At 37.0% G+C, this 288,358-nt stretch overlaps 3 protein-coding genes and 2 long non-coding RNA genes across 7 annotated transcripts; 3 read left to right on the top strand and 2 right to left on the bottom strand.

The window, feature by feature from the left end:
* The first annotated feature begins 4,678 nt into the window (after positions 1 to 4,678).
* LOC135080884 (uncharacterized) lies at positions 4,679 to 14,723 on the top strand. The gene is made up of 8 exons (XM_063975613.1): positions 4,679 to 4,954; positions 5,292 to 5,361; positions 5,613 to 5,912; positions 10,517 to 10,651; positions 11,596 to 11,768; positions 11,859 to 11,928; positions 12,090 to 13,196; positions 13,455 to 14,723. The coding sequence occupies exons 1-7, from the start codon at positions 4,709 to 4,711 to the stop codon at positions 12,392 to 12,394; spliced, it is 1,299 nt and encodes a 432-aa protein (XP_063831683.1). The 5' UTR covers positions 4,679 to 4,708; the 3' UTR covers positions 12,395 to 13,196; positions 13,455 to 14,723.
* Positions 14,724 to 27,286: 12,563 nt separating this feature from the next.
* LOC135080406 (uncharacterized) lies at positions 27,287 to 29,412 on the top strand. Its single transcript, XR_010259002.1, has 4 exons — positions 27,287 to 27,567; positions 27,651 to 27,835; positions 27,919 to 28,017; positions 28,855 to 29,412. It is a non-coding gene; the product is annotated as an uncharacterized LOC135080406 (long non-coding RNA).
* Positions 29,413 to 81,223: 51,811 nt separating this feature from the next.
* Positions 81,224 to 82,446, bottom strand: LOC135080883 (uncharacterized). Its single transcript, XM_063975612.1, has 2 exons — positions 82,428 to 82,446; positions 81,224 to 82,251 (listed from the first exon to the last, which is right to left on the bottom strand). The coding sequence occupies exons 1-2, from the start codon at positions 82,444 to 82,446 to the stop codon at positions 81,224 to 81,226; spliced, it is 1,047 nt and encodes a 348-aa protein (XP_063831682.1).
* A 10,919-nt stretch (positions 82,447 to 93,365) lies between these two features.
* LOC135080405 (uncharacterized) lies at positions 93,366 to 96,045 on the bottom strand. 2 transcript variants are annotated; one of them, XR_010259000.1, is made up of 4 exons: positions 95,790 to 96,045; positions 95,026 to 95,240; positions 94,621 to 94,848; positions 93,366 to 93,861 (listed from the first exon to the last, which is right to left on the bottom strand). It is a non-coding gene; the product is annotated as an uncharacterized LOC135080405 (long non-coding RNA). The 2 variants fall into 2 exon arrangements; XR_010259001.1 differs by lacking the exon at positions 95,790 to 96,045 and adding an exon at positions 95,549 to 95,741.
* Positions 96,046 to 105,009: 8,964 nt separating this feature from the next.
* Positions 105,010 to 258,892, top strand: LOC135080694 (hemicentin-2-like). Of its 2 annotated transcripts, XM_063975407.1 has the most exons (18): positions 105,010 to 105,236; positions 121,852 to 122,383; positions 223,505 to 223,637; positions 226,719 to 226,927; positions 232,505 to 232,615; positions 237,717 to 237,923; positions 240,639 to 240,784; positions 241,488 to 241,638; positions 243,382 to 243,512; positions 244,994 to 245,153; positions 250,473 to 250,634; positions 250,848 to 250,982; positions 252,333 to 252,533; positions 253,242 to 253,391; positions 255,210 to 255,327; positions 255,697 to 255,824; positions 256,821 to 256,930; positions 258,638 to 258,892. In XM_063975407.1, the coding sequence occupies exons 2-18, from the start codon at positions 122,233 to 122,235 to the stop codon at positions 258,758 to 258,760; spliced, it is 2,526 nt and encodes an 841-aa protein (XP_063831477.1). In that variant the 5' UTR covers positions 105,010 to 105,236; positions 121,852 to 122,232; the 3' UTR covers positions 258,761 to 258,892. The 2 variants fall into 2 exon arrangements, with proteins under 2 accessions (XP_063831477.1, XP_063831478.1); XM_063975408.1 differs by lacking the exons at positions 253,242 to 253,391; positions 255,210 to 255,327; positions 255,697 to 255,824; positions 256,821 to 256,930; positions 258,638 to 258,892 and adding an exon at positions 252,993 to 253,219.
* Positions 258,893 to 288,358: the final 29,466 nt, after the last annotated feature.

Raw genomic sequence — 288,358 nt, 5'->3', positions numbered from 1 at the left:
CTGTGTGCGTGAGTCTGATTTCGAGCGTTTGTATGAAGCTTCCGTACTGTTTGATTTATCTACTGTGGTTTTACCGATTTCCGATGAATATAATCCGATTTTATTTTCCGAGTCGAAATGAGCCGCGTAGATAAGCAGATCTAGAGTTTAGCGACAGAATATGGCGACGATCTTATTCTAAACCAATGAACAAAATGGATCTACTTCTTAGGCTTTATTTTTGTTTGTATGAAGTGCGACTTGGGAGAAATTGCTCCCCTATTAGACTAAAGTAGGTACCATCTAAGCATCTAATTTGCTTGAAGCAAAGTTTCATAGAGTCTAAGTATACAATTTGTAACTTCATAGATGTATCTGGGAAGTACCTACCTACTTGGATACGGGCAGCGCAGGATCAGTCGTTGTGGAAATCACTGTGGGAGGCCTTTTTCCAGCAGAGGACGTTATATGGCTGAAACGAACGGGCGAACTTCATAATTATACCTATTTTTTTGTTTTAAGCCTAATATTTAAAAGGTTTCTGCGATAATACCTCAACATTTGTATTTTGTTTGAATTGGATTGGAAATTAACGGTTCCTTCCACAGTGGTTTCTAAAATCAGATACAAAGAACATGTCGCAAAATTAGGGCCAAAAATTAAAATATGTAGGTATACCTATCAACATGGTTGCTGCAACCATCACCTCCACGATTCTTTATTTACATCTACGATATACATTTTTATTTACACCTGTAGTGGAAAGAATCGGCTCCCTCCACAATGGTCTCTAAAATCAGATATAAAGGACATGTCGCAAAGTTGGGGCCGATTCGAAACTTCGCTCCCGCGGGCACTTGTTTGACAGTTTGTTTTAACTTAAAACCTTATAAATAGTGTTCCCAGACGGGGGAATTTTAGGATTCCATTATTTCACTGTTTCGTATGAGAGTTAACGGTCCCCTCGGACTGGGGACGGGGACCTAATCTTTAGAAATAATATAGCTTAGCAGTTGATTTTATTTATTGGTGTTTTTAAATCTTGATGCTACCTGTGATGCTACAGATTTCAGGTCAGTGATTCCTGAAGTTACAAAATTTTTAGTAGTTAGGTTATTTTACAAACTATTTGATTTTCTTAATAGTATCCATTTTCAGAGACATGCAGATTTAAAACCTCGTGAGTTTTGTTATTAAACAAATATCTGTAATGTAAATAATGAGAGATTATGGTGAATAAAGGAAACTTATAGCCTAGCATTCTCATTTTACCAGAAATTAAAAGCTCCAAATTGAAAATATTTGAAACATGAAAAACAATGGTGTTTCACAACCACTATGTAGTTGCAGTGCTCGCCGCGACCGCGGGGAAATCATCGCGCCATTAATTATTATGTTTTCTGCGCTTCTTGGCATGGAAACCACTGTGCAATATTGTTTATTACGACTAAAAATGTGAATAAAATTATTAAATAACTTGTTAGTTGTAGCATACTATATTAATGAGTACCTATTTGTTGAGTCTTTCAAAAGTTCCTTGATAACGGCGAACTTAAAGTTTACTTAATTATTAGGTAGGTACTTTTAAACTAATATTCATTTTCCCTTGCATGTACCTAGACACCATTGAAGAAACTTTTTAGAAAGATAAACTCAACTTACACTGCTCTGTGCAAATATAAAAAATAGATAATAATGTGTAGGTAATCAGTATTCAAATAATAGAAAATTGATAAAATTGTGTGAAGTCTAAAAAGCTTTCAGGCATTTGAAATTAGGTAGTTAGGTACTTATTTCCTGAAGTAACCTAACTTAATAACTTATAGTTAAGAACAAATTGGATACTTTTATTATGAGAATTAAATAAAAGAATTACTAATGTTTGCTTAATTAAGGTTTTGGAACCTTGTTACTTAAAATGAACTGAACACTTTTTGTAGATTTAATTTAATTATTAATGTACAAAGTTACAACAAAGTTAAGTTTAAAATACACAATATGCACACTCAATTAAACTGGATACATTTCACTATTAATTACATTAACCGCTAATTAAAATTTATAACTTATTTTAATTAAAATCACAAAATTCACTTCAGTTTTTGTTTTAACCACTTTATAGAATTAATACGCATTTATTTCGGTAATCCCTTGCAATTCAACGTAGACCGGCGTTGTGGGGAGAACCTATTCGGCGAGGGTTGATTTTCATTCTGTGAAACTTGCCCCGGCTCACTCCTATCACTGTACTTCAGCTGAACCATTCCCATCTTCTGCGAAGCTGACGATATAATCGAGGCCATGGTCACTGAAGGGTGGGGCAAATCCGGCATCTGTGAGATCCAAAATTCCCGGAGCTTCTGCCGGGCGTCACTTGCATCATCAGTTTTGTCACTCACATTGGAAACTTCAGCTTCATCTTGCGACATCTCCACAATTTCCCATGACGACATTTCCACAATTTCCCATGACTCATCCATGTCCCTATGGTATGACAGACGCAGGTGTGAGTAATCATCAATAAACCCAGAAGTACTTGATTCGTCTGCTGATAAGATGGAGTCTTCTGTATTTTTTTCGGCGTCACCCATTTTGTGTGTAACGATATTATCAGGCACTTTAAATCTGTGATGTTTTAGTTGCTGGAATAAGTCACGTTCTGCAGTTGATTTAGCGATTGACAGCTTGAAGTGCATGAACAGGAACTACCTACCCACTTTTATTTTATAATGAGTGGAAGCTGTTTTGATCTTTATTTTAATGATTTTAAAGTTGAAGGTTAAATAAATTACTTACACTGCAGTTAAATACTGTCTTCTTTTTAATTATTAATGTGCGGATCAGACCTTTAGTATTCTGGTAAATAAATGTTATAAAATCGAATTAACACAACTTTTTGATGATTAAATAATGAAGATGATCAGATTATTTTCCAATAAATTTTTAGTTATTAATTTTTGTTTTGTTTCAACCACAGATTTTCCCTACAGCAAAAAATGTTTTATTTGGTCACTAGTTAGCTGTGACTGAATCCACATGAAATTTTGTAATCTTATACTTAGGTAAGTAGCTGTGGAAATTAACTTCCAGTCATCCAGGCAACTAGGACCTAATTTATTTATGGGACGGCGAGCTTCAGAGGGGTCAAGTTATTTTGGGATTTGTAACTTTAAACATCAGTATTATGACAATATTTTTTAAAATATTTTTATATCTGAATAGTCCATATGTAAAAACTACCAACTGAAACTATTTTCAACCGACTTCAAAAAAGGAGGATGTTCTCAATTCGACCCGTATGTTTTTTTTTTTTTTTTTTTTTTTTTTCTATGTTTGTTACGCGATAACTCCGCCAATTATGAACCGATTTGAACAAATCTTTTTTCGGCGTATAGGTAATACCTCAAGGGTGGTCCCATTTAAATTTAATAATAAAAAAAACAACCCCCAAGGGTGGAAAATTGGGGATGAACTTTTTTATACGCAATATCTCCGCCGATTATAAACCAATTTGAACGATTATTTTTTTGTTGAATAGGTATTATCAAAAGGGTGGTTTCATGCGAATTTGAAGAAAATATTTCACCCCCAAGGGTGGAAAATTGGGGATGAACTTTTTTATACGCAATATCTCCGCCGATTATGAACCAATTTTTTTTGGTCTCTGTGTACTGCCTACCTTCAGTGGTAACATCAAGGTAATAATTAGTTAACTAAAAAGCAAGAAATAAGTAAAATTTTATAAAAAAAAATAAAACCGACTCCAAAAAACCTACACTAAAACGTAGAAAAATAATTACTAATTACCTACTTATTTATTAGGACGAATTATTAATATTTATGTAGGTATACCATGATTGATACTTTTGGAGTCGGTGCAGGCAAACTTTACAAATCCCAACTTCCCAACTAATATAATATTATAAATGCGAAAGTAACTCTGTCTGTCTGTCTCTCTGTCTGTTACGCTTTCCCGCTTAAACCTCGCAACCGATTTTGATGAAATTTGGCATAGAGATAGTTTGAGTCCCGGGAAAGAACATAGGATAGTTTTTATCCCGGTTTTTGAAACAGGGACGCGCGCGATAAAGTTTTTCTGTGACAGACAAAATTCCACGCGGGCGAAGCCGCGGGCGGAAAGCTAGTGTTTCATAATCTTGGCACCGACTCCAGAAGTATCAATCATGGTATACCTACATAAATATTAATAATTCGTCCTAATAAATAAGTAGGTAATTAGTAATTATTTTTCTACGTTTTAGTGTAGGTTTTTTGGAGTCGGTTTTATTTTTTTTTATAAAATTTTATTAAAGATATTTCTCACCTCTTAACTATTTATTAAGAGATCTTTACAGTTCCATAAGTTGAAGTAAATTAAAGCAAATAAAAAAAATAAAAAAAATGTTACAATCAATTTTAATTACCAAGTTTCGAAGAAATGCGATATTTGCTGAAATATCATCCCACTTCACATCAGGTGCGATTGTGGTCAAATACCTGCCTTGTTATGCATAAAAAAAAATCTTTTATATTTTACAGGCTGGCAGGTTAAAAGGCATACTCATGCTCGTACATTCAATTACTTGATTTTTCGATCACAATTTTCCAGCATGCCTATCAGACACTCACATGATCTTAACTGTACACGTAATCTTATCTTCCTCTCGATTCGTTACTATAAAATATGTCAGCTTACCCAATCCAGTATCATTTCAATCCAAGCTCCAACATGAAGTTCTTGGTTCTGTTCGCCCTGGTGGCTGTAGCCTTCGCTGCTCCTCAGCCGAGGAAGGTCTTTCATGAGAACTTTGAAGACTTCATCGACCTGATCTTTGATGAGGCTGGCCATGACTTGGACCACCTCATGGAGCACTACCTGGAGTTCGAAGAGTTCACGCAGACCTTGGAATACCTCGCGACAAACAACTTCAAGAACCTCATCTATGAGATGGAGGAGCTGCCCGAATTCAAGGCTGTGAGTGTTTAATACTTTTATTATGAGTTCATACTTTATTATGGAACATTGGCAGAAAGGGATCTTGGGTTAGAGTTATTGCAGCGAATTATTTTGAATTCGTCTTTTGTAATCTCCCCGCATACTTAAGCGACTTCAACTTCTTCTTGCATTATACGTCACTGTTACTCAAATCAGCATCTCACTACGAGTAAAAAGATTAGATCGTTGTAGGGAACAGCCTTAAGTGGTACTTAGAAAATTAAAAAATCACGATTCGTGCTTCATAATACGTTTGTCCATTTTATGTTGCATAATTTTAACACATATTTACGATATTGCATTTGTAAATTTTCAGGTGCTAGACTTCTTGGAGGGCCACAGCATTGACATCCACTACTTCATCGATTTGATCAACGAGATGTTGGGTAAGTGTAATTTAATGAATATGCTTTATTATCAGAAAGGAAGAAATCATATAATTTTTTTACCTATATTATTTATTTCTTTGAACGAGAGAGTATACCTATCATGATAAATAATACTTGTTACATAATATCAAATTTTCTACTTATGTGTTCAAATACGTAGTAGGCTTGCGTTAATGATTTTGATCTGTAAATATCCCGATCTCGATAATTTCCTCAAATTCACATTAAAATAAACTTTATTATTTCAGAAACTGGACCACCCCAGCGCAAAGCCCGTCACACCCTCAGCGGCCGTGACTTCTCCGCCTTCATCCAGGACTGCATCTCCGAATTCCCCAAGAGCAAGTTGGTAGCTCTCTTCGACCAAAAGTTGGCTGAGGACGACGACTTCAAGGCCGCCATCGAGGGTCTCCAAAGCGACGAGTGGGCGCAGGTGTGGTCTGCTCTATGGGAGAACGAGCAGTTCCTGTCTGAGGTCAACACCCTCAATGCAAATGGCGTAGACGTCAAAGTCCTTCTTGACGAACTCGTCGCTGTCTTCGGCCAGAACTAAATCTGGTTGTAGAGGGATTGTTAAATGATCCACTAATAAAAGTTTTCTACACAGATTCAATGTTTTATTCACCTACGTTAGGTACACAACGTGCTACACTATAACTTGTTTTCTTCTTCATACAAAAGTGCATGTTTGAATTCCTGACATTAATTCCTGAAAGATCTCAATATTTTTTTGCATGACATAAAATGATTTCCTACACAAACTAGTATGTTTACTTAGCTTACATTAATGGACCTTAAGGGCAGATTAATAAGTAGAACCACTGTAAATCATCGAAAAGTGCTGAAATAAAGTATTTTAGTTTTGGACAAATGGTTAAAATTTTATGTCCGTGTTTTAGACCACGGGATGAAGACTTACTGCGACAACTGGATTTGTATTGGCGATGCTGCGACCAACAACTTGTATAAAAATTAACGCCAGCCTATAATTTTTTGCCAATCTTGCAAAGCAAAATGCCCGAATAACATTTAACCTAGTTAATTACTGTAACCCTCTTACGTTAAGATTGGTAAGTTACATAATTTTGGAATACTGAGACAGTTCTACGAGTACTATCGGCCACAGATCCATTTCCGTTTTTGCTCTCGCTCTCATCAAATGGTGATTCTTTGGCGATTGACCGGCTATGGGCAGTTAAGACTGTTGCCGATAGTAATTACCTACCCATCTAAATATTATATGTATAACTCAAAGGTGACTGACTGACTAACTGACATAGTGATCTATCAACGCACAGCCCAAACCAGTCGCGGGCGGCCGCTAGTTAAAAATATAATTGTCTACGTGCGGACTATACGGACCGTTTTAACATCACTACAACTGAACATGAGGATTATCTTCACCTTAAATACAGTGTGAGTCACGTTAAAGTGGACATATGAAAATAGATGAAACTAGACCTATTTTTATCGACAAAAAAGTGGTCAAAATTTTTTTGATTTTTTTTTTATAGAATTTTTTTTCTTCCAATTACTTATTGTAAAGAAAACGTAATAACTTTTAAACTAAGCGGTATATCCTGATAAAATAAAAACAGTAATAATGCTAAATAACAGGCGATACTAAAAAATACATACAATACACAAAAAATGCCAACAAATAATAAAAAATGATACTTTTTGAAAAAAATCTGCTTAAAAATTCGTGTTTTTTTGGTTGTTTGATAAATTTATCCAAAAATGCCCGTATAACAAGTGGTTTTTATTGTTTTGTATTATTCTCTATCGTATTACCTTTGTAAAACCAAAAATTGCATGTCTCTATCCCTATCACAACATTTGCTATGATCGTTTGAACTAAGCCTCTCCGGGCGCGCCATTCAACGCTTCGTTAACAACGAAACTGAAAATGGCTCTAGATTTGTAGTTAAAATTAAAATTGTCCCTACCTGTATAGGAGAATAATGTTGTGGTAGGCCTTTGTTCAAACTATCATAGCACATGTTGTGATAGGGATCATAAAGTTAATATTCCTTCGGAATAGAGCAACAATCACGAGCTGTCAAACGAAACCAAAAATGAGATGTCATTTGTGTGTGTAAATATAAATATGTGTGCATGCTAGTGATGTATGTCGTTACTTTTCACATGAATATCGATATCGATTTATATTAATTAACACCTAACAGTAGTAATATTAATGGAACTAAAATAGGATAGAATGTCCATATACAATCCGTATACTCATTAATAAACGTCGCGTTAAGACCCGTGTTTGACTATTTCATAGAAATCATAGTTTAATTATAACTTATAGTTAAACATTTTTTATCAAAACAATGAAAACAACCAGATCAAGGTAATAAATTGACATTACTAACCAACGAAACATCATCAGAAGAAAATGAAAATGAAAATATTTATTGCCAGAAATAGTATTATTTTAATTAAACTTACCGGAACAAACTCTGTAGGGATTGCACATTTTTTCAACGTGATTCTGGCTCCAATTTTTCGAAAACATTTACTATCAAAATGTTTGCTACATAAAGTGGCATATTTAGTTGGAATCCAATTTGGACGATTAATTAATTTGAGCCATGTTTTTCTTACATCTTCGTTAGTCGGAAATCTGAAAGATACTTTACTAATTAGTACCTATTATAATAGTCAGAAACTCATATTATTACATTCCCAGGTGACTGTGATAGACAGTGCACAAAATATATTTATCGATTGTGGTACAGCCCTAGTGTAAAACGAAAATTATTTCTTTACACAAAATATTCATAAATTCTGGATTATGTGCATGAAATCTTTGCTTACAACTTAAATTAATGTTTAAAGAACATAATTATCACACTTAGTGCTTAAAATTCTAAGCGCATTCACAAAAATAAAGCTAAAGTTTGGAGGTGTCGATTTCAATAAATTTACCTGTGAAATGAATATTTTGCGGGATTATTTCTCTGGTTTACATCACAATCAAGGACGGAACAGGTCACCATTGTATTACAATAAAAAAATTCCAAAACTATACAGGATTTTACGAAATTTTTAGAAAAAACTGTGATTTGAAATTCTGCTTTGTGCCTCTATGTGTCACTGCCTGTCAAATCTTTTGCAAAAATGGTTCTATTGACGTGACGATGATAGCATCACACATCTCTTTTTATCACACAGGGTTGCAGATAGTGACATCTCGCTCGCTCATTCTTTGTTGCTCTATTCCGAAGGAATATTAACTTTATGGATAGGGATAGAGACATGCAATTTTTGGTTTTACAAAGGTAATACGATAGAGAATAATACACAACAATAAAAACCACCTGTTATAGGGGCATTTTTTGGAGAAATTTATCAAATAACCAAAAAAACACGAATTTTTAAGCAGATTTTTTTCAAAAAGTATAATTTTTTATTACTTGTTGGCATATTTTGTGTATTATATGTATTTTTTTAGTATCGCCTGTTATTTAGAATTATTACTGTATTTATTTTATCAGGATATGCCGCTTAGTTTAAAAGTTATTACGTTTTCGTTACAATAAGTGATTGGAAGAAAAAAAATTCTATAAAAAAAAAAATGTTTGACCACTTTTTTGTCGATAAAAATAGGTCTAGTTTCATCTATTTTCATATGTACACTTTAACGTGACTCACACTGTATATAGGACTCTAAAAATATGTCACTATCTCTAGAGATTCATGAGAATCTATCTGTTTCTAATCTTAATTCTCGGTAGTGGTCTTTGAAACAGGAAAAATCGTATCCATATGTCATGATTAAGTTACGAGATATTATCTGGTGAATTTTTCAGTATAAAAACTGGTATTCTGTCAAAATGAGTATCAGTTCAAGAAACCACAACCATGAAGTTCTTAGTCCTTGTTACTTTGATCACGGTTGCTTTGGGGGCTCCAGGTCCTCAACCAAGAAAGCAATTTCACGAACATTACGAAGACTTCATTGAGCTGATTGAGGAAGAATCTATTTCTGATCTGATGCATGGGTATTTCTCCGGATCTGGATTATTTAGTTGATTACCCCGACCTTTTTTATTTTTGAATTTAGAGTAAGTTTAGGTAAAACATTTCAAAATAGACATAGTTACGTGCATATTTTTTATATTGGCCCATGTGTAGCAAGCAGGAATAAAAAGTTATGTGACATCAAAATTTTCATGGTCGGGGTAATCAAAGTTGGGAGTCAGAGTAATCAAAAATAAAACAAAATATTTTATTTTCTAAGGTTTTTTTAAGTTATGGTGAAATAAATCTTATTAAAACTAGCCATTTGTTATTCTGATATATAAACGACAATATCGTAAAGTTTCAACAATATCTATTGAGTAGTTGTTGCGTAAAAGAGTAAAAAACTTTCGCTTATACATATAATATTAGTGACTCAATGTCCTATGTCTCCTATATGGGACAGAAGGCGTCCACAACTCAACAGTCCTCCATCGCATTCGGTCTTGAGCTTCGCGTTTGATCTCGCTCCAAGTCTTGCCGATCTTCTTTGCCTCGTCTGCTACAGTGCGCCGCTATGTTTTTTTGGCGCGACCACGTTTGCATTTTCCCTGGGGGTTCCAATCTAGAGCCTGCTTGGGGATATTATCGGGGTCCCTTCGGAGAGTGTGGCCGATCCAGTTCCACTTGCAGCGTTTGATCTGCTGGCCGATCGGTATTTCGTAGCAGCGTTCCAAGAGTTTGCCGTTTGGAGATTTTGGAGAATTCGGCGAATACAGCGGTTGAAGAAGATCTGCAGCTGGTGCGAGATAACCTTAGTGGCCTTCCACGTTTCACACCCATAGAGCAGAACTGATTTGACGTTGGACCCGAATATTTTGATCTTGCGTGGGTCAATTTCCGTAATTGCCATACGGCTCGAAGTTGTGCGAAGGTAGCTCTGGCCTTGGCAATGCGCGTTATGATGTCCTTTTCGGTACCTCCAGGCTCTGACACGATGCTCCCGAGGTAAGTAAAATTGTGGACTCGTTCCACAGCCTCTGCACCAACGGTGTGCAATTCCTCACACCAGATCGCATCTCTTGGGTCTTCCGATACTGATACCCTTGCTTTACCCTTTTTCGGCACAATAAGTAGAAGCCCCTTATGCCAGTCATCTGGGAGTTCCTCTTCCATCCAGATGTTTTCGGGGACAGGTGTCAGGACGTCGACGGCGGAGTTTACATCGGCTTCCAGCATTTCTGCGGTGATAAAGTCAAGTCCAGGGGTCTTGCCAATTTTGAGAGACAGGATAGCCTTGGTCACTTCGTCGCGGGTTGGTGGGTTAACGTTGACGTCGAGTAGCCTAGGTGGAGTAGAGTGTCTCAGGTCCCACAGAGGCTCAGGCGTGGTGGTGGCGACTGTTACACCGGTAGGGCGGAAGATAGGATAAGATATTATTATCATTAATAATATGTATTAACAGGATTTTATATTAGTAAATGTTTATTTTTGCTTAATAAACGTTATTTAGTTAATCATTCATTAGTAAAATTACAGTTCTATTGATTACCCGGTGACAAAATTCGGGGTAATCAAGGTCGGGGTAGTCAAAAAATTAAGGTTTATCCTGAGCCCTGCCCAATCTGTAAGTTGAATCCCAAATGTTTTAATACACAAAAATGCGGTTACATGGACCATTATTCCTGTACATTCTCAAAAACTTTCCATGTAAAGAAACCTAAAAAAACAGGATAGAGTAATCAACCGTGCACTGAACCAAGGTCTGGGTAATCATATTCTTATCTCGATAACTCCGAAATCTTGCGACGAGTCGCATTACCGGACACCTCGGCATGGAGGCCACCACTAAAGGTTCACGGGGGAGGATAGAGCTCGTTTCTAAATTGCGTAGCTAGCGACGTAGGCGCACATTAGCGACGTGTCGGGGTAATCACGGTTAACGCCCGGACATAACTTCAAATAGTTATTTTACAAAACCTTTTAGTGATATAGTTATATCGTATTTAATTTACCAATGTTTATTTAATCAGTAATCGATTACATAAGCATTGAAAGCGGTAATAATAACGGATTAATTTATACGAGCAAATTTGTTCTGAAATCGGGAGCGCGGACACGCCGTGGTAATCAATTTTTGACGACTTACGATTTTTTTTTAATTACTTAATTAACTATTATTAACTCTCTCTGTGGTTTAACAACAAGAACCAAAGTTATACTATTAGATAAAAATATTTGTTACTAAAATATTATGATATTCGGGTACTTTTTGGCCCCGGACACGTGATTTTCTTGGCCGGTGGAATGACCCGCATATTGTTGGACACTACCTCGAGTTTGAGGAGTTCGTGAGCACACTTAACTATATGCAGACTGGCAGTTTTAAGGAGCTTGTGTATGAAATGGAATCGCTTCCTGAATTTAAGGCTGTGAGTATTTTTACCACCATAGATTTTCCCATTACTTCTAAAATTTCAGTAGTTTATTCTATAGTTCTTATAAAATTCGTTTTTTTTCAGGTTCTCGAATATTTAAATAGCCATGGCATTGATGTTTATTACTTCATCGACGATTTGAATGATATGTTGGGTAAGATATTATTAATTTATGTATTTTAAGTGACAATGTAACATTAACATGTTGTTATTTAATAATTTGGTGTCCCACCGTTAATTTGAAAAGACTAAAATTTTGAAAGTTGAAAATTAACCATTAGACCACCTATAATTAATCACAATATTTTTTTACAGACATAACGGTTAACGTCAAGAAAACGCGCCACAGCGTCAGCGGTCGCGACTTCACATCCTTCATAAGAGATTGCTACGCTGTGTACCCTAAGGAGAAGTTGACTGCCCTCTTCAACCAGAAAATGGCTGAGGATGAGGACTTCAGAACTGCCGTCGAGGGTCTGCAGAGCGAGGAGTGGAACCAGGTGTACTCCGCTCTATGGGCCAATGAGCAGTTCCTTGCTGAGGTCCAGACTTTGGCTGACAATGGAATTGACATAACAGTGTTCTTGGAGCAACTGTCCGCTATCTTCGGACAGAACTGAAGTTTATTTAATATGTTAATAGGTAAAATATTTAATTTACCTATTTAAAACATTGAAATACCGAGTGAGAGCTTTCTGCAATTTATTAAAATTATAAACATAATATTGGATTTCATTTAATTTTGCCTTACACTGACATAATTTAATAAAACATATTATTTTAAATACATTACGTAATTTTCAGAATTTAATATCGAGTTCATTATTTAGCCAATACGGATCTTTTTCCACGATTCTGAAGAAATTCTAATTGATTGAATATTACGAGAACTTTTAAATCTTTTTAAATACATTTACTTGTTTGTAGGTAATTTTTTAAGTCTGATAAGATTAAAATAAGTTACAATGGTTAGTATAGCAATTGATGACACCTACAATCTAAGAAACATCTCAAATGGTTACGTAATCAATGCGTTGATAAGCCCTATCCAAAATCAGTATATTGAAAATTATTTCATCAGATATCGGCTGTTACATTTCATCCACAAAGCAAATAATGCCAACCGAACGTTGCATTTATTTAGCTGATGGATACCACAAACACATTGTTTGTTTAAAAAGATCACCATTTGTTTATTTGTTTAGAATGCCACACAGCTATTGTCAATAATAATTTCTTATTCCAACTCTGTATCCCGTTGTAATCGTACGTTTTGTTTTATAAATATTTATCAGTGCAGTCCGACACATTTTTATTATTTGCGCCGTTATTTCGTGGAAAATGAGAAATGCGTTTGTTGTTTTAGTTTCCTTGTGTATTGGACTTGCTTCCGGATTTATTGTTCCCTCGGGAGTTCTGGAGGTGAGTAGCAGCGACGTCATTACTATATAAAAGTATTAAATGCACTTTATTTCCAATTCTGTTTGCTTGGAATTGAAAAGAATATTGAGAAAAGGTAACACAAAGGAATCAGTGCTATTTTTGTCATCAAAATAGTTATTAGAATCTGATTTAGAATGGTTTAAAAATCAAATAATACAAAATCCCTCATTAATTGATTATAAAAAAATATTATTATCATAACAACGGTCAGTCAGTAAGTTTTATTTTATTTCACAGCTCATAGATGATAACCACGCGATTTTAGCTGATAACAATGGAAAAGAATCTGAAGAAGCAAAAAGAGCCACACTTCAAGAAGATACAGGCTTTATTGTCTTACCTTTTCGGACGCATAATGAAAAGAAAATCGACCTTGAAACAAATCGCAATCGTATAAAAGACAACGAGTTGTACGATCAAGATACCACGAAACATAATAACGTAAATGAGCGATCGTTTATTTACATCAACCAGAAATTCAAAACTCCAGTTGTGAACCAACTTTATACTTCGCAAGATCTGATAAGGGAAACTTACAAGTCTTTGATACCTAACGGTGATGATTATGTTCAGTATCCAGTTAAACACACTTCTGCGTTCAATATTCCGAAGCCAAAAAATGAATACTTTGAAGCAAATATTGATCGAGTAGAAACCAATAATTTGTATTTCCCGCCAGCAAGTGATTATCAGGAAACAAACAAGGAGCTGACCAATGAAAATAAACATGATTTTGGGATGCCAAAAAGTAGGCCACTTAACAAAGTTACAGATGAGCAACGGGAATACGTAGAACTTCTGAAACCGCCTCTTTTGAGGCCCGTCCATACATCTGAAAAAGAAAACCAACAATGGCCGATATCTGTTCCATCTCCACAAAATTACCCATCTCTGAACAGAAACTTGCAGGATCCCAATCAGCCTTTAGACATATCTCGCCAGTTTGCTATGGCATATTACGACAACTACGGTTTTCCAACACCTTATGGTTATCAAAGAAGTATACCTCAATTCAGTAAACCTGATGAGCTAGGAAAGGGCACTGATAGTATTCTTAAAAAGCTTATTAACGAAAATAATAATATTGAAATAAACAAACTCCTGGATAGGTATTTGAAAGAGTCGCTGGAAGTTCAAGTTACGAATGACCGGATGAATGTAAAGAACAACAATTGTAATTATAGCAACTGTGTATTGAAATCTACGAAGCAGTATTTGAATGGCCGAATCAACAAGGGTGATGCTGAGTGTAAATGTGGGAGGCGATTAAACGTGTTAAAGCAACGCGAGTCTAATGGATTTGCTGATAAAGAAACTAATACTGATAAGGAATCTACCGTTAAACCTGAAGTTAACGTAATGATGAACACTCTTAGGCCCTCGGATATCGGCGATTACGGTGATATGCTAGCTGAGGAGATGAATCTAAAGAAACTTATAGAAGATTAGCTCAGAGAATGTACACTTAACTGTTTGTTTAATAAACTTCTTGGTTTACATATTGTTTTCATCGATTATTTGCTGACTATTCCTTTGCATATGGTAAACAGATAACAAACAGCCTATCTAAACATTGAATCAATGAATCTTCAACTGTAGAGCAAAATAAAAAGGTAAAACTCCTTCATCAAAGTACTCGTATAAATTCCAAAATCGCTTATTATGACCTCGCACTAGCTCCTGCATCCTAAATTCCCAAAAGTAGGTCAATACCTATAAAGTACCTACACAGCGCCCTGCATCCGTAAGACATCATCACGAGCAAAGAGAATTGTTACTGGTCATTCACTGAAACGCAAAGCAGATGTGGAATGTTAATGCAAGGTTTTCATGGCGTAAAATCGTGATAGCGCTCAAAGTTATCGCAATGAGATCGCTGCGCGCGCAACGCTAGTCGCGCGCGTCGCTCGCAGAGATGAAACGCAAACACCGCGCGCCCAGATAGCCAATAGCAGTTCAAGGAATTAGAGCTTGCTAGAACAGACAAAAAGTTTTCGAAAATACATCTCTACTCAATATTGAATCGAGTTTTGAGCGTGTCGCTTTATAATACGGGCAATTTTTCAGTCTATTAAATTATAGTCTTCATTTGCATGTGGTTTTGGCAAAAAAATTTAGAGGTCCATTTTATACCAATTTTGAATGTTGGGTTTTTGGACCTGCAAACGGCCATTATAGAATTTCTATTTTTAACAATATTTTTGTGCCCTCCATTATTTTATGTCATAGGAAACATTATAAGCGACGTTGAAGTGACAATACCTCCCAACTGCATTTTTTTAGTTTGCAGGAGGTAGAAACTTACGTAAATATTACTTGCACATATAGCAGCTATTTCCACAAAGAAAATATCAGTTAAGAGAAAAATTTAGAATGGAAAAAGCGCACGCGAATTTAAATTTTAAGCCAATTGTATTAAGAAAATCGATTTCTTAAAAAATGTTAGGAGGTATTGTCACTTCAACGTCGATAGGTAGACTTGGTAACTTAGTGCCTTTGATCTTTTCACCAAGTGGGTTATGTGTAAATCAATATAAAAATAGTGGTAACATATCTGATAAAAATGATAAGATTTTGTTAAGATTATCAGCAAGATAGTATCCCATTCAAAGAATTGTTAACCTTCACTTCCAGAGCGCCTACATCTTGTAGTTTCTTTGCCGTATTTGTTGAGGGAGATGACTTCGCTCGGACTTGTGACATTGTTCAAAAATATTTGTGACTACGAGTATGTAGACGATTTGACAAGCGTGAGGCAAGTTGTTTATAGAAGCCCGTGGGTATTGACCTAACATCAGCGCGATCAACTCGAGTTTGCTGGAATACTTTTATATCAAATAAACATACTTGAGTAGATTTTTTTGGAGATAGCAATTTTAGAAACCGATAAGACCTCTGTAAGATGTACTAACTCAAGATCAACCAATATAAAGAATATCAATGTTTGGGCTTCTTTCTGAAAATTTTATTTATTTTTTATCAAACCAAACCAAAATATAGTAGATAAATACTAACTTAGATTTACGACAAAACAATTGTTTGTTGAAGCTCGTGCTCACCACAATATTCTCCCCCCAAATGCATTTGAATCTGCAACTGCACTCGTTTGAACTTCAGTAAACAAATAACCTGGTAAAGCTGCAGTAAATTATATGATCTGACACATATTAAGTATTCTATTGAACCTCTAAATCAAAGCTCAAAAATCAATCACATTAAACGAAGCACTACTAGAACATAGGTATGTTTGAAACTTTGTAGTAATAGGGAGGTCCCTATTACTACAAAGTTTCAAATGTGTTTTCTTTAATGTATTTTATCCTGTATTTTGTGTCAGAAAATAAATCATTTATTATAATTAAATAAACAATGACTTAAATTGACTTGACAACAAAGAAACGCTTAAAACTGAACATAATGAAATGCTCATAAGTATTTTGTATGTGGCTGATGTCTAACAAAGTTCAAGAAGAACCGCATTATTTGCAGCCACTCGTAATACGAATTCAGAATTCATATGCATAATTCGCTCGAGCTGTCTGATTAAACCAAATAAGAAAGATGAAGTTATCTGCGATACACTAATTTCGAGTTAAATTTTCATGTAGTTTAAGTCGAAAGTAGGCCCAAGTTTCAAACTTCGGATTCTCGACGATTTCTCGCGTTATACATATTTTATTTCACATTTTGCGCTTCAACTCTGAAAGGAGATTTCTTCATACACGCAGGGCTGCTACTAAATATGAATTTGATGCTCATTCGGGAACGTGTCAAAAGCAAAATTATGTGTAATTAAAAGCTCTTGTTGGCCGAGAGAGTCAGTAGAAGCTGGCAATTTTTATTACAAATGAAGCCGCGAAACATTATTGTCGAGTTGTCTACGTCCAGTGATATGAGTAGGTCCCTAAAAGTTTGTAAAATTGCAAAGTTAAGACTAAGTAATGTTATTAATACTGAGACAGCTTAATCTTTCTTAGAGTCGATTTTTATCATGATGTTGTCGATTTTTATCTGTGTTATATTACTGCTGATTTGACAAATGTTAGCTGAGTTTGAATGAAGATGAAAGCTTAATGATTAATGTGTAGGTCCTACTAGCTACTATGGCTGCTATGGCGATGCAATCTGCGTTTATACCTACAGTTGAAATTGCAGCGGCCATTTTTGAATTTAAATGGATGAAATTTATACCTACTAATAGCGATAATTTATAGGTAAAATGAATTAATAGGCGTTGATCCCCGCACAATCAGTGCTGTAGCCGTATTTTTTTGAATTGGCTAATTTTATGGGTAATTTTACGCACATTATACCTACCTACACAGAAAAGGGGTTTCGTACATTTATAATTCCACGAATCCCTAACAAAGATTAATAATGTGATTATCCAAGTATCTCAGATAAAAATAATTTCTTATAAAATACACAATAACAATAACAGTGGCAGGATATAAAGAGATCTTGTTTTGTGGCGCATCTTGATAAGCTTGACAAGTTGCATACAATCTACAAGGAGGACATCGTGTGAGCAGGCCGCCCACTAGGTGGACCGAAGATCTGGAAAGTCACGGGAGGAGCCTGGATGCGGGCGGCGCAGGACCGTTCATTGTGGAGGCCTTTGTCCAGCAGTGGACATCATTCGGCTGAAACGAACGAACGAAACAATATTGTAGTGTCAACCCTAACCACTATCTCGGGCATCTTATTTAATTATGGAGAGGCAGATGATCGCCGCCATTTTCTTGCTTTATGAGAACAGAAATGACCCACTTGACTTTATTAATCAATGTCTTGAGAATAGACGATTCTTGTGGCTCATCCTTTTTGTAGTACAGAGCACATCTAGCTAAATACCTTATGTAGTTGAAATAAGGGCTCTTTTGGAACGAAACTGTATAATCTGATGTGCTGTCTGTCGAGTACAAAAGGTGGTGCTTGGCAAAATTAATTTTGGCGGATTGGTTTATTTTGTTATTCATAGACTAGTATTTCTATTATACTTTCTTTGTACCTACGTGTATGCTGGTTCCCAGTAGGTCGGGCTTTGCAAAAATTATGTTTGAAACATGATTACAACGTTTCACACAAATGTTAATATTTTTTTAAGCTTTATTTTTTTTCAGTCTCAAGACAATATCTTAAAAGTTATCTTTTGAGATAGATAAGTCTTAAGCATAAAATTAACATTAAAGGCTTTTTAAGCTTGATAGGGAACTATTAACCCTTAAGCAAACCCAATAAAAGTAAAACAATATCAATAATCGAGGCCAAAATCTGACCAAGTAAAGACCTAGAAATATAAAATTACAATATTACCATACCATTAAGAACAACGAGCTCTCCAAACTGCCGAAGCGAAGTTCGTGCTGATACGAAAAGAATGCGATTGCCTAGAACTCGTGAGTAATATTACGAGTAAAAAAGATTTGTCGCACCTGTGTCCCGGCACAGTACACTAAAATTGGACAGTAACTAATCTTTGTAACCAAAAGGAAAGAAAACTTTAGTGTCGTGTACGTAAGACGGATTTTGCGGAGCAATAAAAAGAACAATCGCGGTAAAGCATACATAAACTCTGTTTGCTACGTTTTTGTTGTTGCTTTGGGTTTTAATTGTAGGAACTTAAACTTGAAGTTTCTTTAAATGTCACTTGTATTTTGAACCAACGCTGAAGCATATAATTTCATGATTCACAATCAAACATACTCTACCTGCCTGTGGTTGATCTAAATATTGGAATTCAACGCGACAAAGTAAGGCTCTAATCTATTCCTGTATTTGAAGGTGACTGATTATTAATTTTGGAAGTACCTAACTTCCTACACTTACTTACTTAATTATGATAGACAACACAATAATATATGAAGTCGATGGTATCCGGACTCATAAATTTTGCATCTTTTTCAGCCGTGATCACTTTTCATATTCTTGATGACTTTTAATTACAAAATTTTATAGTTATAAGTACATATAATTCAAACCCCAAAGTGTTTGTTTTGCAAGATGAATTACTGTGCCCCAATATGTCCTAGGCAGAAAGTGTCGCATGCGTAATATTGCCCCGCGATGACCCCGCAAGCTATCAGGGGTCAGATCTCGATCTAGGTGCTTTGCGGCAGAATAAGGGTTAAAAGGTTCTACAGTGCTGCGGCAAAAACTTCGTGCGTGGGTTTAAAAAAGGATATTTTGTAGACGTATTTTTATTAGCTCCAAACTGAAGTCGTTTATTGCATAATAGATGGAATCAATAATAATGGTTCCTGTCTAGACAGGGTAGCTGTCTGTTTCTTTATTATTTTTGAGCATGTTTAAATTTTAATGAAACTCTTGAAAAGTAGGTTACGTTATGCGCGATTTATTTCAGAGCAAAATGTATCTTAAATTAATTAATATTTTTGCTTATATCGTAAGCGCTTTAATTTGTGTAATCACTTAAACGAGTTTAGTTTTGCTGAGGTATTCTGTGCTTTACGTCGTTAGTTTTAGGGTGGTGTGGTTTAGTTGGGCACGAGGGCAGTAAATCAAGAGGAGCGTCCGCAAGCGTGACGTATCAACGTGACACCGCCGTCACCTGCTCGCCGCGCCTCATTTGCCTCGGAGAAAACAGGGCAGCGAGTGGTTAAATGTTTTTCCTTGTAGCCGCTTGGCACAAAGTTTTTTGGCCACCTTAAGTTTTTTCAGGAACTTTTGGATGTGAAAAATTTGTTGCAGACGGTTCTCTAACTGAACCACGGAAGTAGATTTCAAATAAGCCATATTAGGCACTTGGCTACAGAGCAGTTCGGTTGGTAAATCGGATTGCTACGAGAATGTGTTGATGTGTCTGCAGAATATGAATACCTATTATACGGCTTTCTGCTCATTTTGAGTTTCTTTTTTACATAACCAAACAAAGTCTTATAAAAATATTTTTCAACGTTTCTTTAACATTCTCCAATTTTGAAGGGTTCTCGAAGCTAATGTTTATTAATACACTTAAAAATAACTGTTGTCTGTAACTTAGTGACTAGACGACAAACTAAATCATGAGCAGAGCACAAGCCGAAAGTTACTTCGGAGTTGTTACGGTCTTCACTTAACATTACAAGTTCTAACAGCTAAACTCAATCCTGAGTAAATTTGGTTAGTGTTTGTACAGAATTAAAAACTTTGTAGGTATCCAAAATTGGTATTTGCGTTATAAAATTGGCAATTTCTGAACGAATAATGCAAAGTTTGTGGGCTAAAGGATGCCAGTATCCAAATTTACGAGAAATACATGTGACGGCTCACTATTTTTACAGTATAGTACAAAATAAATAGAGATGTTATCAAAAAATCACGAAATAAATAAAACATATATAACTTACACCTTGTCTCCAGAGTATATTCTATAACACACACGGTAAGTATGACACCTTTTATTAACACTGTGACTGTACAAAACTATTACTTATTCTGTGCTACAGCGAAGCGCCCCGCCGGCGGGTATTATATCAGTCGAGTGTCACGCGCGCGCCCGTCAGGACGCTTGCGTGCGTTGTAGTACCTAATTCTATGATCGAAGTATTATTTAAAAATGGACATAAAGAGAAAGAAATATTGTGCGGCGTTCGGGTGTTTAAATTCGAAAAGAAATCTACCGGATTTATCTTTTTTTTCGCTTCCCAAAGATGCTGAAAGGTATGTTGGCCATGTAGGTAATCAATAATTCTTAGGATAGTATAGGAACCTAACCTACCATGACTACTGCTCAGAATGCGTTCGTTCGTTTCAGCCAAATGACGTCCACTGCTGGACAAAGGCCTCTCCCAAGGTTTTCCATAATGAATGCGTACTTACATACATACGTGTCATGAGGTACGTACCTCATGACATATAAGTAGATTAATTATTTTTTTCACTAGACAGCAACCCTAACAGCGTAAGAAGAGTTCAGAGGCACGCGATAGAAAGAGACAAAACTTGTAGGTGAATAAAATTGTAGGTACGTAGTGCTGTGCGAGCTGAATTCCACTGTATCGCGTCGCAGCAAGACTCGCATTTATTTAAATCGTCTTGCGAAGTAATCCTTCTGTACCTGTACTATTACTTATTCTGTGCCACTGCTAAGCACAACCGTCCTTTTCAACGACCGAGAGAAAACTGAGCAAAATATGACAACTACCATCCCCACCAAAAGAGTGGTGGCGCCATCTAAAACGTCAGTTCGCTTTAGTCAATTGACATACTTTTAATTGTAAAATTAAACGGAAATCAACTATAATAATAAATTATTGTAATATTAAATTGATGATAATATTAAATAACTGCAATAAAATGATGACATATAATTAAATAGAGTAGGGGTTCTTTATCTTGCCTTAAAGTTCACATACACAACGGGAAAGCTCTTGGCTTCCATCTCACCTGATGGAAAGTGATGATCAGTTAGAACGTTAAAGAGCTGAACCCGGAATTGTTAATCACAGATCTTACCTCCAACAGCCGATACACAATAATGCTCTTAACATTGTTGTAATGGTATCATTCTTAGGCAAGATGGTGGTACTGGTAGCTCACCAGGAATAAGCTCTACCATAAAATTTTGCCCCCAAGGGGAATCGAGCCTGGGATATCTGGGTTTGATACAGATGGTCTTACCACTAGTCCACATAGGCTGTTAAAGACTTACCCTGGATAGCACCATCTTACTTTAACAAACGTCAAGTCTGTCAAACTCCATACAAAAACACCGTTACCCTGGATAGCACCATCATACTTTAAAAAACGTCAAGTCTGTCAAACTCCATACAAAAGCACCGGTTATTTATAGTTACAGTTAAAGTCAAGTTAAAGTGAGTACATAATGTAACTCATTAATAAACGTCGCGTTAAGACCCGTGTCTTACTATTAAAGTTAAAGTATTTAAAATCCAGCCATAGTTCACAGGTGACTAATTTATAGGTATTGTTGGTTCAGTATGCCGGCCTAGTGTTGCAGAATGCCTGGCATCCACGAGCTGATTAATGAGAAGGGCATGCCTTAATGCATTGCATCGTCTGTGTGTCGCTTGAAGCACTTGGAGGTAATTACGAATATCTAGTTGGGAAGTCCATTAAAAAGCTGCATATGGTAAAAGTACATATAAGTGACATATTTGTAACGATGTTTGATCAATAAATTACCTAGTATGAGACTCCATATTGAATCAATAAGCCCGACGCGGCCATTTTTTCAAACGTATGTTTTTTTTTGAATAAGCGACATTTAAATTCTTCCCTGAACTGAACTCTTTCTTAACTGAAATTCCCACATGAATTTGGCCAACATAGCGCAATCATTTAATTTCATCCTATTTAAAAAATCCTTTTTTTGACTCTACCACTGCTACAGGTCAATGACGTTCTACGAGTATAGGTATTCTTTAGAACTATATTGTGGGTACTTTTCCAAACCTACCTCTGAGGTCGAGACGAGGCGTTTATTATGTTAATAAAAATTATAACTTATTAAAAGCATCTGGTGTCGATGCTCAATATAGCGGCCGTCACCAGTGATTGATGCGTTGAGCCTTTGTTCATTTGTTTTTATTCACGCGGCTAAGTAAGTCTTTGGAGAAGTTGATTTTGGTATGAATATAGGAAAAAATATTTAAAGAAAACTGCTCTAACGTCTCACAATAAATCAATTAAATTATTCTGAAGTTAGAAATTCAAAACAGTTTACTCTATCACCAAAAATAGGCGTTGGTAAGCTAACACAATAAAAGCAATTGCGATAAATCTCCCGCGATTGTTTTCACGACTTCCATTTTAAAAACAATATTTGTGTTTTTATAACCACAATCCTTTTAAAAGGCGCAAAAAGAAACCAGACACTCGCATGTTGAATAAATAAACACAATGTCTAGATATTAACGTTTCGACGCCGTAAGTTCGCGCACGTCGCAAATATAAAAACTCATAAAAAAGCCCGTTCACACTTGCGAATTACTAAAAATCTGAGTACATTGTTGTGTAAGTCCCCGACGGGTGTGTCGTGCCTTTGTCGCGCGTAATAAAATATTTCATTTTAGTGTGAAACATCCCGCGAGGGGCGCAAGGATGCCACATTCAGCTCGTGACATCGATTGTTTTGCTTTTCATTCGATTATAATTGTCGATTTGACTGCATTTTTCCTTTTTTCTTCTTTAATATTTGCGTTTTAGTTTCCATTATTACAACAACTTATTTAAAAACATCTGATATAGCACTATTCGACTGTAGAGCATGCTTTGTGGTACACAAAATAAATTAACCTAATGGATATTCAGGTATTTTAATCTGCAAAATCTTAACCATTTCGTGCTCTACATAAGATTCGAAATTTTCGACAGGAATTTCTCGATACTCAAACTCCCCTCTGGCCCTCGCAGAATAGTGGAAAAGAATTTCATTTTAAGGACCCTTATTAGGACAGCTAGTTAGTTTTAGTTTTAAAAAGATGAATCTTTTCTTTACCTACTTTTAACTTTGTATAAATCTGTGTATTAAGTAAATAAATACACCTACTATTATACTTCTCTTCACATCCCTAAAGGGGTGTATTCTTTTTTCTCGCGGGTGACATACTTGCATTCCGATGTGAGTTGAATGTTGGATTCCTGAATGAACTGCCGGGGCTCGTTCGTTAATTACTTTTGGGTATTTTGTCGCGACGGCTTTTGGTTTCACGGGTTTTTAATAAATCATATTTTGAGGTAGCAATACGAGTGCTGGGACAAAGTTTACTCTAATCTGTAGACAATGATGCTGGTAGAATCACCGTGTGCTAGCTAGTTCGATTTTGGTTCAATAAAGGTAAGATCCTAACCAAGATTTAATGTACAATTTGTTGTCATGTACCAACTATGACCAATTTCTTGACCATAACTGTAACAAAAAATATGTAAGTAACTACAGACAACATCATTACATTTTTGTTGAAAAACGTCTCTGTTATTAGGTCTCTTGATTTAAAAGTATTTTTAGTGTTATCAGGTGGTAAACGATGAAGAGCCGTGTGGTTACTACAATATGACGATTCTTCCCGTTGATGTCGTAAGAAGCGACTATAAGAGAAATGCCTCCACAATCCATTTAGCCAGCTTGGGGAGTGTACTGCCTCTGGTAAATTGGAGAGAGTGGTTTTCCTGTAGTGAATACTTAAGGATTGATATTGAAACGATGAAGTAGCCATTGATTGTGTCAGTAAGAGTCTTTGGAAGCCGATTTACACTGTCAATGTTAAACTGCTATATCCATTCAGTAATTCCCTGAGATCCTCAGCCACTGCCTACACTGCCTACCCATCACTGCCTCCAAACGATGAATTGCGGTCTAGTGTCAGTAAAAAAGACTATTCTTTTATGTCCTATGACGACCCCCTCTTTGAGCCGATTAAGAGAGAAATATGGAAAAATCAGGCTTCTACAACTCGTCTGGCCAGCCAAGGGGAGTGAGGCAAAATTCTCCATTTGAGAGCGTACTCGTAGTTTTCCTGCAGTAGAGTCTCTACTAAAAGACTTCCTGATGATGAAACGATGAAGTAGCTATTGATTGGGTCAGTAGCCTTCTAAGCTAAATCAACTGAGTGACTGAGTTTCTTGCGCTGCTTCTTCTCAGCACTGGCCCATTTATTGTCCTGAAGCAGTGGTAGGGTTAATACTGGGACGTGTAAAAGTGCTTTTTTTAAGCCTATTTACAGAAATAAATGAGTTTTAATGAGTTTTAATGAGTTTTCAAGAAAACCCAGTTACATCATCAATGTGTAAACCAAAAAGCCTGCATATCCATTTCAGTAATTCGCTAAGGTCCTGAGCCACAGCAGCTGTCTGCCGCCTGTCAGCCGCTCCCCGGCGACCTTACTTCTAATTGGAGCTCGGCGTGTCTATTAATTCACTGCCCGTCACTGCGCTCGTCGATATTAAGCAGATGCGATTGGATTATTACTGGAATACATCTCAAATCGATTTAGGCTGTTCAGGTAACTTGTGTCTTGGTTGCGAGAAGATGGGATATGGACAAATTGGGATTATTTTAGTTAATCGTTCGTTTCAGCCAAATGACGTCCACTGCTGGACAAAGACCTCCTCCTAGGATTTCCACAACGACCGGTCCTAAACCGCCCTCATCCAGGCACCTCCCGCGACTCACACCAAATCGTCAGTCCACCTAGTACGGGGCCTGTCCTCAGCTCTTGACTTCATCAGTAGATTTTGGCAATTGTACTAAAAATATACTCAAATGGTGACTGATTTGTGATATGAACACTATTTCATTTCCTAAAAAATAGATCTGAATTACATTGTCAATAATGCAATTTTTCGATATCTTATGAATCATTCGACCTTTGATTATAAGAAATAATCTCACTTCAATCTCTGCTTCTGTAGACACATTACCACAATCTATTGAATTACTTGCTAAACCTATCTATCGAAGAGTCAATCATTGGGGAGTGTAATAATCCATAATAGGCTGGATATTGACCTGCAGACCTTCATTTGATATAGGAGTATCGGACAGCCCCGCCAGGGACCGGCCTCGCTCGAATCTGAATCGAGTTTTAAATAAGTTTCTATTTATACACTGAAAACTGCATAAATCTGGTTTGTTCACAAATATTCATTCAGATTTTTAAAGTGGAGGTGTCATACCAAAAAGCATAAAATGTGCATGCTATCGTGATAAAACGAGTGTGGTACAAGAGTTGATTTTTCGGATAACTGAGAAATAAGTTTGATACTACTTTTAGTATAATGAATAAATTTATTTTTTAGTTGAAAGATATCCGACGATTGAAAAATCTGCCTTAACTCTATGATGGCCACTCTCTTGTGGAAACGTTTTTTGCACTCTTTATAAAGCCATTTTTGTCTTATGTATTAGGTAGGTACATTTCAATTCAAAAGACAGTATTTAGTAAATTATTGAATGTAGTGTAGGTAGGCCGTATACCAATATCAAAAATAAAAAGATGGAGAGACATAAAAAATGCAACATCCCTAATTTTAACGCGGTGCATCTAACCGTAATAAGTTTGTAATGCGATTGGCTGACCTAACCCTCCGCCGCTCGGGCCGCAAAAAGCAGTGTTCTAGTATGAAATCTGTCGAAATTGAATTATTGCATATTATCGGCCGCCCACAGACCGCAGGCTATGTGCGGGTCGCTCCCACTGCGTCACTCGAATCTCATCGCTCATGCGTATTTATCAATTGCACGGGGCAAGGGCATCCATACTTAATATTGTGAAAGTTACTCCGACTGTCTGTTACATTTTCACGCTTAAACTGCCGATTCAGCTGTATGAAGATAGTTTTAGATCTTGGGACATAGGATGATATTATTTTAGAATAAGAATAAGAATAAGAAAAACTTTATTTGACACAAAAGAAAACAAAAACAGAACAAAGGGACTTAAAACTATACACGCATAATATTTTGTGCCAAAAAGGCGCCCGCTCAGCATTAATCGAGCCACGCGTGCATGCACGCGTGCCCCGACGCTGGTTTTCAGCGGGTGCCTCTCCAACCAACATTTTAAATACAAAAAACAAAACATTAAACAAGACATTGACATTGACAAGAGGGCGCCACTATCTCACCGCACCAATTTTGCTATGTTGAGAAAATACACACAAAAAATAAAAAAAATAAAAAAATTAGGAATACAACACTGGAGTCGACTCATGACGCCAGCCCCCCTAGACAAAATGCACTTTTATAAATGAATCAAAAATCGAATTTGTCAAAAAATCCATAGAAAAAAAGGCTTAGCGATCGCTTTTGGACTGACTTGCAAATATAATGTGCACTTTGTCCAGACCCACAGGATAAATGTCATGGCCATGGTTATGGCCAACCCAGTGTGCACCAATGCAAGGACAAAAACAAAAAATCACACAATCACAATTCACAGATCGACCAGACAAACATAAAATAAAATAAATTATTTCAACTTTAAAACATTTATAAAAATGTTTAATAAATTATACCATTTAAATACCCTTAAGCTATTTCACTTCCCCTGCGAATGCCACAAAACTCAAAGGCGTGAAACGGGAAAAAAAAAAAAAAAACAGAGAAAAGAAAAAAATAAATAAAAGAAAATGGTTGAAGATTTATTGACGACCACATGCTGCCACGCAACAAAAACGTGATTTCACCCTTGGAACTGGACTTCACCACTTTGATTCCTGATTTTGATTTTGAAGAAAGTGATTTATAGCTACACACTACAAAGGTCAAGCCAGAGAACAGAATAAATAAAATAAAGCAGGCCCAAGACGACGCTAAACGGAGTGCCCGGCGTTTTGATTTCCACCCATTGCCTTGGTTTTTTGGCATGAAGTGCGAAGTAACTTGGTGAGAAAGCTAACCATTTACATAAAGTTTAGTTCGTTACATCGAATTTAATAAAAATAATACTAATTAACTTTCCCCCATAGGATGCACTCATGCGCAGGGAGGGCCCCGAGAATGAAAATGGGGAATAGGAATGGGAATGGTGCAACCTTGGAAGAACCCAGCGCTCTATGATCATGATCACGGCCTCTGTCCATCATTTTACTGCGGCTTACCGGCGCCAAGACGCCCTGATAGGTCTCCTACGCTTGCCGCGCATGACCCGTTGGTAAGTAACCCATCATTGTCAATCTTTTGCAATTCCATTAAATATTTTCTCAGATGATGTTTAAAAGTGAATTTTGTTTTCAGGGCGCGCAGAGGAGGAGGCAGGTCGTTCCAGCACCGGGACGCCGCAAATCTGAATGATCCGCGAAAAGCTGCTGTGCGATGTTTGGGTGTAGCAAATATGTGAGTGCATAGCCTCTTTGGATATCTACTCTGAGCTTGGGCCCATTCCAGTTTGCTGAACAGATACTTAGGCCTTGCACTATCCAGTATGCCAAACAACATGGTGGCCAGGTGCAATCTTCGCCGAGCAGCCATCTTTAACATGCTTGATGAGTTCAGGAATGGCGTGATGTGTGATCTCGGAGGCACAGTGAAACAAAAACGGGCGCATGCGTTTTGTACCCTTTGAATGAGACGTGACGATTTACCCAGTAAGCACGGGCCATACACTGTATCACAGTAGTTAAGTTTGCTTAATACAAGTGATTCACATAAAGATATTCTAAGGCTTTCGCTTAAATAGGGCCTCAAGTTGTATAGAATCTTTAAGCGGTAAAAGCAGTTCTTAGTGCACTCAAGTATATGGCTTTCGAACCTGAGGTTTCCATCAATGACCATTCCTAGGTTTCTCGCCTCAGCCACTCTTTCTAAAGGTTCTCCATTTATTTCAACGTTGAGTTGTATGCTTTTAAGAGTTTCCAAGCCTCTACGTGTTCCGGTTAGCATGAACTTTGATTTTCTTGGGTTGAGAACAAGGCAATTGGCAGTACACCAGTCAAAAATTCTGCCTAGTTGGTTGTTGATCTTCATTATTGCATTTTCATGATCAGATGGAGGGAATGATGTATATAATTGTAGATCATCGGCATATAGGTGGTATTGACAGTCCTTGATACAGTTGATTATGTCAGCACTGTACAAAATGTACAGTATTGGACCCAATATGGATCCCTGAGGAACTCCGCGAGATACTGGTTTTTGTTCTGACAATAATGCCGACCCATCCACCCCTTTCAGCTCCACGTACTGCTGTCTCAGAGAGAGATAGCTATGAAACCATCGTATGGAGGAATCATCAAGACCATAATAACGCAACTTGGAGAGAAGCAGAGGAATATTAATGGAGTCGAAGGCGCGCGAGAAGTCCAGCAGCACCAGCGTCGAAACCAACCCCCCATCCTGAGCAGCCAGAAGGTCATCAATCACATCCGAAAGAGCAGTAGCCGTCCCAAAACCCTTGCGGAATCCCGATTGACGGCGCGGGAGCAGTTCCTGTTCCTCAAGGTATTTAGTTAATTGATCACAGACTATACGCTCGAGGATTTTGGACAAACATGGTAGGATGCTGATAGGCCTCAAGTCCTGAACTGAAGCAGGATGACCAGTTTTTGGTAGTGGCCTTACGACTGCCACCTTCCAACAGTCTGGAAAGATCCCTTGCAGTATAGAACCATTCACTATGTCGGTGAGTGCTTTGAGTGAGTAAGGCAATGTGAGCATCAGCATATCCAGTGTGATGCCGTCACTTCCCTGAGCATTCGATTTGAGCGCTGTGATGGTTCTTAAGACAACGTCTGAGCTAATTAATTAAATAATTTTATGTAAGTTTATTATGGACCTAATGAATGTGCTCATCAGTTGGAACTTGGAAGTAAGAGGTTAAGGAGGAGCGAGTTAAGTCGCTTCCACCATTGGCCTGATCATCACTTTCCATCAAATGAGATGCAGGCCGAGAAAGATACTCTTACCTACCTATGCATTACTTAAATGAATACCTACAATACTAGTATTTATTGCTCTTACAAGTATTGAACCCCCAACCGACATCGTAATAGAGCTGAACACCACTCCAGACGGCCATCAAACCAGTATTCCCTACCTTCCCATTCACCCGCTGATAGTGTTAAACAAAATATTCTATCCAAATAATCGGCTACCTCTGCGGATATAAAATAATATTACCCTCGTTTTTTCACCGAATAAAGCGGGGAATACAGGAAAACTCTTAGATGTTTTCCAAGTCACTACCTACGGGAAAGTCACGGGGGCATTGGCAAATTTTATTTGCATTCGGGGCGTTCGCTATCACCGAGGTTGAGAAGGGTGGTTGTCAGAGTAACAAGGGTTAATGGTAGCGAACAATGCTTCCGGTCGCGAGGAAGTCACGTGACTTCAAAAGATGATGCACGATTGACTGCCCAATCGTGAGCAGTTCAGAGAAGTTACTTCAAACGTCGTATTGGAAGGGTTAAGAGTGTGCTTATCACATTGATATTCTGCTGACTGAATACAAGGAGCTCTGAGTGTTTCTAGATATGATTATTCAGCAATATATTTTAGGGAAAAGACAGCTCTTTCAAATTACACGTTTTGAGCCGAACGTTTGTCGTGCGATTGCAGGACCGCACACGGTAAATTGTATGACAACTGCGTCAAAATATGAAAGAACCATTGTTGCAAAAAAACCTTGTAGAGGCAGTTGAAGGTTTTCAACACTCAACAAATAACTCCGTCATAATCAAGCCAGATTAAAAAAAACAGGTACCTGTTTCAGATGTCGTTTGCATTTTTCGTTGTAATCTGCTGAGATAAACAGATTACCTCTAATTATTTCACAACGAAAACAATCTCACGACTCAATGTTATCATTACTCGAGGAAGCCCCTTTGCACTCACATCGACAATAACATCTGAGACCCTATTCACGTCTGGATACTAAAACGCTTACCTACTGAGAATCCGTACAACGAACCCTTAGTGCCTTCGACATGTCATTCGCAATCTAACCGGCATTGTGCTGGCCCGAAATTCCCGCCCCTTATTACAACAGACTCAAGGTTCAAAATCAGGTTAAACTTAGTGCTGTTATCTTAGGTCCCGTAGTACCTAATTCTCGATTGTTCACGTGGAAGTTGGCACAAGCCCCTCCCCTAACTGCTAACGTATAAATAATAATTGTGCGGCCCGAAACTTTGTTGCTAACTGTACAATAGCTGGTAATCCCGGATTATTTTGGTCCAGGTTCTGTTGGTCGAACGTCTGTTTGACGTTTTTAACCGAGGATTTACTCTAGACTTGGATTGGTCAATGTTTGCACGAACTTTTCAATACGAAGCCATTTGCGCGTTCAACTTTTTTGACGCGAGGCTTTCGAATAGTGGATTAAGAATGGAAAATATTTTTCTGTGGCCGTTTTTCTGTTCTTTTTGTGTGGGACGTATAGTGCATTTAAAGCCTCCTGACTCGGCCGACTTCCGGCCTCGCGCACTCATATGCCAAAGGCTTAAAAGGACAAAAATAAATGAATTAACAATGTAATATCTGACTTTTAGCTTAAGCTTATTAAAAAAATAAAGTTCTTAATTTATTCTTACCAAAGGCAATTCTGATTTCTCTGTTATCTCACTAAGGTATTACCTATATGATTGCGTAACTAATAATAAGAATATTCTCATTTACTATACTCACAAGAAAAAAGGAACTTCAACATTTAATAAGGTTTGTCTCGGTCTCTCTCTCTCTCTCTCTCTCTGTTACATCATTCCGTAACAAGGACTTTATTTATTAACAACTTTTCATGACGTCACAACGTCCACAAACAAATTACCTGTTTGTCTCTGACCGTGGTCACTCGCGCGCAGGCTGTATATTACAATGAGGCCACGACTTTATCTAATTTGACATTACATGACATTTAGCCTTATTCTCTGTTATCAACAGTTAACAAAAGCAGTTCACTCACCGACAGTTTCCTTCAAGTTTCAATGGAACATGACGTCACAAGTCCAAAAACAAACGAGCAACAATTACACGTCGCTGTTTGTCTCGGACCGTAGTCACTCGCGCGCAGGCTGTATATTACAGTGAGGCCGCGACTTTATCTAAGTTTCCGCCCGAGCTGCGTTCGCCAGCGATAGAGTGAAAATAGTGGCACAATAAAACAGGCCCTGCTAGGGTTGCCACGGCTGCCAAAAAGCACCGGAATGAAAAGCCGGTCACATGTGACGTGATAGCAGCAGTCTAGTCTAGGCACACCTTTGACGTTTTTCTGCTTCAGCTGATATAGTTTACAAAAGCAGTCTAAAGTTCAAATTGATATCTTTATAACATGTGAGCGAGTTCTCATAACTGCAAGGGTTAGAGTAACGTTTTTTCAGTGCGATATGCTTGTTATTGCAAAATGAGCCATAAATGCGCGAAAGAAAAAACATAACCCTTATTCTGGCTATTTGTAATGGCGAAACATGTGCACTACTGAAATCTGTAACAGCTTTATATGCCATGTTTTAACGCAAATAAATATTCTGATTCTGGCGCAGTCGGGTAAAAGTACAGAATATAGCACGAGCGTAGGACAGAATGAAACCATTAGGTAATTTGGGTTTCAGGGCTGAAATAATTAGTTGAGTAAATTGTGCTGTAGAATTATTGTTTCCACCCAAGTAAGCTAGACTGCTAGACTATAACCAAAACTGATACTTATCTGACTCCAGAGAGGAGCATGCTTCTCACGAACCACCCATCCAAACTGCCTTCAATACGCCTACATCGAGGTCGACTGACGTAGTCCATCTAACTCACATCGAAATCCTAACAAATGGTCACCCTACCTGTATCGGCCCAGGGGCCAAGACCCGCTCCTTATCGGAAAACAGTTAGGGGTGATTCATTGCGGCTCTATTTACCTACTGATGCAGCGTGCACCTGGATTCGGGAGATTGCATCTTAATCGGACCGAAATAACGAACGGACTCATGCTTAAAGATGACTGTTACAAAGCCTTTGAGGGTAATAAGAGCAGGGTTACATTGGAGTGCGATAGCGGGAACTTCGATACAATACTTTGTAGAATTTATCTCGTTTATCGTAGACAATTATTCCTTTTTCATAGAGTTTATACAGGGTTTGTCATCAAACAAAAAGGGTTGATCCTGCTGGCCACATGCAACAAGAGAAGCAAGTTCATCTTCCAAAATAATTAACAATTAAGCTGAAGTAATAAAGATAATGAATGTCAACAATTTTATTTAAGTACTTGAATGAGCATAGCAACTTATTAGCTAGTAATCTGTAGGTGATACAACATTTCCGAAAACGTTACATAATGTCTTTTCGAATTACGGTTACGGTCGCCAACTCTTCAGGCTATGTAATATACAATTACACCTTAATTTGCCACAGTGATTAGCATAATGCACAATGTTCAGCGCCTACTCATCAGCACAGCACATCATCACACCTGGTGATGATGCAGTCTACTGCATCTCACTTAATAGTCATCAGCATGTGGACTACAAATCATTTAGCAGCCTCTAGATGACATAAAATGATTCGCTTCTTACTGTACTTGCTACAACCCCTTGCATTTCTTTGAAGGTTATTCACTTCGTGACATTACCCTTTCAATAATAAATGCAGGTCTGCTTCATATCGTTTAGGAAAAGACATTTTCTTGAAATTGTTCTGACTCATAGCGAGATTTTAGAAATCTAGATCTTTTCTTTGACTGAATCTTTATAACAAAAAGCATTATCTTGTAACTGAGTACTAAAACACGCTGTAAACAACTAGGAACCAGGTAAAGGTTTTGTTAATCCAATACCTATGCTAGCTTTAATATCAGATTTTACTTTAGATTTTAGCTACAGAACTAACTAACTAACTAACTACCACTTAACTAAAACGGACACTTGGAAGGTTTTAATTTCAACGTTGGTGAAGTAATTGGTCAATTAAAAACGCTACAAACGCCACTCTAGCACTTGAGTGAACATGGCTATGGTTTTATATCGGGAATGGATATGCTAAGTTTGGGATATATTGCGCTCTTACTAAATTTCGCTAGTGCTAAAGGTCGGATTCGATTAAGTCTTAAATATTCGTAAGTTCGAAATAGCTATTCATTTCTCTGTTACATGTAAGGGTTAAGTGAAAATCATGGGATTTCGCACAAAAAATTGACATTCCAGCTATTTTAGTTTTGTTGATTAACAAGAAATTCGTTGTTAGCTTCTTGTTGATTTTGTTGTTGAACACCCAGTTCACAAACAACATTTTTGTTTAGAAATTAATTAGGAAACTAAAAGTTGAGCAACCAAAATTTTTTAACAGTATTTGTATTCGAGAAATAACTATGAATGAATTAGGTAATTAACTTTAAAGGTTTTGTGACAAAATCAACATAATTCAATAACTCAATCTGTCTGCATTTAGTATTTACTAGCCCATTTAATGTGTAAGTTTAATAAAAGTTTTAGAAAATATCAAAGAATTTGTAAGATTCTTGTCCCAGCTTTTAAACGTGAATATTTTATGAATTTATTGGGGCATGTTAAAGCCAGTTTTTTCGTTAAAAGCATTTCAATTACTGCCAATAATCCGAAGTTATGGACTTACATGAAAAACTTAAAGATTTATCTTTTTGATTCGTAGTTTAATCAAAACAAGTCACTGACCCTGGCGTTGCTCGCTATTTTACTTAATTCTCACCAAAAGTAGGTATAAAATATTTTTGTAATGGTTCTAACATAAGATGGTTTTTTCTTAAACACCATAGAAAAACTTAAAAACAGTCAAAAGCTGTTTTCTAAAATCCTAATTTGTAATGAAAAAAGTCATTGTGCTCAAGGTAATTCAAAATATTTGTGACTCATATTTATCCAACACCTGATTGTTTCTCATTAAAATTCTACACGTGTAAATCACAAATTCAGAAAACCGTGTGGGTGTACGGAAATATGGATATTAAAATAACTTAAAAAACAAACTTTGTAACATCCTGACTCGGATGAAAGGCTTCAAGCACCTTTCAGAAGGGAGTAAGCGCCGCTACAAAGTATATCTGGACTTAAAAGTGGAAAACTTTATGTCACGTGTTTCACTCCGAGGTTTATACAGGGTGTAAAAAAACCTATCACGAAGACTGAAACTACGCCTTCTGTACACCCAACCAAGTAATATTACAAAATATTATTGGTGGGAAATATTTTTTATTTTTATGATTAAAAAAAATACAATATTCCGCAGCCCGCAATGTACAGCGCGCCACGCAAAGCAATGACCGTGCCTATGTGTGTGTGTGTATTGGAGCGTACGCGCTTTCCCGCCACTACCTACCGCGACCGCAGAAGTATTTTGTACACAAAATTACCAGATTATTCACTTCCTACATTTAAAAAACACATTCCTTTAGCATTTGTTTAGGTTTAGAACTAAGTACTTACCGACTAATCCCCTTCGACGTCGTCTGGAATCGGCCGCTCCAACCGGACAAGTTGTGGCTCGAACTGACGGCCTTCCACGTGCAAGCAAACGCGTGCCAGGTAAATCGTGTTTTGATGCGCGCTCCAGTATTCCTTCACGTACAGACCGGTATTTAAGTTCCTCAAATACGACACAATACACGCCTAGACGAGGCGGACGGAGGCACAATCGGCTGATTGTCCAACAGACGTTGTACAGCCAGAACAATAATACGTGCATCAGTACGGTGGTGCGCTGTATGATGTTCAACCTGATACCTACAGCCTGCAGGGCTTCAGATGCGTTTCCACGTGCCCTCCCATAACAGTAAACCATGTTTACGTACTCACGAGCACTGTACGTATGGTTAGGCATCTTTCTAACACACATTCACTATTACCACACTCACTATCACACGTTCACACACTAACTATCCGCACGAGAAAACAATCAAAAGTCGCAAGCGCATTCGACGGCCGAAGAAACCGAACTGGCCGTGCGAGGCGCGAGCGGCCCCTCGCAACAAAGGCACTGCCCCGCGCGGCGAGACTGACTGACCAATAACAGTCAAGCAATACGTCTATCGAATGTGTCGTCGTGGCGTCTTTCCATTCTATACATAGCCAGAACGCAAGGGTGTGAAACTAATCGAGTATAGTTTGGATGTGACTTTTTTTACTAAGCTCCTCCAAACTATACACGACCAGTACGCATACGCTGCGTACTGCTCGCGTATACTTTGTAGTGACTTAGGTCAATTATCTTACTCCAAAATATACATCGTCAGTACGCATACGGACTAATCATGTATGTATTGTAATAAGTTCGCGATTACAATGTATACGCGAGTACTTAGTTGCATGCTCGTCATTTTGACTTATTTACCTCTCTTTCTATTACATAATTATTAATTCATAACTGCGTGTCTACTTTAAACATTGAAACAATTTCGACACGTGCCATTGTTTTGATAAAGAGCTTTTTGGTGTTTCATATTCTGCCATAGAAAAGATATTTGTTTTGGGGCTGAATAACTCTTAAATTAAGAATTATGTATGTCAAAATGATTTTTGTTCTTGAGATAAAATTACAATTAAATAAATAAAAATAAATATCCCTGGACATTTTACACTGCGCTTCTAGTCCCAAACTAAGCAAAGCTTGTACTATGGGTACTAGATAACGGATATAAACATACTTAAATACTTTTTTTGTAAATACATACTTATTATACATAGAAGACACCCAGTCCAATACAAACAAATATCAAAATATGTTCATGCACACAAATTAATGTTTGTACTGTGCGGGAATCGAACCCGCTACCTCCGGAACAGTTATCAGTTTCGAACCACTACACCGAAGGGTCGACAATTTTAGTTAATAATGCACGTTTAACTTTCTTCATTCACTCTCACTAATAAATAATTGGTATTTAATTTGAAATCTACCTAATCAATTTAATTTCAGAAACCACTTACATTAGTGTTATAAATCTAGATTTATTATAATAATATGTAGATTCAGTAAAATAATAATATTTTATGTAATAATTAATGAATTTAAAAATGGCATCACCGTACGTGATCTACACAGGTAGTTCTTATTTCTAATCTCGAGGACAAAGCACGAGCATAATATCTAATAAATGTAATAATTTTAAATATAATTCCATATTTTATTAAATCAAATAAACTAAACACACTCTAGTCAACTGTAAGTGGTGTAGTATAGTTTGGAGCGAAGACGGAATCCATCCACGATACAAACTATACACGATCAGTACGCAAAATTCGTGTAAAGTTTGTAGTGACCGACTTACAAAGAGACACTCCAAAATATACACGAGCAGTTTCCTATGGGTGCGTTCTGGCCATGTATAGAACGGAAAGACGCGTCGTCGTGAATCGGTAGCGCTTTGTTATTACTCTTCATTTTCAACTACAAATTTACGTAATTTTTAACTTAACAAAAATGTAATTTCATCACTTTAGTACAGGCAAGTCTATCAACGAATGAGATTGTAAAAGCGGCGGCAAAAATACTTTGATTAATCTTTGTTAACTAAAGATCCGTCCTAGCATACTTAATAATAATTAATGCTTTAAGCAAGCTTCCAAAATACTCAAATTTGAATGAATTGTAGATGCGCAACCGTTATTAATAAAACAATAAGAATATCAATACATTTTGATAGTTATTCCGTGTAATAAAGTTACGTTCATTTAAAATAATCACGAACAAGACGATGAATCTTTTTATGTTGAAGAATGGAAGTAATTAGTATGAAAGAAGTGCTAAAAGATACGAAAATTTTGTTTAGTTTCTAAAATCAATCGAGTTTAAAAATAAAATCTTATCTTTTAATCTCCCATCGAAAGTGAAGGAGCAAGAGTTTGCCAGTGTGTTATTTCTAGGCGTTCAGATTGCAGTAATAAGTAAGTTAAGTTTTATTTTATTAATTACTATCGTAAAGACGTAAAATTTATTAAGTTAGAGAGCTAGAAATAATGAACCTGTGTGTAAGAGCATTTGTCATTTGTTTACAGTACTTTTTAATGATACAAGTTTATCACATCTGCTTACTGCCTGTGATTAACGATTAAAATTACGTTTATTTAGAATCGCGTGCATAACCATTATTTATTTCAAGTAAATTATGAAGAAAGGAAGTAATGAGTATGGAAGGAAGACTGAAAAAGAGACCTTTTTATTTAGTTGCTGAAATCAATTAAGTTTAAAGAACACACAATCATCACTCCTATCGAAAGTGAATGCCTTAATCAACGATAGGAGTAACATTGCCAGGTGTTTACACTAGGCGTTTAGAGCGGTGTGGTGTAAGCAATAATTTGAGTTTTACTTTATGAATTTTATTACTATCGTAAAGACTTAAGTTATTGAAGTAGAGAGTTATTAATGTAAAGAATGACAGGCCTCATTCAAAAGATCATTATTCATCTGTTTACGGTACTTTTTAATGATACCTACTTACGCTTATCACACTTGCGTAGCTAATAAGACCTGTGATACTACATTGTGATAGAATAACGGTTATGCGTAAAAGCACGGTTTAGTTAACAACCTAGGTTCTGTAAGATTATTTAATTTTCGGAAAGAAACAAATTCGTGTAAAGGGTTTTTATTAATTAAAATGTAATTTATTATTTTTTAGAATAAAAACTAAACTGGTAAGGTGATATTAAGGTGTAAGTAACTAATTTAAGTACTCATTTCATTTTTACAAACTAGGTAGATTTGGATTAAGCTCAGTTCAGTTGGTCCAGTCGTAGTCGTTGAACTCACAGTAGAGTTGAATGACTCATGGGCGAGCGCGGGTTGCGGTTCGGGGCGTGGGGGCAGCGCTTGAGCGTGTGTGCGCGCGCTGATGTCCATTTCTTATTGTAAAGACAAAAGCCTTATTGTGACGAAAATACTCAAAATTTTAATAAGGTTTCTTAGAAAAAAAAATTTTAAGCAACGAATTGAAATTGATAATGTAAAAATCATGAAAAAAATATTCTGACTTTGACCTTCAATATCTCCTAAACCACAAGTTTCCCAGGTATGGTCCCAAAGAAAAAAATGATCCCCATGATGTTTAGAATAAGTAGTCTTCGGCTTCGGGATAGGTTTTTTTACACCCGTTATTTGCCGGGTAACGCGAAACAATAAACTGCATTGTGAGACGGATGCGAGAAACTCTTATATTATAAACTTTTCTAATAAAACTGCCAATAAAGAGAAATTCAACCGTACGTCTGACGGGAGTCGTCTGAAGGTACGACAGTGCATGAGCGGAGCTGGAGCGGAGCTCAAAGCTTGTAATCTAAGCATCTCAAACTTAATTGGTGTGATTGACATGGGTTAATAATGGGTCTATCATGGGAGAGACGTAGACCAATTCGTAGTTTGAAATCAGGGCTGTGACCATGATTGTTTACAGGTTATGATTGATAATGAATTATTCATGGGCTAGAGGACAAACAAAAACCTATTGCTTTTAACCGAGAAATATCAAGCTATGTCAAGTAGTGCCTGGAAATATCGCTCTTTGTCATGTCACTAAAATGCGTACCATACATGAAACAGCGTGTCTTTTAACACCTTTGTAGGAAAAGTAATTTTCAGTCCAAAATCGCACTATGCTATAACCATCTACCTACATAAGATGCAACATGCTAGTAGAGACCATTTCAAGTATGAACTCTGGCTGTTAATATTTTTATTAATACAGCCGAGTTTGATATAGTAAAAAGCTATGCAAAAAGTTTTATAGTGGACTTTATGCTTGAGAAAGGCAGCAACTACACATACAGTAAATGTGTTGTTTTATTTGATTCTATACTTTTTTATCTGACTTTAAAAAATAAGAGGTTCTTTTAAAGGAATTATAGTTTTATGGATGTTTCCCAATTCGTTCGTTCGTTTCAACCAAATGACGTCCACTGTTGGATGTGCTTTCCGTCTTTAACCTTCATCAGATCGTCGGTCGATCTAATGAGAGGCCTGCACAGTCACACACTATGTCTTCCAGCCCGTGGTTCCACTCGAGGACTTTTCTGCCTCAACCGATATCCGATTCTTGCAGTCTGTTCCCCGATTATTGACCACAAGTTGTCTCATCAATTGAATGCAACTCAAACAACATGATATGACATAATTAATTTTGTTGTTCTGTAGTTTTTTTCCGTCATAATACAGCAAGAATTTTGAACTCTTCGGTAGTCCGTTGCTCCACCTGTATTAAACTCTTTTATTGACGTTTCTAGTTATAAATCTAGCAAAATCGTGCATGAGGCGGAGTGTAAAAGATTTGATGACCGTTTTCAGTGCACACGTTGAATATAAATGTTTATTGCGCATTTGTATTCTACACGTAGATGTACACTGAAAACAACAAATAAATTATCTAAGCCTCATAAGTAAGATTTTTTCGTAATCCTTTTCAGAAAAGATTGGAATTTTTTTTTTGTATCGCGATAGAAACTATGACGTCCATTACCAACTCAGGGTCTCTTCTAAATTATCTTTATGGTGTAGGGCGAACTTAGTCTTTGGTTCAGTTAAAATTTAAACAAAACTGAGGTTTCATTGCTAAAATTACCTATTCAGAAGTGAAGTCAAGTGAAGAGAAGCTAAGTCACCAAACTATTCATGGTTATAATCAAGTCAAAAACGAACTTCTAGAAATAAAAAAGCGCCACCAAACGGTGACGTACGACGTTAATGCCGCTCTCGTGTCGCACAGAAACGTCAAGCTAACAAAACGTCCAGAGGAAGCGCAGTCGCACACCGACCTTTACAAATTCGTTGCAAAACAGTACCTAATCCAACCATATAAGATGCCATAGTGTCAAGCTTGATGTGCTGGTGTGGTATCAAGGACTTGCCGCTTTATTTTACGGCAATTTATTTGGAGAGCGGTGCAGGGGATTGCATTAGGCAAATTCGACCGCCTAATTCCGCAATACACAGATTCAATCTTCTTTAGGTTGCGGTGGAATGTTCTCTGGTCTAGATTTTTTACGAGCTTAGGAATTGAGGAATTGGTTTGGCAGTCTTTGGTGAATAAAGCTGACGTGGTTCAGTTGCTATAGGTACTCTCTGTCTATTCTGAAAGGTTCCAGCTTCGATTCCCAAATGGAATAACTGTGTAATAATTTGTGTATTCAATAGGTTGGTCCAGATTTCAAAGTTATGATAAAGTCAGGCAGTTGTTATAGAAGTTTAAAATACAACAACAATATTTATCTGTAGCCTTGCCGCAAAAGCTTCTTGTTTTAAAATAGTATTTGCGAAAATAAATATATTTTAGAATCTTTGATAAAAAATTTGTTGTAATTATTGTAAGTTTTCAATCTGTGTTTCAGTAATTGTCTGTCATTTGAGTATCATAAAATATTTATTTCAATTCATCACCTCGTGCCATAACAACTATCAAATACATTAATAAAATTGCGGACACGTCCCAACTACGTTTCATGCTACCACTCACCGGCTTTGCATATTGCACTCCGAAAGCCCTTCATTCGTGACGTCACTCATCCACTAATCGCCTTCCAAATGGCAAGCATTTGATTAACATTAGGGCATACACTAGTGATGTAACAGTACCAATAATAATATGTAGTAAATACTCATCGAATACTGTTGAAGGTTAGCTTTAAAAAGTGTTGTGTTTTTTCAACAAATCCCTCTCTTTAGCTATTTTTTTAAGCAGTATTTCTACCATGTAGGACGGAAAACCATGCTCGCAGTGCAGGACCGGTCTTTGTTCAACAGTTTGCGGCATTTTGTTGAAATGTATAAAGAAGGAAATTTCTCTAAAAACTTGTTGAAAATCTAGATAGAAAATCTTTGAATGAATCCTGAAATATCATTTTCAGTATGGAAATCATCATCATCATCATCATTTCAGCCATAGGACGTCCACTGCTGAACATAGGCCTCCACCAATGATTTCGGTCGGTTGGTGGCGGCCTGCATCCAGCGCCTTCCCGCTGCCTTTATAGAATGGATGAATAAATGGAAATCCGAATCCAAAAATCGAATTCGAATATTACGATTACTATTGATACTTGCACATCACTAAGACCATCGGAACAGTGGCTCGAATAATCGGTGTTTCTCAAGGGTCGCGTCCACTTAATTATTCAATACCAGGTGAATTTGTTATTTACATTGCATAAGCAAAAGTAGGTATAAACAGATTTACATCCAAATGTCTTCAGAACAATTTGCATAGACCTGAACCATTTGCGTTTCGGATCCGAGTTCCAAAGTGTATTCAGTGTTGTGTTTAAATGGCTACTGTTGGTAAAATGCCGTTTAATGGAAGTGTCTTCATTGAGGTCACAGATTGACCTTGAACAGAGAAGATATTTTGTTGAATTTGTTTGACAGATGGATGACTTTATTACGTTTATTTTCCTAAGGGCAGATTTTTCAATCACCGAATAACTTAAAAGATATCCCACAATTGAAATATCAGCTCTAAAAGGTATTTTGGGGCCAGTCGAAGGAGTTACTAATCTAGGTATTATTATACCTACTAGTATCTAGACCAGCGTTAAGCATTTAGGCCAAAATTTTATATTGTTAATAATTGTACCATGTAAATTACTCCAGAATGTAAATTACCGTTGCCAATTTCCTAAGAAAATGCAAAAAGGAAATGCCTTAACAAAATCCAAGTAATCTTTCTCCAAAACTTTCCGTAGGACTTACTTAATAGGATCTGATAACAAAAAAAACCTGCACACGATCGTCCCTTCTAAACATTCGTACGTGCACACCCTTTCCTAAAAATAGCCCGCTTACCACAATGCTGTTTTTTGCGCGGCGCAAAAGATAAACGTGTATGTTAAAAGTTACCTTCAGAGATGCCACGGATATTTGAGAATATCCGAAATAGTAATCCGATTATTTGTTATACCTGTCTTGGCTACTCCTACATTAAAGAGGAAAATCTATTGATAAAATCAACTGCGAAGGTAAATCTTACTTTGTTTTGTCATAATGCAGAGTTAATTGGATTCGTATTCAGAGATCTAAATCAGTTAAAAATATATTATTTAATTGTACACTCGAAGTCACAAGACTCTAGCATAAATGAAAATGCTTATCAATTTATTTTGACCCTTGTTTATTAAAGACAGACCAAAACCCACTGGCAAGATTTGTCATTCTGTGAAGCTTCAGCTAAACCAATGCGTGCAGATCGCGTCGGTGATGGCGATCACTGCGCGTGCATAGGCCAATGACAGGGCGCGCGTCCTGAAGCTTACTGGTTCACACGTTCTCCCTTACTAAAGTATCCGAACCCCTCATCATGCCATCACTATTACCCACGGCTCAGCGCGATTCGTTTAGTCGGGCAAAACAAACCAGTAGTCGCGTTGACTTATCCCCGTTCTCCCCATTTGCGGGGATGGCATGCTGTTTGTGAACCTATTTAGGTACCCGCTCACACGAATGCTCGCTGCTAAACGGCGAGCATAAATTCTTGTTTAAAGTTCTTCTTAAGAACAGCATTCAGTTTTGCTTATTCGCACTATTTTGTTTTGGCAAAATCTCATCTTTCTGTGAGATTATACAACGACTCGCCTGTTCAAGAATTTTTAGTGCAATTTTAAACACGTTAAACCCATTAGTATAGGCCTGAGGAACAAAATGCACTATGGGTTGATTCTGGGCAGCACTTGGTCCAACTTCCATACATGGATTGGCACTATCCTTTTAAAAATTTGATCAAGCAACGTTTCACTTCGATTCGAACAGTCCACACACGAGAATTGTTCTTTAAATAGTATACACATTACACACCATACTGAGGAGACTAATTGTACGAGTTGCTTAGCTGTGTACTTGGCCAGACAACCAGTCACCTCAGTCCCATCATCACTAGCGACTGAGTTGCGCTGCTTCTTCTCTGCACCGACCAGCGACCACCGACAGTGGTAGGAATAATACCGGGACGTGTAAAAGTGCTTTTTAAAAGTTTATTTGCAAAAATAAATGAGTTTTTTATGAGATTCATACGATAACGTCTGAACGAAACGTCCCGAGAAACTGCCGTTCTCCTGAAAGCTCAGAAAGTGTGCCAGTAAACTGTAAAATACCCTTTTAGGTGCGGCACTATCGTGTTCTTATTTAATGATGGAAGCGTTCTGTTCAGTAATGGATCCTCTTGCTAATTTTCACGAAGCAATTTGTACTTGACAACAAAAATGTAGGTAGGTATACATTAAATAGGAAAAAGAAAGTGACGTTGCTAACGGCGCAAGCCTTCATGCTTTCTACTTTACTGCTATGGGGTGTATTTTGTGGGAACCTTTAATTTTATTCGAATAGTTTATTGTCTTATTTTTCGTATTTACATACATATTACGCAAACAAAACAAAAATATATTTATTCTTTCATTACATTAACTTCAAAACATCACTAACTCGTAATTAGGGTATTCTTTTTTAATTATGCATTAAAATAAGGGAAAAACGTGACCAATCGCGCCGTGCAATATAATGCATCATAAAGGTACATCTTCGCAGCATTTGCAATTACTGACTTGAATAATGATCTACAATATAATCCACCGATAGATTATATCCAGGATTAGGATTCGCCTAATTCGATACTATGCTAGTGTAATCTAGTAATATTACCTTGGATTTTGGAATCAATCGAACCGGGACTGCCCGCTCATTATACAAAGTATTGGGTTACGATGATCGGGTTGAGAATCTTGGACATGGGTTAACGTTATTTAAGTAATTGTATATTATGTGGTTTCGAGTAAGTTTATCTAGCCCCAAAATAGTGTTATGGTTGCTAGCTTAACACCCAGACCCGTCACAGAAATTAAAATCATCATTTCAATTTCTGCCCGGCCGGGAATCAAACCCGGGACCTCTCGGCATAGTAGGTAGTCCGTTTTAGAACCATTACACTAAACGGCCGACAATGTTTTCAGTTGTGTTGATGACATGTTACCAGCTTCTAGAAAGCAGCGAAAGGCCATAGGTAGGCAGTATGCATCTAGCGGTGTCCCAAAAACTTATCAAAGTCATCATTTCGTTGAGTGCACTCCCAGCTCCAGGATACTGTTTAATAGGCTAATAAAGTCAGCAAAACTATGAGTACTCGTATATCTATGACAATTACACTGGCATGTTATTTGACACAATATGATCTAGTTCAAAAATGCACCCTAAGGACATGTTTGCAAAAGGTCACCGAATAAAAATTGAGTGCGGGATTGCATTAGGAATTCGCCCACCGAGTAATATGGCCGCTCGCCGCGTAATTCCTCGCTGGTTACAGTTTAATTTCGTTCTCCGAGCTTGGCCTGTGGAGTTATTTAGCAGTCGGTTTCGCCATGAAAAATGCAATTTTGAAGTGGAATTTGATTTAGGTAACCTGAGTGGATCTAGTTTAGATGTTATGATTTGTCGTATTTTGAAAATGGAGTATGCGCGAGCGCCGGTTTTGGGTTGTGAACCGTTTTTAAGAATTTGATAGTTTCTCGCAGGGGCCATAGCACACAATGCGTTGCGGCGGCAGTGCGACGGCGCCGGAGCGGTGTCGTTGCGTCATCTAATCGTCTTTCACAGATGTGATGTTACTGGCACACGATCTGCGTGGCGCGGCGTGTCGCCCGAAATGACGAAATCTCTGCGGTGCGGCGCCGCAACGTATCGTGTGCTTTGGCATTTACAGTTTAAAAATATTGTTACAGAACATTGTGTTATTTTAAATAAAATGTAGCAAGGTGATTAATTTTCAGAAATAGACAAGAATAACAACAAGACATGAATTGAATAAGACGCTGAAATGATTTGGTTTAACGCTTTGATATGAAATATTCCTTGAGTTGTTCTCGTGGGTAAAGGGATCAAGCGAAGTATTAACTTCGCTTGATCCCTTTACCCACTATTTTACTGCTGACTTTAACCTCAGAAAATAGGACGTCACAACGTCATACCAATTACAACCCTTCAGTTCTGATTCTCTATGAAAATCAAAGCTCAACAATTCAAAGGAGTACCGTCAGCGCTGGAACTAAATAATTCGTCACTTTATTTCCTAGGGGCTTAAACGGACATTTCGCTGTCATAGTGCTGACCGTACTTTGTCTTTGTGTTTCTCTTTTAACGTTTAGTGGCGATGCTTTGACAACTTAAATTACTTGCCAGCCGCACTCCAATTTCAATCTTAAGGCGTTATAAAACGTAGATTGGCTCCCCATCTCTATTCGAGTCAAGTTTACAACGTAAGGCACTCAGCGCATCTGTTGGATAATAGCTGCATCTGTCGTTACGGATTGAAGTCTTTATTGCATACTTATTCGTAGCAGCCGTATAAAGTCTCTTGAGCCACTCTTTGTGGGTTAACTTCACCCTTATGCGGTGCCGTTTAAAGATGTTGGTTCGACGTTATAAGGGAATTTATCTAAGCAGATGCATGTAGTCTGAAGCCGTGGTGCTGTTAAAAATCAGCCAGGCCAACTGTTTACAACTGGAGGTAACGGAGCCGTCGTAGATACTCGTAGTAATTATCGTAGCATTCGTAGTCCCTAACGCTTTGATTTCGTAGCATAGTGGAGAATGTAGTGCGCGCATATTCGTTAATTGAATGGAGTAGTTTTATTTTCACTCTTGCAAGTATAATGAAAAAGCATGATGATTTGCAATGATTGACTACTATTTCCCAATTTTTCTTTTTTCGTTTTGTTACTCCACAGCCAATTGTGAACTGCTAGTACTTACGACGAAAAATCTAGACATAGGTAACTCAACAATGCGTCAATTCAGTAGTAACTCATGTGAAACGCCGGCTCATTAAGTTAATTTGAAATTGACTTCGCCCGAGTGAATTTCGCTTTGGCGTAAAGGCTTGTGTCCTCTTTCAAAACCGGGACAAAAATTACTTAGAGAAGATTATACATATAGTACGTTTTATTTATCAAGTCTAGTTAAACCAACACTGGCTTTTCTCCCTACCCTACGCTGGCCTGTACTGAATCTCGCCGATACCGGTTGAAATATGAATATTGTCGCACAGTTTGAGCAGTCGGGTCACGATTATCGTGCTCATAAATACGCGGTCTGTAGTGCAACAGCTCGACTGGAAACACAATGAGACGAAACGCAATGTGCAGGCAATAAATCCTCACTGTCTGAAGACTAGTTTAAAATTTAAACATTTATTTTAAAACATACGCTTGGGAAAAGAGAGAAATATTTGTAGTTAGTATGTTATAAGGTACACACGTTCATTCAATTTGTTATTAGAGTCGATGCCAAGTTGAGAAAACAGAAACGCAAAATGTAACGTCCAGTCGTCCACCCACAAGGTGGAGCGACGACATCATCGTAATGCGACGCAGGCCGCTAGCCCGCTACCAACCGGGCAACATGGAAAGCATTGAGGGAAACAGTTTAGCAGTGGACATCCTATGGCTGAGATGATGATGATGATGAAAGTTGAGAAAAAAATGTCTCAATTCAGTTATTGAGAAAAAATGTGTCCGGAAAATTATTATTTCCTTTTAAGAACACTTTTTGGGACGTCGTTTTTTAGTTCATGAGAACTTCCCTAAACTTACTAAACCTAAATTAAAAAAAATCCATAATTATTTTTTGTTCTTAGTCTTACCTATTATTATATTTAAGTAATATCATACAAACTATTTACATGTCAGCCATGTATAAATAAAAGTAACACAAAGGGAAATACATAACTTAAAGTTGCATTTAAATATCAAAGAAGGGCAAGATAAATAACTTGTGTAATTAAATATTTTTTCTTTCCGCGGCAATAAGTATTGTCACCGTGATTAATAGCGCGTGTTACACCGCTGCTGGGTTTTGCAGGTGTTTTTAGGGTTCCTTCGTAAATAAAGAAACCTAAAAAATAAAAGAGAACGCCTAATGTATATATTTTTGGCATTGAAGTATAAATAAATAAATAAATAAAATATGGCATTAAGTTAAAATTATGTGTCAAATTGAATGACATCTATAATATAATATAATATAAAAATGAATCGCAAAATGCAAAATGTGTTGGTAAGTGCATAACTCAATAACCCCTGGACCAATTTTACCAATTTTTTTTAATGTTCGTTGAATTCCAAGGATGGTGTTTACGGAGATAAAAGTTCGAATATTTTCCAAGAAAACCCCAGGCGAAGCTGCGGGGGCAAAGCTATTTAAATATTAAAAAACGTTACTGAACAATACTATGATAATGTTATCTAGCAATCTAGTCTAGAACTAATAAAGCCATGATATATTTTGTTGTAAATACCTAGAAAATTCGATTGTGCAACACCGTGTAGAAGCCATGTCATTAACCACTTCTATAGACACATCATAAGTTTAGATTTAGAATAAAGTTAAAGTAACTAAGAACCTTAGACCCTTAGACAGTTATTCTCAGTACAAAGATAATAGCTACAATAGTACGGAACCTATACCTATACACCGGCCCGTTCCTATCTAAGCTTTTATTAAAGTTTTTCAACAACTCGACCGCTCTACCCAAAATAAATAAAAGTCCGCCATGACTTGGCGAGTTATTTAAATCTCTGAGAAAACAGGAATTATTTATTTAACCAAGTTTATTTTAATGCGACGTTTATTCCGTACGTGAATTATAGTCGGAACAAATAATACTGTGGCTATGAAAGATTGTTTTAAATTTTAAAAATTTTAGTGTTTTAATTTTGCATCTAGATATTTTGGTGCTTTCATCCACGAAGACGCGCCCCACCACCAATTTTGGTCGAGGAAAGCGCGGGGTGCGGGGAGTTTGATCCGAGCAATCCGAGCGTCATTATTGTAGTGTGCGGGCGAAGACGCGCCCTCTATTCTTCCGCTAATGCTTGAGTGCTATCGGTAATCATCCATGAGTGCACACGTACACGACAACTAAATAAAATAAAAAAATATACAAAAAAAAACTACCCGCATCCCGCGCTTCCCTTGACCAATAATTTGGTGGGGCGCGTCTTCGTGGATAAAACGATCTATGTATACCTAGTACTCTTTTCATGCATGTGTTTTCTTTGCTACATCTAATCGGTATTAAAATAAAACCTCAGTCTAACTCTACCTTACTTCACGTCTACCTTCAATGTATCTGGAGAGACGCTCTAAAGCCGCGTCGCTAAGACTCTTACGGTACCTTTGGCCATCTTTAAATTTCCATTCACTACCATAATCAGATTTGCGCAGGCTATTTTAAAAGCTTCCGCAAATCCTGGACTTCTCTGGTCTGGGCATATAAGTTAGGTTTCAAATAAAGCACCGCGAACTTTTAGTTACGGAGAGTTGAGAGAAGTTTCTGTCTATAGATATGTTGAATCTCTTAACGTTATTTATGACTTCAAACTTTGTATCATGGGTACATATTCCTATACAAATTGACGGGTCAGCGGTGATAACTTGTATGCATTACCTAGTGTTTTAAATTGATATTTCAAGAGAGACCTAACGGAAGCTACCCAATAAGTAGTCTAAAAGGTCACCTCCTGAAAACCTCCAGTATCGGGCTTGAGGTCGTGCTATACAGGGTGGAAACGATAAGTGATCTCACTCGATTATTCCTAACTATACAACATACTCATAAAAAAATTGGTTACTGATCCTGAAAGTGCTTCATGCGCTCTTTCAAACGATATCAATAATGGGTTACAGAATAAACTGGGTCTATCCAAAAAATTCAATGTTTCTATGTGACATGTTCTCTTACGACTAATATTTAGTTTTGGTAATTTATGTGTTCCAAATAGACAATTTTTAACTCTACATATATCCATGAAAGTCATATCGATATACTAACGTCTGTGAACTGTTCAATATCATCCTGTACTTTTAAAAGTACAGTGTTAACACCAATGCAAAATGTCTCAAAGAAAAATGCATTTAAAAAATTAAAAGCATCGCGCTCTCCTAATCGCATTTCCTTTTGCATGTCACTTGTTTGCACATGTTATCTGCACCATAAATATTGTGACCATATTTTGTTACAGAACAGGAATGTCCAAAACAAAGGCAGAGAGTTCTAGAAGCTTTTTATTGCAAGCTTTACAGCGAGGTAAAAATAAAAGTTATTCTTTTGTTTTAATATCTCTACATTCATTGTAATACTTTGACTTTTATTAACTGGAATAATTTATGGATTGGTGCAGGACTATTCCCACCTCTTGTTCCCATTGCTGTAACTCCAATCACGAATTACGGGTACATATATGCATTGAAAATGGGTAATCAATTATGTTTTAAAAACATAAAAGGCAATAGCGTCACGATATGGTTAGGTCCAATTGCCCAAGTATTTAAATTTTTCAGCCTAACAATATCCCACGTCAAAGTCTTAAAAGACTCAGCTTTAATCTGACGGGTATAATTCTATTTTTTAGATTTTATTTAACAAAAATAATGTCAGTTATCAATACAAAGAGTCACAGTCAGTTTTCCACACAAAAACAGTTAGATTTTCAGATAATTATCAGAAGGGATGATGAGATAGATGGTTGGGGAAGTGTTTTTCACAATAGGTTATTATCTTCATAATTTGAGAATGATAAACTTATGCCCCAGTCACGCTGAATGTAGGTCCATCCATTAACATGCATATTAGGATTATCCTGCAGAATTAAAAAGTGTGTTGCCACAAATATAAACCTCTTTGCATCGCCTGGGCGTGCACTTGAACAAATTTGCTCCCTCAAGTGATATCCCTACAATCTCGGTTGATACGAGCAAGAGGTTTACATCTTCTCGTCTACCCGCCTTTTCTGTTTTGGGTTTAGGAAGAATTTTGAAGAAAATGCGGGTGCAAAAGCGGAAAACAAACAAGTTTTCAGAGTAGATAATGTCCACAACAACAATAGGTACATTCGAAATACGTACTTACTTAATATGCGTTGAGACAGGTTCTCGAGTACCACTCGAGTCCCACTCAGTGGACGGACGATCTGGTGAGAGTCGCGGGAAGCGCCAGAATGGAGGCAGCGTATAACCAGTAAAGCTGTAAAATTATTTTATGTTGTCAAATATAATAATTTTATTTTATAATACGTAAAACTAAAGTTTTCAACGAATTATTGCGATTTTTAATGGAGCGTTTTAAAAGCCATCGACAATAATAATAAACGTCATATTCATACAATACAGGCTCTTTCAGAAGGTTTATTTCAAAGTAATGTTGTTTTTTTAAACAATCTGTGGTTTCAGACATTCGTTTTTGCCCAAATTATTTACAAATTCACGTGATCCTGATCAATCATTGACGAGGCTCTTAGTCCATAACGTGTTACATACAAACCAGCTAGTTAAAAGTTGACTTTCGGAAGCTTTTAAGGTACTATATCAAGTACCTTGTAAAACAGAAATGCAAAGCAAAACGATCGCTAATTAGCCAACAGCCAACATTTGAAGGGCTCGGGTAATTCAATCAACGCGAGTCAGCTGAAGTTGGTCTGCAATATCATAAGCAAACGGCGCTTCACAAAGCGCCGCCTTTAGACTGGCCTGCCAAAAGGATTGTTGCCCCTAGTGATGGGCAGATCAGAAAACGTGTCCCGTTTTCATGGAAATTCCTATTAGGACTATCCTAGTTAGGAAAACTTAGTTAAGTAACTTTGACCCTAGATTTAGGGCTAACTTTAATTTAAGGGATTTAAAGCTTGTTCCACAAGAAGGCGGGACGCAGCCCATATTCATTTGTACCAGTGGTTCAGAATAAAGATATTTTGTTATTTTTTGTACATAGTTTCCAGAACGCGAGGCATCTGCCGGAATCCTCTCTAAAACTGTTTATGGAGTTATTGATCTGTCTATTAACTGTAGCGCATGTTGGCATCTCACATAATCACATTGCATGAGAGAGGTGACCATAACATTTAATGATAGTAAATACCTACTTACTGCTGTAAACGCCACAATTAATGTCTCTGAGTAGTTTGCATTACGATTACTTTTCGTAACCCTAACTTCAACAATTTTTTTTTGCCAGATAATATAACCCTAGGTTAAAAACGTTAGTTTATTAAATGGGACGTAACATAACAATGTCTCGGTAGTATACAATATGTCCCATCACTATTCCCCGAGTGGCTGCTGTTTTCGAGTCAGTGAAGTTCGAATGCGCGCTTTTAAGCGACATGTCAAAAGACCAGTATTTTTATGAGCTCGATGTACTCGAATGTTGAAAGGACATGTTGGACGCTTTGCAAAGATGACCTATGACGTCACTGAAAATTGTAACTGGTATTCTATAGGTTGATCAGTAAGGGCCCTTGAGCGCTGAAGGACACAATATGCGCGGAATGTTTCATGCTCTTTCCATTAAAAAAGATACTCTTTTGGGCTGGTGCAACTATAATAACAATTATTTATAATACAAAACATGTACGCAGCGCAAAGCAATACAATACCCACTCTTAGGCGTTTAAGATCCATGAAGCGATCTGTAAAAGACGCACTTTGACTTATTAAGTATAACATTATGATTCTGATGGACATATGAGGAAATTACTTCATATTTTATTAAGTGCTACACTCAGGGAGCTTATTGTCTTACTTTGACTTATGTACTTTATACGAAGTCTAAGTATATTTTTCTCATATCTTAATTTAATAATTCATTTAATTAACTTATGATGTGAGAAAAATAGTCTCTCTCATTGCAGATAATTTTTTCGAATGTGAAACATTGCTGAGAACAATCAAATATACACGAAAATTAATTGTCGCTCTTCGTTTAATGACTTCAATATAATAAAAACATCCACGACCAGGCGATATGAAATTAATACACCAAATTAAGTTCTCTATAAATTCCCGAAACGGTTTCACAATTTTACGAGTGTCCCATAAAAACGGTGGAGCGAAACAGGTTTTTTGCGAGAGCAAAGCGGGACAATTTGTTTAACTTTTCAGCTTACATTAACCAAGATGAGTTTTCTCGGTTGGCTTGTGAAAGTCGCCAGCCACTTAGCACTTCCATAAAAGTTAAATGCCCTATAAATCATAGCACTCGGCGACAGCGCGAAATTAACTGCGCGATTATTAATAATACGTTGTTGACACCCAAATCCCTCGATGCCAGGATTATGGCCCATCTCAACTTTCCAGAACGTTCTGGCCACCTTGATTGATCGAATCAATACCACGGTCCGTTGGTTTTAAAATAAAAATCGTATTTTGTGAATCGGAACACCGGCGTATTAAGTACTCCCAAACTCCCCGTACTTTCAGTATTGTTTATGAGAGAATAAAGTTTTTATGGAACCGTAAAGCAGGTGAACGCGTGTGTACAAGTTTATGTATTTCGGCCCATTATGCCAAGTATATTAACGTGAAAATTTAATTTGTTTATTGAGTAGTGGAGCAATATGTGAAGTTTTAAAGCGTTAAGTTTTGGTCAATCTTACAAAGATGTAAATTAAATTTTAAGTTTGCCGATAGCTACAGACTTTGGAGAAACAAAATGGTTTAAAATATTATTAATCGGAATTCCTATCACAGTTAACAGCAAGCATTCGATTTTTTTTTGTTTTATAAAAGTCAGTCTTAAAACGAAGCTTACAACCAATATCGCTTGTTCGCAAACTCCGTACCAGAAGTGATATTAGCAGCCACAATCCACAAATAAAGCCATTCCAATCAGCAAGTTACTTGCCAGCCAACTCTGTCGGTCAGTTAAGACGCCGCATCGGTTAAGTGCAGGTCTCTGAGGCAATTAGGTAGTCAATTGAAATTACTGTAAAAGACAACCAGCTTGAAAATGAAGCATCCCACTAATATCGCTTGTTTGCAAACTCCGTACCAGAAGCGATATTAGCAGCCACAAGTAATCCACAAATATAGTCATTCCAATCAGCGAGTTATTTGCGAGCCAACTCGGTCGGTCAGTTAAGACGCCGCATTGGTTAAGTATAGGTCTCTTAGTACATTCTAATTCATTCTTCAAAAAGACAAGTCGGCCTTAAAATGAGGCTCAGTTTCAATATCGCTTGTTCGCAAACTCCGTATGAGAAGCGATTTAGCAGCCACAAGTAATCCACAAATAAAGCCATTCCAATCAGCAAGTTACTTGCCGCCAACTCCATCGGTCAGTTAAGACGCCGCATCGGTTAAGTGCAGGTCTCTGAGGCAATTAGGTAGTCAATTAAAATAATCCAATTCATTCTTGTGAAATACAACCAGCTTGAAAATGAAGCATTCCACTAATATCGCTTGTTCGAAATCTCCGTTTCAGAAGCGATATTAGCATCCACAAGTAATCCACAAATATAGCCGTTCCAATCAGCGAGTTATTTGCCAGCCAACTCCGTCGGTCAGTTAAGACGCCACATTGGTTAAGTGCAAGTCTCTAAGGCACTTAGGTAAACAGACCACGGACCAAGTTTCTGTAGGTACACTATAATCTACTTAAAGTGTTTGGATCGCAATAACTGGCCGATTTTGTGACCAATATATTGAGATTTGAGACGTTTGATGTTAAATCAGTTAAACTATGATAATTGTTCGTAATTATTAATTTGGGAGTAAATATGGGTGAACTTAAAGTTAGTATAAATTTCAATTGAGGAACGTTCACATTTATTGATTAATTTTCGAGCTATTCTCTAATTAGCAAAAGCTCACAGAGTTCATAAAGACACGCAGACCAAATTATGATAAAAAGCAACATTAAAAAAAATTAAAACTTCCAACTAACAACAATCCAACTAACAATATTTTTATAAATTCACTCAGGGAACAGTTGGTAGGTTATTTACTAAAATGTTACTGATGTTTGTTTGAATCGACTTATTTGTCTTATTGCATCTTATATTTGGATTATTTTGGATACAATCAAGTCATTACACAGTTATAATTATGACAGACGGAGTGTAGAACAAGTAATAGTTAAACCTTAAAAATATTCAAAGTCCCGCAACGCAACAATCTCAATATACCTCTAATCAATATAGTCTGCCAAATTGGATGGGTCCGATACTCATTCGTTAATTATTAAAAAAGGTCGCCTTGGTCGATTCCACTTTCGATTCGGCAATTATAATATTGTAATTAATTTTATGAAGGTGGAGCGGAATGAAAGACAGATCATGGCGGTTGGAGCGTGGGGGAACATAATAAATTACAGTATCATGTTTGTGGACGGGCTAGTATTTCGGTGTGTTTCGAATGAGATTTATTTTCGAAATGAGTTGGTTTTTTTAATTTTTTGTATTGATTGCGTCTGGTCGTGTGATTTTTGACAGGATAGATATACTAGTCCTTTAATTAATTGCAATGCCTGTGTTATCAGATGAGGTATACAGGAATGATACTGAACTAAATAAGTTAGAAGTCAAATAATGATATGATGAATAATATTAGTCCTATTTTTCTTCGAGACGTTCAATAGGTATGTAGAGATTATCGCTCGATACCTACATAAGAGTCTATCACATACATATAGATTTTTAATCCATTTTGATACTATTGGCATGACCAATCCTTATCTATTCTCTATGCAATGTGCATCTTTCAATTTATAAATAGGTATTAATAAGATTTAATTTAAATTTTTATGTAGTACCTACCTAACAACAAATATTTTATTTTAATAGTACTAAAGAATTTAAAACTCAACCACTGCACCAAGACGTCACGGACTGAACTTCTAATCTTAAAAAGTACACTCAAAGATAATAATTCACACCCTTGAAACCTTTTAAAGTTTCCTGCGTCCAATGTAACTTTGTTTTATACAGCCATTAGTCATCCTTTTGTCGGCGATTGTGACGGAAAATTCGCAACGAGACAAATTTGAGAATAAATTAAGCAGTGTTGTAATCTCGAGCAATAAAAAAAGTAAAGGGTTCCCCTTTTTTGTTTACGAAGTGTACCTGCCTTTTTAAATTAATTTTTCAAGTCCGTCTCTTTGTTGAAGCTCGATCTTGCACTTGCGACAAGACAAAGGCTACAGTGATGGTTAATTAAAATTAATAATTGAATTTAATTGGAAAAGTTGATTGTGGTAGCTTGTATTTTAGCGTCAGTGATTTCTTGTAATCCTTCTTCGTTCTTGTAAAGCCGTTTTGTGAAATTTTCAGTTTTGTGTTGTGTGGAATAATGAATAGGTATTTTGAAAATTATAAATAACTTGAAAAATTCGAACTGCCTAAGGCGGAAATTGAACCCACGACCTTCCGCTTGCCGGGTGACTGCTCTTCCATTAATTCAAACTAATTTTCAAATTAGTTTGAGATGCGGCTCTTAACGCTAAAAATTAAATAACTAAGAATAGGTACGTATCTATTTCCACCTTTCTATCGTCATGAAGCTACTCCTAGATATTGGCTTTCTAAATATTGCATTCTTGTCCAGTGTGAGGTTGATTACCATTTTTCAAGAAGCCTTATTTATACGAGAGTAAATACAAATGAGTAGGTCATCTTCATAGAAACGCCCGAGCGCGGTTTGTATGTGAGCGCGCCAATACGTATATACGTATGCGGCGCGCGCGCACACACTGACAAAATTCAGCGCACCTCACCTAGGGTTGCCAAGTCCAAAATCACAAAAGCCGGACTTTGTGCTTCATTTGGCCGGACATTTTACCCTAAAAGCCGGACATGTGACGGGTGGGGGGGGGGGGGGGTGGGGGGGGGTGTAATAATTATTGTCAGCTCATGAGTGAGTACTATCTTCATCGGTTGCTAACCAACATCCTGATGCGTGCGCTTCATATGATTCTGTGGCTCATCTTTCGCCTGGCGCGGCAACCATATAAAAAGCCTAACAAAAGCCGGACAGGCCGGACAAGTCCCTAAAAAGCCAAACATGTCCGGCTAAAGCCGGACGCCTGGCAACCCTAACCTCACCGCTAATCCACGCCAGGCCTGGCTCACTCCGCGCGGTACATCCGATAATTACTTACAGCGAAGCGCCCCGCCGGCGGGTATTATATCAGTCGAGTGTCACGCGCGCGCCCGTCAGGACGCTGGCGTGTGTTGTAGTACCTAATTCTATGATCGAAGTATTATTTAAAAATGGACATAAAGAGAAAGAAATATTATTGTGCGGCGTTCGGGTGTTATAATTGTAAATTCGAAAAGAAATCTACCGGATTTATCTTTTTTTTCGCTTCCCAAAGATGCTGAAAGGTATGTTGGCCATGTAGGTAATCAATAATTCTTAGGATAGTATAGGAACCTAACCTACCATGACTACTGCTCAGAATGCGTTCGTTCGTTTCAGCCAAAAATGACGTCCACTGCTGGACTAAGGCCACTCCCAAGGTTTTCCATAATGAATGCGTACTTACCTACATACGTACCTCATTACAAATAAGTAGATTAAATATTTTTTTACTAGACACTACTAGACAGCAACCCTAACAGCGTAAGAAGAGTTCAGAGGCACGCGATAGAAAGAGACAAAACTTGTAGGTGAATAAAATTGTAGGTACGTAGTGCTGTGCGAGCTGAATTCCACTGTATCGCGTCGTAGCAAGACTCGCATTTATTTAAATCGTCTTGCGGAGTAATCCTTCTGTACCTGTACTATTACTTATTCTGTGTCCACGCTAAATTTTGTCAGGGTGTGCGTGCGCGCCGCATACGTATTGGCGTATATGACCTACTCATTTGTATTTATTTTGTTTATACTGCTGTGGCTCCCATTATAGCAGACCTATGTGTAACATAATCTATCTGATGAAAAAAGAGTGACTGAGGGCGTTCCTTAGACAACACTTGACAGAGTGATAAATAGTCCCACTGGGCTACAAGAACTGACTAAGTAGATTAAGTTGTTCTATGAAAATAGGTCTACATTAGCATCTGTACTTCGCTGGAGGAATGTAATAGATGAGCTGTCGACTGGGATCCCTCTGTTGTTTCCCGAAAAGTATGATAAAGCTCCCAAGAAAGAGCCTCTGCTAATCTAGCTTCATTAGTCATGCTTTTTATTTCATTTGAAGGTCATTTTGGGGCGAAAAAATACTCGTGACAAGAACCATAATTGAGTATAACCGTATACCCTTGATTAAGTAAAACCATGGTAATTTAATTTAAGAGCGGGCGGAGTAGCCGAAGACCTTTTCTTTGGATTAGGTATTTTTTTGCTAAATTATAGGTGCGATTAGTCATTGTAATGAAAATTAGTCGATTTATGATTTTGAAATACTTGATATAGGTACATATTCCTGTCATATATGTAGTAGGTGTCAGTTACCCTTTTTTGTGACTGTGGTAATTAATCATCATCATCATCATCATTTTAGCTACAGGACGTCCACTGCTGACATTATCCGCCAATGATCTCCAGATTGGTTGGTTTGTAGTGGCCCGCATCCAGCGCCTTCCTGCTATGACGACCTTTATGAGGTCGTCTGTCCACCTTGGACGTCCTACGCTACGCTTGCCGTATTTAGCTTTAATTAAAAGTTACGTTCTCTTACTTACGTTTTAATCAAACAAGTGGTAATTACGAAAGCGTATTCCAGTTTATTTCATTGTCAACTGCATCTGCAAAATGTCTCGCCACAAACTAGTTTCATATGCGAGCTCTATCGCTAATCGAATATCTAGCAAGTTCCAGTAATTTCGCGAGTTTCTGCTCATACCTGTGAGGTATAAAGTAACGGAGCAACGGAAGCGAAATCACAAATCACGAGATAACGGCGCCCTTGTAGTGAGCGAGGAAGTTTCTCGAAATTTTCAACTTTGTTCAGGACAGTCATTACTCATTCTTTTGTTGGTGACTCGCTTCCACTGCAAAATTTTATGACACGAAAAGAAATTATTGTAACAAATTAAAACGCTTTGTAAACTGAGGACGCTAAAGATTTTGGATTTTGCGAACAACAATGGGTTTAACCGGTGCTGTATCTGTAATATACTGTGCTTGAAATTTCGGATAAGTTTGTTGTTTTACACCAAAGTGTACCAGATACGTGAAATTACGACAGTCGGATATTTAAAAAGTAAATGAGGTTGTAGGTAAGCCTTTTAAATAGTAAGTGTGCTTCGTTCTTTAAGTGTCCCATTGCTGAGTAGAAAAACGTAAGAAGCACCGTCAAAATTCACAGATTTTTTCATACAATAATAACAGTGCTCCCAGTTAGGCAGCTTTACTTGATAAACAGCAGTAGAAAGATGACAAAGCTACATTTAACTGATGTCAGATTGGCTTATACAATACGTTTGCCTCTGGGCCGTCCCACCGTGCTCCCATCTATAAAATGTTGGAAAATATTTTCGACATGCGTCCATACACCGTGACACTATAATTTCGCTTGGTGTTGCATAGCAGCAAACTGAAACGTTTTCAACATTACTGTTTTAGGTTGAAAAAAAAAAGGAAATTGTTGGAGTTACTCGGCCTGATAATGGGAGAAGTACAATTTTCAGGGGCCTATTCTTAAAATTACTACCCTTTGTTATTTATTACCAGTAAAATTGTATGGATATTTTTCCAGCTTTACTATCAGTATAGAAGTAAGTAACTGAAAATGAAAATCCCATATTTGTATGGTTGTCTATACAGCTGGTGAAAAAATAGTCCCAATAACCAACCAAAAGATATTCTTACTACAAAATTCAGTAATTCTGAGAATAGGCGGTTGTAATTCTGAAAATAGGCGGTTGTAATTCTGAGAATAGGCGGTTGTAATTCTGAAAAAATCGTTTATCTTCGTTTTTTGTAGACAGGTAGTCTACAAAAAACGAAGATAAACAAACTGCATTCGTGTATCTAGTACATTTAATTTACGAAATACATCACCAATGCACCATACGGTAATAAATTCGCGGGGTATAAGTTATTTATGTCACTGAACTAAAAGTCCATTTGAAAATTAACCCCTCTCATTTAATTACTGCCGTTAAACATAACATTTTAACGTGGGACGTAAATGCAGGTGAATAATTCAGACAGCACATTCATTTCTATAACAGCTTTGTGTGAACGGAATACAGGGTGGTCTGGATATCATTCTAAACATTTATGTTAATAAAGAGTGCTACAATACAAGACTAATTAAGTACATATTAAGTGTTCACCTACGTCTAGGTCCCCACGCTACGTCTTCCGGCCCGTAGTCGCCACTCGAGAACTTTTCTGCTTCAACAGCCATCAGCTCTACGAGCTATGTGCCCACTTTATTTAGCAATTCTACGGGCTATATCGATCACTTTGGTTTTCCTGCGGATCTCCTCATTCTGATTCGATCACGCAAGGAAACTCCGAATATTAAGTGATTTCACTGAGCGCTCTCACTTATTCCTAGTAGTGCATCTCTCACTCAGTACTCCCCACTGCAATAAGCGAGAGAGGCACGACATCAAAGTCATGATTACTACTAACAAGAATACGAGGAAGTCTTCTTCTCCACATCGAAATAAGATGTTAGGTTCTTTTTCCAGTTAAATATAAATATGATTTTCACAGAAGCAAAAGGCTTTTTTGTTTCAGCGGTATTCTGTAGTATTTCAAAATTGACAGTACCTAGAAAGTTGATTTGTATGAACATGAATATTAAATCACTATCTAGCAATAAGACTGCATATAAGGTCGTCTTGAACTTGTATTTATTTTATTTGTCAGTTTTGTGAGGTGTCCAATAAAGAGAATATCGGGTTACTGTCGATTTGCCACAAAGTCGATTCGTCACACTTTACAAAATTCCTTGTACTGAAAGTAATAAAGACGAATTTACAAATGCTTTTTTTCGTAACGTATCGATTCTGTAGAAAATCGACAATACCCTGTATTTTCATCTATATCTTAGTGCTAAAACGTTACAAGTCCTTAAGATAAATTATGTCTATAGAACACCTCAACCACCCTGTATATCACAGTAAGTGAGGGTGTGAGTGGACAATACATTCGTATTCAAAGCCAAGCCGGGTCATTTCCGAGGCGTCTGTAGGCAGGGCTCACATGACAATATTTCGGCTTGTTGACAACATTATCTTATTATGGAGTCGTGACGTGAACGTGACGTGACATGCGTGGTATTGGTTTACTTACAAGGTTACCGGTTGTAAAAATGGTAATCTTATATGTAGATTACAGCTTCTTAAGAAAATGTCACAGTGCAGATTCAATCGTTCAAGAGTTTTATTAAGTTAGGAAATTAGCTTCTATCCACGACTTTGTTCACGTGGATTTTGATAAGTTTAAAGATCAATAAGGACTGATGTGCTATTCTGATAGACAACTTATAAGCCATTCTAAGTAAAATCTCTTCAAAATCTGATACAGAAGTTTTTGCGTAGTAAAGTACCATCCATCCATGGTCACAATATTTTACTTTAAACTTTCTAATATTAAGAAAATCTTAGTTTACTGCTAGAAATGTGCCTGTACCAAAATATACCACTCACTGATTAATCACAAAATCTCAGAAACTAGTTACACCTTAAAACTTGAAATTTGGCAGGTAGCAAGGTACGTTCCTTAGTGTGTAGACATCCGTGCATCCACTAACAACAGATTTTACGAAACTCCACCCTAAGAGGGTAAAACGGGATCCACGCGAACGAAGGCCGCTAGTTCTTAGCAAGTTTGGTAATACGTGGATATTATCAAACTTTATCCGATATCTGATAATTATAATTAGAACCGCGGCTCTCGCCATGTAAGCTCGGTGTGAACCGGAGCTCGCACCGAAATTAAAAGTGAACTTTACAGAGAACAACAGAATAGGTTTGACTTAAAACAATGTCCCTTCACCGGGCCCGTTGCATCTCATTTATGTTGCTGGCAGGGCTGTCCCGATGAGGGAGGATCAGGAAGGATTATTGGGACACATCACAAAATATAAGATATTTTTTTGGCGTTAAGTCAGTACGTTTGTTGTTAAGTCGTACCTTTCATAAACTCAAGATGTCACAGTACCATTGATGTGCTGTTATCTGTAAGGACTCTACAAACCAAGTCCACTGACATGCTACAGGACTCATGTCGCTGGGTTGCCGAGTTTGGTCTAGATTGCAGTAGGTACTTAACATTTTAGAATCGTCATGTTTTTACTGATTTGTTTATATACCTACTTTTCCTATGATATTATGTAGTTATTATTTGCTGACTTTTAGTTATTAGAAATAGCGATCAAGGTCTAGTGCTCTCCTTAGATCGGTCTGTAGCAGCCCTAACTCGGGCCTCGTCGGGTTGAACACTAGTTTCACAAACTACACACTAGCGGCAGTGTTTGTTTTAGCTCCAGTTTTGTTACACAAATATGAAGCTCTGAGTTTCTGATGATGAGCGTAATATCTAAAAGTTAGCTTAAATTTGGACCATTGCCATATTGTCAGTTGTGAAGCTGCATGTACCTTTAGAACACGTGCAAATCTAGTAGATGTTGTCGCTGAAAAATTGCGTTAAAAATGACATCAACTAAAAATGGAATATTCGTCCATTTCAAGCTAGAATATGTAGGTACCTACTATCGGCAACAGTGTTAACTACCCATTGCCGGTCATGTCGTCTCGTACTATCACAAAGAATCACCATTTGATGACAGCAAGAGCAAAAACGGAAATGGATAGTTTTAACACTGTGGCAACACATAGTACTAAAATAGCATTTATCTTGAAATCACTGCATTAATTATGATGATTATGATATCTAAATACTCATTAATAGTAAAATTAATTTCAAAGCAATTACTGCTCGAATGCGTAGATATTCGGTGAATTCTCGCTCAGTCTCGCCAATTTGTCTCTATAAATGGAACGCTGTATTCACGTTTCATATCACCCATAGAACAATATCAGTGCCAGGAATAGCTGCACGTTCAAAACACTAGTTCTAATTGAAGCGCCAACAATCGGCATCAGAGGTACGCAGCGAGCCGTAAGAGTGTGGGGCGGGTGCGCACTTAGCAGAGTCAAAGGGCAGCAGCGGCAGCGGAGTGGAAGCACGCGGACAATGTTACACGACAAGCTGTGTACTATTGTGACGAACTGAGAAAGGCAGAGGGCGTCTTTTAGGTACTGCTAATGCGTGATTAGAGCGCTTTAAATCTAGGTAGCCGCCTTAAATACATCTTGTGACTGTTATACCTACGGAATGTTACAGATTGTCAAGTGTTTTCTTGCACTCTAAAATAACCCGAATATTGGCACTTTACTGAAAGAAAAATGTAGCTTCGGTTACTTTGATTGAAGTATCTACAATGAATGACGCATCAGAGGTATGCAGCGAGCCGTAAGAGTGTAAGGCGGGTGCGCACTTAGCAGAGTCAAAGGGCAGGACCGACAGCGGAGTGGAAGCGCGCGGACAATGTGTACTATAGTGACGAACTGCGAAAAGGCAGAGCGCGTCTTTTACTGCTAATGAGTGATTATCTAAGCAGCTGAATTAAAAACATTTTGTGACTATTAGAGCGCTTTCACATATAGCGCAGCTGCAGCGCTACATAAATATGAATGGATACGAGTCGCGCTACTGCACCGCGATTTAGAAGCGCTACAGTCGCGCGACAAATACGCCTATATGTGAAAGCGCTCTTATACCTAACAACATCTTGTGACGATTGTAGCTACAGAATGTTATCGATTCCTCTTTTGTTTTCTTACACTCAAAAGTTGGCCGAATATTGGCACTTTACTGACAAAAAAATGTACTTAGATTCGGCGATTTAGACTGAAGTATCTACAATGAATGACGCATCAGAGGTACGCAGCGAGTCGTAAGAGTGTGGGGCGGGTGCGCACTTAGCAGAGTCAAAGGGCAACAGCGGCAGCGGAGTGGAAGCGCGCGGACAATGTTACACGACAAGCTGTGTACTATAGTGACGAACTGAGAAAGGCAGAGGGCGTCTTTTAGGTACTGCTAATGCGTGATTAGAGCGCTTTAAATCTAGGTAGCCGCCTTAAATACATCTTGTGACTGTTATACCTACGGAATGTTACAGATTGTCAAGTGTTTTCTTGCACTCTAAAATAACCCGAATATTGGCACTTTACTGAAAGAAAAATGTAGCTTCGGTTATTTTGATTGAAGTATCTACAATGAATGACGCATCAGAGGTACGCAGCGAGCCGTAAGAGTGTGGGGCGGGTGTGTACCTAACAGAGTCAAAGGGCAGCAGCGGCAGCGGAGTGGAAGCGCGCGGACAATGTTACACGACAAGCTGTGTGCTATTGTGACGAATTGAGAAAGGCAGAGGGCGTCTTTTTCTGCTAATGTGTGATTAAGAATGCTAAAAAGGTAAGCAACCTTTTTCTTAGCTTTTTAGCGATTGTTAAAGGTATGATATCAGTACGGTACAGCAATTGAAGCCATCTGCTGCCGCAGCTTTGCTTGCCATGCGGTCAATTCGCCTTGTGTAAAAGCACTCTTAAAATAACTGAGTCAAAGGGTAGGGTGTGTCTAAAGCGTCAATTTGCGGCAAGAGAGTTGGATGAGAGGGTTAATTCAGGAAACCATTCAGAATGCAGATTTACTGATAAATTCAGAATTGATATCAAATGCAAACAAAAATTGCAATAACATGCATGTTTACATAGGTACTAGTTTTAGAGAAAGCATCTTAGAATATTTATGGTAGTTAAATAATCAAAAGCAAGAAATTACTGCTGCTTTAGAAGCAATTAGAAGACTTGTTCGTTTTGTGAATGTGTAATTGAACCAGGGGTCTAGGGACCGAAACTCATAAAATCAGTTATAACCTGACGAGCCCCATTTATTGGGTCGTATATTTCAATAAGTAGGTAGTGGAAGAAAATACTGAACGTATTTTTTATATCCCAATATCTATTGGGAATTGCCGATTACCTACCACTAATTCGTTTTGCTCCGGATATAACATTATCCCGAACACACGGCCAAACATATTTCTGAATTTGCGACACAATTCAATTATGGCCGCTTTGTGTGGCCCGATGGCCATCAAACGTTGCCAGAGAATAGCCAGTCACTATTTAGAGAAATACTGGAAATACGAACAAATTGTGGACTGAAGTTTGGGGATAAGCCTGTGTCAATTACGCACTGAAGAGGGTCCGAGTAAGAACTCACGGCGAGATTTTTGTCCATACGCCCGGTGTTACGGAAAACAATTTTATTTTCCGATGTTTGGGTAAAATAAGCACTTGTTTTTAAAGTATGCATTGCAGTTGAAATGGCCATTTTTTGTTGTTTTTAATTCTACATTCTTACAAAAGTCAATTGTCGAGGTCACAAATTAAAGCTCTTGATGTTAAGTTCACGTTACCTATAGAAATACATAGTTTCTGAACTATAGAAAATACATATCTATGCCTTGCTTTGAAGTAAAATGTTCACAGAAATCTGTCAGTATCTACATTCTGAGAAAATTTCTATTGACTAACAGATCTGGTGAAGATCGCGGGAAGAACCTGGATGCGGGCAGCGCAGGACCGGTCGTTATGGAAAGCTTTGGGGGAGGTCTTTGTCCAGCAGTGGACGTCATTTGGCTGAAACGAACGAACTAACAGACGTCTGAATGATTTTATTAAGGTCCCGAATTCCGATTTATCAAAACATGTCAAGAACTCTATACATATAATATTATTAATTAATATAAGCTTATGAGGGACTTTCCCGGAAAAAAAGGCTTTTTGTTGACGTAGGGATTCTTGTTCTTGTCATGTTAGGACGCAATTCTTTACTTCTCGAGAACTAAGCCCAAATATTTGTTCAATTTATTATCCTAAAATATCAGATACCAACAAATAGAGTATTGTGGTAGGTGAAGTATTAGTGAATATTTTTGTAACACATCATCTCTTTTTCAACCGACTTCAAAAAAGGAGGAGGTTCTCAATTCGACCCGTATGTTTTTTTTTTTTTTTTTCTATGTTTGTTACGCGATAACTCCGCCAATTATGAACCGATTTGAACAAATCTTTTTTCGGCGTATAGGTAATACCTCAAGGGTGGTCCCATTTAAATTTAATAATAGAAAAAACAACCCCCAAGGGTGGAAAATTGTGGATGAACTTTTTTATACGCAATATCTCCGCCGATTATAAATCAATTTGACTGATTATTTTTTTGTTGAATAGGTATTATCAAAAGGGTGGTTTCATGCGAATTTGAAGAAAATATTTCACCCCCAAGGGTGGAAAATTGGGGATGAACTTTTTTATACGCAATATTTTTAATTTTTAGTTTTTTTTTGTGTTCACGCATTTGAAGTCGGTTTTATTTTTTTTTAAAGTTAATTATTAACTTTACTTAGTTAATGTATCTTTGAAAAAATACTGCAGTGGGGTAGCGTAAGGTATACGTGAGTTAGATGCTCTGCCCGAAAATTGTCGAACAAGCGCCGAACGTTCCCGAAAGAAAACGAGCATTTTCAGATTCGTGAGCAAATAATATAAGTCCATCATCTTTAAACACTGTACTATTTCACTGTTTAGATATGATCATAATAATAATTTGTTTTTCAAAAACCGACCTCCAGAGCAACAGACGTCAGAGTCGACATAATTTTATCCTATTAAGGCCGACAAAGATTACCGTTACTCACTAAGGCCGTAATAGGCGCATTTTCAATTTTCTTTAGTCATTGTAACTATTTCGAGACAAAAAGTGTGCGTGAAAACCCCTTCGTATGTCCCAGACCGCCTGTCGGCCGCGGGACAAATTGAACGTCCTAAGGCGGTATGCCCGATCAGTGACTCGCAATTTGTACTGCTAAAGACTGGATTACTATAACCCTAACGCATATTTCCTAATCTCGAACGACAATGAGAACGCTAAGAGTGTTTTTTCAGGCTTTAAAGAGGTTTCTTTGTCTGAAGTTGAGAATGGGATTCTGAAGTTAGAGCTCATTATTAAAGGCACTAAAAAGTATTTTTATAAGACTAAAAGCGCCTTGATTAAAAGACAGAATTTGGATTGTAGGCAAATGTAAGTACTTAGTCGTGAGTTTTTTGGCTAGCACTTTTATTAGGTAGAATTCTAAACAAATTTTTACCTGTATTTTATCTAATCTCTACAAGTTTAGCCAAAAAGCTCTTGTATTAATGTTATTCAGGATAATCGTTAAAGATGTTATTCCTGTTATTCCACAAAATTATACCTATAATATACAAGATAAGACAAAGGTCTTTTTTATTCAGAACAAAGCAAGTATTTGACTGCGATCACACCTGAGGTGGAATTGTGTAAAGCAATCGTAATCATTTGACAGTTCATAACGTACGATAAAGTCAGATAAACAAAGCGTTTGACAGAATAATTGTAACGTAATGAACTGTCACATGATAACGATTGCTTTACACAATTCCACCTCTGTTGTATTAAGATGCAGTCTAGGATATTACATACCTGCCTTGTATGTGCCTATTCACTGGCCCTGAAGAGGCCCGGATTAAAGTGTCCTTAGCTGGTTGCATTATAAACTTATCTGTGGTAGCGTACAAAAGCCAAAGATTAAGCTCCGATCCGGAAAACTTACATCATACCCCGCAGTGTTAGCTGCTAGCCATCCGCATCCGGATAGCGCTAGAAGTTAGTCCATGCATCTGATTAATTTTCTATCCGGTACAGTCAATCAACGTTATCCACATTAACCGGCCGCAACTTGGCACAGATTAAATCCAGTTTTCAATCCGAACGACGCGTTCAAATCCATCGCAGTGACGTTGGGAGTCGTCGGTCGGGGGTGCCATAGAGTACCGACAATTTTATAGAGAAGTAAAATGGTAGATGAAGGTTGAGATTTTAAAATAAGGAAGATCTCGGAAGGGTAAACGGTATGTTACAATTTAATATGTATTACTTATGTTACACTATGTAATAGCTTCTTTTTTTTATGTGACAGGAGGAGGAGGAGAGCAAACGAGCAAACGGATCACCTGATGGTAAGTGATTACCGTCGCCCATAGACACCCGCAGTCTCAGGGGATTTACAGGTGCGTTGCCGGCCTAAACATAAACGCTTCATCTTTAGTACTTGTATTAGGAAACTTATTTGTTAATCCTTAGAGTAAAAAATATTTTAGTGTAATTATCTGCTCTCTACGAATTTTAGATGTTTTTATTTTATTTATCATCATTATAATCGTCATTTCAGCCATGCTGAACATGGGCGTCCACCAATGATTTTCTGATTGGCCGGTTGGTAGCGACCTGCATCCAGCGTAATTTTTTTATACATATTATTATAAATAGGTAAAATAATCCGTCGCAACTCTATGGCGCCCTCGCTAGTCCAGGCAACCGGTAGTAAATTATCACTACGTCGCCGGCTGCTACTTTATCTCATTTCCAACCGAGTTGGGCCTCCTCGACCCCATAGCTCGATTAGTGCGCTGTATTTCACCGCGCACACTTAACGGTAGGTGATGGTACACAACTTGACTGTGAGCGCGTGTCAGTGTTGTTTGATATTAAAACAAATTGAGAAAGGAAAGCGTATCTTTTACTTTATTGAGCGTGTGAATTCCCCGTATTGTTCATTTGTAATGCCATTTCGTTAAACGAGTAAATATAAATATGTCTATAAAGTACCTCTCTACTGTTAATTGAAATTATGTGTCTTTGACGCATTTGGGTAATAACACTAATGCTAATTGCATCTTATGCAAAAGGAATAGACAATAGTAATCAATTTTATGCTTGGTTTCATGCGTCTTAGTTAGTGTCTATAGTTAATAACGATTTAGGTAGGTTCTGTTCTGGAAAACTATGAGTTTCAAAAGTAAAGTGTAGCTACTTCTAAAAGAAAAACGCATATCTATGGCGTGCATTCACCCAGTCCGGTAGTAAATTAACTCCGTCTTTTGCTACTTTATCACATTTCCAACCGGTGGGTCTCCTCGACCCCATAGCTTCGATTAGTTCGTTGCGAATCACCTCGCGCACTTAACGTTGGGTGCGGGTAAACACGACCCTTTCTTTGGGCGGATAATTGAAACTTCCCGATTTTAACGCCTTTCGGGAGATAATGTGGTATGGGTGCAGTTTATGGTGTTAGAACTAATCGGTTTGGAAACGAACCGTCTCGCACCTATTAACCGTAACTTTTACAAGTCATATTTTTTCACAATTGGGTGATGACTCCGTAATGAAATAGAAATTCTATTTAGTCCGTCAGACAGATAATATAAAATACTAGAGACGTATTTTTATTTTTTTTTTCTTCTTCTTGTCGTGTCAACAACTAACCTATACAGTGTCAGCCCAATCCGCTACATGAGTGGTGTTGTCAGCATTTTTTTCTTAATCGACAAATTTTAATTACAATAAAATATTGAGTTGAAATGTCGCGTGACGTCACCACGTTAAATACAATCTAGATGTAGTATCGATACTTAAATGGACTATTTTAGTAAGGGATCATAAATCATTATTTACAAAGACTGAAAAAAGAATTTCAAGGGGATACCTATAATTCGTAATATCTGTATTCGGTAATAAAAAAGCGCTGAAGAAAGTAACAGCGTTTTATTGTTTTGGAAGCGTACTTACAAGATTACTTTTACAATATCAAACACTAAATTTTGATAAAGTCCAGGGAGAACCTATTTGCTTGCAAAGAGGGTAAAATAATTTTGCGCTGCGTAAATTTTCAACTTTAGCCGGTTTCGCGAGAGTAATCCTGTTAACCTGTTTCATTAGGAGCTTGTAAAAGAAGCGCTTTAAGTTGCACTAAATGGGTTACACACGAGAAAAAAGGGTTAACAAAAGTTTTTAAATTATTTATTTGTAAGAACATTAAGAAGCCCTGGTTACTGCTGAGCTTGAGGATTAACGTACAGAACACTGAAATTCAATTATTAATGATACTGGTATAAAAATCTAAGGATTTAACTGATGTTCCATACAAAAAACCTATTTAATAAACCAACATAATTTATTTCACTGTTGGTCGCCTATGAATGCGAATGTCTATTTGTTTCATTTTCAAGCCCATACTACAGATAACATCTCTCATACTACTGAACATAGATTAATTTTGGTATAAAGATAAAATTATTCTTTCTTTCTTTCTTACGAAAAGATACGACAATTAGTATGGGGATTTGGGGAACCTATTCTTATGTTAGGGCTTAGTTATTAATTATTAATGAGAGAAACACTGCTGAAGTAATCCCCTCTTTCAATCGTTAACTCAAGCAAGAATCACTTAATAACTGGCAAAGTCCACATAGATTTTATAGGACAATCTCATCAAAGAAATAAGTCAGATCCAGTCTTGATTAAGAACTTGACGAGTTAAGCCTGCCTGTTCGCACCCAACAAAGCGGATAAAAAGACTTCTTTACAAACTTTGATCGAACATCTGGTATTTCCTTCGAGGTTATTTAAAACGTTTGCTTTTTAAAAGTTGGCGACCCTAGCTTAACTCTTGGTGTTAGATTACAAAGACCATTATCGCTTGTATCGGATGGGCAAGCGTTTTAGAATCCTGCTACATTAAGTGCTTTTAAGGACGACGATCGGATAGTCGGGGTGGCTGAAGATGCATGTATAAGATTAAGTCTAAACTTTGTTCCAAATCCTGTGCATGTATTTGCACTTTTTCGGTTTCTAGTAAAATAGTATTAATCTTACCCTACCCACCCTGTATACTTCTTGCCCGGGCTTCCCGATATTGTTATCCTTGACACTTTGAACTTCCGCACGTGCTTCCCATTCATACTCGTCTTCTTTGATAATAAACAAAAATGATGTCAATCAAATCAATCATTCGTTTCTCGTTTTTCAGCTTAAGTTCATCGCTTTTTTTTACTAAATAGAGAAGCTCTCATTCATAAGTACACACACAGTTAAGACTATAAGTACCTGCATATAAATGCTCATACAAGAGCCAAAACACACGATGCGTTGGTGCGGTGCCGCGGTGGTGCGACGCCGGAGCGGTGTCGCTGATATAAGAGTGCGTAATCTTTTCGGTGCTTTAGGTCTTTCATTGTCATTGGTGGTATTATAATTTGATAGGTAAATGAACTTAGTATGCAAACTAGCGGCCGCCCGCGACTTCGTACGCGTGGATCCCGTTTTACCCCCTTCATCTATCTTACGCGGTTTAGATTTTTTCATACAAATGTTTTTTCCCGCTAACTCCCGTTCCCGTGGGAATTTTGCAATATCCTGTTGTAACTAAGCTTTACGTTTACTAAGGTACCTGCATGCCAAATTTCAAGCGTCTAACTTAAGCGGTTTAGATTTTTCATACAAAAGGATTTTCCCGCTAATTCCCGTTCCCGTGGGAATTCCTAAGTATACTATAACCTGCCCAGGAGTATGAAGAATAATTGTACCAAGTTTCGTTAAAATCCGGCAAGTAGTTTTTGTTTCTATAAGGAACATACAGACAGACAGACAGACAGACAGACGGACAGACAGACAGACATACAAAAATTTTACTGATTGCATTTTTGGCATCAGTATCGATCACTAATCACCCCCTGATAGTTATTTTGAAAATATATTTCATGTACAGAATTGACCTCTCTACAGATTTATTATAAGTATAGATAAACGATTTGAATTTGAACCACCAAGTCAAGCGGAGCACAAATCTCATTTTACCCATAAGTGTAATACGAGTAGTATTACTTAATAGTATTAATCACGTATCGGATTTAGCTTTGCCTGTAATAATAACATTGATACAACAGATAATGCCGTTTATGATGCATACGCAGAATCCAGCTTAGTTTCCAATACGATTTTCTGGAAACTCATCTGAAGTTCGGCGCTTGGGTTGCACCCTTTACATGCATGTTCGAGCGGTCAAAGTTTGAAGCGGTGACTCGAGCTAATTCACATTCAAAGCTGTATCGGACTTTAAGTACTTGAACATCGCCGTTCATATTGAGAGCTCATTGATTTCAATATCAGAGGCTGAAGACTTCTACCATTTCATATTGATCACTAAGTTGTTGGTATGTATTAATGGCTCATTTAGTTATGTTTAGATTGCGAGCGAGAGGAGCAAATGTTTCACAAGATCACGAAGTTTGTGTCGACAAACTACTCTATACTAATATTATAAATGCGAAAGAAAGTAACTCTGTCTGTCTATCTATCTGTCTCGCTTTCACGCCTAAACCACTAAACCGATTTTGATGAAATTGGGCATAGAGATAGTTTGAGTCCCGGGAAAGGACATAGGATAGTTTTTATCCCGGTTTTTGAAACAGGGACGTGGGCGATATAACGTTTTTCTGTGACAGACAAAATTCCATGCAGGCGAAGCCGCGGTCGGAAAGCTAGAGGTCATATTATGTAGTTCATACGTTTATTTTCATACGTTCATAATTTTTGGTAAGAGGCGCACGCTTGCATTAGCTTGCCTAGTTTGTTGATTGTTTGATCTATATCACTATTAACAAATTATTTAATGAAAAGCTACACATTTTGCTTAAACTTCACTTCAAGTAGGTACTTATCACGGACAAACGGTCTTGTGTGGAGACTAAGGACTGGCAGCGCGGAAAATAATGAAGAAAAACTTGTTTGAATTCAGTATACGCTGGCTCATTATCGCATCTAGCTTTGAAGTATCATTCGGGGCAACTCACCGTTAATCAATGCTAAATTTTGTCAGTGTGTGCGTGCGCGCCGCATACGTATTGGCGCGCTCACGTACAAACCGCGCTCGGGCGTTTCTATGAAGATGACCTACTCATTTGTATTTACTCACGGTATCACGGTCGTCAGCTTTAAAAATGTCGTGACCTCTCAGCAGGCCCCGTCGGCGACTTAAGTACGTCGTCGATACATCGGGTATCGATAAAAATTATTATCTAAGTATAGACTGGATGCCTTACTTTGCTAAACTTGGAGAAGCGCATTAGACGCTCTCAGGGCTGTCCTTCTAAGTTGTTTACACTGAAAGTAAATGAGGTGGACAATGGTTATAATAATATAAAAATTCCAGACAGTGTGATTCCGTACCAAGAATGTTAAATTTCATTTCTAATATAAAAATAATGGGTATATCGTCATAACTTTACATATATTTTAGGTTAGGTTTATAAAATAATTCCATATTGAATGGATTTTATAACACGGTCGAATCAAGGCGTGAAAAAGGATTTACAGTTTGTACGAAAATCCTTTGTTTGATGTATGGCACTTAAAAACAGTATTCAAATTAGAAACAAATATTATGTTGGGTTAAGTTATATCCCAAACAGACTTCTAAAATTGTACCTATTTATATTGTTTTAAACTTTCATGGGTCACTAATGGTCACGGTCGAGTAACATGGCGCTTGCAACAGTGCCGAAATATCTGAAACTCAAAAGTAAGGTACATGGTAGCAATCCCGTCAGTAACAATAATTATGTACCTTTTTATGTTCGACGATGGTCAGAAAATTTTCATAGGTTAAGTCGTTGGTGTGCATTATATAATAATTGTGTTATCCTGCCATTCCCATGGCAGTCTCCATGTATTTAAACTGTCGTAGTCCTTGTTCTTATCGCCATAACATCCGAATTCACTTGCACGATATTATACGTGTAATGTAGTGCATGTCCCCTTATTCGGGCGGAAAGCAAGATAAACCAGCGCCAGGGTTCAAGAATAGAGGTGCCGCTTTAGGGCGCTTTCACATTTAGGCGACTTTAGCAGCACGACAAACGCGCGACAGACGCGCTGCCGTAAATTTCATACTACATGACAGTGGATGCCTGCCTTCACATTATAAAAACGCCACTGCCGCGCTGCTGTCGCGCTTCTGACGCCCTAATGTGAAGGCGCTCTTAGGGTCGAACAGATTCGCTCTTGCAGCGATTAGCAACTTAGTAGCTATTTGGAAGCCACTAGGTACAAGTTTGTTAGTTGTAAATGAAAGCTAAGAATAGTCAATAAGACCTTTGCTTCTGTGGGCTGAGTGTGAATTTACATAAAAAATGAATAAAAATTTTAGTTTTTGAACGTTTCCCGCTAGGGGCGCTGTATAATCCGTCGTACATTTAATGTCATGAAACTCACACTTAACCCTCTGGTGTAGGTACTATTTGTGCACTTGCCTAAAAGGAGCGAGACAAAAGTCCTGTGCTGCAATAATGTCAGCAGTCGTTAGTAGTCACTGTTGAATTTTGTTTTATTTCTCCTATAAAGGACTCTACACACTAAACTCGTCGACATGAGTCATAATCATAATCATAGTCATCGAAATGTTGTGAAATGTCATTAAAAATCAAGTTGTCGACATGACTCTTTGGAAATAAAGCGGCAGGCGTGGTGTGTAGAATCTTCAAGTCGTACACACTGTTTACACTTATTAGTATAAATATCTTTAGTCATTTTTAATCAGAAAACAGTATTTGTGTCACTCTCGCCTACCTTTAAATGTTTCATTCTCTACGCTCACAGTGTAGTTATCTTACACACACAAATTCGAGTTATCTTACTATTAAAATGGAAATCTTTGTGGTTAAACTTAAATCGAAAAAACTATTATTTTATTATAAGTTATTACTTCTCTCATCTCATATTTTATACATTTTAAAGTAGGTATTTAAAAGTAATCTAAGTATCTTCTATCATCTATTATTGTTAGCACTAGACATAAGCCGTAATTGATGTAGTAGCCTACGTATATGTCACCGTAATTTATGAATTCCGTCAGATTATAATCTGACGTAGTTAAATTACAATCTAACCTAACCTAACCCACTGTTAGTTTACAATCTCACGCGTTATATTATAAACTGACGGAGTTCACAATTTCGCGTTGACATAAACATACCTACATCTTGTTTATAAATGAAAATAATCGTCAAATGCGTTTCAATTCGGCAATTTTAATAATGATTGAATGAATGATTCGAGGAAGGTTCTTATGTGTTTGGGAAAATTGGAAAAGTTTCGCGCTATATAATCCGTCGTACATTTAATGTCATGAAACTCACACTTAACCCTCTGGTGTACTATTTGTGCACTTGCCTAAAAGAAGCGAGACAAAAGTCCTGTGCTGCAATAATGTCAGCAGTCGTTAGTAGTCACTGTTGAATTTTGATTTATTTGTCCTATAAAGGACTCTACACACTAAACTCGTCGACATGAGTCATAATCATAGTCATCGAAATGTTGTGAAATGTCATTAAAAATCAAGTTGTCGACATGACTCTTTGAAAATAAAGCGGCGGGCGTGGTGTGTAGAATCTTCAAGTCGTACACACTGTTTACATTTATTAGTATAAATATCTTTAGTCATTTTTAATCAGAAAACAGTATTTGTGTCACTCTCGCCTACCTTTAAATGTTTCATTCTCTACGCTCACAGTGGGCTGCTAATGTACCCTTACTCGGCCACAACTCTTAAATTATGGTCATAAAACTTAATAAGTCAAAAAATTGCGGTCCGCAGTAATTTTATCTGGTCCAAGTTTGTCAGATTAATTCTTAAGGGCTTCCCCAATATTTACTCTTATTATTTTCGTTTTCATTTTCCTCCTTTTTGTAGGTAACAAATTTTTCTCTCCATTTGCTTGTAAATTAATCATTTTACTCCCGGTAATATCATTTTAAGAATTTAAGTTAATAATCTGAGAGTTACATTTAGGGAAGAAGTTTCATATGATAAACTCGTAAGTCAATTTACGAGAGGAACTAAATAATCCTGTTTGTTATTTATGTAAATTGAATATAATACCGAAGTTAAGGAAATATTACTTGTTAAATATTTTTGGATTGATCATTATATGACGCTAAATGTCATGTAGTAATGTGAAATACTTACGCATTATGTATTAGCCTAGGCGCAGACCACCGACCTTTAGTTGGCCGATAGTTGGGTGGGGCTGTTAATCAGTATGGAAATGTATGAAAGAGCGCACATTACACCGATTTGGTATCGGCCGATTCTTCGTACAAAGTAGAATCGGGCCCAACTCTAGGCCAACTAAAAGTCAGTGGTATGCGCCTAGGCTTAAGGACAGACATATACTTTGTTACGTCTTGTTTGAATAGTGTAATTGGTACTACCGTTCTATTCATGAATAATAAAATAAAATAAAATAAATATACGGGTCATTTTAGCCTGGAGACATTACTACTAAATTACAGGTTCTACATCGTTTGGATATTATCCTACTGAAATATTAACGTAGGTACAGAAATTAAATCCTAATAATCATTCAATCAAATCTAATAAGTCAATTAAAATGGATGATAGAAATAGATGATTCATTATAATTATGTTCAGCCCAAAACGAGGCCTAATAGAGAATTCAGTGGGTGTAAGTATTTGATATTAAATTCTAACTGATTAATATTAGGTAGGTTTTAGGTTGGTAGGGCAAGCTATATTTGGGACATGTATAAGTGCCCTGGAAAGGGCCTATGTACTGAATAAACTTCATTTAATTAATTACAAGTGTTATTAAATTCGAGTTACCTTACTAAAAAAATGGAAATCTTTGCGGTTAAACTTAAATCGAAAATACTATTATTTTATTATAACTTATTACTTCTCTCATTTCATAATTTATACATTTTAGAGTAGGTATTTAAAAGTAATCTATATCATCAATGATTGTTAGTACACCTCCTTAATTCACTACTTGACTTGTAGTAGGTACGTAGGTATTTTTTTTTTTAAATCTTTGGACAATTTCACACAGCGCCAGCTAGCCCCAAAGTAAGCAACTTAATGCTTGTGTTATGGGTGCTAGCTTGACGGATACACTACTTATATACATTTTTTTTTTTTAAATACATACATATTATACATAGTAACACCCAGACCCGTCACAGAAATTAAAATTCATCATTTCAATTTCTGCCCGGCCGGGAATCGAACCCGGGACCTCTCGGCATAGTAGTCCGTTCTGAACCACTACACCAAACGGCCGACAAACGGTATACATATCTTATATAAAAATGAAAATAATCATCAAATGCGTTTTCAATTCGGCAATTTTAATAATGATTGAATGAATGATTCGAGGAAGGTTCTTATGTGTTTGGGAAAATTGGAAAAGTTTCCGGGAAACATTCAGGATTTGGGATAAAATGTACGGCCTTTCTTCTATGGGATATTGAGATATTTCTATGGGATTTTTAGAGACAGATTCCGGGTCAGCTTTGACATACCTACTCGAAAGTAGTTTTAGGGTCAAGTCAGAAATATTGTTGTGAAATTGGAAGTTGTTATTGTTTGGCAGGTATTTAACCCTCCCGTAGTGAGAGGGTGGAATTCCCTCACCCTGAGCACTCCTAGCCTTTATCACTACTATCACTCACTCCTACACTGACTAGGGTTACTACTAACTAGTGAATCAAACACCGTCTTGAGGTCAACTGAATTCAAATTTATTCTTTCCTCGGTTATATATAAAGGGCGGGCAAAAAATCTGGACACCGCGCGCTAATATTTTGCCTTAATCTAAGAGGTGCCATCTATTGGCCAAACTACGTGAACTACCTGTCATCTAGCGCGCGGTGACATCTATCGGTAAACCATAAAACCTTAAACCGACGTCAACATAATCGCCCACCAAGGACAAATATGCAATTTGTCCTTCCTTATCTAATAAAACAAACAATGTAACTACCCGATAACTGCTAACTTAAAATCAAACTATTCAACTACCTTAGAGTACTTATCTTATATTATCTTATACCTCTTTACATATCAGTCTCTATTGGAAGCAGACACAACTTAGATATTGGGCGCTTAATTGTCCCATTTTTTGTTTTAAGCGTTATTACCCTAACTAAATTGTCCTGTCCCGGATGGACAGCACGAACTCTACCATATAGCTAGCGGCAGGGAGGTAATCCGTCCTCCTTCACCAACCCGACATCGCCCACCTGTGGTTGAGGCTGCTGTGATGACCACCTGTACCGATTATAAAACTTTGCTAAGTACTCACGAGACCATACCTTCCAAAATCTTGCAGCATTTTCTGAGTGTACTGCCACCGCCTTAAAGAACTCACATTATGAGACTCGTAACTCTTATCAGGAGCCGTAACAATAGGCTCTCCCACAAGGAAATGACCAGGAGTCAAAACAGAAACACCTTCAGCATCGCTTGAAATAACTGACAGCGGTTTGAATTAATACAGGCTTCTACTTGACCGTTGAACCATCTGCTATTCCCTACTAATTCTGCAGGTGATACTCCTCGCGATGCTGCATCCGCTGCATTTTCTTTCGAGCTGACGTTCACTGCTCCACATAGTTCTAATCTCGGGATTGATACCTGTTTAACTAGTGCGACTCTTGTTTTAGCAGTTAACAGTGACACACGAATGTTCCCCTCGGAGTCAATCACACGGACATAAACCACCGCCGCGTATGCCTCTTTGGAGGCATCACAGAAGCCATGCAATTCGACTACGCAATTAACCTCAGTGTGGACCCATCTTGGTATGTTAATTGACTCCAACAATTTCAGCTCTTCCCGGTAAGTAAACCACTCATCCAATATATTTGTCGGTACAGCTTCATACCATTCAGTTCCTGCTAACCATAGCTTCTGAATTAGTAATTTTGACTTCATGATGCTAGGTCCTACCCAGCCCAATGGATCATAAAATCGTGAAATATCACTAATTATTTTCCTTTTAGTTACAGGTTGTTCCAGCCTCGGGACTTTGACAGCGTAACGGAATGAATCTTCACTGCGGTCCCAGGTAAGTCCAACTATCTTCATTGTTTCATCTGACTTAATCTTCAATCCCTCTTGAACCTCTTTCATCCCTGTTTCTCTTTTCATCTCTTCTATTAACTCATCGCAGTTACTTGTCCATTTCATTAACTCGAATCCTCCTTTTTCCAGCAATTCATTCATTTCTTTAAATATCTTGAATCCTTCTTCTTTAGTTTGACATCCCGTCAATAGGTCATCCATGTAAAAATCTCTTAAGACTCTCTCCGCTGCCATAGGATAACTCCCACCCTCATCAATAGCCACTTGTTGCAATGTCTTGACAGCCAAGTAGGGCGCAGATGCAGTTCCAAACGTCACTCTTAGCATTCTATAGTGCTTTATCTCAGTTTCAGGGTCATCTCTCCAGAGTACCCATTGATAATCCACATCTGATTCCGAGATCTTCACTTGCCGATACATTTTGGCTATGTCAGACGTGAGACAAACGGGGTACGTACGCCATCGCATCACCAAGTGCCGTAGCTCTGACTGTAAGGTAGGTCCCACTAGAAGGTTATCATTTAGAGACATATTATTCTTACCTTTACAGGAGGCATCGTACACTACCCGTACCTTCGTCGTTTCCCTGTCTTCTCGTATGACTGCGTGATGGGGTAAGTATATCGCCAATGGATTGTCAACTTGATCATCAGGTACAAGTTCCATGTAGAGGTGGGCGCCACGCCGGCGCGCCGCCGCCGCCGCGAATTTTTTCACGCCGCCGCCGCCGACGACCAGCTGTCGGCGCGCCGATACTGATACTGTACAAACTATTTGCAATTGACTCCTCTCCAATACTGTACTAATTTGTGTTTCAAACGCAGAAAAACTATTTTTTATTGAGTTGAGCGGCTATTAAATGAGCGGCAATAAAGTCATAGTATCACTGCGACCGGTACCGATCTATTGTGATCGCCGCTATTTTCCTTACAGTTTGCCTGTAGTCCTGCATCCATTAGGAATTGCAGTATCTTTTGGGGGGCGATATTTTTTACATCATGTGGGCTTAGGATGTGTTTGCCCAGGTGTAAGCTCCGCTTGCGCATCAAAGGTCCGCAGTCCTTGAGAATGTATAGTGGCGTTTCATCTGCCTCTTGGCACATCCTGCACGTTCTTGATTCGGACAGTCCCATAGTGGACAAGTGCTTGTTTAAGCTGCAGTGTCCAGTGAAGGCTCGAACTAAGATGCGCATTTTGATCCTACTCAGTCCTATGATCTGCTTAGAGCATTTTCGGTCATATGCTTTTATAAGAGCTTTAGAATGAGTGAATCCTGGCGTGTCTGACCATGTCTTAAAGGATTTGTTTAAATAGATGTTCTCCAGGGTCATTCGAGCGAGACTTTTGGGAATGACACAAAAGGGTTCTGGACCATATTGTGTTTCCTCCGCTCCCGCTCTGGCCAGTTCGTTGGCATTTTCACTGTCCACGATTCCCGCGTGACCTGGAACCCATCTCAGCGTTACTCTGTTACGTTTTCCTAGGGTATTCAGTCGACTCATGCAGTTTTCTACCAACTTTGAGGTGATTAAGTTGAAGTTTAAGGCCATCAGCGCGGCCTGACTGTCTGAGTTAATGTAAATTATGTGGATGGCATAATTTTTTCGCAGGTTAGCTTCCGCACATTCAATAATGGCGTAGACTTCTGCCTAAAAGATAGAGGCAAAGAAGAACGGTCATCTGTGACCCAGGCCCGACAGAAACGAGACATACCTCATTTCTTTTGTCATGTCTTAATTAGTTAAATTATATATTTTTTATATTCGAAATCTATGTATAACACCAAAATATTACCCTTTGTTTTTGTTCAGGCGTTATACAAAAACTAATACAAATTGCCTATTTGTCACCAAAATTGGTAAATGTATGTACCTTAATGTCTATTACAGCTGCTATGGAATGTATCTAGGTGACCTGGAGATACAGCGGGATTATATACAAACCTCGCAAGTCGCCTCGCCTCTTAACTTTGGAAATGATCCATAAGGCTGGCAAGTCGCCTAACGAATTCTCTTATCGCTGAATTAATCTGACATTTTTATTGTTAAAATTATGGAAAAGGATCATTCTTGCTCGTTTATTCCCTTGCCTAAGTATGACCCATGTAATATAGTATACCCGACCATAAATTTTGGCAAAAACCATACCAACCATAATCAGTACAATGTTTGGAAAAGAAAGAATCTTGTACGTCTGCTTTCGCTACGGCTTCAGCTGGGTTTATTATAAAGGACTACTCTATGAAATTAAAAAGTACCTTCTAACACGCTTCTACTACCTGCTGATGGATTCTTATCTCAGTGACAGACAGTTTTAAATCAAACTCGGTGACAAAATCTTCTATTTTTAGCTGCAGAGCTGGAGTACCCCAGGACTCTGTATTTGGTCCGATACTCTATAACATCTACTAGCAAAGTAGCCCAGACACCAGAAAGCTGCGGCATTCCTCAAATGTACTCAAACTGTAATCTTAAAGTGACTAGACTGCAAAGTCAGCTGCTTGGCTGACCAAGTGGCGCATGTAATTAAGCCCCGAAGTCTCACCATATTATCATTTAAGACGTGAAATGTATCCTCCGGCCAATCTAGACCTCGACAAATTGCTGCAATCAACCTGCATTAAAATCCTGGACCGTAGGATGACATGGAAAGACCATAAATATAAATAAAACAGAACTGAATATAATATTTCACCGACAGTCAGCTAATCCAACATTAACTATGTGCCTCCAAAGAGCTCAAAAATACATATTAAGGATACTTTTATCGGCACATTGGCACGCTCGCCTTTGGGAAATACATGAGAACCTGATCTCAGCCAAACCCGCTATCCAAATATCAAAGTATCTATGATCAAGAGAGCTAATTTACTAGGGTAAACCACTCTAGTGGCCCAAACCCCAACCAACTGCAAATCACCTGATTAGTATTGACGACAGATACTAAAAAAGCAGATTTAAAAAAAAACCTAATAAACAAAGGTCAAACAAGGTCACGCCGCCGACGCCGCCGCCGCCGAGGTCAAAAAGTCGGCGCGCCGCCGCCGGCCAATTTTATATCGGCGCCCACCTCTAGTTCCATGTGATTCAGATCTATGTATTCTTGCATCACTTCAGAGTACTTCTCTCTCAAGGCTTCATTCTTCATGAATTTCCGTCCCAACGAAAGAAATCTCCTTTCAGATATCTCCCTGGAGTTGTCTACACAAGGAGGATCATTCTTCAAGGGAAGTCGAACTACATATCTCCCTTCCTCGTCTCTTGAAGTTGTCTTTGTGAATATCTCCTCACATCTTTTTTCTTCCTCTGTAAACATTTTTTCTCTTTTTATTTCAGGTTCCGCTTCCAGTTCCCAGAACTTCTTAAGGAGATCATTTTCATCGATCAGTGAATGCATTACTACTATACTCTTTGGCTTCTGCTGTGAATCCATAACCGTGCCCGAAATGATCCAGCCTAAAGCTGTAGATTGTGCAATCACTCCACCCTGGATACCCTTCCTTAATCCTTCTTGCAGAATCTGCCCATACACATCTGCACCTAACAAAATATCCACTTTGTTGGGCGTGTGGTACTCAGGGTCAGCCAAGGTAAGTCCCGTTAAATCCAAATCTTCCAGGTCACCAACCTTTTTCTCTGGAAGAAAAGCTGTGATCTTTCTTAACACGTACGCCTTGACCTTGAACTTGATTTCAGGATTGACCCGTGACTGCAAGTTGATGTTAACCGTCGAGTTGATGATGACCTTTTTATCTCCTCCCAGACCTGATACAACGTTTTTCGTCTTTGTCTTCTTTAAACCCAAACCTTGTATCGTCGCTTCGGTCACAAATGACGCCTGCGATCCTTGATCGAGCAAAGCGCGTACCGTTCTCCGTGTTCCGTTATTAGCCTCGATATTTACCACAGCTGTAGCTAATAATACTTGTTTTCCCGTTTTGTCCGCCGAAAAACACGAAGTAATATTTCCTTTTGCACCTCCTGCTTCTTCAGTAGTAAGCGTACAACCGACTACTGCAGAAGACCCTTGCTCCTTATCCTCACTGGCCTCTGAAATAAATTTCCCATTAGAATGAAGCAGTGAGTGGTGCTTCCTTTTGCAGATCTGACACCTTGTTTTGATACGACAATACTTAGCTGGGTGACTTCTACCTAAGCAATTGAATCAAATCTGGGGGCACGGCAGTGCCCCCGCCAAGTCGAGCGCGAAGCAAACACTGCCGTACCATCCTTTACTGGAACCATTTCGCCGCATTTTCAGGCCTCTATTTGAGAACCTCTGGATAAGACCAGAACGCAGAAACTTTCGTCATCTAATAAGCTATAATCACATACTTAAAATCCAAAATTTCAAGTCTGTAGGTCATTTAGTTCCGAAGTTAAGCGAAAGCAAAGTTTCGCATTTATGACACTCACTCACTCACTCACTCACTGATGATCATCAAAATAGAACTAGTACTTCCCATAAACTCAGAGAGCTGAAATTTGGTACAGAGTTAGGGTTTAATGACTACATAAAGGGAAAACTATAAAAACTAGGAAAATCGAAGATCTGGAGTAACACCACATTCATAATTAATACTACTAGCGCCACACCGGCACCGTGGTGTTCGCCTGTACCGCTCACCGCTAGATGGCGCTAGCACTTTGAGCGTCGATTTTCTGCACCGCGGTGTCCAGATTTTTTTCCCTTTCTAGACCCCCCCGTCGATTAAGTTGAATGTTGTGTAATTAATTGCATTTCGTTGATTTCGTTTATTATATCGTGAGGTTCGCTAAGTTATTAAAATAATTTCTGATTCGTTGTGCATTTTACAGGTCGTTGAGTTTATTTGTGTTTAATATCGTAAAAAAAAATGTCGATTAATATTAAAAGAAAAGACGACGACGTTAAATAATTATGCCACTTTATACAAAAAGAAGTGAAATCCCACCAAAAACATTCTGTAAAAATCTAGCCAAGTCTCGATGGACTGCTGCTTGTTTATCTCTAAAAAGTAATGAAATCTAGACAAAGTCGTGCCAAGTCTATGGTTCCTTACTGCAATTTCTTTATTATTATAGTTATTGTTTTGTGACTTGGCCGTTGAACAATCTTTATAAGATAATCATACATGTATTATTGAAATACGCAGCTTTATCAAGCCTACTTGACTGGTTAGTGAATCAACGTTTTCCAAGTTCCATGGAGCACCTGGTTTTGTACCCTTCAACGGCCAAGTCACACAACATTAACTATAATAATAAAGAAATTGCAGTAAGGAACCATAGACTTGGCACGACTTTGTCTAGATTTCATTACTTTTTAGAGATAAACAAGCAGCAGTCCATCGAGACTTGGCTAGATTTTTACAGAATGTTTTTGGTGGGATATTATTGTCCTGCACGAAATCTCTACGTCTGTCAACTGTTTCTTTCGCAAAACCCGGGCAAAATGCAAGTGTGTGTGCTTCCTTACATAAAACACAACTATGGTTATTTACATGGAGGGCTTTCAACTTATTTGAATTTTGAGTCACGTTTTTCCTAGGTGTGTTGGATCCAGAAACCAAAAATTCGATTGCGCGGTATCTATTTGTCAAAAACTCCTGAAACATTGAATATGTTGGTAGCTGATCCGCCGAGCTATGACTATTCACGTAAAACTCCCAACTACGTTTGGTTTCTGTGTCCAATTTCTGACTCAAAATATGTACAACAATCACGTCCCAGCTCCCCACGTTGACACCAATGTTCAGTAAAGTGGACATACAATCATTCGTGGTGTCAATCAGTTCTTTCAGTATGGGTGCGGACTCATTAACCATGGTTTTCTGATTGAAAAATCTAATCAACGTTTGTTGGCATATGTACTTCTTATTATTGTATCGCTCCTCCAGTAATTCCCAACATCTGTCATAGTTACATTCTGCGATCGAAATGTGCTTCACAAGCTGTTCCGCTTCGCCTTTGAGATAACTTTTTAAGTAATGGAACTTTTGAACCTTTGTTAAGTCATCATTATGATGCACCAATGAAGTAAACAAATCAAAAAATGTTGGCCATTCCGAATATTTGCCTGTAAATAATGGTATTACAATTTTGGGCAAATTAAGATGACTCGGTTTCGAAACAACTTGGGAAGCACCATCTTGGGAACAACAGGGATTCAAATGCGAAGTTTTCAATAAGTTATCAGCAAATCAAATTTCAAAGGAATACATAGAAAATATAATAGAGTTGGTGGAACAGTCTGTTATGGGCTGAATTCTCATCAGGCCACCGGGAATTAATGCGTGGTGCAGGGTCTGATGAATTAACTGATTCCTCTTATGTGAAAGATGATTTATATGATAAAATGGAAGAAATGTATACATGGTATAAATGTGAGTTAAAAACCAGTTTACTGTTTATTCTTTCCTCGGTTATATATAAAGGGCGGGCAAAAAATCTGGACACCGCGCGCTAATATTTTGCCTTAATCTAAGAGGTGCCATCTATTGGCCAAACTACGTGAACTACCTGTCATCTAGCGCGCGGTGACATCTATCGGTAAACCATAAAACCTTAAACCGACGTCAACAGCAGGAGACCATCTATTTCAAGTAAGTAGTACTAATGTAACTTATATTAGAATTGTCTGTCAAGTTACAATTCTAATATTTATAAGTGCGGGTTATAGCTAGTATAGGGTGACCATATTATTGGTCTTGATTGACTAGACAAATTAAAAATAATAATTGCCATACAAGAAACTGCGAATAAGAAGACAACAACACTAGCACGACAGTTCAGATTGGCAGGTCAGCTTTGAATGAATTCTGTGTAATAGCTTCAAGATAAAATCAACAATAACCTTCTGTATTTTCCTCTATTAGAGCCAAAGCACACGATGCGTGCGGCGCCGTACCGCAAAGATTTCAGCGACTCGACGCCGCACCGCTCGTGTGTCCTGATACAGATATTCCTATGTAGACGACGAAGCGACACCGCTCCGGCGTCGCACCGCAGCCGCAACGCATCGTGTGCTGTGGCTCTCACTGTGACGAAGTGCCGCAACGCTCGTGTGCCCACAGATATTTTAGATGATGCAGCGACACCGCTCCGCCGCGGCGTCGCATCGCTGCCGCAACGCATCGTGTGCTGTGGCTCTCACTGTGACGAAGACGCCCAGATATTAATGAACAGATTCGCTAGGTGTCGGTACAGTAATGAGACTTTTTCGGCAGTTACGTGCGGGAAATGCTCATTTGGCTTACTTATATTACTTTCGGGCCGCGCTCCAGATAATCATTGGAAGCCTTTGTCAAGCGAATGCTTTGAGGATTTGCAAACAATTCTCATTAGGAAATAACGAAGTTAACTTAATTTACGCGTCATACACATGAAGCTGGAAAATAATACAACTTAGGCGTGCTTACGTTAATGACATCTTCTTAGTCTATTAGAGATTCTTATGATTCATGAGACGATAGAATTTTTTTATCACATTCATAGAGGCGTCCTCTTATTAATAATGTTAATATTTCCAATGTTATGTTATTAATAATGTAAAGATGAAGAGAGATAAATCAGTGTCTTAGTTAAAACTAAACTAAATAACTGTGGTATTTAATTGGAGATTCGAATCATCACCATCTAAAATGAAGTTAGTTGGTTAATAAATCTAATCATATTATTCGAAAATATGCGCCCCTTACTCGATGGATCGACAAAATTAAAGGTATTCCGATTGTACCAAATAATATGAAGCGAAACTCAATACAGATATTTTTGGCATGTTCTAAAGTTTTGTGAATGCAAACCATTTTTTCGAACAGTCAAATAAGCCGTTGTGCAAAAATAAAAAAATAGATTCCACTTTTTGCGAGAGAAAAACACTCGTTAAAATATTTTCATGGATGAAGTTACAGTTTTAAATAACTTTACCACTAACTAATAGCAAATGAGTAATTTAAAAAGTAGTACCATTGGCTCACCGCATCGTTTTTCAGATACTTTACCAAAATGTAAAAAAGTTTTAAAATTTTAATTTGCTCTCTATCCAATGCGACATCAAACGGTCAAGTGCGAGCTACATACACTCGCATGGTTATGATGATTTGTTCACGAATATATTCCTATTTACACAAGTTATTTTTCACCAAATCCAAGCCTTTTATGCCCGTTTTCCTGTTATGTGTTACCATAGGGGTCACTTAACAATTATGGATTGATGGTGAAAATGGGCATTAATCAAGTACCTACCTAGGTACCTGGTGACTGAGAATATGCCTTAAGACAGAAAACAATCGCGAATCGTTCTATTTGCAAAATTTCTTCATAACTTAAAAAAAGTTATTTTTTTCTTTTGAACTAAATAGAGTTTGAATTTCGAACTTGCACTGGCCACTAAAGTCTGCTCCTTGATTCCCAAATGTACCTTTCCTTGTGCCATAAACAGAAAAAAAAAACATCGCGAATCGTTCTAATTTCAAAATTAAATCGTATTATTTTTAATAATACGTCAATTATTTCAAAATTCGAACTAGAGCGCCGCATAACAAAGCTGCACATTGCACTGGCCACTAAAGTCTGCTCCATGATTCCCGAAATCAGTCCACGTCTCCACAAATACGTGTACGTGCCAAAATCGCTCTGGAATTACCGCTCTTAATTTATCAGCGGCCATATTTGGAATATTGGCCACGGTTGTTTCCACCATTTCCCTACAAATCCTTTGTTGGTCTACGGCACGAAATTTTAGTTTATCGACTTCGGAAGCGGGAAGATTAGCGTTGGCACGAATTTCTCATAGCCGGTGCAAGGGCGCTCAAACTTTTTTAAGCATTTTTTTATTGTTGTTAACCCTAATCTATATACAGGGTGGCCAAATCAGTGAGGTCTAAAAGAAAAATTTAGATTCCTTACATCAAGGTGTACCTAAATCACCCCCATGTATACAGTGTGAGTCACGTTAAAGTGTACATATGAAAATATATGAAACTAGACCTATTTTTATCGACAAAAAAGAGGTCAAAAATTTTTTGAGATTTTTTTTTAATTTTTTATAGAATTTTTTTTCTTCCAATTACTTATTGTAAAGAAAACGTAATAACTTTTAAACTAAGAGGTATATCCTGATAAAATAAAAACAGTAATAATGCTAGATAACAGGCAATACTAAAAAAATACATAAAAATACACAAAAAAGGCCAAGAAATAATAAAAAATGATACTTTTTGAAAAAAATCTGCTTTTAAATTCGTGTTTTTTTGGTTATTTGATAAATTTCTCCAAAAAATGCCCCTATAACCGGTGGTTTTTATTACTTTGTATTATTCTCTATCGTATTCCCTTCATAAAACCAAAACCGCATGTCTCTATCCCTATCACAACGTTTGCAATAATCGTTTGAACTAAGCCTCTCCGGGCGCGCCATTTAACGCTTCGTTAACAACGAAACTGAAAATGGCTCTAGATTTGTAATTTTGATAAAGACAAGTTAGATTTTAAATAAAAACAAAAGATTTCGAAGTAAAATAAGCATTTTAGTTAAAATTAAAATTGTCTCTACCTGTAGCGGAGAATAATGTTGTGGCAGGCCTTTGTTCAAACGATCATAGCAAATGTTGTGATACGGATAGAGACATGCGATTTTTGGTTTTACAAAGATAATACGATAGAGAATAATACAAAGTAATAAAAACCACCTGTTATAGGGGCATTTTTTGGAGAAATTTATCAAATAACAAAAAAACACGAATTTAAAAGCAGTTTTTTTTTCAATAAGTATTATTTTTTATTATTTGTTGGCATTTTTTGTGTATTTTATTTATTTTTTTAGTATCGCCTGTTATTTAGCATTATGACTGTTTTTATTTTATCAGGATATACCGCTTAGTTTAAAAGTTATTACGTTTTCTTTACAATAAGTAATTGGAAGAAAAAAAATTCTATAAAAAATTAAAAAAAAATCTCAAAAATTTTTTGACCTCTTTTTTGTCGATAAAAATAGGTCTAGTTTCATTTATTTTCATATGTACACTTTAACGTGACTCACACTGTATAATACGATTGTGCTTAGTTTAGGAGATAGAGTTAATTTTGTGATATTTTAAAGTTTTATGACCTAGTAGGCTTTAAACATTTTTATCTTTTTTTTGGGTTGACTTTTTTCGGATTTATTTTTTTCGACAGATTTGTTATTAATTGCAGATGTTTGACAAAAATAATCACCTTCCTATCTTTGATTCAAGATACAAAAGTTTTGCTAGAAACATTAAAATTATGCTTTTATCAGAATACTATAAAATTTTGAACTTAAAAGTTTAAGTAAAAAAAAGAACTTCCATAGGTCCAAAACCATTTTAAAAACTGCGCCGATTCCTGAACATTCATAATAATACAAAAAAACATGTACTTAATGGGCCACTATTTCCTGTAATCGGTCCACTAAAATGGTAAGTCGGAGATTCCGTTACATGTTTTTGACTTTCTTAGAGTGAATTAATATTGGGAATCCTCTAAGTTTACATTACGTAGAACAGATTTAGAGCAGTAACTGGACAGAACATGTTTTTATTCTCAACGAGGAAGCTCTTGCCCTTCATCACACCTGGCGGAAACTGATGATTGGGCTGAAGGTGGAAGGGAACTTCAACTACAGAGGAACTATAGCTTCCTACCTCCAAATGCCGGAATACAGTAATGCTATTAACATTATTGTTATAGTGAAAGACTTAGGAAAATAGAGTTGCTAGCCAGGCAGACTTAGATCAACCCTACCGCCAACCAAACCGAGCAGAAAATTTCACCTCGACTGGGAATCAAACCCGGGACCTCTGAAACTTACCTCCTAGCACTTGAAGACAGAGGCAGTTGTTACATTTGAAATACCTACTACAGTGAGAAGAAGAAGGAGGGATATTTGGTTTATGTTCATTAAAACTTACTTAAAATAACAATGTGTTTCAGAATTTGGAGGTAGGAGCCATAGTTCCTCTGTATTTGAAGTTCCTTTCCACCTTCAGCCCAATCATCAGTTTCCACCAGGTGTGATGAAGGGCAAGAGCTTCCTCGTTGAGAATAAAAACATGTTCTATCCAGTTACTGCTCTAAATCTGTTCTACGTAATGTAAACTTAGAGGATTCCCAATATTAATTCACTCTAAGAAAGTCAAAAACATGGAACGGAATCTCCGACTTACCACTTTAGTGGACCGATTACAGGAAATAGTGGCCCATTCAGTACATGTTTTTTTGTATTATTATGAATGTTCAGGAATCGGCGCAGTTTTTAAAATGGTTTTGGACCTATGGAAGTTCGTTTTTTTACTTAAACTTTTAAGTTGAAAATTTGATAGTGTTCTGATAAAAGCATAATTTTAATGTTTCTAGCAAATCTTTTGTATCTTGAATCAAAGATAGGAAGGTGATTATTTTTTTCAAACATCTGCAATTAATAACAAATTTGTCGAAAAAAAGAAATCTGAGAAAAGACACCCCAAAAAAAAGATAAAAATGTTTAAAGCCTACTAGGTCACAAAATTTTAAAATATCACAAAATTAACTCTATCTCCTAAACTAAGCACAATCGTATTACATACATGGGGTGATTTAGGTACACCTTGATGTAAGGAATCTAAATTTTTCTTTTAGACCTCACTGTTTTGGCCACCCTGTATATAAAAGAAAGCCGTGTTAGTTACACCACTTATAACTCAAGAACGGCTGAACCGATTTAGCTGAAAATTGTCAGGGAGGTAGTTTAGAGCCAGGAGAAGGACATAGGATACTTTTTATCCCGTTCGAAATAAAAAAAAGTCTGCTTATTTATTGCCATTAGGGCGGAACAAAGTTCGCCGGGTCAGCTAGTGCTTGTATAAAACTGAAGTTAGTAAACGTGGATTATAAATAATATGTAAATTAGACTATTGTAGTGGTTGTGCAGATCGGATCGATAGAGACAGTGGGCTAATTCAAATGCATTTGTCGAGAGTAGAAATCGTCTGTCAAATAATTTTCTAGTAATCAATTTTGAACTGATTGTCAAGGTAATACAGTTGAAAATTGAATATCAAAGCCAGACTACGCCTAATGTCAGATCAGCCGATGGTAGATGCCAAATTTCCAATATCGCGTACGAAGACGGAGAACTTTGTCAATATAGTGGACATACGGGTCATAATTAGTGGATGCCGACGATTTTCGCGCTGTCATCTCAACGACTGCCCACCCTTGTCGTTAGAGCAGTCGACTGGATAGAAAGCATGGAATTAACATGGTGATTGATAAACTAGGTGCAAATAAGCATAGTATTTTATAACCACAGAATGCTTTTTGCTTAAATTTGAAAATAAAGGATATTGTTCTGCGTCCATACATCGTTCGCCCCAAGACCCCCAAGCAATGAAATAATGATTTTTATATGTGAAATTACTTAACGATTGTCACCTTATACTCCACTAGCTTTTCGCTCGCGGCTTCGCGCGCGTGGCCTACATTAGGTAGGGTAATTGCGCCGGTTTTCCGTCCAGCTCCTGTTTTCGTCCATTTGACCGACTTGCCACAAACAAATACGGAAAATTAGAATACAAACCTAACTTTCCGTGCAAGTTTAGACTTGTTACAATCTACAATATCTAAGTAACAGTTCTGCCTGCATGAAAATGTAATTTGACAAGTAATAACTCCAAAAAAATGTACGGAAGTTGCTGCTGCACACAGGTGAATTCAAAACGTCGTCAAGTTAGAAAAAAAACGTACCGGTAGGGAACTTTCATGGTATGTTTAATTACTGTTTTATCTACTTTACGTAATGTTTTTGGCACGTATGTCTAATTATTAGCATAATAAACACTATTTTAAGGGTTTATTAAAGTTTTTGTATAGAAATCTTAGATAATTAAGTGGACTAATACTAGCACAACAATTTTGCAAGATTTTGGTTTTCGTCCACGTGGACGGAAACCCTGTCACCTAGTTAATATTTTTAATAATCATTTTACTTCAATGGACCTACAAAATACAATGTTTTTTCTTCCAATATGATCTTTATTGCTATTACATTAAACATTTTAGTTTAAGTCCACTTTTTAACAGTGATAAACCCATAAAAACCGTTAAAAAGATGTGGACGAAAACAAAAAACAGCTTTAAACGTTGTTGTGTTTTCGTCCATGACGTCATGAGCAAGCACTGGGGTGGACAAAAACCAAAATTAGCTATTCCTGTAGATTAGTTTTCGTCCATTTGTCCTTCGACCTATTGAAATATTTTCCTAAATTTAGGTAAGAAACTTATTTAAATCTTTTTGATATCATTTGAAAGCTAACAAAATTACCTTTCAAATGATATACCACAATCCATAGTTACTGTATTATAGAATTGGTTTTAAGTTAATAATTCAACTGCACCCTTTTTTCTACACAGTGGTCGAAAACTAGCGTACACTAGGACGAAAACTGATTTTTTTGGACGAAAACTAGTGAAATCGCCTCTTTTGCATAAAATATTTTTTATAAAAAAACCCGTGGTATTTACTTATTGTCATATAATATTAACGTAAAGTAGACTATATAAGGACTAAAATGACATATGATACATATGAGTAAGGGTATTTTAAGATATTCATTTCGCATCACAAAGTTGGCAACTCCGATAATTGGACGAAAACTAGCGCACTTACCCTACCTACATATTTTACGGAACCCTATTATTTTCCAAAATAAAATTTAGCCTGTTACTCGTGGATAATGTAGCTTTCGAATGGTGAAAGAATTTAATAAAAACGGTCCAATAGTTTTTGAGTCTATTCATTACAACCAAACAAACAAAGTTTTCCTCTTTATAATATTAGTGTAGATACTTAAAGCACGGATAAGCGGGAGATTCGTTACAATAGGAAAAATGCTTCAGATTTTGAGGTTATTAGCATAACAGAAGTACATTTCCATTTTCTATCTTCTATAGGTACTTATAATAAATCTGTAGAGAGGTCAACTCTGTACATGAAATATATTTTCAAAATAACTATCAGGGGGTGATACTGATGCCAAAAATGCAATCAGTAAAATTTTTGTCTGTCTGTCTGTCTGTATGTTCCTTATAGAAACAAAAACTACTCGACGGATTTTAACGAAACTTGGTACAATTATTCTTCATACTCCTGGGCAGGTTATAGTATACTTAGGAATTCCCACGGGAACAGGAATTAGCGGGAAAATCTTTTTGTATGAAAAATCTAAACCGCTTAAGTTAGACGCTTTAAATTTCGCACGTAGGTACTTTAGTAAACTAATTCCCACGGGAACTGGAATTCGTGGGAAAATCCCTTTGTATGAAAAATCTAAACCGCTTTAGTTAGACGCTTGAAATTTGACATGTAGGTATCTTAATAAACTTAAAGCTTAGTTACAACAGGATATTGCAAAATTCCCACGTGAACGGGAAAAAACATTTGAACGAAAAAATCTAAACCGCGTAAGATAGATGAAGGGGGTAAAACGGGATCCACGCGTACGAAGTCGCGGGCGGCCGCTAGTTGCTAATAAAACTATTTATTGTCAAGAATTATATGTATAATAATGCGAATTCCCGTTCCCGTGGGAATTAGTTTACTAAAGTACCTACGTGCGTTAAAGCGTCTAACTTAAGCGGTTTAGATTTTTCATACAAAAGGATTTTCCCGCTAATTCCTGTTCCCGTGAGAATTCCTAAGTATACTATAACCTGCCCAGGAGTATGAAGAATAATTGTACCAAGTTTCGTTAAAATCCGTCGAGTAGTTTTTGTTTCTATAAGGAACATACAGACGGACAGACAGACAGACAAAAATTTTACTGATTGCATTTTTGGCATCAGTATCACCCCCTGATAGTAATTTTGAAAATTATATTTCATGTACAGAATTGACCTCTCTACAGATTTATTATAAGTAGGTATAGATTATGTAGGAGAGACGTCTTAATTACACTTTAAATCGTAGATCGATAAAGAACCCCTTTGTCAAACCGTATGAATAGCAGCAAATAGAACTTTGCGTATTGGAAAAATAGGAATGCCTACGGAAAAGCCAAACATTTTTTAAAAAGAAGTTAATATATTTTACTTACATTTAAATCCAAAAATATCTTTATTCCGACCCAAAGGTAAGTAGGCAGTTATGTAGGTATAAATGAAAATACGTATGTAGGTACTTATTATTTATTAATGGTCATGTTCTACATTTTCTATTAAATATGGGCCCAATACATCAATGATGTCGCCATCACAACAAAGTACCATAAATGGTTTAACGAGATTCCGATATTTGTATAGGGAATAAGTTTTTTTTTTGGTATGCATAATTGCTACTTTTTTGCACATAAATGTATGTATGTACCATCCATGATGACAATAGCCTTTCTTTGTGGTAAATCGTTTCCTGGCTTCCCGAAAAGAGACTGGAACATAAAGGTTTCTTTGGGCTACTTCCTCTCTACTAATATGTTGTAACCCTAAATGTGCTGGTACGAAATGTTCCTCCATCATACTGCGTGCTTTCATTACATATTTTGTAAGAGTACTCCTTGAAATGCCAAGTAATGTAGCTATTCTGTCATCTGAATCACCGGTCCTCAGCTTCATTAAATAAGCACCAACTGTAGTAATTCGTGCTCTCTGATAGTATCTATGGCAAAGAAGATCTGAAGGACGAATCTGAAAATAAAATAAAACATCAGATTCACAGTTCAACAATAAGAAGAGCAATATTTATATAGGATTAACGACTTTTGTGTGTAACGGAATAGTAAGATGAGTGATGAAAGATAATTTATGATTTGAACGCTGAATGATGAGGAATGATTGGTCTATGGAGGAAACGAAAGGGATGAATGAGGAACGAGGATTGAGAGTGAGAATAGTGGTAGTTTAAAAGAGTAGTCTGTTGTTATGCAGGAAGTATAAATAAAACTTTACTGAGTTTATTTGGCTCAGGGAATTTTTAACTGGCTTTATAATAGTAAAAATTATGTTTAATATTATGTAAGTAATAATATTGCAATATTTTAATAATATAAGTCTATTTGTATTATACAGGGTGGAAACGATAAGTGATCTATAACACTTTTAATATTGTGTGGCTGGCATACATTTAGTATGGAGGCTGAAAACATTGAATTTTCGGATAGATCCAGTTAATTCTGTAACTATTTACTGATACCGTTAGAAAGAGCTCGTGAAGCACTTTCAGGATGAGTAACCAGTTTTTCGATATCTTGTGTAGTTTAGAAATAATCGAGTGAGATCACTTATCGTTTCCACCCTGTATAACCTGTATGGATGAGAGTAGTGGCAGATTGAAAGCAATGGAAGGAGTTGAAGGATGGGAAGGCTGATTCGGAAAAAACCTTTTTTATTATTATAATAAACCGGCATAATTATTTTTATGTATTATAAAACTGGCAGGGCTCTTACCTCTCTGGGTTGAATCCAATTTCGAACAATGTTTAATATATCTTGATTATTCTCTGTATCCAAACAATGACTTCAAGTTCGCAATAATGAACAACCACATCCAACACAAACTTGTTGGTGACCTACCGGGGCACCGGTTGGCATATCTGGAGAGTCTTGTGAAGTAGGTGTGGTATCTCTTTGCAATAATGAGTGACAAGCCCCACAGATGTAGTCATTTGCAGTAACCTGTTTAAAAATAATAATAATTAGAAATAAGTTTAAAAAAAATATCAGTTTTTTAATGTCCCGCACTTAAATTATTTTATTTTAGTATTAATTTACAGAAACCAATAACTTTACAAGAATTAGACTGATTGTATAGCCAATAACATTTTATTAAATAAGGACTTTAGCGTGCATTACCTCTAATGGAGTTAGTCGTTCCACAATTATGTTCCTGATGTTAATATGATGTTGAGTGTTAGTTCTCAGGGACATGAGCTGATGTGAACGTGTTCTAGGCTCTAGTGTTCTACTGCAAAGCACACAGTTTCTGCTAAGATTTGAAGTAGATGCATTTGTGTTGTATCTTGGGCTTGGGTCCAACATGTTGTGCATATAAGATCATGAGCTGTAACCTGTAAAAATAAATAGATTCATTGCATGCCATGCCACACATACTCCTGTGCGTTGAATAAATTGAGCCGCAAACCATAAAAAAAATGATAATTCAATATTATGTGCTGTTAGTAGAATTTTGGGTCAGAGGGTAGGGTTAAACGCTTTAGTAAATAAGCATTGTTGTTATAATAATTAATTATGACGTGTTACAAACTTAGTTACAAAAAATAATAATCTAGTAGTCTTAGTTCCAAAAAACAAAACAAAACAAGCTTTCATTGAGAGCAGGGAGATAGTGTCAAAGTAAATAATTCCTTAGATTTACACCAAAACCAGCTGGATTGTCAACATAATTGTTGTTTCGCTCATGCCTCCATTGCGCTGTACCATCGACGACTAGTTTCTTACAATCGAATCGGGCCTGGCTGTCCACACTGTCCAGGGTTGAACCACAGATAATAGCGGAACATTCATTTCAAGACAACCCGCCATGAGAATGGCAATTCAGAAGTTTGGCAAGGCTAGTACTTATTCATAAGATTGCAGAGCAAAATGTAGGTACTTACCGATCGAGGTGCTGCCCATTGTTGTGTATAATTAAGTTGCTCATTTTCTAACACCATAGAACCACCAGCCGAGCCTTGGCCGAGCCACACAAAAACAGTAAATCCCAGGCTGAGTATGTCGTTATTGCAATCAATCAGAGTCCGTTTGAATAGCCAAGTTTGTAGTTAATAAAGTTCCGAAAATAAAAGCTAAAACACAAACGAATCACAAAGAAGGATCAAGCAAGACAGCAACACAGCAAGAGTGAGTGAGAGAGAAAAGGTGATGCGAGTGAATGACAATTTGACTAACAAATAGGGATGTCCATTTAGAATAGACATGATCGATTAAATTGATCGTTTTTGAAAAAATTTATTTTTAAACATTGTGTTGCTATAAATATTTATTTTATTTATTTAATAGGACAACCAACAAGACATACACTGGAAGACAATCAATATTTACAACGTATTTAACTTAATCTAAGTGCTGCCTTAATTATAGGTTGCCACGGCATGCAATAGTGGACTTATACATAAACAGTGTCTACACTTAAAGAAAAGAGTAAATATGTAAATGTAGGTAAATAAATGTGATTAAATATACATAAAATGCAATAATCCACTGAAGCGCTGCGGGCGCGGCGGATCTGCGCCCGTCTAAAGGTCTAATGATTAGACTCTAGTCTAATCGATCATACCATTATTTACTTAAATCGAATTAAAAAAGCGCATCTCTGTCTCTGCTCTGTCAATATGTCGGTGACTTTGATTTCGTTTAAATACTTTTAAAATATTTTTTCGAACTGCAACTTGTCCGATAGGTTTGGACACTTGCAAGTAAATAAATAAAATATACATAAAATTATGGTACATACTAAGTCTTTGAAAATCTTAGGGCGATTTTTATCAATGTCCTTTGTCTGCTCGATTGCATTGATGGTAAGGAGCAATGGTATCCCAACTAATATTATAAATCCCAACTAATCCCAACTAATCCCAACTAATATTATAAATGCGAAAGTAACTCTGTCTGTCTGTCTGTCTGTCTGTCTGTCTGTTACGCTTTCCCGCTTAAACCTCGCAACCGATTTTGATGAAATTTGGCATAGAGATAGTTTGAGTCCCGGGAAAGAACATAGGATAGTTTTTATCCCGGTTTTTGAAACAGGGACGCGCGCGATAAAGTTTTTCTGTGACAGACAAAATTCCACGCGGGCGAAGCCGCGGGCGGAAAGCTAGTTATCTATAATATCATTGGTAAGGAGGGACTGTTCTAAATACATATTATGATAGTTGAGATGGTTGAGAATATTTCCGGGTCGATCGCTTCCACCTTCGGCCTAGATAGTACCTACCTACCTACTTATACGCCAAACTATCTTATATGATTGTTATGCATTGTTAAGTAGGGTTATAATACCTAATTATGATTGTTATGCATTGTAAGTAGGGTTATAAATAATTATAATTTACATAAGCAGCAGGTCGGTTATTTTTATTTAGGCAAATGTAATATTTTAAAAGACAATACGTACGATCAGATATTAAGATCAAAGATAAAGATTTCTGCTGGATTTCTGCTGGATTTCTGCTGTGAAAAAAAATATAAAACAGCTAACTTCTATATCAAGTTCCAACGTCGCTATACGTACCTACCTACTTAATGCTACTGGATTATACGTTCATAGCTCAGAAGTTTAGTCCTTTTTCAGCAGTGTTTAGTAAGAATATTATTACAAATGGGCTTTTAGGGATTTTGTTCACATTTCTTAGTTACTTATCCAATAGGTAGTAGTAACATATATGTAGAAAACAGGAACTTAGATGCCAACGAAAGAAAATAGGCTATCAAATGTTGTTTTGGGGACTTACCTTTATAAAAATATCACATTTAAAAATTCATACCATTTGTTGTTATTTAAAAAACAATGTCAATTTTGACGATTAACTGAAAGTCTATTATCTATGAATATAGTAGCGATATATGGTATCCAGCGGCAATGGCAGTGCAAAATTTTGACAATGACTGTAGTTATCATACTTCGAGTTTGTCCATGGAGACGGCAAAAGTCCTTTAGTTGGCCATAAAGTAAACTTAACGGAAAATGTTACTTAATTGATACCGAGGCGCAACCTGGAAGCATTGCTAAGTGTGCTCCTCGTTACTGGTTCATCGTTCGTCATCGTCATTGTTCGTAAAAACCGGGTCGCGGCAGGCAAATAATAAAATTAGTCTTATGTCTTCTCCCTTATTAACTTCGATGGATAAATAGCTAAACCTCCTTGCGCGTAACTGACGTTTGTTGGAAAACCGATTTTTTCAGGCCATCGGATTTTAATTTCAAAAGTCATTGACCAATCCCAGTTCATATAATAACTATTATGACGTTTTCTATTGGCCAAAAGATTTAACTCTCTAAAAATCCGCGTGCAACCATATCCTGCTTAAATATTGTGCACTTTATTCAGCACAGATTAAACAAGCTAAATGACAAATAGAATAGATTGAAATGACAGATTGCACTTGAATTACCCTACAGGAAAGACATTACGTTGAGTATATGAGATGATGGTTATTTGTAAAATTACTTGTAAAAAGATTGAGAATTATTATATTGTGAGTATTTAATAAGAGAGTGTTAAGGTAAAGCCGCAGGTGGCGCTACATTATTTAAGTTTATGAAAGCTCTCAATAATATTTTGTATTCGTTAAAAGCAAATCCATTCGAACACTTTAAATAACATAATTTTCAGCCTTTAGTGGTTGGAGTTGTGCGGGAAAATCGGGACAGTGTAATTCGCACTTCAGTTAGTTTCGCTGTGGGTCGCCCTTACTTCGTCATGCATTCGATCAATTTCCCGCATAGTATAACTGCGCCATTATATTAGGAAAAAAAAAACAGACCATTGACCTCTTTTATTGGAGAACCCTTTGAGAACCAATGGCATGGCATGTCGATAACTTAGGGGCGGTGGATTCGCTACAGAGGTTTTAACAAATAAGTGTGGGGTACGGTTTGTTTTGCATTAACGTTGTTTTGTGGAAGTCTCAGAAGTTTTGTGGTGTTTTGTAGGAAATGGACAAGTACTCTAGTATTCTGAGTAGCCGTAATTTTTCTGTAGAGAATGACGCGTAGCGTAGGTTTTTCTGATGAACTACTTATATTATCGAAATCAGGTACCTATAGGTAATTTATGAATAACAAAAAGCTACTTGAGTAAAATTGAGGGCAAGAATAACAAATAATAGACAAATTAATGTCAATTACTGAAAAGTTGACTTGCTTTTGTAATAGTCATATTTGAAAGTTGTAGCAGAAGTGAAAATAGCTATCTCTATTTCCAAACACTACCCACTCAACTTAGTTACTAAGCAACTGTAATAGAATTAATTTAACGAAAAATCTCTCAGTAACTAGCTAGGATCATAGTACTATACTCTTCAAAACTCCGGGGCAACTCAAAAATCCCAAGTTAAAAAGACTGAGCTTCGTTTAGTCTATTTTGTCATTTTCCAACTCACTTTATTAAAGGTCGCCTTCGAGCGTGAAAATTAAATGCTCTTTCATTTTAAATTAGTCCAGGATCTCCAAAAAACCTTGTCTGGGCTTGATCGATGGCGGGAAATCTCGAAAATTTAGATTTTCATTCTGTTTTCTTATGCAAATTAAAATAAGAAATCAAATTATTTTCAATAATGTGAGAAAGTTATTGGTTTAATCATTCTTATTACCTAAGCGTCGGATAACTGATATACATTTTTGAACTTTTCTTATAAAATTGTTCGCCATTTTGTTTAAGTTCTTGTTAGTCATATACTGATTTTAATTGCTAATGGGCATTTCTACGGGGACGACCGATCGACCTACTGGGGCGAAAAAAGTACCTTTAAAATTGAAGTATGGACTTGAAAAAAATCACACGTATTTATAGGACTCTTGACTTGATGGAGAGCAAATTTAGAAGACCGCCAGGTTTTACATCTCGCCTTGAAAAAATCCGAAAGTTCAAAAACGGGCGAAATTTGGCCTAAAATGGAGTGTCCGGTTTCCAGAATTTACTCGTTTTTGCTTCATAACTTTTGAAATAATAACTTGTCCATTATGAAACCCACATTCACAGAACAAGGGATAGTTAATAAAGCTATATAAATGAGTTTCTTTATTGCAAGTCCTTGGGTTTTAATACAGTAACACATTTAAATTTTGTCCGACGTGTGTGCCTCAATTCCGTGATTTTTACTTTTGTGCTCCTATATCACTAACAACGCACAATACGAACACCCACGCCTGATTCCCATAAACTAGCAGTTGCACTCGAGTGGTCAAGCAGTATAAAAGAGGGATCAGTCCCTTTGAGGAGCATTTTTCAGAGGTTTGAAATCACTCAGAATTTTTGGTCACTGGTCATTTCTCAAACCGGTGTGCGATATTAATAATGTTCATGAAGTATTTAATGAGATTACTGCTGAATTAATTAAGTATTTAACTGATATCTGCCATTACGTTTGGTAGAAATCGTTGTAATTTATAATATTTTCGAGTAATTTGATGAAATGTGATTTTTCCTCAATTCCGTGGTTCTCAATTCCGCGGAATATGGGGCATCGAATTGAGAAAACACGTACACCGAATTGATATTAAATGAAAATAGATACTTTTATTGTGCTATAAATTGTTTGTGTGACTTAAAATAATAATTAAATCAATAGAGCATAATAATAGGGTGAACTACCAATCATTGGACCGTACCAGTCATTGGACAGAAGACAATAAAACTAATTTTTTGAGGTTTCATAAAAAAAAATACACTATTATTGCTATCTTATTAAAATTATTCTTCCAGGTTCTTCCCTCGACCTTCACCAGATCGTCGGTCTACCTAGTGGAGGCCTGCTCACTGGTCCGTGGTTTCCACTCGACAACTTTTCAGTCCCAACAGACATTATCTGTACGAGCTCACATTTATGATTCTTATTAGGCTCATAGTAAGCGACCAAGTTTCACATCCATACACCATCACTGGCAACACACGCTGGTAGAAGACTTTTGTCTTAAGACGCTGCGGTATTTCAGACGTAATAGCGAAGCTTCCCGATCGATGCTTAGCTGAGTTGAATTCAGCGATAGACCTCTTTCTCAAAGTTGGACATAACTATCTGGTCTCTTGTCCCAGGTATACACAATTGTCGACTTCGAGTGTAGTCTCCAACCTTCAGAGGAGTGGGTGCAACACGGACATTTGACATGATTTTTGTCTTGTCCATGTTCATTTTGAGACCCACTTGTTGAAAGGCTCTACGGAGGCCATGACTCCGATATCATCCCCGATATCGCGACTCCTTGGTCTTCTGTATAATCTGCCGTAGCGTACCTGTGTGTGTACCATAATACTAAAGCCTTTTCGGAAACAAGCTTGTTAGGAAGACTGGAAGTCGTCGAGTCTGCGAGCGAGATGATTCGTAAGGACTCTCGAAAACAGCTTGTAAACACGCCTCATAAGTGAGATGAGTCTATAATGCTATCACCACACTTCTGTGCCATGCCGGAGGCGTTTTTTCTTCGAGAATGACGGAATTGAACTGCTTCTGTAGAGCCTTTAGTACCGGCGAAGCTCAGCTATAATGCCGTAACACCTGGTGCCTTGTTGTATTTCAGCTATTTGAGTGCCATTTTAATCGTGTACAAACTGACGTCCGATATAATATCTTCGGTATAGTGTCAGGTCAATCTAGCTCTTGGGTTTTGCAATATTTGTTTTATGTTTAAGGTTAAGAATAAATAAACAAAGACCCTGTGTTATGTATTTATTATTGAAATACATTAGGTATTTCTTCATAATGTCATCAATTCTATGTTTGCAGAGCGATTTTTATATTTGGAGATTCATTTCTCAATTCCGTGATTCATTTTCTCAATTCGGTGCTCTCTCAATTCGATGCTTAACATTTCTCATAAACCACTTCACAATATTTAGTGACAATGCTATTTTTACATTCAGAATGGAGTAACATTTATTTTTTTGTATTGAAACTATTTAAAAAACTAAATATAAATTTTAGCACCGAATTGAGAAAAAATACACCGTACAGTAGAAATGCCCTAATACTAACTGTAGTCTGTTATCAACTTTCCAGGTCTTTCCTTAATCAAATTTCGTCTTTGACGGACGGACTTTGAGTTATCGTAAAACCTTAGAGACGATTTTTTCTTTGTACGTAATGTATTGGAGAATTAAATTGATGAATCATGAAGCCATTACAAATCATCACCAGCAAATATGCAAATTTCGTCTAAATCAATATAATACACACAAATATAGGTCAATTTTAATAGGTTCCGAACTAATTAATCTCCGATCCCAGTTTGGAGCGGCCTTTTCATTTCTTTATTCCCGTTTATTGCGAATTTATCGATGGGCAGAAATTATTCCCAAAAGTTTGTTTCGAATCGTAAGTTTTTGTTCAAAAGGAATCTAATTAATTTTATTTTACGTCGCTAAAGTTTGCGTTGTGATGTATTGATTTACTGAAACGATGTCATTAACATTGTATTATTAAGGCTGAGGTTGCAACACCTAACTTTGAGCGTAACTATAACGATAATCGGCGTTTTTTGTATGGAGTTCGACAGATTTTTGATGTTTGTTAAAGTTAAAGTAAGATGGTGCAACCCAGCCTACATGACAGGTTTGTGTAAAGTTGACGTTTTTAGCCGCCATATTTGTTATTACGGTGAACTCGCGCCAAAAGGTAAGGTGCCTAAAGTACTCTTTGATTAAGGTCGTTCACACTACGGTGGATACAATCGCCTCCTACTTTGAAAAAAATTAATTAAAAATAGTTTTTTCCATGTGTATAATCGACCACAAAAACTTTAAAAACTAAATTCCAAAGGTTTAAAGGCGTTTAGGAAGTAAATATTTATTACATTAATTTAAATTTTATCATTACTTCATACTAACTACCTACGTAACTTTTGAATGTGAAACAACATTTTCGTCTGACAGTAAAATAATTAACTGGAAAAACTCACGTAGAAATCATGACAATGAAATTAATTAGCACCGACGGAAAACAAATTTCAGTTAATCATATAAGTAGGGCTGCCATTCACACATATGACAATTTTTAAATAATATTTATCATTTTATTTCTTTTAATTTTCATACAAAATAAATTTTATAAAACCCGATTTGTATGATAATAAAATAATTAAAATGAAGATATCAATTTTCTGACTTCACCATACAATTTATATGACCATGTTAACATAGGCTAGTGTCGGCACATATACCCATTTACCTAACACCCTGTATAATATTTTAAATTATAATTTAACACTTTAGTACCCTAAACGAAACGTGAAAAAAGAGATCTAGGTAATGAATAGGTAAGCGTAGTTTTTATTCTGAAACTAAAAGGGTATTTAGTTTTCTTCAGGTTATTTAGTAAGGTCTAGACCTTAATTTGAGTGATAAGAGTCTTTATAAATTGGATCCTTTGTCATAGTCATTCTCGGAATAAACGTCACCAAAGTAATCGCATTTTCGAAAACTTATTTAAGAATTAAAAGTAGAAAAAAAGAATAAAAGAGTAGGTATTTTCAGATTATTCGAATCAAAATCAAAATTATGTGACATAGTTTTCACATACAAAGCTTCCCTCTCCCTCCAATAACTTCTTATCTTCTATTTCATGACACTCCAGCATCATATTTACCGATTTGTAGGTTTGAACTTTGTTTTTAACCTAAATAAAATAAAAAATCAAGTAGAGATACTTTATTCTGGATTTAGAAAGCTTGTACAGTCGCGAAATGAAAAGGTTCGTCACCTTAGTGTCGGTTTTCGCTTGCACTAGGTACTGTAAGAGTCAAACTTGCCAACATAACCGTGCAAGAAACAGTGCTGCTAACATTTAAATAAATATGACGTTTGCTAACGAATAAGGTTTTATTTATTTATTTTTAGTTTTGCTTGTTTATTTTTCTATCCCATCAGTGCAATGTTACAAAATGTAGTTATTTTTTATTTAATAGATAATGGCAGGTTGAACCATCAAGAAGGTTTAGTTTATCAATCATAATAATCTTCTTGACAAGTTAAACAATAATTATAATTTTGAACTTTGCTGACGAACAGTTAAAGATTATTTTCTCTAATTCGAGATTATTCTGTAACATAGTTTCAAAAGGGAATATTATGTGCTCGCAATTCGTTGAAGGAATCAATTTGAAAACTGACGAACCTTTTCATTCCGTGACTGTACAATGAGGTATAGGTAGATGGCGGTAAAAATCTACCAATTTTGACGGATCATAAACGTCAGTCAATATAAATAGCAATGAGCTCAATAATATCGTTGACGCAACGGAAATAATTTCACGTCAGTTGTTGTTGACTTTCAATTGGCGTCCCTATTCGCGACAAAGAGAGAAATTACGATTTATTTCTACAAAGCGTTTTGACAAGCTTAACGAGAAAGTTCGGTTCGGTCAACGCGCTAATTTGCTCCCAGTAATTAATAAGTACTACGAGGCAGTCGAAACGTTGGCTTGCAAACAGGAGCAGGTGGTTTTTACTTGTGATGCGGTGAGCTGTAATTTGCTGGTGTAATATTTCGTGTTTCTGTGATGATTTAATTACGACCTACCACATACTCGTATTCTACGTATATTTCGGCAGAAAATCGATGATTTAGTTACATTACCTTAATTTATTTGAAGAGACGAATAAATAACTCTTTCAGTGTTTAATATGTTAGTTATCTAAACATAATTAAATCATAAGCTCGATTATTTTGCTTATTTAGGTATTTTAGGTTGATAACTTTTTGTAAAAACATTTTGGAAAGTTTCTAGTTACTAATCTAAGGGTGGGTTTGCACCATCTTACTTTAGCTTTGACAAACGTCAAAAATCTGTCAAACTCCATAAAAAACGCACCGGTTATCGTTAAATTTACTGTCAAAGTTAAGTGGTGCAACTCAGCCTAAATAAGTCTATTTTCTCTCTAGGATTTCGTCTTCTATAGCGTGATGAAAACTCATTTCACATTTTCCGTGGTAACCTATACAATACTTCTTGAAACTGAAATAAAAAGTCGAAGGAGTCATATCCATTTCATTCCTACGCTCGCGCTCGAAAAGCTTACCTGACGGAGAGAGAAGGCTGCCGAAGCGATACAAGCCACCCCTAAGCGAAGGTAAGGGCGCCGCCACGCCAGTATTCCGCGCGCCGCGCGATGGCACGCTCGCTTGTCAAACATAATTGTTTTAACGCGATCACCTTTCGGTCCACGTGATAATATTACGAATAAAACTTTCAAATTAACTGTAATAATGTACAGTAATCGCGTGCTTGTGTATGAACTGTAGTGATGGACTGTTGTAATGCGGCGAAAACGTAGTAATTTTGCTGTTTTGGCCGACAAAATAGTTTAATGGCACACAACTGTACAATAAAGGTTTGTTTATGGATTTTAAATAATAGTATTGACTTATAATTTGTTTAATAAAGCATTGTTAGTAGTAGATAATTTGGAATTATTAAAAGTTGCCACTTTTTAAATTAGTTTAAGCATTTAATACGTTAATTTTCTTAATGAAAGAAATTAGTTAAATCAAAATTATCATAATTTTCAAATCCGCCGCGTTCTTCGTTAAATTAAAACACAATTTATGATTCTAACATTACATGAAGATCCTCATCATAATTACACTAATCAAGTCTTAATTTGAGTTGTATTAGGATTGAATTTCATATAAAAATCACGAGGAAAAATGACTTGATCCTTAACTTTTCGCTTCATTAGCAAAGTAGAATCACGGTTAATACGTTTTCGTGGCAGAATTATAATTATAAGAGTTGTCAAACATTATTTTAATACTTGTACAGAGATTAATATTAGGGATGTTATGGATATGTAGTTTCGGTTACCGATGCGGTTACGGATATAGGAATAATATTATACCGGTTTCGGTTACGGTTACGGATATCTGTGCTTTAGAATGCAATTTGCAATAGCTGTCCAACACGGTTCATTCATGGCCGCACACTTTACATCGAATAAAAAAATAAAAATTGCTACTATGTAGATGGCATTATAAAGGTAAATCAGGCTGATATGCCTTAACATCATAATGCTATACAAAAAACAATTTAATCTGCCTACATCCGAAACTATCCGAAACTTTTGAATCGGTTACGGTTACTATTTTGGATATTATTATTATTATTTCTTTATTCATTTTTATTTCTTATTTTTATTTTTTTCTTTTTACAATGTAATTAATCAAAAAAATAAAAATACATTATAAAAACAAAAGTCTTAAAAATAGTTAACCCGCTGGCAGCGGAGCAGGGCCCAAGCTACCGGTGGTCATTATTATTTATTATTACATTATTTAGCCATTACATCTTTGATTTAAATAGTGCCTTAAATCCTCTTGAGGTTTATATATTTTTTATTTCGGATATCCGAAAGTTTCGGTTACGGTTACGGATATCCATAACATCCCTGATTAATATGGCATCTTAAGGAGTTTTAATAAGTGTGATTTTGCAATGACTCTACCATAAGTAAGTAGGTTGATATTCCGGAAACTGTATCTACAAGGTAGACAAGTCAGGCAAAACAATATTGTTATCAGTAAGAAGAATTTTCCAAGACAGCAAAAAGGGATATCCAGTTGTCAAGGGTCGGCAGTTTAGTTGTAATAATCTATTTTGTTGTTTCTACGGAAAAACCTTATTGTTATTTTTGGATGATGAATGTTATCTTTTCGTTTACTTTTAAAAAATATCTACCATACAGTAGCAAGTCCACCCATATGGTGGACAGACGACCTTTTAAATATACTCAACATCAAATAAACCGCACCTTCCGCGACGCGAACTTTAACGATTTTCTTCTGACACAATCATGGTGCCCCAACAATATTGGTGTTATTTGAAAGCCCAATAAATATCCTTAAAGAAAAACACATTTAATTTCTTAATACATGATTAACATATACCATAAATGTGACTTGAAAAAATACCTCAATTTGGGCCCACCTACTATGGGATCAATTAGACCAATTTTTATGGTTATAAAACCAAATAATGATCTCACGCGTCCTCTTTACCAGATGGATAGCGATTAATCCTAATTTAACAGTTTTATAGCCATAAAAGTTTGGCTTTAGCGTAACTACCAATTTTTTGAAGAAGTGACTGTGGATCCTTCTAAAGACACATTTTTGGGGTAAAAACCTTTCCTTTAATGAAATGAAGGTTAGAATTAGGCTTTTAAATGGTGCCAATATTGGTGGGAAGTGGGGATGCATACGTTTGAAAATGCTTGTCGCGGGAGGTGTGATTTATTTGATGTCGAGTGTATAACAGGAAGGTCCTGGATGCAGGTCGCTATCAACCGGCCTATCTGAAAATCATTAAGGAGGCCTATGATCAGCAGTGGACGTGCTGTGGCTGAAATGATGATGATGATGATGACATCGAAAGTTATTAAGATTACGGCATTTAGAGTTTGCATTAAGTTTTACGTACTTTGAGACGTTATGTAAAAATAGGTACTATGTCTAATCGCAATATAAAATACGGAGATGTATTTCTTTTACGTTTACTTATGTTTTTTGAATAATAATTTTGCCTGATATCACTGACTCCTATAACCTACTGGATGTTTGCTTAATATATCTAGTAGGGAATTAAATCCAGGTCTAGTTAGATTTTAATCAATGGACTATAAATAAGAAAAAGCTAATAAAAAACATGATGAATAATGTAGTACCTATTGGATATCGTGAAAACTTGTAAAATTACATTAGATATTTTAACTTGACATGGGTTTTCACTTTACATGCAAAATATTTAAGAGGCAATCCTTGGGGGAGGCCTTTGTCCAGCAGTGGACGTCATTCGGTTGAAACGAACGAATAAACGATGTATGAGGATTTGTGAACAAGTATTATTAACGGTTTAAAACGTGTTTCTTATAAAAATATAAAATATCGGGCTCATGTTTAATGATTTCATTTAGGTTGCTATTTTGAGTAAAATATTTAATTTAACCTCACAATTATTAAATTATTTTTTGTCAATTTTGGGAATTAATAATTTCGCATTGTAATAATCATGAAGGGCTCGTTCTTAGAGCTTTGTTTAATCTGTGCAATTAATTTGCAAAAGTAAAGATGCTTCAAGGTCAGAGTGGATTCGTTTATTCAATTTGGACCCTTACAAGCTCTTAGAGCAGATGACGCTTCAACCAAAGCTGATTTAGAACAGCCAGGACACAGAACATAGAAACCTCTTTCTATGTTCTGTGAGCCAGATAGGTGCAAGTCAATGAGAATACCAAAGCGCAGCTAAGATAGCATGAAAAGCAGTTTACAGGTCGCTGCTGACACTCTGCTATTGTGAGAGCTATTTTAACGGGACTGTTAGTAATTTGTGCAAAAACGAATTGCTAATATTATAATTCTATATAAAAAAAATAACATGTCTAAATTATAATATCAAGAAAAGATTAAATCTCTTACTCCCAAATAATATTGCAATTATATTTAACTCGGAGATAATGCTTTAAGTTAGATAAGCAACACGCCAAAAACATGTAATCGTAATAAAACTACCAACGCTACATTATTATCTTTAAACACATTAACATGGCGATACCAGTGTGCTCCAAATATGCACTGTAAAAGCCTTTACATTCAACAAAAAATATACCTAATTGACGCCCTGTAGTCTTCACGAAATCATGACAGATAAACACCATGACAGTATGTATTTTAATATACATTTCTGCGTTCCATTGGTAAATTAAAAAATTGGAATAGTGTCAACTAAACTGGCCTTGCCGTTCTATTTGTGATGTGCCCCAACTAGGTTTGGGGAAGCCTTGAACTCCTTTCACGCCATTTAGCGGTGGCAAGGGTGTTTTTCTCTACTAGTTTCCTTAAAAGAAAACTTGTGTTTTCTTCATCGTTACTAATGTTTGTCGAGCCCTTTGTACCTCGTCTGTACTCACAGTCAATTTATTCCGTGTAATTTGAATTTGTGTGTGTGTTAGCAAGGAATATAAAGAGAAATATATAAGATCTTTAAGGCATATTTACTTAGCAAAATAACTATGTATTTCTTTTAGTCTGGTGCGTAAGGTTTGGTACTATACTTAGGGCTGATTTTTCAATCGTCAGATATCTTTTAACAGAAGAATAAACTTGTTATTTTGACACATTTCCCATACTGAAACTGTCAATGTGCCAAATTATTCAACTAAGGGCCGATTTTTCAATCGTTAGATAACTTTTAACTAAAGAATAAGTTTGGCTCATTGACAGTTTTAGTATGGGAAATATGTCAAAATGACAAGGTTATTCTTCAGTTAAAAGTTATCCAACGATTGAAAAATCAGCCCTAAAAGAAAATTATATTATTTAAAAGATATCTGACGATTGAAAAATCAGCCCTTACAAAATTCAATTCTATACGCTACTACTCGTACAATAACTACAGAAATATCATACGTTTCAAAACTTGCATGTGCTCATTTGTATGTACAGTCGATAGCACGTCAGGCTTCACAGTTTTGTTGAAAAATAGCATCTATTACATAATTACTAAGGGCACCACATATTATTATCTAAACCTTCAAGTGCCGCGCCCGTACATATTTTGTCTTATTTATTGACGTGTTCGCATTATTTATGTATCTTGTATTTAATTTCGTTCTTAAAAATACTTTATTTTACAAAGAAAGCCTAACCCACTGTCGTTTATATCATGAATACGATTAAATCAAAAACTTCATCAAGCAAGATTGTTATACTTTATGACGTAATAAAGAAAATTGTCGGCGACCTAACAGAGCCGCTAATTTATACCGAGCGTACAATACAACGTTAAAGCTAAATATTAGAATCTTATGTACTTGCAATAAGTACTATTTTGCGACAAAACATAACTTTGCTGTACTGTACAGAATAGCCTGTCGCGCCTAAGTACACCGTTTATTAGAAAAGGCCTTTTAGTTTTTAATGAACTTAAATTTTAACAAGAACAGCGGACACCGAAAATGTTTTCTGCCCCATATTATATGGTTGAGAGGACTTACTTGATATTTTATGGGAGGCCGAATTTTATGGTGGTCCATAGTGAAGTATGTATTAAAATAGTTTATAGCTCCATCTACCTCTATCGAAATATGTTTAGGAATGGTAACCTAAGAATAATTACTGTGTCATCTAAATCCTACTAATCTATACTAATACTTATTATAAATGCGAAAGTAACTCTGTATGTCTGTCTTGCTTTCACGCCTAAACCACTGAACCGATTTTGATGGAATTTGGCATAGAGATAGTTTGAGTCCCGGGAAAGGACATAGGATAGTTTTATCCCGGTTTTTGAAACAGGGACGCGCGCTGTAAAGTTTTTCTGACAAAATTCCACGCGGGCGAAGCCGCGGGCAGAAAGCTAGTATTATAAATGGGAAAGTTAGTAAGGATCACCATCATCATCATCATTTCAGCCATATGACGTCCACTACTGAACATAGGCCTTAAGGATATTGATAAAACTTTACAGTATTGTGGTTAAAAGCTAGTCTTAAAGATCAGAGGTGAGAGTGCTTTTTAAAAGTAATGTACGGCACCAGCAGATATCGATTTATTACATAACCGACACCAATAATTCCACAAATCAAATTAATGTAATAAAGAAATATGCCTATGCCAGAAATAATGATCTAGGTCACAAATATCACAGTCCCTGAACCGAGAGAACGTCCGTCCCAGCCAAGCGCTCGAGCAAAGTGTCACGGCGCGCCGGGCGGCCGGTTTCTCGTGCCTTCCCACTCTAACACAGAGACAACAGGATCGAACGATATGACGTCACGCTGACGTAGCGGGTGTTATTTCTAAGACGGCCGTTCCTGATCGTGCGGCGTCCTCGACCGCTGCCTGCTCCCCATCAGCCACGGTTTCTTCCGCGCGCAGCATAACCTCGCCGACGTTTGAAAACTGATCTGCGCAGCTCGGACCCACCAAAGGCTGGTCATCGCAGCCCTGGTCCGCAGGAAGCTGATGTTCAGAGCCCTGAGGTGCAGCTTGAGGCTGACCCTCACCAGGTTGGTTCACCCATGTTCGGTTCCATGGTTATCATCTGGAATGTCAGTGGTGTATGTTCAATGTATGACAGTTACAAGGAACCAAAGTGAAACCGTCGTTTCTTGAAGTTAAAATTCACAAATGTTAGGAAGATTACAGACTTTTAGCACAATCCCATGCGTGCACTCATGTAATTGCGATAAGAAACCCAAAATTGATTTAAAAATAACTAAACTCAGAGGGTGAATAATAAAAAAAATCAATAAAATTACAAATGTGGGAAATAAATGGGTAGTCCTACAATAGCTCCGGAATGCTATTATCCGTAGATTAGTTAGAACAGTAAGCACAAAAGAGGCCCAAAGTTTGCATAATGTGCTTACTAACCCGTTGCCGTCAGCAGAGGCCATAATAATATTTGCATGCCAACACTACGCCTCGGGTATTAAAAACCCGCGGCGTCTGCCTGGACAGAGCCAGAAACTGACAGAGGCCGTATTTGCATGTCAAAATCAACACTACGCATCAGGTATTCAAAACCATCAACGTCTGCCTGGACAGAGCCAAAAACTGACAGAGGCCGTATTTGCATGTCAAAATCAACATTACGCATCAGGTATTAAAGACCATCAACGTCTGCCTGGACAGAGCCAGAAACTGACAGAGGCCGTATTTGCATGTCAAAATCAACACTACGCATCAGGTATTAAAAACCATCAACGTCTGGCTGGACAGAGCCAGAGACTGACAGAGGCCGTATTTGCATGTCAAAATCAACACTACGCTTCAGGTATTAAAAACCAGTCAGCGTCTGCCTGGACAAAGCCAGAAACTGACAGAGGCCGTATTTGCATGTCAAGTGAAGATTCGCCATCCTCCAAGAATGCTCTGCAAGCCCCTGGAGTCCACTCGCCGCGCCACTAGCCCGTGTGCTCGGCGGCCTCCTGGGTTTTTCGATGCAGAACCCAGCCAGCAACTCCAAGTCATAGCGGTGATGCACCAGCGCCCGTTCAAACTTGTATGGGCAGCAGGTTCACTTCAAAATACACGCTCGGCCTTCCTCTGCACATAAAATATCAAAATTATGCACATATTCGTAAGGATCGTCTTCTTCGATGTTCGCGAACCGAAAATTGCTCGTTCGTTCGCCGAACGCTCGCCGCTCCCTCCGGTCACGCCGCCAGCGGGCAATGTCCGTGAGTATACAAGGGTAGATAAGAAAAGAAATACAAAAGTTACAGGACCTTGTTTGTAGCAAACCAGACAAAGCGCCAATATTCCTGTTCACTACGTCCTCCCTGGTAGATGCGCGAGTCGCGCTTCTGCTCCTGCTCCACGCCCCCAGGGCCATCGCATCTACAGGAATGCGCCTCTCGGAATCCAGTAAAGGCAGCGCACGACACTCAGGGTCAGGGCGCGATATTGTAGTCGACGGTAGTACTACTGACGAAGACGTGGGAAGGTTACCCACCACATAACTATTCTGCCCGGTCAAACCAAAATTTTCACCAAGACATGGTCTTGTGATCCATCACGAAAACCACAAGAACCATCGCGTTGCTTACAAGATTTTGAAAATTCGTCACGTACGAAGTTGATTCGACCTCCTGACTTCCGATTCCTCGCATCAAACGATAAGCCGGGATTCTATTAAAATAAAATTAAAACGCTTCAAAACTGATTCGGAAATTAACGAAATGTCCGACCCGCTGTCAATAGAAATATCAAGGGGTACATTTTGCACTAATGTGAGTAATTGTTATTGAGCTGGGATTCGACTCTCAGCAAAAACCCACACTTGAAGACCGCCTCCCATTCGAATCCCCCAACGCTGCTTTTGAAAGCAAGAATCGACAAAATGACCAATACAAAACGTGCAATATTTATTACTAGTTGTTCTTACTCGGACACTGAACGGATCTGTGACTGTGACGGATCGCTCCGAACTAGTACCTACAATTGGTCAAAAATGTAGTTAGGTAGTTCATTTTAGTACACTGATTTTTTTAATCAGATCGGACGAAAAACGTCTTTATTACTATCACCTTTAAGTGCAATGTCGCAAAATACTCGCAACACACTCACAGAGCCGAGTCCATCTCGCACGCGCGCGCTTGTCACCAATTTAACGTCTCGTTCACACCTATTTATTCGTGATCGGCTGTACTAAAGTGAACTAAAGGAATTGCTTCCTATAAGTACATAGTACATGTACTACACAAGCCTATTTATTACTCCTCCCATCATCCAGTGTCGACGGTGACGGTTTCGCAGTCGCGTCGCGCTGTAGGACCGCACTCTCCGTATTTAGTTTCCTTTGGGCAGCGCCACTCTTTTTATGGCCCATACTGCCGCAAATGAGACACGTAACAATTCCATCACAAACAACCTCCAGAAAAATATTGGACGGTGTCACTGACAGTTGCAATCCACCCTCAAACGAGTCAATTCGCGACGAAATTTTCCCAAACACATCGTCGCGCGAGCTATGGCGGCGGCCGTACGAACTGTCACAGCGCCTACAAAAATCACTATGAGGGCTACGTGAATATTCACGATTCCCAATAGGACTACGACGCGGAGTGCGTACACATCGCCTAGGTGACCTACCTTGATACTCAATACTCAATCGATGCACACGTTCATTTAACGGCGGCATTCGATATTCGAACAAACCCGACGTTTAACTAACTTTTATCACGACACTGTTTACGAGAATAATCACGTTCTTTTTTTAATCTAGACGAACGCCTGGTCATCTTAACTTTTAACACTGCACTGATAATCACAAACTAAGGCAAAAATAGATGGCAAAAACGGTTAGAACGCGTGGTCAATCCCACTTCTGATCTTAAAGATCAGAGGTGAGAGTGCTTTTTAAAAGTAATGTACGGCACCAGCAGATATCGATTTATTACATAACCGAAACCAATAATTCCACAAATCAAATTAATGTAATAAAGAAATATGCCTATGCCAGAAATAATGATCTAGGTCACAAATATCACAGTCCCTGAACCGAGAGAACGTCCGTCCCAGCCAAGCGCTCGAGCAAAGTGTCACGGCGCGCCGGGCGGCCGGTTTCTCGTGCCTTCCCACTCTAACACAGAGACAACAGGATCGAACGATATGACGTCACGCTGACGTAGCGGGTGTTATTTCTAAGACTAGTAATATAAAATTGGGTTATAATAGTGATATTTTAAGAAAAAGTTGTATTTCGAGCTAGGGAGTTGGTAGTAAATGTGTAGGAAGAATACTCTAATAAAAATGTACCGTGAATATTCCATTATCTATTGAAATATCGTCCATGTTATTTATGGATGTTGAAAATGTCCCTTATCATAACAATATGCCGTAATACTTCTAATGACAATAACGTTAACCTATTGTCGTATTCCAATCCAGTAAGTTGACTCTCATAACATTTTCGTAAAATAGAACTGAGATATACAGGGTGTCCCTGTAAATATGGATCAAACAAAAATAATAGATTCTACAGTTCTAATGAAACAACTTTCCCCCAGAGAAGGAAGTTCAAATCTTCATAAAAAAATATTTTCATACAAAGAGTCTTCAGTAATTAGTCAATTTTATTAGTATGGAGACGTCATTTTTGAGAATGGATATTGTTCCTGTGGGATAGTTGTTCCATTGTAAAAATCAATCTTTTTTGTATGATTTATACTTACAGGGTCATACTTACAGGGACATCCTGTATGTGTATACAGAACCAATTTATTCAATAACAAGTACTATTGATAAAAAATTATTAATGCCCCCGTCTCTTTTGGTATTTTATGTCGGGTTTTTTAATTAATATCATCAACGACCTTTATACTTGATGTCATGGTAACATGGTAGGTATTAACTCGATTGTACAGCCACTTCTTATACGGCAAAATACGTTACAAACAAGGCTTTTAGGCAATTTCCTCAGATCAAACAATTTCCTTTCAGAGCTGTACGAAATCAAAGCTCCAAAATGGAAAATAAGAGTGAAATAAAAATATACTGTATGGCCATAGTGTAAGTGCATACAGTGGGTACGTTAAGTTTTGATTGATTGATTTGTATCACACGCCTTTGGTGGCTATTATAGCACGTATCATCATCATCATCATTACAGCCACAGGACGTTCACTGCTGAACATAGGCCTCCCCCAATGATTTCCATATCACCTGGTTGGTAGCGGCATGCATCCAGCGCCTCTATAGCACCAATGTGGAAGGTCATAGAGTCTTGTTTTTACCAACGTTGGGAACCCAGTTCTACAGTCCCATACGAAAGAAAGACTGGCCTTAAATTTTTTTGGAGTAATACTTTCATGGAGTCGTGGAAGCTTTTTTTATGAATAGAATTTAAAAAATTCCTCTGTCGTGATTAAATATTAATCTGAAGAAATAATAATACGTCTTTTTAAGTAAACTTTCTGCATGTACTTTGCTTGTGTCTTTGCTTTCGGAAGAATCAATAAAATATTGTTATGCCGCGTACCTGGGCATTTTATCAAATAACCCCGTGTGATCGTCGGCTTGAAATGTTAAATAAGAAAACTGGTTATTCAACATGAAAATCTTGGCTTTTTGGTACGTTTAAAATAGGTTTTCCGTTTCTTATAATATTTTATCTTTTCCTCCTTTTCACTTGTGTATTGAAATAACGTAGGTCAGGAACTTTGTAAACTAAATAGGAGACAAATGGAAAGGAATAATTTGCAAACGGATCCCTTAATCAAACAATAGTCTTAGAAACCCCTAAATCATTTTAAAAGACCTATCCAACGATACCACACGATGGGGTAGAAAATGAAAAAAAAATTCATCCCCACTTTACATGTAGGTAGGGGGGTTACCATAACAAAAATCTTTTTCCAAATTTTATTTTACCATTTCGTCGTCGTGATTTATGTACATACCTCCACAAAATTACAGCTCCCTAGTGCCAATAGTTTCCAAGCAAAACATCGGACAGACAGACAGACATATCGAAACTAATAAGGGTTCCTTGTCAGAACTACGGAACCCTAAAAACTGTAGCTAAAATGACAAAGAGTGCCCAAAAGTAAAATGAATGAATGAAATGAATTCTATAACAAAGTATTTTTTCTATAAATTGCTATAAACCCACGCAATAGATCCTACATCTATCTTTGGTTAAAGCTATTTAGAAAATGATCATTCCTAAATCGACTAGTAATGGGTACGCTGGGAATAGTCCTGATAAAATCCATTGTAATATTTTTGTTAAAATACAAAGACTAAAAAGCCCGTAAAAACACAAACGATGCTTGCTTAAGAAGCAGCAAGTCGAACGCACAGCGTTGAATATTGATGATTGGTTCGTGTGTCACCCTGTTCGTCAACGCGCACTGTGAGACCTCATAGTAATATTTGTTAAAAGACGTTAGTCAATTGAAATGATGAAAAATAAAAAATGGTGTGTTTACGGTGTTCCAGATTTATTTATTTATTCATTGTTTCGAATGTGAAACAAGAAACCTATATCAATTTTATACGGCATGTAGTTGTTTACGAACTACAGTTTTACCACAGTAGATAAATCAAACAGTACGGAAGCTTCATACAAACGCTCGAAATCAGACTCACGCACACAGACGCACGCTTTACACGAGCTCTAAGCGAACCTCGCAGTCCATCCGTCGCGAGTGTCCCGCGCGCGCGTTGTGTTTTTAATAATAATTGTATAAATAATAATTGTATTGCATGCACTGTCCGCTTTATTTTTAAAACATGCCACGAGTGAATTGCGTAGTATACGGCTGCTTGAACTCGGCATCTTCAAAACCAGAACTTTCATTTTTTAAACTTCGTAATAATTCTGAATTGTAAAAATGATTAAATATTACTTTTTAAATAAAGTGCTTACATCTGATTTTGTAATAGTTCTTTTTAAATTAAGTAATTACGCTTTTTAACAATTTATGTGTTCTATTTGATAAAGTAATTTGCTCCGCACGCTTTTGTACTAAGTGATGAACTGTATTTAAAATGAGGCAATAGGTATGTGAAAGTAAGTATCCGGTATTTTATTTATGAGAATAGATCTTCTACGGGCCTCTAATAGTACTTAATCAATTTATTCGATTATGTATTCGATCATTATAGAACCTAATTAACGTTTTATTTTTTTGTTAACTACTTAGTCAATTAATTTATTCCGTTAGGTAGGTATTTGATAATTAAAAAACCTAAATAAACGTTTTAATAAATAAGTAAGTAAGAACCTTATTAATTTTATAAAGGTTAAGAGTGCCAACCCTAACACTCAGTTGAAGTGTAGGTATTTAACTCGCCGAAAGGGCTAAGTTTCCGTACTGCTTTAGCTCATATATATACTGTGGTTTTACGACCGCCTGCTTTGAGATATGCGTCTCGGGGGGAGTGTGTGTGTGCTGCTAATAATAATGTTACTAATTTATGTTCATGGCGATGCTGTAAACCTATTTTAATTTTGATTAGAAAAAAAAAAACTATTGTCGAGTAAATGTGAGATTCAAAGTATGTGTTGAAAATAAACTTATAAAAAACCTACAAGTTTGACTAATTAGCATTTCGTTGATAAATACATTTTGTGCAAAAAATGTAGTGCTTTTATTATTTCTGTTTTATTTTTCTCTTTTTTAAGGTACGTTTTGTAGCTACGCTAAATACCCAAACAAAAAATAAAATAAAACCAGAGAATAAAAACAAACAATCATGGAATGAGGACAACTTCATTCCATGATTGTTTTACACGAAATTCATTTTTGACCAAAGCAAGCCTAAAAAAAAGAAAAAAGAGCATTCCCTTTTATCAAAAGCCAGAATATTGAACGAGTGGGCCAACATTTTTTGACGTGATTTTCGTTATAACCTTACAAAATAACGAATGCAACCATAACAAGGAAAAAGGCAAAGTTTCGTCCAACTATTCCACAAACTGCGGCCGAAGTCGGGCCAACAATCTAGTGTGAAGCGAAGATGGTCCTATCTATTCGGCGAATATTTCTTTCGCAAAATTCATTAATCACCGCGTCCTACAGAAGTTACGAGCTAGTTAAAAAACAAACTTAAATTAGTACCTAAATTATTTGAGTGACGTTATTATGGGCAGGAAGACGTAGTGTGGGCAGGCCCTCCACTAGGTGGACCAACGATCTGGTGAAGGTTGCGAAAAGCGTCTAGATGCGGGCGGCGCTGGACCGTTCGCTGTGGAAATCCTTGGGGGAGGCCTCGGTCCAGCAGTGGATGTCATTCGGCTGAATCGAACGAAAGAACGAACCTAAAAAACACAAAGTGAGTTATAAAGTATCCTTTTAAATAAAAGCCTAGAATATTTGACGAGTATGCCCAAAAACGAAATCTGTCTTTGAATACTCACATAGCTAGCAAAATAACAAGTGCAGCTATAACAAGGAAAAAAGTTCCGTCCAACTATTCCAAAAACTGCGGCTGAAGTCGGGCCAACAATCTAGTGTGAAGCGAAGATGGTTCTTATCTATTCGGCGAATATTTCTTTCACAAAATTCATTAATCACCGCCCTACAGAAGTTACGGGGCTTTGGTTAATCCATCTCTCTTAACAGCATTATCTCGGGGTGTCACGATGGATAGATCAGGGGAGACATGCAGCTATGGGAATTTATTTATTTGATTAAAACTATTGTGGGAAATTGTTTACAGAATGCTTGTACGTCCATGTAGCGTTAGTGGATTCTAATAGATAAGTTGAAGGAATTAAATCAAATTACCTTACTTGATCCTGATGTCCTGTTTTTAAAAGTTAACAATTATTACTTCACAATCATAAGATACATTTTTTTTTATGAAATAAGCGGAGCATGACGTCTCATGAAATGCAGTAGTTTCTAAGTGCAGCAACGTCGATATTTTTAGGAATTTTTAAAGCACATTGCATTGTTTTAAAAAAACTTTTTTTCAATTGGTATTCTTCTTCTATTGAGCGAGATTTTCCAGAAAGTTAATAACATGCTATAGAAATTCAAGAACAGACAACGCCAGTTAGGTCCCTTCTTGCTTTGTATAAATAAATCACAATCTTTATTTTACATTTCCCGACCTAGTTTGTAACAAAACGGACTACAAAACTGCGGCGCGTATATTCTGCAAAACGTTCTCGATACATCAACTCTATCCCACTCTCTCACTCATGTTAAACTCCTGAGAGTCCGAGAGAGATGGATAGAGGTATATATCTTAATTATTGTACCTAGTAAGGTGCCCTGGCCAGCACGCAACCTATCTCACTGGTCAGTCGATTCAATTTGCTGGCTGCCACTCACGCACGTTGCAAGTCAGCAAGTACTATTTAACTAGAACAAATTGCAAGTGGGTTACCGTGTGGATTTACATTTTTCTGTTTATACACAGTAAATCTAACAGTGAAGCTACATGAAAACTTTCGAAATGACACAAGCACACAGACGCATGCTTTTATAAGGGCGAATGCGAATTCGCCGCGTATGTCTTCGCGAAAATAAATATGAAAACTGTACTAAGACGACAATAGACGTGGTGATCGAAAATACATTGAATGGTTATTTCAGTTTCTGTTTTTAATCGGCCAATTCAATTTTCGTCAATTACGTCCATTATTGTACAGACACAAGGGTCGCATTTCTTCCAGATTCCTCTCATACATTTGATGGAATGCTCCTGCCACTTTTTGCGTTTCTATCAGCGTCAGTGGCTGTCAGCAAAAACGCCACTTGACGTAACAAAATTCCATAACCGTTATCTTTTATGACAGTACGCAGCTAACTTCAGTATGGGAAGGTTTTACATGGGACGATTATTTCTAATGCTTTGTAAGACACTAGCTCATTATTCATCCTGCTGGGTACTTAAATGAACTTTTTCTGTTGATTTATTTAAAAAAAAAAAAAACGTTTTTATAATTTTTGAAGCAATAGAATTCCAATTAGCTTGCAAAATCTTTAGAATTGCAAAGGAATCTTGACTGAGTTTGGTTTGGCACCAAATTCCACATTTCGCGCGTTTATGCAATGTACTTTCATCTATTTTTGATTTGTATTTAATTAACATGGCACTTTAGAGGCCAATTAGATTCAAGGCGATAGTTATAAGATTCAAATTTATAACAAGACCGACACGATAGCAACGTTAACGATACATTGTTCGTTCGTTCGTTCGTTTCAGCCAAATGACGTCCACTGTTGGACAAAGGCCTCCTCCAAGGTTTTCCACAATACACGGTCCTGCGCTGCCCGTATCCAGGCTCTTCCCGCGACCTTTACCAGATCGTCGGTCCACCTAGTAGGAAGCCTGCCCACGCTACGTCTTCCAGCCCGTGGTCGCCACTCGAGAACTTTTCTGCCCCAACGGCCATCGTCTCTACGAGCCTATGCCCCGCCCACTGCCGCTGTACACTGTACACTGTACCGCTTACAAATCGCATCATGTAAAGGCCCAAGAGCGCGGAATAGAGGCACGTTGTCTCCTAAACTATATTAGCGCGTCGACACTCTCCACGGGTCGTTGGGCCGCTTTTGATGAAGGATTTGCTCCTTGAAAGCTTTTGTTATATTTTTCTTCAAGAAATTCCCCTTTTAAAATATACGTTGAAGTGCCATCTCGCAAATATAGTGGATTGCAGCAGCGATTGGAACTAAGTTGTTAGTGTAGTGCACCTTTATAAAAGCCTCGGCAAAGACGGCGTTCTGGAAAGTTCTTATATTGGATTGACTAGTGACTTTAGGGGACAATTTCTCTAGTAATAACAAAACAAAATGGTTTTGTGTAAAGTAGTGCACCGTATACACATATTGTTATTTCTACAGTCGTCAGCAAGACATACAGTCACATGTAGGTAACTACAGTCTCACCTGGCTACAAAAATGCGCATTTTAAGAACTGCATGGTAAAAATTGTCATTCATATACTCATAAAAGACTTTAACCAGTAACTTCTTCCAGTTCAAAGATACATACAACAGCTTTTATTTTTTGTTTCTGCCCATACGTTTCGAGGTAGCGAGTTTTATTACAGTACAATGTTCGACGTCTACTTTCAGGCGTTCTAAAAATCCTGCATGAAATTTAATGGGAGTCTCCCTACACAGCGGCATCTATCTTTCATAGGGTGAAATCAAGCGTGCAGTGATAGGGCGCAGTCTGCATTGTGTTCTTTGCTCCAGCGCACTTGTACAGTCAGATGCACAGATTTATTGCAAAAGTTCAACCTTATCACTAGTGGTTAAGGGTCAAAATTTAGCAGGGTGATGCACAGGAATGGTTTCGCTTTTTGACAAAGTTGAACTTTATTACCAGAGGGTAAGGGTCAATATTTGAGAGAGGTGACACAATCCTGTGAGGCTGATTGTATAGATACTGTAATATAGTGTAGTCAAGGACCTAAAAGAACCCAAAATGCAACGGCTTAGAAAATAGGTAAAATGACTGAGAGCGTAAAAAGTTTAGTAGAAAAATGGAAATAAATAAAATTTATTCAATTTCTAAAGGCATCAAGTTTATGTACTTTTTATGAACTGTAATAAATAAAACTTTTATGTTTTCGCCAACGCAATTAAAAACACGCCTTTTATACCTCGTAATTTTAAGACCTTAAGAAACCTTTACCATTAAAAGCACACTCAACTTTTACATATAACTTTTATCCTGCACCACATAAAATGATTGGTCCGTGTACGTAATACATTGTGCCTACTGCAAAGCATAAATCATTTTCCCTCGAACACCCTTAACCACTGCCTTCGCGATTAAGTCCCCCCTAAACACTACCTTAGCGAATAAGCCTATGCAAAATCGGGCCTCTAATAACGCATAAAGTAGATTGTATAATCATCCTCTTGACACTACGGTGAGCAATGTAGACTTATTATGTATTCGCCAATTTGCACAAGACTTGCCTAAATATAGGCTGTGTTTGGACATAAATGAGGGACTATGTACTTTGTTTCAGGTGGTCGTAACACGGCGGTATGGCTAAAAGAGTCCTGAATAATTCAACAGAATATTTAGCCGGTCCCAAAACTGGGCCTTGTGTGACACCACATGACTGCAGACACAATGCCAAAAAGATTATGCCCCCGTAATGGACTAGTGCGGGACATTGATGTGAAATCGATTCGAACAATGAATCCGATGCCGGTTTAATCGAATGAATAGACGGAAAAAATCCATTTGGATTTAACATTGTCAAACGCGGAAACGAATGAAGAAATTCATTAGTCAGGTAATTATTTCGGGTCGTGTATTGTGAAATGGAACGGGTATTTCTATTTAGTTCGTGTTAGGGACAGTGGACTGAATGGAATAGAAAATGATGCCAAATTAGAAAGTAATGAAGACGTTCGGGGTAGTGCGAGCATTGGAGACCATGTGCATTGGTGGTGTGGTGATGAAGGGAGTGCTGGTGCGACTGGTGGTGGCGATGATGTCGGCGGCCCTTGTGATGGGCACTGGCGAGTGGAGTGAAGATGCCGAAGATTTAGGTAAGTGTTTGAATAATTACTATGTTTTGCTCTCTTTTAAATAGGGTTTTTTTAGTGTTCAAAGAAGTTCAAAATTACACCGTCAGGTTTTGTAGTTGTTAGGCTGTTAGTTAAATTGTGTTTCGTAGTATTGAATTCAATAGTAGGTAATATTTTAACGATTCACTTTTTTATTTAGGGTTCCGTAGTCCTGATAAGGAACTCATATTAATGAATTAGTCAAATGCATTTGAGGCTTCATAATGACAATTATTTACTTATGTACGGGTAAGTTTTAATTGTTTTGCCTAGTAAGGTAAGGTTTAGGTAGTAATAAACTGCTAACTAATATACAATTAATAAAACTTACAATATTTAAGTGTCTCTCGTATTAGCGAATATTTGAAATAAGAATTCTCTTTTAAACAATCTAGGAAGAAGTATTTTCGAATAAGGCTTTTTTATTGTACAAATAAAGGCAAAAAGTATCCCATATCCGTACAATTACGAGTATTAGATTGCACGTTCTTTTCCGGGAGAATGACGTGTGTGTTCAAGTTTCATTGACATCTCCCCGGAATTGGGGATAATGCACGGGAACGGGACTATCTTGAGTAGCGGCATGTGTTTACTTTGGATATACATACTTTGTTGTTTTACTAAGGAGGAGCTCTAAGAATCTATGCTAATGTTAAAGCGCGAAAGAACTTTTGTCTGTTTATGTTTCAAAACCGCTGAAACAATTTGTTATTAATTTTGTTAAAAATATTGCTTCATATAAAATTTATATGGCTCTGTTAGAAAGTCTTCTGCGTGGTTTGAAAAAACTGGAGCTATATTCGTCCATTATAATTATGTTATTCGTAGCTGAAAGAATCAATAGTTTCCTAAAATTAAAAAAATGCTCATTCAGTATAACTTATTCTCTTATATTCAGTAATATTATAGACATAGAAAAAAAATGGACACTTTAAAATAATCGCTGCCTTTTCCAGGACCGGTTTCGGGTGGAAATTAAAACAATCCTGCGATTTAAAGTAGGACCGTATTATTGTTTTCACTAGCCCTTAATTAACCACACAAAAAGGCCAATGTTAGTGGCTAGACATTTTGAAACTCCTGCCAACGAAAGGTTAACCAAAAACAGATAAAATTTAGATTGGGATACAAGCAACATGACTTGTAACAAAAAGCGCGGGAACATTTGCGCGCCGCCTAACTAATCTAATTATAACTTGTAACAATATGGAGTTATGACATCTAGCAATATCTGGACTAATTCAATTACTCCCGTATTTCCTCGAGTGTTCGTTTACGGGCACATGTCTATTCCATATTGAAAGCATCAAAGTAATTAATTAGAAGGAAATCTAGAAGCTATTTGTCTAGAAAATCGTTAGGTCATCAATTATGTTACTGTAAAATCCTGACCATTTGCTTATTACTATCTCTTACCACTAGGTTAAATGTAGATGTTTTGCCAAGATTTTTAGTTAAAAATGAATCTTATTTATCGTACTATTATAGTCATAGAAGTTTTTAGAAGATCACGGATTCATCTTAAGCAAGACCTAATAAAACAAAATGTGATTAAGGCCCGATACGACCAAAAACTATATAATAATACAAACTTTTATCCGAGTATAACTCCTGGTATAACTGGCACATTGACGGTTTCAGTATGGGAAATATGTGAAAACTGACGATTTATTCTAAGATTAATATTTACTTTTGTTTGGTTGAAATCATCCTACACGAAGTAGTGATAACTACAGATTGTTAAAACGGGACAAATAAACAACGTTCTAGCTTAGCAAAAGACGAAAGCCAATTTGCATTATTCCGTCGCCCGACTGCTTTTCAAGCTGCTTCTGACGTTTCTATTAGTACAGCAAGACCTTTAAACAGCACGCGTGCGGCAAACTGCATGCACCCTGCAGAAGTCTGATTGCTCACATACCTGGTTGGAATTCGTAAAGCAGACTCAGAGAAGCTAAACAATTTACATTTTTATTCCAGAAGCTGCAATCGAAACAACAAAACTTTTGTATTGTCCCCGTTCTAAAAGATCTTTGATCGGCCCTCCTATTTTCCTACCTGCCCGGGTCTGGATGCTCAGGAGCTGGCGTAACGCCAGACTATTTCTTTTGTCTTTTCGATGCTCCTTCAAGTATCATCGACGTAGGATTTGCATCATGGACGGGACTTGAAGGTTTATTTGTAAAAACTTATTCTCAATTATGAAGAACGAGGTTTTGTGACTGTCTAAATCATTTATCACAGTCATAAGAACATTTAACATTGATGACCTGATAAAGGTCAGTAAGCCGATAATGACAGTAAGTCGCTCGATGCAGACCACTTCCAACCTGCCAATCTGGAAATTAACATTTTATCTGCTCTGTTGGCCGAAACATAAATGTACAAAGTCGTCAGTCTTAATGAGCTATGCCAAACGGATGGTGGCACATAAAAACTGACAAAAAGTTGTGAATTTAGTCAGACATCACACAGAAGTAGAAAAAGTGTTTGTAAACTATAGTTAAAATTGGGCTCATCTCATAAAGTCTAAGGCTGGGTTGCACCATCTTACTTTAACTTTGACAAACGTCAAAATTCTGTCAAACTCCATACAAAAAGCACCGGTTATCGTCATAGTTACCATTAAAGTTAGGTGGTGCAACTTAGCCTAAACCCAGTAAATAATTTTATGATTTAAAGGACAGTAAAACTAATCACATGCTTATACTTCCACGTCTCCTTCTGAATTCTGATTAGGACACAGGCCATTGTTGACGCAATCAGTGGCATTTAGCTAAACTGCCTGGCAGGCATTACGTGACAGCTTTGCCTAGCAAACAACATTTTAGTCATTTAGCTTTCCAAGAAATTTTGTAGCCAGCGAAAATAACAGAGTAAATATTTTGAGTTATAATTTTTGGAGGAAAAATATTATAAAACATGAACAATAATTAAAACGTGTGGTGTATGCAAGCAACATTAATAGGTGAAGTCATTTTTTAAGTGAAAAATTATAACTTACCTACTGAAAACTACGAAAATTTTGTTTTGAACGTCACCTTCTCTAACTTATTTAGATTTTATAAACATATTGGCGTAAAACACAAAATATTTTATGGGTCACTAAATTGAAAACTCTTTTTCAATAAAATCGGCGTGGACTATAAACACTATGGAACAAGTTATTTATTAAAAGAGTAAGTAAATATTCAAAATAATAACTTTGAGTGCACGTGAAAATTCATGGAAAGTATTTAGCAGGGAAACGCTAAATGTATGCACGCTTTAATTTAAAATGGTGCCGAGCTAGAAATAAAGGGTGTGTAGTAAAGCGCCAGGAATTTGACACCTCCATTAAAAACGCATTAAAGGGGAGAAAAAAGTTAAAATGAAATGACATACTCTTTTTAATTTGTTTAGATTAGGATTGGATTTTATGAAATATTTCGATGGAAAACTTTGCAAGAGAAACCTTCTTCTTCAGCATTTTTCTGTTTTTCAACATTTACAATAGGCTAGATGACAAAACTTTTAATTGACGTCACGATTGTGTATAATTTTTACATAGTGGTGTCGTCACGTGACATTTCAACTCGACGTGCTATTGTGATTTAATGAAAAAAAAAATGTCTAATAGAGACAAATTTTATGACCTGACTTATGTACCTGTGATTTCACAATAAACACAATTTGAATTTGAATTTAAATTTGAATTTGATAGACTAAATATTTAATTTTTATTTCATTACCGAGAATCATTGCTATTTTTTAATATTTTGCACTTTTCACTATAGATATTTGCCGTGTACCACTGACATTAATTTTTCACAATAACTCAAGTACCTACGTCAGTCTACATCAACTTTACACCATCTTCATGATAGATCACAGTGCTATTAGTACAGCAGACAGCCTAGGCTATACATTTTATTACACAAACCATAACATACCGCAGTATTTAGCTTGATGTACATCGTTCAACATATTCTTAAGTGGAAAATTGCGCTCGGCAGAAGACACTCCGTCCATCAAGAGCTAAGTAATTGTTTGGCGCGACTCCAGACCCTCCCTGGATGCAGTGGGGTTCTTCAAGTACTTTTAGGTAGGGCTATTTAGTTTATTATGTTTTTTGAGCTATAGTGCAAATATATAGGGTGAAATTGAAATCGTTGGCATTCTTTTAAAATAAAACTCTACTCATGATAATATGAACATACAGGTATTCCCCAAAATGAAACAAATCCAAAAAGTTTTATCTTATTTTAAAAGGATGCCAAGGATTTTAATTTCACTCTTATACTTAGGACTTATAAGAAAAAAGATGATCATTAAACTGGTCTAATATTATTCTTAATCAATATCAAAGACCATCTTTTTATTGGCTGCATTAAATTCAAACCAATTGAAACCAATCATAGGCTTGAATCTATTCTCAAGTATGGATTCATAGTCAAGTTGCTTTTTTAAATATGGGCCTAAGCGAGTAACAAGTAATCGTAGTACTAGATCTAACACTTAAACGTCTAAACAAATTTATTATCGTTATTTAGGATCAGGTGCGGTCACGAGATTGAGGTCAAGCGTGAGCTCTTAAAGAAAATTCGAGACAAAAACTGACTGTCAAGTCGATTATAGCTCAAGAAGGATAAAAGGTCAATTGGTTTTAATCCACCATCAATATCAAGTAATCTCAATCCACCTAAATGGGGATGGGGATAATGACACCGTCTACGGTAATTTTAGGGTAAAAATGGGCTCAAATTAGTATTTTTTTTAACTTATAATCACTAATGACTCAAGTTATCTTCTTAAAAGAATGACGTCAATTATCTGGATATTTATAATAATTTTATGTAAATCTCATCATCAACGATAATCAAGTGTGTTTTATATATTTTTTCCTAAATCGTGCATAATAATGATATAAAACAAAAGAACACCATTGTACCTACATGACAGCAATTGTTTTTAATGGCTGTCAAAAACAAAGTAACCAACGCAACTGGCTGAAAATTGTCATTTGGCTTTTGAAAAAAGTAATAATATAAAGATTAAAAGCAGTTAGCGATACATAAACCTCATATTAATGTGGATTTTGCCGGCCTTATGACTATGTGCCCGTAATAGAGAGACTTCTATAGAGAACACGCTTGAACATTTCCTATATTAGTTTCCGTTCGTGTATTCTGCGGTGAAGACCCTTGTACAATTAGTACAAATCAAAACCCAATCAGTCTCAGGCCATAACACATGATCTAGTTCAAAACTGACTCCCAACATCACTTTTGGTTCGTCCCAAAACTATACTGAATCGACATTTGTATGAAACCAAATTCCGTAATGTACAGTCGACATCGGACTATACATTTAAAATAGCATCTATTACAACAATACAGGGTGTTTAAATCATTGGCATCCTTTTAAAATAAGACTTTACTCATGATACATAGGTACCTACTCGTAGTACATTTCCCAAATATTATGAGAAAAATCCATTGCGTTTTTTGTCTTTATTTTTACTATTTACTTGTATTAGTCTGCTCTTCAAAGAGTTTTAAAAGATTGTACAATCAATAGCCATTTGCTGTTGACTGTGATTTAAGCTTACGTGCTGTCGTTTGTACCAGGTTTTAATTATTGCCATTTTAACTCATTGGATTTCTCTCTTAATTTGAGGAATGTATTATGTAGAGGTATGAGTAGTGTTGGGAACCGATAGCAGGATCAACTTTTTTATATTTATCTATGTCTTTTATACTTTTTATATCTTTAGACACCTTTTGTTTTTAGTGTTATTATTACTGGTTTTTTTATTACCGTTGATGGTATTTTACTGTCAGCGCATTTTATTAAATAAACTTTCTTCATTTTGTGAGCAAGATATTAATTTCCGCCTGACACGCCGCCCCATCAGAGCGGTCCATAACAATTAGAGTATTTTTGTAAAAGGATGCCAAACGATTTAAACACCCTGTATAAGCTAGTGTTTATCTTGATATGCTGCCTCTACCTGAAACTCCCAATAGATTCAAATCCCAACATTTATTAGGGTACCCTAATTAATATCGATACCGGCGTAGGTCAGTACCCGAAATTATTTTCGCTGAATGTACGGGACTTTCAACGGTTGTTCGAAAGTTCGCCGACGAGTTTACTGCTCATTTTACTGAGCAATTATGGCTGTATTGAACTTTGTGTTCGTTTTACATTACAGAAGCTATACAATTGGACGAAATAAACGATTACTTTCCAATATTTGTACATTATTATTTACATTTCTAAGATTTTTAAGAGTCAACACTATTGGTAGATGTTAAGTAAGTACATGGTCTAACAGAATTCATCACATCTTTAAAAGCACGTAAAATATCTTACGTACGAGTATCGCGCCATGTGTAATATTTATAATGGGTTTGGGAGCTTGTTTTTCAGCATATTTCTTTTGTTAATCAAAGTACAAAGTAAAAATATTTTAGTTTGGAAAACATTTTATTTTGGAATACAAATATTAAATCATAACGAGTCCAATTTGGGTCTTGTACAAAAACATATTTCTTTTTTTATTTCTCTCAATAAAAAATCCTAAGTACCTTTCAAACTAGTGTCCTAACTAGAGGTTGCAATCGAATATTCGAATATTCGAATATTCGAATTTAGATTCCAAATTTAATATTCGAATAGTAAATTAACATGTATTCGAATATTCGAATATTACAAAAAGAAACAGAAAAGATAGAACGAAGACAACTTAGTGTTTGCAAATGTGGTCGGAGGCATCAAATACATATCACCAACTAAAAGAACTAGTCATTGATGCTTCCGACTTCATTGGTGAACAATAAGTTGTCTTGCGAAACCAAGGTTCCAAATTACCTGAAAGAGACAACTTTATTGAGCAAAGTCAGCTAACGATGCTGAAGACGGCGGACGGTAATGTCAACAAAAGCCGAGGTTCTGGGTGAGATCGAAAAGATTTATGAACAGCTACATACCTCCAAACCTTTTAATAACTCAGCAACAGATGCAAGTGGTAGGTTAACGCGACACTATACCAAAGACATCCCGTATATCAGCCTATACGAGATTAGGAAGACTCTCAAACAGCTAAAGAACAACAAGGCACCGGGTGATGACGGAATAACCTGGGAGCTTCTGAACGCGGGTGGAACACCGAAACTCGTCCCGTCTTACTCTAAGGAACAACGCCAGAGGCATGGGATAGAAGCGTGGTGATGCTTTTCTTGGACTATAAGAAGGCCTTTGATTCGATCGATACTTAGGCAGTGCTGCAGTCTCTTCAGCGGTGCCGTATTGACTATTGGTATATCGAGATGCTGAAATGCCTGTACAACAACGCTACCATGTCGAGCCGAGTAAAGGAGCAGAGCACGAGAGCGATTCCTCTGCAGCGAGGCGTGAGGCAGAGAGATGTTATATCTCCGAAACCGTTGACCGCTGCATTGGAAGACGCTTTCAAGCTCCTTGAATGGAAAGGATTAGGCATAATTACCTTTCAATAGCGAATACATCACTCAGCTTCGGTTTGCTGACGATATTGTGATCATGGCAGAATCGCTTGAAGACGTCGGCTTAATGCTCGAAGATCTTAATCGAGTCTCTCAACAGGCAGGCCTTCGGATGAACGTGGACAAAACGAAGCTTAGGTCCAACGTCCATGTTTCGGTTAGAGCTCGATTCTCGAGACTGTTGACAAGTATGTCTTCCTCTGACAAATGATTCGGCTAGGTAGATTAAATTTCGAGAAAAGGGTACATCGTCGAATCCAACTCGGCTGGGCAGCGTTCGGGAAACTATACAAAATCTTTTCGTCCAAAATACCTCAGTGCCTAAAGACGAAATTCTTCAATCAGTGTGTGTTACCTCTACCAGTGATGGCACACGGCTCGGAAACGTGGCCTCTTACAATAGGTCTTATAAATAAATTCAAAATTGCACAGCGTGCTATGGGGAGGTCTATGCTCAGGGTTTCTTTATGAGACAGAATCAGAAATGAGGAGATCCGTAAACGAACTAAAGTCGCTGACATAGCCCGACGGATTAGCAGACTGAAATGGCAATGGGCAGATCACATAGTACGCTGAAATGATGGCCGATGGGGCAGCAAGGTTCTGGAGTGGAGGCCACGTACCAAAAAGCGCAGCGTGAGACGTCCACCCACAAAGGTGGACCGAATACCTCATATAGGTAGCGGGAAGGCGCTGGATACAGGCCGCCAAGCAGTCATTGTGGAAGTCATTGGGAGAGGCCTATGTTCAGCAGTGAACGTTCTATGGCTGAAATTATGATGATGATGAGAATTTTATAACTGTTTTAAAAACTATATTGTTAAATAGTTAAAATATAGTTCCTAAAGCAATAAAACCAGCAATAAAACATTGATAATTTAAGTACTTTTTAATTTTTTTTAAAGTATTCGAATATTCGAATAATATTCGAATATCACTGAAAAAATATTCGAATATTCGAAATAGAAATCTATCGAATATTTGCAATCCCTAGTCCTAACCCTTACCATCAATCTGAAGTTTCTAATTAAAGAGAAGTTTTTAAAGTTGTGTATAACTTACGATAGCGAGGTGTCCATGGGAAAATGAAAGCTATTTTACAGGCAATAGCATCATTTATTGAGATTTAAGATAGCTAGTAGTTGAACCTGGTGGGCATGCATTTCCAAGAGGTATACAAAGGTAGGAATAAAGAAATGTTAGCGCGTGTTAAAAGAGCACAGCGCCATCTATTATGCCAATTAAGAAATAAGTTTTATTTACATTTTTGTTTGATGAGCTTGCTGTTACACTCAAACTTATACAGTAGACAGAAATGGTTTATACAGATGAAAATTAAATACTCAGCTAACATTACTGTTCCATGTTGACAATATCACCTTAAAACCATAAGCCTGCGCTTAGCGCCAAAAATCACAAAGCCACAAAATTTAAATATTTGCACCTTATTTTCAACCCGTAGCTGACACTTTTTAATCCTCTTGATATCAACGTTTGCCACAGCATTGCGATTTAAGTGTTTTGTTTATTGAGATATTTTGTTTATTAATTTAAGGACAGACTTAGTCTAAAATGTATTGGATAATTGAGCATTGTAGTAAGAGGAACTGTGCTCTAGTTGGTGTCATTTTTGTTGTACGAGTGTGCAACATCAATGTGCCTTCGTCCATACATACATAGTTACTAAATTGCTGTGTTCATATTTTTAGACTACTTTGAATTTTGGTTTAGTATGTATTTGCTCGTCATTTAGAGCATCTGAGCGTATAGTAGTTATAGTAAAATACAATTGATAAAATGTTATTTTAGCCTTCAGCCGAGCCAAGACAAAAACACTTTAATGAAACCCTTATACTGTCACGCTTCTAAAGTTGGCATGCAGGTAGGTAAATGAAGCTTCCTGATCCAACTGAAAGTTGCAAATAGCTATTTAATTTTAGCCAGTCGAACAGCAAAACGACATTGATCTAGTCTCTCCGTCCTTTTACCTCACTTGGGGTGTGCTTGGGGTGAGATGAGTAAGGCCCGGTTTTTTGATTCGTAGTTAAAATAACCAATGGTCAAATTTGACAGATGTCATATGACAAGTGGTTAAATATCAGAAAAAAATGTTTTTCGAACAATGGTTAGCTTGACTTTTAGTACATTTTTAACTATTTGTTTACATTTTGTTAATTAGTATTAACCATTATTAGCAAAATTTAAAAATTAGTTATTTTAACTAAGAATAAAAAAACTAGGCCTAAGAAAGTCTGTAGATTATAAAATTTATCTGAAATAAAAGATACGAAATATAAAAAAAGCAAACCAGGTTACGTAATTATTTAAAAAATGCAAGCTAATAACTATTGTTTTAATAATATACTATTGTTTTTTCTTTTTTTTTTTTTTCTCTAAGAGATAACTTGGTATTGTCATTCTCACTAAAATGTCTCTGGGGTGGTGGCGTAGTGAGGCGGGTCGTTACATTCCCTCTAATATGGTCGAGTGAAGCGATGGCTGGTTCACTCGTCATGTCTGTGAACAGGCGCTGCTTTCGGGGACTGGTCAATCCAAGTTATTCCAATTTATGTATGCGAGTCATTTCTACTAGTATTTAAGTATGTAATCTGTAAGTCTAGATATTAGCACGTCACTACCTTGTTTAATATACCACGCAATTTTGTATACCCATTCTTATAAGATACACTATACAAGAATGCATGGTAAATTCAGTGAACTGCTCCTGAATCGAATATACCTACTACTGCTATTTATATTTATTTATATTAACCGGCAGACAGTGGTGACTGAGTTTGTTGCGGCGCTTCTTCTCAGCACTTGCCAAATGTTGGTCTCGAAGCGCTGGTAGGGTAAAAAGATTATGAGACATGTAGAGGCTCCTTAAGAGCAAAATGACGATTTGTAAGAACTATTTATTAGTCTAAACAAATAAAGAAATTTTGACTTTGACTTTGACTTTAATACGCAAAATTTTGATGAAGTAATCATCATCATCATTTCAGCCACAGGACGTCCACCCACTGCTGAACACAGGCCTCCCCCAATGACGTTCACATCGTACGATTGGTAGCGGCCTGCATCCAGCGCCTTCCTGCTACCTTTATCAGGTCGTCGTTTATCAGGATAAAGTAATAATTTTGTTTAATAGACCATTGTATTTACACACATTGTTGTGGTAGGAACTAATGGTCATGTCCCGGTAAAATCGCAGTTCGCATCTCTATGGCAGCCCATTCGAGCTACCAGCTGCCTATTTGTTCAGCGTAGCAGCGGTTTAGCCGTGTGAATTAATTACATATTTGCCCCACTGTAATTATGTTCGCGGTACGCTCGACTCGATATGACCCAATTTTTGCCCGCTTTTGTAATTAACAAAAATAACCGTACGTTTTTCAGTTAAAACTATTGATTGCGAAACAGATTATAGTATTAAATTGTTTATGGGCAGGGCTCCATTGGTATTTAAGAGCGTTTACGCCGTTTGGCGCAAAAACAGTACTTTTTCAACTCGTTACAATCATTAACCAGTAATATTACAAATATGTTATAGGCATAAATAGTTAGGCAATTTCGTCGTCTAAATAGTTAATTGAGAAAATATTGCGATTAGTTTAGTATTTAAGAATTCTATCAAGATAAGTCCACACAGGTTTTGTAAATTTCCACTTTAGCGTCAGTTTACAAGCTGAATTTTTTATAAAAATACTGTGAAAACGATTTAACAAACATTTATATCCTATAGCATAGATCCTTGGGCAAATAGTTATCTGAGATAATTTTTAGATTTAAGCATTTTGCAATAAGAAATCACAAATTAAAAGAACGTGAAATACCCAAATTTCAAAGTGATTTTTTCACCAATATTCTTCCTTTATTCAACACAAAAATAGGTTAATATAATAGAAGAATATCTTATCTAAAATATTTACTTTGAAATTTAAAAAAATTCATTGTAATTTTTTTTCTATGAGTATTTGAAAAGTACCATAAAACGCCGCGCACGAATCGTTCAAATTCAGTCCGCCTCGAGGCGTTCCAGAGTGAGGTCACGTCGCTCGGTGCTCTTCTGACATGTGTCACGCGTACGTTGATCTTTGACAGGTAGCTGGACTTTTATAGTGTATCCGCAAAATCTTGGTGGTAGATTTTGCGATCACGTGGTAATTAAAATATTTTATTGTTATTTTTCATTACAGTCTATTTTTACTACAAATTCTATTTCGTAACGTAATGAAAAATAAAATTAAGTTATTTTTAGCGATGAAACGAAAACGAATGACGTAAATTTGGAACAGCAAGTTAAGTATGTATACTAATATTATAAAGAGGAATAATACTAATAATTTATTTGCCATAAATAGGTGGTTACAGAATAGTTAATAGGAAATAGGAATGCTCTGCCAGCAGGGTCCCACCTAGTTGTAGGGGGAACATACACAACATATTACAGTCGGAAAATCTTTGCGGTAGGTACCTCAGATTGTAGTTAGTTGGTCAGTGGTCATATTTGACGGCCACTTGAATCGTCTCACCCCTAAGCTTTTGGCTAGAGCCGGCGCACTAAGCCGGTTGATGCCTAATCTTGGAGGCCCGGCCGCACTGAGTCGCTGACTATACTTTTGCGTCGCGCGTTATATGGTCCTATATGGGGCTCCAGTATGGCGCAGTGCTGTGTAGTCGTGGAGCATCCTACTGTTGAAAAAAGTGCAACGCATGATATCACTGAGGCACAGGCTGAGGTAATTCGTGGATACCGCATAGTATCCGCAGTCCGTCTATTCCCGGTTGTGGACACTGACTATGTCCCTACTGAGGATAAATGGGAAAAAAATTATTGTCATTAGTGGCGACGTATAACAATCCTACTAATATTATAAATGCGAAAGTTTGGATGTCTGGATGTTGTCACTCAAAAACTACTGAAAGGATTTTGTTGAAACTTTACAGTATTATTGTTTATAACCCAGATTAACATAATTATAGGTTATAATTTATGACGATATGTGACAAATAAATTTCAATAAATAAATAAGACGTGTCTAAAAAGCGCACTCTATCGTCATTGGTTAAAATCTACAGCGCTGGACAAACTACTGTTTTTGACGTTCGTAAATATTCATGCGGAGCGGCACACCCCCCCCCCCCCACCGCTCCCCCCTTACGCCGCGCCATCTATCAACATGATATCAAACAACAGATTTTACGAACTAAGGAGTAAAACGAGGTCCACGCGTAAGAAGTCGCGGGCGGCCGCTAGTTCAAAATAAAATTAATAATATTTGTATTCATCTGGTCTTACTTGACTTTTACTTTACGTATGTCATGCACGATGACATTTGCGTCAATATTTGTGTACGTCCCCACTAGGCAGAATTGGGATGTACAGGGTGGCCCAGAAGAAAGTTCACTTTTGAAAATGTAAGGAAACGAAAACTGTTATTTTTTGTAGAACTTTAACCATTGTAAATTAAAGGAAATTTCATGCAATTTATTTTTAAATTTACCTTCTTTTTTAAATTTCATCGTATATGTGATTCCCTTGACGTTTACAACATTCAGTCAACATACATAAAAATTTTGGAAAACTTTCGTAAGAGTTACCTTGAAATGGATTCAGGATGGATGAATGCTGCAGTTTTTGGATTTTTAGAGTATACTCTGCTCATAATGTAACCCCACAAAAAGAAGTCTGCTGGAATGAGATTAGGGATTCTTAGTGGCAACGAGATTTCACCCCTGCTTAATTGGTTTGTTGCATCGAAAGGATGATTAATTTTTGAGAGCGCTATACTGGCATGCTGAAAAGCTTTTTGATTTCAAAGTGGCAAGATTCGCAAGGCTATGACAGGAGCACTTGGTTTCATCAAGATTGGGCTACGTATCACTCTTCAAATGAGAGCATTTAGATGGTAAGAGAAATGTTCCCATAAAAAAATAATTTTAGGCAGGGGTGACATCTCCTGGCCACCAGGAAGCCCTGATCTCACTCCAGAAAACTTATTTTTGTGGTGTTATCTTAAAAATAGAGTATGCTTTTATAATCCAACAACACACACATTATGTATAGTTGCAATTGAAATTTAATTCAATATCGAAATAACGTTAGTTAGTCAAGAAACACACTAGGTGACACCACTGGTATTTTGTTACACAGGTTAGTAATAATTTCAATAGTTGCAACATAACAAAAGTGACAAACCAACATAAGCAAAAAGCAAAGAGCTCAGTATAAACACTACCCTCAAAAGGGCAGAACACTGATTTTCAGCTTTTGCTAGAGAACGCATAAAGCATACAGGTACGGAATGAACCCACTCGCTTTCGGAAACAATATCTACATTAGTATAAAATATATTCTTATGAGACAAATAATCTTATGGTATAGTGTGCAGTGGAAAGGGGGAGCGAGAGGCCTCAGCCGACACTCCGGTTATCCGCCGCCGACACTCTGGGCGCAAGAGGACAGCTTATGGTCTCCAACTGTCCCTTCCTAACAGGCCTCGGTCGCTAGACATGGAGGTGTCTGGTGGCGGCTAAGGACGAATGCTACAGGCAACAGCCAATGGCGATGTCCCGCGTTCCCTCATATCACTCATATGGATCATGGCAGAAACAGTCAGGTTTTTAGTGGGTGTAGGGGCTACCCACCTTTTCTGGTAGGAAGAACCCCACATAACCCACTAGCTGCCCCCGCAGCTGGTGGGTATGAAATGTTATGCATTTTCCGGATAAAAAAAGAATAGTTAACAGGAAAAGTTTTTTTTGAATAGAACCGATTTGAAAAAATCTCTCACCATTAAAATTCAATATTTTTTCTGCTGAACATAGGCTGTATAAAATATTCTCAAAATAGTAAAAAACCTTTGACAATTTACTATTTGATAAAGAATTTACGTATTTATTATTGATTAGGACTAATGTATACCATGATTTATAATTATGGAGTCGGTGTTGGAAGATTTGAAGATTTTATAGTTTCCTTGAGCTGTCACTTGACAGCCTGGCACACTTTTACGATGGTGGATCAAAGTATTTTGGTTTGACTATAGAGCGTGAGAACACGCACACAGTCACAATTATTTTAGTGTGAATAAAAATAGCATCGAAATTACCTAAACTTGACATGCCACGCTAGACGTAAACGCTCTTAATTTAAACTTTTTTTTTTATCCACAACGAGGAAGCTCTTGGCCTGTATCTCACCTGATGGTAAGTGATGATCAGGCTGAAGGTGGAAGCGAGCTTCACCCGGAATTCTCAACCACGGAGGAACTGGCTATCTTACCTCTAACTGACGGAATGCAACAATGCTGTAAACATTGTTGTTATGGCAGACTTAGGTAAGATGGTGGTAGCTAGCCAGGCGGACTTAGAAAAAGCCCTACCACCAACCAAACCGAACAGAAAAATCTGCTCCCACTGAGAATCGAACCCGAGACCTCTGCGTCTGAAGTAGGTGGTCTTACCACTAGACCACAGAGGCGGTTAAATAAAACTATCCATTATACGGTAGCGATAGCGTTAAATGAATATCTTTCACCGCCGTTCCAGCGGTATGCAAATGGTGACGCAGTCTAACCATAAACACGAAATGAGAGTTTATTCCCAACAATTCCATTCCATTGCAAAATTGCCATTTTTATGTTTCATTGTTTTCCGATTCCTATTCACGAATCGCTATTCCCAAACATTGAAAGCATTATTTACTAAGCATTTTATACGTCTTTTGGTCTTTGTTTTCCATTTTTGCGTTTCACATTCAAAGTAGTTCTTTGTAACTATAACAAAACATTTTCATAGGTCAAGGATTATTTTTCATTCCAGGTAATATTAACTATGGCAGATTTCCTAAATTTCAACACTTTAACTGGCGTAGAGAAAATATTTTTCATTGATTCTGAAATGGTGTTACAGGATTGAAAGTTAAATGATTCAAAGTCTAAATCTTTAATAATTTGTCTACCTATAGGTATTTTTAAGACACTACAAGAAACAACTATAAAATCATCATCGAATCACATTTAAAATTATTTTCTTAAATATTAATTTGAAAATGTACATCAATCAGTAACTACTGACTGCTGCTAGGCTGAAATAAAGCTTAACCAGTGAAAATAGGTACAAATATAAAAGTCAATCAAAATTAATGTGATTGATTAGTCTGAAGATAAAATAGACGTCAGGAAAATAAAATAAGGAAATAGTTGAATTCGGCCTGTTTTATATTTATACTTCAAGTGAATTGGAAGGGAAGTCAGTGAAGAGATCCAATTAGCTAAATCTAATTTAGTTTTCAATTATCATTAGTAAAATTCTGTGAAAAAGGTCTTAGCTGCGAATAGTTTACTAAAATAAGTGTGTTTATTGGTGTAAAAGGCACTTTGAAATCGTTGCGAGTCAGTTAACAAAAACGCTAACAAACAAAAAATATTTTTTCGTACGTTCGACACAAACATGTGGGCTTAGTGTTAGTTTATATTAAACGTTTTCGATATCTACTGCGTAAAAAAATTACATTAAGGCTGAGTTGCACCACCTAACTTTGACCGTAAACGATAACCGGTGCTTTTTGTGTGGAGTTTGACAGGTTTTTGATGTTTGTCAAAGTTAAAGTAAGATGGTCAACCCAGCCTTAATGTATGACGGATTAAAAACGCCCCTAGCGGATACTTTCAACAATTAAAGTTTTCATAGAGTTTTTTGACGCACTCGGTATCGAATACGTTTGATGTAAACTCACACTAAGCCCCCTTTGTGCCTACCATGAGTTTACGTTAGGTGAGCTCGCTAGCGAAGATTTTATTTCTTGAAAGTAGCCACTAGGGGCGCTGCACAATATGTCATACATTTAAATGTCATTTTTTTACGCAGTCGCTAGCGAGCACACCTAACGTAAACTCATGGTAGGCACACTGGTGTAAATTTTACGAGCTACCAAGACCGTTGTTCGGATTGAGGAATGTCATACGTTTTGGCGGCTCGTAAAACCTCAGTCCCACCTTAGTTTTTACCATACGATACCATCTGTTACCTTAAGGAATCTACACACTTAGCCCGGCCGCTTGGTGTCGGCAGCTTTATTTTAAAAAAATCATGATGTCCTGTACCTACTTTATTTGATTTTTACCAAAAGTCGATGACTATATCGGCGGGTCAGCGAGTTCGGTGTGTAGACTGAATTTACCTACAATATAGAACATATGTACCGGCTAAAAAATTATTTTATTTTTACACGCCCCATTATTAACCCTACCACTGCTTCAGGACAATAAATGGGCCAGTGCTGAGAAAGAGCAGCGCAAGAAACTCAGTCACTATTGTTAGCCTCTTTCTCAAGGGTTCAAAGTTCAAATAAGTATTTACATAGTTTAAAAAAAATGCCAGCTTAGGATTCATTCCAAATGGAACTAAGTACACGTCATGATAGAATAAGGTTGGCCTTTATAGATAGAAATCGTTATAAGTGTCTTATTTGCCACATCAGTTAGGTCATAACGAGTTTTTCAAGCCTTGCAATTGGAACTAGAAGGTTGGAGGTGACGTCTGAAAAACGTTGCGGCGGCAGAGTGCGCGCGGGTCGGCTCGCTTTGTTACAGTCACCTGTTAAGCCCCACTCGGATATTTCATCCCGTTCGAAAAACGAATTCACAATAGAATGGGTTGAAACACTCGAACGTAGAGTTCCAAATTCAAACTTGAATTGGAATTGTCATCGGTGTTCATTTGTTTGATGATCTTTTGGTTTTGGTGGGTGAAAGGAAAGAATATAATTCGTCACCCATCACGGGCAGTGTGCTCCATTTAGATGTTTTACCGTGTTTTTACCATTTGAAAAGATATGGCGATAGCCTTTTACATTTAATTATCATGGACAATTGAAATTTCTTACATTTATGTCTTTATGAAAATAATAGGCGTTTATTAACTGAACGAGAATTTTTGTTGGGTAGATTTTTGGTATCTAGGTATGTAGTATTCCTACTAATTTACCTATGATTTTGTTTAAAGTCACAGTTACGTCAACGTGTAGGTACGCTCAGTTCAGTATCAGTGCTTTATTTTGCGTCAGTGATTCAATTCACACGTTAGTATCAGTACTGATATTGAACTCAGGTTCACGGAGCTTCAGTGTATGTCTGTGATTGCTGATCCGTGACTGAACTGCGCCGAAACGTTGACGGAATTGTGGTTTCACAGATCTCACAGATAGATGTGAATGACCATAATTAAGTCAAAATTAGAATGTTTGAAATTTCTAAATCTATTCTTCAGATTTTATCTTGTCTTTTTACTTGTGCTAAGCAAAAGTTTGTCTGTAAGAGATCGCTTTATTATAAAGACCGCCTAAATTTTTTATGCATAACAAGGCAGGTATTTGACTGCAATCACACCTGGTGTTAAGTGAGAGACAGTCTAGGATGGTACGAGTACATTTCTGCCCTGTGTGCCTATTCATGCTCGCCTTGAAAAGGCCCGTTAATATGTTCGGGTAACAGAAATATGCCGTATCATTTCTATAGGTATTTATTTATTTATTCAGAAACTCAACAGCTGTTTTACAATATTCATGTTAGTTTGATGAGCATTAAATCTAAGCCAATTTAAGAGTTTCCTAGCTGCTTAAATAAGTTCGTACATTATCACATTTATCAGGTAATGAGTACCAAGCGTTGCAGTTTCAACCGTGCCTACAGAATAATAATCACGATTAAACATGCAGCTTTTTCCGTTTCTTGTCTTGTGTGGTGTTCTATCTATCTCTCTATCTATTTGAAGACGCAACCGCTCGACTTTCTACGGACGTTGCTTATTCCAAAGCTATCAGAAATGTTATTACTGCCTCTGTTTTTCGTTTGCAACGAGCGTGGAAATCGAAGTGCTTAACATAACACCGATTCGGGTCGCCGGGGCAGGTCAGCGCAGCGCCAAACAGGTGCCACAATGCGAATGTACACCGAAGGGTCATTGCTGTAGAGTTGGTTTTTTGAATGGCATAGGTAAAATTTTAATCTTTCTTGGATACTGCTGTGGATTATGACAAAACCTTCTTCTTGTGAGTCGGTTTGTGCCGAATTTAGGACCTCAAGAATGGATATAGCATAATTAGACTACCAAAGTATATTTGTACGCGCTTTTGATTTTGTTTTGGCCCTATACAAAAAGCCTAGGGTGGATATTAAAATATTTTTAGCTATACTGACAGAAAATCTGGCATTGATAAATAATAGTGTGATGAATTAATTTAAACACGATACGCGGATAGGTAATATTTCCTGTATTTGCCTGACATTTCAATATTTCAATATTACTATCCGCGAAAGTTTAAAATTAATTAATAGTGTGATGATGATGTGTATGTCTATGATTAAGCCTTCAAATAATATTATCTTTAATCTATGAAAACATGTAAGACAAGTAGGTAAGAGCCTAGGCATTATTTTTGTTTTTAAGGTTTTGTCACTAAGGCTTGTGTAGGAGTTGAAATAGTGATCCTACTGAATTTGACTCAATTACGCAACTACGTAATATCGTTTTAACTTACGTAACTCCTTTATTGGTGGACTAAAAATAGTCAATTATCAGGTCAAATTTTAACATTCAGTTGAATGAATGGATTAAAATCAAATGGAATTGATCGTAATGCTGATTACATCATCATGAAGGCCATACGTTACTTTAATAATGTATTATTGTGCATTTTCATGAATTATATGTCATGGTTTTCAGCTAGCAGAAAGTACTTAAAAACGTAGTAACGTTTAGAGATTTCTTGATTTTTATTTAAGCAAAGAGGAGAATGTAATGCTTTATTTTTAGTCCGTCTTACCTAATGCTTGCTTATGACCTTGACTTACTTGACTTAAGGTCCTATGTCCCCTAGATGGGACAGAGGGCGTCCACAACAGTTCTCCATTGCTTGTGGTCTTAATGTTATAAAAAACAATCTGCCTATGTATAGTTTTCTGTTTTTGGAAACCAGATGCCGCTATCATAAATTAGATCGCGGTGACAAAGTATTTTTCCATATCATAAATAGTTCACTATAATCAAGAGGTGAACTATGTAGGTACCTATTTACCTGACTGGGCATGCTTTTAGACAACTAACCTTGCCAGAAGGTGACTTTAGCAAGATCAAGTACTTACTTATACGTATGATTAATGCGTCTTTTACATTCTTTTATTATAGTAGTAAGCTGAAATTATTATAGCAATGTCTAAACTTAATGCTTTCGATAAAATGTTGACGTTAATGTAAAATTAATGATTTTATCGACATTAGTATTAAGTTGAAATTATGTTTTGTTTTTTGGTAAAAAGAAGTAAAATATTTAAAGAAGTTAAGCCAATAATTATGTATTTGACAAGTAGGTACTCGAATGAAACTATTTTTAATCTGACCTAGTACAGAAACTTCAGTGTGAAGTTCCACAGCTTATAAAAGCCAATCAGTGAATGCTAATTAGTCTAGCTAGGACGAAAGTTTTACTGTCATTGGCCAGCAATGATAATAATCTAAGAAAATAAGAGGAGTTTACAGCTCCAGTTCAACTTTTCTCCAGTGCAAAGCTGTGAATTACAATTGTGAACTGTGATACAGTCAATAAATCCATCATTAGTACAAATTAGCAAAGCAAACATAAATTAATAGACACTGTTCAGTTGTGTAATAATACTGCTATCAATGCTCACACAACTGGACAGTGGTTAAAACCGTACGAAATCAATAAGAACAACACTGCAAAAAAGATAGAGCAATAATTGCACGCATTTTTCATAAATACACTTCCTATCACAATAAAATGGCTATCATCGAACACCATGATCGTGAGTCCCGAACCATCACACAAAGTGCCACCTGGCTCATTGAGAAATGAACCGTCCGCCATAATTGTCCGTTCGCGAGCATTTCCCGGACACAGCGAGAATTCACGGACACAGCGAGTGGATCGCGTCAATTCCGCTACTATAAATTTTATCAGATTCCCCGTCCGGACATCGGGTATAAATTTTTATCGTCCAATGTATATTTTTAACGCATCCCAACCATACACAGCCGATGGATTAATGTATATTATTTTTCCGATTTTTAGCTTTCTGCCTGGAACGGAGAGTGATTTTGGATTATGTGGAACCGTTTCCGATAATTTGAATATTTATATTTAATGGGTGTGCTTCGTTTTAACGTTCTACTGTATAACAGCGGATTAGATGAAATCGTTTTCGAATACACCAGTAATATACAGTCGACATTTTTAAAACTGTACGAACCTTTTTCGTGTTTTCAAAGTGACTGAATTTCAGCTTTTATGGCTCTTTACTGGTAGTGAAAAGATAATGAAATACGCATGTTTTTGAAACATTGACACATGTAATCTAATTTCTAAATCGGGTCACGAGAGTTCACGTTGAAATGTTATATTTTAATGTGGCCTTGCGTGCAAATTAACTGAACAATACGGTCTTTAATTTGAAAGCTTTTCCCATAATCTGGATTATTTTCAAGGTTAGATCAGCTTTTTTACCTGAGGGACATACAAATAGGTTAAAGTTGTAGGAGGCTGTATATAGGTCACCATGGGCTGTTTTGTGGGAAATCAATAGTAAATTCAACTGTGAACGGTTCATTCATAATTTAATGTAAAAGATTTATTTACGAATAGCTTTTGAAATGACTGAGAACTATAAAAACATAACCTATAATATTTTTTGTAATATGGCTTCTTTTTATAATATGTTCTTGCTCTATATGTATAATTTAGGATTATTTTTTAAAGTAAAAAATCATTCGGCTATGTTTCTTCCGTGCACTAGTCCCATGTGTAGAATATGGTATAAATCAAAACTCCTCTGATTTTGAACTGTATCGTGTAGAATATGTATAAAAACATTCTTCGTAATAGTTGATTTGAAAGCTAGAATTAACCTTTCGATATCCAGTGAAGCGTCGGTTAACCACAAGTGACTGAACCTAATCAGGTCATTATACTTCACATCAGTTACATTTGCAAATCACATTGCCAATCGTGTTAACCTACTCATATCGTAATAACCTCGGATTAACTCAAATTAACGTCAGCCTTGATTAATGGGAATTAACGATGGTTCGTGCCACCGACAACTTAGCGATGACGAAATTAAATTACAAACGGGTGATTATAACAGCGCGTCACGGGCGAGTTTTTGGGCCACGGTTTTTATAGTTGGTGCAATAAAATTGTTTAGGTGCCCTGTAATTAGGACGCGGAGTGTGAACCGCCCCTCGCTTGACGTAGGTTGTAAACGCGATTATGAGAAAAATTGAGTCGTTTCCATGTTAACTTAATGTTGAGTATTATTTCTATTTTTTTTCCAACCCATGGAAGTGACCTGGTGGGTACTATTTTATTTCATGGTAAGTGACATGGGACATTTATTCGAGACTAGACTTCGTACGCGTGGATCCCGTTTTACCCTCTTCATCTATCTTACGCGGTTTAGATTTTTTCATACAAATGTTTTTTCCCGCTAACTCCCGTTTCCGTGGGAATTTTGCAATATCCTGTAGTAACTAAGCTTTAAGTTTACTAAGGTACCTGCATGCCAAATTTCAAGCGTCTAACTTAAGCGGTTTAGATTTTTCATACAAAAGGATTTTCCCGCTATTTCCCGTTCCCGTGGGAATTTCGGGAATTCCTTTCTTAGTGCACCTCTACGGTACCTAAGCTACGTCCCTTACAAATTTCAAGTGCCTACGTTTAGGCGTTTAGGCTGTGCGTTGGTCTGTCAGTCAGTCAGTTTCTCCTTTTATACAGGGTGTTAGGTAAATGGGTATATGAGCCGACACTAGCCCATGTTAACATGGGCATATAAATGGTATGGTGAAGTCAGAAAATTGATATCTTCATTTTAATATTTTAAATTTTCATAGAAATCGGATTTTATAAAATGTATTTTGTATGAAAATTAAAAAAAATTAAATGATGATATTAAATTTCTGACTTCACCATACCATTTATATGGCCATGTTAACATGGGCTAGTGTCGGCTCATATACCCATTTACCTAACACCCTGTATATTTAGATAATAGTAAATAAAAAAATCCTTTACCTTTGCTTTCACTTTCAACAATTTCACCTATCAAAAAGGAGCTTTTAAATTGTTACCATGATGTTTCTATACATATGGTAAGTATATGTATAAGGACAGGTTCGTAAAAAATTTAACGGTCAGCTCAGAGCATGCTTCTGAGTTGAAAACCCGTGGACTTTTTCCCGGAAATTTAAAGGATTCCCTGCATTTTCAAAATTTATTTTTCATATTCTAGTGAATCATCAAATAACGTTGTATCAACTCGATGGAAACAAACCAGACATGGTTAAAACCGCATCGAAATTTTGACAGAATGAAATAAATGTTTTACTTTGTAGTTTGAAGTGATTAGTCTAAGTAGTTCGTATGTTGGTACACAAAAGGTGAACAATTTGGCATTTTATGTATAAAAAGCAACACATTTTTATTGCAAATTCACCCCTATTTCAGCTACATTAGATCCCACATTAACAAGCTTGAAGTGCTATCGCCTGTACTTGTAAAAATGCTATTTTGTTGTCGACTATAACGGAAAATAGTGTTGTGCCATTTTTACGGGTACCTAATAAAGAAGTGTGTTATTTCCGGGAAAAACTTATTTAACAGTTAACTGCTTCTTACATCCCATAGCCGAAATGGACAAAACATGTTTCCAAATACATTAACCCTTTGTTTCCACCGTAAGTTAATCAAAGACATCTCTGATAGTGCGGCTAACCACTCCGTAGATCTGGAATCAGCTGCGGTCGCCGACTAATCTGCTATCGATGTCCCGAATCGCTTCCTTTGTTTACCTTCGACTTTGAAGGGTTAAGTTGGACAAAAACATTTGCTGTTGCTAAGGTGGGGCACAAAAAAGGGCCTTTTGAAGTGAGTAGTTGGGATGGAGATTTGCAAGTGGGATAGGTATAGTTTCTCAGTCGATCTACGCGTTCGTTTCGATCTGGGCACAATTGCTAAGTTTATTATTAAATTAATTAGGGACGCCCTAATTTTAATTGTATTTATGTACCTATTTTTATAATTATGATTCTTAGAAATAAAATATCAAATAATGATTTATCGTCCGAAGGGTTAAGATAAAAATATCTTCCAGATTCCAGATCTGATTATAAATCTGGAAGATACAATATTATTTTATCTAAGAACGGTGAAATGAAAAGTTATAGTTTGTCTTAAGTTTAATACGCTTTCGGGGACTTCGTCAGCAAGATGTCCTTATACATATAAAAAATCACTTCATAATGGCAGTAGTAAATACAATAATGAAAGTATTATTACATTAGCAAATAAGTTAGAATCGAGCGCTGTAACTATTTTGTTATATTTATAAATTGGCATTAAACTTTCTCGGCCGGATCCAATTACTGAATTTCCGGGAAACTTCTGACAGCTGTACCGTGGTGGAAAAATAAAAGCTCAACTCGTTTCGCGGAGTTCTGGATCTATGTTCTTTGAATGAAAATGGTCTAAAAAGTATAGGGTTTATTTATTCTGAACAGAACACACATGATTTTTTAATTTAAGCGAAAAGCTTTTAAGCTTAAGCTTTTAATGAAATATTTTTCTACTATGAATCTCAATTACTACAAAGGTAATGTATTCTGATATTGATACGTGATACATTTATTTTCGTTTTGTCGACTTTGTTTTTGTTAAACAATCATAAATGAACATTCAGTTACATTATAGTTGTTGCAATTCACGAAGGCGAGTGAGCTTTACATGTGTGGTGGCTCGCTACTGTGTTCTGTTTTTCAAAAGTTTTGATAGACATTACATTACCGTTATGTGTGATTATGTGCATGTACACGTACAAACACAAGTAAAGCTCATTCGCCTTCATGAGTTGCAAGAACTATACCTACCTCATATTCAGTAACTTAAATATTAGTTAGTTAAGGACTAAATATATTTCGCACATACTTTATCAAAGTAAATTCCCAAACTAAGGATACATTAAAATTAAATGTTACAGTTTTCCATTCGAAGGTTTTACAAATAAATCGAGGTCATTATGTAAGTAGGTAACAATGCATTCAATTGAATGATTAAACATTATTTTCACTCAGTTATTACTCCATACCCCTATCTTTCCACACCAGCACAGGAACTAGTTCAACGTTCAAAGCAAATATCTATTCTAACTTTGTCCCGGGGAATTCAAAGCTTTGAATTATCGTTATAATTATGAAATTCGGGAACTGGCTGCGATATGGTCAGTAGGGTAGTTTGCAGGCTGATAACAAGTCAGCCGCACTTGCCTTTTGTCCTTTGAGGCTGGATACGGGCGTCTTATTAATAATTATGTAGGAAACGATTAGGGAAACTATGAAGTAATTTATAGTTGACGGTCTGTCGTAGAAAGTCTTTGTTTCCCAGTACGTTATTAATATGATACAGGGTGTCCCAAAAAACAGTGTCAAGCCAAAGCCCAGAGGTAGGTAGAGCATCACTAGGGCTACACTTTTATGGTCACTGTGGCTCGAATAGTTGGGTACATGCTTGATTTTTATTATTATTCGATGAATACTAGGTCTAGCTGATTCAGAATGATTTACTTCTATAACACAAATTAATTATTAATTACTTACTTTGGGGCTAGATAGCGCTGTGTGAAATTGTCCAATGACATTTAAAAAAAAATATTTAAAATAGTTAAAAATGTTGTATGTCGTAAAAAGATTTTAACTAAAAAAACTTTAAAAAGTCGCGGTGATTCAGGTAGCCTTAGTGATGCTCTTGTAAATTTAGCCTGTTTTGAGACAAATAAATACTTTCTATCTATGTATCTATCTACCTCTGGGCTTCGGCTTGAAACTATTATTTGGAACAGTATATCGTATACACAAATACGGTACATAAATTTATAATCTGTAACGCAAAATAATAATACATTATTTATTTGAGAAGAGTATTAATTTCACTTAGCGAATTATTAGCGCAGATCCTTTTCACAGGTCCAAGGTCTATGTCTGTACCAAATTCATCTCAATTAGTTTAGCGGCTTAGGCAGTGGTTTTATACATTAACGTAGACGTTTGCAAAAGCAAAATAGAAAATTGTTTCTAATCGCCAACAAATCAGTGATCACCGAGTCATGAAAAACTAGAAATGAAATCAAAATATTAATTCAATTTTGACCAGTATTTTGGCACTTAAATCGGGAAGTTATAAGATCACCAAAAATAAATAAATATTTATGCAATTCGTATGTGAAAAATAACATACCTAATAACTTACAGTCAGCGTCAAAATTAAATACTTCGTGACATCAAAAATAACCAAAGTTTGAATAAGGTTGTGGTCAACTTTTGGGCCACTTTGGGTGTCACGAACTATTTAACAGTTTTGACGCTGACTGTACAGTAAAATACTAGCATGTAGATGTAGGCACATTCATCCTAATTACACATCTGCTGATTGCTTAATAGGTACATATGACGTCTTCCAGGTTAGGGACAATGTACGGCAAATGCTTCACAAAGGGAGGGGAGAATAATTACCCCTATTCTGTTCAGCATGCCTTCAGATGAAACCATTTAAGTTCGATTTTAGACAAAAGTGGAAATAATGACCGGTTTAGTTGTTACAAAAAAGGGTTTTTAGAATAATTTAACCCGATTAAAATTATTAAACTTATTGTCATTTCTGCCTATGGTTTTCCTCTTGAAAAGCACCACCAAGTACAATCCGCTTCATTATCCAACTTCGGCGAACTTCGTACCAATAATAAGGTATCTAAATTATCTATCTATAGCCTATGTTCATCAGGGATAATGTAGGATTCTAATAGAGAAAATATTCAAATCCCTCCATTAGTTTAATAGTCTGTCTTTCTGTTACGTTTTCACGCCTAGACCAGTGTGCTTACCATGAGTTTACGTTAGGTGTGCTCGCTAGCGACTGCGTAAAAAAATGACATTAATTGTATGACATATTGTGCAGCGCCCCTAGCGGCTACTTTCAGAAACAAAATCTTCATAGAGATTTTTGACGTACTCGCTAGCGAGCACACCTAACGTAAACTCATGGTAGGTACACAGAATTGATTTTGATGAAATTCGGTAGAGATAGTTTTCCATCCCGGTTTTTGAAACATGGACCACGGGTGTCTATGGGAGATGCTAATCACTTTACAGGTGATCCGTTAGCGCTTTTGCCTTCTGTCACATAAAAAAAGACAGATTAAAATTCACGCGGGCAAAAGTTAGATTTAGATTAGATTTCATACATACTAGAACCCAATCACCCATAATAATGAACAAAGGACCAAGCCCCCATGTTTACGGCGTTCAATTCGCCATTTGTATGGACGCGTAACCCGTGCGCTGACGCCATTAAAACGGAATAATGAAACACCTGCGGTTTTCGCCGTCTCCACATTGATGTTAATCCACTGGAAGTTAGTAATAAATATTTAATTTTGGGCGTATTCGTTCGTTTTAGCCAAATGACGTCCACTGCTGGACAAAGCCATCCTCAAGGATTTCCATAACGAGAGGTACTGCGCTGTCCGCATCCAGGCACTTCCCGCGACCTTCAGCAGATCGTCGCCGCGTCGGTCTACCTAGTAGGTACGCCAGCCCACACTACCTACGTAGGCCTACGCTGCGTTTTCCGGTACGTGGCCTCCACTCCAGAACATTTCTGCCCCATCGGCGGTCAGTTCTGCCTTTTGCCACTTTAGCTTGTTAGTCCGTCGGTCCTCAGCGTATAAAGTCTCCACTATAACAATACTGATGCAGTCTCATCTAGCGCTAAAGGTCTTTGTGCCGAGTGAGAGCTCCTCCGCTTTTCTCGCGCGCAAAGCCGCTGCACAAATAATTATGTGCATACAATTATTCCCTAACCGTTTGTTCCTGCGGCGCACTGTAACGCTTGACGCGTACACCGGGAATTGTTCATTTAAAACTCTTTGAAACTGAACTAACGGTGTTTCTAAGTCTCAAATTCATTGTTTACGCTCTTGTCGACTTCGATTCGATTATATTACCTGATATTGGTCAAAGACGCCATGCTAATAGGATTCTTTTCATTGATACCAAGCTTTTTCCGCGTCAATATGCCATACGATGCGTACCTACTGGCGGCGATGCGATACCTTTTTATCAATGAAACTTGAAGCTATGTATGAATAATGGTGTTTGTAACTAAGCAGATAAATGAGACACGTCAATATATTTGTTACATTTTTAGCCTGTGTTCAGGATCTAATTTTATTTGACAAATTTTAATCCACCCAAAACAGAAACAATTCCCTAAAATTTCTTAACCCGTAAAATACATTACCTATTATGTTAAAACACACATCTCTACAGACTTTCAGAATGAACCCAATCATGAGTCGCACATTCCCTCAACGTAAACAGTATTAAAAACATAAAGGCCCAAACAAATAATGCGCGCAATATCAAATGGCGCGGAAAGGTTCTAAAGAAAGCTTTCTTCAGGTTTCTCACAAAAGAGTTCGCTCAAAATCTTTGATGTGAGCTACTCGGGACGCTCAACACTGCGTTCAGTGGCCCAAACCGACTACGTTTTTGACACTGACAGAGGCCACAATTAACTATGCCCTCACACCTCCACTCCTTGGGATTGAATATCTGACTGCATTCACACCGATGCAAACGTTATTTGAGACAGTAAACTAAATTTTATTGGCGATACTTAGTCATTTAAATTTTTTAGTAATAGCAATAGAGATTTTCGTTAATGTTTTGCAATTAAAATCTAAATCTGTCAAAACAGACTATTATGCAAATATTTTTAAAATCATGACTGAAAATTGATTTATGAATTCAGTGAATAGAAATTATTTCAAACATAATTAATGACACAGTTATGCGCGAAATTGATCGAATCAGATAGTGTGAACACGCAGTTCAATTTGTTTCGCTGTTCGCCTATTTTGTCTTTTGCACTTTTGACATTGCTGCATTGTGGTTTTCAAGTACCTAATAATAGATTCGCAGTTTGTTATACTTAGGCAGAAACAATTTTGAGCTCAAAGGGCGTTTGACCGGAGCCTGCTAAAGGACACAGTCTACGCTGAATTTATGCACTTTTAAAGTAAAATACTCGAACACTAATCTTAAGTTGCTTGTACAACTATATCCGGTGATTTTATTTGGAGTTTGACAGACTTTTGACGTTTGCTAGCCATAGGCTGGGTTGCACCATCTTACTTTAACTTTGACAAACGTCAAAAATCTGTCAAACTCCATACAAAAAGCACCTGTTATCGTCATAGTTACCGTTAAAGTTAGGTGGTACAACTCAGCCTTAGTGAGTACTAATCAAGAAGGTAACAGCTTACGCATCGGTGTGACTGGCCGCCTCCTTAAGTCGGGCGTAACTCCAGAAGGCTGTCGGCGGAGCATTGTGTGCGCGTATTAACGACGAACTCACAAAAGACCGCCCTCGTATATCAAACTAACGTCACTCCAATGTCTTCCTTCCTCAAAGCTACAGTTCCCGGGCCGCAAGAAATGGTCCTCCCTTTTTTATTGAGCATTTAGTACACTGAAATTATGGCGCGTAAAATTCATAGCGTTGAAAACCGAGTCAATTTTATTTGGGCCGCCATTTTTTTATGTTCACTGCGGAGGTTTCCGAATTTTGGCCGATGTAATTTAGACGCGGGATTTTCTTAAAAGGTTTAGATCACTATCATGGTTTTTATTAAAATGAAGTTGCAAGAATTAAGCTACAACATCAAAAATCTCAAGTACGAGTACTGATGGTCTTTGTCTTAAAAACAATCGTCATCTATTTATTTAAAATTTGCTCCACACAAGTCATTGTCAGCTACTTTTTGATCACGATAATGTGACCCTAAGTGTGCCCTAAGCCCTATTAGGCATTGCATTTTTTTATTTTTTTTATTTTAAGACTAGTAACTTAACTAATCTCAAGATTCCTATAAATATATCAAAAAAATTATTCAGTTTAGACCAAAAGTGGCACTTATGAACATCAAAATAGTATAGTAATCACCATTTCATTTAAGCGTCTTTATATCGTTCAACTTCAAAATCAAACTCATCAATTACTTTTAACCGTTAAGTACCTAGACTTAACGTTTACTCAGAAAAACAATCTTTGATCTAGGGATTATTTCAAAGTCTTAGAATCTAAGAAAATTGAAGCATTAAGTCGTATTTTAGCTATTTGAAGCCCTAAAAGGGATTTATTTCGTCTAAGCGTCGCTTTTGTGCTGTGGCGTGCCAACGCCTCATGCCGAATCGCCTTCTTTTCGTGACGCTCTTTCTAAACACGCGGAAAATAAGTTGAATTCGTCACATTTGTGACCTATTGTCATATTTTGAAGGAGAAAAAACATTTTAGGATCATTTTAACAATTTCTAGCGTGAAGAGGAAGAAAGGTAGAGACTATCGGAGTCTGGACGCAATTGAAAGCAGATACGGTGAATAATTACCTCCACGAACTGTACAATGAAAAGAGAGGTTAAATTTCTATAAAAGTGAGAGCCCAAACGCAGGATTTTCCAATATACCTAAGTAAATGCTGTGGCTGATGACTTGTGGACTAGACTGCATCTCACTTCATATCAGGTACGCAGGTGTAGGAATTTCAGTCGAATGAATGAGCTACAAACATGTAAACCGCATTAAAAAGGTATAAGGTTCGACAGCCGAGCAAACAAATAGCGAATCAATAACGCCCCATCAAAGTCACAACTTAAATATTGTCAAAAAGACTAAACAAAGACGCAATTGTTACTTGGTAACTCGGAAAATATTTATTTTCCCAGCGCGGCGCGAACTTCGCAACTCTCTAATGACTTCTTTCTGAAACTTCTCCGTGGGTGTTCCCGAACTTTTTGCTATCTATTTAAACAATAGTAGTCTTTATTATCGTCAAATCTTGCGACTTGAGTGTTCGGGCAATTGTTGGCGATTCGAATCGTTGACAATTGTGACGAATTTTGAGTGAGTGATTCGTAGAATTTTTGAATTGACTACAAATTCAATAGGAGGTACTTTATGCTTACAAACTGATACTTAAAGTACCTAAAGAATTTCCTTTGATATGAATGTAATATTTACAAACTGATACTTAAAGTACCTAAAGAATTTCCTTTGATATGAATGTAATATTTATCGTCAAAAGATTGTTTAAAAAGGTAGCAGAAAATGTAAGTAAGTACTTAAGTAGGTATGATGAAAACAAAGCAAAACTTAAGGGAAGAATAACATAACAAAATTAAACTAATACCCATAGTGGTACCTTGGAAGCCACTCGAAAGTTCAAAAAAGAAGTCCCAGGTCAGCACGTAATAGTAACTACCTAGAAACAAATTCTAAACTAACTTCAGTCATTAAATAAAACTTTCTGTTCAACGTTTCAGAGACCAGACATAGAATGCGAGTTCACACATTTGAAGAAAAATAATTCTCTGTTGGACGACTTTGACTTCTTTGGAATTGTAAAATTTAACCTCACTTACCTATAACAAATTAATTATAAAAATTACTAAGCAAATTAGGAATGGATTTGATAGTATTTTATCCGTTTATTATGTTAAAAAGATGAAAAAAAAATCTCAAGCAGTATAAAAATATAATAACATACTTTTTTGGCTTGAAAAAATAATACATTCGGATATTTTATTGGGATATTTATTGAATAGGTAAGGTGAATAAGGTCAGAATGCTCTCAATAACTCGTTAACTTCTTGAAACGCAAATTAAGCACTCTCTAAGCTTCCACGACGCGATCTCACCGCGTCCCAGCCAGCCTGCATTTTAATGAAATACAATTTTAAGATGGATACCAATGGTATCATATGGTATGGTATGGTATGATGATAATGGTATCATATCTTGATGGTATCATACCATCAAGATATCAATTTTGTTGAGAAAAAAAAGGAAATATCGCCTACTATTGATAAATTGGCCTACTCTTTTTCTGGATCATCATCAGTTCCATTTCAGCCACAGGACTAGAGATTTTTCTGGATAATCATCTGAAAATGTTACTGTTTAAGTCCGCATAACCAAACATGAAAATATCATTAATAGACTTCTAAATTTGTGTTTGTCACTTTTTGTATGAAAGTCCAGCTTAAAAGTCTCAACAATTATTTTTTTTGTCGACATGTTCTATTCAAAAAACTTCAACAACGTTTTTAGTGTAAAAATAAGTTTCCACGTACATTAAACAGTTGTGTGTCGGAGGATGTACTTTGTTTAGAAGACATACTCGTAGCCGTAGCACCACTCGTGCATCCAAAATGAGTAAATAATTAATCTTTGGAACCCTTTAAGAATCCAAAACCCAAGTCCAGCCTTTTTTTCGGTATTTCTAGTCAGAAAATCTACCAGGACTGTCTTTAATAGGGCTGGAAATTTGATTAGGAATCATCTCCTTCCCGACAAGGGATCTCCATTTAGGTAATTTAATTTCATATCTATAAATTTCATGAATTTTAGCCTAGTTAATCTAACAAAATAAAATATTAATAAGAGCCTCCAAATTTCATAAAGTTAAATAATCAGTCGCCAATTCACGTTCCCTAAAATATCAACTAAATATCAGTCACGGAAACTCGCTAACTATCCACGGTATTTTGGATATTTCAGTGATTATTAGCTACATTTTAATATCTTCGGATCCCTTTGATGTCCTAGTTCGGAGACCCCGATATTAAAGCGACTGTAATCAAGGTAATCAAGCCCGTATACAAATTATTTACGATTTAATTACTTCAGACAGTCGGAATCAATTAATTTTGTGGAACGGATGACATTTTGAAACGGTAAGGGCTATTTCCCACGGGGATATCCCATTTTTTTCAGGTACAATTTTTTTGAAGGATGCCGTTTAGTAGTAGGTATACGTGTCTTTATTAACATTCACACGACCATCCCGTTTGCAGGGCCCGCAAAAAATCTGAATTTGGAATTCGAATTTCAAACAGTGTGTTCACTGTTCACTTGCTGTGTGCCTACCATGAGTTTACGTTAGGTGTGCTCGCTAGCGACTGCGTAAAAACATGACATTTGAATGTATGACATATTGTGCAGCGCCCCTTGCGGCTACTTTCAAGAAATAAAATCTTCATATAATTTTTTGACGTATTCGCTAGCGAGCTCACCTAACGTAAACTCATGATAGGCACACAGTTCACACGAAAATCTAAAACAAAAGATTGTCGTTGAATAGGGCCCTATATGGTTGGACGGGTTTAATTACATTGTATCTACAGTTCCCATTTTAGTGGTTTTTGTTTGTGACGAAAAAGTAGGTCTAAAACGCCCCATGGTAGATGTTCTTACGTCAAGTGTGACATGGTTTAGCCCTGCCTACGTTATGAGACATTATAACCACTCACGATAGCGGCGGTGTTAAGGTAATACATGATAATGTAAGAGACATTATTCTATTAAATAAGGTTTTTTTATCTCTTGAACCGAGTTAATGTTAAGAATGTCTATAGTTAAGTAAAACTGTCTGCTTTGTAATCTAATTTTAAGTCATTAATTACACAAAAAACTATAGGTATTATGTAATGTACTCGTATTAGAAAATTTGTAAACCCTTGAAAAAGAGTCTTACAATGGTGATTGACTTTTTGAGCTGCTTCTTCTCAGCATTGGCTTATTTATTGTTTTGAAGCATTATTAGGGGACGTGTAAATGCGCTGTTTAAAAGCCCACTTTCAAAAAATAAATGGGTTTTATTAGTTTACAGCGTTCTCACTGAAACACATCAAACATTTCTCACATCAATTTCTATCTGTACAGTTAAATTCCTTTACCCTCCCTTCCTAATCTCGCCCCAACAATAATAAAGACATAACCCGCAAATGAAACTTCCTCCACATAATTTCATACAAAATATAAAAATAATACAACAATTCAATTCGTCCAAATCGATTGAAGAAATTGGCTCGTTCCCCCAGACGCATATAAATTGGGGGAATATAATAATAGTGACAGAATAGTACCAAATATCATGACAGTGGATGATAATAATAATATGGTATTATGCAAATTGTTTACGCTACGACTGTAGCTCATGTGAAACAGCCAACCCTCTTACTTGTCGGATATTGAGAAAAAGGATGTTCGGCATTCATACTTATATGCCACCAAGACTCATGTAAAATATTGCTAAGGCGAAAGCATTATGGCTCGCACTATCCAAAAGTTATCAGATCTCAATGTAGGTATGTCACGCTCTAGGTAACTTCACAAAGTCTTGGCACACCTTAGATAAAATAAGTGACTTTGGTAGTCTATTCTATAAGTCATTATTAACTTTATATTTTATGAGGTACGTACGTACGTAGCTCTTATAGGAATAAATACGTACGTAGCTCTTATAGGAATAAATATAATTATTTTAATTTAGTTAGGCGTGAAGTCAATACATTTTTTACAAGTACAGAGTACTTACTACAGGGTGTTAGGTAAATGGGTATATGAGCCGACACCAGCCCATGTTAAATTGGGCATATAAATGGTATGGTGAAGTCAGAAATTTGATATCGTCATTTTTTTATTTTTTATTTTCATACAAAATAAATTTTATGAAATCCGATTTATATGAAAATTAAAATAATTAAAATGAAGATATCAATTTTCTGACTTCACCATACCATTTATATGCCCATGTTAACATGGGCTAGTGTCGGCTCATATACCTACCCATTTACCTAACACCCTGTATACATTTTGTGGCCAAATCATCCCTTCTTGACTTGCTGTCGTTTGTTGGCTTTTCAATCTTCGCTATGGTAAAAACGACGCGTTCTCCCAGCTTAGGTCGCGATTCGAACCACGCTCGAGTTGCGCCGCCAAAATATAATCCTCTAAGAGATACATTTGCGGTTCCTACACAGACAAATTCAATTACGAACAATTAGGACTCTTGAAACGTTTGTATAATAACTAAAATAACGCTGAATAGCAAAATGTTCGCGGTAAGACACGAAAATTAACGTAAATGAGAATATTAAATAATTCGCTGTGCTTTGTGGAAACTTACGTGGGTGTTTGCTCGTGGTGTCTTCACTTAAACTTTGGTTAATGATGCGATTGAATTTGGTATATTCCTGTCTAAAGTGTAGGAGAAATTTTAAGCGTTATTTAATTTGAAATGTCATCATTATTTTGGCTGATTATACATACGGCTCAATTTTGATTGACTATCATTTTTAAGGTATTAATTAATTCATAAAAGAATAGACTACTTGTATTACCTTCGGATATTACGAACAATCCATCAACGCCTACATTAAAACAAAAGTTATCATCACATAGGTATACCTAATACCTGTATTCTATTTAAAACCTTTAAGGTACAGTCAACAGCAACATCTGAATGTACGCTACATTAATTATACTCTCTAAAATCTATAAAAGCGAAAGGTCACTGATTGACTGACTCATTCACTCATCACGAAATCTCAGAAACTACAACTGCTAGGAGTCTCAAATTTTGCATAGGGGTTCCTTTTAATTAGAATGTAGGTGCTCACTAAGAACGGATTTTACGAAAATCCACCCCTATGGGGGTAAAACGGGATCCACGCGTACAAAGTCGTGGGCGGCCGGTAGTACTCCATTATACAGCTTAAAAATACATTCCGCAATCGTACTGTTTATTTAGTCATACAGTAGCTTTATTACTAAAACTTCAAACAATATCCAACACGATATTATCTCTAACGGTTCCAGTATCGTGGCCCATTCCACGCGCTGCCGTCACCGTCAATGCGAATCAATAAATTCAACCCTTTTTATGATTCAGTCATTCGGTTTTATTGGCCTTGTACGTGCTACTCAACGTGCATCACATCGCCGATAAAAATTCAGAACGCTTATATCGCTTGAAGGCGTATAAGAGATGTTTGTAACGCCATTTGGTGTAACGTGTTACGGCGTAATTATTAAAATGTTTTGGTGTTTTGAGGTTAGTAGGCAATGATGGTATTGAATTATGTGAGGTTTTTAATTAGCTGAAAGGATGTTTTACTTATGTCCGCATCAATTATTTTAATCGGTCGTATTGTTCTTTACTGCTTAACAGCTACTTTCAGTGTATCTTTTCAGTAAATAAAATTAATGTAGATAAGGTTTAGATATGATTTTAAGATTAAAAATGTTTAATCTAATATTCTAGTAACTATAGTAACTATATTAAAAAATCTTAAAGAGCCATCTGTTACCAAAAAAGTCAATAATCTGAAAATTTTCACAGCGTATCTGAAAATAAATTAAAATCCAGCAACTACTAAATTACTGCATTACTGTCAGTTAAACCAGTACATCAATCGTTTACTCATGGCCATAAAGATTTCATTCATCAATCGAATGTGTGAAAAACATAATGATTCATCTTTTGAATCCATCATTTTGACACAACTGGATATGGAGTATTATTAATGCTCCTCTTGTTTTTTTTTTGTCAAAAGTATGTACCTACTAGCTTTCCGCCCGCGGCTTCGCCCGCGTGGAATTTTGTCTGTCACAGAAAAACTTTATCGCGCGCGTCCCTGTTTCAAAAACCGGGATAAAAACTATCCTATGTTCTTTCCCGGGACTCAAACTATCTCTATGCCAAATTTCATCAAAATCGGTTGCGAGGTTTAAGCGGGAAAGCGTAACAGACAGACAGACAGACAGACAGACAGACAGACAGACAGAGTTACTTTCGCATTTATAATATTAGTTGGGATTTGTTTACTTGTGTTAACATTGGTCCATGTCCTACGAGACAAAAAATATGAACGAATAAACAATCAATCAATAAATCATTTATTGTACAATTAAGAAAATTAAAGTTATTTATAGAATTTACGATAATTCAAGAGCATCGGTCTGCTATTTTTATTCGGGATGGATCTATATTCTATTATGGGCATAAGTGGGCCATATTAAAGTGAATGGTCGTCATTGTCCGTAAATAGGTTCTATTCTTTATCGACGTGCGACAAATCATCAATCTTCTTATGAAGGTGTAAATGGGTGAATATCAACAAACTCGTTTTTTGCCTAATTCCGGTGGCGAATTTTAATTTCCACTTTCCAAAACTTTTTTGTGGCAGAAATAATAGTAAATAACTTGTATTATTCAATGATATGGTAGAGATCAAAATATTATTAATACTTCTCGAGATATGTTAATTTGAAATTATCAAGAGCCACCGAAATTGTATTTGAGCCACCGGAATTAAGAACCAATCCACCGAAATTTATTTATACAGCGGAATTTGGAATGGTATGGATGATTGTCTCAAATTACTTATTTATTTGTAATCAATTAAGTATTATTATCCAGTAAAGATGTTTATAATTAAAAACAATATTCAGGCCTGTGTTGTGACCCTAAAAAAGCATCAGATCTTCCCATGTGAGTCGTAAGAGCCGACTAAGTAATCAAAATACTGGAGGGTGGGCTGCAGCATCTTTCCAGGTATTATACTACCATACTGGAACTACCAACCAGCCTGCTAAGCATGGTGATAACGGCAAAATCCCTCCATAGAGAATAAATCCAATCTTTCTGGCTCTAGCCGCCAACAGCCCCGTTATTCTAGACTCATCACAAAGACATCATACATGACCCTCAAACCCAGAAACCAACTCTAGTCCCGGGAGGGCGACCAACTGCCCCAGGTTGGTGTTAGGTTTATCTTCCATAAGTAAAAATGTTAGTAATGGCTAGCCAAGTTTTCATGATGGTATCATACCTATCCTACACTCAGAATTACGCAACTAATTATTCGCTAAAGACCATGCGAACTGGAGATTAAGTATGAAGATATTTTTAGATCTATACCAGCTACTGAACTAACACATTACATATTTGTGACAGGGTAATTTAACGGAAAAATATGCAAACCTAGCGACAATGAGCTAAATGAAAGTAGTACAATTAAGAAATGGAGGACTAAATCCAGCAAGCCTCATGGAGAGAGAAGGCAAAGAAAGATGCCATAACTGTAAAAGCGTACTGAGTTGCACCCTAATAGTACTGCAAAAATCAAAATGTAGTAATAATTTTTAGACGAACAGGCAATTCAATCACATGTGCATTCTCCGATCACCACACAGCTTATGACCGCAGTCTATGGAGGAACACTATCTACGGTCGCGATCCTCATCAGTGTGGGACCGAGGAAGAAGAAGAAGTGATCACCGAAATAGAAGAATGCCGAATAAAAGATGCTCAAAAGATGTCGACTGATAAAGTCTAAGCCACGCACGACCAGTGCCAATCCAGCTCCAAAATCCCACGAATTTTCAGCTCGAGTGGCAAAATAGATTGCAACCTACGAGACTAGGGAAATTTTAGCTGTTTCAGAACTATTCTCATCTGTTTTTAAGATTCTGCTTAGTATCGATGTATAAATCCAAGTCCTCACGCTGATACAAAGTGTATTATAGAGACGATTTTTTGTAATAAATCGAAAGTATGTATTTGCGAATACCAAATTGAATATACCAACATGAATAACGAGGATAGCAGAACCATTTTGGTAAATGCCTAAGCTGCTAGGAGAGATTAAGAAGCACTACTAGTAATTAGGCTGAAGATCGAGATTATCCCGACACTTTAGCGAAGATATCCTAGACTTTAGCTTGAGCGAGATTAGAATGCCCTATTAAAAACAACAAGGTATGAACCAGGAGATAATGAAATCACAACTGAGCTTATGAAATCAGTGGTCGCTTACTATGGGCCTCATAAGAAGGCTCACGGTCACCCAAAGGGCGATGGAGCGGGCTATGCTTGGAGTTTCCCTGCGTGATCGAATCAGAAATGAGGAGATCCGCAGGAGAACCAAAGTAACCGACATAGCTCGCAGAATTGCTAAAATCAAGTGGCAGTGGGCGGGGCACATAGCTCGTAGAGACGATGGCCGTTGGGGCAGGAAAATTCTCGAGTGGCGACCACGGGCTGGAAGACGTAGCGTGGGCAGGCCTCCTACTAGGTGGACCGACGATTGTATGAAAACTTCATCATATCAGCCCTCCCCCAAGATCAGAACTCGAAACTTATCTGATTGCTGCGAGGGTTCAGAGTTGGAGCCACCATAATCTCTTAAAGTCTTCACTACGTCCCACGTAGAGGTTTTCAAGCTTCTGAGCTAGACCGAGCTCAGTATCAAGATACGGCGAGTACATCACACAACTTCGATTAACTGACGATATTGTAGTTATGACTGAGACCTTAGTAGACCTAGGTACAATGCTCCAGAGCCAATAAGACCAATTCTGGCAATAGATTCGCCACCGGAGCCACCGAAATTGCGCCACCGGAATTAAAAAACTGTTACAAAATTCAAATTATAAAGAAAACTATAATTCTGATTAATAATTTCTGTGTGCAGATACAACAAAACACCAAACTTTAATCATGTTAAAGAATCGTTTAGCATCTAAGTAAGTAGCTTTCACTCATACACTTGTCAGCGAAATTGAAAAATTTTGTATTCCTGTGCCGCTGATACATATATTTACGGGTCTGCTGGAAAAACAATACCACAAGTCGCAAGTCTTTATAGTCCGATCAGGAGAACACAGCTGAGTGATGCAGGGAAGAAGAACTCTACGTCTCTCAAAGCTTCTTTGGAGAAGTAAGAGAGTGTCGAAATTGAGCCACTGTAATTGCTTTTTTTCGTGGGACAGTTTTGAAAAGCTATTTAAAACACTTAAATTATGAAATATCACATTTCTTTCATATCATTTGGAAGTCTTATTTAATGTATTTTATGGCTATACTATTCTTAAATTACTAGAATCCCCGAGAAAGAAGAAATAACACAATTTATGAGTAGAAATAGAGTTAGGACACGCCACCGCTATTAGATTTTGGGTCTTTGAAATTTTTTTTAGTACATAAAATAACTACCTATTGTCCTGAAGACTTTGCTATCGTGTAAAACGCTGTTTAAACTATATACAGAAAAAAAATCATCGCTCTAGTTACATTTCTCCCATTGATTCTCAGCTCCGCCGCGTAAAAAACGTGCTTGGGATATTCACCCAAATAGGTCTGAGCATGTTGGTAATAAACTTATAGACCGATGTGATACAGTGTTAGCGACTGTGTAACACCCACTTAGATATAAATAACTGTTAGGTTCATAAAATACAATGGGATAGGATTATTTTTGTGTCATGAGCCTTCAACTTGAAAAATAATTGGACAGCTGTAAATGGGCGACCTTATATTCGCTGAGAAGTACATAATATTTTGTTGCAAAATAATTTTGTGTTATGTCACTTTTCCTTCAAGGCGTTAAATGAGCGTTGTATTCTGCCGAAAAATGGTGTAAACGTTACAAAATGAGCGCACCAGGCCCGGTTCCCAGGAAGATAACTCGCGGGGCATTACGTTACTGCGATCGCTATCGGTCGCGAGATTATCGCTGTCAAAATTACACAGATCCTTCGGAATAAGGGCGAGTATCGCGTGATTTGCCGGCATTATCGCTAGACCGGTGTAATGTGGTACAGGTGCTGGATAACGGCTGCGTTCAGCGCTCATTTGTAACCCGCTTTAATGGAACTTTTTTTACAACGCGTCACTTTTCTCAGTCAGAGTTTTTGCGGGAAGAAGACAATTAAAACACGTCCTTAATCGTTTTCTTTTACGCACCGTCAGCGAAGAGTATAAGGTTGTACGGTAGATACCTATTATAAGGGTTTCTTTGTGATTTTTTGCGAGTGTGATGGTAAAATTGAAACACACCATGCAATTCTTGGGGAAAAAGGTTTTATTCAATCGTTACTCTTTAAATCGAAACGCTATAAGGAATATAACAGAAATCGGGATCAATTCCCCTAAGAATATTAAAACATTAAATATTGAGAATCTATGAAATAACAAAGTTTCGCGAAACTTTAAACCCTAAGGATTCAACTGTAGAAGGCAATATTTTGAATTTCAGTAAATGAATATCGACCTTTACTCAAATCCAAATTACAGACGATGGCATATCAACTTAAACACTGCCTCTTATGTGATTTGAATAGAGATGAATTTGCAGCAAAAATTTACAGTCTGATGTGCTGTCAACTGTACCTAATAAGTAGCCTCTTTGATGGCAAAATAACTCCAGGGCGAATAAAATCTATTTATGTACATTCGTGTTATTATTGTGGCAATGTAAATCAAGTGAGCTGGATACTGCAAATATTTGCAGTAGCTCCATTAAGTTTTGATATATGGTATCTTCACTACTTTACGTTCGCAAATGTATGGGTCATAGTTATTACGAAACGACACTGGAATGTAAAAATAAATAATATGTATACCGAACTGTAAAAATGATTCCAATGTCATACTTATGGGTTTGAATATTCTAATTTCTGGTAAAATGGTCAAATTATTTCAGCTTGAGCGAGCCTTCTTTCCTAACCTACATTATGGTCTACTAACCTACCTTTATTGTAACAATGTTCTTCGAGTCACATGGCCTCAAGTTAATCATAATTATTATTAAGAGGTCATGAAAACATAATCAAATAACTACTCACTGACATTACAAGCTTTTAAGCGAAAATTGCACGAAATATAATCAAATCACGTAACCATTTACTCGGTGTATTTTAGATCAAATTTTCTGATTATTATGGTTAGTTAAGGTATTTCGATTTAACCATTTTATAAATTCAGGTATAATCGGGCTTAAGAAAACGGAGAAATCTTTGAAGTTCGTGTTCAGATAATAATAATACCTACTTTTGAAGCTCTACTCTAGCAATAGGCGTTGTCAGAGCTTGTATAATAGTAGTGACTTTAATAACTATACTTTAAAATACATTCATTAACACTTACTACGAGTGTAATAATGCTAATGACTCCGAAAATAGAGTACACTCATACTAGTACACATCTCACCAATATAATTTGTCCCTAGCAACATCCAAAACTACTACACTAGGTCAAGCAGTCGACGTTCTTCTAATAATAGTACGATTTGATTTAAAAAAAAAAATCTGTTAAAACATTATAAATGGTAATGGTTAAAAAAATCATTTCGAAAGAGTTACTTACAACTGCTACTGATCGTAACAAGTGGGTTAACATTTCAGAGTTGTGTTTCGTTACAAAAACCGTTCACGCGATCTTCAACGTAATAAAGCTATATTTAAAAGTATACCTATTTAAAATATCGAAATGAAAACACTACGTTACCGATCGGTTTATATTCGAAAAAACCCAAACTAGCAGGAATCGTTAATTTCCACAAACAGATCGTTGAAAAGCCAAGAGACTGTTTGTAAAATAAACACGTTTTTTCCCCGCGTATTTAACCACGACAAGGAAATAACGGAGCTGTGTAAAACCACAGTTGGAGTAAATACAGTGAGCATCCTATTTTACCCTCTATGTAACTGCCTCTATCGGGGCAATAAGTTTCCTGTTTGAATGGTAATAATCATAGAGCCACTGCAGTATGAGTACTCAACGTTCGAATAATCTTTAGTACTACGCAAGCAATGTAAACTGTTTACATTATGACGTCGGCAGCAATGTGTTCTATTTTTGGGCATATTGCTGGGACACCGGCCCCGCCCCTTTTTCACATCTCCCTTTCTGTGATCTGTGGTAATAGTAGTATAGTAGCCAGGTAGGTATGTACAACCGATAGCATAGAAAGCTGAACACTGGCATTTTATGTAGTTGTATTAATTAGTCAAATGTACTGTTGACTACCATCTTGCTACATGAAGACATTTGATGACTTCAAGTTATATCTGTCTTTTGATAAAATACTAATATTTTTCAGTAACCCCCAAGCTCTAGTTTGTTAAAAACAAACACTTTGTACTGACACATAAAGTTCTTATTTATTATTCCGAAGTCTTCGTTCCCGTTAAAGGAATGCGCCTACCGCCATCCCTTTAACTACGTGTAACGCGATTGTGTTCGCAGATAATGCTCCGTTATTTACCGCTTTGATAACGGCACGATGATTTAAGGAACGCAGATAACAACGGCGATTTACAACCGTAAATAAGCTGTTCACAATAATTTTCTTATTTGCCGAATGCTGGCGCGCTAATTATTTTGGTATTCGTGGAACGGGAATGGAATGTCAAGGGATTAAATCAGCCGTTATTATGTATTTCAATTTCAACATTTTCTTCAAAACTAGGGAAACGAATAAAATAGATTTTGTACTTTTTATTGTACACACGGGCTCAGTGCTAACTACCCATTTCCGTTATTGCTCTCGCTCTCATCAAATGGTGATACTTTGCGATAGAACGAGACGACATGACCGGCAATAGGCAGTTAACACTGTACTGTTGCCGATAGTACAGGGAAATAAATTTAATACAATACAATAAAATATTCAATAATTAAGTGACAAAAGTGTTAGTATAAAAATGACAAATAAGTAGGTATCTGATTCTGTAATCATCATTTTTTCAATCCAAACTTGGATCTAAGTAAACAGAATAAAGGTCATTTTCCACTGAACTTACTTGAGCCGATGTCTTCAAAAACTGAACATTTGTCGCCTCTTTTGATGCTAACTGTACCGAGTCCTTGGGTGAGTTAAGTCTATAAGCTGACTGTCGAAAAAGCTTATTCAGTTTCGTGTTCATTGCCCCTCATAATTTAATATTTAAAACTGCTCAAGCTTTTATTGGGGTAGCACAGTAGCCTACATAGCCCAAATAGAAGTTCAGTACAACAAAACAATTTCGTAGAAACCGACTCAGGTACAGTCAATGGCACATGAGATTGTACATTTTTGTGGTCATAGAGCCATTAATGCAAAATTATTAGTTGCTTAATTACGCACCCCATATTATTATCATTACAGCCTCAGGACGTCCTCTGCTGAACATAGGCCTTCCCCAATGATTTCCAGATTGGCGGGATGGTAGCGGCTTGCATTTAAAAGAAAGGAAGAGTAGGAAAAGCAGCCTGCACACAATCATAATTTAATGATAAGGAAGGAATCTATATATAAAAAAAAACATAAATAAATGCGAAAGGTCACTGTCTCATCACGAAATCTCAGAAACTAAAAGTACTAGGAGTCCCAAATGTTGAATGGGAGTTCATTTTAAAATGTGGGTGCTCACTAAGACGGGATTTTGCAAAAATCAATCCCTAAGGGGGGTAAAATGGGGGTTGGAAGTTTCCACGCCTACTAAGTCGCGGCGGCAGCTAGTAATAAAATATTTTTCATTCAACTTATAGATTGAGGGAAGTGTGTACTGTATTTACTGTTCTTTCATGTCTATATCCCTGTTCGTGCCAATAGCCCGGGGTCACCTTAAACTTGACATTTATCTCGTTGCGTGCTCTCCATCGAGTAAGTCAAAAGTAACGGTCAAGTGGGTCTTGCTTTTTAATTTATAGACCCGTAGTGACCCGTTTAATAACTTCTTTCTGCGCCATTTACAATGATTTAACACAAGGTTGTCTGAAAAGATAAAGATAATGGGAATATGACGTCAGATTTATTTTGAGCGGCCATGTTTTAGTAGTGATTGTTCTAAATTTGGGTAGAGCTAACCCCGCTTACGGAGTCGTTGATTGTGTGTGGGAGAGTTGGAAGTTGCAAAATGTTCTTTAGATAAAGGGTAACACAGATTTTGGCGTTAAATATAACTTTTGTTATGTTATTTGTTTCGAAATTTTTGGTACAGCATACTAAATAAGTTACTTTAATTAGCTATTTTTGTTGCCAAACTGGAAGATTTATCGCAGTGATTAGTTTAATATGCCCGTTCATTTCAATAAGTATTTTATTAGAAGACAAAAAGTGTAGCTTTTAGTTGACGAAACTACCTTGTTTCTAACAAAACTGGCCATAAAAAAGGGCTGAATGAAAGTAACAAGAGTTTTAGTGAGTCATTCATCCCCAGATGCTATTTCTCGAAGCTGTGCAACTTATGTTTAAGGGCTTATGTTTGCTAGACGTCAGCAACCGGATCATTTACGATTCGATAACCAAAAATAAAATGGGTTTTATGATAATTTTAAGGATTTCCTGATAAAAAGAAAACTGCTTCTTAACAAAAAAAAAATATGAAAAGCCCAAAATTCAACTGGTCTGTAGCAGAGTTCGAGGAAAACATTGGAACATCAAATAAATTATTTATACAGTAGGTATTAATTTATACAGTATTATTTGAGTTATAAGCTACATGCCACATCAGACCCATCTCATGTAAATGTTTTTGGTGCTGAATGTACCTACTTTATTGATCAGTGTACCGACAACAACGACTCGCTTTTACGGTCTGCAAAAAAGAACGTGAATCAAGCAAACACGATCGCAAGTCTCAACTTGACAAATGAATATGCCCGCCTATATTTTGTTTGGAAGATTTTTTGTTTGCGAGAATCGAATTTTGTGTTAGAAATGTTGGAAAAAGAAGGAAATCTATACTGTTTTCAAATATATTTCCATGAAGTTTTGGCTATGTTTAATGTCTGACTGATAAGTTAGTGGACTTAGCTCACACCCCTGGTGGTTAGGGAGGCCTGATATTCGCCTATTTGTCCCTTAGTGGCAGGAAACAATGAAAAAGAATAATAGTGACAGAAAACTAAAAACCAGTTTGATAGTCATAATGACCTGTTGATCATACTTTGATGATGGTGGTCCGTTTGAACTAAGCAGTTCCCAAAGGTAATTGATAATTTCTGAATCTAAACATCAAGCTTAACTACCAAACGAATCACAATTCAATCGCATGTCAACATAATTGGGCCGGTCATAAATATCAAAGCGAGCAGCACTCGCTCTCATCAGTGAGCCAGACAAAAGATAGGCGGGTCTGCTCATTTGTCAACCGTTGGAACTTCATTCGTGTGTTTTTTGGCTGTACAAATGATAGACTGTTGCTACGTACTGGCCTTTTTTATCGACGACTTACGTAATTGAGCCTATTTATCTGCAGACATCTCGGGAGATCGTTGTTTTTTGACAAAAATAAGACGGACCTGCTCATTTGTCAGGCCACTTGTGTGATTCTTTTGTTATTTACGAACTCTCTTTGATTGTGCGTTCAAATAATTGACGAAATTGACTGGAATTTATTAGGACTTGGGAACTCGTTTAAGTCACCATTACTAAAAGCATTCTTGTCAAGTCAGACGATCATAAAACTTGAATAATAATTCAATAATATAATACCGTCTCATTTCATACATACATCACTATAATTTACTTTTATTAAAAATATTCGTAATTTATGAAGAATTTTAATATTCAGTGTGGAGCATATAAACATTCTTCATGAATAGCAAAGTAAGTCAAAAGTGTGCATGATTTCATGCATACTGCATAGTATTTTACACCTTAAAAAGTTTCATAAATAAGCGACAGAATTAGAATCATGATAATTATGTGCTCTCATTATAAGAAGTGCCGTGAGACTACTTATCTAAAATTTTAGTGAAGCTTAATTTAAAATCTGCGATAAGTATTCAGTTATTAGAAAACCTCTTTTTACATCAAATATTTCACCCAACCCCATAAAATCGACAATCTAATAACGTAAATATTAAAAATTATTATTCCCATATTTTTTCTTATATTCCCATATTCAGAAGAGGTTTCCAAGCTGTTACGGCACAAAAACTGCCAAGTACAGCGCGCGACGTCCTTTATGTAGCCCAAACTTTAACGTGGGAGGCCAATTAAGCCTGTCAATGTAAGGCAACGGCGTACCACGACGCTTACGACCGATATGTTACTTATTTTGTAAAGTGCCTTGCATCTTGGGAGTTCACGTATGTTATATTTTTAACGCGATCACTTAACGGTAAGTACCTAGTTATTTAATTAGGCGGTGGTTACTATAGTTACCGACAAATATCAAACGTCAATAGGTGTATGTATCTACAATAATATTCGGAAGCCCGTCTAAACGCAATTAATAAATAATAAAATAAATAGTCATAAACTAAAGTTATGTAACTTAATTTCAACATTTCAACAATAATAAAATTATGATCTGTCAATGTAATACCGCATTTTACGTAAAGCTGAGGACATTTTGCTATAAATATAAAATTACGAAATGGACTTTTCGTGTCGGCAATAACTAATATGATTCGGGTTAAAATTAAACGTTCTCTGCTGATATGTATAATTAATTTATGAATAAATGAATTTCAATTGCATTACGCTTAAAACATATTAATCAAGTCTCATATTGGGAGAGTTTCTCTGACGAACTGAATTTTCACTTCACTAAATCGTTCATTATCTTATTACTTTAATTTAAATGCACTCATGCCTTACATACATAGGTATATAATTCGGTTGAATTATACCTTTAAAGGGTTTTGGGAGTGGTTAAAGTTAACATTGTCGTTTCGTCTTGGGCGAAGCGAAAATTTGGTGTCAATACATAACAACCCTGAAAATCATAAGGTTGAAAAGAAGTCAAAAAGTTATAGTTTCACAGTGTTAAGTACCTAAACGTAGCCCCAGAAGTCTTGCGTCCTCCAAAAATACAGCTACTTACCACTCGATTGTTTGTGATTTTTTTAAATAGATTTTATAATGCTTTACATACTTATAAGAATGGCTTTTAAATGTTATTAAATAAGAGTATTTTTTGGAGTGCATCAAAAACTTTTAGTGAAAAAAATCAATAGCTATTTCTTGACCTGGGATAATTACTTATTAGGGAAAATTTTGTCAAATAAAATAACTTCTTGTCATGTTAGCAAACCTTTCTAAGACTGTGCTTGCTATATTTCTTAGAACTAAGTAAATAAAACTTAGTTTCTTCATTGTCCAAGCTAAAGTTCTAAGCTTGTGTAGGCGAGCTTTCGCGTTTCTTTTTAACAACGAGAATTTTAATAAAGTCGAATCTTAAGTCGTGCGCGATAATGAAAGAGCAATGATAGTAGCTGAATTTATAAAGGTCAATGAACTTAAAGAGGATTAACATTTAAATCGAACGTTTTCAAAGTAGTTCTCTAAGCAGATATTAAAATTAAAATCACTGATTTTTTCATAAATAACCGTTTGCCAGTTAGGCACTGCCTTAATTGGAGTTTTATTATATAAAATTCAATTAATTAAGTAATTATTTATAATGGGCGTGGGACGAATACTTTCTCGAAACCCAAATTGACTATTTACTATTTTTAAAAAGGACGTAGCAGCAATATAAATAATATAACAAACTATTATTAACTTATTTTTAATCTATGTGTGTATTTATTTATTTAATTATCACTAAGAATACTTATCCCCGAGCACTAAAAATACGACCAAGAAGAAATAAACTTATCAAGGTAAATTGCCTTAATGTCTTCGTAATTTCGCGAATTATTTTCGAAATAGAACAATTACTTCAACGTTGGAAATCTTGTTTTCATTAGATTAAATTTATATAATGGCTTCCGAGGATAATATTTTAGTCTTGATTATTTTATCGCAACAACCTTAATATAAAGTGTAAGTTAAAATAAACTTAGACAATGTTGTTATAAAATTGCAGATTAAGTAAAGTTTTAATTAAGTAAAGTAATTTGTTTATGCGAAAGCCTTACAGATTAGGTACGTTGTTATAAGTTAAACATCTTAACTATAGAGAAATTGAATGCGAAAAATGTATGTTATATTGAAAGTTATTTTGGTCTGTACTGTCTAATCTTCCATAGAAATTAGTTAAATTGAAATACATTATACACAGACCCATCTTTTTACGACCCTCTTATTGACGTTGTATGTGAGATTAGTAATACAAGAAATCTTAACAAAATACATACAATGTCCAGCCAAGTAAGTCGCAACGTATTATATTTCACAAAGCGACTGACTTTTTAAGCCCGATTAAATTTTTACATTTGCATTGCTACATGCTAATAAAGAAAAGGGAGGACCACAGATAAGGCGGTATAGACAGGCTTCCTTTGTCCGTGGCATTTTAAAGAGAATGAGCGGGGAAATAGCGAAAGAAAAACTTTATGGAAATCACACACGTTGTATGTTTTCACTTTGTTTTATTGATAGCCAAAACAAGTGACATACGAGTATATTTCAATCGGTTTACACATTTTAGTACTTTTGACTGGCCGTTCATTGCTAGTTAAAGGCCTCCCCAAATTTTTTCGCAACGTCCAGGCCTGTGCCTCTCCCAATAAAAAGTCCAATAATGATGGCTCGTTTTCATCACTTAGCCTAGGCGCAGATCACCGATTTTTTGTCGGCCGATAGTTTAGTCGGGCAGGTAATCAGTATGGGCGTGTATGGAAGTGCGCACATTATACCGATTGATTATACTTTGAATCGGGCCCAACTATCAGCCGAATAAAAATCGGTGGTCTGCGCCTAGCCTTACATTTGAACTAAGCATGATTTGAACTCGCTAATTGCAGCCCACGAAAACGAACCTCTAAGCACCTCTCAGGCGGTCATCTAACTCAGATTTTAAAGGTTTGTTTTAAACTATTTTAGCTAACTACATTCGAGATTAGTTACTATCTAAAACGTACCGAGTCGTGAATGAGTTCTAGATAATCTTCTTTTTAGCGAATGCATACTCAAAACTTACTCCGAAGCGTATTTGCATTCAAATGACTGGAGATGCTTTGGGGAGGCGCACCGAATTTAGAAATTCTAAATCGATACTGATTTTTTAGTCACAGGCTTTTGCCCGCGGCTTTGCTTTCGTTAAACTTTTGACCCCAGTTTCATCCTTTAGGGGTTGAATTTAGAAATTCTTTTTTAGGCAATGACTTACGTCATAATAACTATTCAGTGGTGTGGCTAGTCAGCAACGTTGCCTTTTCATCAGTCAGTCAGTAGGTACATTACAACATACAGACTCAGTATTGCTTGCCTTTTATACAAGTTGACCCATTGGTGGGTGATCAACTAATAAGGATTAATACTACTGCTCAAATGCAACTACTTTCTCCATAAGAAGTTCAAATCTTCTAAAAAAATTAACCTATTCGTACAAATCAGTAATCAGCCAATTAGTATGGGGGTGAGGTGATGTGGAAATAACGAAATCTGATTTGTTATTCGAACTCATATCTCCTCTTCGCGTTTGTGGAAGCCAGGTTTTTTGTACGTATTAGATTTTTCTGGAAATGTCTGTCGTATGATTATTTTTGTTGCATTGCAATCCGCTGAGCCTCTTGAACGCATTGAGGCTCAGCCAGATCAGACAAAGGGCGGGGTGATGCCATCCCCTCATCTTCACGCGCAGTTCAGAATAGAATTAGGATGACCATGTTTGATGAAAATATGGGAGTCGTTTTTGACGATTAAAATTGTAACAAAAAATACCACAGTGGAATTTTTGAAACATTTTTACTGTAATGGGATGTCCCAGTTTATTCACAGTAAACAAGATTCTTTAAGACCTATCTAAGCTCCAGCTTTTGCCTAAGTCAAAACCTCTACGTTTACCAAAATATTACATGGAAACTGGATAGCGGTTTGAGCCTAAAAACGTAACGAACAAATAATTGCATAATTAATTTAATTTATTAAAAACGCCAAAAGCAACAATAAAATGTGTGGGAACAAATTATTTTTTAGCTATTTAGTTATTGACAGGTAGGTACCATTCGCAATCATCGTCAGTTATGTAAAATGCTTAGCTATTTACAGGTAGGTATTCGCATACTTTACATAGTTTTTTAGTCTATAAAAAGTTATTTTTAGGCTCTAAGGGTCGCGAGGAACCCTAGACGGCTTAATGAGCTGTTTCTTCACTTACGTCTGCAAACGTTGCCGCTCTATGACCATTGGATTTAAAGTGTTTTGTCGGTTTCTTACATAATATGCAAAAAATGCTTAGCTTTTTACGGGTAAGTACTCGCATAGTTTACTTACATAGTTTTTTATGCCCTAAAAAGTTATTTCTAGGCTCCAAATCCTTCTAAAATACAATCATATTTACCCTAGTCCTAGGCACTTATGCCCCTCGCGGCTCCCCGTTTAATAAGGGTCGCGAGGAACCCTAGACGGCTTAATGAGCTGTTTCTTCACTTACGTCTGCAAACGTTGCCGCTCTATGACCATTGGATTTGTTTGTCGGTTTCTTACGTAACTTTGTTGTGAGCATGCCGGTTGCTTTTAGAAAAAAAGGTAGGCAAAATTTTGTTGTGCTTTAGCCTAGGCGCAGACCATCGACTTTTAATTGGCCGATAGTTGGGCCCGACTCTATTTTGTATGAAGAATAGGCCGATACCAAATCGGTATAATGTGCGCACTTTCATAAATTTCCATACTGGTCAACAGCGCGACCCAACTATCGGCCAACTGAAAATCGGTTGTTTGCACCTAGACTTAGAGGTGCGCAATCGTAGACACTTCTGTATCTTGTTTGATATGGGTACTACAGTCTGCGTCTAATAGTTCGTGAGACCCAAAGTGGCCAAAAACGTTGACCTTCCTGTAGTGGTGTACCATGTTGGTAGCAAAAAGCGCAGTTTCCTACTGAACGATGCTTTCAATATGAAGAGATTATAAAACACTAATAACGACAAACGACGACGACGTCGTCAAACGACGAGCAAACGTAGTGAAAAAAATATAGCAAGTTGTGTCCACGGAGAGATAATGCTATCTTAAGGAGTCATAATTATTGTCTTTTATTGTGATCTTCAGTTGGGAACGATTTTACTTACACCCTTTTAATTCTACGTCAGATATTCGGCTATAATATAAAAATCATTCAACTTATTTCATTCCTCGATGTATTGTGTGAAATAATACCCTCAAATTACGAGAAAAAACCCGGCAATCTGTAAATGTGTAGCCTAACATCGTACAAAACCTTTATAACTGTACCTTTTTCGTTCCCATTTGGCAACAAAAAGATCTCGTTAACCACTAAGAACACACTTAAATAAAGAAAATACCATGTAAAGATCGTACAATAATTATGGAGAAAACGATAAATGGGTAACGTCAACATATTCAAGGGGGATTAGCAGCAGGGATGTTATGGATATCTGTAACCGTAACCAAACTTTCGGATATCCGAAATAAAAAAATATCTGAAACCGTACCTAACCGATTCAAAAGTTTCGGATGTACTTAGAATGTTTGTGAAATGTTTAAATTGTTTTTTGTGTAGCATTCTATGTTAAGGCATAACAGCCTGATTTACCTTTATAATGCCATCTAGTATCAATTTCAATTTTTTTATTACTTTTTATTCGATGTACTTACCTACCTACTTATAGTGCGGCCATGAATGAACCGTGTTGGACATCTATTGCAAATTGCATTCTAAAGCACAGATATCCGTAATCGTAAACGAAACTTTCGGATATTATTATCTGAAATAAAAAAAATATCCGTAACTACATATCCATAACATCCCTAATTAGCAGTGGGCCGTGTTGATAACACCCTATTATGGTGGACCCATTGTCGACGGAATACGGAAATCAGCCTAAGAAAGCGTTTATCTTCAAAGAAAAACCTCTATTTGAGTAGGACGAGAACCTATTTCATTGCTCAGAACAGGAAAAGATGGATTCAGGAAAGTTGAAGGTATGGTGTAAAAGATTTGTTAATAGCTTTGATGTCGGACTTCTTGCCATGTTGGATTGATGTTTATTTTTTATTTATTTTTAATGTGTTCTGATTTTTTCTTTGAAATTGTAAGCCGTAAGCCGGTGTCAGAACACTGCAAATCGTCAAGTCAGCTCTTTGCCAGAGAATAAAACGTGAAGTAAAAAATGATATTTTTTGTATTTATACCAGATGAAAATAGCCAAGTGACTTTATTTCAAGAGTCACAACTATTTTTAAGCATTTCAGAAATCCCCTAGTTTTTAAGTCATTAATCTACACAGACAACTCACAATACTATTATCCAAAGTCACACCAAATGACTATCTACATTATTTGATTGCGTTGTGACGATATTGACTATAAATAACACTGAATGTCCTATATTGGTTATAAAAAGAGCCACTAAAGTGTCAAAGACAACCCGGTGGACTTTTAGAATGCCACAAGGGCTTTATTACATTGAAGATTTACGAGTACATTTCCAAAGCTAAACTATCTCGTGATGGCTTTTTGATTGCATGTTTTTAATAAATAAGTGGTTTTCTTTCACGTCAAAGTTGAAAAGCGATTTACAGTTGAATGAATTTAATTTTGACTTTTATTGGTAGGTATGTTAAAACGACAGCACATCAAGATAAGTTAGACACAGTGAAATCTTATGTAGTTGTGATAGGAGTTATTTTGCAATGAAAATGTATCTATTTATACTTATGTATAAAGGCGAAAGGCCACTGACTGACTCACTCATCACGAAGTCTCAGAAACTACAAGTGCTAGGAGTTTCAAATTTTGAGAGGGTTCCTTTTGAGAACGAAGGTGCTCACTAAGACGGGATTTTGCAAAATTCAACCCCTAAGGGGGTAAAATGGTATCCACGCGTACAAAGTCACGGGCGGCCGCTAGTAGTCTCATATTACTTGGGCCATTCTGCCATTCATAGATTCGATGTTTGTCCCCAATAATATTGCCGTTGCATCCTGTCAACTGGGCGCTAATGCTTTGAGGTATTGATAGTTTAAGTTTGGTCTATATTACAGAAAGCGGTATCGGCACGTTTTATAATGTACTAGGTATACTAGTGAAACTGTGATATTGAACAGGGTTGCTTTGATGAATATAGTTTAGTTTAGGCCGCTGTACTAATTTATCATTATTTAATTAACATTCCTAAAATGTAGCAAATAATGTTCCATGATTTTGTAATCCAAAATTTTCTTACCTTGCATTATCAAATTATCCAGTGATTTAATTTTTCAAAAATATTTAAAAGCCGTCACTTATAACTCCACGTAGTGTCTTATACTTTTTGAGTGGCCATGTGTAGACTAACGACAAAGAAGTTTAGTAAGTAAAGCATATTCTTGAAAAGTCCTTCACAATATTGGTCTGGAAAAACTTATACCCATCTTAGAAATTCGGTGCGCCCGAAATCGGCCATCAGGTACACACGTTTGCGGATCGCTAGTGGGCCATCACCCTAATACGTTTTTACAATCGGGCGCCGGTAATAAAACAAGGATAGGACCAGGATTAAGCTCGTTTATCATTCGTTTTGATGGCCCTTTTTGCTGTAATCATTCATTTTTCTTCCGTCGTTTTCTGCTTCCTTTGCGTTTAAATGCCTTTTGTTGGTGAGGTGAACTCTTTTATCGAATTAACTATGAGTAACCGTTCTTACGATTTATCGTTATGTTAATTCCGAGTTTGGGAACATTGTTAGGCCCACGATTTAGTTATTCATGCCCCTTTTGCGACTTCTCTACGTAATCGCTTTTTGGGACCACGTGTACACGTTCGGGATTGTATTCTTAGAAATGGGATTGTTAGATTTTTTATAGTAAATTGCGTCCCTTGTCGATTGATTTTGGGAAACAGTTGTTTGGCTAATCTTAGCGGTTGGATTTTTGATTATAGACATATGATTGTAGGTAAAAGAGCAAATGTGCCGTAAGCAAAATTTTGGAAACTGCCATAGGCTCTCTTGGCATTAACTTTATGTAGGTAAATAATGTAAATATCACTAAACTAGCTCATGTTCTTACGTAATGACAATACTGAGAATATTTTTTCAGAAGTTAGACTGTGTAATTAGTTGTTCTGTGCAAAAGTGTACAGTTGTACCTACTTAATTCAAAAAATAAAATCTCGTTAAAAAATTCTGTTGGTTCTAGTAATTTATTTAACAACTCAAATTCAGTAGCAACTTCCATTGAACTACACAACTTTGTTACTTACTCTGCTTAGCCAATTCCGTGAATAAAATTTAAGTCTAAAAACTGTCGCGTGTTTAGAAAACATTAGGCTAACCGTTTTAAATCAATTACCAAAAGCCTGGGGTGTCTTAAAGGCTCTTATACTAACAGCCTACTCAAAGTTCAGCCACAAAATTTTGGATATGAGCCTTAATAACTTCGTAATTAACTTGTAAGTTTTATAAAGACAATACTGTTAAGACGTCGAAAGTTTTATAATTGGGCAAATGAACACAGCTAATTTAGTTGTTAGTTTTATTAACACGAACGTCTAGATTAAATTGAGCTAAGTTTGAAGTCTGGTTACTTACACAATATCAATGTTAGTTCATTTTGTGATCATTAAAAAGAAAAACAATAATATCATACTTATTTTTGGATAAAATACTTTTTTTAAGATTCTGGTCTGATTAACTAATGTCCGTATTCACAAACATTTATGAGGTCTCATAGTGCGCGTGGACGCACAGGGTGACACACGAACCAATCACAGAGCTCTATTCAACGCTGTGCGTTCGATTTGCTGCTTCACTTAAGCAAGCATCGTGAATAATGTGAATACGGGCGTAAAACTATTGCCAAAATAAAAACACAAATATTCAAACGCTTTTTAGCAGCTGTTTTACCAAAAAAGTAAACTAGAGCTGGCGATAAAGCGCAATGAGAAAAAACCGCCACAAATTCTGCTCTCACCAGAGTGGATTCTTGGTTATAATAAAAAAAATCCCTTTAGACAATTTTCCATTATCTTGGACGTCCATTGTAGGGGCCGATGGTCAACGTTTTATGGAGGGAACTGTCGCAGTAACTCCTTATTAAAGCGTCGGGACACAGCTTCTTGCTTCTAATTGATTTAGAGACCCGCCATGACAGTCCGCCATCTTTGTTTTGCTCTAGAACTTTGGGATCACGTGTGGAATTTTAAGAGTAATCAGCTTCTTGGAGGTTAGCGGGAGTTGTGTTAGTTTTTTGAAAGTTTGTGTAATAAATTGATGGTTTATTTTGCTTGTGAAATGGATAAATAGTTTGTTGAGTGTTAGGATACTTTATAGTACAGAAAAATTAAAGTGTACTGGATGGACACAGAGAAGCAATGATTAGTTTAAAAAATCTAGAATTTAAATGTAAGGCACCACCTAACTTTGACCGTAACTATAACCTTAACCGGTATTTTTTGTAAAGAGTTTGAAAGATTTATGACGTTTGTCAAAGTTAAAGTAAGATGGTGCAACCCAGCCTAATAGTACCTACCTACTTAATGAGTCTGTCTTGAGTCTCAGCTTTGTATCATAAACATAAGCCTAAGGCTGAGTTGCACCACCTTATTAACCCCCGACGAAAAAACGATGGGGTGTTATTTTAACTGTAACAATAACAATAACCAGTGCTTTTTGTATAAAGTTTGACAGATTTTTGAGGTTTGTCAAAGTTACAGTAAGATGGTGCATTTCAGCTTAAGTCAGTACAGTTAACGACACCGGATAAAGTTATATCAATATTAATAACGTAAAGGATTCGTCAAACATGCAACTATGCAGCTTATAAGGACACTAAAGTGCTTCAAGAGGCGCCCGCGTCGCCAGGCTTAAGCGAGTTCACAGGACAGCGAGGACAGCTCACCTTACAACAAAGGACTTGCTATGAACGCTGATAGCGATTGTGGATTGAAGGAGACTGGTTGATAGCATCTGATGACAAAATGTTGTCGAATAAAAAAATGTTTTTGGTTTCTCTAAATGGATAATTCTCGGTATATATAATACATTAATGTAAGATTTTTTCAACATCCACTGAATCTAATGAATATCATCCCACGCTCTATTATGTTGATTTTAATGGAGTACCTACCCAACCCAGTACATAAATAGTACTTACTTCAAATTTTCACAGTTGAAGTGATCATGATTCAGACTATAATTGCGGTTAAAATATAAGAATATTTCTTTTTTCTAACTCTACTAAAATTCTTTGTACCCATTATAGAAAATTTATCAACACAAACCCAAACCAAACATTCATTCACTGTCTTTTTGTATGAATAATTAAGGTTGTACATCAAATAGCGGCTACCTAATACAGCACAAAGGCAGCTCGCCGCAGTACTTACGTCGTAACGAGCTTAACAACTATATTAAAGAACATCTTGACTTGAACATGTAACATGAGAGGCTTCAGGACACAGGCTAAGCCGTTCCACACAGATATTCTATGGTCAACGTCACGCATGAATTACGCGACTCGGAACTCTATTGTTAGGGGCATAGAGAACAGAAAATGCAAGAATGATAGTAATAGGTATGTGGTCATCGTCACGCATGAATTACGCGACTCGTAACTCTATAGTTAGGAGCATAGAGAACAGAAAATGCAAGAATACTCGTAATGCGGTAGGGTATAATGTTTTGCAATGTTTGAAAGGATCACGCTCCTGCGACGGTCTTATTAAGTTTGCGTATGATTTCTTGGCGTATGTGCCGAATTAGGTACACTTTATATTGTGTTTAGTTAATTGCGTAATTGAATTTCTGTGAACGCATTAAAGAACGAAGAGAACGTTTAAGACCTTAGGTCTTATTTATTATATTAATATTTCATAGTAATACAAACATTTACTTACTTTTTTATCGCATGGTAATACTATATTTACGAGTATGTAGGTATATGACTCTTCAAATACGTCATGTAGTGCATTGTTTCTATGTGTGCTAAAGTTTAAATAAATAAATAAAAAAAAATGTAGAGTTTTATTAATTCACATGGAAAAATAGTATCTGTTAAAACTACAAAAGGCTTGTAATTTTCACATCTTTTTTCGTTTAGCTCCTCGTACTGAGCTAAATATGCTTGTGTCACTAGTAGGCCCACCACAATAGTCGAGCGGCGGCGGGATTCAAACCCACGCTCCCCGGATCACGAGTCGGCCAGTCCGACCCCTTCACCGTTCGGTTATTCTAAAAATTGAGTTCGACAAAGAAATAAAGTCAAACTGGTAACATGTACCCTACCTGACTTCGAAGCAATTTTCGAAAAATCCTTACTCTCCCAAACATGATACACGACGTCAATATTCTCGGAAAATATTGAAACCGGTACCGATGCGCCAGTTAGTTATAAAAGCTAAATTGCCAGCGGAATAAGTAAATATTTTTCGAATTGAAACCTCCGAGTCAAGAGGAATAGTTTTATTGATGTCTTCGCTAGCGGGAATTTACTTTTCATTACTATAGAAGTTTGTTAGCAAACAGTTCACGCTGCAAACGCAAAAAATTGTGTCAAACACTCGGCGGAGTTTCTTGAAAAAAACTTCTCAGCTTCTACCGATTCAATGAGACAAACATGTTCAGGGAGGACAAAATAAAATGAACTGGAAACACAACGTTAATAAAATTGGGAATCTGTCAATTGCAATTGCGTCTTGGTGAATACAATGGTCAGTAGGTACAGACAATATCAAAATGTGTTGAAGAGATAATATCAAGTCTCAAAAGCACAAAGAAAAACTAAGGCTATTCTGTAATTAATGGGTTTTCTATATAAATAGTCACTTAATTCAAATGTCACTTTAATTTGTCTATTTATCTCCTGGTTACTAAAAACGAGGTCTTAATGACTTCACAGAATCGCAAAATTTGTCTAACAAAGCCTTTATACAATGGATAATGTGACGCATATATGTTTTATATTACGAGTAGTACAGTCCACCTTAAGATATAAATCAACTCCAACACGTAAACAAATGTCAACAAAGCTAACTTAAGACGTCACTAAATCGACATCAATACAAGCTCCCAACTTCGCCGCCAAAAAACCACTCGCCTTTTTCTTGCAAACTAGCTTCGTTAACTGAACAAGACGCTCTTGCGGTCATTATCACGTTTCCTCCAGACATTTAGTACACAATCCTGAACTTGTGGTAATGATTTAATAATTTAACAATACAGCTGCAAAATGCTATGTTCTTTTGGTCCTTTGTGAGGTCTGAATAGAGGTGCGTCGTAATTCTCGGAGAATGGCCGGCCGGTCGGGGATCTAATTGATTCATGGGGCATATGAGCCCAAGATAAGGCGTTATAATGGCTGACAAGGCACTTAATTGTACGGCGATCCAGGAATGTAGGCCATGATAAGCCTTGTAACGGTAATCTCGTCGACGTAAAATCAAATGCTGCAAAATAATGACAGACGTTGGGTTTTATCGTCGCGGACGTGTGATGGTTTAATAATGGAGCTGTTATTTTCTGGAGGAACCTTATGACTTGTGTAATTGAAATTAAAACGAAGAACAGTTAATAATGGAAACAACCAAAGATCAGGAGTTTCGATTGTCTCTAGATAATATCTGCTGTTGTTAATGTATGAACTTGATGATACAACGAAGCGATCTCGATCGAAGTCGAATATTACATTGTCTATACCGACATTATAAATCCTAGCCTTAGCTAGGATACGCGATTTTCTTGGCCGGTGGAACGACCCAAAAAGGTCTTAACCTTTATTGCATTATCCCGTTGTAACTAATTGCATTTCGTTTTCTGTGCACACAGTGAGCATTCGTAAATGAACCTTTTGCTTGGCAAGCAAATAGCCATAGGTTCAATTCCCACCTTATACCATCGTCGATATTATATTTAAAAGAAAGCTGTAATAAAAAGTTAAACCAACAAAAACTAATCACAAACCATCTTTGACGTTCGCACCGTTCAAACCTTCGCGATCCCTGCACAGTGTTTGTTTTTTCCCGACAAAATATTTTTATCTCACCCGAGGGAGATAAGTTCACAGGGAGTTTTATTAACGACAGTTCGGGGGCGGTCGTGGAGATTAGGGCTTTCTATCATGCCCTAGTTGGCTCACTTATGTCACTCACTTTGGATGTTTACTTTCCGCTCAAGAACTTTGCTGATGCCATTGTCTGGGCTTGTTTGTATTGTTCTACGATATTTTGTGTGCTTTGTGTTGTTACATCGGTTACAATTTTTGGTGGATGAAATATTGTTTTTATTCTTTGGGAGTAGGATTTTCAGACGGTGTTGTAGAGACTATAGTGTTACTAATGGACTATTTAACGTATTTAACTTATAGAATTGTAAAAAATGCTTTTGATTATCATCATTAACAGATCATTTAGTTTCCATTGCAGAAACGTGTCTCATTATAGAGGCAAATGGTGGATTTGGTCGGCACTTCCTACAAAATTATATTGTGCCCATAACCGAAAGTTTGTTTTATCTCTGGTTACTACAAGCAATGTCAATTTGAATAAAAACAAACTTTAGGTATATTTCGTAAAAATTGTGAAGTGTGTTTTAGTCCTAAACTACAAAACCCCAAAACATTTAAGTGTCAAACTATCGTTCCCCACCATTTGGTACCCGTAACTACAGCTCGTAACGCTGTAACGCTCGCTCAAATGCAGCGCAAATCAACCCAGCGTTTATTCTTGCGAATTCCAGGGCGTCCCAAGCGAGGAATGCCAGCGCCCGGTCTATAATCACCATGAAACAGCACTGCCTTAGCTCGTTTGTCACGTGCCTAATAGAGGTTTTTACCTAATGTCCCCATTCTTTCCCCGTCACTTTTTGTCCAATCCTCACTTATTTGTCTCACTGTGCGTAATTCCGGGGAGGCCGCCGTGCCCTTAATTAGATGGAGCAATTTGAAACTTATTCTTGGGTTAGGTTATTAGAATTTGAGATAGTGGAGCGTTTATTCGAGGTTTTATATTAGTTGTTAACATTGAAAAGTAGCACTGTACCTAATTCTTCGTTTACTTCTCAATTATTATTTTTAACTTCCGGGCAGCAGCGCTCTCTGAAAAACATCAATCTTTAAACTGCGATCTCAAACCCGCCTGCCAATCCTATGATCCGACTATGAGCCTCCTCCACTATAGTGGACTATAAAGGGCTGTTGATGATGATGATGATTACTAACTATTCTTAGCAATCGGGATTGCATAATCGTTTGAGTTGATGAAATGAGATTGAAGAAATCAGTCACCTTTATTGGTTATTATTACAGTATGTGTACCAGATACAAGGTAAATGCACAATTATCACGCTAAAGCCCCTGAATACCTACCTAGCTTGCATTTACTTTACTTTTCTATCAAGAAAAGACACCAAAAATATTACCATAGATGTGTGTATGTTAGCATAGTTTCCCACTTTAATACCAGCGCAGGATCTTTCATTAAAGTCCACAAACCTATTGTTTGTCGGCGGCCTTACTCAGCTGTAACCAAAGTACTATTGGTTTTACGGATGACATCACATCAAGTTTAACACCGTGGTTTCTTATGTATTTGTAATAAGAGCGATTTTTCAACAAAAATGTAAGGTTAATGTGCTGTCCTAATGGCCGAAAATTGCCACAACAGTGTCGCAGGTGCCTCTACACCGGTACGGCTTAAGCGATTTCCCTTGAACCAGCAATAAAGCCTAGTTTTGCATTAAAACACCACTTACTTGTGATAATTTAGTGCACGTTTTCATTTGTTCATGCAACTCACGAAGGCTAGTGAGCTTTACTTGTGTGTGTAGGTACGTGTACATGCACATAACGATAGTGTAATGTCTATCAAAACTTTAGAAAAACGAACTGTAGCGAGCCACCACACATGTAAGGCCCCTCGTTCTCGGCGACTTTTTGTAACGATGCAGTAGCGATTCTGTCGCGCGTTCGTATCGATACAGTCGCAATGCGGTCGCTAGCTGTATGCCCTCGCCCACATAAACGCGCTTCTGTCGCGAATACTGTCGCGCTTCTGTCGCGATGCAAATGCGATTCAGTAATCCTCCCTCCGTTTTCTCCCCGATGTCGTCCGACACGGTCGCGCGTTTGCATTGATACTAATTACAGTCGCGCCATTTCCATTTCATTTCCATTATCGACTCTACAAGTACGTAACGTACGTAATAGAAAGAAAAGAAAGAAAAAAATTTATTTGGTTCAAACTTAAAAAATATAACACACAGAATGAGATAACAAAAAAACAAGTATAAGTTAGAACCAAAATTGGCCACCGCTCAGCATGTGTCATGCTCTGGAGTGTAATAAAACCAGAACACGACGCTGTTATTCTGCGGTGACCATTTTTGGAGAGCTCTCGAAAAATGTCGCGCTCGCATGACCGGCTGGATTGAATGAGACATAGACTTGCAGGTCATCAGCGTACAAGTGGTAGTTGCAGTGTTTGATTTGAGTAACCATATCTGCGCCATACAGTATGTAGAGGATGGGTCCTAATATTGAGCCCTGTGGCACACCGCGGGTTACCACCTGAGGTTGGGACTGTGACCTAGTACCATTTGCGTGTTTCAGCTCAACGTATTGCCGCCTTCCGGACAGATAACTATGAAACCAACGGACAGTACCTGGGTCGAGACCATAATAGCTCATCTTGGACAGCAGCAAGGGTATATTAATTGAATCGAAGGCCCTAGAGAAATCAAGCAGCAGTAGCAAGGTGACCTTCCCCTGGTCCTGTGCAGCCAGGATATTATCAACAACATCTGCCAAGGCTGTTGCCATCCCACAGCCTCGCCGGAAACCTGATTGATAGTGTGGAAGCATATTGTTTTCTTCAAGATATTTGGTTAGCTGATCACACACTATCCTCTCAAGCACCTTGGAGAGGCATGGGAGGATACTTATCGGCCTGAGATCACGCAATGATGTTGGGTGGTTATTCTTCGGAATTGGTTTTATAAGTGCTATTTTCCAACTATCAGGAAATTTATTGTCAAGGATGGATCGGTTGACTATTGCAGTAATGGCGTCCAGTGAATGCGGCAGAGTAAGCAACAGCATGTCAAGTGACAGGCCATCATGCCCCTGAGCATTAGATTTGAGTCCATTGATAGTTTTCAAGACTACTTCTGGACTGACAGTCCGCAATGAGAAATGTGCAGAGCCACAGTGCCTATGGTGCTCAAAGAATGTGAGCTGTGACATTGACACCCCATCAGCACCTGGCACATCCAAGAAATGTAAATTTGTTTGGTGTGCATCATTGAACATGGAAGGTAAGTCCTCTGTATTCTTTCTGTTAGTTAAAACTCTATTCAAGTTTTTCCATAATTGTTTAGAGTCACTCATACAGCTATTGATGTGCTTGGTGAAGTAACTTGACTTTTCATGCTCTATTGCACCCACGACCACTTTTTTCATGTCAGTGTAACTCTTTTTCAGAGCTGGGGTTCTGTGCCGCTTGTACTGGGCATGAAGCCTGTCCCTTATGCCCATCATTGACTTGATTGTGTCGGTAATCCACGGATGAGGTGGGTGTCTGAACTTTCGAGTTTTGATTGGGGCATGCAGGTCAAACAGACCAACAATACAGAAGGTGAAGGCCTCAACTAATTGGTCAACATTGAGAATATGGTCGAAGTTCTGCCAGCTAATTGCCTCAAGGTCAGTATTAAACAGATTTGGTAATATGTTTTTTAAGGGCCTGTATGTAACCCAGTATGGCCCAAGTTTTTCCTTTTTGACTTTAAACTCGGTCAGAAGCACAGCATGTCCACCTAGTCCAGGGGAATGCTTTACCAGAACACTATGAGCTTTCAAGTCTGTACATATCACATCAATAAGAGTGGCACTGTGGTCTGTGAAGTGGGTTGGCTCAGAGATAAGCTGATTCAACTTGAGTGTGTGTAAGAATTGTGTGAATTGCTTATATTTGCTACCCTCTATGTTGAGTAGATTTATATTGAAATCTCCCGTTAGTATCAACCCATCTACCCTAGGGAAGGAGGTAATAGTCTCTGTAAGGTTATCAAGAAACATGTCAACATCCTGCCATGGCGGTCTGTACGCGGTGCCGATGACAATATTCTTATTGACCAAGCGCACAGATAACCACATTTGCTCAACTGAGGAATGGGCATTAGGGTGCTGACACACTCTGACATTTAATCCCCTACGAATATAAAAGCCTACTCCTCCACCCCTGCCTCCCCTAATGTGAGTTGGTCTCGGGACATGTTTCAACTGGTAGCCTGGCAGTTTAGGAGCCCTCTCGCTCTCCCCCTCCCTAAGCCAGGTCTCATTAATAGCCAGTATATCTGGGGCTATACCACCCACTGCAACAATAAATTCTTCATGCCCAGTACATAGTGATCCCGCATTATAGAAACCCACCAACAAATTAGTTAACCCAAGGCCTGTGACTGTATAGTTATATAAGTATAAATACCACTCATTAGGGATCGACAAAGGACAGAAATGACATAACTAACTAACTTACATAATATTATGGCAAAGATTGCACCCAAAATCATTGAAAAATTAAAATTAAATAGAATTATTAAAATGAAGTTATCATATTGAAAAATAAGTAATAATGAGGAATTCAGTATAAAAAAAGCACAAAAGTATGACAATATTGTGTAATTATTTAACAGTCTTAAAATACTAAACATGGTTTTAATGTCTTTGCAGTTCAGTCAGCTTGATGGAATGCCAAACACTCTTTCAAGATCTTCCATCGATCGAAGCTGGGAGATTTGAGCGCCATCGCCCCTGCGCACGAGCACACGGCCCCGCCTCGTCCAGCAGTACCGCCATTGTGACCTACGGCACTCCTCGCGCGCCCGGTGGAAGAGCAGGCGGTTGGGGCGAGTCAACCTTTCGTTGACGTAGACCCTGCCGCCACCGTCGCCCGCCAGGCCGCGGCACACGCGCGCGGCGCGCAGCAGCTCGTCGCGCAGGTGGCGCCGCGCCAGCCGCACCACCAGGCGGCACGCGCGCCCGCCCGCCTCGGCCGGCGGCGCGCCCACGCGCTCCGCGAACACCACGTCCCGCTCGTCCAGCGCCACGCCCAGCCGGCCGGCCAGCACCGCGACGCTGTGCACGGCGTTCTCCCCCTTCTCCTCCGGGAGATGGCCGATCTCCAGGTCCGCGAGCAGGGCCTCCTGGTCCCGCTCGTTGAGCTCGAGCCTGAGCTCGGCCACGGTGCGCTCCAGCTGCGCGCTCGCCCCCGGCCCGGGCGCCGCCCCGGCCTCCAGCCGCTGCTCGAGCGCGTCCATCCGCGCCGCGCCGGCCGAGGCGCCGCTCTGCACGGCGAGGTTGATCACGTGCAGGCGCTGCTCGACGGCTCCGACCTTCTCCTCGCAGCGGATCACCCGGCCCGTCAGCTCCCTTATCTCGCCGTACACGGCGTCGATCCGGGTGTGCATGGCCCGTACCTCCTCCCGGAATTGCCTCATCTCAAGGACGAAGGCGTGGAAGTCTGGCATCTCTACAGTCGCGTTGTGCGCGGTGTCGTCTAACGCCGGCCCCTCAAGCATGGAGACGTCCAGGCCGACGGGGCTCATGGAGGAGGCGCCCCGCCGCAGCGTGACGCCGTCGTCGACAGCGGCCCGGACCGGCGTGTCCGTATTGTCGCGCTTGGGCTGCGCGCTGACGCAGGCGACGCACCGCCACCGGTCCCTATGCTCCCCGACCAACGTGCCATGGAAGCGCTGCTCAGTAACGCCGGCGCACACCAAATCGTAGTGCTTTTTACACGTATGGCATGTCAAACACCTCCGTCTGTCCTCAATCTTGCGGAAACATCCGCCGCACGTTTTGTTTTTTGGTGACATGGTTTTTATGAGTGTAAACAAAAACGAATAAACAATTGTAGTGATGTGTGTTTAACTTGATATCGCTTCAAAACCCAGTCTTTGTGTTGTATTTGTGAGCGTTTATTTGATGTAGTAAAGTACCTTAAATGCCTGCCACTTAAACTTGAGTTTTCTCACTTGCTAGTTCACAAAAAACGTCACAAACAACACAGTACCACGATCACCGATAGAGGAAACTTTTTGACTAGTATATATAATAGAAGCGAGACTTTTTGCACTATTTATAATTGATTATTTACACTGATCGTTAAAAAGCGTATTGACGCAACGGATTTCCCAACTACCCATTTCCCAACTATTTCCCAACTAATAGGGTAGTTTAACCGGTTATCGTCCTAGAGGTTCGGGGAACAATGTTTGCTTTTAATTTGTGTCAGTTTGCGCTTAGTGTAGTGATTAACCTTATTGATACCAATCGCCATCATGCGTGCTTATCTAGTACCTAATAAGCAGATTGCCAAGCTAATAAACGATTAAGTACGGCCAATGATTCCTGATTGATGATTGATTTGTGTTTGCGAGAAATGGATTCGGGTATTTCGGTAAAATAGATTTCTGCCGTGAAACCGCTTTTGAAGCAGTATTATCGGAAACTATAGGTCTATTGACTAACTCAATCAGTGCCTGAGGTATGGGGGCGGCACGCGGTTTTTTGACTGACTGACGAAAGAGTGACTTCAGTGGGTCTAGACAAAGTGCAAATTATAATCGCAAACCAGTCGAAAAGTGGTCGAAAAGCCCCTTTTTTGTATGGATTTTTGATGGATTCGATTTTCGATTCGATCAAAAAGTGCGTTTTGTCTAGGGGGGCAGATCTTCTTCAAATTTAGCTCTGTCAACTGTGTAACGTCATAATATGTCAAAGTCACCCCTCTCGTGCTGCTCCCATACTTACGTCAGGTATTGACTGAGTTAAGCACAGCACTAGGCCTATAATAAGAAATTGTTGTATTTATGTATCTATGTATTTTCAACGGAAAAAACCTCTGACCTTTATGCAGTCCAAAAAAAGACTGTTCCTTCGATTGGTCCCAATTATATTATCACAACACAGAGCACGTTTGCGACCAAATTAACACCTACGCAGCGACAGGGGTCGCGGCGACCGCAGGAGGTAATTCTGTGGAGTTCATTGCATTACGCACCTCGCCTCTGGTTGCCCGTTGCTTCCTATTTATAGTAAACTGCTATCTGGGGACCACTTAGGGAAGCAAACTCGGCGTTCAACATTTACGGGTTATGTTTTTGAAGCTTGCGTTTTGAATAATGTCTTTTTTGTTTACACGTGATTTATAAATGCGTGAATAATATGTAAAAAATATGGCTTTGCTATTATTAATGTGAGGTTTATTAGGTGATGATAGTAAAGAAAATGCTCTCAGTATTTTTTATAGGTTGACTCCTGATTACCATCTCACCCAAGAGTAGATGAGATATAGATATTGTAGTGAATTTGCACAGAAAAAGTTTTTTTTATACCTGCAAGCTTAAAATTACCTATGTTCAGTGAAGGTAAGTGTATAATCTTTACTAAACACAAGGTGTATGATATTTTGAAATATTCTGTCGACTTTAAGCCCTACCTGATTCTAGACAACCTCAAATTAGGTTGGAGCACTTACCTATCCTAAAAGCATATTATGTTAATGTGTTTGTTCGTCGTCACGGCTTACGCACAGACGGAGTGTTTTACATAAACGCATGGATCAGTGTATTCAGTGTACTGAGTGCTGCGAGTATGGCGGCTTAAACCAATTCTCCCTTGTTTGTTGCTGGTGACTTTAGAGGCGAATGAGTTATGAATGTATTTCACTTATTTATTAATCCCTTCGCGGTTAGAGATTAAATTGAGATCTTGGTATATCGAGACGTAACCTTTTATGAAATGAAATTTAACCAAACTAAATTTTTGAACTGTGTTTGGATTACGAACTGAACATTCGTTGCTGTTTAAACTTTGAGTTGCTAGTATCAAAAATTAAACGATGAAAAAGGGATTCAAAATTCAAAAAAATTTGAATCCCTTTCTCTTGAAGGGATATACCTAGGTATGTAATACAAAAAGTGGCAACAAAAATTTACAAATACTGTATGTTCAACACAAATAGTCTTGCTATCTTATGCAATATTCCTATTTGAGTTACTTTTGAAGTAACAATTTAGTTCAGCTCTCCATTTTTCAGTATACTTATCGGGTAAATTAATGATACCATTATTTCGAAGTGGTTATTCTTCTGCCACCAAAACCACCTTAACTAAGAAAACAGCATGCAATCCGTCTCCAGCACGATTTCGAATATGATCGCTGTTTTCAGATCACGGCGTATACTTCCTAATGCTTACACACTTTCGGGTGCATCTCTTTCAGTCGCTCATGCTAGCATCTCGCTGTGCGTGAAAGGGACGAACATTCAGAACTTCGGATAGCATTGTAGAGAGTAGCCCCGTACGGATACCGGTATAAACCAATTCTCGCCGTCAGTAAGACCGTCCCGGTTTTAATTGGCGCGTTCTGTCCGTTGCACAGGAACGGGTTACAACGTTAGTCAACGCAGCTGTGTGTACGATTTTAGGGACATTTTTGGCGAGAAAAGTAACAAAGTGGTTGATCAATATGAAAACTATTTAACTGAAATCAATATTTTTAAACGATGCTCAAAATCTGTGATTAGTTATGCTTGAGTTTCAATCGCGATTTCAGTGTCCTTTAAAAATGCCCTTCATCTTAAGGACTAGTTACTATTCCTGATGATTCCATGGTTAGAGTTTACTTTTTGCAAACTAGAGTTTTTGGAATCAAAGTGAGTCTTGGCCTTCGACGATCTCCATTTCGGTTTGTTCTGCGCCACCTCTAGCTAGTTATCGACGAGGAGATTGCGTAGGTCCTTAGCGACTTCGTCTTCCCAGTGGTACCTGAGACGAACAATCTAAATAATATTGCCTCTGTAACTATCCAGGATACATGTTTTTAAAAGGCAACATTTCACAGCCCTTTTTTAAATAAAAGAGGTACTTATTACAATGAATCCCACGGATCCAATGCCGCGGTCGCCCGGCCCTCGCCGCGAACGTGTTAATACGAACGCAATGCGGTCTGTAGTGGAATTGGAGTGCGTTAATCAAGCGGTTTTATATTTTCTGCGAAAGGCGTTTACTTACATACAAAAGATTTTATTAAATCGGTTAAATACATATATGTAGGTAGGTACTTCTTTTTAATTGACTAGGTACTTCGTATACGAGTACTGTAAACTGGAGCATTATTAAGGCTGAGTTGCACCATCTAAATTTGACCGTAACTATAGATTATTTGACCTTATTTCTACAATAACAATAACCGGTGCTTTTTGTATGGAGCTTGACAGATTTTTGACGTTTGTTAAAGTTAGAGTTAGATGGTGCAAGTAGTGCAAGCCAGCCTTTATGTCTTAATCTTAATTATAACCGAAATACAATTAAATTATAGTTTAGTTTACCCCAGGTCGCATAAGAACGCGTAACAATTGTGTGTCGATTCGCGGGGCTTGACGGGCTACCTAGATAAATCAGTTTGCGAACTTTTATTATAACTTATTTGTTTAATTAAATGATGATAGGATCTAAGATGCCTGCTTTTTCAGTAAATACTTGTGTCTTAAAAGCAGTTAAATCATCTGTGTTTTGGTGTAGATTTTTCAATAAAATGAGAGTAAAAAAACAAAGGAAGATTTGAAACTATGCATCTACTCGTATCTACCTATACTTTTTTCAGACTTTTTAAAAGATATAAAATATGAGTAACGGAAAATGTTCTTATTTTTCAGGTAAGCCTTCGATTGTATTTTGAACTCTTCAGGCATGGAGCTGGTATGTATTCAATATTTTCACATCAGTATGGCTCGTATACCACGTTTCGCAAGGTGTGTAACGCCCGTATTCATAAACATTACTGTGAGGTCTCACAGTGCGCGTGGACGCACAGGGTGACACATAAACCAATCACAGGGCTCTATTCAATGCTGTGCGTTTGATTTGCTGCTTTACTTAAGCAAGCATAGTTTGTGAATACGGGCGTTAATTGCAGAGCGAAGTTTTTAATAGGTATCTTATTGTTGACTAGCTTTCCACCCGCGGCTTCGCCCTTGTGGACTACATTTTTTTTTCCAAAATAAAATGTAGCCTATGTTACTCGTGGATAGTGTAGCTTTCGAATGGTGAAAGAATTTTTAAAAACGGTCCAGTAGTTTTTGAGCCTATTCATTACAACCAAACAAACAAACAAAGTTTTCCTCTTTATAATATTAGTGTAGATAAACAAATGTAGGCTTATTTCCTTACAATAATGATTCTCCCAAAATATTGTTGCGGTTATTCTATAACGTCTAGTAGGTAGGTACTAATAGTTTTTGTATTGGAGCCGAACCTAGTTTTCGTAAAAATAACCAATCTTATCTAAAGCCTTCATAAATAGTTGTGATACCTACCTTAATAAATTTACAGACTTCAAAAAAAGTTAGCTGCACAAAGAACTTAGTACCGGTACCAGCGCTTCATAGAAAATGGTCGATCACCTTTACTAATTTCGATGGCCTAAGGTCAAACCATTAAATCAATGATGTTTTAAATTATGACGCAGTCGCACGTACAGGCAGCTTATTTACTAACACGTGTCAACGGCCGTCAAAAGTGAATACTTTACACGTAGCAGACTGTACAGGGCGCCCGTAATCCGATGACGGCCCACGCTCGATGCACCGACGGGTGTTAATTGCGACGAAAATGTTGCGTCGACCGCTGTTTTAATTGGCGAATGGGTACAGTCAGTCACCAAATAATAATAATTTAAGATTTTAAACTTTCGCGCTCCATTTCAACCAAAATAGTAAGACACGGGTCCTAACGCGACGTTTTAAATTAAATTAAAAATTATCATCATGCATCATCATCATCATTATCATTATCACCTGATAGTGGTGATGGTGATAAATGATGATTCATTTCAGCCATATGACGTCCACTGCTGAACATAGGCGGAGGCCTATGTTCAGCAGTGGACGTCATATGGCTGTATGGCTGTATGGCTGTATGCATAATGGCAGTCATTGGGGGAGCCCAATGATTTTCATGTTGATCAATTGTAAGCGGCCTGCGTCCAGCCCTTTGTATTATCGTCGGTCCACCTTGTGGGTGGACGTATTGCACATTCAATATTATCATCAGGTAATTTAGTCTCCACTGCAGGTTCACCACCCTCTCCAATTTAGCTAGTTATTTTAAAATACAACTTTTTATTTGGCCGACTATACTGTGTACTGTAAGTTATCTGGAGCGTAATTTGAGGGGCTTGTATGAGCATGAGCCCGTAGTTATTACTACTCTATAGCCTATGGTTGACAGCGCTTGAAATATTTTTTGTGAAGTGTCGCAGTTGATAATACGGTTAAACTCGTATTACTTACTATACATTCTGGTCACTATCACATACACACACATACGTATGTTACGTATTTTCAAATCACTCTATTATATTAAAAAACATAATCCTCCTTCTGACGTAGTCGGGTAAAAACAAGCTCTAAGCAGTTCCTTTATGTTAGAATTTATTCGAACCACTTCGGAAGATGCTACGATCGCGGCAATTTGTAGCAAACATGACCGACCACCATGATAGCACATATGCTACGGAAATACGACTACGAGAGAGTACGGAGCAAGCTACGAAGCTGCTACAGCTATTGACTACGACATTATTGCTACGAAGTTTGGAGCTGTGGTGTTAGAATCGCTACTGTTTATGATTGACGAGCTTTGTAATACAATTTTGATACTTAATCGTAGAAAAATCAATTTAACGGAATTGAAATTTGAATTTCACGGTAATAAAAGCCTTTAGTACAATGCAAATAGATAAAAAATGTGATATAAAAGATCAACTGCTTATATTGAAATATATTGAAATACCTGAAATTTATTCCAGCTTTGACATCATTTCTTGGAATAAGTCTGAAGAAACAGTCTTAGACTTTTTAAGCCTCTGTCTGTATATTAAGCTGGTAAACATTGTAAATATTATGTAAAGTATCGCGTAAATACTTCAATGTATGAGAATAGAAATACATTAAATAAAAAAGACGTTTCACATTGGGAAATACTATTCAATTGGACACTGTTGACCGAACTTTTGCGTTTTAACGACCGTTCGTAGTGGCGCGTGCGGCACACGAAAGACAAAAGTATTGTTACGTGCAATTGAATGTCCCAGTTCACGAAATACAGGGTGACTGGAACTGAACCCGCCATAGCTAATACGCGTATAGAGGAGGTCATTTGCTAATTATTGAACCCTACTTTCTATGACTAAAGTTTTATAGTTTAGGAGATATGTCAATTTTTATACTTTTTTCAGATTTTTCCGAAATTTGACCTAAAAACTGCTTAAATTTTTTTTCTCGCATGATTTTAAACGATTTTTTTATTTGATACTAATATCGAATAAACCTTTAGTCAAATAAAATAAATTTCAGATCTAGATAATGATTCAATAACTAGTTACGAGCCGTCAAAGTTCAACAAAAGTACAAACCACGATAAAAAATTCAAGTTCGAATTCGATTTTAAAAAAAGTAATGGTGATAATGGATTGCCAATGATCTTAAAAATATCTCTACCTTCTCTTCTTTCCAATGATATATCACACGTAGTAATTAGATATTGAAATTGATTAAAAATTCAAAGTTTATGGAAGAAAATGGAGTAATAATACGAAAATTATCCATACAAAGTTTCTTCAAACATTTCATATTTTCTGCTATACTCCTTTTCATAACTATTTTTGTGTGTTTTTTGAAAAATGAATTTAAACACAATAATCAAATTATGATGAAAAGAGTTTAAAAAATTCAAAGTAAACTTTGTATGGATAATTTTTGTATTATTACTCCATTTTCTTCCATAAACTTTGAATTTTTGACAAATTTCAATATCTAATTACAACGTGTGATATATCATTGGAAAGAACAGAAGCTAGAGATATTTTTAAGATCATTGGCAATCCATTATCATCATTAATTTTTGTTTCAATCGAATTCGAAGTAGAATTTTTTATAGTGGTTTGTACTTTTGTTAGACTTTGGCGGCTCGTAACTAGCTATTCAATCATTATTTGGATCCGAAATTTATTTTATTTGAATAAAGACATATTCGATATTAATATCAAATAAAAAAAACTGTTGAAATCACGCGAGAAAAAAAATTGAAGCAGTTTTTAGGTCAAATTTCGGAAAAATCTGAAAAAAGTATAAAAAATGACATATCTCCTAAACTATAAAACTTTAGCCATAGAAAGTAAGGTTCAATAATTAGCAAATGACCTCCTCTATACGTGTATTAGCTATGGCGGGTTCAGTTCCAGTCACCCTGTATATTTCGTTTAGTCAATATCGAGTAACAATAGTTTCCATGTAAAACGTGCCTCACGATCATTGAATAAAACCGTGCGGTGATCACTCACAGCACGGAATAGCAATAAACTCGGCTTGTGAATGATGATTGCGGTTCTAGCCAGTTTAGTGATAGTAAAGGTGTGGATGCAGTAAGCTCTCATGTCATCATCATCTTAACAATCATGTATTGAACACTCATCTTTTGAATCAAGATCGCCTACCCCTAATGATATCAAGATTGGCTGGTTGGAAACAGTCTACTTACCCTTTATATAAAGTCATTTATCCACCTTGTAGGTGGAAATCCCACGCTGCGCTTGCCGGTACTTACGTGACCAATATTCTAGAACATTGTTGCCTTCAGGTTTTAGATCTTTGGTGTTGAATTTGATATTTTAAGGATGAGGTGCACCAACTTACTTTAACTGTGGCGACCACGGGCCGGAATACTAAGCGTGGGCAAGCCTCCCACTAGGTGGAACGACGATCTGGTGAAGGTCGCGGTAAGAACCTGGATGCGGACAGCGCAGGACCGGTCGTTGTGGAAATCCTTGGAGGAGACCTTTGTCCAGCAGTTTACGTCATTTAGTTGAAGCTTTAACAGTAAAAAACGTCAAAAGTCTGTAAAACTTCATACAAAACACCGGTTATGTTGGTGCAACTGAGGTCAAGACTCGTTTATTATGGGTTACATTTGTTACATCTAAATATTACAGAATCAGGTAAAAAAATGGTCGCAAAGAAAAACCTTTTTAATTGTTCTGTACTATGGTGCTAGTCAGTTTATTCGTCTGATTGTACTTCACGCTCAAGTTGCCGTATGACTGATGTAACTGCTCTTGGATCCATACGCTTGTCACATTTATGTGTTATACGACGATGTCATGGTTTAGTTGCACCATTAGATTTTAATGCTGTTGTCCACATTCCAATGGGAAGAGTTATTTACACATTTGTAGAATTAAATGACTGAAACAATTTTCATGGCGACAGTAATGTATGACGAGATGAAAGGTGCTGCGCATAATGTGTTCGGTCAAACAATCATTTGCAATATTTAATTTAGTCAAGAGTATTGTTAATTAATGAAATAAACTATACCTAATCTATACTAATATTAGAAAGCCGAAGAGTTTTTTTGATTGAACGCGCTAATCTCAGGAATAGCCTGTACTAGTCCAATTTGAAAAAAATATTTTTTAATTAGATAGCCCATTTATCGAGGTATAGGTTAAATAACATTACTATACCAATAGGAGTAGAGCATCAATTCAAAATATTCAAACTATTTTAACGCGTACCTACGTAGTCGCGGGCACAACTAATTTATGATAAAGTAACGTAATAGATTCTGTATTAGAACTATTCTTCTTGTATTTGTACCTACTTAAATAAACTAATACTCGTAAAACTTTCGTTATTATGTAGGTGTATCTTACGTAACACTGTAATCATTCTGAGAATTGACAGACACATCAACTAATAGAACTTATTACTTATGAACTAATAGAATTCTATGAACTAGATAGCCTCATCTAATAATTGGGTACTCCTTTAACCTAACCTAACCTAAACCTAATAGAAATTCGATATGAAATTCAATACGTTTGACTCATAGATTAAGTATACTATAACGAGGATGCCTGCAGCTCCCGGCGAAATTCTGAGCGATCCGTCGAACATTCCGGCTTTATTTCCCGGGTGTAATACCCAACTTACGGACAAAGCATCCCTTGTACCGTCTAATACCGTACATGGTTTCACACTGCGTCCGCCGATTCACGACACCGCCACTCCTGCTACGATCAGGGTGTATCTGTCTGATGAGGCATATTGCGGGATAAATATGATAATTAATTTGTGAAAAACGTTTTGTCGAGGTTCGTGATGTAAGATAAGAAGGAGATATCTGTTACAAAGTAACTACGATCAATACGTGATAACAATATTACGGTGTCCAAGATTACGGACAAAAAAGTTGCATCTTCTTTGCACTACGTTTTTTGAGAGCCAGTTACTTAGTTTAAAAAATATATTTTTGGATGACAAGTAACATTCAAAATACGTACTCCTGGGGGGAATCTTGAACAGGTGTATAGAACACTCAAAAGCACCCTGGTTCTAATGCATAGTCACGAGTAATTGAACCAATTTATTTTAAACCTTATACTTTAAATTTAAAGTTCAAAATCTATTAAGAAAATCCGTATATTTGTGGTGGATTGATCTTCTGCACGACACTACACGATAGGACGCATTTTGTCGTGTGGCGAATATACGCCACAGAGGCTGGAATGCACGCGACAAGTAGGCAATGCCGTTGGTTTTGATCGCGCTTGTATCACGTTTGTTGGTAACGTATGACGCTGCCAAACTATATCGTCTGATATAAAAAGCGTCTGACAGTTATTTTCTTGCTCAAAAACTTACAATAGATAAAGAGAGATGCATATAATATAGGTAGTTGATCGTTGACTTATCACACTGCGCCAACGAGGACTCTATTCTTCGCACTGCGTCGGCGAAGAGTATTTTCTAGCTTGTCACAGCGAAAAGAGCTGTCAAATATAATTTTGCTGAGCGATGTTCGCTTCGCAGTCTGAATACTCGAATAGACTATCCAGCTGAACTTCTCTCTAATCCAGCGACAAAATTATTGAAACTTGAAAAAATACTGAATCATTGTGTTACGTTTCTAAAGCGAGAAAATGTTTGACAGTCGTTTCATCGTGGGACAAGTGCCATAATATCGGGACACCTGGAAATACTAACTACAACATAACTGTAGGCGTGTACCGCATAACCTCGACCCAACTCCGGACATCCCACAAGTTTCCCTATTCGAAGACCGTTTCGGTCTAAGCGACTTTACGGCCTTTTGGTTTGGATTATTCCACTTTGTTCACCTGGGTGATATCACCTGGGTGAAGAAAGTGGATTTTTAGTGATACTTAGATGTTTTTTTATGATTAGATGTTTTAGTTTAGTAGTTTCACCTCGGAACCATTTCATCCAAGTTCATTTTCCAGGTGAATTGAGTTGAGTGAGGCGGTTGCTTTTGTTCACCTAGGAATTAATTCACCCTGTTGATCAAATTCGAAAACCTGGGCGAATTAATTCTTAGGTGAAAAAAAAGGCGACCACTTTAGTCAAATCAATTCACCTGGGTGATATCACCTGGGTGAAAAGATTCCGAGGTGAAATGAGGACACTAAAAATGTAATTTCTTTACCCAGGTGATTTCATCCAGATGAACAAAGTGGAATAAACCTTTCGGTTGAAATTGGGTGGGCTGATGTGTTTATACGGCAATAATACACTCTTGTATTTCAATGTTACAATCGGGGAGATTGGACTGGATTTGTTTTAATTGTTTCAAGTTTTTAAGTGGTTTCGTTGAGGATTATAAATTTTAGATTTTTGTTGCTAAAAGAGGCGTGTATTTGGTTATTATTATGTGAGCAACTCGTAATTAAAGTAAACAAAATTAAATCCAAAACGACAGACAATGAAAAATCAAAACTAAGAGTATGTTATGGATTATAGTTACTTACTTACCTATAATATTTTTGTTTTCTAGAATGTACTATTGTACTACCTTTATCGTAACCATAAGAAGTTAGTTTAACCTACAATAGTGCGATTCTGTTCTATGTATAGATGTTATATTTTTGTGTTATTAGATTTCTCTTTTTATTAAGAATTCAGCATTTCTCTGGAACATACCGTCTCATATTCAACGTGTTATATTATTTCCAATAATTTACAATATACATTATAAAATATTCTGGGAATACGTGAAATTACTTGCCAAACTGAAATGGTTAACGCTTTCGCCCCTACACGAAACAGTCACTTTGTCAAGTAGTTTGTACACAAAGTCACTTGTTTGTCTGATATTCTAAGTAATAACAATTTAGCTCGTTACACTGTCAACTTAAGTAGACTCGAAGTTACCGTCTCCAACTTACCTCAAGTCCGAGGCAGAGTGCATCCAAATCTGATACATCTCAAGTTTCTGCTTCGGACTTCATAGATTTGTTCAAGTTCCGCTTTGTCTTTCGCGTTTCAGTTAATTATAACTGGAGGAATAAGACAGGTTTATTTCTCAGTTTACTTTGCTTTAATTGTGTTTTATTTTGCTGATATTAGTCTCGTGGAATTACAGGAATATTCCCTTAGAATTAAGTTGATTATTCAATCACGTTAGAAGTTTATTTCAAACATTTATCTACGAATCTCATTTTGATTTTATTTTGAAATTGATCTAATGATGTTAAAAATACTTTTAGTTCAATCGTAAGTTTATCAGTTAAGTTCAATGAACTTTTTATAAAATTATTATTATTCATTACTAAGGACAAAAAATTCTGTTTTCTATTCTTAAAATAACTAAGTAAGTAAAGACAGACAAAAGGGCAACACATCATATTTCCCTTTTTCTATCTAAAACCTACTATAATTAAAGTAAAAGTATTTTTCTTGAGTTGACGAAATCGTGAATGAAAAATTCTGAAAGTAAATTATATAATAACTCAGATCATAGAAAGAGAATAGATATGAAGTCGCGCGTAACTACAACGAGAACCAGTGTCCCCACATTTCCCCCACCACAGCACCCACACACACATTCAACTGTGTAAAAACAAAGCGACTGAGAGTCTACGACAACATGTGCAACCGGCTTAAAAGTGCTGTGATTGGCCAGAAGGCGTGCCTTATGGCCAATCAATGGCCGCGTGACGTGACGCACACTTTGAAAAAAGCAATTAAAGAGAAGAAAGATAAAATGGAGTCGATAAGATATCGATACTTTAAATCCTGGGGGCAAGGCTCGAAATTGGTTTAAAAAATGCTTGTATGAAAACCTTTTTATTTATTATTATACATTATTATTATGTTCTTTAACGATTTTTGCATAAAGGAGTCAGTTCCATTTTGTATGGACGAAAAACTCAGAATCAATTATTGGGACTAAATGAAGTTACCTTATATTAATTTACCCCAACCAAAGCTCAATGTCGTTATCGATGGAGTATAGAAGTTATAGACTGACAAAGTTTGTATGAAAAGTCATGGGTTAAGTAGGTACTTGCGATTTTTACCAGTATTTACAATATTGGTAATATATTATTATTTACTTTAATAATAATAACAGGATCACTGTAATTATTATTAACTACTATCGCGCATTAACTTTTTAATTATGGCGAAATTCGTACCGCTTATGTTTATCAAAAATAATGCCTATATTAGGCTTTCAACTAGCTCTTATAGTAATTACATAGTTGACAGTTACTAATCCCTTCTACTATAGTTATTGTTTTTGTAAAAACTTAAAAATCGCAAGCAACTCATGATTTTTTCATTCAAAATTAGAAAATAGAAAATAATAATTTACTTCTATTTATCGATAATAGGAAACCGTATTAGAACACGAGCCCTGCACTATGTTACGACCGGCACATGCGGCCGTACTGTGTATTTTCACGCGTCAGTGGATATCGGAAGAAATAAAATACATTGCGCAGTAGTTACGCATGACATAAAGTGGTTGCTAACTAAATCGTCAATGTACAACGTGTTTGAATTTTTATCACCACTAATTTCGATATCGCAGTAAATGTCACGGCACTGAATTCGTTCGTAAAAATGTTTAGTTTTTTTTATTTATAAGCAAAATACCAATGGATTTGCAATACTTACATGTGGTAAATGACTTCATTGTTCCTGTAGTTCTTCGTTTCACTTATGTTATTGCTCGTTACGGCGCATTATCCAAGAATATCGGAGAACATTTCCTCAGTACGACTGAATCGCGACTAACCTAGCGTCGCGGGCGATGTTCGTTTCTGGGCATATCGCGGAGACACGCGCCACGCCCCCGTTTCACATCTATTCCCTTCTATGATCTGAGTATAATAACTACTTCATTTTATTATACCTAATGTACAGTCACGGAATGAAAAGGTTCGTCAGTTTTCAAATTGATTCCTTCAACGAATCGCGAGCACATATTACCTTTTGAAACTATGTTACAGAATAATCTCGAGTTAGAGAAAATAATCTTTAACTGTTCGTAAGTAAAGTTCAAAATTATTCAGATCAAAGTTGTTTGACGATTTATCTTGTCAAGAAGATTATCATGATTGATAAACTAAAACCTTCTTGTTGGTTCAACCTGCCATTATTATGTCTATTAAATAAAAAAAAACTATTGTCAATTGGTCAATGTCATCACTGCATTGCACTGATGGGATAGAAAAATAAACAAGCAAAACCTTATTCGTTAGCAAACGTCATACTTATTTATTTAAATGTTAGCAGTACTGTTTCTTGCACTGTTATGTTGGCAGGTTTGACTCTTACAGTACCTAGTGCAAGCGAAAACCGACACTAAGGTGACGAACCTTTTCATTCCGCGACTGTACAATACACTATTGTAAACCGACTTCTTTTTACTACTTACTGCACTTTATGTGTGTAATAAGTAATAGGTATTTGTTCGTTCGTTTTAGCCAAATTATGTCCACTGCTGGACAAAGGATTACAAATTCATCTCCCATGGATTTCCAATAGGTTTTTAATAACGCGAAAAAATATTTTTAACTCTCTCGTAAAGCAACTTTTCGGCAGAAATTTTCCATCAGTCCATAACTACATCGAGGCATACCTACTTACTACATCATTATAGCACCTCATCAGAGTTTCACAGCCTATTATTTTAAGAATATCAAAAGTTTAATTTCTCGGCTGACGTTAACTTGTTGAGCTGCGACACAGCGCCGTAACTTCATTCTTGAGCAGCGAACTTGCGAAATTTATATTTCACGCGTTACAAAGTTAAACCTGGCTCGCAAACTCTGGGAGAGTGCGAGCTTGTTGATCGGAGAGAGCGAGCGAAAAACCAAACGCGATTGTGGTCGAAAAGTCCTACAAAGAGCCTTCGTTGTTGAAAACATTAGCAAGGAGGTTTCAATACTTTTTATTCGTAATTAAAGAAACAAAACAAAAACGTTACTCCTTTGTTTGACACTTCAGAACTACACGATTTAGTTTTATGTCAGTAGTGTAGTGTGCCAGTTTTTCGATCCGCAATTTATGACAATACTCGTAAGTGATTAGAAAAATTATCATCAAAATGCGTTTTTTACACAGTAGCACAACAGTAGCTTGACTCTCAGTACAGTTTTACTATTTGTTAATGGCAATAATAGTAAGTGAGTCTTTGAATATTATTTGACTTATCTCCAAATGTCAAGTATCTTCAGGTTTATAGCAGGTATTATACAACTTAATTTCAAAATAAGTCGCTATCGCTCGTCACCATGTTGTATTCTCCAACAATGGTGGGAGAGAAGGGAAGGCGCGACACTTTAGAATTTTAGAAAATTCCCGCGACAAAACTTGCCGTTTTGGAGTCTTTCGGACGGTAACAAGCCGTAATTTATCGTTGACAGTGTCAATCTAAGTTTGCAATAGTATCAGTGAAGTTTCAAATCGGAATGGGGAAGTATAACGACATTACATTTGAATACACCAACTAAACTCACTGACATAGCCCGACGGATTAGCAAGCTGAAGTGGCAATGGGCAGGACACATGGTACGCAGAACTGACGGCCGATGGGGCAGCATGGTTCTGGAATGGAGGCCGCGTACCAGAAAACGCAGCGTGGGACGTCCATCTACAAGGTGGATCGACGACATCGTAAAGGTAGCAGGGAAGCGCTGGACGCAGGCCGCTACCAATCGATCAACGTGGAAAGCATTAGGGGCGGCCTATGTTCAGCAGTGTGGACGTCCTATGGCTGAAAAATCAGATGATGATGACACCAACTGTTCAACGTTTTTAGTAAATCTAATCTTCAAAGTTATAAAGTTTTCATTTCGTTTTTCAAGTGTATGTTTAAGTATAGTTAAGCATACAACCGTAGTTTATAAAATGTATGTTATTATGTGATTTTTGCACTTGATATTTTCACGCTTTCTCCCCAATTTGTGACAATTAACTCTAATTAACTCTTGAGGTGAAAATAATTGGCCATTAAAATTGACCTCACACCTAATTAGGAATTAACACTAATTAGTCTTATCCATGTTTTTCGCAAAGCCTGAAGTATTTTAAAACATTAGTAGACCTCGAAATGAAAACTCAAATTTTATGCCTATACTCTGTGGAACAGCCTTAGCTGGATTGCACCATCTTACTTTAACTTTGACAAACGTCAAAAATCTGTCAAACTCCTTAGAAAAAACACTTGTTACCGTCATAGTTAGGGTCAAAGTCGGGTGGTGCAACTCAGTCTAAATGGTCGCATGAAACCGCTGTAATAATAATATTGATGTCTATTGTGTCTCGATTTACTGGTACTTGAAGGGCTAAAGAGAATGATAGATTCTGTAACAGTATTTTACTACGAAAATTCCAATTAACTGATATTAATACGTTAGCTTCCCCCAATGACTTCCACATCGAGCGGTTGGTAGCGGAATCCAGTGCCACCCTGGTACCTATATCAGGTCGTCGGTCTACCTTGTGGATGTACCGACTGACGTCCGACAACCGACGGATTGGGGTGGCCTATGTTCAGCAATGGACGTCCTGTGGTTGAAATGATGATGATGATGAATTACGTTAGCTCACATTATTTCAAAAAGTGACCAAACTGCAGGAAGCCAATAGAATCTCGTAATATTCATAAATATGCTACCGTAGCGATGTTCGAATAATGCGATACAATTTATCCGTTGGATAAGCTAATATGCACATAATTTTTGTCTCAGGTGGCACACTCTCGGTATATTTTGCAAAGTGCACGAATAAACTAGACGACTAAGGGTTCGGTCTAAATATAAAACTAGGCATGGATATGGTTTATTATACAATAGGTATAACATTGCCGTTCGTTCGTTCGTTTCAGCCAAATGACGTCCTCTGCTGGACAAAGGCCTCCCTAAGGATTTCCACAACGACCGGTCCTGCGCCGCCCGCATCTGTTCGCAACAAATGCCGTTGGCTGAAGTCTTATCAATCTAAAATATAATAATAATAGTGATATCTAACAAATTGCCTTTGTCATTGGCATGAAATGTATTTTTCTTTTTTCAAGGTCCATTAACTTTATGAAGTAACGTTGATGTAAAAACACGGCAATCAAACGTATCATTTTAACATTTAATGAAGTCGATGTATATTTTGCATAGTTTGCTTACAGAATAAAAAAATCTGAAGAGAACTGAAATTTAATGTAGAGACAGGTTCAATTCATACATCCATCCTTGTCTTAAGCAACGTGCTATATTATTTGGTTCGCATTTTTATGGCGAGGGGACATTATGCACCGGCCCGAGGTGAATTTTAAGTTCATTATAATATTCAATATATTTTGTATTATATTGGGGTGGAGGAATGACGGTCGTAAACCCATTGTATACCAATTGCAAATTTTATGTCATCATGGGTAATACTCGTATAATACTTCAGTTTAATGTTATGTAGATTAAGTGTTTTGCAAAGTTATTCACCAACTATTCTTCCTTTGTGCTTTTTCTAAAATGTATTCATCTAATTTTTATGCCACGATTCGTTTAGTTTAATATTTAGGATGATCTTTTTCGTTAATCGTGTGGGTCTTGATGGGTAAAAAAAACTTAATGAGCCGCCATACTTATTTTTTGTGAAAATCAGGTTGCTTCAATCTTGTAACGTCTCAAGCAAACTGGGCACAAATACACAAAATGACTTAACATTACGTATGTATCACAAAAGAATCGAATACCTATCGAAGGAGAGGACGGTATTCATTCAGAACTCAATACGTGTCACACAACGAACGAAAATTATACTTATTAAATAGCAAATAATGAAATAATTTAACGCACAAAAATAAGGGGAAGAAAGTCGATATAACTCATTCATTAATTTCTACATGTTCCCAATGAAAGCTTCATTGTTGTGTCATAAAGAGAGTAAATCCATTCAATCTTTGAATGTAAATCATTCCACAGATGATCTCATACATAATGACCTACAAATATTCGTCACGTGTTCCTTGACATAAATCCGAACAATATAATTGGGGAATTCATACATTCGTGCGATTGCACATTGTTCGTGACTGGCTCGCTGAGTTGCTAACACCACGCCGTAAAGAATGCAGCTAGCTCATTTTGTTTTGAACTCGAGATGCCGCTTAATATGTTAGTACCAAACTATTGATAGAATAAAGGTAGTCAGTTGATATTCCCAATATTTCCTGACTAAACAGACCTATCGATAGTTTAATATAATTGGGGAATTCATACATTCGTGCGATTGCACATTGTTCGTGACTGGCTCGCTGAGTTGCTAACACCACGCCGTAAAGAATGCAGCTAGCTCATTTTGTTTTGAACTCGAGATGCCGCTTAATATGTTAGTACCAAACTATTGATAGAATAAAGGTAGTCAGTTGATATTCCCAATATTTCCTGACTAAACAGACCTATCGATAGTTTCCGTTTCAAAATTAAACAAACATTAAGTGTAAAAGTTTATCAACGACACAACTGTAAACTAAAAAATATTGAAAAGTAAGTAGGTAATTATTGATAGTCAAAAATATTCATACAAATCTGATTATATAAATTTAAGTTTGTATGCTTTAAAAAATTAAAATGATGATATTAAATTTCTGACTTCACCATACCATTTAAATGCACATGGGCTAGTATCAGCTTATAAACCCACTTACCTAACACCCTGTATCCGTGACTTTTACAATTGACTAATAATGTAAAAAAAACCTTGCTGTTATGTCCTGACTTATGCAAATACACAACAACATACAACTATGTCCGGATCTAGAAATGAATGAATATCGTGTGCTTTTTTACGACACGAAAATATTGCGTGGCAGCGGCGTGTCACGTGAGGTATTCCCAGCGTTTATTCATCCAAGCTTTACAACTTTACATTGTTCACTTCGTATAGTCAGCGTCAAATAGTTCGAAACATCCAAAAAAAGTTCGCTACACGTCTTTGTTACAATTGGAATAAAGTTGTGCTGTCAACTCTTTGGCCACTTTGGGTTTTACGAACTAGGTACTTATTTGACGCTGACTGTTCCAATAGCTTTGGCAATCTAGCAAACCTGTCGTTTTATATTGATACCGAGATATGACCCTATTATCTAATTTGATTAATATTTGGTACTGCCACGGAAAGTTACTCAAAACTTAATCATTTATTGCATTCATTAAGTACGAAGTAGATGCTTCTAGTTCTATAAAATAGCCCATACATACATGCTGCTTCAGTAGAGCCAAATTAAGCAGTTCAGATAAGGTTAACAATAAGTCATCGATAATAATAGTTGTCCTTGTACTTTGAATAGTTTTGACATAGAGTTAATTAACCATTCATTAATATCTTCCTTGTCAAGTAAGTAAATCTGGTCTGATAAAAGAGTTGGTGAGGTAGGGCTATATTTGTAATGTATAAGTGCCTTTATAAGAGGTACTTTTCTGAAAGTGGTTTTTCCTCTCTATTGTCCTTATGCAACGGTTTAAGGAAATATTACAAATTCCACCATAGACACAACTTCGTATAACGCCGTACGTCCTTAATTGGTTCGGGGCTGCGCTCGAAGCCATATGTGGTTTCGTGGATTCGCCTACCCAACCCTAAATTTAGTGAGCGTACCTGCAATTTCTGTTGGGTAGCTTATGAAATTAGGTGCAAAAGTTCAATTAAATTTCACCCTTGACCGTTTATTTGTGGATTTAGTTAAACTGTGTTGGGTAATTAAATATGTTTTGGGTTGCTGGGTCGAGTGTTAAACTAGGAGAAGTTAGGGTCAATTCGCAAAAATAATGTTTTCATAAAATATTGTTATTAATTTTGAAATAGGTACCTACATGAACCTAATTTAATAATTGCTTTTATCTTTAGCCTTAGGGCATTTTGGGGGTCATTAATCATCAATTTCTTGAAATAAGTAGTAATCTATACTAAACCTTGTATCCACGCGATTTTCGCCTGAGGCAAAAATAGACGTTAACTCTAAAGCATTTATTTTTAAGTAAGCAAATGACATAATTAATCAAATAGCTGACAGTAATACCTATTGTTAAGCCTTAATTGGCGGCCGTTTATGTTATTGTTAGGTAAAACGGACAGACAGTTGTAACAAATTGCTTAATATGTAGTTTTAACTGTTACTGCTCAGTGATGGACAGTTAATTTTAGAGGCACGGCCATAAAAGTCATAATAGACATTAATAAGTCGCTGAGATTACTGGATTCGGTTGAATGGAGTTGTTTAGGTAAATTGGTTTACATTGCAAGACTAATTCATGTTCGTAGTTAATTTGTTGAGGCCATTTTATCGCTACTTTGCTTTGTTTATGAGTGTTTTAGTGTATAAGTTTTATAGTAAATTAGTTTTATTCGCCCTAAATAGGTATCTTATTATACGAAATTAATAATGTCACTAAGGCTGAGTTGCACCAACTTACTTTAACCGTTACTTTAACAATAACCGGTGCTTTTTGTATGGAGTTTGACAGATTTTTGAAGTTTGTTAAAGTCAAAGTAAGATGGTACAACTCAGCCTAACTAATAATAGTACATTGTGTTTAAAGACATAGCAATAGTTATACCAAATCTGATTTGCTTGTAGTGAAGAAGAGTAAGTATAAGTAAAGCCTGGTGACATCGCCAAATGACGTCACAATAGAGAGAGCGAGCGAGCGAGCGTAGCGTCTGCTTTATCAAATTTATTTTCTTGTGACCCATGACGTCACAGTGAACGATTGGCGTCGTATATTTTTAGAAATGGCTGAAACCTAATGATGTTGTAACTTGCATATGAACGAAAACTGCTAGCGTGATTAATACTAATAAAATGACCATAATTATGTATTTACTTTATTATTAAATTCTAACCAGTTATAGAGAGTTATTACCAACAGCTTTATAATATGCACCTGAGTAACTCTTTAATTAATATTCAAAACAACTCGTTCGCACAAAAACAAGCGCGAGCAATTCCTTTAGTTGACAAGTTAAATCGAAAACCTTGAGAAATGTATTGTTGTTGTTAGTTTTACGAACTTAGCACTAACTTTTCGTCTTGAGTCCGCGTTTAAGCCTAAACGAGAGCGTTTCATTTTCGCACTCGCGACGAAGCTTTTTAGTTCGCTAGGGTTGCCACCTGAAGTACAGTTTTTGAATACTAATAATACAATTTAATAAGCACAAGAGAAAGAAACAAATGGATGTGAGTGAGTTTCATAGCTGTCTGAGTTTTTCCAATGTTGTTCATGTTATCATTTTGGCATATTTAATTTAATTCAACGCAGTAGGTACTTAATCACTCGATTTTATAAGACTTCTTCTCTAAAGGTGCTGATATGCTAAGCCAAAACTACTGAACTAGATAAAGTAAATATATCAAAATTGTGTTAAAGGTGAGAAAATGATATCTATTTAGAGGTGTTTAGTATAAATCTTATATTAAAATATCGTAAACACTGTAAAAGAGTAAGCGTTATTCCACCCAAGATTCTAAACTATGAACTAAGCCTGAGAGAACTCGATTGGTTCGCACCTTGACTTAGGCCATCATCATAGTCAATACCTTCTATGTAGTACCACAGAATAAGTAATAGTACCAAGGTAGTACCTAAAATAAATGTAGGATCTCTTTCAAGCTTTGAGTGCGATTATTCAAAGTGGTATCTTGAAATGTACTATAATAATTACCAACAACAGTCACACCCGTATTCACAAACGGTACTTGCTTAAGTGAAGCAGTAAATCGAACGATCAGCGTTGAATAGAGCTCTGTGATTGGTTCGTGTGTGACACTATGCGTCCACGCGCACTGTGAGACCTCATAGTAATAATATGTTTATGAATACGAGCATGAATCTAAGGTAGCTTACGATAACCAGATGTAATAAATAACATTTTGAAGTTAAAACTAATGATTGGACTTCAAAAGACTTGACATCAGAACTTTTTAATCTCATACAAAAATAATAGCGCGGCAACGTTTTGAAAGATGATAGAAAGTTAGTCAATTGACCGGACAGTTTTTCATCCGCCTTCAGAGCGCATTTCATTTTCACACTGCCATTGCTGAGACGCTCTTCTTACGCAGGGCTGGCGATTCTGAAGCATTGTTTTATTTAGAAATATAATGTATTAGCGGCCGCCCGCGTCTTCATACGCGTGGATCCCGTTTTACCCCCTTAGGCGTGGAGTTTCGTAAAATCCTTTCTTAGCGGATGCCTACGTCATAACATCTACCTGCATGCCAAATTTCAGCCCGATCCGTCCAGTGGTTTGGGCTGTGCGTTGATAGATCACTATGTCAGTCAGTCAGTCACCTTTGAGTTATATAAATTTTGATAGTATCTTTACTATTACTCAAATGCAGAAAAGGTGATGGTCGTTTTCATTGCAGATACTTAAGTATAACAATTTTACTTATTGGAAAAAAATTAAGGTTGTGTAGTCGGATTCAAGAGCTGAAGTACTTTGACATATATTTTGTATGCATTTCTCTTGAGCATCAAGTATTACGCCCGTATTCACAAACATTACTATGAGGTCTCACAGAGCGCGTGGACGCACATGGTGACACATGAACCAATCACAGAGCTCTATTCTACATGATTAATGGTTCACAAACGATTCGACGAAACGATACGAAGTAATGTAGTGTTCGACCTATGCGAATAAACAGAATCAACAGTAATACTTATAAACAACTATTAATATCCACCTGTATATGACGTTATCTTTTCCATTTGCTCAATATATTTGTATATTTTTTATTGCTACTACTCGTACTTATATTATCAGTTAGGCCCTTTTCACACGTCCCGGTTGCCGGCTAACCGGCGCCGGGTATTCGGTGGTGAAGTGTATGGGCATGGTACGTAGCTTTCACATGTTCCGGCGTAATTAATCCGGCATGCCCATACACTTCACCACCGGGTACCCGGCGCCGGTTAGCCGGCAACCGGAACATGTGAAAAGGGCCTTAAGCGTCTAGATTAATAAAAGCAAATGCTAATCCACGGCTTGACACCCCTGAGCTTACGTACAAGTTTGGCTCGCGTCAACTTCCACAAAGCTTTTGAATAAAGACTTTGCTTGCATTTGTGCTCTTTTAGAAGAACTTTTTAACGCCCTTTTTCTGGATACGTTTTTGTTATAAATTATGATATGAGCTTGAGCACTCAGGTTTCTCCCTGAATCCGTAAATACTTGCATACTTTTGTGTTTGGTGTCGATTTGAATTCCATTTTGAAGTATTGCTGCTGTTTTACGTAACAAAAAGAAATCATTTCTTTCGTTCGTTCGTTTCAGACGAAAGATATCCACTCTGGACAAAGGCCTCCCCCAAGGTTTTCCACAAACTTCGGTCCTGCGCCGCCCGCATCTAGCGACCTTCACCAGATCCTCTGTCCACCTAGTGGGAGACCTGCCAATTATTTCCATATTGCGTATCTATTCTTGTTGGAGTCATAACTAGAAAGTAGTGATTCTAATAATTAATTATTAGTTGAATAAAGCAAATCTACAACAACAGAAAAAGCTCAAAACTATAACATCTTATTATGTAGTTATCATCTTATCTTCTATTTTACACTCTTATTCGATGGTGAAATCTAGTTAAGCTTTGTACTTAGACTCTTAGAATAGAATATTACTATTATTTATTTGAATACGATAAACAATAAACATTTTAAATACACATAGGTTTTAATACCATGTGGAGTTGGCACATTTATCTTACTTGAAATTCAAGTTCATCTCGAATTCACAGAGATTAAAATAATCCCTTTGTTAAATACGCATGAGGGTATAAATCCCTATTTGTACAAAGCCATGACTCCCTTATCTATGCCTACAAATTCTGTCTCGCCCACAGAAGAAGTTTAAGCAAGAATAACATATGAATGTATCGCGCTAAAGGACGGGTTTCGGCTGTATATCGCGAATATACAGGATGGAATTTTGTAATGCCACCTGGAGGGAAATTACTCATAATATTGTAGATAGAAACATTTTCTCAAATAAATCATTCCTTTATTTTTGAAAAGAAATAGAACTGCATTCAAAGATTTCCAAAAATTTGCTTGCCATACTCGAGAATCGAACCAACTGAAATCTGTTAAAAATAACAGCCTGTATAATATTCGCTGTATAAAACGCTTTATTTTTAGAAACAGCTTTACAATTCCTTTTGGCTATTTGAAGTTATTTCAAAGACTACTTCGAATTCTTTATTAGTTTATAGGCCCTTTTTAAAGGTCTTGTGAACGTTCTAAGTAGCACCGAAAAATCACACTCTGCTAAAATTTCAATAACTCTGTTACATATTAATTATTTTGTAGTATAAAAATCAAGCAATACCTACATAAAAATGTATTACAGAAAACACAACTAACAATCAATCTAAAAAAGTTCAGTAACTGAATTTTTCATGAGTGCTGGCTTGCTCTTAGTCAATTTTTTTCGGTTTTTTTAAGCGGAACCCAATGCGGACGAATGCGGAACCCTAATAACATTTGTGTCACGCACGCTTCCGGCGGCCACTTTGAGCATCCGTTATTATTTCGCGCTCGAACCGTATTTTATGGGCTTTTTAACAACTCGTTTAGAATTTTAAATTAGATTTGTTTTGGTTAGGTTTAATTTTCCGAGTCCGCTTAGGTGTGATGTGAGTGTAAAGGCGCGTCTACACTGACACAAGAAATGCAGCGAGCATTCATTGGCGAATATTCTACACTCGAAACAACTTAAAATTTAGTGTAAAGAAAAATTGATAGGTCAAAATCATAGTACATTTTCCGATAAAATTTTATAAAGAATTTGAAAACAGATAACATCCACTTGTCAGATTGGAAGCGAGTACGTGCTTGTCAGATTACGAATACTTCATATTCCTTTTAAAGTGCACTTTTAGATATTATGTTCGTGAACATGCTTCGGGTGAGAGCGCGCCTTTATGGCGTCCCTACGATTGCGGTTAAGTCGTTTGCCGTTTTTAATCCCATGTTGTTTTGGTGACACCTGCTGTGATAAAAACAAAATTGCAGCGTTTTAAATTATGCTTTGAAGTTTGTTTTAACGATTTATTAACTCTAAAAAGGCAAAATTTAGCACAGTCAAAGTAGATAGAGTTGTAATAAGTATGGCTGTACCTGTGTATTTTATAGTAACTGATTAAAAACCTTAATTAAAACATATTTCATTTCGACAAATAACGTAAAATCTGAAACCTCACGCAGTACGCAACCAAATGGACAAAAAAGACAATACCTAGAGTTGATTGAAATGTGATGTAAGTCGTGAATACTAAAACCAAATTATGAAAAGGTAAACGAAACTGCGAGATCATCCAGTTATTATAGCGATATTTTTCATACGTCGTTTTGATGTTATACATATTTTCATCATCATCATTGCAGCCAAAGGACGTCCACTGCTGAACATAGACCTCCCCAATGATTTCCACATCGCCCGTTTGGTAGCGGCCTGCATCCAGCGTCTTCCTGCTACCTTTATTAGGTCGTCGTCCACCTTGTGGGTAGACGTCCTACGCTGCGCTTTCCGGTACGCGGCATCCACTCCAGAACCTTTCTGCACCATCGGCCGTCAGTTCTGCGTACTATGTGCCTTTCCCATTGCCACTTCAGCTTGCTAATCTTGTTATATTATTTTGATTTATTCCCCAATAAACGTTTACTCTTATACAAATACCAATATAGAGATGACTTGAGCTCTGTTCCTAACGAACCCTTACGTAGTTTAACGAGCTTGCATAGCGCCAATATTACTATGTAGAGACTTGAGCATTGCATAATATATCAAATAAGCTTGATCTAAGTTGTCTTTGACACAAAGGTGTGAAAGAGAATAATAAAAGCTCAGGAGAAAGCTTCATAAAGTGATGATGAATTTACTACTCTATTTTTAAGTCATATCGTAGAATTAATCGTACTTCTATGTTAATATTTATAATAATTTATAAAAGGGTAGATGTTCCAGGTCCGCGTAGAATAAAGAAACTATTTTGTAGTGAGCTAAATCGGGTTTGGTTAAAGGTTATCACTCAGTTCGCCAGTCGCTTTTTTGGCTAAGCAGTCTGTAACTAAACATTTCTTTCAGTGTACTTATGTGATTCTGCACTAGACTAAACATTGATTCTCTACATCAATAATGGTCATTAATCAGGAAATAATTAAAGCGCAGTTTGCAACTAAAATTAATGTAAAACCAATTTATAAGAGCGCTAAGCCATGATTATGCTAAGATGTTACAAACTAACTACGAGTACTTGAACCTGTCTGACCTTACGTCAGTTAAACGTCACATTTAGCGCCCAAGTTAAGGTTTCACAGTGAAAATTAATTACACGAAAAACACGGGAAGAGTTTGCATTTTGATCGTGTTAAGTATAGTTGGAAAGATTGCTTGAAGTGTAATTTTATCTATTGGGTCCGTATTTAAAATAATCGATCGGTACCTAGACGTCATTTGGTTGAAACAAAAAAATGAACAGCGAACGAACTGAAACCTATGGTTCCTTGATGATGTGAAATAATCAAGCTTCTAAATCAATGTAGTAGAAAGATATTTGTGTTGAATATTTAGACAATAGTGGACGAAAGTTCTATACAGATACAGCTAACAGAATCCGTAAAATTTCAAGGAAGAAAATTAACAAAGCCTTCTAAGAAGTAGAGTTCCACTACGGAAATGAACTTTATGATATAAATTAAATTTTAGAGAAACATCATATAACTAATAACTACCTAAATTAAAAACTCAGACGTAGCTAAATTACAAAGAAGTGCCATAAGACTTTTTCTACTTGTGTAGTTTAATTAATTTATATAGAGTTTATTGCAGTATCCAAGAGGATTTAATTAAAATCATGCAAATGTACACCTTTGGGAACCGGATCCCTTCTGTTTCTGTGATAATGCTTCAAGTGCTTTTTATTGGAATACTCACTGACGCCTGACTTTAAAATAAAAGGTGTTCTATCAATGAATAAATGAATGATACTTAAATCAAGGCCATGTTAAAGACGTGAATTTATTTTAGACAATAATAACCAAATTCTGAACCAAAATGCTTAGGCATCAAATACGTAGTTCGTGACACCTAAATTAGTGGCCAAAAAGTTGACAACACAAGATATTCCAATGAGGGCTATCGTTTTAGCGCTCACCAGTTAGCGCCACTGTAGAGTAAGGTCCTGTCACTTGCTAGTAGCGAAGACAGTGGCGCCAACTTGTGAGCGCTAAAGTGGTAGGAGGACTATCGCATTTGCACTCATTAAGATGGCGCCACTGTAGAGTAAGGTCCTGTCAATCGCCAGGGGTGCCAACTGTTAAGTATAAAAACGATAGCCCTCATTGAAACAAAGACGTGTTGCAAACTTATCAGCTAATTTGAGTGTCACGAACTATTTGACGCTGACTGTACCTACTTTAAAAGCTCAGAAATTATTAACTTTTTTCGTCGTATTTAATGCAAGGTGGCAAGCAATAATAAGTATAAAAATATATTTAAACTCACAGACTTCTACTGAAAAGAATTAGGTGAATTAATGAATTCATTTTATAAAATTATAATTCTACATTGTTATCTTTTATCATTAGCACAATTAGGACGAAACTGGTGTTCTACTAATGACAGAATAGATCACGCGAGTGCTGTGGCGTAAGAAATATTGACAAAGTAGGGTCTCTATCTGTATTTAAATTGAACTGAGATTTCTACATCTGTGGTTCCATGCTTACTATGTTTGTTTGGTAGTTGCTACTCATATGATAGGCCCCCTTAATTGATATTTATTGTCCGTGGTGCATATCTTTTCTTAAGCGCTCCTGCACACGACGCCGCTACCGCGCCGCCGCCGCGCCGTCGCCGCGCCTTTGCACTGTTCATACGCACCGAGTAAAACCGCCGCCGCGCCGCCACCGCGCCATCAGCGGCGACGGCGCGGCGGCGGCGCGGTAGCGGCGTCGTGTGCAGGAGCGCTAAAGGTTTAGACCTTTATTTGTCATCTGTCATCCGCTTTGCAATGGAGGGAAGTCGAACCTTAATTTCGAACTCCTCCTATCTTCTTCTGATTAATTTCGTTGCGGGTCCAATGACAGTTTAACTTTCCCCCGGGACAAACTTGACTTTCATTGCTTGGGTTTTTATGGCGGTCAAGCTGTAGGTAGATCTTGGCTACACAGGAGTTGCAGTGGTGGGAACGACAGGTGGGAATAGTCCCGTATTACTATGTTTGTTTCTCCTGTTTTGAGTTTTATTGCGGTATTGACTTACTTGGAACTCTATCAAGGGAATATTTTAGTTATCATTTTGCTATGGTAACCTAACTAAACCTAACTAAAAATCGAATCGAAATCGATAACGATTGCTGTATTGTCTCCAACGCTTGGACCTACTTCTTATATTTCTAGTTTAGATTTGGGATTGGCGAAACGCGTGCGAATTACTGGTTTTGCATAATATGGATTATTGTTACGGAAATAACGGTATGATGTTCGTTATTTAAGTAGGTCAGTTCATTACGCCTCATGGACTAAACCAGATTTACACGGCGTAAGTAGCTTTGGATGACAAACGCCCATTTAGTGCTGCATTTTCGAGACATGGAGCTGTTTAATGTATGTAAAAATAATCAAAAGTTTTGTGTACATATAAAGAGGTGTCTTTTGCATTCGGCCTTCTTGCAATATTCCACAGAAAGACGTTTTTAACGTGGGTGTGGTATGTCCCTATTTCAAATATTAGCATGAAACTAAACTGTTTTTCCTTGGATCGACATCAAATTTTGTTTAGCAGTTTTTAGTTGAAAGAGTTTTAATTATTCTTTGATACTCACAACCTTTTTTTCATTGACTTTTATAATGTTAGTAGGATGAAGACTATCATCATAAGATTCCTGAAATGTTGCACCGTTACCAGCAACCAGCAGTTTATTGTTAGTATAATTTCTAATTTTCTAAGTCCACAATGCAATATTTATAATAGCAGCTCAGACTTACCACTGAAATCGCCCATTAGTCTATTATAAGCCTACAAGCGCGTTTATTTCAAAATCATTTGTTCCACGACAGCTGCCGATTCGTAGCTCAAAGCCTTACAAATGTGACCTTATCTTGCGGATCGCCTTATGAATTACGGTCTAGCTCGGAATGTAAATGGTGAATAATGTCTACATTAATGTTTGAGGTCGAAATGTTTCTCTGTTTCAGCCAAACGATTGAAGTTAGAATACCCACAATTTGCGCCCTAAATGTTTCGAGTATCCATCCTTGAAAGATATTAAATGCTATTTGTATTATTAGTTTGCCACGTACATTTAGAGCTGTTATAGAAAGTCCGCCTTTAATGTTTCCAGAACATTAGTTGCAATTTCTTACAAAACTTGCGCGCAAAAAGCAAATCTAGTATGTAAAATCATCAAACTTCTAACGCTCGTAACTCAGTTCAGACTGAGTTTAGAGGTATGATATGTTATAGTAAGTTTGGTTTATTACACTATTTTGTAATCAAAAAAAAAGATTGGGCGATGGCTGCGCGAAAAAAAAAAGACGCCACCTTTCATACAAAATCTGGCATTGCCATTTCATATATACTTAATATTTAATTCCTTTTTTGTAACACGATATTGATGAAATAAATGGAATTACCTATGTTGAAGGTATATACCTATATCTAATGTCTTATCAAGAAATAGATTTACAAGTCACAAATTGCAGAGTATTGCAATTAGCTTAGTTGTTCCAAGCACAGAATAATAATAAGTACTACGTACAGAAGTTTTACTTCGCGAAGGTATTTAAAAAAATGTATGCTCAATGTCATTAACAATATGGTGTAATTTAGCCTGTCTCAAGAGTCAAGCACCATTTTGTTGACAAACGTCAGTGATCTGCACTGCGCCGAAGCTATAGGGCTGACTTCGGTAAAATTATGTGACGTGAGGTGCCAAACTGCGGAAAATGGCGGAGGAAATACATGATAATGTTAACTACTTATTTACCTCTCAGTGTCTTGAGGTAACTTAAAAAAGTATATTCTGTGTTTTTATTATTATTTAGGCAGTTAAATACTGCACAGTATTTAGTACACCATTTTCTTTATTTTCTTCAAGAAGAATACGCGTGCGTGAGTCAATGTTCGCTCGTATGTGAGGCCTTGTCGAATAGTATCCTGTAGGTGGGCCAGTGGGTTTTGTTTTCGATCTAAACTCGCGGAGATGAACAGGCCTGCTCCAAGTTCTAACGTGGTCTCTAAGTTCTAAAGTTTTTTAAACAAAAAAACATCGAAATAGCTTTAATAACAATTGACAATCAATATAAACGTTCTAATAAAAGTACATTTTTTTCCAAAAACACCACAGTTTAAAATGTTATACAGCAAGGCATTGGACCAAAAATAATTTGGCAGCTGTAAAACAATTGACAGTCAAATTAACGTAATATGTAACTTGAAAAATATGCAGCCATTCTCAACTCAACTGGACCGCGTAAAATCTAACACCGCAAGGCATTCGAACAAAAAGAGTAATTGGACAGTCGCGGACAGCATTCCTTACATTCCGAAGAACAAAGGTGGCGGAATGAAGTCGGATCACGTTGTCACCCGCGGACCCGCTGACCGATTTCCAGACTCGCGTGAGACGGATGCCAATTGGGTAATCGATTGGATCTGCGAATTAGACGAGAACGACCCTTGTTCTTGCGAGCCTTCGTTTAGTCCTTTAGATGGTGCAGTAGAAATTGAATTTTGTAAATATGGAAAGTTTGGACACAAAAAATACACTAGCTATATAGCTATATGGGATACATTTACTTTGAGATTTATAACTTGGCGTAGATCTAGATATAATGTATACCTAAATAATGCAAAATTTATTGAACAATTCTTTTAAAATTAAATTTATGAGGTGGAACACGTGCTTTCAAATTCATTTGATGATTGAACCTGACCAGGGGTGGAATTGTGTAAAGCAATCGCAATCATTTGACAGTTCCATAACGTACGATAAAGTCAGCTAAACAAAGCGTTTGACAGAATAATCGTACGTTATGAACTGTCAAATGATTACGATTGCTTTACACAATTCCACCTCTGTCCAGCGATCATAATAATATTATTATGTCAAAACATTTCCTATATTCGATAGATTAGAATGTTCTGCATCTTCAGTTTTATAGGCACAAATATTATGAACGTATCGAAACCGCCACAAAATCTAATATTACTTTGTCTAAATACGGAAATCTTGTGAAGGCTACCGATTGCAAAGGTTCGCGTGATCGAAGTCGTTCCGATTTCGATGCGGCAACATACGGGTTAATAAAGGCACTGCCGACAACACAAATAAAGCATCTTATGTAGTTGTATTAAGTACTATTTTCCAACGAAAATATATGGCCTGATGTGCTGACTGTACACGTAATAAGCACCTTCGACCGGGTCATAGTTCGCCGCTCTCTTGATGGACCGGAGTTTGGCACCTTCGGAAGCTATCGATTATTGTAGCTGTAAACTGGTTGAATAGACAGCCCTAATATTGGTTAATGGGGTCTCGAAGACCCCAATTTGAACAAAGAATCCTATATCTAACAGCACTTGATAATATTAAGCGCGTATATTACTACAGCAAACTAAGTTAAAGTTTTTTGTGATTGTTAACTTCAATCCAACGTTGAAATATCATTTATCTTGATAATAAAACTTATTTTATTCCGGTTTCAAATAAATAAATCTTGTTATTAAAAATACACAAAGGCGAAGGAGGTTATTGATTCGATTCTATGTTTCTTGTAAAGTTCATTAAAAATTCAGAGTTCATTAAAAATCGTACTCAATATGAAACATATCGTAAACACTTGAGACGTCTTAATTATCAAGATGAATAAAATTTGAATAACTCTCAGAACCTCTTAAAGAATGTTACGAAGTGCCTTAAATTAAATATCGAATTCAGAAACATCGTTAGTAATCGAATGATAATAACTAAAGGTTTAATACCAACAGTAATTACAGGTCGAAACTATTGAAGTCTTGGATATCAATTGCTTTCACGTTTACAACAGTTTCGGGAAGCTTAAACCAATAATCCCCGTATCGTTAAGGTATTTCAAGATCAAAATGTAACTAACTGGGGCTCTGAAGTTGTTTTGATGAACAGAGTTCGGTGTAGTTTATGAATTTGTAACTTAATACTCACTCTTTTGGTATTACAACGGCACGTGAAGCTTATTACTGGGGCATCTTCTGTAATACTGATAGGTGTTATTTTGCAACGAAAATGAATATAAGAACGAAAATGAATGTAACCAAAAATATTATCTATACTTATAATAAATCTGTAGAGAGGTCAATTCTGTACATGAAATATATTTTCAAAATAACTATCAGGGGGTGATTAGTGATCGATACTGATGCCTAAAATGCAATCAGTAAAATTTTTGTCTGTCTGTCTGTCTGTCTGTCCGTCTGTATGTTCCTTATAGAAACAAAAACTACTCGACGGATTTTAACGAAACTTGGTACAATTATTCTTCATACTCCTGGGCAGGTTATAGTATACTTAGGAATTCCCACGGGAATAGGAATTAGCGGGAAAATCCTTTTGTATGAAAAATCTAAACCGCTTAAGTTAGACGCTTGAAATTTGGCATGTAGGTACCTTAATAAACTTAAAGCTTAGTTACAACAAGAAATTCCCGAAATTCCCACCGGAACGGGAATTAGCGGGAAAATCCTTTTGTATGGAAAATCTAAACCGCTTACGTTAGACGCTTGAAATTTGGCATGTAGGTACCTTAATAAACTTAAAGCTTAGTTACAACAAGGAATTCCCGAAATTCCCACGGGAACGGGAATTAGCGGGAAAATCCTTTTGTATGAAAAATCTAAACCGCTAAGGTTAGATGCTTGAAATTTGGCATGCAGGTACCTTAGTAAACTTAAAGTTTAGTTACAACGGGATATTGCAAAATTCCCACGGGAACGGGAGTTAGCGGGAGAAAACATTTGTATGAAAAAATCTAAACCGCGTAAGATAGATGAAGGGGGTAAAACGGGATCCACGCGTACGAAGTCGCGGGCGGCCGCTAGTTTTAAATAAACAACTTGAAGAAATCGAACTGTCTAAGGCGGGAATCAAACCCTTCACTTGCCGGACAACTGCTCTTCCAACTGAGCTACTTAGACACTGGGTTCGATTCCTGCCTTAGGCAGTTCGATTTCTTCAAGTTGTTTATTTAAATTTTAGTTTGAGGAGTGACTCTAATCGCAAAAAAAAATTAATATCAAAAATATTGTTACCTATAGCGAATATTCTCTAACCAACATCTTAAGCCCTTTTCCACGTCATCCAGTTTTGCGGGATCCCTGAAACTGGACTGGACGTGTGAACACACGACACGTGTCTGTTTGAAATTCTGCGTTTGTTGAACACTGAGTTTGTTCCGGCGTTTCTTCTCAGCACTTGCCTTATGTTTGTCTCGAAGCGCTGGTAGGGCCCAAAAGATAAGGAGACATGTAAAGTGCCCCATAAGGGCTACCTTTTCTTTTTTATTATTAACTATATTTTGACGTTCATAAGTGCCACTTGTGGTCTAAACTGAATAAATATTTTTGATTTCGATTTTGATTGATTTTGATTTTGATTCGAATTCCAAATTCGAACGTATCGTTTTTTTCGGGACACTCCAAACGGGATGTTCATGTATACGTGTTATACCTATCCCGTTTAGTAGTATTACTAGGCCTTATAAGTTAAATTACCAAGTCATTTGTACGTCGATATGTTAAGAATTTATAAGAACTTTCAAGTTAAAACATCTTTGATGTCGACTAGATTAGAAGCCATTGAACGACAAGCCTTTATAAAGTATAGCCTACAAACTAATTAATATTAGGATCTCAATTGAAAAATACCTAAATATTAATTTCCGTATTTCATTATCTTCTAATGGACAGGCAACTAATGAAAAGTTGTATGTTGATAAAACTTCAAAAGGTAAGAGGCAGTGTTAGTGGCTAAATACCTACTTATGATCATCATCAACATCATCATTTTAGTCTTAAGGCGTCCACTGCTCCACTGCTGAACATAGGTCTCCCCCAATGATTTCCACAATGGCCGGTTGGCGGTGGCCTGCATATACTTATGATAGCAAAACTTAATTGAAAGAAATAGGTAAAGAAAAAATAACATAACTAAGATTTATTTTTTGGAAATATCGTACTTATATCTTATCCAATTTAATGGATAAATTTTGATGGAGTTTTAAATAAACTATTTATAAATCGCTATCGTTTCTATTCAATTTACAAGTGGCATCAAATTGGCATAAAATCCTAATCAAAGGATCAACTAATTCAAGTAGCAAAACCATACTCCGTTTCCACTCCCAAGTTCCTGCGACCTGTAAAAGCCCACTTGATTGCTCGTGATCGGGACAGGTAACAATTTGACCTATTTCTCCGTATATTGTATATTTTATGTTCTTTTCGAGTGGTGGTGAAATCAGGAAGAAGTTCACAATAGTGGCGCCGTGAATGGCGATGCTTACGAACCTTTTGTCGGTAGGATTGAGTTTGCGCTTGTTTCATTTGCTTCAGGTATGGTTAGGTGGATTCGTTTTTGAATGGTTTGGCGGTTTTTGGGGTCTTATAATGTTTGCGACACTTTTCTTTACTTACATGCAAACTGCCAAACTTTTTTACATGCATAGTTGCGGGTCCAATGTCAGTTTAAATTTCGCCTGGGACAAACTTGACCTTAACTGGTTCGGTTTATATTGGCGATCAAGCTGTATAGAGAGATCCTGGCTACTTATACACCAGTGGGAACGAAAGATGGGAAAAGTCCTGTAGGATGTATAGTTGCAAATGTTTAAAATGAAAAAAAAATTCAGCCCGAGAGATTTGGCCTAAGCTAACTGCTTGTTGCTAATAAGATTTCAAAAAAGAATTGCTTTACCTTATTAAAGACCTGTCTTGTGTCTTAAAGCAAAACTCCTGGGAACACAAACCCATTCAATCAACGCTGCGTATATAATATCCAGGAACTTTATGATCGCATATTCATCATAAGTATAAAGTGGCACAGCGCCCCAATTAAGTCAGAGATAAATGTTGGCTCTAAATCGAGACGTTCGGCCATCCGACTCATCCTCCAAGGTCCATCAAACAGAAGTTCGTAAGTGGATGTCAAAAACGGTTTATACAGTCAGCAAAAAGTAGACATCACAACCTCATCCCATTATTACAGACGTGTTGCGAACTTAATTATTTGACGATAGCTGTAAAGATACCATGCGTCATCGTGGTCCTATGGCAAGATACATAAACTCTCTTGGCTTGAAGATTTTGGCTTCTATTTCCAGGTTGTACCACAAAATGTTCAAAGAACTAAAATTTTTTGAATTTGAAGATACTGCTTCATGTTATTTCACTTACTGCCTAAAATATAAATTACTACATAGCACGTAAGAACCAGTTCTAAATCATATTTTAAAACTAAATAATACAACAAAAAATTAATGAACCTAAAAGATCCAGTTCATAGAATTCATTTTAAAAATAGTCAGTCGACTAGAGTCGGGCGGTTAAAATGAAAATAGGAAAAGCTTAACGAGGAGACTTTAGAAAATTACGCTTAGGGAATTCAAGTACGGAACCCGCGGTCAAGCCAGCTCGCCGCACTTCACCGGTTTTTTCATTAAGTTACTCCCATAATGAATAAATGTATTACACCGGGGATTCCTTCTCTTCACTTTTTCGCCCTTACTTTATAATATAAAGCTTAGAAAGTGTCTTATGCTCCCAGTTATTTTCTTGTCAAGGGTGTAATAAATTTTATTTAACGTTCCTTTTCGGATAAGTTCTATGCAAATGGTCCATCTGTGAATCGTATTATGAAGTGGATAGAGATCAGAATTTATTTCGTTTCCGCACACTAATGGGCTAATTTGATATTTTCTATTACATCCCTAATGGTGTCTGTTGAAGGCCTAATTTACAGGCTGTAAACGACTAAAGGTTTTGTCATTTTAAGAGTAGGCGCACACCGTTGATTTTTCGTCGGCCGATAGTTTATTCGGGCAGTTGATCAGTATGGGCATATATGGGAGTACGCACACTACGCCGATTCGATTTGGCCGATTCTTCATACAATTTAAAATCGGGCACAACTATCGGCCAACTAAAAATCAACGGTGTGCGCGCCTACTAAATGTGTATTGTTTTGTGCTACTAATCTTTGAGGTGAGATGAGGGTCGCGGGAGGTGCATGGATGCGAGCGGCGTAGGACCGGTCTTTGTGGAAATCCTTGGGGGAGGCCTTTGTCCAGCAGTGGACGTCTTTCGGCTGAAACGAACGAACGAACTAATCTTTGACGTCAGATACTTTATTTTGCACAAATATTGAGAATATCACGTCCAATTCAGCATAAAACACGATACGCTACATTTTGTTAGATGCTATATCAAGGTAAATAAATATACGCGGCATTTTATGTAGGGGTCGGGAGCTCGATGTTATTTTGCAACTATAATATGCCGTTAATAAGGAGTCAAACATAGACAACAAGAGAGTTTATATACCTACTTTTTATTGTTTCAGTGTCAACAGTCGACGTGGACGCAGTTCTTGGGCGCACGGCATCGCTGCCTTGTGACGTCACGCCCGACGCGACCGAGGACCGGGTCTACATGGTGCTATGGTTCAGGAAGAGTGGGGGCAAACCTATCTACAGGTATGTAGCTATAGCTCAAAAACCTTTTTGAACCTTTTTAAACGTGATACTATTATACCAGCACTAGTATCTACTTTTTGCCTTTTCGAAGAAAGTCAAGAAAGAAATGATAGATGATTTCCTTTTTCAAAGGCCTCTAAAAGTACTTAAGATCTAGGTTTCTAAAGCTCATGACATGCCTTAACGCCCTGATAGGTCCTACACGCAGCGTTTTATAACGCGTATGAATAGGCTAGGAATATTGACTTGAGGTCTGTTCAGATATTTCACACTAAGATAACATAACATACCTAGTATTTTTTATTTTCACTTCTGATTTCTATACTTGTTTTACAAATTGTCTAGCTAGGCTTTAACTAAATATTTATAAATGCTGTTTATTACCTTATAAAACTTATAAATATTCCTTATCGTCAAAAACAACACCAACGAAGTTGCTTCCACAGCCGTCTCCACCTAATTCAACGTTCCCATCCATTTACCGTCGTTCCTCAGCTTCTTAAAACGTGAATGCGTATCTAATTAACAGTTTAAGTCGTACCTAATGAACTGTTCGGCGCCTTAAACGGATCAGCAGAAGCCGAGTCAATCCAATTAGACGCAGACGGGACCTACAACGAAACACACTTAAGACGCCGCGCGGCTCGTTAAGGAAATCGCACTTGACGATTTGGTCCCAATGCCCAGGTGATATAGTGGGGGGTTAGCCTTGAATAGCTGGTGAGTTGACCGATTTTGAGTGACCCGTGGAGATTTCTGGGTCTACAGTTCTACACTTTGCTCCTTCTTCTTGACTGTTGAAAATTTGGCTTTACTCGCGTTATACTTAGAAACTCTTAACGCTGCACGGTTTTTTAAATAAATTAGGTACATTTGACGATTTGATCCCAATACCCAGGTGAAACAGTGGGGGGTTAAGGTCTTAATTTATGAAGAAGTGACCTATTTGGACTGACCGATGGAGATTTCTTTATCTTCATTTCGGTCCCTTTTTTATAGCTAGCTCGCACTAGCTTTTGTAAAAAATTCAAATTGAAAATGTGAATTTTTCTTTCTTAGAGGTCGTCGTCCTACGTCATAATAACTGACTACACGTGCTAATACCCGATCCTTTCAATGGTTTGATCTGCATAGTGATAGATTAATTAGGTCAGTCACTAACAGTGGGATAAACTCATTCATTCATTTTGGTCCTTCGTTCATTAATATTCTGTATACCACCTACTTCCGTACTGAATTTTTAAGTTAAATTATTTCCGGGTTCAAGTCCAACTCATTAAATACATAGACAGTCGCTTCTTAGTACGATTGTTAATTATTAATTACTCGTATCGTATCAATTAAGTTAAAGGAATTGAGTGCCTACAAAAAATGCCGTGTCCCTTAAACTTTTTTATTATTCCCTTTGAAGGCCATGCTTGAAAGCCCTTGCTCTATTTAATAATTCTTACAAGGAAAGCGGTACATCCTAGATTGAAAAGCCAGTTTTTATATGTCTTTTGCTGTGCTACTTTAGTTGTAGTTTACTGAAAGCGACAGTTCTTTATTTCAAATACCTACTTAATTTTACTGCTGAACATAGCCCTCCCCCAATGATTTCCACAGTGACCGATTAGTAGCGGCTTGCGCCTTCCTACTTTTATGAGGTCACCACCTTGTGGGTGGACGTCCTACGATTCTGTTTAGTTATTTAAATGTTACTCTGAAAATTTACCAGTAAATCGCTTAGAACATAAAAAAAAATATTCCTGAATAGATTAGCCCATAAAAGTGCGGCTGATTTCTTTGAGCTACGCTAGCTACTAGACATTTACCTTTAAGATGAAAGGGCCGTAACGTCTGCTGTCGTCGAAGATAAATTAAACGTTATTTTGTTAAAAGCGCAAATATATTATAGCTGCCACTTAGCCAGGATTTGCACCTGCTTTTTTTGTTGATTAATTTTTAAAAACCAATAGGTCTGTGCAAACCAGCCAGCCCTATTATGTTTGAGCGGGAAGAAAGAAAAACAAAAATGGCGTCAATTTTTTCGTCGAACGTGACGGTGACGCGGTAAAAATGACCTGAGTAGCAAAGAGGTCCAAATTCATTTTACGAAGAAAAAACTTAGTAATTTTCTTTAAAAAAAACTTTGCATGATCCAAAATTACATATTATGTAGTTTCAGCTTGCTTTTAGAGACGCGTTTCAATTCACCATAACTGGGGTTTTATTTTAATTTGGGCATGTTGATTTTCAGAGAGAGCGTGGCGCTTTTCTTTTGATTTTCAGAGAGAGTTTCAGCATTACGCAACGATCTTATGATCTGCAGTGTAAAATCTACCTACACCTTCCTAGTATTTGTCACTAATTCTTATAAATGGATACTTACTTCTATTCAACAATACACTGATGATAATAATATTCTATGCAATATCGCTGAGTTTATCTGGTAAAACTCGACGTAGTTTCCAAAGATAATTCTCAAACTCACCTTCGTCGAAGAATCAGAATCAACTTTGAAGCTGTATTAAGATGGAAGACGGTAAATTGAGAAAAATGCTGGCCAGTGCGGAAATTGAAAAAGTTCGGTCACATTTTTTTTTAATTCTAGCATTTTATAGGTATTTTTTGGGGAAAATGAAATAGACTATGGGGAGAAAACGATTTGAAATAAAGCTATTGTGTCAGCATCGGAGTTTTATCTGGATTTTAAAACATGTATACGGAAGGATAACAAAAGGAAAAGGTTTTTAATTATAGTGATCTTGACTTATCTAAGTAATTAGTAGAAGTTTACATTTGTGTTTTGCAGCACGGTTCCTCCACCTAACCCACCTAACCTCCACCTTCCATGTAAAAATTAATTAAGGCTGAGTTGCACCAACTTTATTTAACCTTAACTTTAAGGATGACCAGTGTTTTTGTATGGAATTTGACAGATTTTTGACGTTTATTAAAGTTAAAGTAAGATGACTCTGCCTTAATCTTACAAGGTCACCTACCTACTGGAAAACACTCCCGATGAATGAGCGTCATAACTAAACACTTAATACGTTAGCTAACTCACAAAACTTACACAATATGTATTTTGTCCTCCAGTTTCGACGTCCGAGGCAGGTCATTCAACAAGGCGCTCCAATGGTCAGACCCCGGCGCCTTTGGGCCTCGGGCGTACTTCGCAACGGTAGCAAGGCCTGCTGCCCTCACGCTCAGCTCCGTACAACTAGACGACGAGGGGGTCTACCGATGCCGCGTCGACTTCAAGAACTCGCCTACAAGGAACTTCCAGATTCGACTGACTGTTATAGGTAAGCATATTCAATTAAGGCTACCGTATTTGCGCTCACCATTCACGCCCGTATTCACAAACTATGCTTGCTTAAGTGAAGCAGCAAATCGAACGCACAACGTTGAATAGAGCTCTGTGATTGGTTCGTGTGCCACCCTGTGCGTCCACGCGCACTGTGAGACCTCTAATGTTTGTGAATATGGGCGTCAGAATCGCTGTCCACTGTTCCAGTAAAGTCCTGTCGCTCGCTAAGACAGTAGCTCCAACTGGTGAACGTTGAAGCGGATGGTGGATTATCGAAAAATGCAATACACTCATCAGTCGAGCTTGGTTAAAAACTGCTCTGTGGCAATATAATAAGGTCGCTTCTTGAACTGATGCTTCTGCGCATAAAGTAGTAATAATAAAAACGTGCAGTTAAAATAAACTTTGTAATTAGCTCATAGTATGGAAAAGTCGGAAAGTTAGTGCCAACCTGACAAGATTACTTCGTTGCAGTTGTAATTTCACTGAGTGAAGACATCTTAAGATAAACTTTTGCGCAGATACAAACATCAACATCTTCATTTAAAGTAAAAAATAATTAGGTATTAGGTAGTACAAACACACACTAATAACGCTGAAGAAAACTTAAAAGGTACCTATTTTTGCAACGCTGAAGAATACTTAAACGAAGGCAGGTAATTTTGCAACTTGTATGACACAATTTTTTAATCACATACTTAGACATTAAAACATTTTTAAGCTCATTGTCTTACAGTAAAAGTAAGTCCATAAATCACCACTTTGTTTATAGGACGTCATGCATCGCTAAGTTTCTGGGATTCTTAGTGGGAGTGGGGTCAATGACATCTAAGTCTGCTTAAAAAAGCATGACCTTTATCGTATCTTTTTTCATTTATATTTTCATCTATTTATCTAAATGACATTATTAAACCAACACTATTAATTACTGTTTAATAACAGAGGATCCAATCGTATTCGTACATGTGCTGCTTATCTCTAATACCGTCTTATTGACTTACATGATCGAGAGATATCCGAAAGCGAATATTGGACTCGCTAGTGCTGCTCGGATATTACGAGCACCGAATATCGGTATAAAAATGCCGCTAATCAATTGAATTGAGGTACTTTTTATGAGTCGACAAAATGCAACTTTCTCGTAGATTTTCTTTGGCGCTACAAGCTGTTGAGGTCGTTATTTTCCCTTCAGCCGTGTATGATACCAAAGTTGAATTGACCAAATTTTATCAAATTCAAAGCAACTAAAATGTGATCATCATCAGTGCATTGGAATTATAAGTTATGTCAAATACCCAATTGCTGCATTACTGTTGAGAGGTTAGCTTTTCTATTAGTTTTATCACCATCACATGAAATCACATCAAGCTTCACATCATGTTTGTATCTCAGTTGCAAATTGAGTGCCGTACCTACTCGTTAATGCTAACACATTATATCGATAATCGCAAATCGGACATCACTAGGCATACGGCGGCGCGCACTGTAATAGGAGGTTTATTTGATTATTATTTGACGCTATTAACGGAACCCTTCTATAATTGAGTATTTTACGATGTTATGAATACGGCTGATTATGTAACTGAGTGGTTCTTTGTAAGCTCCCATCTCTTTGCTTACAAAGACTTGGAGCATATTACCTCTCTCGCGCACAGTAATGGATTTCAATGGAGATGCATATGCGATGTAGGCCGCTTTCAAATGCTTTGTTCTGAGCATAAGAAATTTACTACCCTCATCTTCTTTGCTCACGTCTTTCGTCTTGAATGGGGTAATTCCTTTGAAAAACTCCGCTGTAGTTTTCTCGACGTTTACAATCTTATTTTTATTTTTTACTTTTAAATTTATTTGCGAAGGAATTGCTCTGTTCTGAGTTATGAAGTCGTTTAAAATTAAATTGTACATGTTTATGTTTTGTAGGAGCGAGAAGTTTAGTAGGTATATTTTGTAGTAGAAAACTTTCTTGGATAAAAAATAGCTAGTCCATTTTAATCTAAAAGAATAAAATCAATAAAATCTTGCAGTTAACTGAAATCTGATAGTGCATTTCTGCATTCAATTTTTCATTACATAAACTTTTCTGAAAGAGTCCTTAACAAAAGCAATTAATAGGTAACTGATTTATCTCAAATCCTTATTCAAAATTTATTCAACTCCATTTTCATCTAGAACGAAAGTGATATAGATCCAGCTATTAAGCCCGACAATAAAGACAAAAGCTTAACCTCTGACAGCCCGAAACTGCTTCCGAATAAATTTCACCCGGCAAACAAACGGAATCACCGCAACTGATAGCGTAGACAATTTGATCTATTCAAATCTAATTTCCTTTTAAATTTAACCTGTCTCGGCCAGATTTTATCTGTGTCATCGTCGTTTTTATCATCGGGTATTCCCGACAGTTCATAATTAAAATGTCGAGGGATGTCGGCACCCGCGGCTCCCGATCCATCGGTAATGACTAAATTGATTCTCTGTCGTCGCCTCATAAAATTTTCATTTAAGACGAAAGTTTTTGCGATCAAGCCTGTTTATAGCCGGTTTGTTTTGAGCCGGGTGTGGGCTTTGGCTGAAAGAAAAGTTTTTCAGAAACACATAACTTCATTTACTTCATTATTCGTCAAAATTGTCTAAAGCAATATTGTAAATATTTAGTTTACAAAATAAGTCACATTATTTTTGTTTCTAAATAAACCACACTCCTTATTGTACGATGTTGTACGATGGGGCAGTTAGGTACCTACACATAATAAAAAAAACTGTTTTATGTTTTGCAGCTAAATGCAGACCTTCGCAGTATTGCAGATTGGTCGGGTAGGTTCGGAGTAAGGGTCAATCCTGGCAAGTGTCAGGCGATAGTGCTGGGGGGCTCTAGGCAACTGGCTAAATTGGATCTGGGATCGGCTCCTAGTGTTGTCTTTGACGGAGTTGTTGTTAACTATTCTCCGTATGTGAAAAATCTTGGACTCGTCATTGATAGCACTCTGAGTTGGTCTCAGCATGTCAAGGAAACCAGCAGAAAGGTGATTGGTACACTGCGGGCACTGTACCGCTTCAAAAACTTTCTACCCTCCAGCACAAAGACCTCGCTTGTGCGGTCCCTGATCCTGCCTATCCTTGATTATGGTGACATATGTTGTACGGACATCTCACAGGAACTCCTGAAGAAGTTGGACCGCCTCCTGAACAACTGCATCAGATTTATTTTCGGCCTCCGCAAGTTTGACCACATCTCGTCTTTTCGCTCACAGCTTGGATGGCTTCCCATTAGACAGCGTAGAAACATTCGTTCTCTCTGTATGCTTCACTCGATTCTCTTCAATCCTGACTCTCCACCTTATCTAAAAGAGAGGTTCCAGTACCTTCATTCTTCATTCTACTCACAACAGAAATCTTCGCTCTAGTCAGACTCTTCAGAGTCAGACTCTTCAAATTTACATTTAAAAAGGCTCTGCGCAATTATTTTAAAGACTAAAACATTGTGTTTTGTGTACGCCAATATTATTATTATGTTTATGTATCTAGGTGTATGTCTATTATATTAATATGTATTCTTATGTTATTTATTTTATCTAATGCTATGTAAGTATATTAATTAAACGTCATATTTATTGCACCGCCTTAGTCTCTCTACTTGACCTGTGGTTGACTGGCAGATAATGCCACCTGGCATTAAGTCCGCCACTGTACAGTTGTATGTGCAAAAGTGTAAATAAAATAAAATAAAAATGTTTCCATAATTTGAAACTGTATTTTAAGTAGGTATGTTATCATTTCCATCCTTTAGCAATACAATAAAATCAATCTATTTTACTACAATAAAAAGTTTAAAATAGGTAATTCAATCTACGAGTAAGTTTTTCTGCTACGTGCTCAAGCCACAAAACTCTGAATAAACTTGAACGCAAATCAAAGACAAAAAAGAGTTTAAACGAACGTCTATTGTTTCCACTCTCGTGGACCGACAAATGGCCTGCTGTTTGCGAGCCCAGCGGCTGGGAAGTCCGCTGCGCACACAACTTCGTGTTTATTCGCTTTGAGACCTCACAGCACAGCCAAAGGGCTCAGTGTAATTATCTCTTGGCCATTTCGTCACTGTAGACAAAACTGGAAAACAAACTAAGCTAGACAGATCTTTTTGAACTTAAAGTAAGTGTCATAGTCAAAGGTCGATATGCAGTCTCTTCGCGGAATGACTGGTCAATCCTAGGTTTGACCAAGGCCTTCAGACAAACCCCGAAGTGAATTCTTATTTCGACCTTTGACTAAGTCAAACCTAGAAGTGCCTAAACTGTTCAGTCAAACGTCGAAACTAAAATAATCTGTTTCTTTGCCTAGTCAATCCTAGAAACCACTAGCAGACTCGGTCAAAAGTAGACGGCGGCAAATAGAAAACCGGCCAAGTGCGAGTCGGATTCGCTCACGAAGGGTTCCGTGAGACTCTGTTGTTGTATGTAAGTTGAGAGTTGTTTTTTATGTCCATAAATATTTATTTTATTTTAATTTAATTATTTATTTTTAAAATAGATAAATATGCAACTAAATATTATATGAATACTTCAAGGGTTCACCTGTATACGTTTTAATATCGAGTAGAAAACTGCAACAAGTCACGTTTGCTGTATGGGAGCCCCTCATAAATATTTAAGTATTTTATTGAATAATTTATTTTTAAAGTGAATAAAAAACTAAATATTTTGAGAATGATTCATGAGATACGAGCCTGGTGACAGACAACCTTTAGCGAAGTCATAGTAATAGGGTCCCGTTTTAACTCTTTATCCTTTAATTTAAGGTAACAGAACCCTAAAAATTAGTAATTTCAAGATCGATCTAGAAACATTGACAAACAACCTCAGTTACTCGTACCTTCACCTAAAGAGAAACTGACCGTAACGCCTATGCAATAAGTTCGAGATCAGAATGAATTATAGTTTAGTTTAAAGTCTTAATTGAGGTTTGACTAGTCAAACCCCGATTTCATTAAATTGATTTTCGACCTTTGCTTGACCAAATTAGTTACTCCTAGGTTTGACTAACATTCCTTAGTCAAAGGCCGAAATGTTTGGGCTTTGACTAAGACTTCTAGTCAGACCTGAGGATTGACTAGTCAAACCTAGGAGTGCTGGAACTTCGAGGTTTGACTATAACATAAGCACTAGAGATGAGTAAGGCAGATTAGTAATCCAAAATTGAGAACACAAAGCACACCTACTCATACGTATAACCGGCTTATGACTGAGAGAAGTGTATAAATAACCTACTTACACGTGTACCTACGCAAACAATAAAGTATTATTTGGCTCCCATGTTGAAAATACAATTTTCTCATTACAATTATCATCGGAAATAAACCTCTGAAAACGATGCTTAAGACAAGTAGGTACCTTATACTCGAAGACATTAATAGGGAAGCGCAATTTTACAAACGTTAAATAGATCACGGAATCCTACTATTAGCAACTAAGCTTAGAAATGTGTGAAGCAAGTAGTTCTCAGGGCCACTAAGAGATGGCGCTGTTTGCATATTAGCTCACGGTTGGTATGAATTTAACACAACATTTTGTTACAGTGCCACCACATCAAATGCTGCTGTATGACAAATCTGGGGCCGACGTCTCTGGTGTGGTCGGGCCCTTAGAAGAAGGAGCTGCGTTGGTGCTTGTTTGTGAAGTAAGAGGAGGTATGTTTAACTTAAGATTTTATTGGATTTGATTAACCTGGCTGTCTGATTTGGGCTTTAGAGGACATGATTAAATCCAAGTCACTGTTCTGAGACATAAGTTAAATTAGACCTCTTATCGCTTATCAAAATGACAAGGCTTTACACCCACTGACAGGTTGTCTGAAACTTTTAAATATTTGTTGAGCCTGCTTCTACTAAACTGAAACAACAACAAATCAACCTAAAAGGATTAGGGAGAGGGAAGCGATATCTACGATCTGTGGTAGATCTAATTAACTTCATAACTGTTTACTGCTGTTGAGACTGCAAAATGATATTATTCGAGTAACATCACGATCCGTTAAAAAATGAAAAAAATAATTACACTTAGGTACTAGGTTCCATTAAAAAGGTACATTTCATTATAAACTCAATCTAATATTCGGTCACGCTCGGATAAAGAAGAACGGTCACGCCCCATACAAAAAAAAACCCAGACCCGACAGAAACGAGACATACCTCAGTTTTTTTGTCATGTCTTAATTAGTTAAATTATATATTTTTTATATTCGAAATCTATGTATATCACCAAAATATTACCCTTTGTTTTTGTTCAGGCGTTATACAAAAACTAATACAAAATGCCTATTTATCACCAAAATTGGTAAATGTATGTACCTAAATGTCTATTACAGCTGCTATGGAATGTATCTAGGTGACCTGGAGATACAGCCGGATTATACAGAGTGGTTATTCATATGGAACGATAAGTGATCTCACTCGATTATTTCTAAACTATACAAGATATCGAAAAACTAATTACTGATTCTGAAAGTGCTTCACGAGCTCTTTCAAATGGTACCAATAATAGGTTACAGATTATGGAAGCTGGTAACATAGAATTTTTGGATTTTGTAACTTCTTGTTTCCACCCTGTATAATCCGGCTGTATCCCCAGGTCACCTAGATACATTCCATAGCAGCTGTAATAGACATTTAGGTACATACATTTACCAATTTTGGTGATAAATAGGCATTTTGTATTAGTTTTTGTATAAGGCCTGAACAAAAACAAAGGTTAATATTTTGGTGTTATACATAGATTTCGAATATAAAAAATATATAATTTAACTAATTAAGACATGACAAAAAAAATGAGGTATGTCTCGTTTCTGTCGGGCCTGGGTCACAGATGACCGTTCTTCTTTCACTCGTTTTATAAAAACAGTATAGTAGATTTGCGAACCGTAAATGTGAAGTAATTGCCCTATGCATAATAAACTTGACAAAGAGACGAACGTCAGAACTATTATTTCAGTTGGCTCCTATTATTTACTTGAAAGTTTTAGAAATCATGACGAAATGCTACTTTTATAGCGTTTCTCAGAAGTTTTTATCCTGGAAATAACAATTTTAAAGACAGTCGCACTCCTATTTACTGAGCTTCGTGCCAAGAAACTGGGGGTCAGTACTTTAGATATTGATCTAGTCCTAGATTTTTGATAACGGAGCAATAAAAGAAAGTTTAGAGGCAAAAGTTTAAGGTATCAATTGGTTTTGAAAGGTAGGTATTATAAATTCGGTCTATCGACCCCTGAGTGTTATACATTTCACTTTATAAATACAGTTTATTTCTCTCTGCCCTTGAAAGAATAATAATAATCTCCTGGGTGTCATTATGTATTGCTTAAATGTATTGAACATAACATGTTAAAGAAGAGATAAGTGTAAAAACCTTTTTTATTCTCGCTGAAAATATTTTAAAACTCTCGTAATTTCGAGAAACACTTTAACTGCAGAAGAGCCAGAATATTTTATTTTTATTTGAACAATATCTGAATTCAATCTGGTATCTCGCAAAGGCTCCGAGTAGTGAATAGTATTTGATACGTATTGTGCAAAGGTCGGGTCATTGCTCAGAAAGTTTCATATTGCAATACGACTTTGCTATTCATAAATATTCTATTTAAAATGGGGCTGGCCAGGTTTGTTCAATTGTTATCTTAATTCAATTATCTTTGAAATGTAATTTGGAAATTCTACATTGAATTTAACGAGTGGAAAACCTCTGCACTAAAACTTTTTGCCTATTCGTAGATGGTAGAGTCGGGTTGATATTTTTTATTGACTATTGAATCTATCATAGCATTATTTGGTTATTTTGCGTCTAAATAAAGCAGCATTAATTTCCGAATTATAATCAACAAAAAAATCAAAAGCTCACAGTAATAATAAGTCGGTTTTAAAATTATACGTTTGGACAACAAACGGGCATTGCACGGATTGCATTCACATATTCCCTGAACAAAAATGATATTAGCAGAATCACTCCCCATGGACCACTAATCGTAAAACCAGGGCTTACCCAACAAATAATTATAAATTCAAAGCGGTTATAAATAACTAGATTTAAATGTTGAGTGCGTGCAAATACTTTCGTCCCAACTAGTTCCGTGCTACGGTGTTTAGTATACCCGCAGACTACCGATTTTTTGTCGACCAAACGGCTTGTTAATGAGTATAAACATACCTATATGGAAGTACGCACATTACACCTATTTGGTATCAGCCAATTCCGTATACAAATTAGAAGTCCATCAAACTATCGGCCGACAAAAGTCTGTAGACTGCGGGGACTCATAAAGAGGCTGCCCAAACTATCAAGCGGCTAAAAGACTGTGCTCTGCGGGGAGTCTAATCTGACGGGGACAAAATTAGATTCCCTATCTGTTGAGCCTTTGGCGCTTGACGCTGGCAGCCACATAATTAAATATGTGCCCGATAAGACCAAAGGCCGAATACCGCCCTGTCCGCACCGCTGCATCATCACAATTATTGGCCACACAGGCAGCGATAATCCGACCCTGGCAGGACGCCAACAAGCCATACTGCGGACTTTTCAATGGAGCCATCGGGATGGAATATCTCTCCGAATGTTTCCATAAAAGAAATCGAGCAATAGAAAAATTGAATTGTTGCGATGACGCCGTGTTTTGATTTCGATCGGCTTACTTTCGTTCGATAACGTTTCGGTAAACAAACGTTTAGCTATGACTATATGTAGAGTGATAGCGTATTTAGGTGCGCAGGTTTTTATCGCAGACGAAGGATTACAAACCTGTGAAGACTTTATTGTTGTTATGAATAGTTAACTAGTTCTTAATAGCCTATAAGTGATAATCGTATTGCAGTGTCATAAATCGTCTCCCATTTGATAGTTACGGACGGCTGTAGATCAAGATACCTAAACACTGGCGTCTACTTATCACCATAATAGTCCCAATTAGAGTCTGAGGTGCTATCGACTAACGACACAATATGTGTGAAACGATGTCTATTGATTATTTACAAAGATACGTCATGATTATTATTTAGGGCCGACCATGGGATGGATGGGAAAAGAATATCAGACAAAGAAGAAAGAAAATACTTTTCGTTACTACAATATTAATTGATACTTTTTATTTTAATAATTAATATATTGCCGAAATAAATCTACCTAACTTAGTAAACGTAACATTTTTTTATAAACTTGAACGATGCCCTTTGGCTTTCCCACAAGCCAACAATTGAGGCAGTTATTTTTCCAGAAAGCGTCTAGATCCCATTCCTCCCTGAATGGGCTGGGATAAGTCCCTGATACGCCGCTGAAAAATAACTACGGTCACGTCCCAGACTGTCTCAGTTGTATTCTTATTTTGTTCGGGGCTCAATTAGCTTTGTAGTTATTTCCATTTGAGAATTCCACAATCATAAGGTACGAGACCTTTCGAAATTTAGTTTTATTCTCAGGTAAAATAAGGAATTGGAAAATTACTTAGTACTGTGGATCTTATATTTGTCTGAACTCTAAGGCTGAGTTGCACCACCTCATTTTAACAGTAACTATAACAATAACTGGTGCATTTTGTAAGGAATTTTGACAGTGGTGTAATTCGGTCTAAGTTTGATTTCTAGTGAGACAAATTATGCAATATAATTTATAATATGTACTATAAATTACCGACTGTGTGACGCAGTGGAGGACAATATTCTTATAAATGAATTTTAGCTAGATACTCATAATAATTTAGTAGGTGCTCCAATAATTAATCAAGTCAAGTCAATTTTTTTTATTTGTATAGACTATTAAAATTTCTTACAAATCGTCAAATATTTTGCTCTTATGGAGCCTCTACATGTCTCATAATCTTTTAACCCTACCAGCGCTTCGAGACCAACATTTGGCATTAATTTCAACTAAAGATACCTACAAATAAAACACAATTGTATTGTAGAGCAGTGCACGCACAATGTTTATTATCTTAGAACTAGCATTCCGAAATAATCATTATGTAACTTACAATTTACATAGAAAATACTACATTTGCTGTAATATCAGTTTCAAAATGTAGCCACATTTTGATAATTAAATCAAGCCCAGTGTGGTTAATTCAACCACAAATCTATTTGTTGAATTTGTATGAGTAACATAAACTCACTCACCATCTGTTTAAAGGAACAAGCATTATATTCTATTTAATGATCCCAACTAATATTATAAATGCGAAAGTAACTCTGTCTGTCTGTCTGTCTGTCTGTCTGTCTGTCTGTCTGTCTGTCTGTTACGCTTTCCCGCTTAAACCTCGCAACCGATTTTGATGAAATTTGGCAAAGAGATAGTTCGAGTCCCGGGAAAGAACATAGGATAGTTTTTATCCCGGTTTTTGAAACAGGGACGCGCGCGATAAAGTTTTTCTGTGACAGACAAAATTCCACGCGGGCGAAGCCGCGGGCGGAAAGCTAGTTAAATTATAAATCTACTTTAAGCCGAACCTACACGAAGTAAATAATAAATAAGGATGCAGAAAAATGGGTGCCGTAGCTTAAAGTTATTTTGTAAATACTAGCTTCTATCTATGGATGTGTTTGTGTGCCTGGGTTGAAAAAAATAAATCATCGTATAAAGTTAGGGTACTAATTTTAATACTATTAGTAAGAAGTAGTCATAATAAAGTTTTCATAATAATCATGAATGACATCTTTTAAACCATATTGATTGCGGAATGCTCTACAAAAATTGCACACCAAAATCAAAACAAAGCCGCAAGCACATATTAACATAAATTTTTACTCCCAGGTCGTCCAGAACCTGTGGTGACGTGGCTCATCAACGGCACACCAGCTCCTCAGTACATCGGGGTCAAAACTGACACCCATGTGGTGGTGAACCGGCTGGAGCTTCAGCAGTTGAAGAGAGAAGACCTGAACACCACGTTCAAGTGTCGCGCTGCTAATACAGTGCTAGTGCCCCCGCAGGAGAAGATAGTGAGGCTGGAGATGAACTGTGAGTGTATTTTAATTTGTTAGTACAGACGACAGCACATCAGGCTTAACACTGGCATCTTAAGTAGTTGTGATAAGGACTATATTGCAATAAAAATGTACAGCTTGATGAGCTGTCGTCCATACTATGTTTTGTGGCTGCATACAGTCGCCTCCTTGGTCGCGAGACACTGGCCACCACAAGGCCACCACAAGGCGCAGGTTCGGCCTCATATGGAATACTGTTCTCATCTTTGGGCAGGTGCGCCCCAGTACCAGCTTCTCCCTCTGGACCGCATTGAACGGAGAGCAGCTCGAATCGTTGACTGCCAGGACATTTCGGATTGGCTTGACCCCTTGGCGCTGCGTAGAGATGTATCCTCACTGTGCATCTTCTATCGCATGTATCACGGGGAGTGCTCCGAAGAATTATCAGGACTTATTCCTGCCGCCACTTTTCGCCACCGATCTACCCGACAGCACTTCCACCCCCATCACTTAGATGGTTGGCAGTCCACAACAGTACGTTTCTCTAGAAACTTCCTGCCCCGTACAACCAAACTGTGGAATGGACTGTCGTCTGCGGTGTTTCCGGACGGATACGACCTGCAAGCTTTCAAGAGGAGAGCGTATCTTTACCTTAAAGGCCGGCAACGCACCTGTAACGCCCCTGGGTCTGCGGGTGTCTATGGGCGACGGTAATCACTTACCATCAGGTGATCCGTCTGCTCGTTTGCCTCCTATCACATAAAAAAAAAAAAAAAAAAAACCAAGAAAATGTATTCTTTTTTCTCGACGACCAATATCGTTACCTACTCTTTTGTTTTTCTCTCGCTCACGACCCTCGAATTTTAACGTTTGCAGTTTGCAATTAACGCCTCTAAATAATATTTTTTTGTAAGTATTACATTATTTTGACGTTTTTTTACCGTTATTATCGAGTAAGTATTTTATTATTTTCACGAAACGACAAAGCACTCAAGCATTTCTGGTACGTATAAAAAAAATGCGGCGGCGGCCTCGGCTGAGTGCTCCAAGCGGCGCAAATATGCAGCTCTCAATGAGAGTTATATATTTGTGCCGTTTGGGGTTGAGACTATGGGACCATGAGGTCCAAGCGCTCGTTCCTTTTATAAGGAACTGGCAAAGAGGCTCACCGAGGTGACCGGTGATCAAAAGGCTGGCAGTTATTTTGGTCAGAGAATTAGCCTGGCCATTCAACGTGGCAATGCTGCCAGACTTTTGGGCACCATTCCTGACTGCGGCGCTGGGGGTGAAGTATTTTTTAATTTGTAAATAGTTTTTATAATTAGTAATTTTTAAATTTTAGTTTTTAAGTCATTTTAAGTTAATGTATTATTATAAAATTTATTCTCAAAAAAAACTATATCACTTTTAACTGTTTAATTTTGTTTAGTAACTTGGCAGGTTTTAATTTACGGTTACGTTCCGTGTTTTTAAAGTTGTAAATAATGAAGTTGGAAGTGTGAGTTAACAAGATACAAACGCAAGATCTTATAAAAACCTTTCTGTTATAAAAAATTTTACGAAACCTTAAAGTGTTTACATTTTATTCCACCTGAAAAACGCCTAAAAGCCGAATCTCGGCAACAAATTTCTTGTGAATGCTCTGCAAAGCTAATAATCAGATTATAGCTGCCTAATTAATATTCAGAAGGTATTTCAGTGAAGTGTATCTCGATTTAACTCGCTCGATCGAGGTGCAATCGAGTTTTCTCTTAGGGATTAGTCCGTCGGCGACACTTTTAAAATTGCTGAATCGCTGAGCGTCAAAGCAGTCACTCGAATAGAACTTTCAATTCGATATTTTAAACGTGAAATTTTCAGAATTGACATCAATTTTCCAAAAGAATAGTTTTCTATTTGGTATTTTTACCTTCTTCAACGAAATAAGTAAGCCGACTAAAAGGGCATTAAAACTATCTGTCAGTCTATTTCAGATATAATGGCTTACTAAATATTTTGTCATCTTTGTGACAAGCTTTAAATTTTTTAAATCAAGCATCATAATATTTAAATAGTTAAAAACAATTAGATAGTTCTGAGTTCACAACGTTCTTCACGCGTTCGTTTATAAAATTCGCCCAAATAAAATCATTAGGTAATTAAGCTAAATTGACTTGCAGAAGTTTATACAGCTTTTTATCTTACAAACTCACTTAGTTACACCTGTAAGAAAGTCAGATAATTCAATTAAATGCGTACTCCGAAGTAACATTGTCTGTGAAATCAATTATACTTTTTCGTTTTTTACAACAATTGTTGCCAGACTGAAAAACTTAGAAACGCAATTAAAGACGATAAGTAGTATAATGAGCTTTCAACAAATATAAAGCTTTGTCTTAAGACGTTTTTACACAAACTATTTAGAATTAGATAGTTAAGGGTCTGTCCACATTATACTGAAACTGGTGTATGCCTAAACCTCTTGAAGTGGAGTGATCATACCCATACGGCTGTACCACAGTAAGGAGGTTTATCTAACTAAACTAAAATTTTATGGCGCAAGTACACTATGCTGAAAATAGGCTAAGACTCGTCTTGGTCAATGGTTAGTGCGCTAGATGGCACACCGAAGTATGGACGACGTACGGGTGTGGAAGGAGAAAGTAACCGAGATGGTGTTCACACTGTTATGTCGCAACCAATTTCCCGCATAGTGTACTTGCCCCATTAGTATCTTGAGTAGGTTTTTATTGTATACTATCTTCACCAGTGGCCCCGCTCTCGGTGTCGCTGTTGGGGCGGCCTCAGCAGTTGATCGCTGGTGCTGTGGCGTCGCTGCGCTGTGTCGCTGAGGGCAGCAGACCGCCAGCACAGGTCACCTGGTTCAAGGATAACAGGAGTTTTGAAAAAGATAAGGTACGTTCGTAGCGCTCATTTTCACGGCAATCCAGACTGTCGAATACACATTGTGTGTTTGAAATTCCAATAACAAATTCTAACGGATCGGTTTTTTGCGGGACACTGTAAATTACTAATACGCTGTATACGTATACTGCTAAATGTGATCCTGCATAAAACGGGATGTATCCGTGGGAATAAGCCCTAGGGGTAAAGATAATGTTTTAAAAAATATTTTGAAATTAATACTTTAGTCAGTACTTACTCACGGCGCAAAGAGTGAGTGGAGGATTACATCTTTGCGCCATAAAGTAGATTTAGATTTGATTTCCAATTTTCCAGTTGTTTACAAATGAGCCCTCGAAAATCACGAGAAGCATAGACCCAGTAAAAAATCATAATAGGCCAGTCTAATCCAATAAACAACTATTGTATTCTATGGCTAAGGCTGAGTTGCACCACCTAACTTTAACCGCAACTATAACGATAACCAGTGCTTTTTGTATGGAGTTTGACAGATTTTTGACGTTTGTGAAGGTTAAAGTAAGATGGTGCAACGCAGCCTTAGACTTGCACCACCTTATTTTACCGTAACAATAACCGGTGCTTTTTGTATGGAGTTTGACAGATTTTTACGTTTGTCAAAGTTAAAGTAAGATGGTGCATCTCAGCCTAAATATTTTTTATGATGTCTTGTTAAAGTGAATTCTTCCTCATACAGGTGACAGACCATTCAAACGAGACGTGGTCAGTCAGCACCCTTGTATTCACCCCCATGCCGACTGACAATGGAGCTACGATAAAGTGCGTCGCTTCCAACCCCTCGCTGCCGACCAAGGCCATCGATGACCAGCTGCAGCTCAATGTTGTGTGTTAGTATGTAATTATTACTCGATGGACTGACGATCTGGTGAAGTTCTGTCAAACTGTCTCATCAGTAGTTATCTTGGAACATCTTTACTTTGCTATTAAATAGACGTTTACTCAAATCCTAATTCTTAACCTTCTTCGTTAACCTTCTTCGGCCATGTATCTCGGCGCAGTAATGACTCCATAGAGCGTCTCGTAGTGCAGGGAAAAGTTGAGGGCACCAGACCACGTGGTAGATCACCAATGAGATGGACGGACCAGATCAAGGCCGCAACTAAGTGCGCGGTTAGCGAAAGTACCCGGAAAGCTGCAGTCCGCGAGGAATGGCGCCGTATTACGAGGAACATCACTCTGAATCGTGATTCAAAATGATGACCACGACCACTCTGACAAGAGTGTACCGACTGAGAAGTTACTCAAATCACTAGATATGTCGCAGGCAAATTGTATGATTCCGCATTTTACAAACGGCGTCGTCAGTTCACAAACGCTCGCTGCTCTATGAAATGCCGAAGGCAAAATGTAAATTGCCTGGGCACTTTATAATATGTCAAAACATTTGATAGCCAATTCAATTGCTGTTTACAAAATTTATTTAGATTTAATTATTATTAGATTCAAATTTAGATTATTAGTAATTTGTTATTACACAAATTCTACGTATTCAAAGGACTTTTCACAAAAAAAGACATTTATTATACTTAGTGAATTAAAAATATTTTACGATTCACAAATAGGAGCAGTGAAAAAGCTATGGAAAAATGAAATAGTTTTTGAGGTTATCCGGCACGTAAAAAACGCTAAGGTGACAATGGAATCTGGTGCTCGGACTGGCGGAGGACTGCTGCGGAATATTATTGGTTTAAAAAAATATGGTGTTGTCTCCTAGACTTCTTCTAGGTATAATTAAAATGTAAGACTTAATTAAAGGACTGACTATCGAAACTTATTTTATGTCATAGTTTTATGTACTACCTATAGGTACGTCAATAGTTTAAATTAGTTTAGTGTTGTTTTTATTACGAAAATATTTTAATTACTTTAGGAGTAGCTAGTATTTTAGGTTTGTCTTACCTGAATAGATACCTACCTGATTTCTGAAATTCAAATAAATGATTTCTGAAAAGTCTGATTTGTCCAACATGTGTTTTATGATGGCAATAGGGTATTGCAACAATCATAGTCGAAATTTTATCAATTGAACGAGTCGCCAATTTGCCTTCGGCATTTCATAGAACAGCGAGCGTTTGTAAACTGACGACGCCGTTTGTAAAATGCGGAATCATACAATTTGCCTGCGACAGATACATAGGAATAGTAAATACTCGACTTTGTAAACCATAATAAGTTCAAAGATGACTGTTGCGGCCGCCTACGACCGGACTCTTTGGCTGCGCGACACTGGCCACTAAGAAAAATGCATTCTTTTTTTCCGTAGAATTACGATTCTTTTTTGTTTTTTTTTTCCCGTCGTGTTCCCTCGTGTTCCTTGATTTTCATGTAATGCATTATCGCGATTCAAAAATGTTTAAATAGTTGTTCTATCAAATAACTTTTTATCCCATTTAACTAGTAGGTATATTATTTTATTTCCATAACTATTAACGTACCAAATGTAACACGAAGTACGTAACCCAAGATTTGGTAACTATTTTGTGATTTAGGCCCATCGATCCAATACAATTGCCATCTGACATCATGAAACATCATAGTTTTTTGGTGACAATAATTATTTTGTTATCCAGATACCCCGCTAGTGACGCTGAGCCTTGGAAGCACGCTTAAGCCCCACGACATCAAGGAAGGTGATGATGTGTACTTCGAGTGCAATGTACGAGCCAACCCCCGGGAACATCGTATATCGTGGTACCATAACGTAAGTGGCATAATCAAGTAATACAAGTAATAATAAACTAGACAAAGTGTAAACGTTTTATTTAATAACTATACTTCTAGTTAATTAATTACCTAGACGATCTGCAAAAGCGTGTCTAGATTGAACCTGTAATAATAAAGATTCCATACGTGACGTCATATGCGCCCAAACTAACTTGTAAATATACGACAGACGATGCGTGATTGTAAAATTTCTTTGACCCAATTTTTTGTTACTTTATAACAATTTCAAAACTGTTGATTGCTTTTTAACTGAGGCAAAATCTAAGTGACTGCGTTAAAAGAGATTTCGGTCCTTTGCCACTTTATTGCCTGCATTAGTAGGTCTCATTTTTAATTTATCAAGGGGTCCGGTTCTTTCTTAGTATCCTTTATCATTTATCTAAGTAACTCAGTAAGCAATTTCCAAGAAAACCTTCCCTCAAAAGAGTTTCCCGTTTTTACAGATGTCTTCCTTCATTTAATATGTACCTTTATTCCTTTTCATCTTGCCAAAAATAATCGTCGACCTATTTATGAAAATCAATCAATTATTACAAATAAAAGGGATCCTTATTTGGACGCAGTGCCCTAAAATGTTTTGACCAATTTAGAAAATTCCGATTTTAATTTGGTTTCCAGGAATAATATTGTTGACCTTTTGAGCACTGAATGGGTTAAATATATTTCTTTTTTAACGATCGTCCGTTTTAAGGGCCAAAAATATCCTGTTTCTGTTTTTAAATTGTTCAATTTGGTTGCTGCGAATCGTTCGGTATTTTTGGTTTCTACTCGTAATTTGATGGTCAATTATCAAAGTTTTTGAATAGAGAAAATTTTGTTGACTTGATTCGTATCGTAACAATGATAGTCAATTATTATCAAGGTTTTTGAATAGATAAATTTTTGTTGATTTGATTCGTATCGTTACAATTTAACCAATTAACCCACATAATTTCTTGCTGTTTCACACGTTTCAATATTTCTGGCACATAACGTGGTCATTACCTATGGGCTCATTATTCGTATACGTGTTTTGAAGTTAGATACGTAACTAGTATAGTAAAGTTTATTCCCAACAGCTTTTCTAGTTATTAGGTAACCTATACATGCCCGTTTTCACCATCAATCCCTAATTTTTAAGTCACCCCAATAATGGTAACACGAATTTTGTTTTTATAGGGGTTACTTAAAAATTAGGTATTGATGGTGAATCATAAGGGCTCTTTGAAATTAAATGTTATTACACCCTTTTTAGTCGTAACGTTGTAAGTTGCACCAACTCCACTTTAACCGTGACTATAACTATAACCAATATTTTTGAATGAAGTTTGACAGACTTTTGACGTTTGTCATAAATAGTTTAATGTAATGCAAACCAAGTTGGGTCTTGCAAACGCACTACTGTCTCAAAACGTCTAAGAAAGATTTTATATTTCTAATCATCTCTTATCAGTGAGTTAAATAAATAATGTAATCTAGGACAGGCCGGTGACGCAGAACATGACGTCAGGCATCATCCTCAGCACCCGTTCGCTGGTGCTGCAGAGGGTGACCAGAAGAGAAGCTGGTGGCTACTCCTGCAGGGCTGCCAACGCTAGGGGGGAGACTTCGAGTGACATTGTCAGGCTGAGAGTGCAATGTGAGTATTTTGTCTTCATTCATATAAAGAAGAAGTATTTTTGTTAGTTGTCACATCTCAATATGGCTAGTATACAGAAAGAGTTCAGGGCGGAGTAGAGTGATTTTAACTGGTTTCCAACTGGTTTACGCAAGTATTTCACATTTCAAGGAACAGGAAAAATTGTACTATCAAAAAAAAAACACACTTACAGCCGAACATATTATTATAACCTCTTCCTTTTTTGAGGTCGGCTAAAAAGAGAACATAGGTTCAAAATTAAAACGTGTGTTTTTATTTCGTCCGCTTACGTTCAGTTTACGCTTCGCTTTTGAATGAACTTCATACATGTGGATGAGCCAGTATTTAGATTCTTACTGCTACTAGTTTGTACTGGATATAAATACATAAATGTGTACATAATTTAAGTTCAGTGTATTATTACTACTACTCCCATCCCATACTACGCGTGCATCAGACTTGTGACTGTCAAATCGTAATAAAACGCTATTGACGCTCACTCCACTCTTGTTTGATAGGGGCTTAAGAAACTATTTTAGCTTTGCGTATGTGAAGGTACAATTTAAATCTACCCAACAAGCGTCAATGGGATTTGTAACAAAATTTATACGCAACGAACCAAACAAAGCTCTATGAATTAAAGTGGAGGCACAACAGATTGCAAATACATAACAAAGGTAGAAGGCTCATTGCATAGAACACAAGTGCAGCCTTTCATAGGACCATTTTTAAAACGTTCAGAGTTAACACTAGAAATACAGAAACTACTGCCAACTTAGATTGTATTTTTGCACCCGATATATGAACTGTAATAAAATACATTGGTGTGGTTTTTGTGAAGTTATGTAAACTACAATAGTAAGAATTTTTCTACTGTCTATCCTTACAGTGTGGCAACTCCAGAACCGCGATAGTATTAGGTAATAATTTGGATGATTTACAGCACCGGCGGCTCGGTAGCAATTACTATGCGGTCTTTCGGCCAAGGAAGGAAGTTGGGAACGTCGATGCCGCAATGATTTGAATACCCGCAAACACGTCCTATTTGTGGCACTGTATTTCATGTGCTGTGACATTTTACGGGGCACCTACACGTCACTGTATCCGACGCTTGTAGGTTATGCAAATGATGTGCCTAATAAATTGCTGGATACGGACGTTGGCCATTGAATGGCTGGAGGAAGCGGTTTGTTTTTTTAATGAGGGCTATCGTTTTAGCGCTCACCAGTTAGCGCCACTGTAGAGTAAGGTCCTGTCACTTGCTAGTAGCGAAGACAGTGGCACCAACTGGTGAGCGCCAAAGTGGTAGGAGGACTATCGCATTTGCACTCATCAAGATGGCGCCACTGTAGAGTAAGGTCCTGTCAATCGCCAGGGGTGCCAACTGTTAAGTATAAAAACGATAGCCCTCATTGGGAGTAAAGAAGCTAAGACTGGCTGGAAATATCAGCACGACTTTTAAAAAAGTCGATGTTTTTTTTTCAGTGATATTACCACAGAATAATCATAATTACTATGATATTACGACGATACAAAGGCTCGTTATTTTTAGACTTGTAGAAGTGGGCATTATTAACCTTTCACATTTATCCATTTTCCAGCTAATAAGAATGTGCTGTCACATAAATAGAGCTATTAAACTTGTGGCAGACAGTGATATACAGACAGGAATTTAAATGGGATTTAAATTTCGCTTAAAATATAAAGGACAGAATAACCATTCCTTTAACTGACATATTAAAACAAAATTGCATAATTAACTTTACTTACATTTCAATGTTTACTCGTATACTTTACATTTACCGTAATGGTTGTACTGAAACCATTCCTTGTTTGATTGAATATACAACAAATAAATTTTATTCCATTTCACAGATTTATCGAATGCCCGTAGGATTTAATGAGCGAAAAAATAAGAAGTAAGTGCGTTAAAAACTAAAAGTCAGGTTAAAAGCAAAGCTTTTAAGCTCTTTTATTTGTTTTAAAGTCTCATAGCTTTCAGTTTTTCAAGTTCTATTTATTAAGTGAGATAGCCACAGGATAATCTCACAAAAAGAATTCAGTTCTGGATAAGTTTGAAAAACTAAAAGCCTAGTATTTTACGTGGAATTTGATTGCGTGTTTTTATCTGACTTGCAAGTAAAGTCGCGGGCAAAAGCTGGTTCCTTACAAATTAACTTGCCTACTTTTCCGATCTCTTTGATATGAGTGATCAAAGATAAATTTACCTATGTATGAGTTATGTACAGATGACAGCATATTAAACTTTTTGTGGTAAAATCACCCTTACCACTAGTAAATATAAGATCACAGTGTAAGCTTGATATGCCATCGTATGTACCAAATGTATGTAAACACAATCGGATCACAATCAACGTTCATTACACGGGGCTGCGTAAATCATCGCCGTGTCCGGTACAAGATTTATTATACAATTCTATATTGCCTCATCGACGGCTTCCTTCCTGAGGATGCAGGTCACCGAGAGCAGCCAGTTGTGGACCATTAACTTGGGGTGACAAGGGTTTACAATTCCAAAATAGAAAATTGAAACAAATTCGAACGACAATTCAACTTTTTTATCTCAATTTGACAAGGTTAATACAAGCCCAGCGTTTAAAAATAATTGTTTAATTTTACACATTTATTTTAAGTAATTATGAAAGTATTTGATCAAATGATGAATAAATCAAGTCCGATCTATTCAATACGTTTTAACTTGTCATGATGAAATATTGTTTATTAGAGAATAAATTTTATAATAATACATTAACTTAAAATGACTTAAAAATTAAATTTAAAAATGATTAAATTTTGGATATTGCAATTGAAACTAGATTACAAAGTAAATGATTACTCCTAGGTAAATAGCCATTGAAATTAAATTGCAAGAGCATCTATGTAATTCGACGTAATTCAATAAGTTACGCACTACCTACCTTTTGTTGTGCTCAGCTACAACGGAGATTGCCACTTCAGTACCCACTACCCACCTTCAATGACTACGCACATTGTTGCTATTGTAGAGCTGACATTTTAAATATTATGGGGCCATAAATAAATAAATTAATTAAGTCCAAATGGAATATCAAGATCTACAACTTTAGTATATTTTTGGAAGAAAATGGCCTTTTTTATCGACATATACAAATTAGGCCATGCTTAGCTGTTCCTGAAATTGTGAGTATGAAAAATTTCAGTGTTTAAAAATATGAGCTGTTTGTTTTCTTTGGACTGTATTCTTAGTTGCTGACCAACACTTAATTGCCGACGTGAGGAGCAAGACCAAATAATTCCCGCGGCCCAAATAATTGCCTCGCTGATTTATATTTATCTTTCCATGACAGCGACTTTATCTACTGCTTATTTTAAATTTATACCAGACTTCTGGCAGGGAAAGTGAAGCTTGTTCAGCAATTTTGTTTTGTTCAGCCGACTAAAATGTATTCTCGTAATGCTGGATTGTGAATGTTCATGAGTGACGTCACTCAAAATTATCTCAAGAGGTCCGCGTAGTCTCACGTCCGTATTCACAAACACTACTATTACTATGAGGTCTCGCAGTGCGCGTGGATGCACAGGGTGAGACACGAACCAATCACATAGCACTATTCAACGCTATGCGTTCGATTTGCTGCTTCACTTAAGCAAGCATCGTTTGTGAATACGGGCGTCAATAGAGTACCTACCTTATCCTTATGACTATAAAACTCAAGGGAAAGGCGGATATCATCTATAATCACTTAATAAAGTATTTTTTTAATAGGTCCACTAACAACATAATATGCACTATTCAAATCAAAAATGGCTATAAATATACAAGTAAACCGCATGAAGCCATGATTAAAAAATCCTTGTTTATCTTTGCTTTTAAAAGAACTAGTTCAGACTTTCCGTGGCCACTGAAAATTTGTCCTTGTATCAACTTTACTATACGAATGGGTACGAAATAAACCTAGTTGGCAATTTTCAGGACTCAGCGCTTTGAAAACTCATACGCTTAGAGTGGAGGGGACGTACGACGTAGGATGAGATGAAAATTAAAATCACAATTTACAGCGGCTAACAAACACAACTTCAAAAGAGGCATTGAAATACTCAACATTGCTCATTAAAATTTACGTTGTTGACACAGATATTTTGTCTTATTAAATTATATTATTATGTTGCTACGTTTTAAAATTTAATATACTTTTTATAATTCAGAAATTATTAAGTTAATTGTTAAAACTTTTATACCGTAAGATAGAGTCTATGGTTTTGAAACAGTAACAATGAAATGTGTTAATTTTAACAGAATTGCAATATCAACTCTACTCCAGGTATATCCTAAGCACAAACAAAGGTTTTGTCATGTTTCTATAGTCCTTACCAGTATACGCGTAATAGACTAGCAATTTATTTTCTAAGGCTGAGTTGCACCACCTAACTTTGACCGTAACTACAGGGTGACTTTAAATCGTTGGCATCCTTATAAACTAAGACTCTACTCATGGTACATAGTACATTCCCCAAATATGAGACTTTATGATGAAAGTTAAAGTAAAATGGTGCAACCCAGCCTAAATGTGGTACTTATTAACTTTATTTTGCTTAAAATTCAAAGGTAAAATAGGCATATACTCGTACAGGTGTATTAGTATTGATACATAGTTGTATTACAATTTGGCGATTCCTTTAATAATTTGAAAATTGATTACGCTAAATGGCATGGACAATGCCTGGAAATAGAATCTCCAATCCTATCACTACGATCGAGTGATAGTTGAGAGCTGTCAATTAATTGTATCGATTTGAATAGGCACTTACTATGCCGATGGCTGCCAAGGCATTGCTCTGCTGTTCATTACTTAGTCCTAGAATATTTATGTGAATAGGGTAGTTGACATCAAGAAATTTTAATAGTTGTCGTCAATAGGCGATTTCCAGTTAGATTTTGTCAAGAAATAGGTTTCTATGACTTGCACTATTTTATTAACTAAGGCTGAGTTGCACCATCTTACTTTAACTTTGACAAACATCAAAAATCTGTCAAACTCCATACAAAAAGCACCGGGTATTGTTACGGTTAAAATAAGGTGGTGCAACTCAGCCTAACATCACTGATTTCAAAGTAATCAAAATTGGCGTCTACGGTCTTGAAAACATAGTAGGCAAGCCTCGTAGGACCTACCCAATAGGTCACGGAAAGTACCTCAATGCCAGTGGCAAAGGACCGGTTCTTGTGGGAATCCTTGGGGGAAGACCTTTGTCCAGGAGTAAACATCTTTTGGTTGAAATAAACGAAATGGCACTTATTTTAATTTTTTTCCCACCTAGACGCTCCAGTGTGCGGCGAGTCGTCACCCCAAGTCGTGGGCGCAGCACTAGACGAAGCGCTGCGTGTGCGCTGCTCAGTACACGCTGACCCTGCTGACGTCACGTTTCTATGGCAGTTCAACAACAGTGGAGAGAGCTTCAACGTGTCCCCCGCGCGGTATGGTATGTATTAGACATTGTACATTCTAGGTGCTGTGAATGGTACAGGTTGACAGGGAAGATGTTTTAGAAGCCTTTATCTTTGTATCGTCCTTTTTTTGTTCCTTAATGGATCATAGTATTAACGATTTTCTATTATTGACTTGATGTATTTTCTCGAACTACATAGTTACGAGACTACGAGTATCAGTGAGTTCATGTTATTTGTTTTTATAGCAACAGTGAATGGGAGTATCAGCGAGCTCCGCTACACTCCAGCCAGTGAGAGGGACTACGGAGCGCTGACGTGTAGAGGGACCAACTCCGTGGGGAGGCAGGAGCAGCCTTGTGTCTTCCAAATTGTACCCGCAGGTAAGAAGTCACATAAAACAATCAACACATAGTGAACTTCGAACTGTATACAGTAACAGTGAATGGAAGTATCAGTGAGCTTCGCTACACTCCAGCCAGTGAGAGGGACTACGGAGCGCTGACGTGTAGAGGGACCAACTCCGTGGGGAGGCAGGAGCAGCCTTGTATCTTCCAAATTGTACCCGCAGGTAAGAAGTGGTGTGAACTGAGAAACGTATTACTCGAGAGTATAGGAAAAATTGGGATTTAGTTCAAACATCCGCAGGTAAGAAATCACATTAAACAAAGTGAACTGAGAGTTTTGGCATCAACGATGTTCGATTTATGTACTGTCGGAAGTCTATCTCATTTATATCATCGTTATCAGAATGCATCTATCGAACGATTAATTTTAAAATGAATAGAACTTAAGTAGTAGTAGTAACTTAATACTAATAGGTATGACGAAATCACTAAATTGTTAAGTAAATAGCAATCCAAACCAAAACATCATAGTATCATAATAATATACTCATTAATTAACGTTAAAAAATGTACTTCCTTCAAAATTTATCCACAAAAAATAACCATTTCTGCTCTCCCCTCATATTTGATCGGAATTCAATTATCTCCGTTTTGGTATCAAATTACACGCATAATTACAGTGTCTAAGCTTTCAATCGCCGAGTATTAAGTATCAATTAGAACGCGACATAATTTCCTGATTGCTGCGCGGGACACGCAATCAGCAACGTAAAATTAAAATAGTGGTACAAGACCAATTCCAATTACCGCTATACAAATTAGAAACCATTTAATGTGGGGGGAAAAAACATGTACAGTCGACCACTACCATTTTTTGTAGCAAAATAGTCTCTTTTACCACTGCTAAAGATGTTCAGTGCTACATTCATAGCGGTTGTATAAACCTCATCATCATTATCATCATTATTTTCAGCCATAGGACGTCCATTGCTGAACATAGGCCTCCCCCAATGATTTCCACAATGGCCGGTTAGTAGCGGCCTGCATCCAGCGCCTTCCCGCTACCTTTATGTGTGAACCTAGCATTAGCAATTTTCTTACATCAATGATGCCACAGTTCCGTCAACGTGTTAGCTCAGTGCAGTATCAGTAATTCAGTATTGCGACAGTGACTTAATTCACACTCATATCAGTAGGTAGGTACTCACTTCACCGAGCTTCAAAGGTAGGTATGTCCAATCCATGACTGAACTGAACGAACACAAACGAGACTGTGGCTCTACGGATTTATTATGTGTGAAAATGTGAATCGACGAAGATTGTTTTTGTATAAAAGTTATCACAGTCTGTTCTCACTGTCTTATAACCTACAATCTTTTTGCCTAGCTCGTCCATCGCCACCACGGAACTGCTCAGTCACTGCAGGGAACACCACCAACTGGATCGAGGAAAACCATGAGGATTCTGATGTGCTGGTAGTCCGCTGCGTAGCAGGTTACGATGGCGGTTTACCACAGCTGGTGGTGTTAGAAGCGCTGGATTCGGACACTGGAGTTGTTAGGTTCAACGTCACTGCTAATGAGACTGGTGAGTATACATTTTAAGTTACACTATACTGTTCTTTTCATATCGCATCGTTTACCTAATTTACGGAGCGAATTACTTAATTCTATAAAAAAAAACGAATGAATTTGACATAATTATTTGCGTTAGCTCCGGATTCTCTGCCTTTTAATTAAGGTTCAGACTTGATTATTATGTACATTGATTGATACACATACGCTACCTTTCAAACATTTTGACTTTTTATGTTCATTCCACGAAGCCTTTGAACACTTCACTAAGCGGTAGCCAAACGTTTTTAATTGCTTTAAGAACTCGTTTACGCTCAGTCGAAAAATAAATTAATTTTATCAATACATTCACAGGAAACTTCCACCCTTGTTTTTCAACCTACAGCTGAAGTCTGACAAGCAATTATTAATTCATGATTAGTATGATTACGCTTAGTACTTTTGGGCTATAAAAGTGTAAATCCCCTACCAGATGGCGTGGCCCTATTCCTAATGCCCGCTTTAGTTCTGTGGTCAAGCGGGCATTCCCTCCGCCTCATGGTGCATTCACGGAACGACAAAGGCGCTTCCGAACGCATCATGGTGCAACCTCTGGCATACCAATACGCGAAGAGAAGGCTTTTCACCCGTTTTGAAATGTGACCTCTAGTTGAAGTCTCAAGCAATTTTCAGTACATGAGTGCCTACTTTTTTGGCAATAAAAGTGTAAATCCCCTACCAGATGGCGTGGCCCTATTCCTAGTGCCCGCTTCAGTGCTGTGGTCGAGCGGGCATTCCCTCCGCCTCACGGTGCATTCGCGAAACGACAAAGGCGCTTCCGAACGCATCATGGTGCACGCTCTGGCATACCAGGACGCGGAGAGAAGAACGGGTGAGTATGGTTTAATCGATTATTGGGGAATGTATCGTAAATTAGGTAGATAGATTGATAGAAAAAGTGTATTGACACAGTACATAATACATATAAAACTACAACAACACAACGATAATAAAAAGCAAATAAAGATATTCTTATTCTTATTGAATATTTGGATAGATTCAGTTTATTCCGTAACCTATTATTGATACCATTGGATACAGCTTGTGAAGAACTTTTGGAATCAGTAACCAGTTTTACGATATCATGTGTAGTTTTTAATATCCATAATGTGGCTGTAGGTACCAAATGTATGGAAGCTAGAAACATTGAATTTTCAGATAGATCCAGTTTATTCTATAACCTATTATTGGTACCATTGGATAGAACTCGTGAATCTCTTTCAGGATCAGTAACGAGTTTTTCGATGTCTTGTATAGTTTAGAAATAATCGAGTAAGATCACTTATCGTTTCCACCCAGTATTATTTTTTACACCAGACAGGGTCATTGCACTTTCTTTTAGAGACGACGCGCGACGTGACTTACATGATGCACAGTTAAAATCAGAAGTAATTTACAGCATCTATTTATTTAGACAGTTCAATGAAATAAGATAAAAAATAAATGGGATACGGCTATGCTATAGATTTACAGTCAAAAAGAATATAATCAACAAAACTGAGATGAGGGTGGATGAAATAAAAAACTTTCAATTAAATTATTTTTTCTCAATACTCAATACTCAATCGTTTATTGCATAACCACATTAGCACATTCACATTAGGTCTTACAATTTAGGCAGTTATACAATGTGGAACCAGTTAGGGCACAGAAACTTTAGGAAGGAGATAGAACGACGATCTTAATAGTTTTTCGTATTTTTACCAGATAACCTTTTTAATCTAATTTAACCATGAGTTTGGCAATCTAATTTTAGAACTAATACGTTTTAGTCGACATCTGTTGCACTTGTCTAGACGAAACATTTAGTAATTCAGCTGCTAGAATCACTACAGACGATAGTCGTTATGTCTGCATAGTTTCAAGTTAGATTCAAGTTTTGCACTAATGATTACAAACTCGGGAACAAAACTCCAAAAATGCTCGTAAAGTTTTGCCTAAGTGCTCCGTCACAGGTGTGTAGGAGCTGTTAATAAATAAATTGTTACTCAGACAAAAACATAGCTACCTACCTACGTAAATATTATAACTTTAAGCACAATATACCTCTCTCTAACATTTCTCACTTATTTGCAGAGAGATTGGAAATCTAAACAAAGAAATATTATGCAGAAAATATAATATTATTTAATTCTTTGTTTAGTTAAGATTGTTGTAAAAATACTTATCTGTTTATTTTAATAAAAATCCCCATGATTGTCAAAAAATACACAGCAAAAGCAAGCTAAAGCTCTAAGGGCCGATTTTTCAATCGTCGGATAACTTTTAACCGAAGAATAAAATTGTCATTTTGACATGTTTCTCATACTGAAACTGTCAATGTGTCAAACTTATTCTTTAGTTAAAAGTTATCCGACGATTGAAAAATCAGCCCTAAATGATATTAATTATAGATTGTAATAAAAAAATATAATAGGTATTTTGACAACTATCAAACGATACCTCAGCTCTGGGATTATAATCCCACAAAATCTATCCTAAACATAATTTTACCATACTTAGCGTGAATTCGACCAAACAAGAGTAAATATTAAACCCAGTTTTGACATATTTCCCATACTGAAACTGTCAATGTGCCAGCTATACCAGGAGTTATTCTCGGATAAAAGTTTGGTCGAATCTGGCCTTAACGTATGTTTTCTTCCAACAGATGGAAGTATCAGCATGATGGCTGGCGTGTCAAAGGCAGCGTTCTGGTCCATCGTATTCACAGTCGTAGTTTGTGCTAGCGCAGCTGCATTCACAGGGTACTTCATTCGTAAAAAGAGGTAAGGCACAAAATAAGTGTAGATAAACAATATTTTCAGTGAATTAGATCTGTAATTTTTGGTTTAACACAGATATTAAGAATTTAATTCGTAAATCAATACGTAGCATGTTAAAAGAACATCATTGACAATCTTTTTTTGTTTTGGTAATATGTAATATTCTAAGAAAGTTTTACCTCTGTGTGTAATCTACAATTAATCACTTATTCTTGATGGATCCTGGTCAGGTCTTCAATACAAATCAATTCAAAAAACGATATTTTTAAAAAAGATTAAAAACAAAAAGGCCATTCTTATTATCCCATTATTGTAAAAGTAAGTAAGGATTAATTACTAATTTCATAAATATAACTCTTCATGGTGGTTTAGAAGCAGACCACCAACGAAGCAGCAGTCGTCCGAGCTGCAACTGAACGCAGGGGATAGCCAGTACGTGGTCGCGTACACTTTGAAGCCTCCCAGGCAAGCGCAGCCGGACATATTGAATCCACCACCAGGTAGGTACAAATGCCACTAATGCATGATCTCTATACAATCAATCTTTAATGTTTTGACGATTTGTAAGTACTTACAGATAAAGACATTTCGACCACCTCTAGGTACCCCAAAAACCACTAAAGTGACCACTATTACAGCCACCACAAAAATATTATACCTACATATATAGCCATGTTGATATTTGCCTTTCACAATTTAGTGCTTTGTCTGACAGTTTCTCGGAATTAAATTCTTGGGCGTGAATATTGCTCTTAAGAGACAAAATTATCTTGATGTTCCAGATCTTTTGGGTTACAATTAATTAAAGTTGGCAACTGCATTCACGTGAAGTTTAGAAGCAACATAAAGCATAAAGATATTGGTGAACAAAATCAAACGTATGACATCGCTATCGCGGACAGGCGGACACGATGTCTTAGTTTGGAACCACAAACCGAGCAGTGACATCAAAACATTTGTTACAACATGTAGCTAAAGTTAAAGCTTCAGTACCAAGTTAAACATACATAACTCACTTCTACCACTCAGAAAAACACATCTCTCACAGTGGTTGACAGTGGTTGTTTTATGAAACCTATAGATATTAACTAGTCTAGCTAAATATTTATTAGTAGCTAATTGATTAAATTAATATTTTCAAGAAAACCTCTTTCCCTTGAATTGTATTTTTCCCATGAAATAATTAACTCCTTTCACTCTGAAACTTGATAGTCATCGTATTTTCAGATCAAAGTTAATCCGTAATTTGTTACCATTTCGCTGAATTCGAACTAACGCCCGTATTCACAAACATTACTATGAGGTCTCACAGTGCGCGTGGACGCACAGGGTCATACACGAACCAATCACAGAGCTCTATTCAACGTTATGCGTTCGATATTCTGCTTCACATAAGCAAGCATCGTTTGTGAATACTGGTGTAAGCCATCTTCACACGTTAAATTCCAACAAAATACGCGTATTTTAAAATTGAGCGGCAATTCGCTACGTTGTAGATGGGGGTCCTCCAGTGAAGGGCGTGGAGGCTGTCAAAAATGGGCCACTTGCGAGCGACGAGTGGCGCGCCGATCGCGGCCCAGTGCGTACGCTTGAAGAGCAGCGGAATGTGAGTACGAATAACATACTGTCAGTTTTTTGGCCTTCTATATTTCTATGGTTCACGTAGGTATACAGACAGCCTATAGGGCCCGCCGTGGAGGCGGGCAATCGCCGGGAGGGACTGTGGTAGTGAAGGCTTTGTCCGGAATCCTACAGTTCCTTCCCACTTGAGGCGAATGACGGAGCACCGGGGTCTTTTTAATGGGTATGCCTCTGTCCTTCTGACTTGGTGAGCCCCACATAACCTACCCTGTCCCCGCAGGGTAGGTATGCAATTCAATGCATTTTTCCCCGAAAAAAAAAAGGTATACAGACAGCACAGACCACAGAGAGGCACTGGGCATCTTAGTAGTAGTAAAGTAGTAATCGGTAATTGTAGGTAATGGGTGGTGTTTCAAAATAAAAATGTAGGTATATTCAGATTTTCTGTCACTTTAATACCCTTGAGCTCTAATGCTTGCATCAGGGAAGAGCACAGCTGGCCAGTGCCACAGGGAATAAGGTTTTTTTAAAAGAATAACAAGTTATTTTTCAAAAATGCATGCATGTGTCGAGTACACCAAGTCCAGCGGGGTCCGAACTACCGACCCTCGAATAGCAGTTCAACACCGACATCATTGGGCTATAAAAATCTCCTTACCCTTTACCTATTAGTACCTATAGTATATCGCCTCCAAATTCAATAGAGACCCATTAATATAACCAACGAAATTCAATTAAGTGACACTAAAAATCTCGCGTGAACACTTAAAATACTTAACCCTTGTTGTTTTAAAATATCATAGCACTTTGTCATAATGTCACCCGTTGAAATATTTTTATTCCGCTTCACAGATTTATCCGTGCAAAATGCAAAATAAAATAATCACACACAGCTTATTTTTTTCTGAATTTACAGTTGAATAAAATTTTCGCGTTCAGTATGAATAAATGGGACTGAATTTTTTACCGATACATCCGTTTGGCTGTCACATAAAAATGGTATTGTTGTTTTAACGCGGTTTTAAGTTGTAATGTTCGCGCAAATCATTGGCCTATTTGTTATTATTGTAGACAGGTAGTTAACAGATGACCATCTAGCCAAATGGTTCGTATACCAGACTGGTATATCTCTCACGGGTTCGATTCTCGCACAGTGAAAAATATTTGTGGTTTTGGTGTTTCTGCATAGGAATATTATTTACAAAAAAAAAGGAAGTTTATATCCGTTTTCTGGTACCCACAGTTACAAGCTTTGGAACTAGATGGCGCAGTGTAAAAACGTCCAAGAATATTTATTTATTTCAACGAAAATGTAATGAGTAAGGTACTTCGCGAAACGATAACGTGTTGGTCTGTAATTTGGACTAATATGCTCATATTTTCGCTTGTAAGAAAGGTCGGGCAGGTAATTACAGCTTACGTGCTTTCATAGTCAGTTTTCAGGAATGAGTAATGTTGTGGTGTGATAAAGTGCTGTTATTCGGTTTATTTGTATGTATTTTGCTGTTTATGAATTGTTGTAATAGTGGCTTATATTTTAATTGTCCCAAATATATCACAGTCAAAAGTTTGTATTGTCGACAACATAACACTTTGGTTGCACAGTTTTTACTTACCTGCCGTAATTCTTACAATGATGATTAAGGATTCAAACCCGCAACTTAAACTGGTGTTATAATGTTACATGCAAATACTCGTGTAAGTACATACTAATACAGAGTCTTCTTTCCAGTTATTATCACCGCCGAGGGCATCAGCAACCAGCAAGGCGCCCATCGCCTCCGGCAACATGACTCTGAGCAGAAGAGAACACCTCATAGCAGAAGAAATACCCGGCCCCGAGAGTTGTGTATAGAAATGTAGATAAACTAGCGAAATTCTTTGTAATTTTTGTAAATAACATTGTATGTAATGACTGTGAATTTGTGATAAATACGTTGTACATAAATAAAATGAGGGAGGAATAAAACAATTTAATCGCAGAGTTTTTGGCTACGTTTAATTTGAGTGTAAGTAAAGCCTAAAAGCACGGATTAAACACAATCCTTGCGCTAAGCTAGAGATCAGTTTTCTTTACAACGGCATTAGTGAGACCAGCTGGAGTGTTGCAGGGATTATTCAGGCAAGTATTGGAGTGACTAATAAAGATAATGGTGCAAATGGACTTCTGCTAGACTTTGAATCGTATTATTTGTAAAGTACTTAGTTTGAGGCAAGTGACAGCTAATAAAGCCAATAGGTAATTATAGAAAATGATCCTTTTAAAATGTCGTTGATAACTCCCACTAGTTCCTTTTAGGAAAAGAACTAGTGAGAAGCAGTTAGTTCAATCCCATCAAAAACAATACTTGTCAAAAAAACCAAGTCTCGCAACTCAGTTGTTCTACGGTAAAAAGTTGTGAGATCCATGTAATACCAAGTCCAGGCCAGGAAATCTTTAACGTTTTACATAAATTATTGACTTGGCCATCGCACTAAATAATTTAATTTACACGTGTTTTCATGCGATGGCCAAGTCAATAATATATGTATGTAAAACGTTAAAGATTTCCTGGCCTGGACTTGGTATTACATGGATCTCACAACTTTTTACCGTAGAACAACTGAGTTGCGAGACTTGGTTTTTTTGACAAGTATTGTTTTTGATGGGATCTCATTTCTTTTTGTATTTTGTAGACAGCAGTTATGTATCTAGAAAACTGGACCGAAATTGAAAAATTTTACTCGACTTGGCGGTTGCACTACCGTGCCCCCAAATATTTTAGTTTTTCCTTGATTCATACACCAAACACTACTTATATTCCAAATTTGAAGTTTCTAGGTCTGCTAGAAGTGCCTTAGAATTTTGATGATCGGTGAGTCAGTCAGTCAGTCAGTCAGTCAGTCAGTCAGTCAGTGAGTGACAAAATTAAGTAACTTTGACCCGTTATAATTCTTAAACTACCGGTTTAAATTGAATGAAATTTTAAATATACCGTGTCTTTACAATGCCTGCATAGCTAATGAAAATTCAGCCTTCTAGTTTTATCCACAACGAAGTTACAGGCGGTCGAAAATGGCCTGAATTGCTTCGAGAAAAGGATGGTACGGCCGTGCCGCTTTTTTGCTCGACTTGGTGGGGGCACTGCCGTGCCCCCAGATGTGGAACTAGCCACCTACATGTAATAAGGAACTACTAGGTGGGAATAAATGGAAAATCCTTGTGTCTAATACTTTCCACACTAAATTCTATTCAGGATATTTTTGACACTATTTTTAGTGGAAAACCTATTCGCTATGTGCATACTTTCGTCAAGAATGAAAAGGCAGACGATAGAAAAAAATTAAATAAATAGGTAGGCAATTAGTCAAAAAGTGGCTACTTATTAATATTAAACTTTAAAAATAAACAACATTAGCCAAAGAACAAAAACAAGACAAAATATAAAAAAAAAAGATTTAATTTTGCAATTGAGATAAACTTTGAGAATAAACATCAACTATTAAATATAAATTTTGAACAAGATTGTTGCATCTGCCGTTCACTTCCTCATCTTGCAAGAAGATAAAAAAATAAATGACAAACGGATGTGCAACATATCATACAAAATCATACAAAAATTTGAACTAATAACCTAAAGTTATAGTAGCGCCCTCGGTAAAAATCGGAACTAATAATCCAGCATTTAAGAGCCATTTCACAAAAATATTCCGCGCGAATTTAGGTAAAAGCTGTCAACGCAACGTCAAAAGAGTAAAAAGAACGCTGAAATGGACAAAAAAATCTTGAGCCGTGACTGTATTAAGACTTGATTTAAGTTATTAATTTTAAGGTAGAATGAGGTATTCAAACTTGATAAATTAATTTAAATTATTAATAGAGATTATTAAGTCTTTTATATTTCGATTCATAATGAACCACGAATAGGTATAATATGTAAAATATATATCAAGTACAAAATAAAGACAGTCACATAGTGAAAAAAAAATCTGCCCCCTTACAGCTCCATCATCGGACCCTGGATACGAATTCGTCAAGGCGAATCACACAAGCCCAAACTCCATAGGGATCTATTGTTTTGTTACGGAGGTGGCCATTGCATCTCTTCCAGATCCATTATCAGACAGAGCTAAGAAATAAATAAATAAATATTATTATAAGTAAACAAATAACTTCATCTTACTATCTTACTTCTTACTAGTCTTATCTACTAATATTATAAATACGAAAGTTTGTGTGGATGTCTGGATGTTTGTTACATTTTCACGCAAACACTACTGAACAGATTTTGATGAAACTTTACAGTACAGTACAGCAGTACTAGGCAGTCTGTGTTCAACTATCACTCGGGTCGGAAGTTCCTATCGCAAGACCTTTGGTTCACTCAGTTCCGATACGACTCTAGTGCTGTGTGTAATTATTTTCGTGAATACACTGAGTTTATTAATTTCTACGAGTGGATTCGACGTGTTCGTGGATGGCGACGCTCATCCAGCCCTGGCGTCGACCAGAATAACAATGTATAGGCTATAAATTTATGACGATCTGTGACAAACTAAATTTCAAGCGGGTAAAGCCGCGGGCAATACTACATATTTCATACTAGCTTTTTGCGCGGGACTTCTTCTACGATGAAGTGGAAAATGGTTCTAATAGAATTAAAATATTCTAAGAAAATTAATTTTGTTAAATGATTATATATTTTTTGATATAAAATCTACAAATTATTATGTTTAAATATTTGAATACTTACAAAATTATGAGATCTTTCTAAAACAAAATTAAAACACTACACCTGCCGCAGATTTCTTTGTAAACAATGTTTTTTTGTTTTTCCTTCAGGTGCAAAAATCACCAGGCTATTGTGTGCGCATACTCTGGAGTATTCCACATACAACTGGTCGTCGGAGAAGCATAGATTTCCATTAAGTCTACTCCCGCTACCATATGGAACTCCGCTAAAACTCGTGAGGGCGCCAACACTTGCTTTTGTATTGAACATTAGTATGAGCAGCTGCGCACGCGGTTGCCCGTTGCAGGCTCTATGCAACCACACTATTTTAAACCGTGGTCCCTAAGCATGAGATGGGAAACTGCACTCTCTTGAATTCTCTTGAATTTGATGGTGTTAGGGGAATCCTAGGAATGAATACATACTTTCCAATGGAATCTCCTCATCAATATTGCGAAATTGCGAGTTGCAATGCAATGTTACGTTTTCACTTGTTATTTTATTGTAATCTGACCTTGATTTTTCAAACACGTGTCAAAATAAAAAAAATAATTTAAATCAAAAGTACTAAGGAATATTTCATTGATATCAACTTAGAAACAAGCACAGATCACAGAAACTAAAGGGAAATGTGACAAGGGACAAATTGGAACATATTGCTTGTGAAAGCAATGATGACAGTAGCGACGTCATTATGTAAACAGTTTATATTGCTTGCATAGTACTAAAGATTATTCGAACGTTGAATACTGATATCACAGTGGGTAATGAGCACATAATTTGATTTCTTTGTGTTTGTGAATTTCTAATACGACACTGAGTTTCGAACTCAGCGCATTACTTAGCATCGCTCTATATTTCTATGGAACCAAGTTATCTCCAAAATAACATTCCACACCTTTTTAACCTAGTCAGGTAATAATTTTAATAAAATACGAAGCACGTCATCTATCAATAGGATATATGTATATTTTAGAAGTTAATAAATTATGCATAAAATATAAACACTTTAGAAGTTTAGTTAAATCGTAGAATTTCTGAAAAACAAGTACTAAAATCGTACTGAAAAAAAGTATTAATATGTTATCTAATTTATTTATTAAACGTCGAATTTTATCAAAGATTTTGGACTAATGTTTTTGAAAATATTTTATAGCCTACATAGAAAAAAAATAGGATTCTAAATCGTGAAAGAATTTTTTTTCGGAGCCTATTGCCTCCAAACAAACAAACAAACAATTTCTTTCCTCTTTTATTAGTATAGATTTAACAACAAAGCTTCCCTCTCGAAACAAAATGCTTCTTTTTCTTCTTCACGAAACAAAACTCAAAGCGGATAAATAAATAAACAAATCTTTGAACAATTTCACAGCGCCATCTAGTCCAAAAGTAGGCAACCAATATGCTTGTGTTAAGGGTGCTAGCATAATGGATATACTTTTTTATAATTTATTTATTAAATTAAATACATGGTACCTACATATTATACATAGTTACACCCAGATCCGTCAAAGAAATTAAAATTCATCATTTCAATTTCTGCTCGGCCGGCCGACTCGAAACAGCCTCTCGGCATAGTATCAAATGTATTTGGTCGCCGTACAAATCACCGCTTTACGACACGAACGCACGTAAACGTCACGGCGGGAAAAATGACACAGGTCCTGCCTTGACGGGCGCTCGCGCCATACTAATCGATGTCGGCTTGCGCATTGTAATTTATACTAATATTCACATCAATATTTTTACAAAGTGGTTACTAATATTTAAACAATAACTGTAGAAATCAATTCTACAATGAATATTCTTTATTTTGGGATACTTTTATTGCAGTTATTGCTGTGTTTTTAAACCAAAAACCACGATCAAAATGTGACGTTAATCTTCAAATTTGCCAAATTATTTTTAGATTTTACTCAATAATGGTAATGAAATTCAAGAATCTATTTCATTAATGGACTACAAGAATATATGTCCGATGATTACTATATATATTTAAGCTTATTATATGAGCATAAATAATAGATACAGGACTTTGAAAATGAGTCTGCGGCAATTTTTCCGTAAAATGGTTGTGGGAGATGGGGCACTGTGAATTAAGCAAAAGAGTTTTAGTAAATCCGTTTCATTAATGGTCAACACCAAGGATTGACCTATCTTTCGCAGTTATTAAATAATCTCTGGGTGTTGCTTAAGATAGTAATTCATGCTTCCAAAATCTTAGAAATTCGCACGAAAATGTAAAATGGCTCTTAATAGTACCGCCCTCCTATCAATGTCATAGCTGGGACGGTTCAGTGTTGGACACTTAAAATAATAGAAATCTAGTAAATTATGTGGCTAGCATGTGATTTGTGGTAATTAGTGATCTGGAAATACTTTTGTTTGTGTGTGGTCGACCATTAGGGTAGAGACAGAAATCTAGTGTGTGGCCGAGTGAAAAATGTGCACTACCAAAGGAATCCAGCTACGGCCATCGCAGCAAAGGGTGCGCAGAACCAAAAGGTAAGTGGATAATATTATTTGCTTAACTGTATTAGGGAGGTACCATGTGTTGAACGATTGAATTTAGGTGAGTTTAGTAAGGATTGGCAATCTGAAGTAATGGGCACAGTACGCAGAACTGCCACAGAATGAGGCAACAAGGTTCGGAATGGAGGCCAGGTACCGCCAAGCGCAATGTGGTCTGCCCATCTAGAAATGACCTTCTCATAAAGGTAGTAGGAAAGCGCTGGATGCAGGCCGCTGCCATCCGACCAATCTGGAAATCAATGGGGGAGGCCTATGTTGAAATGATGATTATGATGAACTCAGTAGAATGCTCAACTTTTAGTGAAGCCGTTTTACTTTATTTTCACCAAACACCAAAACGCAAAAATACGAGTAATTAGGTAGGTTTCTTGTAGCTTAAACATTCTGATATGAATTGCTATTAAAAGAAATAAAACTTATTCAGTGCCCATTTATTAATCATATACGAGTAGGTACTCGGAAAGAGATATTAGATTTATTACTTTGATTTTCAATCCTAGCGAATACAATATCATTTCGTTACCTACGAATATTTGGAACTGTATCACTATTGATACATTTTCCTATGAAAACGCGATCATGTTTTACCATCTAGCTTTAGATTTTCTAGGAATCGGAAACAACTATTTCTCCGTTTTATTATACCAACTTACTACCTCCATTTCTTAAGCACTCTACACACAAGTTGCTACTTATTTTGGCATAGACCGCGACTCAAGGCATGTAGTGTACCATTTCAATTGAGGGACGGACGATAGGGCTGTTAAGCTATCAACAGTATCGATATCCAACACTTTGTTCACTAGTTGAAATTATGCAACTTTTCGTTTTGTGAAAAATACTTATTATTGCTTGAATTCATCCATCCATCTTGATTCCTTTAATTAAGTAACATGTCTTCAGTAAGTGTTGAAAGAGAGAGATTAGTAGGACAAAATAATGAGGGTTTAATTAACACAATTGGTATAAGTATCCTTAGTGAGTTATATCAAGCATCCTCAGGTACTAGGTAACACTTACGTATGCGTTAGTTTTATGAATCTCTGCTCTTAGTCCAGTCAATAAAGCATTATAGGTGGAAAACTGTAGAACACAATTTCTGACTTCAGGGCTTTATTTAGACTAGTTAGGAGGTGAACATAGCAAAAGTCCCCACCCTTAGCCCTTGAGCCGGCGGGGAGAGGGGAGTTTAAAGGTGCCACTTTTTGGTTTTTCGCTTAATCCTCGGAAACTATGCGTGCTAGTGACATGACTACTTTGAATCAAAAAAAGCATATTCAATTTGCTACATGTAAGATAGACAAGTTTTTCTATAAATTGTATAGTTTTCGCGGCATCTGCTCTAGAAGGTCTGTAATATTGGAAATTTTATTTTTGTCTTACATGTTCCCATCAGGAGAAAATCGACTAAATCAACATTGAGCAATCATTTTAGACATGCGGGAGCATGTTAAGCCTAGTTCCAGGGAGGGGACTGCACCGTGCGTATATTTGGACGAACGACTTTGAGCCACTTTTGACTCCTCATCACTCAAAAAGTACTGTGCATTAACACTGCAAATTTGGCTCATGTGTTGAGACTTGCAAGATATACATCAGTTTCAAATTTCATAAATATGCCTCAAACGGTTCTTTATATATTGACGTCCAAAAATCTACATGTCTGACCTATAGACCAAATTCTAACCACTTCCAGATGACCTCAAAGGTTCAAATTTGGCATCCAGAAAGGTAGTTATGTAAATACAAAGGAACAAATAAAAAACCAGTAAATTTTAACATTTCACGTGTGATAGATAGATTTTAGTGCTCTAAATATCGATTTTTGAACGTCAATACCTAAATAACCGTTTGAGGTATTTTTATGAAATTTGAAGCTGATGTATATCTTGCAAGTCTCAATACATGAGCCAAATTTGAAGTGTTAATGCACAGTAGTTTTTGAATGATGAGGAGTCAAAAGTGGCTCTAATTGGTTCGTCTAAATATACGCACGGTGCTGTCCCCTCCATGGAACTAGGCTTAACATGCTCCCGCATGTCTATAGTATTTGCTCAAAGTTGATTTAGTCGATTTTCTCCTGAAAGGAACATGTAAGACAACAATAAAATTTCCAATTTTACAGACCTTCTAGAGCAGATGCCGCAAAAACTATACAAGATATAGAAAAACTTGACGGTCTCACCTGTAGCAAATTGAATAAGCTTTTTTTGGTTCATAGTAGTCTTGTCACTAGGACGCATTGTTTCCGAGGATTAAGCGAAAAACCGAAAAGTGGTACCTTTAAACCCCCCTCACCCCGCCGGCTCAAGGGCTAAGGGCGGGGACTTTTGCTATGTTCACCACCTAACTAGGCTAAATAAAGTCCCGAGATCAGAAATTGTGTTCCACGGATTTCTCTCTACACCGTCGTTAAGGCATTCATTGACTGGACTATCTTCTGTATAAAATAAACATACCTACCAAGCAGTACCTAGTTATGTCCTCCAACATGCCATCACGCATTATCCAAGTACCTAAATAAGCATTAAGATAACGAAATAAGCATATTAAGCATTTATCATTGATATCATATTACAATAACAACCTAAACTGCTGATGCTGAGTCGGGATAATTGAAATCAACATCCTGCAGTTCCCGGTAGACGCCTCACGCCACCGGACCGATAATCAGCCCTATATAAGGAGCCCGTGATGATGGTATTCATACATTAGAATTTAGGCTTCCAACATCGAAGCACATTAGATTTTAGGCTTCCCACTTCGAAGCACCTTAGGTTAGTTAGGCTAGTACCGTTCAATCGCTGAACACTTAGTTGTAATTTATGTACTTTATAATTTCATTAAAATCATTGAAAGTTTAAAGTTGTAGTTTTTTTATAAAGTCTGCTCGCCGCACAAACTTGACTGGCGCAGCCGGTAGGATCTCGCGTCGCGATAATCAAAGTATAACGATTATATCGGTCTTGAGCAATCGCGGTTAGGCTATCAAGTCTACAACGGCGGGATCCACGAACCAAACAAATAAGTCAAGCGGCACCAGCACCAACAGCAGCACCAGCAGCAGCAGCAGCACCAGCAGCAGCAGCGGCACACCGAGAAGATATGGGGGTGAGCGGCAAGTGAGTAAACCTCTTCGCTACCGTTTTTGTACCATTCTTCCCAAATTTTTGTAACGTTCTTTATCCCAAATCATAATAAACGTTACTGCTCGTAGTTCCTTCCACTTTAAGGATTACGCCAGCGCTTAGTAATAGGAAAGAAATATTTTGAAATTGTTTATTTTATCAGAGAATTGTTAATTAATTAAAATGGAACGTATAAATGTTATACCTAGTGAAATGTTAAATTTAATACCGAAGTTTGAAGGCGACGGTAAAACATTGAATTTATTCCTAAGGAAATGTAAATATGTTATAAATATATATAGAGGCCCTGATGAAAATGTAACACAAAACAGTTATGTATTTCATGCGATAACTAGTAGATTAGTAGGACGCGCAGCGGCATTGTTAAGCGAGCGCGAAGATATTAATACATGGATAGCATTAAAACAAGTGTTAACCCAGCATTTTGGAGACCCCAGATCGGAAGCTTGCATAGCGATCGAACTAGAACAAATTAAAATCAAACATGGAGAGTCGTATAGCGAATTATGTCATCGTATTCAGAATGTTAAGAGCACGCTAATGTCCAAAGTCAACATGATTGAGGATGAAGGCATTAGAGCAGCTAAAGTAATTATATACGATAATACCGCGTTAAATGTCTTTCTATTCAATCTAACTGAAGACATGATTAGAGTGATTAGACTTAGAGGTTGTACCACCTTAGAGCAAGCCCTAAGCATTGTGACTGAGGAGGAAAACTTCCAATTTCAGTATAATATGAAAAATAAGAACAAAGGAGTCACACCTACTCCTAGTAAACCCAGTTTTACCCAATCTCAACCGGCATTTAAACCGAATTTCGTATCGCCAACTCAAGCATTTAAGTTTGGCATACCTTTCAATAATAATAATCCATTCAAACAAAACTTCACACCTTTCAATAGGTTTAATCCAAATGGACAAAACTTCAGATATAATATGCCACAGAATCCTAATAATATGTCCAATCAACCCAAGTTTGTTTTCTCAAACCAGAATCCACAAAATTTCAGATTCCAGCCTAATCAAAATCCTAGACCTATTTATAGAATGCCTAGCAATAATAACAATCACTACAGACCTAATCCATATTCGGTTCCAATGAATCGATTCAATCAATTCCCACAACAAAATAACCAATTTAAATTCGGATTAAGCAACCCACCTTTGGCGCAGCGTCCCTCATACAAGTTGGACACTGATGTTTCAATGCGTTCAGCAGCTCCAATCCATCATAACTTAATAAATAACCCTGAAACCCCGGAAACACTCTTTTACGAGCCCGAGCCCGAGAGTCCCGAGGACCAGTACTATTATTACTACGATGGTCAGTACGAGGACGTACCTCAGTATGAATCAGAGCAAATAGTAGAACCGGAAACTCATAATGACGAAAATTTTCAAATAGAAGCCTCACCGAATATAAATCGGAAGTGATAAATCTAAATTATTATGACGGAATGTTAAGATTGCCACACGTATTAATACCTGAAATTAAAGCAAAGTTTATGATAGATACGGGAAGTACACGATCGTTCATAAGCCCGAAAAAGGCTAACGAGTATTTCAACGCCTATAAATATGTAGAGCCATTTGAAGTCATTAGCACGCACGCGCGTAGTAGCCATAATGAAGTAATCCATATTCCATTATTAAAATCATTTGCAACCACAGGAAGCCATAAGTTTTACGTGTATAACGTAGACAATCGTTTCGATGGCTTGATAGGTAGCGACTTGTTAAAACAGTTGGGCGCTACCATAGACATGGACAAACAAATATTAAAAACTCATAACACACAGTTACGAATAATATATAGCCCACCATATGAAGTAACTATAGCACCGCGATCCGAGTCACGTGTTAAAATCCCCACCACTGTGTCAGAGGGTGACGCAATAATTAATTATACTAACTTCGGACAAGGCGTCCGTATGCCCAGTGCTCTCGTGAGCTGTCAACGAGGTTACGCGTATACCGTGATCCAAAATAGTTCGGATAACTATATAACAATAACTATATCTAAACCATTCGCAGTAGAACCGTACAGTGTCAGTGAAATACCAGTTAATAATATCAGTGACGCACCGCAAGGTTATGAGATCGACGAAGTGTTACAGCAGAATCTGGAAAAACTCAGGTTAGAACATATGAATGATGAGGAAAGAAAGGTTATTAGGAATCTTTGCTATGAATACCGTGATATCTTTTATTGTGAAAAAATACCTTTGAGCTTTTCGAACAATGTAAAACACCAAATCCGTACAAAAAATGAGGATCCTATTTACGTAAGACCATATAGGTTACCTCAAGTCCAGACAGACGAAATTAATAAACAAGTGGAAAAACTTTTATTAGATAATGTAATTCAGGAATCACATTCCCCGTGGAATGCTCCAGTGCATCTAGTTCCAAAAAAAATGGATGCATCAGGTGAAAGAAAATTTAGGATGGTCATTGATTACAGACGTTTAAATGAAATCACAACCGACGATAAATACCCATTACCCAATATCGCGGATCTTTTTGATAAACTAGGAAAATCAATTTACTTTACCACCTTGGATTTAGCAAGTGGGTACCATCAAATCGAGATAGATAAGGATGACAGACAGAAAACAGCATTCAGCACCCAAGCGGGGCACTACGAATTTCTGCGCATGCCGTTCGGTTTAAAAACCGCGCCGGCGACGTTCCAACGCGCAATGGATAACGTACTGCGTGGGTTACAAGGAATGCACTGTTTAGTCTACCTTGATGACATCATAGTTTACAGTAATAGCTTACAGGAACACATTCAGAGCTTAAGAAAGATATTTGATCGCTTAAGAGAAACCAACCTTAAAATCCAATTAGACAAATCTGAATTCTTACGCAAAGAAGTCTTGTACTTAGGACACACAATCACTAAGGAAGGTCTTAAACCGAACAATGACAAAATTAAAGCCATCTTAGATTTCCCTATTCCCACAACTACAACAGAAATCAAAAGTTTCTTAGGTCTTATAGGTTACTATAGGAAGTTTATAAAAGACTTCGCCAAAATAACACAGCCACTTACCAGTTGTCTAAAAAAACGCAATAAAATAATAATTGATGACAAATACAAATCCGCTTTCCAAACATGTAAAGAACTTTTAACAAACGCACCATTGTTACAATATCCCGATTTCGAGAAACCGTTTGTTCTAACAACAGACGCCTCTAACTTCGCTATCGGAGCCGTATTATCACAAGGAACTGTAGGCAGCGATAAACCGGTCGCCTACGCAAGTCGTACACTGAACGAAGCCGAGACGCGATACAGTACCATCGAAAAAGAATTACTAGCCATAATTTGGGCAGCAAAGCATTTCAGACCGTATTTGTATGGTAGAAAGTTTACAATCTACACCGATCACAGACCACTAGCATGGTTAAATTCAATAAAGGAACCCAACAGTAAACTCACCAGATGGAAGTTACGTTTAGCGGAATTTGATTATGACATCATATATAAAAATGGTAAACAAAACAGCAACGCTGACGCGTTATCCCGAATTAAATTAAACGCACTCACCGATGATGATAATATGTCAATGCAGGTAAATATAGACAATGATAAACCGTCAAGTATAGTGACAATTTCATCAGATTCCAGTAATTCAATTAATTCCCAAAAACGCGTAGAAAAAGACGATTACGGAGCTATTAGATCACCATCAAATAGTAGCACAATATCAGCACCAGAAAGTAGTTCACATTCCGCAACAGCACACTCCGCTAAAGACATAGATACCATAGGTATACCCATATTAAATGAAGCAATAGACACAAAACCTAATCAAATTATAGTAGATTCTTGGGGATTAGACAAGTTAGAAGTAGTCAATGTTTCTAACTCAAAACAACGCATTTTAGAAATCAATTTACCATTAAATCGCCCTGATCTAATTAAAGACTTCTTAAAACGATATACCCGACCTAAAGTAAAACATTTTATCCACTTCACTGACCCTAATCATCGTAAATTATTTGTAGAAACAATAATAGCATTATTTAGAAAAGATACTGTACATTTCTTTGAATGCACAGAGCGAACCATTCATATAACAGACGAACAAGAACAACGCGCTATAGTACTAACTTATCACACCGGAACAACATGTCATCGTGGAATACGAGAAACAATAATGCGTCTTAAACGCACTTACTTTTGGAGTAAAATGGAAGAAACTGTTTCCAGCATCATAAATGCATGCGAAACTTGTAAACAAATGAAATATAATAGAAAACCTTTTAAGCCCGAACTACAGTTAACGCAAACTCAAACAAAACCATTTCAGGAAATTTTTATGGATCTGTTTAGTATAGAAGGCAAATACTATCTTACAATCGTAGACGCGTTTAGTAAGCTAGGACAGGCCATGGAAATACCTAATAGATCTACACCGGAAGTAGTTAGAGCATTGCTAAGATATTTCTCATTCTATGGAGTTCCGACAAAAATCAATTGCGATCCAGGCTCAGAATTCAATAACGCCCTTTTAAAAGAAATGTTAACATTTAATAAAGTGGAATTACACATAGGTACTCCACATAACCCCAACTCAATGGGAATCGTTGAAAGATTCCACTCAACACTAATCGAGATTTACAGACTCGCTAAATTCGAACAAAAATTCACAGACGCCGCAGCCGTAATGACGTATGCAATATTGGCATACAATCAAACGATTCACTCAACAACAGGTTTAACGCCTTTTGAAGTAACTTTTGGACACACGGACTCTTCAAGCCCGTTTAATGTAGATTTTAATCAGCAATATACGCAACAGCTAGTAAAGGAACACGTAAGAAAAACGAAACATTTATACAAATATTTAACCGATAAAATTATTGAAACTAAAGAAAGCATTAGGAACAAACGCGGCGGTGAAACTGAATTCGACATCCAAATGGGTGATACAGTGTTTATAAAAGGCGTGAATGAAAGACGAAGTAAGGATAAACCCCGTTATCAAAAAGCACAAGTCTCAGGTGAAATAGTTAGAAACACAGTCCCTGTAATATCAAAAAATAGACCCACTAAAGTTCCAATTAAAGACATAAGGCGTCCTCCGCAGGTGCCTCATCCTGATGATGATCCTGACAATCCGCGCCCGGGCCCTTCAACTCGACAAACTTGATACGATACCATGATTAAAGAATTAAAAACGAATCAAGACGCTATTGCAAATAAAGTAACGATCTTATCCGAAATGGCGGGTATTATAGCCAATAATACCAATGCAACTCGACACAATTTCGCCCAAATCAATAAAGAGCTATTAATAATTAAAAAACAGATAAATCAAAGTAACGTAGAAAAATTAGAAAACAAGATCATTCAAGTATTTCATTTATTTATTCATAACTTTCAAACGATCTTTACACATTTGGACGATATTGAAACCGCTATAGCTTTTAGTAGACTTAAGGTGTTACATCAATCAATAATCGATAATAAGGAATTGTTAAATGTATTAAAACAGATCGAAATAACTAATAAGTTAGTATTCCCAGCTAAATTAGCGAATTTAGTTAAAATTGAACAGACCATAGAGTTAAAAGCATATTTTAAAGAAAGACAGATAACGTTTATTATGAGCATTCCCTTGGTTACACCCGACATATATAATTACTATAGAGTAATTCCTTTACCCATCCTTAATAAAAATAATATCACCACCATCCTTGCACCTAAATCCCCTTTTATCCTGGTACAAGAGGGGAAAACTTGGTCGCTCCCCTCACCATGCCAGGAGATCGATGAAAACCTTCACCTATGCAGAAACGTGGATACTACTACACAAGAACAGGACTTATGCACTTCAAGCTTAATGAAATCGGAAACTAACACTTCCATGTGCAAACCTATAGCCGTGGAAATCAATAACTTGTACATCAGATCTTTTTATGAAAACTAGTGGATTGTGTATTCCAGAAATCCGGTAACCCTGAAGGAAACTTGCAAGGGGGAAATCACGAGAAAACAACTTCGTGGCACTTACCTGGTTGGAATGGACGGAGTATGCGATCTCCAAATACAAAAGGTAACTCTCAGACGACGCCACTCTGGATCGAGAGGCTTCAAATACCATAAAACAGCAAAGATAAACTTACCTGAAGTAGCACAAGGCCCTGTTAACGCAGATGATATAAAACCTGTAAACCTGGACGACATCAACTTGGACAACTTGCAGCTTTTGGCGTACGCGCTGAAATCTCCCGAAAAACAAGTGTTAAGTGATGCAGTGATAAACATAAAAAGTGTTAGTGTTGGCACGGTAATTTTATATGTTATAATTGTGTTAGTTATAAGTATAGTTATATTTTATAAGATAAAGAAAATGTACCCAAATTTATGTCAAATTTATGTAATCGAAACCCTCCGATTCCAATTAAGCAATCGGATGATTTCGAACTTAAGGAGGGAGGAGTTATGTCCTCCAACATGCCATCACGCATTATCCAAGTACCTAAATAAGCATTAAGATAACGAAATAAGCATATTAAGCATTTATCATTGATATCATATTACAATAACAACCTAAACTGCTGATGCTGAGTCGGGATAATTGAAATCAACATCCTGCAGTTCCCGGTAGACGCCTCACGCCACCGGACCGATAATCAGCCCTATATAAGGAGCCCGTGATGATGGTATTCATACATTAGAATTTAGGCTTCCAACATCGAAGCACATTAGATTTTAGGCTTCCCACTTCGAAGCACCTTAGGTTAGTTAGGCTAGTACCGTTCAATCGCTGAACACTTAGTTGTAATTTATGTACTTTATAATTTCATTAAAATCATTGAAAGTTTAAAGTTGTAGTTTTTTTATAAAGTCTGCTCGCCGCACAAACTTGACTACCTTAATTGACGAGTTTGCCGTTTTGACAAATCAATAGTCATAGTCATAGTCATAGTCATAGTCATAGTCATAGTCATAGTCATAGTCATAGTCATAGTCATAGTCATAGTCATAGTCATAGTCATAGTCATAGTCATAGTCATAGTCATAGTCATAGTCATAGTCATAGTCATAGTCATAGTCATAGTCATAGTCATAGTCATAGTCATAGTCATAGTCATAGTCATAGTCATAGTCATAGTCATAGTCATAGTCATAGTCATAGTCATAGTCATAGTCATAGTCATAGTCATAGTCATAGTCATAGTCATAGTCATAGTCATAGTCATAGTCATAGTCATAGTCATAGTCATAGTCATAGTCATAGTCATAGTCATAGTCATAGTCATAGTCATAGTCATAGTCATAGTCATAGTCATAGTCATAGTCATAGTCATAGTCATAGTCATAGTCATAGTCATAGTCATAGTCATAGTCATAGTCATAGTCATAGTCATAGTCATAGTCATAGTCATAGTCATAGTCATAGTCATAGTCATAGTCATAGTCATAGTCATAGTCATATAGTCATAGTCATAGTCATAGTCATAGTCATAGTCATAGTCATAGTCATAGTCATAGTCATAGTCATAGTCATAGTCATAGTCATAGTCATAGTCATAGTCATAGTCATAGTCATAGTCATAGTCATAGTCATAGTCATAGTCATAGTCATAGTCATAGTCATAGTCATAGTCATAGTCATAGTCATAGTCATAGTCATAGTCATAGTCATAGTCATAGTCATAGTCATAGTCATAGTCATAGTCATAGTCATAGTCATAGTCATAGTCATAGTCATAGTCATTTATTCCATAAACAATAACATTCTCGTATTGGAAATATTACAAAAAACATAAAAAATTTAAAGAAACATCAACCGATATAAAACACAAATTATACAACACAGCATAACGATAGTGTCGATAGTCTCCAATAGAACAACACTACTCCAAAAGCGAACTACTGAAAGGGATTAATTTGATCAACGGGAACAGGTTAGCCGATTGTAGGTACGGATCCCTCGGCTACAGTGCGTTGACCAACTTGATGTAATTGCGTTCTGCCCAAAATACGCCGTATTGAGCATGCAAAGCTGCCTAAACGATTTGTAATAAGCGTAAGATACATACAGGTATACTATAGTAGGTATCAGCCACAGATACTATCGGATATTAAGGCTGGGTTGCACCATCTTACTTTAACTATAACAAACGTCAAAAATCTGTCAAACTCCACAAAAAACACCGGTTATCGTTAAGGTTCTGCCAAACCAACGCGATCACACGCGATCAGCTAGCGTGCAGCGATGGCAACCAGACTTAGGCCTCAGCCTCGAACTTAGCGGGCAGCGGGGCGGCGGCGGCGGCGGCGCGAGAGCGAGGCGGGCAACGCAGACCCGTTCTCGAAACCAGCGGGCAGCTCGCGCGGCGCTTTAGCGGCGAAGTGTTGTGTTCGGGGTTGTGTTGTCGAGATATTTGTTTTTATTCGCGAACGAAATGTCTGAACATCGGCGACAATTTTATTTCGATTCAAATTTATTCCTTACGCTCGATTTATTGTGGGCAAAAGAAGGAGTGCGCTGCCCGCTCGTTGCCCGCTCCCTCGCCGCTGCCCGCTCGTTGCCCGCTCCGGCGCCGCTGCCGCGCCGCTGTTTTCGAGAACCGGTCTATTTGATTTTACGCATAAGATCCTGCCGCTCCCGCCCCGCCGCCGCTCCCGCGCCGCTGCCCGCTAAGTTCGAGGCTGAGGCCTTAAATGGATTGATCGCCATCGCTGCACGCCGGCTGATCGCGTTTGATCGCGTTGGTTTGGCCGAACCTTTAAAGTTACCATCAAAGTAGGTGATGCGAGTGGTAAGTATTCTGTGGTACCTATCGGTAGCGAATATGTTAGGTAATATTTTATCCTTTTGAAATAATGACGGTGAGAGAAAATGACAACGCGAAGGGCGGATCTTGAGCGTTCGGCTTATAGAGTTGGGATCGAGTTGAGTTTATTTCATGTCTATATTTTGTAGCCATAATTATGCTGGTTCATTGAATTCCATCAGCCCACACTCAGCGTTTCGTTAACTCTTTAATAATGCAGACAGCTAGGAACTGGAACACGCTGCCTGCTGCTGCTTTTCCCTAACACTATAATCCGTAACGTAACATTAGAAATTAATTATGATTTTAGAAGTCTAATACTAAATCGTGGGCACCACACTAGTAGTTCACTTTAAATAAGAAAATAGATACTGAAAATTCAATACCTAAAAATTTCAGTAAAACATTTTAAAACTCTAAGACCAAGTTTTATTATTTATTTTTCACACCTCAATGTTTATAAATTAGTCTGCAGCTTTCGCAGCGCCTTAGCGACTTAAATTAGGAGTTTATTAAATTATTGTATTCTAAGAAGGAGAAGCACGAAAGACGGTTGATTTTCCAGGAAGTAATTACATAGGTTTTCAATGAGAAGCATGATGAACTCACTGTTTTAGGTTTTAACAGTCTTATCTTGTCTTGTATGTTGTATCTTACCCTGTTTTTATGAGACTTAATTTATGGAAAAACTAGCAGTCTGCTCCGGCTTCGCCCGTGGTACATACATAGCCTATAGCACTCGGGATTATGTAGGTACATAATATGTAACGGTGAAAGAATTTTTTAAATCGGTCCAGTAGTTCCTGAGATAAGCGCGTTCAAACAAACAAACTTTTGCTTTTGTTATTATTATAGACAATATTTAAACTACCTTTACTACTGGAACCTACATAGTCCCTAGTTTTCGGTAGTTTTAATATGCTCTCGCAATCCATTATCATGATTTGGTTCGATGACGCGAAGAAGCAGTATGTTGACTCGATTGTTCCTGATTAATTAAATTGCTAACTGTATTACCTCCACTATGTTTCATGAAATGAAATTTTCATCCTCTTTAAAATTATACGGTACTGTATAAATAAAGCGAACAAAAGTTACATCTAATTAATAAAAAGAAAACATAAAAACATACAGCCGAATTGGAAACCTCCCTTCTTTGAAGTCTGATAAAAATTAAGACTGCACCGATATTCGTTCAGCATTTTGAGGCAACCGTAGTAGATAGAAAATGTACTCCAATATCCACAGATAGGTATCAACATAATTATAAACATGACAAATAAGTAGTTTACTCACCTGAAGAAGCCATTAGCTCCACCTGTTTGTTGATATGAATGACAATATATCTTTATTTTCATCATGAATGAAAACATTTAAACTAGCTCTAATGAAGCGCAAGAAATGTCCTCTACCAATGCAACTAACTGGCTCTAACCACATCAGCTGTATAAAGATTCCTTATTTCCCGCTCAAGCGCACATAAGTTCGGGAATGCCTGTAATCCGGTAACCACCTGGATCGCGGCTGTTCATTATTGCGCTTTCGGGACTCGCCTTAGTGCGGTGCACAAATAGATCTAGCAGGGTGTAAGTTGGGCGCAAGCGGGTGCTGGTTTAATCACTGTTTAATCACTTCTATAAAGATCCAATAGAACCTAAAGTAATTTTCTAGAGGTGTTCAGAATTAAAATTGAGTCGTAGGGAGTGTATGCTGGTTAAAAATGAGGTGATAAAAAAAACAAACATACAGGCATACGGCCGAACATATAAACTCCTCCTTTTTTGAAGTCGGTTAAAAATATGAGTTTCACTTTGTCGACATCCTCTGAAAGCATTACACCTGTTATATTGTTTTCGGTAGCAAAGCATGTAACTTCCCGCTACAAGCTACAACAAGGCCGCTATGCGTAGCGCGAGTGCCTGGACACTACTCGAGTAGACTTTGCATATGCTGGATAAGCTGCACTCACAGTCATATCTGAGGCCTAAATGCAACAGAGGAAACCCTCAATGCATTTCGCCTTTTTATAGCATAGTATACTGTGACATCTCGCTATATGCTACGCTCCCCGCTCCGCCTGTGCTCATCCGTGGCCTTAGAGGCCACATAGCGCAAGTGCCTGACACTACTCGAGTGCACGCTGCATGCGCTGGATAAGCTGCATTTACATATCTGAGGCCTAAGTGCAACAGAGTTAAGGAATCCTCAATGCATTGTGCATCTTTGATAGCTGTAACATTCCGCTATAAGCTACGCTCCCCGCTCCGTGTACACGCGTGGCCTCAAAGGCCGCATAGCGCGAGTGCCTGACACTACTCGAGTGCACGCTGCATACGCTGGATAAGCTGCATTTACATATCTGAGGCCTAAGTGCTTTGTGTGGATAAACAAATAATTTAATTGAATCAAAGATTAATATGCAGCGATGTTGTTTATGGTGGTCGTTTAATGACGTTAATATGGAAAAAAGGAGGAAGTTGTCAAGTTTTTTTTGTATGTCTCTTACCTAAGAACTCCATCTTAAGTAAATCCATTTAAAAAATCAAATATCATACTAAGGCTGAGTTGAACCATCTTACTTTAACTTTGACAAACGTCAAAAATCTGTCAAACTCCATACAAAAAGCACTGGTTATCGTTATAGTTACGGTCAAAGTTAGGTGGTGCAACTCAGATTAGGCTCAACCTTAACAGGATGGCACCGACAATCAGTATAAATTATGTTTTTTACTTGATTTTAGTTTGATATAATTTATTTATTGCATTAAGAAGAACTTGCGAATGTGCCAACATTATCTCGTCTTAAGTCTAATTACCTACTTTCATTAACTACCACTTAGTTAGTTAATTATATTAGCTGCTCTTTATCCTTATAAAAATCAGTAAAAAGCACGTTTAATCGCACAAAACTCGACACGTCCTCAGCCGGGCCGTTAAGAGAGCCGAATTAAATTAACTCTTGTAATGAGCAGTATATTTCATTGAAATTGCGTTCGTCAGCTAACATTTATCCGGGTACGAGGTAGCTAAGGTAAGGGTGGGTACACATTGGTGAGTGCGCTTGAGATTAGGCTGAGGGCGCAAGATCTGCTGTAAGACGTAAAATGCTTTGATAGTCTAAAAGTAGGTACCTATTTGTGCAGTATATTTCACTGAAATTGCGTTCGTCGGCTAACTTATCCGGGTACGAGGTAGCTGAGGTTAGGGTGGGTACACATTGGTAAGTGCGCTTGAGATTAGGCTGAGGGCGCACTGACGACCTAAGATCTGCTGTAAGACGTAAAATATGCTTAGATAGTCTGTAAGTACTTATTTGTGCATTATATTTCATTGAAATTGCGTTCGTCAGCTAACATTTATTCGGGTACGAGGTAGCTAAGGTAAAGGTGGGTACACATTGGCAAGTGCGCTTGAGTTTAGGCGGAGTGTGCACTGACGACAAATGTGTATAGTACCTACTACCAATACTTCTTCTCTCTTAAAAAAATATTTACATATACAAATCGAACTTTAAAATAACTGCCTTTATAGTGCACAATCCCATGGGATATGTTTAAACATGCCAAATTTCCAACAAGCGTAAATCAGGAAGGAAAAACGTCTCTAAAGGGGCGCTACTTACAATACCAAACGCATGGCTTCTTTGTAAAGTTTGTAGCGAAGTATGTCATTTTCCCATTAACGTGTTTCAGTTATGAAAATATAAATAAAACCATTCCAATTTCCACGCTACCTACAAGAAGTGCTTACTTCCTCTTTATTCTTCTTTTCGTGTCGACAACAAACCTATAACTGTATTATTATTATTGGTTTTTGGGCCTTTATTTGCGCCAACTCGACCAGGTTTGATCTATTGTGGCAGCCCTTATCTTTAGAGTTCACTGCTTAGTCCCGTTGAGTCTATAAATTTCCAGATTCTTTGGAGCGTGATATCTGCTATCTCATCCGGGTGCATGATGTGTCGCCCGAGATGGATACTTCTTTTGCTCATAAGCGGGAAGCATGAGCAAAGAACATGCATGGCCGTTTCTTCTTCTGTATGGCAGAATCTGCACAGAGTTTCCTCGGTCATGTTCATGTTCGATTTATGTTTGTTTAGTTTGCAGTGGCCGGTCAGTATTCTAGTCACTGCACAGGCTTTGTATCTTTTGAACTTTAGCAGTTCCTTAGTTACTTTGTTGCTATATCCCTGAATGAGTGCTTTTGAGTGTTTTTGTCCCGATGTAGACTTCCACCACTCAATAGCCTCTTGTTTGCAGAGGGCGGTTAGTAGCGTGGTGGCTCGTTGTTTGGTAATGCCACAGAACGGTTCTACGCCGATTTGAGGGTTATCGGCTCCATCTCTGGCGAGTTCATCTGCTACTTCGTTTCCTTCTATATTCGAATGTCCTGGTACCCATGTAAGCGTTACTTTGTTGGTATTTCCCAGTGCATTCAGTGTCTCGGTGCATGTTTGCACCAATTTTGACGTGTATTCGAAGGATTTTAAGGCCAGCAGTGCTGCTTGGCTGTCTGAGTTGATGTAGATGTGTTGATCCTGGAGCTTCCTTTCCAAGTTTATCTCTGCACATTTGTTTATGGCAAAGACCTCGGCTTGGAAGATTGAGGCTTCAGTCCCCATGTTTAGGCTAACTTTGAGCTTAGGCCTCTCTCCGTAGATCCCGCAACCTACATTATTTTCCTTTTTGGATCCGTCCGTGTACCAGACGTGACTACCTTCCTTAAATGACATTTGGCCTTCTAGCCATTTGTCTCTAGGAGGTATGTTTACGGAATATAGTTTGGTGAAGTTACATTCCGTATGCATGTCGTCACTAGGCATGCACAGAAGTTTGTTTTCAAGTACTGATTCCTTGAGTCAATAACCAACAACCTATAACTGTAACCTTCCTCCTTGATTTATAAGTATTATTATATTTTTCACGCGACAATATGCATAAAAGTTTTAAATAATTTGAAATAATCCTACGATTAGAAATATAATTCGCAAATGGGTATTCGCCCTAAAACGCCGCGGCATTTCTTCTGTGAATGAGCGTGGAATTCCCCAGCGTATGCTCGTTTTGCTCGTAATTTTTCATTGAGACCGAGACTCGGCCGTAGAGCCTCCAATTAAGTTTCTTTTTACCATTCGCCCCGGAAAGGGGAGAGAAATGAACAACAGGGACAGTTGGGAAAGCTCAATATATGGTGTCAAATAGTCACGCCGCAGTAAACTAGTTTTAGTTTGAATTTTATAAGCGCTTTGTTCGTTTTGAAATTAAAAACGGCTTTATAATTTCCAATGTAAGACCGGGTTTGTTCAGTGAATTAAATACGGTGACAATTTTGCTATTGTAGAAAGATTGCAGTTTGGTCCAGCGGTGAGTTTCAAACCAAAGCTGTTTGCGTATTGCAAATAGGTAAATAAATGTAAAGTATTATTTTTTTCGTTTCGTTTCAACCAAAGGACGTCTACTACTGCTGGACAAAGGCCCCTTCTTCTGAAATAACGTTAAATATTGGTCATGCATAAATTCAAACAGAAAATTTAAACCGATCACAGGCTTTAATCTCACTTGAGGGTAGAAATTTTTAGGAAATAAATAGGCTTATGACCCTTTTTACCATCAATCCCTAATTTTTAAGTGACGCATAACACATAACAGGAATTTTGTTTTCATAGGGGTCACTTAAAAATTAGGGATTGATGGTGAACGGGCGTTTAGTCTATTTATATTTATAAGATTTATTACAGGTTTAAAGTTATGCGTGTATTACGGCGGTATAAAACATTAACTGCCCCATTCTTACGTCAAGGTGAAAATGAAACATTATTTTATTAGTATTTGGACAATAAATCTACTCACCTACAAAACTCGTAAAATTGCGTAGCTTGATTGAGTCAGTATTTTTATTGTTCCGTCCGCGAGCTAGTGATGTCCATCACTACAATTTTTATCGTTTTATTGATTTTGATTTCATTTTTAAACCTCTATATTTTATATTTCTGTTGTAAACTCTCAAATCAATCAGAACTTTTCCCCTGGATTATCTTGATTTTATACTTAAATTAAAATATTTGCAGTCATATGTCGCAATCGTGTTAGCAGGATCCAACTTTAGACAACTGTGTGACCTCTATCAAATAATTATGACTGATAAAATAATTATTATTTTCTTCGATGTGAAGCTTCAGAAATACGATTGTGGGTGGATTAGTAACTAAGTATTACGCTCTGTAACTTTTTCTTTAATTAAGTAAGTGATATTGATGACTACGGTTCACCTGGATGGCAAGATTAAACAAATATCGATAAGAACAATAGTATCGGACACTGGACATCCCTAGCGCGAATCAATGGCGAATGTTTGAGTAATAAAAGTCGTTTTACGATTGTTTTCACGGTAAATTTGTGGGCCGTGAAATGCTCTTCTCTGGTCATTTTCTTGCCACAACTTTAAAAGGTCCTACTGGTGATGTCCGAATGGTATTTAGGAAAGTTTCTAAATAAATATGTGGTTTATCTTAGGTATGTAGTAAAACAAAGAACTAATTGTCAAATTAGAATCAAATAAAATAAAATATCAAACGCGCTGTGAAGAAAGATTATATACAGGGTGGAATTTTGTAATGCCACCTGAAGGGAAAGTACTCTTAATACAGTAGATAGAAAATACAATGTTCAAATAGAAAACTTACACAAAGAAAACATTCCCTTATTTTTGAAAAGAAAGAGAACTGCATTTGCAAAATATTTAGAACCTGTTATACCTATTAAGATACAACAGTGTCGTATACAACTATTTGTATTGTGAACTGTTTCTACGATTGTCACAAAAAGTTTGTTGGTCCGGCGTCCACTGGAACATTGGGGCACGCCTCTGTCACTGTTACAAAGCAAACTATCGCCACTAACAGCAAATACAGTAGCTTCACTATCCATTTGCATATCGTGAAGATTTATTTCATATAAAAAAGTAATCTTTCACATAAAAAAAACTTGATCAAAATCTGTTAATCTGTTTAAGTCACAGTAACAAATAAGTAGGTACCTTCTTTTCCCATCAGGTGTTATATTTATTTATACAGGGTGGCCAAAACAGTGAGGTCTAAAAGAAAAATTTAGAGCCATAGTTCCTTTGTAGTTGAAGTTCCCTTCCACCTTCAGCCTAATCATCAGTTTCCACCAGGTGTGACGAAGGGCAAGAGCTTCCTCGTTGAGAATAAAAACATGTTCTGTCCAGTTACTGCTCTAAATTTTTTCTACGTAATGTAAACTTAGAGGATTCCCAATATTAATTCACTCTAAGAAAGTCAAAAACATGTAACGGAATCTCCGACTTACCACTTTAGTGGACCGATTACAGAAAATAGTGGCCCATTAAGTACATCTTTTTTTGTATTATTTTGAATGTTTAGAAAACGGCGCAGTTTTTAAAATGGTTTTGGACCTATGGAAGTTCTTTTTTTACTTAAACTTTTAAGTTGAAAATTTGATAGTGTTCTGATTAAAGCATAATTTTAATGTTTCTAGCAAAATTTTTGTATCTTGAATCAAAGATAGGAAGGTGATTATTTTTTTCAAACATCTGCAATTAATTAAAAATCTGTCGAAAAAAAGAAATCTGAAAAAAGTCAACCCAAAAAAAAGATAAAAATGTTTAAAGCCTACTAGGTCATAAAATTTTAAAATATCACAAAATTAACTCTATCTCCTAAACTAAGCACAATCGTATTACATACATGGGGGTGATTTAGGTACACCTTGATGTAAGGAATCTAAATTTTTCTTTTAGACCTCACTGTTTTGGCCACCCTGTATATCGTAAATCATCATTTAGATCTATTTCAATCAAGCTATCATAAAAAAGTTATTAAAATCGACTTATTCCTTTAATACACGTACATACACATCACTAACTCCCCTCTTTTTCGGCCAAATGGTAAAAATAGCTAAACGTTCAATTTGACACGTTTATTTTACTGAAATCTAAAGTAGCAATTTCAAATCCCATACCCTTTAAGCTGTAACACCGCACATCCTAATCTCGCTGTAATTGTATGCGGAACCCTCACGGTCAAGTAACCGACAAATAAACAGTGAGACCCGTAGGACGTTGTAAATTCAAAAATATCCCAGCCGCGATAACAGGTTAGCTCGACCGACCTCCGAGGACCAGGGCGATGATAAATCTTCATTTGCCTTGTTCGCACATCCAACCCGCCCCTCCCAATTAGCTCTCACTCCTTTACCTTTCCTCAACCCTTATTTTAATGACGCTAAGACTCAAATCAACAAAGCAAGATCCAACCACACACGCTCAGGTTTCCGCTTCGGTCACCTATATCCATTTTCTGAGCATGAACTCTGCGTTAGGTAGCAATTCGAGGAAGCAATGAAAGTCAATGTTGCCAATTAATTAATCTTTGCTTAAGAACGAGATTTCAATGTATTATTTTATTGCGATAGGGATTTGTTTATCTTGTTAAGTTGTTAGTTGCTTATTCAGAAATCTACTTTGTTTAATTTATGTAAGGTGATATTAAAATATACAAATTCTCTGAAAGATATTTAATTTACAGTCGATAGAACATCAGACATATTTTAGTAACAAATTATAAATTTTACTCCAATTAATATTGAATAAGATGTCACAGTTTTAGTATGATGTGCCGACGCTTGTATACAGGGTGGATAAGTACAATAAGTGACCTCAAATCAATAATTTCATAGATCCAGTTTATTATTCAACTTATTATGGATACCGTTTGATAGAGCTCGTAAAGCAGGAATCAGTAACCAGTTTTTCGATATCTTGTATAGTTTAGAATTAATAATACAGTGAGATCACTTATCGTTTCCACCCTGTATATTTAGGTGTACACTACACTGTTGTTGAATGAAAATCAAGGTCTCTGTATATTTAGGTACCTAAACAAAAGACTCGCTAATGAATGATTGAATAATGTTTTTCTTAATTTTACGAAAATTTTAATTCGAAATTGAATACCTCCGCTAACACTACACAGTTCATTAAAATGTTTGCCATAAAACCTCTAATTTACCCCATAAATGAAGCCAAAGTACACACCATAAATAACCTTTAAGTGCCTTTTCTTAGGACATTAACTAGCTTTTTTGCACGTAGATCCTTGACGTTCCACGTTCATGAAAGAATTGTATGGGTTTGAAAAGAAGTAGAGGCGTGTATAAAAAAAGAGCAAGGCAAGCGATAGGCCTACGACCTAGTTGCAATCGTAAAAAGGAGCTAATCTTGACGCAGCGATGCGGTTAGGGTTACCATATCGTTGGTGTTTTGTTCAGATTTTTTTGTTAAGACAAAATTATAAACCTTTTTAAACAACTAACAAAGAACAAGTAAGGCTTAATCGCATTGTTGAAATTTTACCAACCTTTTTCAAAATTCAAAGTACGAGTTAACTTATAATCGCATTGATGTGCCAACATTTCTAGTTTTTAAAATAGTTTATGATGTAAAGTAAAGATGATACGTTGACAGATAGTACGAGTAAGTAGGTACGTTGTCTTGTGCCCTTCTTGGTGAGCCCTTAAACTGATAAGTCCAACGCTGGACATAGACTTACTCCAATGGGTACTAAGAACTGAAGTGTTATGACAGTTACCGCTATCTTCAGACTTGCTTAAGTTATGTCCTTTTATCTATGTCATTTACGTCATCGTATTTGCCTTATAATGTTTGTTAAATTACTATACTGTTATTATATTAGCTCGCTTCCACCTTCGGCCTGATCGTCACTTACCATCAGGTGAGATACAGGCCAAAAGCTTCCTCGTTGTGGATAAAAATAAAAAATAAAAATAAATATTCAACAAGGTGGTAACCCTAGTTGCGGTAGTACAGTCGGCGGCAAAATATTCAACTTTTAGTACTATTACCATAAACGCAAAGAAAGAGGCTGAGTTACTGACTTGGTAATTCTTAACTTGCAAAGGCAAGCTGAAGTTTAATAGATTTCTTAAACATTTATTAGTTCTGTGTCTGTCTCATTTGTGCCATTGCGTTTTTTATGAAAGAATAACGTAATATTTTGTGTATGGAAATAAAAAACATTTACCTAGTTATTCATTTTAATATTCATATCTAAAATCTTTTTGGTTTTAGGTAGTGTGTTACCGCATTGAGTAATAAAAAAGATGACAACACATTCTAAAAACTTCTATTAATTAAAATATGTTTCTGTGAATCTTTAATAAATGTTAAAGTTACTTCTCTCTACGTACATGAAATTAAGTAAATAATCTATAAACCCACGCAGTCGTTCTTAGTAGTTTCTTGGGCACGTGTAATTACAAAAAATATGACTTCATTATTTACTTTCATAATAAGATAGGTAACATACAAAACATACGTTGTTTACTCTAATAACTACGTTACTCTAATTATCTTCTTGTCATCTTGACAATAAACCTACACAGTGTCGGTCCAAAACTCTGCTACAAGAGTGGCGTTGTCAGTACCATTCATTAAATTTTCCTGCGTGCAGTTGTTTGGGCACGCAGGGCACGACATCAAGTGCTTCATCGAATCGAACACAATCACACTTGCACTCCAAGTTTGAACCATCTGAGAATTCCCACATGAACAGATTGAGCTCTAATTTTTATTCTTAGGGTTTAATACATAAATGCAATAGTCCAGGTGCAACAAAGGTCCGACTACGTGACTATATTGCATAGCGGAGAGCTTCGTTTGATGCGATTGTGTCGTAACGTCGCGAGGAGAATTCAAAATGGACACGATGTAGAAAGTAAATAACGCCAATAAAGCATAGTGTTTACGAAAATATAACCAGTTAAATATCTTACTGTAGTTCAATGGACATTGGACCTCATGCAGAATCGAAGAACCAATTTCTACTGTTATTTTTCAGACAGGATGAACTTTCAATCAATTTTTATGAATTAGTATAATTGGTAAATATGTTTAGACTATAGGTACACAAAGAACGATCAAGGCTTTATTTTTGGTTTCTGTTCACCTATCTGTGAAATAAGTTACACACATTGAGTAACATTCATGTAAAAGTTTACATGCATCAGAGAAGACGCTAACACCGATCGGGACATTCCAAACAAGTAGGTACATAGCTTTTAAACTCCTAAACTTTGTTTCGGTCAGAAAAGTAAAACCATTAACTGACAGACAGTAACTTTACTGTGACAGGCTTAAAATTGAGTAAGTACGTTATGACGTGCCTGACGTTTGGCACACCGTTTGAAAACTTTGCAGCTAAATCCACAGCTTGCTGCCAAATGGTTCTACTTTGTTCGTCGGTGCATGAAATGAGACAAAAGATAAGTCAACTAACGTTTTTTTTGTGCAACTAAAAATATCTTCTAGCTGACCTTACTTGGAAACTATGGAGCTACGGCTGTTACTATGTCATCAGATTCATCCCTCTCTTTAAGCCTAGGCTACCGATTTTTAGTCGGCCGATAGTTGGGTCCGTTTCTAATTTCTTGACCCACTGTTTACTTTCTCTTCCATTGTATGTTTTATATCAAATCTGTCTTATTTGCTTTTTTTTATTTACATCTTTCGTCTTTTGTGATGTCCATGGCAATAATTTTTTCTTTCTTTCTTTCTTTTTTTCTTTCTAATTTGTATGAAGAATCAATCGGTGTAATGTGCGCACTTCCAAACACGCCCGTCGCCCATACTGATTAACTGCCCGACTAAACTATCTGGTGACAAAAAATCGGTGGTCTGCGCCCAGGCTAAATCATTAGTACGCCAGCTAAGTGACAGTGATTTAAACTAAAAAATATGGGAACAACGTTAGGTAGTTTAGTTTATTGCACCATTTAATAACTAAAATAATCAACCAATGCGATAAAAAAACTAGATCAAATACCAATACAACTGATAACGACCACGACCAGAGTGGTAACTACCGAGAAGAAGAAGAATAGGTACATATGGACGATGGATCATCAAGCTAATGCCTGATATTATACTCGTACCTATCTGCTTGTAATAGAAGCCATATTGCAACAAAATCCATTAGTAGCTGCTAGTTAGCTCACATCACCCCTAATACAGAACGTCGTCAGCGAAATGACAAGTTTCCCCCAATAAACGCGTCGTTAAGGTGACAGCGCAGTCGCAGCGATACAGGGTTCATATCCGGCGCCGGGTGATGGAACATCCCGTCACTTCCGGTCGTGTGTCTCAGCCGATGATACACGACTTGCTCATTGTCTTCAAGGAACATTTTCTGTGACGTCA

This window comes from Ostrinia nubilalis, chromosome 18, assembly GCF_963855985.1.
Source record: "Ostrinia nubilalis chromosome 18, ilOstNubi1.1, whole genome shotgun sequence".
NCBI classification, from domain to species: domain Eukaryota; kingdom Metazoa; phylum Arthropoda; class Insecta; order Lepidoptera; family Crambidae; genus Ostrinia; species Ostrinia nubilalis.
The sequence above is the reverse complement of the archived record's forward strand: the minus strand, read 5'-3'. Positions and strand labels throughout refer to the sequence as shown.

Excerpts from the sequence above, each read along its gene's own strand:
- LOC135080884 (XM_063975613.1), top strand. The coding sequence starts at position 4,709 with ATGAAGTTCTTGGTTCTGTTCGCCCTGGTGGCTGTAGCCTTCGCTGCT. Across the intron at positions 5,362-5,612 it reads TTTGATCAACGAGATGTTGG|AAACTGGACCACCCCAGCGC; the intron begins GTAAGTGTAATT and ends TTATTATTTCAG. Across the intron at positions 11,929-12,089 it reads CGATTTGAATGATATGTTGG|ACATAACGGTTAACGTCAAG; the intron begins GTAAGATATTAT and ends ATTTTTTTACAG.
- LOC135080694 (XM_063975407.1), top strand. The coding sequence starts at position 122,233 with ATGAAGACGTTCGGGGTAGTGCGAGCATTGGAGACCATGTGCATTGGT. Across the intron at positions 226,928-232,504 it reads GATTCGACTGACTGTTATAG|TGCCACCACATCAAATGCTG; the intron begins GTAAGCATATTC and ends ATTTTGTTACAG. Across the intron at positions 250,635-250,847 it reads CGTGTCCCCCGCGCGGTATG|CAACAGTGAATGGGAGTATC; the intron begins GTATGTATTAGA and ends TTGTTTTTATAG.